This window comes from Tauraco erythrolophus, chromosome Z (genome assembly GCF_009769465.1).
Source record: "Tauraco erythrolophus isolate bTauEry1 chromosome Z, bTauEry1.pri, whole genome shotgun sequence".
Lineage (NCBI taxonomy): Eukaryota > Metazoa > Chordata > Aves > Musophagiformes > Musophagidae > Tauraco > Tauraco erythrolophus.
In genome coordinates this window covers 81,269,032-81,496,398 of record NC_141496.1, presented here as the reverse complement: position 1 = coordinate 81,496,398, position 227,367 = coordinate 81,269,032, and the positions used below count along the sequence as shown (strand labels likewise).

Sequence of the window (227,367 nt, the reverse complement as noted above, 5' to 3'; positions counted from 1 at the left end):
GTGCTTCTTCAGTTGAGGGCCCCAGAGCTGAAGGCAGTACTCCAAGTGGGGTCTCATGAGAGCAGAGTAGAGGGGCAGAACCACTTCCCTCATCATGCTGGTCACACTTCTTTTCACGCTGCCCAGGATATGGTTGGCTTTCTGAAATAATTTATACTGTAAACTAAATAGAACTTTTAAAAATTACTAGCTCGTATCTAAAAGTTGTTTTCTTCTATTCCTTGGAAGAAAAGTGTTAAGCCTAGCTGTAATCAAGTCTGTCACTTTTCCTATTCAGAATCATAGACTTTCAGTTTCTGGAGATTTTTCATTCCAGTAAGCCTTTCACTCATTCTCTCTCCGATAGCAATTTGAAAATCTATAAAATCAACAAATCAAACCATTATGAATACATTTTATGGCATTATCCCAGGGTCTGTGTCCATGCTCTTGACTCATTCTCATTCTGCAATGACGGCTTTCCACTAGTCTTGGCAGACAAAATATATCGACATGGCGGCACTCAGAAACTTGAGATTTGTTTTCAAAGGGTTGGAAGAATTGAGATGGACAGATAATCAGAAGACATATCCAGGTCTGTCAGAGGACTCATTAGTGGTGAAGAAATAGGTCAGAATGAGACACGTGTGAAAAGTCTGAAGTGGTAGAGCATTTTATTGCAATTTTTATTACAGCTACAGAAAGGCCTGGGCTCTAAGTCAGTTTCGCCTGTCAGTGCTAGAACTAGGAGGCCATAGAACTCTGCCTACATTTTATGTAATGAACTTTCTCATGGGACTCGCTTATTCTCATACCTCTCTCCCTTACCATTCCCTGACACGTTTCCTTGTGTGTGACTTTTCAAGTACTGCAGATAAACTAAATACACTTGCAACATCAAATAAGACTTTCCAGGTCCTGATCTAATGTGGATGAGAAACCTCCTATTAACTTGTAGAATTCACTTGCATTTCACACAAATAGTGATGTTAGAGCAAAAAACTTGACCCTACTTTTCCTTATGCCTTCTACTTGAAAACTTTAAACAATCATTCAAAAGCTCTGAATTGAAGTGGAAATGGGCACTGCATAAACCTGAAGCATATACAGTTTTATTATGCTATCTAAAATGTAAAGATTTAGATCAGTGGCCAAGGTCTTGGGAGGCAATGAAACGACAGTTTGTGATATGCTGTCTACAAACTTTTTAACACATGCACAGAGACATTTTGGTTGAAGCAGTACCTACAGCCTATGCACACATCCCACCCCACCTCATTTTCCATCTGGTTTATACAAAGGATAGCACACATCACATATGGATGGAGGGAGGGATGAATCATAGAATCATAGAATCGTCTGGTTGGAAGAGACCTTCAAGATCATTGAGTCCAACCATTCACCCTGCACTGTCAGGGTCCCTAAACCATGTTGCTCAACACCAAATCCATGGGGTTTTTAAACACCTCCAGGGATGAGGACTCCACCACCTCCCTGGGCAGCCTGTTCCAATACTTCACAACCCTCTCTGTAAAGAAATTTTTCCTGATATCTAACCCAAATTTCCCCTGGTGTAACTTGAGGCCATTTCCTCTCATCCTGTCATTCATAATGTGGGAGAAGAGACCGACCCCCATCTCCCTACAACTTCCTTTCAGGTAATTGTAGACAGCGATAAGGTCCCCCCGAGCCTCCTCCAGACTAAACAGTCCCAGCTCCCTCAGCCGCTCCTCATAGGACAAGTTCTCTGAACCCTTCACTAGTTTTGTTGCCCTTCTCTGAACCCGCTCCAGCACCTCAACGTCCTTCTTGAAGTGAGGGGCCCAAAACTGGACACAGTACTCCAGGTGTGGCCTCACCAGTGCTGAGTATAGGGGGACAATCACTTCCCTGCTCCTGCTGGCCACACTGTTTCTGATACATGCCAGGATTCCGTTGGCTTTCTTGACTGCTTGGGCACACTGCTGGCTCACGTTCCATCAGCTGTCGACCAGCACCCCCAGGTCCTTCTCTGCTGTGCAGCTTTCCAGCCACACTTCCCCAAGCCTGTAACGCTGCAGGGGGTTGTTGTGGCCCAAGTGCAGGACCCAGCACTTGGTCTTGTTGAACTTCATACAGTTGGCCTCAGCCCTTCGATCCAGTCTGTCCAGGTCCCTAAACATGCATGAACACGCATGCATGTTCTTCATAACCTGAATATCTCTGTTTACTGGTAAAGTACCATTTTTCTGGTAAAGCAGTCACACAGTCATTGAGCAATTCCAAGAAATCACCTCGCTCATGTTGATAGTAACTAGAAGACAGATTTTCAGTGTCTCTCAGACTAGATGTCAACCAGGCACTCCTTTGTTGGATGCAGCAGAGAGAACCACTCCAACACTGTAGCACCGGGTATATGTGAGAGCAGTGTGTTGCTCACCAGCCTGGGCTGCGGCACCAAGGACACTGTTGCATCTTCCGCAGCCAGGAGGAAATGGCCTGCCTCTTGTAGGCAGGATTGGTACCTTGAGTTGATTAGTAGTTAGTTCATAGATTCATAGATTTCTAGGTTGGAAAAGACCTTAGAGATCATCGAGTCCAACCATCCCTAATCCCCATTAAACCATATCCCCAAGTAGATCATCCACCCTATTCTTAAACACATCCAGGGATGAGGACTCAACCACCTCCCTGGGCAGCCTATTCCAGTGGCTGACAACCCTTTCAGAGAAGAAATACTTCCTAACATCCAACCTGAATCTCCCCTGACTAAGCTTATACCCATTTCCTCTTGTTCTATCACCCACCACTAATGTAAAGAGCCCTTCCCCCACCTCCCCACCATCTTTTCTCAAGTATTTATAGGCTGTAATCAGGTCTCCCCTCAGCCTCCTCTTCTCCAGGCTAAACAGCCCCAACTCCCTCAGCCGCTCCTCATAAGTTTTATTTTCCAGCCCCTTGACCAGTTTAGTCAACTCAGTTGAGTTCATTATCTCAACTCAGTCCAGCTGGCTAATAATGATTGGTTGCCATATAGTGTTAGGGGTCGATGATGCAGAGGTGTTCAAAAGTAAGATATTCTTTAGCAACATTATTGATGTACTCACCTGAAGCTCTGTACAGTGTGTACTCTAACTACCATCATAAAACTACACTGACAGTCTGGTTATTGTGATACCAATAATCATCAAATTAGACATTCTCCTTTTGGAAATATCTTTATTTTTAAATGTTTAGCAAATAGACTTGAACGGACATAGAGACTACCTGATGGTATTAGCCATATGCAAGCAGAATAAAAAAATACACTGGAATTTTAACCTTTTGATGTGTGATTATTCATGGAGTGCAAAGCTTACAGGGTGAGGAAAAGAGAAATCCATGGAAAAATGACGTCTTTTGAATTACTTGTGAACACCTCTGCATCATCAGGAAAGAAACTTAATGTTATGCAACTTCGAATACCACTTTTGTGGCTGCCAGATGTGCCTTAGGTAATTGCTCTTTCAAGATCAAAAAATGCAGTTGAGACCTCTGGAAGCTTGCCCCAGGTTGGTCTGCCTAGCAGAACCCTGTTTGGAGAGCTGATGCACTCCTCACTGGACAAAGCAAATCCAAGGACTCGTCAAGACACGAGATACAGAGGCTGAAAAGCACAACCTTTCTGAGTCAAATGGTCGCAGTTTAGGATCATCGAGAGTATTAACTTAGGGGCAGCTGGTAAAATAATGGTTTGTGTGGCATTCACCAAATGGCTTTTGCCATGTGTCAGAAGAGCAGGGTGTAGGCTGAATTCTACACCTCCAAGACCACAAGGATTCAGGCTCTGACCGCTAACGGTGTGTGGCGATTCTAAGGAGAAAGTGATGCACACAGTGACAACACGAAGGCTTTCTTTACTGGTTCCCAATTAGCTAGAGCCGCCTTCAGCATTCCTACCCCTCCAGACCTCAGTGAGGGTTATATGGTGCTAGTGAGGAGCGAGGAAAGTCTTCCAGAAGAAAGGAAGCTGTTGTCGGTTCCTTGGTTAGCCAGTCAGTCATATCGACTGCACAGAAACACTACACCAGCGCACCTGCCGCACAGGTGGGATGCTCCTGCAGTCTCTGCAGCCTCAAAATGGGACCACATGAGGAAGTAATAGGTTTTAGGAATGGAGGAAACAGAGAATTGCCTAAAGTTAATGAATTTTAAAGAGTCAATCTCTTTGGGAGTGTTTAATCTAGCAATCATTTTCAGAAGACTCAAGCAGACATCAAAAAAGCATGCAAGCGTGACTGCACAGGAGGACAGGTTCTCTGACACGAATGATGCTCTAGATCTATTAAAACGTGTAGATTTTTTATATTCTGTCCTTATAACAATGTATAAAATTGGTATATTCTTTTTAAGTAGCAAGTTTGATCAGAATGCATATTGCTAAGTTTACCAAAACATGCCTGTCTTGATATACTTACGAGAAATAGATGCTTCATTAACTCCTACATCTTTAGCATATTTGTTGGTTTGTAGAGTTAATTTTTCTGCCAGGAAGAAAATCTCTTCCATCTTTCTGACATAATTTTCCATCATCCTGGTAGCTGACCACCTTCAATTTGGTTTGGAAAAGTGATTGACAGATCATTCACTTGCAACCTACTGAAGACATTTTAAAATTACTCAACATTTAATTTGTGCCCACTGAGCACAGGGAAAATTTGTGAAAAAATGTACCAGAGATGAGGGCAAGGCCCAGAATAACCTCTGTAATTGCACATTTAGTGTACTTCTCATAGGCATGCAGTCGTTTCGATACTTGAAGTAGGAACATTCATCCACAACAAAGCAGTCTGTACAGTTCCAGCGGAAATTAGAGAATACCTTTGGTACTGGAATTTGGTAAATATAAATTACTCAGAATCTTATGAGGAGCCTGTTGTGTACAACGATGATCAGGAGCTTTTGTGGATGACTCATTAGCAGGTGTATAGGCTATTTATTTTTTTACAATGTGGTTTCTCGGTAAATAAAATTGACTACTTTTCTGTAAAGCTATCTGCTTACTGTTTTGCTCACTGTGAAATTTTAGCAGATCTGCAAGTATTGATCTCCAGACTCCTTGGATAATCACAATGAATTGCAGTCCTCAAATCCTGGACTCGAGAATAGATGTTTAGATGCCTACCCCAACAAGGAGGGAAGCAAAGGCCCAAGGTCAACAGATGCTCTTCAGAGGGCCATCACTAATCCTGGAACTGCTGTATTCTCCATTACTCCCATAGGCCAAAAATGGTGCTTGTCCTGAGGTTAAGCTACGGTGAGGGTTGGCTTATGAAGTCAGTGTCAAGGCACTCATGACAGAATTTCAGCACCAACTGCTACAAATGATGTATGCAAGTCATTTGTTTGAAAACTAGCCCAGGGAGGATGGAAATTCAATCAAGAAATAGAAAGTATTTTTTGTTTTGTTCTTCTGAATTTGGTATTCAGATGTGCTGTGACCCTATAACTAACACTTAAGCCTGGGAAAAGCGCAAACCCTTTGCCAATGGCAAGTCATGCATGGGAATTACACGACTTCTAGAATCTACTAAGTGCTTGTTTGTTTTTACAGTATTCACCATGATGATGTTTGCTGTGCTAGAACATGGATGATAAAAAAAGATCCTTCTTTTATTTCTTTGGTGGATAAATAATTCCCACTCTAGTAACATTTTTCTTCGAATACAAATGTAATTTTGTAGTAATAGGTTAAATTGCTTAAAAAATGATCAACTAGTTCCAAATCCATTCAGAAAGTTCTAAAAAAAATTAAAAGCTAAAATTATACTTGTAGTATTAATGCCAAAGACATCGAGAAAGCCATCTGAAACTTTTAAAATCCAAAATGGTGAGGTTTAAATGATTAAATATACAAAAAGACTTGGCAAATACATGTGTTCTGACAATTTCTGGTTTTGGCCATTCACAACTCCGGGTCTCTTGACCACACACTACTTTAGCATCCAGGATTTTCTCATCATTGCTGTAGTCTGTGAAAACCTAATATCCTTCAGCCACTAGAACAACCATCCCTGTAGACATATCAAGAAACTCAGGCTTTTGTAGAAAACACCTTTAAAATACATTTCTGTTTAATTTAAAGAAAAAAAGTAGTATCAAACAACACGACTTCTACTTTTCATTAAAATCTATGAAATTACAACGGTTTTACAGTACCTTTCTGGAGATTCTTTAGGTAAGCATTATCTGTAAGACTATGGTTCTCACAGACATCATAAAACGCTTGATATGCTTGCTATACCAATAGAAGTGTATATGTACATATAGATACTTAAAAGTGTTTGTACTGGTCTGTGATGAAAGATGTAAAACTGTGTGGCCTGGCATTGGCCTTGTGTTAAATTATTTGTCATTATTTATATATGCCATTTCCTAATTGTCACAGCTCCTGCATTTGTCGCTAAGTAGCATCTGGTTGTACAGATGCTTTCTGAACTTACGTTTTCTTTAATGACATCCTTGAAGTCTTGGCAAAATGCCTCAGGTTTTACCTCTTTGTATTTTCGAAAGAATTTTCAGTAAGTGGTATGATCATTTTCACGTTACTATTTTCTCAGTGTACATTTGTCCTAAGCATAATTACTGGATTTGTTTTCCACAAAAAGAAAGTCCCCTGCTCCTGCATCAGTAGCTTCAGTGTGTGGATACTTCACAGTCTAGCATCCTGCTTGCTCTCTCTGTAGATCTCAGTAGGCTGTTAATGGCCATCTACCATCAATTACTTTTCTGGCCACTTGAGAAATCCTAAACTTGAAACCACCTTATACAGCATCAGTAAAGGCGTCTTCCTAAAGAACAAGGAGTTACCTACATGTTGAATCCCACCAGACGCTACAGGCTTAATGTTTTAATTACAGGCTCAAAATCAATAGCCAGCGATCATACTCGTAAACCTACTGGTCTCTTGTGGGCTCAAACAAGGCTACTGAAAACCATTGTCTGGAATGTGAATGTAGTATGTTGTCAGTCTTCCCAGTTCCCTTGGAAGTTATTTTTCAATAAAAATGAGGAAGAGGAAAAAAAAAACAGAAAGTGAATAGGGTAGAGAAATCCCGTTCCTCTAAAGGAACAGCAGAACTGCCCTTGCTTTGGATGCAGAAACATCATTTTCTGTTAAAATTCCCACCCTCTGGGACCCTGGGTTCACAGACGGCACAGCATGTCATGGTGACAGCAGTGTACCATATGGGAATTTCCACGTAATCACGAGCATTTTAAATAACGTCACGTCGGCCGGAGTCAGTCTGCACAAGACCGACTGCTGTCAGTGACAGGAGTGGATGCTTTCTTTACACTAATGCTTCAACCTCTGTTATGTAGAGAACTTAAACTGGCAAGTTAATGTCGGGAAATTTCAGGTGATCTGCTCAAACAGAAACCTCCTCTGAGTAGCAGCTTTCTTTTTCACAGATGCCAGCAGTGCCAAATTTTTACACAAAGACCTGCGGGCAGACAAGTGAATCTATTTTCCTTCTGCTGAAATGTATTGGGCACAGCATTATTGAAAGCAAAGCCTAAAGAAGTACAAATAGACCGCAGAAAATGAAGTCTGCAGCAGCTAAACTTGTCTGCCCTTTCATTAATTTCTGGTGGCAGAGACTCGTCTTTTTGCTTGCTGTGGAATAGAAGACTAAATAAAGGTCATACTCGTGGCTCTCTAAGACAGCAAATCAGGACATTAAGTGCTGGAGAGTTCGGGAAAGGAATTCAATTTCTGGTTTTGTAGCCTACTGTAAGACGAAGGTTATTTCCTATTACCATTAAAATGACTGAAGAGTGAAGAATTAAAAAGATCATCTGCTAGGTTACTGAAGTCACAACATTTTCTAATGCTAAGATATACCAAATAATTGAATTATGCGTATTTTGCAGGTTAACAAGTAAAATCAGTTTCAGTTGTGTGATTGGGGATCTAAGGCTAGCTGTTCACACCTCGCAGCATCACACATGCCCCTCTGCTGCCATTTGTAAGCATCACTCATTGTGAGTGCTCTGCAATAATAAGTATTACTCAACTGTGGAAAATCAGAGTAAGGGAGAAAGAACTCTTAACCTCCATTACTTTGTAATTTTTGTGACAAATGTTTGAAGAAGTCTGTTAGAGACATGCTAACAAACTGTCTCATACCCAGTTTTTATTTTCCTACTAACCTTGAACAGGTGAACACTCACTTAAATGATTTCAAAATGGTTTCTCAGCTTACTTAAGCTTTTCTCTGCTTATGAAATTTCTTGTGCTTATTTACACTCCAGCACCATTATCTAGGATGAGTCCCATATTCACCTTCCAGAGCTATATAATGATTTACTTTTCTGGTTTTAAATTGAGAATTACATTTTGCTGTCTTCAGTGGAGTTGCTTTTTTTTCGTATTAGCAGAAATGAAATCAACATGTATGGGTGTGAATGTATATCAAAAGAGAATTGTTTAATCCATAACCACAGAAATCTTCCACTTGTGCCACCATTTCTACACTTTCCTACAAGAGATGCACATGATTTATAGACTGTATTAAATAATAGTGAAAATCAATTAAACTGTTTTTAAAAATATTAATCGTAACATCATTTGAATGCTTCTGACACCTGGTAAAATATCTGAATGATTACCTATATAAGATGAGGAAAACTGATTTCTTCTGTCTTACTACCACAATAGGCTGTTGCAATTCAAGAGGAATCGCTCCATCAGCTATATTATAGTGATGCTATCGATTTATATGTTAAAAGAAACGATTATGACGAAAGGGAAGCATCCAATTTGATTATATCTGGCCTTTTGACTCTCAATTACACTTAGATTGCTTAACTTAGGTGAAGTCAGATAAAACAGTGAAGTTCTAAAGCACTTGAAGAAATACCTTAATAATGGATTTTACATTGCAGTCAATTTCTTACACGAAAATAAATCAGGTCCTATCAGTAACTGTGGAGGTTCTCCTAAGACATGCTGAGAGAAGTAGCAATCAAGATGTTGATACAAAACGTTGTTCTGCCTTTCCGAAACCAGAAGTTAGAATAAACCGAATATTCTACAGCGTGTGATAAAAAAATTGATTAACCTCTAGTATACAATCATCACACTGGTATGCACAGTTAACTGACAGTTTTTAAGAGACTCCAGATACTTCATCTTGAGATAAATGGAATTTTATTTTTAGGGAGAGAGTGATTCCTCTTTATAATAAATGTATAAAAGTGCAATATCTTAAATATTTACTGCATGCAAGTTGTCTTTTTTTTTGTTAGCATCATATAAAGTAATCTTATTTAATAACTTATCTCTGCAAGAATACATTTTAACTTATTGTCGAATTAATGCATCTCTTCAGTTGAGTGCCAGTCGGATCATTGCATTAACCACCTCATACAGAACTGTACGAAAAAAAGCAAATTTTCAGTAACAACTTGGCAAACACAGTTCTCTACTGACAATGCAAAATGACATATTAAAATGGGTATTTTGGCCCAATTTGGCCCGTGTTAGCCTACTGTGTCCTTCAACTGACTGTATTACAGCTATGGTATGATAATATTATTTTCTGAAATGCCTGTCCACAAGGCTAATTGGATCTGCCCCCGATTACAGGAACCTTCTGAAGCTATTCTTATTCACAATTTGTCTTTAATTTAGCCAGTATAATCGATTCTGTAATCATCACCAGAACTGAATCTGATACGTCAAGCAACCTTCTCTTTATGGCAAACAGGATAAAGGAAAGATACAGAAAAATAATCAGAACAAGTTGGCAGGAGGAACGTGAAATAAGATTAAGCAAAAAGTGTGGTTGTCTTCAGCTGTATTATACATCATCAATTGTTCAATTTGAGCAGACCAATTTACATTTAATTCTCAAGGATCAGAAAGTATTCCAGAGTGTACATATATAAAGCAGTACTGTAAAAATATTTTCTTTAGATGGCAGGATGGAATTAATCACTGGGATAGAGAAGGAAGGAGCACCTTGGACAAGGACACAGCAAACCTTGAACGTCACGCGCAGTGACAAGGCATTTAAAATACCTCAAGATAGAAAACATTTTTTAAAAGATCTTACTGGAAATGAACAAGAACTATTTTTTTTTTTCTTCTGAGATGAATGAAAGCTCAATTCTTGTATTTCTCCATCTCTAACAGCAAGCGTAACTTGTTGGCTTTAGTCTGACTACAGTTGGGTTTAGTCCATGCATACCCAAATTTGTTATTCTTAAAGGGGAGCAGAAGAGAGTTTTCCTTGTCCTGTAATCTTTTTTTCCAAGATAAAAATGCAATAAACACCTTTCAAAGTGAAAACAGTAATCCTTCCAGGCCAAAATAGCTAGTAGCCCATGAAGCGCATAAAATGAAGGTTTTAGACACTACACACTGTTCAGGACTAGGTTTTAAAGAGGGGGGACTGTTAAGTCTCTTTTTTCCTAACTTTTGAGCCTTTTGGCTGCACAATTCTACCTCTTCCATTTAGTCAGCTTAGCACGTGTCTGAACCATTCATTAGTCAAATTGGCTGAAGCCCCTGAAAATTAGACTACGAAAACAGCCAAGCACGGACAGCAAAAATGAGTGGGATTTTTCACCCAATTTATTGGCTGGCCAAGAGGCAAGGCTGACATAAGGGAGAGGGAAAATCCCACACAGCCGAGGGCTGGGGATTAAGGAGGTCTTGGAGGTTAGTTCCTTTTGGTGACAGTGAGCTAGGAGAGGGAGTCAGCTGCCTTGGTATCAGACTCTGATACCTGACGCCTTCCAGACGATCTGGTGATTGTGTATTTTGTGGTGGTCTACAAATACTCTGGAACTCCTAGATGTTTGGGACAGTATCCCACAAAGTGGTTGGCAATCGGGTGATATGATCATAGTATGTGATGTAAGGCTTTATCACAACTATGCACAATTTATCCCACAGATACAGTTTCTACACGTATTTCACATATTTAAATATCACCACTTACACTGTATTTTTGTGGACGTTATCGTCACTGAGACATAAAGATAAATTAATCCTTCCCCACTGATCCCTCTCCCTTACATTCTGCGACAGGAAAGAAAAATCAGGAACCATTCACTCAAATCCTTGCTTAGGCAAACTTTCTGGATTCCAGGAATCTTACTTAAAACTGTTGTGATCACATAATAGGGAACGAACTCATTTTTGCAACTGGCCTGAAATTCTGTTTCTTCAGTAATGAAGACCTGAGATCCACTGATTGTTGATCAAATATGAGTCAGACTCTTGAAAAGCAAGAGGCAGGCATTTTCCATTATTCCTGTCATCACAGAGGCAAACAAAAATATCAAAGAAACAGTCTGCTCTTGCAGTGCTACTGCAATCAGTCAAAATGCTCTAGAAATTCACCTTGCCGCCTACAAATTCTGGAAGTTTTCTATTAGTGAAATATAGACTATTATTTTTTTTTCCCCATGCTTCTGAGTTTCCATTGTACATAAGCCAAAAAAAACCCTTTAATAATACTGTCAAATGACTGTCCTCACTGTAACAAACCTTAAACGTTTTGAACATTACAGCTGTAATAAAAATATTCTGGAAATTTTAATATTTAGACAATGAGGACGGAGCACATATAATTAAAAACTAATAATGGAATAATACACCTATCCAACATTTATCATAATAAGCAGCGTTTTGGGAGAACAATAAGCCCAAATAATATTTCAGAAAAGCTAAATTTCAAGGAATGAAGATAGTATACTACGAAGTTATGGCCAAAAATAATGTATTTTTAACCAACAGCATTTTTGAGGGGCAGTAACTGTACAATATTAGTTTTTTTCCAAAAAAGCCTATTTCTGTCCCTCAAACAACACACAATACATGCATTTAAATGACACTTTCAGAACAGCAAATATGATCTTTATTTTTAAATACTGCAAGTTTAAAAATGTATCTGACACCACAGCCCCCTCCCCTCCCCACCCCCCCAAATAATTAAAAAAAAATTGGTCAAATAAGGATTTCCTGCAGCATGGTAAATGAGGAATCCAGCAACAGACTTCAGCTTACACTGTATTTTCAGAGAAAAAAAACCCAAACCAACAGATTTACAGTAAGATTGATCTGATTGACTTTGTTATTTTTCACACTATCTTCCAAGTCTCCCCCTATTCCTTCCTTTCCTGCAGCATGGCTACTTTGAAAAAACTTGAGTGAAACTTAGAGTAAAATCCCTTTAACTAGCTAAACAGTGACCCCCAACGTCTTGTTGACTATGTAGAAGAAATGCTTCTGGTTTGGCTGGTAAAACTCAAAATATTATGGGTAACTAAAAGCCAAAAAAGAGGAAATACCAGTAGCTCCTCTTCTCAAAACTAAACACATGGTTTTGCAAGAGCTCTACTAAACTAACAAACTGGACAGGGACAGATGGCTTTGGTTGTTTAATGCGTAATGAATTTTAGAATCTATGGTTTATGTCAAAAGAGGGACCGTATTTACAAAAGTGTGAACTTCTAAAATACCATCGTTCATTACCTACACCAGGACATCTTATTTCCTAACTTAGGACGGCCTCACCAGAACATACTGACTTTACTGGTCTCTTAGCTAGAGGTAGGTCATCTGTAGGCCTTGTTAATATGCTGTGCATATTAACATTAGTTCACTACTGCAATAGTCTGCAGGATAACCATGCACAGAGCTCCAAGAACAGCAGCACATATAATAAATTAATTGGGTAAATTTTATTTTTTTCATGTGAGTTAACATGTCTTCGTTTTCTCCTAATATTTCATTCTTTTGTGAAGAATGTGTAACAAGGAAAGGGTCATGAGGTTGAGTGATCTGAAAGTCTTCTGCACCTTACAACGAAAGGCTGGGAGTCTAACAGTGTCTTTATATGCAGCCCTTTTCCCCCTCATTTAGAGTTTTTGCAAATCATGCAGTCAATTCTGACTGATATCCAGCATAAAAAGTCTCTTCTCCACTTTCAAACTTAAAAAAGTGATTCACAATCATGTGGCAGTATGATTAAAAATTACAGTCCATACACCTTGACAATCAAAAGAGTCTGAATTATAAAAAGTAAACTGCCCTTATAGCTGCATCATCCTATATATGTAAGGACAGCGCCAGTTAATTGGTGAAAAAGGCAAGTTTAAGGTTTCTGTAAAACACGTATTACAGCTTTCTTGTGCTAGTGAACATCTAGAATACACAGGTTCCCAAGACGTTTTCCTTCCCTCCTCCCCCATTTATGACATTCAAAGAAATCACATAATTTTGGCAAAGTTAAAAGGGTTTCTGTCTCGATGTTTTTGCCTTCGGCTTCATGTTAGAGGCACAAACTTCTGGACTCAAGCGCTATAAGGCATGGTAGAAACCACCAATTAAAACAACAGCAACACCACCACCACCACAATGGAATATACTGCAAGTGGGAACAGCTGTGTCATTTAAAAAGGAAATGTTTTTGTAAACTGTCACACTGCAATGCTGTGTTAGGTGACTCATGTAAAGCTTGCCTTGGCATGCTGAATACTTTTTTTTTTTTCCAGAACATGCTCAAATGATTTAAACATTGCCACAGGTTCAACTTACCTAAAATATACCAGAAGTGGCCCAGCGGCACACACTCTTGAAAACTTTTGCAATCACAATATAACTATAAAGCATCAGTAAACTTTTGTTTCATTTTTATACAAAACTCAGAATCACGTTTCCTTCTCCCCCACCCAATACCCCATAACCAAATGAAACAAATTTTTTAAAAAAGTCAAACAAGCCCAAACCTTTGTTAGACACCACTGTCTCTCCCCCCGCCCCCCTTCTTTTTTTTGGCTACAGTTCCATTTATAGTACTGTATCCAGCATGGGCAATGTATTCCCAGGTTAAAAGAAGGGATATTATAAACAGTGGAACTGTGAAAACAGAAGCTCTGCTGCATTATAGCAAAATCAGGACCGATTTTGTAATGCTGTATGTAAGAGTCACTGCTCTGATCCCCTATTCAGAATGTCAGTGTCACTTTTTATAACCTAGATCTACCTGCTTTAGCTTTATTAAATAAAATGCTTTAACTCCTTAAAATCATTAACAATAGTGACTTTTTTGGTGGTTGTTGTTATATCTAAGGTTGCTACAGTTTCTGAAATGCTGTTTGATTGATCTGATGTTCCGTATTTTTTCATGATATTTTTAGGGCAACAGCATATACCCATTAGTACTTACGTACAATGGTCTGAAATATCTCTAGATTTACTTTTCTAATAAAGCCTATTAGAAAAGTAGAAGTAACCTAAGGTGACTCTGCCAAATATAAATTAAATTGATATTTAAAATTTTATGTTCCAAGTCCAGATATAACGGTGTAAATTCTTCTAATAAGACTGGTTTCTATACCTGTATAAAGCCCTGACAAGATTTCAGCATCATTTTAAATGTGAATGGCCTCTGTCAGGGTATCTCCAATTTACTTCAACTCAGGAATGTGCAAATGATTTTATACAGCACGATGCTAGTACCGCTCTGTACTACTATAGCAAATTTTTTTGTTTTGTAAATAAAAACCAACAACAAATCCCTAGTCAGAAATAAACTGACAAAATTTACATTCTTCTCTCTTAAAAAAGTAAATAAAATAACATTATTTAAAATGTGAATTAGCTATAAGACATACAATACAATTACATAGATACATATCAATACAGCACATTCAATTTGCCAAAAATTAATGATTACAAAGCCAATATGGATGCTGCCATATATATATATAGATGTATGTACAATGATTATAGCATTCATAATTGCACTATACCTACAACCAGTTTTACATTACAAGGTGTTTTGAGAGGGAGCAAAAAATAGCAACTGTTCTTATTGTTGTTTGGAGTTGGGAGGGTTAAGGATGAAAAACGTCTCATTAGTATTTACTGTTAACTTTGGTAATCAATTAATAAGCCATTATTTTTTCCCACCTCCCATCCGCTGCTACGAAGTAGCAATTTCTGTGTTAAGTGCATTCTAGTGCTACTTGGCATTGCAGATAATCAGTCCAATTACATGTCTGAACTCTTGAGTTTTCTGTAGCTTGCTAGCAATCGTGCACCTGGTCAAAAAACACCTTTCAACCTAAGCTGCAGAATAAAGGCTCATCAACGTGTGCTGCATTCTTGTTGTTAAAAAATTGCACATTTAAATTTCAAGAATGATTTTCTCAGTTTCATTTACATTGATAAATCTTTTCTAAAGAACCTTGAGAGAGGCTATTTTGCACGAAAGCCTAGCAAATGTCTGTGAATCAGTTAGTTAATAAGCAACCTTATCAAGAAAGGCTCCTGAATGTGGTCTCTCATCAATAGTTTCTTGTTATACAACTAAAGGTGCCTTGGTATTATTACAGAAAATGATCTCATGCCGTATCTGACATAAGAAGAGATTTACACTGTCTTTAAACTTGTAGGCCACATGCATGTGCATGGTGCACCTCGTCGCATATTCACTCACACTGTTGGTTTTGGCATTAGAAAATGGAACACTTTCTAAAAAAGGGAACATACAAGCTGAAACTGTTTATCATTTGGCAGTTGACTCAATCAGGTCAGTTCCCAACTCATGGTTTGGCATTTCAATCAGTATCTTATGTTTCGAGAGCATTGGTTTTATAAAAAGCCAGATTTGGCAATATCAATTTTATACAATAAAAATAATTTTTTCTACTGTGGAAAAAGAACACTTAAAAAAAGCTCTAACTTAAGAAAACAAACCCCACATAACTGAAAAAAAACCCCGCTGTTTCAGGCTGTAGCCACTGGGGAAAATGTAGTGTCTATGACATTTCTATTTGGCATTTGTGAATAAAAGAAGAGAGAAAAAAATGGCACATGGCAATTAAAAAGATTCTAACATATTCCACGTACATCCCAGGTTGTGTCTTAAATCTTTCATTACTGTCTTCTGTGCACCTTTCCAAACTGTGAAAATACGGTTAAATTTAATAGCCTTAGACAACTGTAATTCTATTTTGTAATCCCCAAAGTGAAGACAGAATGAAGACACCCACGTCAAGAATCTAAAAATCACAGTATCAATACTTTTGATCCTTCAGAGAAGTACATACTGTAAAATTAGAATGACTGATGACCTAAATTCTGATGACAGTTTTTTCCTGACCAAATCACTCAACAGAAAATGTTTCACCCAGGAATGCAACTGGGAAAAAAAAAAGGCCATTGTACCTTGTAAAAGATAAGGAGGGAGGGGAAGGAGGGAGAGAGACAGGGTCAGGGAAAGAGGAGACCAGCTTGATTTTGCTTCAATAGCAAAAAACTGCTGTTCTGTAAATGTACGACTGAGAATTTAAAACACATTGAGTCATAAGGTTTTGCCTAAAAAATGAGGAAATGTGCTGTGAATGTACTTCAGCATCTTTTGGTTTTCCTCCACATAGTTTAAATAAAATCATAATATTAACTACAAACTCTGTGGACATTCACAGAGTCCAGGCCAGCAATAAATTAGTATTATGCAAATTGTTTTCACAGATAATACAGTCCCCCTTGTATATCTTTAATCACACAAAGTTGGTTTTGGAGGGCCTCCTAGGCACAGTTAGACCAGGTTGTACTCCTTCAGGTTTAACTGTAGGATCGTGTCCTTGACAGCAGCAAAGACGAAGCGGATATTCTCTGTATCTGTAGCGCACGTGAAGTGGGAGTAGATAATTTTGTCACTGTCTGGATTCAGGTCTACGAACATCTTCAGGATGAACTCTCGTGCTGCTTGCGCATCCCGTTGTGGTCCTGATGATTAAGAAGAGAAAGTCAGTTTTCTTGAAGTCAATCAAATATTTGAACTTCCTTAACGGAAAACAAGGAAGAGTTAGTCTGGGGTTCTCATGTAAGAGAAGATGGGGAACTTTTTACTAATCCATAGTATCATATAGTGGCTACTTTCTTCCTGGTAGGAACTATGAAAACTAGAGATGGAAGGAAATTTCAGAAGTTCAACTCAGAGCCATCATGTCAAAGCTGCTCTTTTCCTTTGACTGTCCTCTTTCTTTGGTAAGACAATATTTAAAACAGGTGATTTATAACTGCACAAAATGATAAACGAAAAATTAGCTATACTAATTGTGATAGTTTGATGTGTGGGGGGTGTTCTGGTGGCAGGAGAGGGGATTTGCTCCCTGTGCCACCAGATCTGAGTCCCATCCCCCCTCGGGGGGTTGAGCCAAATTGGCGCCTCTTCGAATGGCCCTATTTAAGTTGGGACAAAGGGGCGGGAAAGGGCTTTTTGCTCAGGAGCGAGGAGAGGGGAGGAGGGCGCTGCCCTCGCTCCCGGCTCCCAGCTGGGCGGCCGCTGGGGCCCGGGTCGGCGCCATGTGCTCAAGATGGCACCGGGGGAGCCGCATGGGGGACTCGGTAAGCGCCCCGCTCCCGGGGTGCCCGCCGGGCCGAGCTCCCCTAGAGAGGATTAGTATCTAAGAGAAAACAACCACAGCGACCAGGTCAGTTAAGGATGGAGCAGGAGGAGGTGTGCTGGAGCTGAGGCTTCCCTTGCAATCGGTGTGAAGATGGCAGGCGGCCCCCCTGCAGCCAGGGTGTACTCGGCGGGGCAGAGACCCACTCGTGGCCCGTGGAGAAACCCACGTCGGGGAAGAGATGCCTGAGCCCAGGAGAGGTCGTGGAGCAGGGGATGCGCGACCAGGTACTGTTAATAATGGGGCATGGAAATGCACGACGAGGTCGTGGAGGCATCTGGAATCCGTGGGACAACCCACGCCGACGCGAGTGGCAGCAGCTCCCTAAGAGGCCGAGACTGGTAAAGCCCGAACTGGTGCATCCATGGGGAGGATTGCAATCTTGCGGGCAGGACTCACGTTGGAAAAGTTTGGGGACTTTTTTTCTTCATGAGTAGGGGATCCACCGAAGCAAGGGAAAAATGGTGTAAAGACTCCTCCTCCTTTAAGAAAGGAGCGGCAGTTAACAGCATGGATGAACTGACCTGCACTCCCCATTCCCTGTACCCCTGCACCGCCGGGGGGGAGGTTGAGCCAGGAACGAAAGGAAACAGGGGGTGGGGAGGTGTTGTTTTAAGATCGGGCCTTGTTTTCTCTTTCTCCTCTCAAGTAACCGGTTTCGTTCCCTTGTCTCTCCTGTTAAGTAACTGTTAATAAATTGTTTTGTTTTAAGAAGAAAGCCTGAGTCATGTTTTGCCCGGGACCATGGTTGGTGGGTGCTCCCTCTCGGTTCTTGTCTCGACCCTCAGTCCAAAAAAAAACCACGACACTAATAAAATTTTTTAAATGTTAATAGAATTGGTGAATGTCCAGTCTACACCTACTATATTTAAATTATACTTAAGTTCTTTTAACACTGCAACATCTACTAGTTTTATGAAGATTTTAATAGCTAGCATAATGAAGTTATATCCTGAACTGGTCTGACACTGTCACCAGCAGAACTTCATTTACTTTAGCGGTAATAAAATACACATGCTCTCCAGCTGAAGCTATCTGATTGCAAAAGGCTCATATTCTAATAAATCACTTGTTATCTCAACTAGGTATGATAACGATCCTATCAGATCTAAATTAAGGTTGTAATTCTCAGAAGGATGCAGAGTCCACGTAACCAAAGCACATGCTCATCTTTACAGCAGACAAGGTAATGACTTCCACCCTGGAACAGTAAGGATTCATTTGTTCATGTTCACAGCCAAAAGAGCACTACAGAAACAAGAACATTATCCACAAGCTGTTGGGTTCTGTTCCATTATTCCAGCCGTTTCCAAAGGCCATTATTTCCTTGCTCTCCTGTTTCTGGAATGTGGGTTTCTACGGAACACTGGAAGGTAGGTTTCTATAGGACACACGTTTCCTGTGCTGCCTCCTCCTCCTACTCTCTTCATTGTTCCAGGTCTTGTTACATGGCAATATAAACGCCAGTGCTCAGCTGTTACATGTAGCTCTGTCCTTCAGCAGTTATGAAATCTGTACTTTCAACAATTGAGGAATAAACCTTATTTTTAATACTTCAAGCTTAAAATTGCTAATGTTTCCTAAAATTTAGGTAGGGAACGCACAGAAGAGAAATCACATACTTTCTTGTGTGCTGCAAATCCAGGCAGAGTAAGATTCTGCAATATATGGGCGTATGCACACGAACACGCACATGTGCATACATCCACACATACAGATTACATATTTCCTGAGATTTAGGGATGTGAATAGATCATAAGGTCTCTGAAGCAGGACAGAGGACTGTTCAACACTTCTAAGCTTCTCAAACACAACAGGTCTAGCCTTTGTCTTGGTTACCCAGACACCATAGAAACAGCAGCAACAGTAAGTTTCATGCTACCATGAATAAATTTGCAGTATTTTAGACTTTCAAAGACAATGATTTCTTCAAAACAAACCACTGACTGTTTTAAACAACTCCCTAGCATTTTGTTAAACAGTTTCATACTAGCTAGACTATTCAAAGCCTGTATCCAAATTTGCTTACCTAATCACCCCTCTAGTGACTATAGTGCAATTTAAATTTTCATTTGACTGAAGTTCAACTATGGAAAACTGACATTAGAAAGAATGTTTATAACCTCAGGAAGTTACAAAAAATTGAACGAGTCGATGTTAATTTAGACTTTCACTGTGATCTAAACAATATGAAGGCTTGGAAAATAACTGCTATATAAATCCGTCTGTTTCTTGTCCACTGCTCCCTAAGCAGTTTTCAAAGAGTGTCTCTACATGATACATTCAAGACCTATATAAGAAGTACTACTTCAATATTTTTCTTCTTTTCCTGCCAACTATGGCCCCTTTGTGTTTTTCTCCTCTCTCCCTCTCCCAGCTCTTCATTCCACATTCTGACTGTGAGTCAGTCTTCTAGTCGTAGCCATGCAAGGATGTCTTCATGCGATACACTGACCCCTGAGCCCACCTCAGTCCACCTTCCAATGCTGTTACAATGCACTGCAGCAGAACTGCTTAGCTTAACTTAATCATAACTTTATGATTTATTTAATCCAATTTTCCATTCTGGCTAGCAGGTCTCATCCTTACGATTTCTCCCTTGTGCAGGAGATGCTGTGTTACTTTCTCCCTTGTGCAGTGCAGTCTCACCTCTGTGCCCAGCAAGATCATGGAGCGGATCGTCCTGGCAGCTATGCTAAGGCACATGGAAAATAAGGAGGTGATTGGTGACAGCCAACATGGTTTCACCAAGGGCAAATCAACCCTGACAAATTTGGTGGCCTTCTATGATGAGGTTACAGCATTGATGGATAAGGGAAGAGCAACTGACATCGTCTACCTGGACTTATCCAAAGCGTTTGATGCTGTCCCACATGACATCCTTGTCTCTAAATTGGAGAGATATGGTTTTGATGGATGGACTACTCGGTGGATAAGGAATTGGCTGGATGGTCGCACTCAAAGAGTTGTGGTCAACGGTTCAATGTCCAAGTGGAGGCCAGTGACGAGTGGTGTTCCTCAGGGGTCAGTACTGGAGCCAGTGCTATTTAACATCTTTGTTGGTGACGTGGGCAGCGGGATCGAGTGCACCCTCAGCAAGTTTGCTGACGACACCAAGCTGTGCTGTGCTGGACACGCTGGAGGGAAGGGATGCCATCCAGAGGGACCTTGACAGGCTGGAGAGGTGGGCCTGTGAGAACCTCATGAAGTTCAACAAGACCAAGTGCAAGGTCCGGCACGTGGGTCGGGGCAATCCCAAGCACAAATACAGGCTGGGCGGAGAACGGATTAAGAGCAGCCCTGAGGAAAAGGACTTGGGAGTGCTGATGGATGAGAAGATCAACATGAGCCGGCAATCTGCACTGGCAGCCCAGAAAGCCAACCATATGCCGCGCTGCATCCAAAGAAGTGTGGGCAGCAGGTCAAGGGAGGGGATTCTGCCCCTCTACTCTGCTCTTGTGAGACCCCACCTGGAATACTGTGTTCAGCTCTGGGGTCCCCAGCACAAGAAGGACATGGAGCTGCTGGAGCGGATCCAGAGGAGGGCCATGAAGATGATCCGAGGGCTGGAGCACCTCTGCTATCAAGACAGGCTAAGAGAGTTGGGGCTGTTCAGCCTGCAGAAGAGAAGGCTCCGGGGTGATCTTATTGCAGCCTTCCAGCACTTAAAGGTGGCCTACAGGAAAGCTGGAGAGGGACTTTTTACAAGGGCATGTAGTGACAGGACAAGGGACAATGGCTTTAAACTGAAAGAGGCGAGATTTAGATTAGATATAAGGAAGAAATTCTTCACTCTGAGGGTGGTGAGGCACTGGAACAGGTTGCCCAGAGAAGTTGTGGGTGCCCCATCCCTGGAAGTGTTCAAGGCCATGTTGCATGAGGCGTTGAGCAACCTGTTGTAGTGGAAGGTGTTCCCGCCCATGGCAGGGGGTTGGAACTAGGTGATCTTTGAGGTCCCCTCCAACCCAAACCATTCTATGATTCTATAACAGATGGGAGAAGTGACCCAGCTGAAAAATACCTAATTCTGATGCTTTTCTCAAATCTTCCCACCTCCCACACACCCAGTCTGCTGGGACAGAAGAGAGGACCACGTGGCAACCTCTGCAAGCCACAGACCCTGCCACTAGAAGAAATCAAATCAAACTATAACCCTGTCTGTGGAGTTAAGTCCAGCAAGATCTGCAGAATTTAAGAGACAAAGACTCTTGAAGACTTCCAGGTCTGGACTTCAATAGCCCTACAAGTCCATAATCTTTTTTTCCCTCCTCAATGGCAAAGGTCAGGAAAAACAGTGTTTCTCCAAGCTGAGTGGTTGAGTTTTGTCTGTTTTTTCTGGACAAGCAAGTAACACAGGCTTTATCATCACTTGAGTGGTGATAACAGAGCAGACTGTAGAGTATTCCCACTTTCAGGATGTCATCTAAGGAAACTGTCATACAAAGTAAACTTGAAAGAACGAGCATATTTCTATCCAACTGCCACTTCTCTTCTGCATAGCACTATGAAGCTAAACTTACACTGACTCATAAATAATACAGCCTGATACTGCAGGCTGTTCACTGTTTCCTTCCCCTTAAACAGGAAACAAAATGTAAATTTTTCCTATTATTACCTCTATATTTGAACATGAGAGATTTAATCTTTCATTTTGCTTTCAAATCTGCTATTCACTCCCTGGTGGGACAAAATGGGGTTTCTTTTTTTAAAAATAGGAGCATTCAGTTCTTTAGACCTCTTAATTATATGAGTTTGATTTTTCACTGTTACCAAGGCCTCCACTCAGTTACCTCAAAATACTTAGATTTTCACCTCAGGAGAACTTGCTGAAAGTACAGTTTTAGTAGAAACAGCTGTACAATCCTCAATTTGTTTAAGAACAATCACGTTAAGATTCACCTAATACTGTAAAAATAAAATATAAGAAAAAAAGAGGTATAATAAAAGGATGGAAGGAGTGGCACTGGTTTCTGAGTGCAATAGAGAGCTTATGACACTCCCTCTCAGATATTCAGCCTTACACAAAACGAAACCTCAAAAAAAAGAGTATGGGAGACAATGTGTAGAAGTGAGAAATGCATTTCTGTTTCTTTTTAGCTTTTATACTTCAGTTTAAACCCTGACCCCAACTTATGAAAAAGGACAGAATATGGTTCACTGCTAATACAATACTCATCTAAAAGTCAACAACTTCCAGTGAAAGTTCTGCCATCCTATCCATAATTACAGTATAAAATTAAATCCTAGCAATCTAAAAAATCCCACAAGAGCTCCATCGTATTTTAAAAATTTAGATCATCAAAAACTGCAAAGTATCTTTTTTTTTTTTTTAAAGCACAAATTATATCAAAGGATCTATCTGTCTAGCATTTGGTCAAGGTTATTACAATGTCATTACTGCAGTGTAAACAGAGCATGAGCTCTGATGTCACTATACTTACCATCATACTCTGGAAAATAATCAACTAGATGGGAGTACATAATTTTCTCCTCTAAGAGATCTTTTTTATTTAAGAACAGAATGACTGAAGAGTTCTGGAACCATGGATATGTGATAATTGTCCTAAAGAGCGCTTTGCTTTCTTCCATTCGATTCTGGAATATACAAAGAGAGCAGAATTTTGGTGGTCATGAAAATAATTTTTAAAATTTTTTTGAAGTAAATTCATGCAATTTCACTTTATTTGATAAACAGATCCATTTCATGTTTTGTACCTTCCTACCAGTATGTAAGGTTCAAGTAATTACAATTAATAAGTAAGCAGTTAATTAAATATGCAGGCATTTTCCTTTTCAAATTCAACTGCTCATGTGCAACCATTCTTCAAAACACAGGTCATGAACATGAAAGCTGTAACAGGTACACTTGCAAAGTCTAAGTATGCACAGTTACTACCAGCCAACAAACTGGTGGGTTACAGAAATGCGTATGATTCATGGTGGGGACAAGTATACCACAACACGACATAGTAACCAACTCAAGGTTTAAGAACATTATTTATGTTATAGGCCCTTCCCTAGAAAGAGATCTGCTTTAAAATAGTTGCAAGTAAATTTGGAACCTGAGAACATTTTGTCAACACCAAAGGCTTATGACACAAAGTCTTAAAGATCTGTAAACTATTAAATTTGTTTCTAACATCGAATTAGCCTTTAATTGCTTAACTGCTCCTGAAAACCACTTTGCATTATATCTGAAATGTAAGTGAGGCTACACTTCTATTTGTAACACCATTCTGTCACTATAAAATTATATTATGATTTGATGCAGTTCAAGAACTGTTAGGTTGACATGATCTGGTTAATACGGAGTCAGAACAAACAATTCAAAATGAAGTAACTAACTCACATTATTATTATTACTATTATTATAATTGTCAATAATAATAATAATAATAATAATAATAATAATAATAATAATAATAATAATAATAATAATAATAATAATAATAATAATAATAGCTGTAGCCCCCTGAAAAAAAAACTGTTTCACCACTAAATGGGGCTCCAGAGAACAACCGCAAGGAGGTGAATCCTGCAGATTCTGCTGTTGCTGAGTCATACAACAATATGTCAGATAACTCAGACAGTTTTGCAATAAGTGTATCTTTACTTGGATTAATTTGCATTTTAAAGAGACCAACATAAGCATGAAGAGTAGGAATTTAAAAAACAACCAAACACCAAAAAACCAAATATCCCCAAAACAAGCTCTAAAAAAATTCCATTTTGTAGAAGTTGATGGTTTGGTCTCTTATGTCACTGCAGAATCTTCAAGCAATTTATAAAACTTTACCACATGCTAGAGTGGTGGGCGAAAATAAATAGCCAAATTTCTAGACTGAGAAATTAATGCAGAGGAGTAAATCCTTTGCTTTCTTGCAGTCAGTATTTATGACTGACATTGATTTCAAGGCACCCAGGATTTCATTCAGAAAGGAGAAAAACCAAAATGTCAACAGAGCTGAGCATAAAACCTAAGTCCTTAGACTAACTGTTAATCAGACCATGCTTTCTTCTCAACGTTCTATATAGATGTCTTCTCTAAACAAGGACTTAAAAAAAGCAAGAGGAACTACACAAGATAGTTTTCACTTCTACAGTTGATGAAAAAGAGGGCAATGTAAACCTATAAACTACTATTTAAATGATAAATATTTACTTAAACTCCTTGTTTTCTTCTAAAGTGACGCTCAAAAGGTGAAACAGCATCATGACTCAATTAGCAGTGTTCTTTTGCAGTAAATTTATAAGCTATTGAAAACTTGTCAGTAAGAAAATTGCACAGAAAACACAAAGAAATTACTTATCTAGAGCACATGTTCCTGTTTTTTACAAAAACTCTTCAAGAGGGCTGAAATATTTTATCTATAATGCTGTTTTTTTTTTTCCATAGACATAACACAGAATTGCAAAGACAAAATAAATAAACCAGTTTGGATAAATATATGACTCTTCCTCCACTATAACTCAAGAAAACTGTGTTTTGCAAACATTGTTATTAGAACCAGAGCACGTTTTCGTTTTCTGTTTGAAAGGGATGCCAAATCAGATGAAGCAGAAAAGGCATGCTGAATAAAGCTACATTGATACCATGCCTAAAACAATTTCTGGCTTCTTATCAGCTGAAACATTAACTCTGTAAGTGCTGCATATTATAAAAATACCAGGAGACATACACAATGAAGAACAAAATATTGTATCTTCAATGTAGAAGAGCCTGTTTTGCATTTTAAATTTAATTATGAATTCTGTATAATAGAAATTGCATTCCAGAGAGTCACTTTTTTTCTATTATAAATTTATAAATGTCTCTCAAGTCCTTTCAGACTTGATTTGAGGCATCTGATTTAAAACTTTCCTTGACAAGATATCTACTAAGGATTCCACTCAACAGACAGATTAGAGAAGAAACAGGTTTCCATGATTTCAAAGATAGTTCAATTAATCCAAAACCAGTACAGGATGCCAAAAAAGGATACTACTAAGAAGACAGTGTAGAAGAGCTGCTTCAGAAAAAAAATAATGTTCTATCAAAAGAAATAATTACAGCCTTGAGAAGTTTACAGAAGTGGTCGATATGTGCAGTCTAACACAACTGAAAGAAATGCTCAACTGCTTTAGAAAAAATATATAGTTCAGGATGTCAGTAACTGAAGTCAATGAAACACTACCAGATTATCCCAGCCTCATTCACTTCACTGTATTCTTTAGAACAGTCAAAGCTCAATTTCATACAGAGGCCACTTGCCTCCAAAAGTCATCCAGTTAACTATATTTCCAGGAACAGCCAGGCTAAATCTGATCTATTCCTGATTCTGGGAGAATAGGCTTTAAAGAGGCAACAGCAGTAGACTGTGGCCCTTGCTAATTTCATATTAAAGGATATTTCATTATCCAGTCCTAAACAAAATTAACAGGAAGTCAGAGAATTGTGGGATATTATGAGAAATGCACGTTATATTGCCAGAGCCCACTGAAGTAGAATTATTTCTTATGGTACAAGGATCTTGCCCTGTACAGTCACACTATCTGAGACTACTGGGAAGGTAAGGCAGTACAGTCTTGCATAACAAACGGTGGCTCTGAAGAACAGTAACTATCTCACTACAGGGATTATTTCAGTGGGTACATCACCACAGAACAACTCTCACCACACCTCCATCTGCAGAATGAAGCAAACACCAGGGATTAAGACATCAGGAAGGCTGCAGACGTATTTTCTAAGGAGTTGGCGAAGGACGATAAGCTGTCCAAATCAGTTAAGAAAAAGATCGCTCTCCTTAAGACCCATAATTGACACGTCTATGAATTTCTGTGATCCTTTCCAAGTAAAGGACCACACAATGCTATGTTATGCCCTTACAACAGAAGTGTGCAAAAAAAGACTTGGGGTATTGCTGGTTATCTTCTCTGAATGTGTATCACATTGCAATGCACCACCGATAAGCATGCCATCACTAAAGATCATGTAATAAGATGGTACTGCTAGAACTTTAAAAGGACAGATTAGTCAATTCCAGGGATTCAATGCAGATTTCGTATCCTTTGCATATTTAACAAGTGTCTTGCAAAGCCTCGTAAAGGTAGTAATTAAGAAATTCCTTTTCAGTTCATTGCATGATATACATAACATTATGCATATATTACTAAATGACTGCTAGGGTCAATGTTATTTCACTGGAAGAAAACTTTAATTTTAGATGTAACAACGTAATGAAGAAATCGTCCATAAGCTTGTCTATTTTCTCTGATTGTATCAGCTTGTCTAATAAAATTATTGCCTTTTCCTACAGATCCTGCTTATATAGCATTTGTATTGTCCACAGGGATTCTGTGAATGAAAAATGTCGGTTTTATCTGACAGTATCATAAATTACAGGGCTGTTATTGCAGTCATATGTCACATTAACATCATAGTTTTGACATTTAGAGTTCAAACCAAGGAAATCCAAAATCCATTATTGAACGATAACTCTGGATTTCGTGTTTGGGGTGTTTTTTTTTTTTTACCCCAGTTCTTTTATAAATTTATTATGCGTAGACCTAATAAGAATATCATAGTTGAAAACTCAAGGGGACTCAGAGGAGGGGGAAAATACTAGTAAATAGACAATCTAACTTCACACTCTAGTCAGATTTTTTTACTGTTTTTTTTTGCCTCTTCTTAGTGCCATGAATGGCACTTATAGTATGCACAATATTATCACAGCCTAAGGAAACCAAGTACTTAACATGCCCTAAAGAGAAGACAGATATTCACTGTATATTGACTATAGCTGTATGTTTTCTTGGTGTGTAACTGTAACATAATAAAACTTACATAAAGGGTCCATCTCTTCTGTTCTCTCCCTATAACTCCGACCTTCAGGTGAGTGGTTTTTCCATAACTGAGCCCTTCCTTAGAAAGTAAATAAAAATGCTTGCTAGTTGCCTAAATTATGAGAAATCTCACTGGCTTTTTCCCTTTCCCTGTTCTTAAGAGGAAGGTAGACAGGATCTCATTAAATACAGACTAAACTGTCAGCACTGTTTAAAAACTGTCCCAAAAGCCCGCACTGTAAACTTGAAATAAATATGTATCATTATGAAAAACAATTACCCTTGGGTTCTCCTTTTGAAACTATCCCAAATATTGTATCAAACCATTTGCTTTTCATAGGTTCTGCTTTAACAGAGAAAAGTCAAATTTTAAAAGAAAGGAAAGGCACAACAAAAGAAGCAGAGAGATGACATGTTATTGCCTTCAATATTAATGCAAAATGATGGACTTCCTAGGAAAACATTGCAATCTGTATTTTAAATTTTTTAAGGACTGTTTTTGTTAAACTTGTTACTAATGAACTTAGCATAGTTATCATGAAGAGCAAGCACAGTCAACTTATGTGGGGGTAGCTAATAAATACCCAACACAAAGTCTGAAGATGAAGATTAAGAATTAATTTCTTATGTTATTAACATGTAAAGAAGCGGAATTCAGCAATTCTAACTATAAATATGCATGCACTTCTGCAAAGCTACTCCTTTGCTTATAATTAGGCTTAAGTCAAGATCTTGCTGTTAAATGCTCTGTTAGAAAAAGAGTAGGAAAGTATCATCATATGCTCTTCCATTTCTATGTAGCTCTTCCCAAGAGGCCACCTTCTACATTCTCTGCACTGAGATATTGGGATGCTTGTACTTGGAGAAGAATTTTGCCTGTATTTCACCAGAAACTATTCATTATAAAATTAAAACCAGTAATTTACAGTTTCCAGTACTTTACAGTTAACAGTAATTTACAGACACTTCATATAACAATAATACTGCTTCTATTGAATATGCATTTAGGGTCTGACTAACTGGATGGCTTCTGAGTAAGGGCCAGGTCTACCAGTAGTAAAAACTACAATTAGATGACAGCAGTTACTATTGTAACCTAAGAGAACATAGAGAGCGTAATTATGTACATACACATCAGCAAGGATGCTGCTGCACTGCTGATGCCATTAAGCACCCTGCAACATGAATGAGTAACAATCCCACATTTAATTTGTTTAAATGTAAACACCTGTAAGTGCTCACAGGGACTGTCACACATTTTCCACTGAAACACCACTGAAATGGCAGCAGAGTACTGACTCTGAAATGTTGGCTGGAAGGCATCTCTAGAGTTCATCCAGTTTTGTCTTGCATTCAAGCAGGACTACTAACAACACAGAAGCACATCAGTCGTGGTTTTGTCTTGGCAAGTCTTGAATGCCTTTATCGACGGAGATTTCAATACCTCTCTGGTGTCCCTGTCCCATGGCTAATCTAACACCTAAGGGAAAAATGTTTCCGATGGTACAGCCTGAACTTCCCAAGCCTCAATTTGTTATATTGTCTACCTAGAAAAGTTCAGCTCCACGGCACACTTGGAACTCTTCAAATATTTGTTGGCAAGTATCAGCATCCTCTTCACCAGACTAAACAAGCTGAGGTCCCTCACCCTATCTTCACAGGACATGGGCTCTGGGCCCTTCATGCCTTTCCCAACAGTTTATGTGATTATGAGATTGTGTATATAAACCCTTTGCAATTATTTCAGAGGGAAATAGAAGGGAATTGTAATAAGGACAGTGAACAGACATTAGGGAATTGTAATAAGGATAGTGAACAGACATTTTGATATTTTGTCACTCAGACGTGTATTCTGTAGATGCTTTTCAATTTTTAAAGTAGATTTTACCTGATTGAGCAGATAAAGCAATATGGGTCCCTAACAGATTAGAGTTTACCCTAGCAGATTAAACATTTTAACATGACTTCACTATTTCATTTTAGAATGATTCAAGGATTAATCAAAAAAAATATGAAGCAACTCATTTTTTGATTAATCAACCTCTGCTTAACCTTCTGTGGTCTTTTATCCGCTTATCCAGTGTCTAAGCTTTTATGGATGTCATGGCAGATAAAACTGGTTTTATTCCAGAAGCAATTTTTCCAATAATACTGCTTATTATTCTTTAAAATTTCTCTTAAGCAGGTTTTTTATTGCTAATGATAGCTTGTACCATTGCATGCTCACTATTTTCCCTTATTAAACATATACGCAACATTACTACCATAGTATTTTTAACCAGTTTAATTAAATAATGTTTGACAAGGCAAAATTGTCGACACTGTTCCGAAAAACACTTGCCATTAATAGGATGTACTTCTTATGTGAGAAACAGTTTCACGTGACAGCATTTTTACTGGAAATAGGGATAGGATTACAAGGAGTACAGAAAAAGGCCAGCATTGGGGATCTAACTCTCGGTCAGATGCAATGTGCAGGAAGCCTTGCCAAACCAAGCAAGACAGTGTGGGTCTTTGAAAAAAGGACAGGAACAGTGGGGAGCAGGCAGTATTTAATAGTTTGCTCAAGCACTAGGTCTGGTTTCATGAGCCAGCTCTACCTCAGCAAATTGCTTCCAGAAATATCTTATTTCAGCTTCAATGGAAAAGGCTGCAGAAACAAACTTGTGAATAACTGATGTACGGAAATGTGCAGCTGGAGCTGGCTCAAGGCTTTCTCAGTAGCTGACAGCCACTCTCAGCAGTGATGCCAGCCTTCACAGCAACCTCCCTCTGACAGGAACAACAGCTTGTCGTGGCCTCCCTGGCTTTGCAGGCAGCTGGCGCAAGGAAAATGAGCAGCAGGATCACTGTTTTCACCAACCCCCAAGATCTGCTGGCCTGGGCAATCTCCCTCCTCTGCTTATGCTTGCAGTCAGTCCCAAATTGCACACAGGCATACTGCTATCACCAGCCATTACTCCATTTTTCTTGTTATGATATACAGACGCCAGTACAAAATTCTCCCATCCTCCGCACAACCTGACACAGTCACCAGTTCAATGTAAAAATACCATCATAAAATACAGAATAAAAACCAAAGCTGGGAAACTCCACAAGTAAAAAGAAGTTTGTCAACTATAAACAGATCACATAATCTTGGATAGGATTATTCCAACCTCTTACTAAACACCAAGAAAAAACACTATACTTACTCACCAATTCACTTATTCGCAAGTCTGTCCAGATTTATGACTAGCAACATGCTTTTATGAAACACATATAAAAATAAAATGAAATTTCTTTCTACCATGTACCTCTTACTACATAAAAAGATTTCATGCTGCTAAGTTGTTATATGACAGTTAAACATAAACACAAATATAACTAGACATAAAAAACACGTTTTCTTATATTTTTTATCCAAATACAAACTCTTAATCTTCCTCATTTTTTAATATTTATAAAAGAGTGTACTTCCACTTTTTTTTTAATCCTATACTTTCAGTTTTTATGTTAAAATGATTAATTTCTTGTTTGGATTTACGTATTGAAATTCTCTTTGCTATCTGTTGATCTGGAAAAATATGCAATTACTCCTGCAATTACAGAAATAGTAGAATCGGCGTAATTTACAAGCTCTTGACTCTAAGAAAATACTTGAAGAGTGCTAAAATAGCATTTAAAAGCTGTATCAGCTGGTACCCAAAGAAGAGAAAGCAGCCATCTCCAGCTAACAAACATAGTGCTTTGACAGTAAAGACTAAGTACAATATTAATCAGAAATAATACAAAAGGAGTCGTGTTTTCACCCACAGCTGTCCTTATGATTGTCTCCAGTGGCATCTAGTGGGCATACTGTAACTTACATACTAAATGAAAAATGTAGTAATTTATTTTTGTCTTAAAAACTGTTAGTAATTTAAACAGTGTCAGTTAACAAAACAAGGATTTCCAAAATTTTGAGGGATGGAATTTTGTTGAAATTATGAGAGAGAAGGTGGTGAGCAGGTAAACAAGATGCATTTTTTCAGTCAACACATTTCATTGTGTATAAAGCACGTTTATGCTGGTAACAAATGTTTATTTGAGTGAGAGGGCAATCAGAGAAGATAGCTGTAGAAAAGGAGGTACTGACACAAGTGAGCTTCAGGGAAAAAAGCAGGGGTTAATATTTCAGAAGTTGTTTAGTATCACAGTAATAGACTCTATTAGTTTACCTGACAAAATCTTGTTCATGTGAACGTTTTTTGTGCAAAAGTCTGTATTAATTAGGAACGTCTCCAGTCTCCAAATAAGACTTCCAGCAATTATTTAAGTAGAAGCACTGTCTGGCTGGACAGAAAGACCTACAGTGTATTCCTTGTCAAGAAATTTAATGGAGCTGCCACATGAAAGTTGGGAAATAACAGAGGAAATCAGGAAGAGGGAGGTAAGTGCAGAGTCCTCCACAACACAAAAAAATAAATACAGTATCAAAACTGGAAACGCTTCAGGTTTTGGCCACCAGTATGAAGAACAATCTTGCAGCTATACTGCTGGAACTAGGCATCCAAGAAAAAACTGCAGTGGTTGTACAAATATTTTGATGAATAACTCAAATGCAGTAAGAGACAACTTCAAACACAGAGCTCGGGAATAATTCCTTTATCTTCTTCACTGGTCTGGAATCTCTCTGCAAACTAGCCTGACAAAAAACACTGGTGGTAGAGGACTGGGAAGAAATCTCTGTAGATGAGAAATGTATTTTCCAATCACCTGGGAGAAGAACTCTCATCACTCCAACAACTTAAATTTGCAACACTGCACTCACAAACATACAGCAATTTTATGTACCCAGCAGAGGGACAGATGAACCAAATGACAGCTGAAATCCATCAAATCAACATATTGAACAACGATCAAATCACAAAAATACTGTCCAAAAACAAGTGGTCCAAAAAGCAGTCAAAAAACATGGTCCAAACATTGCTGTCAAGTATTTTTTAAAATAAAAAAATGGCTGTTAAATTCATTTTGATAAAATAACACGAATGCCAGGAACAATCAGTTTTTCATTAATACCTATGTATTTTTGAGAAAAATGGGTGAAAATATTTTAAAATTAAGTTGTCACCGAAAAAGGCCCTTTTCTGGACAGTTTTGACACTGGTTATTGAAAAACATAAATGGCAGTTGTCTTTGCCAGCAATTGCTGCCAATAGCAACATTTACCAGCAGCATTTCTGGCAGCCTCTGCAAGCCGGTTCACAATCATCCAACCTCCCATTTCCATTATGAACCACTGTTATGGTTTGAAGTGGGGGGGGAGGTCCGGGTGGCAGAAGCTGCCCATCAGACCGGACTCCCGTCCCCCTCGGGGCTTGAGCCAATCGGCACCTCTGCAAATTGCCCTATTTACGTCGGACAAAGGAACCGGAAAGGTGTGCCTGTGCCCAGGAGCAAGGAGACGGGAGGGGGGCACGGCCCCCGCTCCCGGCTCCCGGCCGGGCCGGCGGCCTGGGCCGGGCCGGGCCCGCTCCGTCGAGGATGGCGGCGGCGGAGCCGCTTGGGGAACTCGGGGAGAGCCCCGCTGCCGGGGCGCCCACCGGGCCGAGTTCACCCAGACAGGACTGAAATCTAAGAGAAACGGCCACACACATAAGAGGTCAGTGAAGATGGAACGGAACGTGTGCCGCGGCTGAGTCCCCCTTGCCAGCAGGCCCTTTGCAAACAAGTCCTCGGTGGAGCAAGCAGAGACCCACTCGCAACCAGTGGATGACCCACGTCGGGAAGAGATGCCTAAGCCTGAGACTATTGTGAATCATGGGCACAGGTAGAGACGCATTTACGCATTTCACTTTTACGCATTTATGCATTTAAAGTCTGTACGGAGATGCATTTAAGGTCGGTATGACGACCCACACCGGAGCACATTTAAAGTTTGTTGATGACCCACGCCAGAGCGAGTGGCTGCAGCTCCTTAAAAGCCCAGGACTGTTAAAGCCCGCACTTGGGGCAAATCCGATGGGGTAAGGATTTGCCCCCCAGCGGGTAGGATTCACGCTTTCGCCGTGAGTAGGGGATCCACTGGAGCAAGGGACAATGGTGTAAGGACTCCTTTTCCTTTAAGAGAAGCAGCAGTAACAACTTGGAATGAACTGACCTGCACTCCCCCATTCCCTGCCCCCCTGCGCCGCTGGGGGGAGGAGGTAGAGCCGGGAAGAAGAGGCAAAGAAGGGGGGAGTGGTGTTGTTTTTAAGACCTGGCCTTGTTTTCTCGTCATTCTCTTAAGTAACCGTTTTTGTGTGCTTTTCTCTTTCTAGGTAGCTGTTAATAAATAGTTTTGCATTAAGAAAAAAAGCCTCTTTTGCCCGGGACCGTGGTTGGTGGGTGCTCCTCTGTTCCTGTCTCGATCCTCAGCTCTTTTATTACATTTTTCTCTCCTCTCCATTTTACTGGACTGGGAGAGCTGCGTGGGTTTGGTTGCCGAACTCAGCCTAACCCACGACAACCACCCACTTTAACAAAAGAGCAAGAGGCTCTGGCTCTTATGCAAATGCTTCCCAGGACTGACACTTCACATTCGAAGGGTTCTTTATCCAAAAACCAAAAAGAAAATACATCTGCATATGTGTGAACAGGTACGAACAGATACAATACACACAGCAACACAGTTTGGCACAGGTGGTTAATGTGTTACTTTCTCTGGTTTCCAAATAAACAATGAGCTCTGGAAATTTTATTTCCCATGGAAATAACATTGTTAAATAATTATGAAGACCATTTGAGGATTTTAATTCTATCTGGGACTTCATATTATTCCTCTGCCCTATGCTCAATTGTTCTGGATTGCTGAATGTTGATGAAAAAAACAGACAACTGAAGTATTATGTTTATTCACAATGCAGAAAAAGAAAAGTGCTCTGATCTCAACATTGTTTTTGTTCAGCCTTCATGCTAAGCCATGTAGGATTAGCTTGTGAATAAGGAACACAAAGTGCTGGAAGAGAAGTGGAAGCATGCCCAGATGTGAACAGCAAGATAGTTCTGATGAAAAAATGAAATACGTGCTTCAAATAATTGCCTCCATAAAGAGTGAAGCATTCTGAACTCTGTGGCCTCATGCCATTTCTTATTTTTATCTCACATGAAAAGAAAGTGTGACTGGGACACGGTATGAATTTGTCACCCGTTAAAAGATCGCACTGATGAACGCTACAGAAGCTCCATGTAGGCTCTGGATACTCATCTATTTTGCAATGTATTATGTCCAGATTCAAAGCATGAGCATGTATGCCTGCATCTACATACCTGTATACACACACATGAGTTCACAATAAAAATACCTATCCTGAGATTCATGTAATTATTTTAAAGTAATTTTTATACATTTGACTCTAATGTGAATATTTTTTAACAAACCAAAGAATGTTGATCCTTTCTACCTGGCACAACCTAAGACTAATAGAATTTTCCATCAATCAAAAAAACTGACATCCTTGCACAGTGCCTTTATTCAGTACTTGAAGCACAGAAACATTCAGGATGAGAGAGCTGTGGTTGTTCAGCCTGGAGAAGAGAAGGCTCTAGGAAGACCTTCTAGCAGTTTTCCAGTACCTAAAGGGGACCTCCAAGAAAGGTGGAGAGGGACTTTTCACAAGGGCATGTAGTGATAGGACAAGGGGCAACGGCTTTAAACTGAAAGAGGGGAGATTTAGATTAGATCTAAGGAAGAAATTCTTCACTCTGAGGGCAGTGAGGCACTGGAACAGGTTGTGCAGGGAAGCTGTGGATACCTCATCTCTGTAAGTGTTCAAGGCCAGGCTGGATGAGGCTTTTGAGCACCCTGGTCTAGAGGAAGGTGTCCCTGCCCATGGTAGAGGGGCTGAAACTATATGATATTTAAGGTCGCCTTCCAACCCAAACCATTCTACGATCCTATGATCACAGAATACCATCCTAAAAAGTTACAATTTGCAGTTGTAGCTGAGGTGCAAGACCTATTTTTCTAAATATCCTGTTTTGTCTTCATACAAGTGTTATTTCTGATAATATCAGAGGACAGTTCTTTAGTGTAAATTAAGTACTACGAAGGCAATGATATTAATTCAGATATCCACCATCAAATAGAGTTCTTCAGGGTTTTAAAGAAGCTTTGGCAAAACTTTATGGCATCACAACAAAGATGCTCCCCAAAGAAAGAAACAAATCTCCTTTCACTTTTCGAACTGTGAATCACAGAGGAATTTATGTTGGAAAGGACCTGTGGAAGTCATCTGGTCCAACTCCTTGTGCCCTGCAGGACTAACTTTGTCATTAGATCAGGTTGATCATGGCTGTGTCCAGTCAAGCTTTGAACATCGCTCTCCAGGATGGAGATTTTACCCCTCTAGGCAATCCATTCTGCTTCACTCAGTCATACGGAGCCACAACCTTTCAGCCTGCATGACGTATGAACATCAAGCTAAGCACAGTTTTATTCAGAACTACTGAGTCACTAGACAGTTTTAATGATCCCCTTGTGGTAATGTTTTGGACAAAGCATTTTTTAAGAACAACTTTCTTCCCAGATTAATAAGCTCCACACGGCTTCTGAAAGGGACTCCAGCAGTCACAAGTCCCATCTTCCTTCCATCTCTACTGTTCCAGTTGTTTGAGTACCCCCTTGAATTCCTGCAAGGTTTGTGCAGTGGCTTTTGGAAACACTGCTCGAGTCACTTCCTGATCTGGTTCTGTTCACATCTCAAAATAAAAATGTTATGTTTTCCTACTACTATGGCTATGCAAATGTCTGCTACTGGTAAACAAACCTGTTATTCTACATTTCAGGAACCTAGAAGGCTTGATGGCGGATCACAGCTGCACTTTGCTCCTAAGCAACAGCCACTGCTTTCAAAGTTTATAAACTCAGGATAAATCCGTAAGACAATGGGATGCTGAACAAAGAATGAGTGAGCATCAAGCTACAGCAGCACAGTTCTCAACAGTGCAAGCAGCAGTCTTGACACAACTCGGGGTGCTACACCACTGCAAATTACTAAGCAGCAACAGAGCAGGTTTAGGCGAGTTTCTAGAGAACTCCTTCTGTTCAGAATGAGGAGAATGGTAACAGATTCAAGAGGGGAATGGTAACATGCAAAAGCATTGGTTGGAATATTTTAAAAATGACTGATCGAGACTGGCACAAAAAAGATTCAATCCGGTTATCGTATCAGGTCAGATGATGCAGGTCCTTAAAGCAGACAAGCCATTTGGTTCCATGTGGTAAGGAAGTGAACGCCAGCGGACAGATGAACACAAGGCAAAAGCAAAAAGCTGGGAAAATGATCTTTACAGCATCATTTTTGTGGATGTCTGTTGAGCAATATGGCATTTGTCAAGATCATTGAAAAGACAGATCCTAGATAATAGTTCAACATATGTGAAAGGAGTACACACAGGAAGTAACAGCAATATTAGGCATAGATTGAAGGCATGTGTTTAGGATTTCTTAAGGCAAGGAATAATTTTTCCTGTTATTTTAAAAACAGAATTCTGGAGTCATTCCAGCCTCCTTCATTCATTACAAACACTTTCAGCAAGACCTGCAATCTGAGATCAAATCTAAAATACACAAATTATAAGGAGGTGGTACTCTATAAAACTTTACTGCAAATCGGATGACAAGTCTCATGATTAAAGGGAAGGGAAGGAAATACTGGCTTAAGAGAAATTCAGTTACACATTATTATTAGTTAAATTATTAGTCAAAACTAACAATTTTGGCTGCAGCTAATCAAATAATTTATTAAGACATAGTACAATCTTTTTAAAAACAGCTTTAAAACAAACAAAAGCTTAAAAAAAGCTTTAAAACAAAAGCTTTTTTAAAAAAGAGCAGTACTCTACTTAACAAGAATTCCCTCTTTTTCTGATTAAGAACTAACAATGGTTCTTAGTAAACCTCCTGAAACAGTTGCAAATTACCTGTCCAGATAGGATATACAAATGAATTAGATGTTAACAGTAAAATTGGTTCTATTTGCTTTGTTATTCCAAGTCAGTGAAAACCCAGCAAATAAACCACTGATGAAATACAAGCTTTTAAAGTTATAATAATATTATTTTAACAAAGGAAAAAACACTTCAATGAGTCTTTCATACGTGGTTTCATTCATCAATGAAAAAAAAAATGCTTGGCAAGTAAAATAATGAGAAAAACATTGTCTTCCTAAGGCATAGAGATGCATATATAAGATATTTGTATGCATATAGGATACATAATACGTATTTATAATGATGGGCATTAGTGAAATTTCTTACTCAAAAGTCAAAGTGGAAGGAATCTTAAGTGTAAATATTAGAACATTTATCTCCAACCCTGTTAAAACCTCACATTTTACAATTGGTGTTTTTTTTTTTTTCTAAAACCAAAATGCTCTGATTAAAATAGTCGAAATTGGCATTTTTCCCTTAATTTATTTCACACAGTGGATGTTCAGAATACTCATACTGATTTACTTCCCTGCGGGTGTCGGTTGACTACCGGCTTGATATGAGCCAGCAGTGTGCCAAGGTGGCCAAAAAGGCCAATGGGATACTGGCGTGTATCAAGAATAGTGTGACCAGCAGGAATAGGGAAGTGATCCTGCCCCTGTACTCGGCACTGGTGAGGCCACACCTGGAATATTGTGTCCAGTTTTGGGCCCCTCGCTTTAAGAGAGATATTGAGCTCCTGGAGCGAGTCCAAAGAAGGGCGACTAAACTGGTCAAGGGGCTGGAAAATAAAACTTATGGGGAGCGGCTGAGGGAGTTGGGGCTGTTTAGCCTGGAGAAGAGGAGGCTGAGGGGAGACCTGATTACAGCCTACAAATACTTGAGAAGGGATGGTGGGGAGGTGGGGGAAGGGCTCTTTACATTAGTGATGGGTGATAGAACAAGAGGAAATGGGTATAAGCTTAGTCAGGGGAGATTCAGGTTGGATGTTAGAAAGTATTTCTTCTCTGAAAGGGTTGTCAGCCACTGGAATAGGCTGCCCAGGGAGGTGGTTGAGTCCCCATCCCTGGATGTGTTTAAGAATAGGGTGATGAACTACTTAGGGATATGGTTTAATGGGAGATTAGGGACAGTTGGACTGGATGATCTCTAAGGTCTTTTCCAACCTAGAAATCTATGAAACTATGAAACTCTATGAAACTTCTAAAAATTACCTTTTATCAATAAATACTTTATGCTGTCCAATGCCTCTGTTGCTTTGCAGCCTCAGGAAAGACAGTATTTGCTTTTCGATAGTTTAGAAAATTTCAAAATTTCACTTAGTCTATTAATCCATTAATAGATGGATTTTCTGTTTTTCTTCTGGGAACACAGAAAAACAAAGATCTCTACCTATAAAAAGCTCACATTTTCATAACCACCACAGACCTATACAAGCTACATGAGATCATATACACCTCAAGACTTTTAGTATGGTAATGCAGAAGAAAAACGTGTACAAGCACAATAAATACTGTCCTTTATTTTGCCATTTCCAAGTACTTAACAAGTTCTGCAAAGACAATTAAAATCTCTTTTTTATGAAACCAGACTTTACAAGTATACTGTGACGTCTCTAGTCCTTCCATAACTGCAAGTGGTTACTGGTTCTCTTACAAAGCTTGAACTTGTTTTTTTGCATTTATTGCACTGAGACCATGAGATTTTGTACATTTAGAAGAGCTACCTGTGATACATATTTAAATACAGCATATTCTGGAATATGGACTAATATACCTTATCTACAAAAAATCCTTTATTTAAGAAAATAAGTTGATTTTAAAAATGAAAAAGTTCTAAACTGTGTGTTTTGATAAAACTGCAAATTTCTGCAGATCTGCTGGTATAATTCAGAGCAAAAGCCTGACCTAGAGGACAAAATACATCATAAATTAATTTACCAGAGACATGATTCCTTCATTTTTTATCTCACCTCTAATTCTGTCAGACTTTTCTGAAAAAGCGAAAAGGTCAAACATCTGATAATTTAACTTGTAACATGTTCTCCTTCATCATATCATATCATACCAGATAGAGGGATAGTTTACTTAATTTATGGTACTATTAATGTAATTAGTATATTATGTCCTCTGGATCAAATTTTGTCCTCATTTCCACCAATGAATATAGAGAGACTTACTGTTTTATTAAGGACAGAATTTGGAACAGTTAGCTATTTCTCCTTTTACGTGTATTTAAGAAGAGAAAGGCATTTTAAAACTGCACATAATCTGAAATTTTTGAAATATATGTTTAAGTATACTATTATTACCAATTCTTCTTGCTTTGTATTTATGCACTAAAATCAGATGCTTAGTTATGTACAATCTAGACATATGCTTAGGAGAGGAGAGATTACGTTGTTTCTGAGTATTGCCTGTTGGAGGAATCATAGTTAAAATAGAGTAGGGCTGCCATACACGCTTGTCTTCAGGACTGAAGCACCCAACTCTTTAGCTGCAGATCTTTGTCATGGGAGTGCATTTCATGGATATTATCATTTAAGAGTCATCCTGCATGGGACTCTAAATAGCAGGCAGTCTGAACACTCGTCTTGTTGTCTAAGTATGATGTCCTCTTAAAGAGTAGCTACAATATATTCCTCAGAACTTTTAATACTTAACTCCTGCAAGGGCACAAAGACAGAAACCGTTCCCAGCTCAAACCCACATATATCCAGCGAGTAAAAGCCCTTGAGAGACACTAGCAAAGTCTCTCAACTCAGTATAACTTCATTTGATTTATAATCCAAATATATTTCTCTTGACTAAGCTAAACAAGGGAAGAAATGGATTTACAACAAAGAGTCTATAAGGCACTACATTTTGGAACACAAATCAAGTCTTACGGGCTCTAAACCAGTTTCATAATGATGAAGGGTCATACACACATGTACTAAATGGCAAATTATAATTCTTACAGATTTATGCTTACTCATGAAAGCAAGATTAATGAAAAAATGTATTAACTAGAAGGAATGCCACAGACGATTAAAAAGTATAGTTTTCTTTGTAAAAACCTACTACAAGGAAAAAGACTTCCGGCAATAACATGCAGTGGACTAATTAGAAAAAGAAAGTAGGCCATCTTAGAAAAATCATACTGTTTAATCAGGCCATGAAAGCACTGCAAGTTGTCGAGTCAGTCCTTTTAATTTCAGTAAGAGGCACACAGATCAAAGAAGGATTAGATTCTATCATAGTATCACACTGATGACATACATATGAAGAAAGTAAGGCATTTACACACACTCCCTCACTTTGGTGCTAAAATTTTCAAACTGTTTCACAGTTTAAAGGTAAGTGTGAAAAAGTATCTCTTGGCTGATTACCAAAGTCTGCAAGTTAAATTATTGTCTTTCCCAGTGAGCTTGTCACACCTCAGTGAAAAACGAAAATTTGGTTTTTGAGGGTAAATTTCTCAATTCAAGGTGTCAACTAACACATTTAAAACCTCTTCCCATACTTCTGCCACACCCACATTCAGACAAATGACGCTTTGTATTACATGGAATAAACAAACACATTCTTCTCCCGTGCGTTCTACACTGCAATGTTCAGAGATACAGGGGAGGTAAAAGGAAGGGAAGAAAGCAGTGCTTTGGTTTGGTACCAGCAAAATCCAGACAGACAGGATACAGCTTGCTGAAAGCCAAAACTAAGCTGCCCAGATGGGTGCTTAGCTCTAAGACAGTCTGGATCCATCCCAGAGCTGGAGCAAGACAGGCCTAAGGCTGCCTGAAAGCGCCATTAGGGCATGTATGTGTGACTTGAAAACAAGAAGTGGTTTGAGTTAAAGTTAGGAACATATTTTAAACTGAAAGACAAAAACTTTCAGAAGTTTTCCACTGTTGTTAATAAGAAACATAAATAGTTTAGCAGCGAGGTGGAAGAACCATCTGCAAGACAAAGGCGTTTCACAGCTTTTGCCTCCACTACGTGTTTCAAATGTGCAAACTTGAAAAATCAAAACAGCTTCACAAGTAATCTTTTTCGTAACAGCAGAAAAGTAGTTACAGAAAAGCTGTCACAACTTTCGGCATCACTTCAGTCACTGGAGAGCCCAAAACATAAAGGAAATCTTCAGTCAGATGTTCTACTCAGTTCACAACATGCGAACCATTCTAAGCTTACAAGAACACAGAGCAAGATTGTATACTGCAAACGATTCAGCCTAGGAAGATATGCTCTATGTTCTACAGTAGGGATGCTCTAAGCCATCATCTGCACAATGAAGTTATCTGACAAACCAGAGCAAAGGTCTTGTCAAGCCACCTAACTAGAACCGGACACACTTAATAGGGAACCAGAGCCTAGCTCCTGCGAGACAGTTCCTACAAGAACTTTTCCCTGTAAGACCGTATGAAAACCCAGTGATAAGTTTGGAAGTTTATTTTGTATAGTCAGAATACCATCTGAAAATCATCATAACTAAGTTTTCTTTATGTGATTCCCAATATAATTTGTTTTGACTTGTATAATTAAAATGTTTAGTACTTCTGTGTTGACTCTGCGGCTACAAAAGAATAGTGCAAACAGAAAAAGAAAGAACCAGACATTTCTGGCTTGGCTTGAAATAAGCCAAGTCTGACTGAGTTCTCTTTTTATCTACACGTGTCTAGCTTCAAAAATTACAAGAGATGACGTTGGTGCAGAGTACATCACCATTTTTGTAAATTCAGCTTTGAATGATACAGTTGACTATATAACTAAGGAAACAGCATTTTTCTTTTATCTAAAGACTATAAATGTAAAAGCTTTCAGAGCTTCCAGACTTTACTAAAAAACGAAACCTGAAGAAAGTTCGGCATGCAAACATGAATGTCCAGGGACACCTGTTTTACCTTGTTATGTCAACCACTCTCTTAAACAGTGAAATCAACATGTATGCAGCCATGAGGAACATTCAAATGTGTTCTTTTCTTCACCTAATTGTTGTAAGTATGCGTTCAGACTTGCATAGCACAGTGCCAGCGAGTAAAGCAATAACTTAAAATAGTCCTCAAGAAAGACAAAAAGTCTAAACATTGTACAGTCTCTCTACTCTGTAAAATTGAATTCAAAATACTGGATACTAGTGTGCTCTGCCCCCTCAGCTCATCTGCTTTCTTCATTCCGTTATTTTTTAAAATAAAAATACAACATATGTCCTGTGCTTTAAGTCAAAGGAATGAAGTTTACTACTTTAGGGTCTGTTCTAGAAAAGAATCTATAAATATTGTCTTCATTTCCACTGCCTATTTTTGTGGCTCTGCTACGTAACACTAACTGCACAAATAGCTACACTAAGAACACTCGTCTATATTCAGCTGTATTCCCCTTCAACACAAAAATAGACAGGTTTCTTTGAATCCACCACGGAGCAGATAAGCTTTGCCATATTTGAAGACTGATCCCCTCCTCCTCTATTGATCCCCGTAGTGCTTCTCCCTCCACTGGGTGCATTCGTATATGGCTGCTGGTAGAAGCATTTGGAAAACACCTGCGACTGGACAAGTGAAGTAATTTTTTCTTTAAAACCGGTGTTTTTTGCTGATGCTTGCTTACCTCATTGTCCGACTCCACAAGCACTTGATCATATTCACTAAGAGCTACAAGGAACATGATAGAGGTGACGTTTTCAAAGCAATGTATCCATTTTCTTCTTTCTGATCGTTGGCCTCCTACATCCACCATTCTGCAAAATTAACATCCATATCAACTCCATGAATACCTTAACAGATAAACACACAAGTCCACAAGCAATGAAAAAGTTCAAGAATTTAGTTGAAAACACAGTTTGTGGCTTTTTCTTCATGATTTTTTTCACTGATATTAAATGGAATCTGTTGTAAGTAGACAGTTAATCATATTCAATTTGAAGTCTGATGTGTTTTCTCTATTTAAATTATTGCGGGTCTCAAAACCCTCAGATTTCGGAAATACGAAGCTCACTTGAGCCATGATTCGGCAATGATGCCCTGTGAATTCAGCACAAACAGATGTGAAGAGAACAGACTTGGTGGTCTGTCTTTCCCCCCCCCAAATTACCAGTGTAAAAATTCCCGACTTGTTAAAGCTGCCCCATTTTAAGAGGATGAGTAGAATACAATACGTATCTACTGAAATTTGTAATAGCTAAAATCAAAACTCAAATTTGCTCACAGCATATTCTCACTTCATCGCATGTCTCAGTGTAACTAACCACGGGTGTCTAACTTGCAAGGGCAATTGCACAGCTGTTTTTTAAAGAACTACACTTGCACTCAGGTAGGGTGATTTCTCTCTAAAGGAGAGTAATGTCTCTCTAAAAATCAGCTACACAAGTGGTAACTTTGTATTCTATAACTTACACGAATTACAAGGACACGATTGCTATTTTCAGATTATTACTCATAGTGAAACTCTGATATATATCATTGAAAAGACGAATTGCAGGTGTTCTATCAGTAATAACCACCTTCATAAAAAGACAAATCTAATTGTCTTTCATCCTTTTGATATCTTTAACATCAGCTTCTTAATATATGTCGATCATTACATGAAAATATAAAGACCAAGCTCAAATTTTAAAACCACAGAATAATTGGCTTTTATGCACTTTTAAGCAATATCCCATACACGGCATTGCTAATGTAAAAGGAAACAAAAGCAAACGTGTGTTAAAACATTTTTCTACCTGAAAATGACGCTTTGTAAGTCGAATGGATATTCAATGATCCCTGTTGTTGGGACTCGAACTCTGAGGACATCTTGCTGAGTTGGCAGATAGGTGGAATCTGCTATGCGGTCCAAATCGTTAAGATAGCTATAGACAGGGAGAAACAACAGGAATGCAAGACAGTGACACCACCATCCCACCAAGGAAAAGAGAAAGGAAGACTTGGGAATGGAAACGGTCTGTAGGGTAGGAAGAAGTACAACAGAAAAAAGAGCATTATCGGCATAAAAGAGAGGACAAGTAGAAAAATGTGCTCCATCCTTCCTTCCCGTATACTTTCATAGCTTCAAGCAAATTCTACAGAAGGATAGCATAATTATTGTTTTTTTTTTCATACAAGTTTGCTTGGCTTTCACATGTAAATTCGTCAAAGATTCAAAGTTTTCAATTACATAATTCTATGCAATTTAGAGAAAAATAATATTATAATGTGTGAAAAATATAAAATTGCACAGTTTTATTTGAGTATGTAACAGATTTCTTGATATTCATTCTGCAGTGTCTACACAGATACCTGCATAGACGAACATGAATCTCCCAAAGAACAGTGAACTGCTATAGAAAAGATCACTATCAATTATAAAATGATAGGAGGATAAATGGTACTGTTTGGAGATTAAATAAAACAAAACAAAACAAAACAAAAAAAAACCAGAAAAAACCACTCGCTGACAAACTAAAAAACTCTATGGATCTTGTTGCCAGAAAGCAGGACTGATTACTTAGTGGGATTTCTGGCACCTGAAAGTCCCGCATTCACACTGAAACTTCTGATTAAGTTAATAAGCCTGCAGTACTACAACCCAGTTGGTTAGCAAACAACCCAAAATTGCTGTAAAGTTGCTTGTAAAGGTTCATTAACTACAACACAAAACTATTCTGCTATTGCTTAATGGTGGGTTTCAACCACAAAGCACCTGCATACTGGAGGTTTTAATTAATTGTCATAAAAGAGATGCTTCAAAAAAGAAGTGTACTAATGTGTGTGTGATAACCTGTTTGGGTCCAGGAGCTAGACATCTCATGAGATCAGTGCACCAGGCAGCCTGGGCTCTCCCCACAGTAGAAGTCTGAGGGAAAGACTGCTGCAGGAAATTAATTTCTCGGGTGTTCAGTTACTTCCCAGCACAAGAATGACCTAGAGTCAGACACTGAGAAGATAAATTAACCTACAGAAGCCCTTTTTCATTCTAGGGGAGGAGAGCAACGGTCTTGTAATTTATCAAATGATGATGAAGCATCACTAAGCTCTGAATGTATTCTTTTCCTGTAGTTATTAGCGAAGGTGCTCTTTTTAAAGAAACCCACACAAGAAATCATTAGACTTCTTCTAGATGCTCTGAATGATTTCTTAATGAAATAGTGAGAGCAAGTTATCCTGAACAACAACAGAAATGAAGCAGTTTGATTTCTACCTTACAGCAAAAACACAAAAGAACTAATTTGTTAGGTCTGGGAGAGAGCCAAAAACATTATCAAATCTCCTTCACTATGATTTTATTCATGAAGGATTTATCTGATAGTGAACACTGAATGTGAGAAAGTTACACATAGTTAGAAAGATGTATTGAACCATATATCTCAGATAAATCAGAAGCTACTACTCTGAAAACATTTTCTGAGAACACTGATGAGTTTCTGCCAATAAGAAAAAGGCTTGAGAATCTGAGCACTTTATCTGCCCTCAGGCGTTTCACACAAAAAGCAGAATGGATAAGCACAACATCGATTTGTTGGTGGGGAAAAAAAAACCCTAAGTGAAGGAAATCTGTAACCACCACAATAAGAAACTGACAGAGACCTTGAACAAGCTGCTTCTTCCCTCTCACCCCCCAAAAAAATTGTTTTTGTTTTGTGACTGTATTTTGGAAGGGTACAAAGAAGCATTGTGGGTTGCAACATGCTACAACGCCATTCATGAGAGCAGAATTCAAACTGAATAAATTGGTAGGTTGCCCATTTACACAATTGTCTTACTGCATTCCTTTGGCAAGCTTCAGCTGTGGTTTCCAACGTGAGCCTAGTTAGTGCAGCTCTGCACCATCAGCACACTGGACATGTTAGTAAAATATGCTGGAATGCACATCTGGCTGATTTCATAAAGTTAATAACGTAAGGGGGTATTACTAAACAGCTAAATCTCATTTGTGTTGTTGGAAACCATTACATGGGCAGATGAGTATTTTTTTTTTGTCCTAACACAAATCACCGAGGTCATTAAGTTCCAGAAGCATTAATTTATCCTTAAAAAATACTTATCTTTTCCTCATCCTCATTCACTTGTGCTCAAGTTTGCTCATTCATCGCTAAGCAGCAACCTCACTCATTTCACCCGTGGCACCTTACAAAGCCTATACAGTCCACAGAAGAGTGCTCATGCATCCTTATGGAGTCCTATTCCTTTCCCTAGATTTCTTCACTTAACAGATCAAAAGATGTTGGGTTCTATAAGGAGTGTCCTAAATTATACATTCAAACTCAGAATTATGGAAGCAGTGTTAAAACCAGTGAGAGCGCCTCACAGATAAATAAAAATAAATCAATAAAAATCAGAGAGCATACACAAAATCCTTTTAAATATAAAATCTTTGTGATACTGACAAATCATAGAATGATAGAATCATGGAATGGTTAGAGTTGGAAGGGACCTCAAAGATCATCTAGTTCCAACCCCTCTGTCATGGGCAGGGACACCCTCCACTACACCAGGTTGCCCAAAGCCTCATCCAACCTGGCCTTGAACACTTCCAGGGACGGGGCATCTACAATTTCTCTGGGCAACCTGTTCCAGTGCCTAACCAGAACCTACTGTCCAACAGAAGCAATTTAGAATATATCTTGCATTTTTTGTTCTCACATGACATTTAGACTCTACCACTTTTCCTTCTAGCTTAAAATTTAATAAATAAACCCATTTTCGTATCCATTTATTTAAATGAAAATGTCCCCGTTCTTTGTTGCAAAATTTTATTTTAAAATCTTTTATTATTGCTATTTTCATGCTGTGAGCATGACTATACAGCAAATAGTCAATGAAATTCTTTTCAAGTAGAAAAAAAAAAACTTTTAAGTTTTGGTTTGTTGTGTTTTTTGCTTTTTTTTTTTTTTTTGACAGAGATATTTCTGCTGAAGAATTACTTGTGCTGAAATTCAGATTTTAATGAAATTTGTGCATTGTTCCTCTAAAGCAGAGGAGTAGTTATTTTCTGGTATTGACTTAACAGTTTTGTCAGATCGGTTACACTTCCTGGCACCATGTGAGGATATAACTGATTCGTTGGGTTGACTCACTATTTCAAAATGCTGAGGGAATATGTAAATGAATACACGTGATTACTTACAGAAAAATAAAAGACAACTGGAACACCATTAATATTTAAAGACAGACTATCACCACACATGATTTTTATACATTACTATTGTAGCCGTTCTTGTAACACTGAATATTTAGAATTTCATTTATTTTTATTCATTATCATAGTTTGATTCACTGCCACAATAAGGACTTACATTTTCACTTCTTCCTTATACCAAAAGGGTTGGAAATTTAACCCTTTTTTCCCAAACATGAAAGCTCAGATTTAAAGAAATTAATTGATCACCAAGGGAATACAGCACTGCATGCACAGGCTTTAAGCATCCTACAGCTTATTAAACTAACAATTTATTTATTTTTAAATCAATTTAGCAAGCAGGAACTTTAACTAAAACATCAAAATGTGCTAGCTAATGCCAATTCTTTTCTACCTTCAACTGTGCTGGCTCAAGCCCCACTCTAGCTGCACCTCTGCCCGTCCCTAGCTGCCAACTCTTTTGTTTGTGCGACGGCTTGGTAACACATTTCTGTCAAAATGATTTGCAATAGTGAAGAAATACTATTGAAATTGTTCAAACTAAGCTAGTCTATTTGATGGATACAGCCCGGGGTGTGGGAAGTCTATAAGCTCCAGCAAGAAAGCAGGGTGGAGTTACTTCCTCCACTGGCTTATCTGCAACCAGAAGAGGACTTATGAAGCCAGGGCAATGTGAAATGTCTCAAGTTTCTGAGTTCAGATGGGTGAGGAGTGAAAGAAAATGAAGATTTTTACTGACTTTTTTGTACATCTGCTTATTAAAAAAACGATTCACCATCGCTTTAAAGCACTTATCTAATGCATCCCTAAACAAAGTACTGACAAATATATGGCTCACCTGTGCAAACAAATCCTGTGCACATAGCAAAAAATTTAAGCACTAAAGATATATGCACAGGGTATTTTAGAGTCAATGCCTAACTCAAAATATACGCACAAATACTGCAATCAGCATTTGTAATGCAACTAACTCTTCAGCATGTACTAGAAATGGCTACACACACACTCTTGCAAACAAATCACGAGACTTGTCACAAACATGAACTTCTACAAAAAGAGTGTTGCCAACGACTGCCCAAACCAGATGTTTCCTCAGTTGAATAACTTCAAAATTTAAAACCATAATAAAGTAACAGGGATATTGGAAATAGCCTGGCAGCTGTCCTGAGGGCTAGTCCAAGAGCGGGTAACCACTGGCAGTACCATGGGAAATTCAGTTGTATGGGTAGCAGCAGATCTGCAAGCCATTTAGGTCTGAACTACATGGCACTCTGAGTTTATTACCTGCTAAGAAATGCCTTACTTTGATGAGACACACTGTAGCTATATGGCCTCTCACCCCAACAGTACCTACTCATCCAGGTATTATACAAAGGAACAAAAAACAGAAAATTGCATAAAATTACTTCTTAAAAAAAAAAAAAAGCCAAATCATATAGGTCTGAGTAAATTCATAGCACAGACTAAGTTTAAAAAGTTAATTAAACCTGTAATTAGTTTTGTAAAAATGTATTTTAGTGGCTGCTGAGGTAATTTTCCAGGGGGTTGCTATAGTGACAGGCAGAAGGTGCACTACCGAGGCGATGCGCGGTAATGAGCTGCTGGCAGTGGCCCTCCCTTGACGTCAGGAGAAACAAACTGCCACCGTCTGACAGCACGCTTGTGATCTGCATGCTGACCAGAAGCAGAGGAAGCCTTTTGTTTCCCAGTCAGTCTCGAGAGAGAGAGTACTTATTTTTAATGCACTTTACATCACCTATGACAAGGTCCAAGCCTGCAGCCAGCTTCAGGGAAGCTGCCAGGCTATGGAGGTGCTAACGATGCCCTTCAAAGAGAGCTTGATCCAAAGGTGCTGTTTGTCCACTTTACAAAATAATCAGCAGAGGTGGGATCACAGGAGTAGACTGACTGGCTCTGTACTCTCCTGCGTGCCTTTCCCTTACAGAAATCAGGCAAAGAAGTGAGACACCTAACTTTAATAAATAGACCAGAGTTATTTTAACCAACAACCTTCTTCAAGAAGCGTAATGTAACCCCTGTCACCATGAACAGGTAGCTCAACATTCAGCCTTAATTCACTGCCCAGAGCTACATCACCTAACGAAGACAGACCATCAAATTTACTTTCAGTGAACGAGGTCTTGAAGCACCTTCAACATGAAGAAACATGGGGCAGGCACTTCAAAAAAACCAACCTCCTCCAACGATAAGCTACTACTTCCTAGTACCTTTGAGGTCAGATTTTTGTTGCAAATCATTAGCTGACAAAACAGGATTTTCTCAGGAATAATTCCATAAGATGAATTTCTGTAACTCTAAAATAAGTTTAGTGTATAGCCTAATTAATCCAGAGAAGGCATTAAGGCATGGGCAGACAAAGGTAGAAAAGCTACAGCCTTCATCCATCTGGAACACTCATTTTGCTTTCTGAGGTTACAAATGAGACTGCTGTATTCACTGGTACTGCTTAAAAACTCTTCCTGAACTCAGCAGGCAAAGCTGATGTAGCAAGATGCTGAATTAATATTCACCAGCACTGTAATAAACTCCGTGCTCTGGAGGAGTCCGTCCAGCTGCCAGACCTTGTGAGCACAGGAGAAGTCCCTGGGGAGCAGAGTGCCCCTGAAACGCACTGCTGAAGGGATCTACCTGGCACCACATCAGAAACACTCCAAGAAAAGTCTCTAAAACGAAACCAAACGTGTTAAGATAGAGGTAAGTAGTGGCACTGGTAAAAAGATCAGTCTAAAACCAGTGAAGATTACTTGTCACCACCCAGCCAGCAAATAACATGACTGTTTCTTAATCTATATGGGGTGAATGAGAGTACGGGGGAAGAGGGGAGGGACGAACCCCAAGAAACTCTACAAAGTTTGTTGTTTAGCAGAAAGTTTGTTGGGGGATTTCGGTGTAACCACAGCTATAAAAACAAGGCTTACCAGGAACATTTCATATGCAAATGCTTTCACTGCGTTCAACCACTGGTAAGACACATACCACACGGCTGACTTTTTCCAGGTATGACAGTAACCATCAACGCTTACATCTTTTTAACCTGCAAGCTCTCAGGTTTAATGAAAAAAAAGGTATTTTCCTTGAAGTTAGGACAGTTCATAGGTACGACGCTCTACAAAATGCTGTCTCTCATAGACACGCAGTGGCGGTGCAAGTGAAAATAAAACCCTAACCAAAGTCGATGACTAAGGCTAATTAGGCAAACTATTTAACAAGATGTGCTCCACCTTTCCCCTTTGGAGACTGGCTAGTCTAGAATCGGGTGGGCCGACCCTCCATACTGTTGTAGGGGTTTGGTGTAGTTTGAGGGAGTTGGAGTTTGTTTGTTTCGCAAAATTTTGAACTGGCTAATAAGACTACTGCAAACTAGCACTAATTTTGGCAATGTGCTGTAAAACAAGCTTTGAAAGGGAAACGCCTTTTCCGCATATTTGAAAATGCACATAACTTGCTTGTTCTTTAACTCCACCTATGTAAAATGTTAAAGTTGCTGTAGCAGGATTTTTTCCTACCTCGCAGAGCAGCCAGAATAATGGGGACAGTGACTTCTTTGCTAACATGCAGCAGCACAGTAAACTGAATCATTTTTCAGTGCACAAACATGAGCTGTGAACAAAGCTAAGTGTAAACAAGTATTGGCCACATTCTCAGAATTTCTGTACAGGTTTGCATTTCTGAGCCTCTACACCACCAGTGAAAAGTTGAGGCATCTTTATGCATTTCCAGAACTATCTAATCTGAATCTATAGTAAATACAGTAAATCTAAGATCTTTGCAGTGGAGGTAGGAAGAATTCAGCACTGTGTTCTTTTTATCCTTATCCCATCCAAATCCTACCTAGCTGCCTCCCTCAATTTCCCACACGGCTAAAAGCCAACCTTAGCAAAGGCTAAAAAAAGCAACCCATCACACAGAAAATGCTTATGCAAACATTTCTTAATAGGAAATGTCGTTTAAAAATTATACAGATATTAAAAACATGTTCAGGACTGCATGAAAAAAAGGATCTTGAAAGAAATACATACTGTATACCGCTTTATATAACCCCACTTCCCTTTCTGAATTTCCCTAGTTCTGTTGCATCATCTTCAGTTTTTCTGTAGGATGCAGTGCTTTGGTATGGAGCAGATCTTGCGCCTCATCTTTCTTCAGACCTTCATTTTATATTTGGGAACTACATCTAAGGCGTAAGATAAGGTTAGCATGATTCTGTTGCTAGTAATTGATCTTAATCTTCAGACTTTCACTTTTATTTGCTGTTTTTATCTTACTGCAAACCTTACATAAGTAAGGCTGTGTAAACTGTGAATACATAAAAGTAGAATCTACCATTCTGCAACACAAATTGGCCTCAAGTATAGCTTCAGAACCTCCAAGTACATTTTTACAAATGAGCGGAAGAAAGAATCAATGAACAGTATTAAAATGTTATTAAATGATGACGTGCTTATGTATCTTACAAATTACGAGTATATGGTTTTCTCACCCCCAACAAATGACTGTTACACAGACATCACATAGACAGTCATTCATAATTTGCTACACCAGTGTCAGCTACAAAGCTGGTCTCAATTCAGGATAATATTAATCCTTATGAAATGCTCACACAGACCCATGATGCCCTAAAGAATTCCCTACAGCTTTATGAAATAAAAGAATGAATGTTCTGATCGCTAGAGGCAATATCAGCAAATGGAGTAAACTGCTGCAGTAAAAACTTAGATTCACACACTGATCTTTCCCCTTGAGTGCCACTAAGCACATTCTATTTAGCTCACAGTAATTTCATCGAAATGAACCTGTTTCAGAAGTGGAACATGAAAGCAAAACGATATTTTAACAGGTAGGTATGAATAATTTCATATGAAGTTATGAAAAACTTCAAACTCAGATGGAATACTGTCATACAAAAACTACTTGATGACCAAAGCACTACAATTCATGTAATGGTTTCACAAAAGATGCAACATGAACTTCCATGAGCAGACATCATTAGGATTCATCTCTTTCTTCCCTATTAGCCACTAGTGATTCTCTGAAGATGTCCTCAGAGTCACACCCTGGAGCTCTTACTACATGGTAAAATACTGGAACCTGCATTTCTGTACTAACTGTCCAGCTAACTCCTTCCACATGATCACAGGTGTACACATGGCTGTATAACTAAAGGTGAAAGCAAATGCAGCAACAAAAGCCTGAAGGACTCTCACGCATGTGTGAGAATGCCATGGCATGTATGACTAACAAAGCAAGGCATTAAATAATAACAGAAGTGAGATATTAAATACCCACTGGCATAGCTAACACAGTGGGGCAGGAACTTGAGGGAAAACTGTATCTGATTATCTGAAGCGTTAGAAAACACAGCCGTGGAAGGAAAACTAAACAGATATCCTCAGTGCTTGTGTAGCAACTAGGAAGTCCTTGGTTGGAAGTACACAATGACATAAAACTTCCATTTCACGGGGCCAGAGAAAGATCAAGTTTTTCAGCAAGGCTCTGTACACTTTCTGGTTCTAAACACTTTCTACTTTTTCTTCAAGAAGGGAAAGCCCTTAGTGTAATACCGGGGAAAAACGGTGATGAATCTCCACAAATTCTAGTTGCAACCCACATTCTGCAAGTTGTCACATAAATGTGAAATGTTACTGATGACAACTGCCTCTCTTTTCTTCAGGCTTTGATAAGCCACAATATAATCCGACTACTGGCTGGTAATCTGTTTACATTTGGGTTAAGGTCTTGACATTCTCTACAGTAGATATTAAATGATCATATCTCACACAGCTACTACTTAAGGCAATCCACAGTGTGGTGATGGTTTATGTCTGTCTCATAGTGTGAACAGTATCTTAAAGGGAAGTGGTTTCGTGGTAAGTAAGTGGCTAAGTCACCCTGTAATGTATATGGGAAGTGAATAATCTCTATTTACCTGATGTGCTCTTGACTTTACCACAGAGAAGTCTAGAAATTGCTTTTAAAAACAACATTAACACTCAACCTTTGGAGCATCCAATGGCAAGGGCAGAGAATGGAATGTATTTGCTGAGCCTCCAAGAGGTTCAAATCAACTCCCATGACGCAGGAAATTTTCTTTAACACTCCCCTCCTCTCTTCTGGTAAACACACATCTGATGTATTCTTCCAGGGTACTAGCAGTGAGTATAAAAACATCAAAAGTGTAGCTAACAATGTCAAAGCAGGCCAAAATATGACAGAAAGTGAAAGTGCAGAAACATACAAGATATATTAGAAACCCGGAACAGAATGTAGAAACAACAAAAGAAACAGAAAATATGGAAGAAGAGATTTAGGAAGACAACGTGTGATAACATTGACAGGTGAAAAAAAAAGCAGTACAGGGAACAGACTGAAAATACTACTACTATAAAAACATGGGAAAACTACTGAGAAGATGAGAGGCTCATGCAAGGGATGAATGAAGAACACATGTGAAATTGACACATATGCTTACAAAGACATATTGGCACATATGCTTACAAGAGATCTGGGGGATCACAAACTATTTTATATACATCGAGTCAGAAGTAATTACTAAGACTCATCAAATCAATGGGCACAGGATGCTTAGAAAATTTGCCTTACTGCCTTGTGAATCCCAGTAGTAAGTTTTAAGCATTTTGTTTTCTTGCTTTGTGACAAGGATTTAAAGCTAGCAAATTCTCTTTGGGTGTCCTCTTGCTAAACATACACACTGTATTTTTGAAATAATGTTTCTTTGGTTTCTGCTAATTGCTTTTACTGGATTTACATACCTGAAAAAGCTCTACTTGCAAGCATAAATATACAAGAAGCTCTTCTAAAGACTCACATACAGTGATTCACAATTCTAATTCAAAACAGATTTTGCAGAAATCCATAGTATGAACTATAACAGATTAAAGTCAAGAAATCTGCAAAAAGTCATATTAAATTGCTAAACATGTTGAGTTTGAAAAACAACCAAGCAGCTAGTACATTTACCTTTTGCAAGGCAATGTACTAGTAATTTGCTTCCATAGCTTCTTAATGAATTATCCCCTACTATTTTCAGCAGTACTTAAAAGATCTACTACAGTGAGAAATTCATTAGAACTAGGTCAAAACTATGGCATTCAGCACAATCTGATCCGAAGTAGCATCAGATGATTATTTCCTACTTTGGAGAGTAATTCTATTTTATTCTCTAAGGCAAGCACACGAAATACATAATTTCAACTTTAAAAACAGTATCACATCTGTTGCAGAAACAAAGTTAGCACCTACAAATACAAGAAATTCAAAATGTAAGACAAATTCTGCTTTACCTTCCACTTATGCTTTTCACCATTTATGCACCCTGAAGTTTTTCACTTTATGTAATATTCTATTTGCTTTCTTACCACAAAAAAAAACCCCAAAGCAGAGTATAGTATCTTTGGGGAGAGTGAGTATCCAAGCAATACAAGAGAGATGCCACTGTGCTTTGCACCACTCTGCAACAAAATATGCGTGCACAAATGACAAAAGTGGTAGGCTGGGAAGGTAATCAGCTCCACAGGACAGCAAACTGCATAGCACAACAGGAACCCTATCCACAGGGCAAATATAGCAGGAGAAAAACATGGTGTGGTGACAGCATGGGAGCAAACCTGAAGAGACCTACATCATACATCTATAGCTCTTCAGCTGTCTAAACTGCATCAGCAAGATACTAACAAGTTTGTCTTGACTAAATCACACATGGAGTGTTATGCTAGATAAGAATCCTCAGACTACTGCGCAGATAAATATCATCCCAGACCTCTCATGTCTATAGCCCTGTTCAATGAGCTTAATGGGAGCTTCATGGTGCCCTCCTGTTCTTCTGTGCTTTCCTCAGTAAGAGGCTTCCTTCCATTCATGTAAAACTGACAAGAGACTGGAACAATATCATCAGAATAATTTTCACAGCTAATACAAAAATTCATGTGGAGACCGTGGAGGTTTTTGTCACAGCTGTAATAACTAACTATGCTGTAATTTTTAACGTTGGTCAACATCAAAAGGTCATCAACCCCTAACATCATCCATTTCTTCAACAACAGACAAGAAATTTTATCTGAGCTATATGCTACATTACTCAAGAGTAACTGAATTTCATGGAGTCAACCTTCAGGTAGTCCTGAGATTCCAATGTTAAATTTCACAGTGTTATTTTATCAGATTCCTGCCCCAAGAAACTAAAGGCGTAACATTTCAGTCATAGTTTAGTCGCATATGCATTTTTATGAGTGTTGATCTGTAACAAACAGGGTTTAACTTAAAGCCATGTTCTTTAAAGTTTAGGCTTTGTTTCCATAAAAGAATGACAGTTCAATAAAACCTAAGAACCCTTGCTTAGTTACCTCACCAACACGACTGCAAAAGTAACCTGTGAGGGAAAAAGGGAAAACCTAGCAAAACAGGAGTTCTGGGGCATTAGAAATTTTATGAATTGTATGGAGGTCCACCTTGATTGCACTTGCCAGTATTCACTACTACCACATCACATGAAAGTATTTTTGCCCAGCTTGCATTTGTGAGTGTATGTCAGAGGAGAGTAAGGGCCTGACCAGGCGTAACAAAAGAAAACATCAGTGATTAACTATCCCCAGTTAGAATCTTACTTTAAGACTTCAAATGATCACAGACTGCCATTCTGTGAAACAAACACAGATATAATTCTAAACTAGATGTACTCCAATTCTTAAAGCATCCTCTGAATTCAATTTTCTAAGTGCATTTTCAGGTATGTTTGTGCTGCATATGCATGCAAATGTGTACACAGACATATAGTATAAGAAGCTAAAAAGTAAAAATTAACTTTTGTTAGAAACGGAAAATGTCATATAGCTGTTTGTAGTCACCATGTACTTACTATTTAGTTGAATCTGATAATTGATACTCCCGTCGTCTATCATAACACTCCTGAATTCCAGGGTCATTCCATAAGCTTCTTATTGCATCTACATATGGGTTCTCAAAAGTTGACACCTTCTCTACATCAACTTCTCGAACTAACTGTGCATGAGCCTAATCCAAAACAAACAAAACAGTAAAATTTACTTCATTTTCTAAGTTCGCAGATAGCTCATACACAGTGAACATAATTAACAAGAATAATTTTAATTTTGACCGTATCACCAACATGTATATGTAATTTGAAAAATCAAGTACCATGAAGAAGGTTGAGAAGATGGAAAAATGAGACAACTGTTACAGGGAGTTCCAGAAATGTGGAAGAACAGAAAAAACCTTCACTTTTTAATGGAAACAATATAGATCTCAACATGGATCAGCATATTATTTACCTTTCTTGCTAAAAGACACTGTTACCTACCATCCATTTTACCAACTGAACCACTCTTTAGCAAGTAAACCCGGAACACTTGGACAACATAAAGATGGAAAAAAAAGTAAAACCACAAAATATTCAAAGATGGATATTTTACCGAAATCTGTACTCATGTGAATGAATTTAGTGACGGTGTAGGAAGGAAATAGTAACATTGATTTATTGGAGACGACCTTGAAGTAAATGGTGAAAGAATTAGAATAAGAGTACCGAGTAAATTAGGAATGAGTGATGATACAGTGTGTCCAAAGACAAATAGTGCTAAATATGATATTAGACAGAAAGTGAATTTATAAATGTACATATAAGCCCTATTTCAGATTATGCTTACTCCAATCCAGTGTTATTTAGAGGAAATGGATGAAGCATTCACATTAAAATTTGTATTTAATTAAGTTCATTTTAAAGAAAGTTTTGATTTTTAATTTTTTAGGCATAATCTTAGAGTATATAAAACATCATTTTTAAATGATGACTAGTTAAACAACTGGACAGATTTAGACTCTGATGGTGGCTGAAAGAACAGAAGGGTGGGAAGGAATTTGCTTTTCAAATTTAATTAAATTAAAATTTAAATTTAAATATAAAAATTTTATTTAAATTATTTAAATCATTTAAATTAAAATTTAAATTTAATCAATCTCTCAATTGATTTAAAAAGTTCTTAATGTTACCACAAAAGTACAGAAGTTACTACTATAAAAGAGAAGCAAGATGATTAGAAATTGTCTCCAGTTTCAATCTGTACTATAAATTATGCAGATTCTTAAAAAGGAACGTCTAAAATTGGGAGTTGCTAATAGAAAATAATCCCTGACTAATAGAAAATAAATCCATTACCCTCCTAAATACTTAAAATTTTGTTAAAGCCTGTGGAGTCAGAACTACCAAGGAAATACAGCAGAATGATTTCTAACGTGTCCTCGAAGTATTATGTACACATTTCAGTAACAAATACATAAATGTATGTATCTGTGTAGAAATATACCACACATAGACGCGCCTGCAGAGAAGACAACAGATGAAAACATGGCCAAGCAATAGAACTGAGGAATTCAACTCTCATACCTAGTCTGTATTTGAAGTGAGGACACAAACCTCTCTCCATTTTAAATCAGGTGAAGGTACACTGAAATGACTGTTCTTACCATTTTTAAATAAATTTAACCTGTTTACACACATACAATCCCCACCCGCCTTTTTAGACAGTCCAGGAGAATAATGTTACTGCCCATTACTTAACAAAATATTATACCTGTAACTGTTGTTTACTCAAGAAGAAAGAAAAAACTGCTAGTTCAATGTGAAAATGTGTGTCTTAGAGATATGGAGAACATGTATTCTTTGTTATCAGAGCCCAAATCTCCAAAGTTCTAATGAAGGATATTTTCTTTCGGATCATGTCCATGCATCCCCAAAATGTCTGGACAAATCACAAAGGGTCCCTACCTTCTCACAGCAATTAACAAGAAATAGTACTAGACAAAACACAAACCAAAGTTCTTGTGAAAGTGGGTAATTATTGTTATTTTTTTTTAAATTATTTTATATCTTATCAAGCTCAGTTCTGTATTTGATTGTCCTTTGGACTTCCAAAAGAATGATACCCTGCATATTTTCCTGCAGCCTGTGATAAACTGATAAAATAATATATTCAGATATTGATTTTAATTTCTTTTGAACTCGAGCCCTGAAATTATGGCCAACTGATAAAAAAACGCTAACAGAGCTAAAAGACTAAGTTACTATTCAAAAGCTTTCACTTGAAATCAGTCATAACTGAAGTATTTCTCCAACAGTTCCTAAACATTTTCTAACAGGTGCTCAAGTATTCTACACTGGTAGAAGAGCAATTCTTAAAAGGTAATTACTTTATTCAGTTACCCATCTAGATTTACTACTACAAAGTTGTCTAAGATCTTGCATTGTTTTATCGGTTCTGCATGTTCTGCCTTACAATTAATACGACTTTGCACTGTGACAAAACTTAAAAAATAAACTATGTTATATACTGAGAAGTTGCATCCTTGAAAAAACAACTCAACTTTTTAGAATGAAACAGCATTTCCTTAGTGAACACTGCTTCTGCTTTCCTGGCCAGATTCATGACAGCTTTTGCCCTACTGATACACAGCTCTTCACATCAGTGCTGCTTCTCTTAAAAAAGTAATGCCCCTTCACAGAGATTTCAAATATTTATTAATCCTCAGCTATGCTTTCCTGTTCTCAGAGGCACTATACTTTCCTGCAGACAACAATTTCTCTTTCTTTGAGAGTCTCTGTCAGGCAACATCTTCTGCTGGCTTCTAATTTCAGGTGGTGGAGACAGATGAAAATAGAGGATCTCATCTCTTGGCTTAATTTTTCTTTCATCTGCCCTGGCACAAGTCAGAAGTAATTCTAGTGAAACCTTGTGAGATGGAGAAGCATAATTTTAATACAGAAGAAGAATCAATCGTGCATGACGTGTGGTGTCACTACTGCTAGTTACTGGCTTAAGTTCCCTTCTACTAACCTAAATACCAAATTTGGAACATAACTTTTGATGTTAGCACTCAAATATGAAAAAAATCTAAGGACTCATCATTAATACAGTTTATGCAACTAGGATCCCAGAAAAGCTGAAATTTTTGGGAATAGTATTGGATTCTGAAAGCAGGAAATCTGAGCCTGAGAAGATGCTGAAATAGCTATCCTTTCTCTTTTTTCATTCCCCTCAGAAACCTAGTGAGAGTGTTAAAAGCTAATTTTGAGCTTAAATGGCACTATATTTTTATGCTGGACTTTCTGACAACACTCTTTCGAAAACAATTCATTAATAGTAATTTTTTAATCTCTAGGCTTCACATCATATCAGTTTCTACTCACTATCTTCATAATTTTTCCTTCTTGGTGACATGGACAGTGGGATCGAGTGTACCCTCAGCAAGTTTGCTGATGATACCAAGCTGTGTGGTGTTGTAGACACACTGGAGAGAAGGGATGCCATCCAGAGGGACCTTGGCAGGCTGGAGAGGTGGGCCTGTGAGAACCTCATGAAGTTCAACAAGGCCAAGTGCAAGGTCCGGCACGTGGGTTGGGGCAAGCACAAGCACAAGTACAGGCTGGATGGAGAATGGATTGAGAGCAGCCCTGAGGAGGTGATCTTGGGGGTGCCGATGGATGAGAAACTCAACATGAGCCGGCAATGTGCGCTGGCAGCCCAGAAAGCCAACTGTATCCTGGGCCGCATCAAAAGGAGCATGGTCAGCAGGTCGAGGGAGGGGATTCTGCCCCTCTACTCTGCTCTTGTGAGACCCCACCTGGAATACTGCGTTCAGCTCTGGAGTCCCCAACACAAGAAGGACATGGAGCTGCTGGAGCAGGTCCAGAGTAGGGCCACAAAGATGATCCGAGGGCTGAAGCACCTCTGCTATCAAGACAGGCTGAAGGAGTTGGGGCTGTTCAGCCTGGAGAAGAGAAGGCTCCGGGGTGATCTTATAGCAGCCTTCCAGTACTTAAAGGGGGCCTACAGGAAAGCTGGAGAGGGACTTTTTACAAGGGCGTGTAGTTATATGACAAGGGGCAATGGCTTTAAACTTAAAGAAGGTATCTTAATACAAATCTTTAAGATAGATTTAGATCAGATCTAAGGAAAAAATTTTTCACTCTGAGGGTGGTGAGGCACTGGCACAGGTTGCCCAGAGAAGCTGTGGACACCCCATCCCTGCAAGTGTTCAAAGCCAGCTAGGATGGGGCTTTAAGCAACGTGACCTAGTGGAAGATGTCCCTGCCCATGGCAGAAGGGTTGGAACCATCTTTAAGGTCCCTTTCATCACAAACCATTCTATGCTCCTATGCTTCTTAGGGACTAATTGGGCCAGTCAATGGACTGGTTTCTCTCTGTATGTCCATCAACCACTTGGAGCCTTACAACAGTGGCTCCAATCAATGTAGCAAGCATGGAAAAATGATCATACCTTTATATTCCTTTTGATATAGTCTCTGTAATTTTCTCAAATCAGCACTCCAAACTACCAGAATGATTTATATGAGGGAGGGCAGGCAGAAATGCACAGTCTATTTTAAAAGAAATTCCTCTGGGTTCTTAAGTCCACAGGAGAAAGTAGTACGCTTGAGATGCAGCAGGTAAGGTTGCTTCATATCAATGGCCTCTGCAGACTAGCTGATTTTAAGGTGCCCGTCTGAAGAATTCTCTTACATGGGAGGGAACGTCCTCTGTTTTGTAAAAGGATTTCCCAAACCAATCAGAAAAAGTCTGTGGCTGTAGTGCTTGGCTGTCAGTAACTAAAAAATTAAGCACAGCAATATTAGTTAGGTCTGGTTAGTGTAATTTACATTGATTACAAAATTGAGACCAATGGCATGTAATCAGGTCCAGGTAGTCCAGGACGTGAATCGAAGTCATTACAAAGGCATCATCATGACCATGTTTTTGTCTCTCTTGGGGTGTGCACAGAAATTCTTCATAATGCAGCTTAAAAGCAGAAATTATTATTTATGCCATCTCAACAATATTAGTCACAGATTCAGACTGTGGTGACATGTAATCTGCAAGTGTGGTTTATACAAACACCTTCCCTTACAGGGCTGTATAGCAGGATATGCTGCTTTGGAGACAGCTGCAAACCTGCAGATATTTGAAGCAGGTATAAACGTTCAAAGAGAGCAATACTAGTCTATTTCACTGTCATGAAAACTAGAAAATTGGGGGATGTGTTCTGTAACATGTCAGAAAGCTGCAGCTTCTGACTGATAATCAGCCCAATGTAGCAAGGTGGTTTTACGCAGCAGCCCACAAAAAGTAGTTTGGAATAGGACTGTAAAGAGAATGCTGCTTCCCTTGAGCGACTTTTGAGCATAGAATGGACTAGGGTAAACAAGGTGGAGGTTTCATGATGTTCTATACCAAAGAACTGTATTTAAATTAATAAAGTGTGCTATGAATTGGTGAAACAAGGCTTGGTACAATGCTAATGATCCTTCAGTTGCTGACAAAGGTTAATAGGGTATCAAACAACCTAAATCAGGCCTTGTCACCCTTTCCTGTTTCACATTCTGACCTTTGGAAAGAAAAAAATAGCATAAGCTCTTTGGAAAATAATTCCAGAGACATGTGACAGAACCTAAAAAAAACAAGTTTGCATGAAGAAAATTTTTTTTTGTTACTGGTCATTGTCTCTAAAAAAGCTGAGGATAAGGGACCCCGTAATCCACGGCATATGGGCAGTACAGTGAAATAAGGACTCAAACCATAGATTCATAGATTTCATAGATTTCTAGGTTGGAAAAGACCCCAGAGATCATCCAGTCCAACTGTCCCTAATCCCCATTAAACCATATCCCTGAGCAGTTCATCCACCCTATTCTTAAACACATCCAGGGATGGGGACTCAACCACCTCCCTGGGCAGCCTATTCCAGTGGCTGACAACCCTTTCAGAGAAGAAATACTTTCTAACATCCAACCTGAATATCCCCTGACCAAGCTTATACCCATTTCCTCTTGTCCTATCACCCATCACTAATGTAAAGAGCCCTTCCCCCACCTCCCCACCATCCCTTCTCAAGTATTTGTAGGCTGTAATCAGGTTTCCCCTCAGCCTCCTCTTCTCCAGGCTAAACAGCCCCAACTCCCTCAGCCGCTCCTCATAAGTTTTATTTTCCAGCCCCTTGACCAGTTTAGTCGCCCTTCTTTGGACTTGCTCCAGGAGCTCAATATCTCTCTTAAATCGAGGGGCCCAAAACTGGACACAATATTCCAGGTGCGGCCTCACCGGTGCCGAGTACAGGGGCAGGATCACTTCCCTATTCCTGCTGGTCACACTATTCTTGATACATGCCAGTATCCCATTGGCCTTTTTGGCCACCTGGGCACACTGCTGGCTCATATCAAGCCGGTAGTCAACCAACACCCCCAGGTCCTTCTCCGCCAGGCAGCTCTCCAGCCACTCTTCCCCGAGCCTATAGCGATGCTTGGGGTTTTTACACCCCAAGTGAAGGACTCTGCACTTGGCCTTATTAAAGCTCATGCCATTGGCCTCAGCCCAACGATCCAGTCTGTTCAAATCCCTCTGAAGGGCCTCCCTACCCTCGAGCAGATCGACACAGCCTCCCAGCTTGGTGTCGTCCGCAAACTTACTGAGGGTACATTCAATCCCCTCATCCAGGTCATTGATAAAGATGTGAAACAGAACTGGACCCAGCACTGAGCCCTGGGGAACCCCACTGGTGACCGGCCTCCAGCCGGATTTAGCCCCATTTACCACCACTCTTTGGGCCCGGCCATCCAGCCAGTTTTTAACCCAAAGGAGGGTGTGCCTGTCCAGGCCAGCAGTTATCAGTTTCTCCACCAGAACACTATGAGAGACTGTATCAAAGGCTTTACTGAGGTCAAGGAAAACTACATCCACAGCCCTTCCCTCATCAACCAGGAGGGTCACCCCATCATAGAAGGTGATCAGGTTTGATTGGCAAGACCTGCCTTTCATAAACCCATGTTGACTGGGCCTGATCACCCGGTTAACCTGTATGTGCTCATTAATAGCACTCAAGATAACCTGTTCCATGACTTTGCCCGTCACCGAGGTCAGACTGACAGGCCTGTAGTTCCCCGGATCCTCCTTCCGCCCTTTGTTGTAAATGGGGGTAACATCCGCCAGCCTCCAGTCCAGCGGAACTTCCCCAGTGAGCCAAGACTGTGCAAAGATAATGGACAGGGGTTTGGCAATGACATCCGCCAGCTCTCTCAGGACTCTTATCTTGTGACTTAAGCTGGAAATTCAATCCATTTAAAATGTGTCATTAAACACTAGTTCTAATACTTTCATGTTTCTAAACACTAGAATAACGGATGTCTACACATAATAAGACTTTTATTGGTAAATAAAGGCTGCAATCACAGCCCTGAATTTTCTTGCCGTCTTACTTTCTTTTAAGCTGCACCAGACATGGAAGACAAACACTAAGTCACCACTTCAGAGCTGCAACCAGAACATTCAAGCAAGCTTTTATAAAGGATTTTATCAAAATTTCTATATAGATAATAGAAAAGGATTCTGAAACTTGCATTTTAAAGGTCATATTATCGCTATAGTCCTTGAAAAAAACCTGGTTTAATAACACAGCAAGAGAAACGCGAAGAAACAACTTCTTGTCACTCTAGCAGATTCTCTTGCAAGTGTTAGAGATACGTGAGTCATGTCAAATGAGAAGACATGAGAGGTTATGTGTAGAATTTAAATATAGAATCCAGACCTTCATAGATGTACTCTGTTACAGTTATCGTACTATCCTATCCTGAAGTTTCTGATCCTCTTCTTATAAACAAAAATTTTGACAGCAACAAAATAAGTTTTTTCTGATGTCAGGCAGAAGAGTAAAAAGTTATCTTCCTCTCTAATAAATAATTCACCAAGTATGAGTAATTGTTACAAAGTTAGCTGAGTCTGAAACTTAAGTATATAAAAGTACAGTTTCTCTTCATGAAACATGAGATGTCTTCCTATGAGATGGACCATATGCATCGTTTATTTGGGGAAAGGAAAGCTATGGGACAGTGCAATTACAGCAGCACAGAGTAGAGAATAATGTTTAGAAGCAAATAGATCTCAAGAGCCCAAAGCTAAGACTCATTCTACCATGGGAAATCTTAGTATGGGGCAACAAAAGGGTGTGATCATTTTTCTACTTACTGTCCAGCTTTCCTGTTTTCCATATATAAACTTCAGGTGGCCTGGCTATCACTGTTAAGCTGTTGCTTAACAAATAAGAGCAACATAAAAATATAAACATTACTGTTACTTTGGTAGAATATCTAATTCCATGTAAAGGCCTGAACTACCACTTTTACCACTATTCACCCTCTTCCTCTTGAAGCCCCATAACTAATAACACTTTCATCAACTGGAACACTTTCTTCACAAATGATTCTGGCAATGAACCTCTACAGAATAAACCAGGTTTTCAAAACAAAAGAGAAAACAGAAAAACATGGAGCAGAAGAGAAATGAAGCATCCATAAGCCATTCTTGCTCTACTAAAAGAACGAAGAAGCTGATGAAGCAAAATGAACTAGTCTTGCAGTGATCTTAGGTAACTTCAGCTGTTAAAAGTCTTTGGCATTTCTTCCTCTACAAAGATGGATAAGTTTTGGACAATCTTGTTCATAGTAGTTCTAAGAAAACTCTGGTAAAAGAATCGGTAACTCCAGATTTAATATGACAAAAATCTTCCCGAATTCGTATCTCTAAAAAATAAATATTGACCTTTATATTTTTGTTTTATATAACATAGCATTTTAACCTAAAGATCCCAAAACACTTCACAAAGGTCTGAAGTACCACTAAGTGCAGCTACATAAAATTGTCACAACCCACAGGTCAATCGCTTCCAGTGGTGAAAGTGTAATCATACTGGTGTTCAATTAACTGCAGCTACCTGATTATCATTACACTTAAGACTATGATTCGGTCCTGTAAGATAAAGTAATTGTTACCTTCAAATGGTAGCAACTCTTCTGTAAGTTCTAACGAGGTTACTGAAGGAGTACAAAACCTCACGTGCCCACATCGCAAGTCACCGGAGTGTTAAACGGCATACCTTTCCATGTTACCCAGATGCCCATGAGCAAACACAAACTCACACGTCTTACAGGTCCCCAGGTAAAAAAAATACACTTCATCTAAACTATCACCTCAATTTAGCGAAATGCCTCTGTGATTATCTGAAGAAAATCCTCCTCCAAGTAACAGGTTTCACAGATTCAGCATAGCTTTCTACAGCTGAATAATTCTGGCTCAGCTTCATACTGTATGAAATGTCCTTAAAAGGGTGTGAAGGAAAAATAAAAGTTTATTTTGTTACAAGAGCCAAGAAGCTTCCCGTATCAAACAAAATACATTGCCTTTTATCTTGCTTATAGCGTTTTTTTTTTCCTTTTCTTTGTTTTTCGGTTTCAGTTCTTCTCCGCTCCATGGAAGCTTTTAATTATGCTATAATGTGCTGTTTAAGTGTACTATTTAATTCTAAGACAATTCTTTTAGAACAGTATGCCTCCAGAAAGGGAAAGAAGATAATTCTGAGGCAGAATTATATATTCTTATCACTCCCTTTAACCAAAACACAGCAGAATTATACATCTTTCAGCAGATAAGGTGAAGATATGACATTGATTCTGCCTAAACACATCATACATGAAAAACGTAGATTGCCATGTGTTTTTAAAACCTACACTGGTACACGAGAAAAAGTTCTTGTAAATCAGCACTATCATTAAGAAAAAGGTTCACACTTTTCAAGGCTCTGCTTCTTGTGCCGTAGGACTAAACTAATGGCAGTTAGGATTTGTGCAAGACTCCCCTTCCACCAATGAGTTGACACTACACTACTACAAAGTTCTTGCTTTCTTTAATGACTTTGGTACATTTAAATTAAGCTAGGTTTTACTAATTTACTCAAAGTAATATTTTACTGAATTACCACAGTGGTTAACTACGGGAACAATAGCAGTTAGCCAAATAAACTAGGAAAAAAATACTCGATGCCAAATACCCATTTCATGTTACCAGTTACAGAAGGAAGTAAATCAGTCATCTTTTTTTTCCTGTGAAGCAGCATCAGTCTTCAGAATGAAGCATTAGCCAGATGTCTGAAGAAACGCTTCATCAAGAAAAAGGCATAAAATAGCAATGCTGCTTTCTCTCTTCCATAGCCTTTGTATGGAGCAAGAAAGCCCACAGATCATCTCAAAATCTTTGAAGTCAGAAGACTAGCCTGTTGTCTTCCTCTGGACAATTCACGACCCCATAGAAAATGGAAGGATAAAACAGACAAAAGGCACAGAATGTTTTTCAGTTGCCTGATTCACAATAAACATGCAGGGTCAGGGAAGCCACACCAAACTGTGGATACATGAGATGTTACAAGAAAACCCACAGAGCTTCTTTTCTCTGTGTTTTGTTAGCTTATTTATTTACATGTTCCCCTCCCGTGAAGAGCAGATACCACCTAGGAAACGGACTAGAAGGGATAAACACCTCAAAACTCTGATGTTGTCACAGGCTACTGTTGTCCCGTTATTGCTCAGTTACGAGTCAGAAACTGCTATCAAATCTGAAATGTCTCTCAGAAAAACTGTAACAGGATTTCAGAGCTAGCTGACAGTCAGATAATGAAAAATTGGATTAAACAGCAGAAATTTTAAGAAATAAGTCATCCACTTGCTGCCAAGTGCCTGCCAACGGTGGCTCTTTTGTGAAGCCCCCCAAAGACTGAACTCCTTTTAATGAGCTGATGGACAACGAAGACAAAGTATAGAGAAGAACTCTTATTGTTTTGTTATACTGGTATTTATTTTTATTGCTAAAAAACACTCATCGCCTAGCTTTGTTTGAGATCAGGTCACAAGACAAAGTGGGGAAAAGTGAACCTTATCAACACACTTAGAACGGAAAAGACACTGAAATAAATATAATACCACTTCCCTTAAGCAAAGTCTTTAGCTTCTGGGTCACACTATATAACATAAAAAATACAACTGAAAGCTAAATTTTCAATCTCATGCACGAAGCAAGTTCAATTTTTGTATGGTAGTTATTTTTAAAAAGCTAGGACCTACTTGGACAGCATATTTAGTAAGTTCATTTCCAAGAACTATATGTGCAAATGTCTAAAATTATAACATCCAAAAAATTATGGAAAATCTCAACAGAAATTTGAGACAGCTCCCAATTCAAAATGTTTATAATTTAACCGATAGCTAAACGGCTCCCTGCCCATTCTACCATGCAATCTTCTTATATTTCTATGATTAAATTAAAATGCAGATGCAACGGTCAGTGTTCATAAACACAAGGCTTGTAAGTTCCTGCCTAAAAATCATGCCACATTTTACATTAGACATCTCTAATTTAGAATGCTCTCCATTTTGTTAAAACATATTAAGACACATTTACTTCACCTATTTCACCTACAGAAGGAAAATGCCACAGCGACTTTCAATAGTCCCAGTGGTTTCTGGTAGGTTGAACTTAAATGCGTAAACTAAAGATGTGTATTGTGGCACTTCAAGAGTGAGAATGCTGCAGCTGTAAGTCAGTATGTGCAATAGTTATTTACATGTAAGGCAGCCAGAGCCTCACAAAACCTGTTGGAGCAGTACCTTCCTCACCATGGCTCCACCTGCAACGTGAAGATATACACAACTATGCAGGCACAAAGAGGGAAATAAGGGTGTATAATAATAGCTTCCTCATTCTTTCACAGTGAAAGGGAGAAACCTCACTTGGGTGAACTGAAATCCATTAGAACTTCAGATTAATTTACACAGAGCCATTTCATTGCAAATAAGTATGCACACAGAGAGTTCTAGTCCATAATATGACACGTAGTATCGTCAGTATAGTGCCAATATACTATACTGTATACTATTAGTAACTTTTACTATACTCCTGACATAATATATTCCAAAAACCCTGGCATCTCTCTGCCTAAATGGAATGACTTGTGGCACGAACTCTATAATCATCTCAGTAATGCCCTCACTGGGCTGATCAAACCCCTGCAACGCAACACAAACCCTCAACAAAAACAGTGCATACACGTTACGCACAGTGATCATAACGTTACACAATCCTCACTGACTTCTCATCACTAACCTGTCCTTCAATGACATGCAAAAAATCATTTAAGAACAAATTTTTGCACCACATCTGTTAAGAAGCAACACATCACCAAGAAGTAAGATACAGAGTAAGCAAAGGGTAGCTCTGCAGGCAAACTTTTCCATGAAGATGGGAAATTGTACACAATTTCCAAGGAACTGCTCAAAAATCTTCCAGCTCCAGGTTGCCTAGAAGGGAACGCACAATTGTAGTATGCTGGAACACTTGTTCTCTGTCATGAAAGTCTTAATTACCACAGTGTCTCCAATGCTTTCCTTGAGTCTGGTATACCAGGCAATTTACCAAGCATACAGCCCCATTTAAGATATAGTGGTGTTTCAGAGACTTCAGGCTTGATGAAAATTACAGGTATAAATTTGTTTTTCAAAAGCAAAATGAAATTAAAATGTGTTCTAATCTTTGAAATTATTTGACTACATTTAATTACTAACATCACAGTGATTTCTAAGCATCTTTTGTTCCTTGTGGTCCCGGTCTGAGAAGGAACAAAACCAAAATATCTGTCATTGGAAGTGACAAGGGGAACTTCTCACTCCCCATCTCGGCTACACAAGATCTAAGCTCCGTAGGAGATAACTCAGTATCTTCTCAATTGCCCTATGTTCTCCCTGACAAGAGAGGTGAAAGACAGAAACAGAAATTTCAACTTCAGATTTTAGTTATTCATTCTCTCCTTAGTTTTTCACTACATCTAGCTGCGTCATTTTTAGACATAAAATATGTTCTATATAGTATCAGATCTGTGAAACAAAAATGATAGGCTTTTTTTATCTCTTAAAAGTTTTATGTTCCTAACTCTTCAGGCAGACCCTCAAGATTTCTAGGGGACTTTCGGCTACTTTCTTTCTTAGGTAACATTGTTATGAGGTCAGATCACTTTAAGCATTACAACTTTGCTTGTTAGTGACTGCATGGGCTGGTCACTCTTCAGATATTGCCACGGCTAGGAAAGCTGAGCTGGAGGATGACATCAGTGTCCAAAAACTGAACAGCAGGTTGCAAAGACCGAAAAAACCATACTTAATACTTCAAAAAACACCTACTTAACATTTACTCTTGCGTGTGTGGCATGTTAGAGTTGCAATGAATTATGAATTAGGCACTTTCACGTCTCCTGCTAGTAACAAATGTAGCTGAAATTTTTACACACGGGTCCTGAAATTGCGTAGCTAGTGAATACTTTCCTGACGCGTCCTGTAAAAATCTGCCATTTTTGCTGTTGAGGATCCCAGAAATAGAAATCACTTCACTGTGTGGACAACACCGTTATTGCGCAGTTGGGCAAAGTCTACTGCCGACTTTCAGAAACCTCTACAATTGCCATGTGCTTTCCAACTGCTTTGCCAATTCACCTCCCAGTAATTGTTTTGGTTTCGTTGGGAGGCTACATAATCCGCCTTGAAATTGCTCAAGATAATCTGCATAAACATCCTCCTCGATTACGTTCACTTCTGCTGAAATACTTTTTTTTTTTAAAAATGTACCTGCAATGATATTCTAATTGTGAACAATAGCTTCCACTTACTTTAATTACAGAATTCATTTATATATATTTAACTGCATGATTAGGACTGTATTACATTAATTCAGCAAGTTCAGTTTATTTTCCAGGCTTTGCATAATTTTGCTTTGAAGAAAACAGAGCAACAACTAAAACACAGGCCATGTAAGTAAAGAGAGACCTAGAGCACTGGATTGCAAAGTTCTTTTACTGCTAAATTTAAAAATTAAATAATCCCAGAATGTCATGTTTTGACTTGTTTTCCAAATGTTACTTTTACTGTCAAGTTTTCAAAGGTTTTCAGAGGGTGTCAAAATTCAGAGATTCACATTGTGGTTCAGATAAATCCTTAAGATTCCCAAGGATGTAGTGGAAGATATCTACTGAAGTTTTGAAATATTTCAAAATGAACCGTAGCATTTGAGTTCTAACATCGCTAATCTGAACATAAAACTAAATCCAAACTTCTTCTCTTCAACACAGTCATTAGCAACAATTTACATCCTCATAAAGTCCTCACAATTAATAACTGACAAGCCCCAGTTGGTAAAATCTTTTTCTAGTTACAAAACCTATTTTCAAATTTAACTTCAATCTGAAATCACAGAAACTAACAAAAGCATTTCCCATTTGAACCAGAGTAAGTAAGGACTGGCAGCAAGATCTCCCTTTACAAGCTTTTGTAGCTAACATAAATTATCCAAATTACTGCTATCTAAAAAATTACTATCTATCTAAAGACAGTATTATCAACAAATGTTTTCAAAACCACATTCAAGCATGTATATACCATCATGTTTTCAGAAAAATATCCATGTCCTAGGCTTTTCTTTTTTTTTTTTCCTTCCTGAGGACAACTTTTAATCTGAGATCTTCAAACAAATATTGTGCAGTAATTCTACAAATAATTATTGTACACACATATAAGAAAATATACCATTGTTTCTTGAGCTAGCTAAAACAGTTCATACACACACAGCAAAACCACGAACTACTGGACTGCTTTTCAGTGTTACTCCAGTCGAAACTCCAGGAAACTGTCACTAAAACCACTGCATCGAGCCTACAAGCAGTAAATACAGAGGTGCGAGAGGGTGTACTTGCATAGGGTAAACTCATTGAACTCTGTCTCTGCTTTCAGCTTAGCTAAAATGAGCGCAGATTTAGAGCTGGTTTTAACAGCAGTGAGCAGAGAACCACAGAATCCTAGAATGGGTTGGGTTGGAAGACACCTTACAGATCATCTAGTTCCAATCCTCCAGCCATGGGCAGGATCATCTTCCATTAGATCATGTTGCTCAAAGCACCATACAACCTTACCCTCAACACTTCCAGGGATAGGGCATCCACAACTTCTCTGGCCAAATTCTCCCAGTGTCTCATCACGCTCATAGCAAAGACTTTCTTTCTTGTGTACAATCTCAATCTACCCTCTTTGAGTTTAAAACTGTTACCCCTTGTCCTATCACTAAAAGCCCTGCTAAAAAGTCTTTCTTTCTTATAAGAAATGACTATATAAGAAAGAATATAAATTGAAAGGCCACAAAAAAGTCTCCCTTGGAACCTACTCTTCTCCAGGCTGAATAAGCCCAACTCTCTGAGCCTATCTTCATAGGAGAGGTGCTCCAGCCCTTGGATCATCTTCATGGCCCTTTTCTGGGGTCCCTCCAACAGGTCCACGTCCTTCTCATGTTGGGAGTCCCCAGAGCTGCACGCAGTACTCCAGGCGAGGTCTCAGGGGATCTGGTCAAGCTTCTTTTCATTCCAAACTCAGAGTCAGGGACATGTTTTTCCAATTTTTCTACGGTTACTCATCATTCATACGGTTTCATAACATGTACCTGACAAGTCTGTCATCAGGAAATCATATTCAAAGTATTGGACAACATGGTAACAAAATAAAAAAAGCATCTTCCACCTGCTTTGCCCACAGAAAAACAACTTTTTAAAGTGTATCTGGAAACCAGAAAGGGTTAAAAAAAAATAAATTCAACTGCCAGTCTCTTTACAGTGACTTCAGGATAAATCACTGAAATTTTTACAGTCCTTCTCCTACTTTACATTGCACCACAGGTTTTAAGAGCTTTATAGCAAGCTTTATGTCCTAGTGCCTGTTTTTGAAGAACGGTGCTCAACAACAGTACTGCAAATAATGGCAAATTTTTCTGCAATAATATTTTTGTATAGTGGTAGAGCTGAATTTATGGAAAAGAGTGTCACACAAACACGGACATGCTGACATTTTCTTTCTATTTTCAGGCAAAATAACTGGTATACTTCACAGTCCAGCAAGAACCCACGTCTTCAGTCAATAACTACAACTGTAGTAAGTGCATTAAAAAAAATAAATAAAAGGACAATGTCTGAGTACGTGAATTCTCACTTAAGAAGCGTACAGATGCACAGAACTCCAGCTGAGCCTCACCTCTCCACAAAGCCTGAATGAGTCTTGCACCACAGATTCTGTTTTTAAGAATCAGAAGAATAACAGCTTTGCTTGGTTTCATGGATTCAAACAAGAGTAGAGGTTATGGCCAGTTGATTCAGGCAAATCAGAAATTCAGCCACTTGCCTACACAAAGGAACTGCAGAAGTTTCACCGCATTTAAAATCTGGAGAAGAAAGCTATGGTGAACATCAGACAAGCAGAGGGAAACAAACAGCAGGTTCTCTTTAAAGGAATCATGTCATCATACCTTCATTTCACTCCAAAAGAGGAAGTATTACACGAAAAATAATCTTGTACAGAATTCTATCATATCAAATTTCACAATTATAATTCATAATTAAAAAAAAAAAAAGGCACTGCAAAGAAAAGCATTTTGCCTCTTTATTTTTAAGCCACACTGTTTCTTATTTTTAAAGGAGGAGAGAGCCCTCTGCTGACTAACACATAACAGCAAAGGCAGTCATTTGAAACTGGTATTTCTAGAAATATCAGAGGACTGGGAGGGTCCCTTTCAAAATAATGAATGACTCCAGCAGGAATTCTCCTCTGCAAAAATTGCAACTAACTTAAACGGTTGCATTTTGTGTTGTCCAATCAAGAAGGCAGTCTTTCTAAACAATTACCTCATTTCTTGGAAGTAAACTCTGAAAACGAGCTTCAGACTTACCCTAGGCATGCAAAGCTACACGATATCCTATCACTTACTTCTTTCAGGTGCTTTCGTTAATCCCTTTAATGTCTAGAGTAATGAACTGGCAGGACTGAGGTAAGGGGGCAAAGTGTAATCTCAGATGAAAAGTTGTTGTTTAGAATAGGGTCACACAAGAATGAATTTAGCCCCAAGATGTTAAAGATAGCAACCCAACACTACTTTCTCTAGAGAAATGACAGACGTATTACACCACCGTGACGAGTAACTATTTGAAACATGCCTTGAGGGAGAAAGAATTAAAAAAAAAGTTTTATGTCATGTATGACCTAAAAAGTACAATCTTCTCATTCCTAGAAATATACCGTGTTTCTGCTGGCTCAAATGAGATGCCAAGAAGAGCTTATTTAAACAAGGACGGCACAGCACTGCTGACTCCTCTTGCAAGACTTCAGGCAAAACACCAGTCTCCTGAAACATGCTGCCAACTTCTATCATTAGGAAGGAGGAAGAAAAGCCAATAAAACACATCTTTCCTACACGGAAATCACAGAATGAACATTTATACAAGTAAGAGCTTGAAAAGTTTCTTCATTCACTGCCTGGTGCGTGTAACATTGTTTCATAGTCTGACAATCTAATCAACATGTATTTTTAAATGACTAATTTTGTTTACTAACTATTCAATATTTACAGGGAGAGGTCACAGTAGGCTTTTTAACAACCATTTGGGAAGGCTTATTTATCCGCCAAAGCACAAATGAATTATCCTCCCAAGAACTTAGCCAAAATAAGACGTGGTCCTTATAAATGTACCATTAGTCATCAAATGAGGGGAAATAGGTTTTTAGAGGGTTTTGTTTGTTTGCTTGTAGTACGTTTTTAGTAATCTAAATGATTTATAAAAGCCCACGTTTTCAATATGAGTTAAATCTATGTGAAGGAAAGCAAAATTAATTTTGATTAAATTGGATCTGGAAGAAGCTTCTTGGAACTGAGTAAGATGGGTAGAAAAGTGACAACACAGTCTACTCAGAAAAACTGTGTATGCTCATTATTAGTACGGCAAAGCTTGCATACTCGGTCTCCTAATCGTGCTCTGCAGTATACTCTGGAGATTCTCCAGGACACAGCAAGGAGATGAAAAACTATGGACAAAGTCAACAGCCACATACTGACATATCACACCAAGTCTCTTGGAGTTCACAGGTTCTACTTAGCCCCAGATTTCCAAATCTAACCCCTTAATATTTTTTTCTTTCAGAAATGCCCAAGGCAGTTTCCCAGAAAATCTTCAAAACAAATTTATCAAGGAAATTCAGGGAAGCTGCTGGTGTAAAAAAGACAGGCTGTTTGTGTTACATTCTGCTATCCAGAAAAAACGCTTATTAATAGGCCTTATCTACTCTTATCTACTTCACAAGTACTATCAGAGACAGTCAACTACTTAAGCAATCAGCACACAGCCACCACACACAAACCCAAACATTCTGAATTGGAATTACAGTATTATCGCAAGTGCTGGTATTAAGACTGAACTAGATGGTAGACAAAAGCAGCCTGTAATTAGTCTTGAAAACAGAAGATATCATTAATTCATCTAGCGAAACAAGACAGGATTTTGTTGAAAAAGCCAGCAAAGCACTCTTGCCCTGACCAAGTACTAAATGATGTTATTAGCAAGATTTCTGTTTTCAGCAATGGGCTTTAAACTCCCTCGCAATATGACGACGACCGTTTTTGGACAGGGTAGGTAAGTATTTTATTTCAGACTTCTGGCCTAAAATGAACCACAAATTGGATTAAATGTGAATAATATTTAGCTTCACTGGATAATTACAGTACTTTGACTTCATGTAACCGCCCCACCTACAGAACACACCTCAGACCAGGAACACTTCTGCATGTTTGTAGGTAGGCCATGACACTATTGGTCAAATTAAAGAGAGCGCAGCTGGACAGGAGGAATTAGAGGCAGCTGCACACTGTTTTTGCAGCCACCCAACACTTTCTTTGGAAGTACTGATCACTACATCTTCTGCAAAAGCACCGCAGCCCCACGGTCACTCTCATGTGTGACGATGGTTAGTGATCTGACAGCTCATGCCACAGTCAGCACCTGGCAGTCGGTGCGTTTAGGTGTGGGACCACTGCTGTCCTCAAACAACCTCTGCAGTTTAACACACAAAGCAGCAGAAGACTTCTGCAGGACGAGACACTCCTCTTGAATCAGCATGACCACGAATCCTACTTCAGAATGTTACAGCAGCTGAGTAATTCACTGCACTGGTGTCACACTGGTGTATTATTTTTAACTGTATAATAAAATAATAAAAATCACTTAATGGAAAGCTTGGAAATTCACAATACAGTTCCAAGAAAATACTAAACTTTCTTTTATTTGTGGCACAGGACGAAGGAACTGTAGAACCCATGACTTCCAGAAGATTTCAGTGCTGTTTTCCCTGCATCTTCTTCGCTTCAATACTTTGCTTTTATAGCACTAGTTGCTGTAACTGTTAAAGTGCTACATATGGAACTGTTTTAAACTTTAGAATATGTCTTTAACTAAAAAAAACCAAAATATCTTAGGATATCAAATTCTGCTATGAGATTTTTCTATGCAGTAATCAGTCTTTTTCTTCTTTGATCAAAAATTTCAAATAGTCTTCCTCATTTTTTTTTTCCAAAATTCTGCTTTTCACAATACAGATAAATCTTACTTAGGTGGTCTGTGAAGGAGAAAGCTACCAGTACACCCAGAGGCCCCAGTAACTGATCACCAGAAGTAGTTATCTAAAGGCAAATTTGGATCTGCAATCACATTTATCTTTCACAAATCGCTAATCATAGAGCAGCAAATGATTCTGTAAGAGAATCACTCCATTCTGTAAGAGAAAAAAGTAAGATACCAGGTTGAGGTCAGCAAGTCTTTTGCTCTTTGTAGGTCACCCTCTTTTCAATTTAAGCAGCAAAAAGCCAGAAATGTTTGCAGTGTTTCCTCCTGAGAGTCAGCACATGACTCAAGTATAATGGAGGAAAAAACCCACATAAACAACAAAACAGTTTGGATGAGCCTGTGCACACTTCTGTGGCTGCTGCTCTGCAGAAGTCATCTCAGCCTCCCGCACCACAGTGTGACAGGTACTGCATTGTGCTGAGCGGGTCACAACTACTGCTTCAGCTCTGACAAGCAGGCTATGTGCACGCCATTTGGAAAAAAAAAAAAAAGTTGACTAAGTTTGTTAAAATGCAGGCTCTTGAGAAGGAAACAGAGGCTTAATTAGAAATCGTATTCTGATCCCATAAAGGCCAAAGGTTTGACAAGCACTGTCATCAAATTAAGGCAAGCACTCATTTGTGCTTAGCATCTTAATGCTTTCAGAGATGTCACTGGTTGTTCTTCTTACATATAATTCGTTATTTTAATGGGAATCCACAAATTCTGTCTCTGCATCTTGACAAAGCACACTTACCATACCTCCATGCAACTCCACTACTGTAATTGTAAGCAAAGCCTTTGATCAAGGGAGAAGAAAAAAAAAAGGGGTTGATTGTTCTCAACCTCAAAATGTACCCAACCTTCTTCACCTCTACAAATGACAGAATCAATGGCAATGCCTTTGGTCTGGCACTAATACTTCCATGTCAAGAAATAAGAGGGGGTGGGGGAAAAAAGAGAGGAAATAAAAAAACAAGAAAGAATTCTCTACCTTTTAAACTGTTTAGCAGCCTCATCTTCTATCTACTGAAATCTAAAGCAGAATAACTCCTGTAGCCTGTACTGAACAAGCACTGCAGAAGTCACTATCCTACATGAACCAGATAAATTAGGTACACTGCATCAGGGTCTTACAAAGATCTAGAAGTTGTGTTGTTCTCCTTGCCTTGTCCTGGTGTCAGACCATATCGGAAATCTAAACACCATATATATTCGGTGAATGATGATAAGTGCTTGGAACAGCTGTGTTGGCCAATTACAGGTTTTGTATGTTAGAAACACTCTTCAATCCTTCTGTGAAGATTAATGTTAAGACAGTGGCCTCAATTTGCAACAACTCTACTTTTGTTAATAAAAAGTACAGCTCCTGAATGCATTTTCCTGTTGTATGTACCATGCAAAAAAAAAAAAAAAAAAAAGTGATGGCAACAAGAAGGAAGAGATAGGAAAGGAAATGACATCTTTACAGATGACATCCTGTGGGCAGTGCCATCTCCTACTGTTCTAGGATTACGATTATAAGAGGAAGGCTGTATATCCTGAAGCCAAGGAAAGTATTAAAAATACTCCTAGAAAAGTATTTCAGATGCATATTTAAACTGACGCTGCTATATTGGTCTCTCCACTTTTATCCAGAGATTCAGCGGCAGACATAAAATTTTTTTTATTTAGGAAAAATAACTGAGAAACACAGCTCTAATCATGTGGCTACAGATTTTTTTATTACTATTTTTCATCGTAAAGGCACTACCATATTGACTGTTTTCATGTAGAACCCTCTCAGTATCTCAAAAGTCCAGTTTCAGTATCAAATGTTCACACACCAACAGTACCAACACCAACACAGAAACTTGACTGCTGAACCTTAAAGACTGCTAAGGACTCATACCCTCAAAAAAAAGGAGGATAGATGGCATAAGCAGCCCTTTTCATCTGCCTTGCCCAGATTAACGCTGGTCTTTCCTTCCAACATGAGTAAATAAAGATGTTGGAACAAGCAACAAGGAGAACAAGTATGCTGGGAGAAACCAAATTACTCATCTAAGTGTAATAGTGGCAGCTTGCCATGAGCTTGTGAGCCACACAGAAACAGCATCAAACAAAGCAGGAGACAGCTGCCCCTCATAACCTGCCTAACAATGGAGGAGATGCTTAACGGTTTCTAGACCACAGAAGAAGCTAGGCATGCCTATACATTCTACACTTCAGTAATTAAATTGTGAATTGGTTTTGCAGAATACTGGGGATTGAATTTGACTGTGGACTATATCTGGTAATCCCTGAAGTATGTTGTCTGAGTCAGGCTGCAAAGGAAAAGCTGAAACTGAGGAACCTGGTGAGGTTAATAACCACAGGAAAGAAACCAGGAAGCAGGCTGACAGGTGAAGAGATAATTTATGAATGAGAAGAAATACTCTTTTTCCCATTCCTGCTTTCACTGCCACTAGCTTGCCATTACAGTTCCCATCTAAGTACTTAAAACTTCGACAACGATGCTGCACACATTAAATCTTTGCTTTTTATACTAAACAAACAGGTTTACTCAGTTCTAAATAAAAAAAAACAAAGCTGCTTGCCAAAGAGATGATAAATATTTCATTCCACTGATCCTCAAGACATAAGCATCATCGGTTTGGTTACATAGTCACATGCTAATGTCACACACAAAGAAATATGACCAAGTGAGAAACAAGTAACTCAGTATGACCTAAAAGTCATTTCAGAAACATTTTTAATAAAATTACTATAGGAATATATTTTACTGAAGGGTAATTCACATCTACACCAATTCTAATGAGTCACTGTTAGGTACACTATAGGTAACAAAATAGTTCTTACCCTCTGCTCAAGCTACAACATTGTGATCTATTCTCCAAATTTAAACCAGGCTGATCTTTCTGCATTCGTACAAATCTTTAATTTTTCATTCTTGCAAGTCACATGTCGTGGAAATCACTTGCTCTGGACATCACTTATCTGAATGAGGCTTGCTAGGTTTTCTGGTACAATCTGTATCATCAGCAAAGTCAGTACTGAACCAGTGACTTTGGAAGAGAAACCAAGGCTTCGGGCAGTGTTGGACACAGAGGAAGAGAATGGACATAAGGAAAAGTGGAAGAGCAAGACTCAACACTGAGAATATAAATGCCAGATACAGTATATGTGCTTCACTACTTTAAAATGGTGTAGCTGGAAATACTTCAAAACTTCCAATGAAAACATGAAGCTACGTTAGGAAACAACAAACAGAGGAAATGGTGTGGTAGAGGATCTAAGACACTTACGAAGCACATCACATCTCAGTGTGCACACTGGAGTATTTCCAAAGGGACAAAAGGAAGAGAGAGGCAGCTCCAGTAACTTGAAACAGGATCTTAAAGTGAACTGTATTTATTGATTTATCAGAAATATGCACATTTATAGTGTAAAGAAGATGATAAGAAAAAAAATAACGAAGGGGGAGAAAGAGCCAATCAAAAACCTTTGAGATAAAAACTGCTGTCCTTGATACTATGTAAAATGGGTGAAAGAGCATTCTCCACCTTGTAACTAGAATCTACAATTTCTCTATTGTGTTCCATACAGAAAAAAAATCATGTCTTCAGTTAAAATCTAAAATTAGGGGTCATGCATTCAGAACAGATTACCTTCCCTGTACCCCAGTTACTCTGGAGATCAATGTCTAAGCTATCATTAATACTACTCAGCTGGAAAAAAGAAGACTTAGCCATGAAAAATTACCAAGAAAACATATGTAATTGTGTTAATGCAATAGTAGGCTGCTGGAGGAAGACAGTCTTCTGGCTACTTTGGAGCCAGACAGAAATCTTCTGAAATCAGAACTATTAAACTGACAAACCACCAAATTTAAAGCTGTAGAGGAAAAAAAAACAAATACGAACTCATCATTCATGTACCTTTCACTACTGAATCCTTATCAGTACCGTTTGTATTTTTCAGCCACACCATGCTCCTGTTATTTTTTTCCTCAGGATAACCTTCTACTAGCCAATACTTCTTTATTTTTATCTCACATTGAGCACTTAAAACTTATCCAGATACACACGAATAATTGTACATGGATAGCTCTAACTCACACTCTATAATTTTTAACCGTTTTGTTTGCCAAAGGCCTTGTGGATAGGTTGATGAATTTGCCTATCTCTCAGAAAACAAAACAAAACAAATAAAAACTTCACATTACTGCACTGCAAAATTAACACTCTCTCACTTTCTGTTGGAATACAGTTTAAGAGCGAGACATTTAAGCCTTTATTTCCTTTCAAGATGTTAAACTGTTCTGGGTTCTTTCAGAAAGTCTGGAAGCCAGATAGCTTTTATGGTCATGAACATAGGTTTATCACATTAAAAAGAGAAAAAAAAAAAAAAAAAAAAAAAAAGAGACTTATATGGGAATAGCCACTTTCTTTTCTGGGCATAAGAAACAGAGACTTAAACTGAGCTCATTCTTTGGCAGGATGAGAGCTTTTACTGACTCACAAGCTTTGCTGGATTCCAAAGCCGTATGCATTTATCACACAGTTTTTGAGGAACAGGGCTTTAAATAATTACTTTGAGTTTCTCCCTGATACACTATAGAGGCTGCTTTATATCACAGCTGTAGCTCCAGTTAAATGCCGTGCTTGTTGCAGTTACACTCACTTATTAATTTTTACATGAATTTAGGCTATTGCTTACAGCATGTATTTTATTTTTCTATTAATTTTTTTTTACTTCTATGCACTCTTGTGAACACTGAGAAATACAGTACTGGACCACAATTTTTATTAGATTTATTTTAAGAAAAAACTAAGTGGTTCCTATATTATTCTTCCACTTCAAAAATTCTCTTTCAGTATTACAGCACGTTTTAGGCACCAACCACTACCAAAACCAATGGCTTCTCTATATGTAAACACAAACACTCTAGAGAATTAACTGGAATTAACTGAAGTGCAGGCATACTTGTTCAGTAAACAGTCCTTCAGCCTAGTTCCCTTTGGAAACTAGGTCTGCTCTTAAAAGTTACAAAAAAAAAACAATATAAGGCTGGGGGGGGAAGGCTGCATTAGAATGAAGACTTGGCCTGTAATCAAACCTCTCACCCTCGAGCTCATCCGTGCCCTAGTTTGAACCCTGACTATGGGGCATTTGAGATGTGCACAGATGATGTGTTAACGGAGATTGTTAGTTATTTTCTCAATTGCTTGGCCCAGGAACGAGAGATTGGAAAAGGCTTCTGGGTGATTTTTGGCCGCTAGAGGATAAGGTGGACTACTGCAATTTTCAAGGTGCTAGATTTATTTCTCTAGAGAAAAATACTACAATAAACGTTCATGAGTTTGTAGCTAAATTAGGTCATTTAGATTCATCACTCGCGGGACTATATACGCTCCTGAGTCAGATTCTCCACAAGGAGTATCAACCAGACAGGAGGCCACAGACAGGCAGTTTGAAAGCAGAAGGGGCCAACAGCACAAAGCATCCCAAACTCTGTTTCACTGTGGAAAATTATGGGAGGAGCGGGTAATCAGGAACATTTGGTGCACTGCAAGCCCCTGCAGCCACCTCCACTGCAGCAATCCTTGCTCACTCAACGACAATGGAGAAAGAAAGATGCAAAAATGACTGCATGGAACACTAATGAGATAAACACTGAGAAACTTCTGTGTTGTCCTTATCCTTTAGTTGGTTTAGTATCTGCTAGAAATGCTGCCTTCAAGTGGCAACAGAAAAAAACCACAGATTTCTTCTAGAAACGTAATTGAGCTGTCTACATTGTAAAATATTTTACAGTGTTTTAGTACAGACTGAAATGTATTAAAAATGTCCAAATACTCAGCCAAATTCCATAGGTGTTCTGATTTCCAACATCCAAACTACAATAATATCTGAATGAAGAGATTTACAACACATCAGGTTTTGTATGCATAACAAACGCTCTTGCTAAAGCTGATTGAGGTTAAAGACCTGCTGTATAAATCAATCTCAGTTATCGTGCTTGCAATTTTTAAGAGACTCGTTGCTATGCTGATATTGTTCCTACTTTGCTAAACAAAGAACAACAGTTATGTATTTATTCCACTTCTGAAACCCAAACATTTATTTTTGAAAAACTGAAATCTTTGACTAGAGATTTGTTGTGCTTCTTGTATTAGAAGATTACAGCATAAGTTATACTTCAATAGAATGGTTTTGGTTAGAAGCAAAATACATGAATTTAAGACAAACGTCTTCCTTCTTAATGTGTATGAGTCTTAAGAATTCTAAATCTCTCTTCCAGACATTATATATTGAAGGAAATGAAGCAGAGGTGTTCATAGTAGTTACTGGTATCTCTTAAAAAATTCTGCAACTGAAACAGATCCTGCCTCTACATAGGCCACAAACACCTTTTAAGGTACATTATACAATAAAGAGGAAGATTAAGTGATTTGTGGCTTTATGTAACCATTAGGCAGTACTTAGATTTGACCATATATATGTATCTTACTAAAATACAGCTAAAAGCCATCTCCAAAATGTAGACATTGATGGATCAGTTGAGGATTTTCTCCACCCTAGCCTCAGTTTTCTGACATTGCTTCTTTCCTTACCCGATAGCCCTATTTTGTGAGTTCTGAACACATTGTAAGTATTTTTTAAGACAGGGCATACCAGCCCTATAATAAAACTGCAACATGGAAATAAAATTAACTACCTTCCTAGAAGGCAAGCCTTTGGTGGTAACAGTGATTTCTTTCATCACATTAACAATCACACGAGGCACTTAAGTCACCGCTGCTTGGTTTAGCTGGAAGAAATCGTGCTATACTGTGCACATGCATTACAGCACCTGTTCTGTAGGAAACGCTGTTAGTGTGACATGTATTCTGACAATGAAAGTAAAATGCTAAGTAGAAAATGCTTTTTAAAATTGAAAGGTTTCTTTACATTGAGAAGTTGCAATTCTATTTAAATTTCTTTGGGCAATTAAAGTACAGCATTTTAAACAATAGAAATACATTCCTTCTACAACTTCTTATATATGTGTTATAAAATATGACATTTATTTTTAAAGCTAGAAGAGAATAAGCATACTGTAGTATGGATTTTGCTTCTCAGCATACATTTAAAGCAAGAGAAAGTTAAAAATATTGGCAATAGAAAACAGTACTGTTAGATCCATAACTTAAAAGAGCAACATCCACTGGGCTCAGAAATAGCAAATCAACAGAGATCAAATGTTGCAAGCAAATAAGGAGAAAATTATATTGTTAGAAAAAAAAATCTAGGAAATGAACATGCTACGTCCATTTATGTTGAGTGTAACGCACTCAGTACAGCTATGAGGACCAGATGTAAATTTAGCCTCCAGCTTATTGGAACTGTAAATGCTGAACGCTATTTTAAAACAAAGTAAATTAATTCAAATTACACATCAGTTTATTTTGCTAGGCTGAAATACTGCAGTAAGAATTTAAAACCACTAAAAAAAAGTTATGGCTTCATGGATGGCATCATTTTAAAAGAATACTGAACTCTTAAGTTTTTCAAATATTTCAAGGTCTGCCATATCCATTTCTTTTAAACATTATTTGTCTGCAAGTTTGTGAACAAGAGTTATTTATACCACCTCACATCTTTAGTCATAAGCAGTTTAAAATCATTAGCAGAGGACATATACAGTGCTCTGAGATAATTATATCTCAGCTTCAGCTTTCACTACTTCATTCACTATCATTAAAAGTTGAATTTAAATTAAAATAATGAATTAAGTGATCTATTTCTTTTACTACATATTTTAAGTTATTTCACTAAGAGAACAATAAGAAATAGCACGCGTAGGGAGTTTTCTTCATTCTGGCCTGTTTCAATTATGTTTTTTCCTCTCAAAAAAAGGCACATGTCCAAACGCTAACAACTCCCAGAGCTACACACAATTTTCTGTTTTAATGGAAACTAAAAATGAAATAACTTGGAATTATTGCACAGTCACTACTATAATAAAGCGTTACAATATCGCTTGTCTAATGCACTTGGAGAAACATTGAATATAGGCAGAAAGAAAGAAACGGGAAGGCATTTCTCCCTACTTCAGAAGACAAAACTGCAAGTGGATGAAGAAAAATTTACAGAACCAAGTTTTCAAACAGCCACAACTTCTTCATATATAGTAGGCAAGGACACATATTCTCAGAGGGAAGCTAAAGGAAATAAAATCAATTTAGACTTCCTTACATAAGTGCTTGCATAATTCTCAAGTAATTCTCATAATTCTCTTTATTCTATGAGTAGTTTTGTGCTCCTTCATAACTCATCTACTCACTTTGAAAAACTCTTTCATAGGAGATGCAATCAAAATGAGAAATCGAAATAATGCTGTCCTAGGTTATGATGTAAGATGTGCCCAAAAGTATGTATTCTATCACCATCTTCATGAGCTGCTGAAACCAGGTGGGGCAATGTTTCCCTTGCCTCCTCCTCCCAGACTGTCTTCTGTTAATGGGCCATCAATGCCTTGCCCATGACTGTGGATCACTCCCTCCAGGAGCCATCTCTGTTTGATGGGCAATCAAGGATCTGCGGCCAGACTCCCAGAACAACATCGGCCCCATGTGAGATGCTCCAGCGGGGGAGGAGAGGGCGGGCCTGGGGACTGCACCCGGGGGCGCGCGGGAAAGGGGCGGCGGCGGCGGTCGGGCTCTGGCAGTCACCGGGGGAAGACAGACGGGCACTTGGGGCTGCTGCTGGACTACTTGGGACAGAGCAGCCACTCGAGGAAGACCGGGCCATCTGCAGCACCGCCGGCCCTTCGGAGGGGCCCGCGCCCTTCGGCAGGATCGCTGCTTCTGTGGAGCCGCGTCTGCCGTTGCAGGAGGGCCGCAGCCACCGTTTGATCAGACTGCTGCCAGCGCCCTGACCAGCAGGGTGCCAGGTCGTATTCTGACTCTGTCAGCGGGTTTCTGTTTTTTTTTTTTTCTTTTTGTGTACTGTTGCATTTGGGTTGTTGTTGTTGTTGTTTTCCCTTCTCTTTAATCTTCCCAGTAAAGAACTGTTATTTCTACTCCCATATCTTTGCCTGAGAGCCCTTTAATTTCAAAATTTTAGTAATTCGGAGGGAGGGGGTTTACAGTTTCCATTTCGAGGGAGGCTCCTGCCTTCCTTAGCAGACCTCTGTTTTTTTTTTTCAAACCGAGACAAATGCAAAGCAGTTTTGCTATCCTAGACTATGTACAACGTTATGGAGAAGCCCCATTTAAAAGTCCCATGGAAAGAGCTAAATTCTTCCCTACTTCCCTGCAACCTAGTAAGAAAAGTGTTCGCAGTGAACTATTTTCTGGTTCCAAGTTGGATAACCAGCAAGACTATCAGAAGAGAAAAATGATTTTCAGAGAAGTAGTTGTATTTTGTCTTCTGAGTTCGGATGTTCTTGCACGCCTGCCAGGTCTGGACTTTAGACCAGTTAACACTTTAAAGTGAGGACACAACAAGTTTGACAGAAGGTTTATCTTTTAAGGAAGGAGAAAGCAAGGGGTGAGAATTTCGGGCACAAAAAGGTGCCAGTTCAGGCTAGCATTATATATCATGAGGTGCATTTCCATTCCAATTCCTTTTAGATTAATCTGTGATTGACAAAGGCTTTCCCACCATCCTGCCCCCAAACTTCCTTGCAAATAACACAAAATAAATTTGCTAGTCTGGACAAGGGGCAGAAAAAAACCTCAAACCACAAAACTCAACCAAAACAACAAGTAAAGGTGCAAAACACAATTAAATAAAGCACCAGAAGAAGACAGCAATTTCATTATACTTAAGACTGAAGCAAACTTTCCACTAGCTTCACCAAAACATATGAAAACTTGAACAAAATTTCCTTTTTTTTTTTTTCCCAATTGTAATCTGAAAGACGGTTCTTTGGGAGATATTGCAGTTTTCAGAAAAAATGATCTAACTCTATCGACATTTCTTTTCTTGTAAACATTCAGTAAACAGTTGATACAACTTAATGAGTTGTCTTTTGTTCTCCTTTGTCAAAAATATACTCAGCTAGTTTATGCAACCAGAACACAAAACTTCTTGTGAAAAACTACAGAAGAATTGACTAAAATGTCCTAGGATTCCCATGGGTTGTCTTCTTGCTTCTGCTCACTGAGGAAAAAAAAAAATCCATTTCAACTCCTTCAGTCTCTCCTGCTTAAAATAGTTGGAACAATTGCATTGAACCCAAGAACCTTCAGGCATAAAACTCAAATGCATTAGGTAAGATTGGGAAGGGAAGATTTCTTTTCCTGAAATAAAGAGTTTCCACATAAAATTATGATTCCCATAGAGTTCTCGTCGGGGTAGGGGTCCTATGGCTGACATTATATTGCCTCAGCAGCCCCACAGAGGACCTTCTGAATTCCACCCACGCTCAGCAGAAAGGCTCTGATAGACAAACAGTAATCACATAGGAACCAAAAAAAAAGGGAAAGGGAAAACAAAGGAAAATATAACCATGAAGCACTAGAGATGTTCAGGAAGGAAGGCAACCAGGAAGACATTTGGGGCAGGAGGGTAAATGGGGCTATTCTGAGGATTACCAGATGACAGTCTCAAACTGGTCTCACAATCCATGAGGTCTGTCAAGGAAAAGTTTTTAATAAATTAGGGCAGAGGGGCTTAACAGCGTGCAAAGGCATGTAGCTTTTTAAAAATCTTGTTTTTTCCAACATCTGTAAATTATCTAAAGGAAGACATACCTAGGATGTAAGTGATTTTTCCTGGACAACAGAGAACTTGAGAATTGAAATCTCATCTCCTATTTGTTAAAAACATACATTTTAAAAGAAGCATTACAAATACGCTCCAGAAATAGAGTGATAATGGAATACGATACAATGGTACTGCTGCCCCAAGTAAAGGCAGCAAACACAAACCTATCTTTATCCCATCAAGATTCTGAAACTAGACAAATGATCTGAGCAAAATCAAGTTTGTTAACGGTCTGTAACACAGTAACATTATATCAAAGTAACCGAACCCTACAACAAACCTCTCCAAACAGACCATCAACCAGGAAAAAGAAGGGTAACTAAACGTTTCCACCAAGCAGTTATCAAAACAGCCAACAGACTCATTTCCCCAAACTTACGAAGTTGCAGAAGTGTTTTTCATCCACTGCAAATCTTTGAAAACAGAACTAACGAGAACTAACAGTACTCAGGAGTGCGTACAGCACAATTACAAAAACATGTTAAGCACAACGCCGCCGTTTGTAAGTACTGCTACAGGTGCTGCTACAGAGGTAGCTCACTTGCAGGAAAAATGGTATCAATTATAAATGGTGCTAGTGATGTTAACTCTTCAAGTGGAAAGGAAAAGAAGGTCCATCATGTAATATCCTGGCCAATTGTTCTGCTTAATGAGAAAGCAGCAACAAAACCAGCGTGCGGTTTCCCTATTCACAGCTTTTCCTTTAAGTGCTCAAAACTTAACTAAAGCTCAGCAAAAAAGGGAGTGTGTGCATATGTACAAAAGTCGCATAAATGGGACAGGATTCACTGGCACAAATTTCCTGCATTAGATTTCTTGGCCGAATACGCTCTGTTGTTGAAACTGGAAGCACTCGTTGCTTCTTTACCATTGCATTCACATTCCCCAGAAGAGATACATGTTTTTTTTCTTCTTCAAGCAGTTATTTCAAATCCTCTCATAAGATCTGATTCAAATACTTCCCTATTTTCAGATTCATGATGAAAACTGCAGAGTTTTGCACTTGAAAATACATAGCCATAGTAACTGAAATTAAGTTGAATTAACTGAAAAAACAGGATGCAAAACTCCTTTAGTGTATGTCGTGTTGTATCGCAATTTCAGAAATCGGAAAATAAATGTATGCATCTTAGTGCTTACCACAGTTGCTAAATGTCAGTAATAAATATATTGGTCTTTGTGTACACAGTAGCCATATAGGCAAATCTTCAGACTGAACAAATAAACTATGAAGAAATTTTTTTACAAGTTCTGGTTAGTTGTTACTTGTTTATCTTAGTGAAGGCAGATATCAAACCTGCACAGCTAAATGTAATAACACAAAGATAAGCTTATGTAGCACATTAGGCAGGATCTAAGCAACATCTGAACACAACATTAAAAAACTGCAACAGTTTTACAATCATAAACTAAATTTTTTGAAATGCTGTAGGGCTTTTTTCCTGAGATTTAATTTTCTGAAACATCAGTGGGAAAATAAAACCAGGTATAAATTCCTCGTTTGAATGAAATCCCTTATGGAAGGGCAGATGGGCTAGATGGAATCCACAGTTTTGATGAGGAGAAAGGAAAAAAATAAAGAAAAAAAAAGAAAAGAAAAAGAAAACCTAAAGCAATTCCTACTTGACTTTTGGTAATCCAGCAGATGAAATGACACAGAGGAACCTGTTAGAACAATCCAGTTTGAAACCAAGTAATTCTGGAGGCAAGTGCAGAATTATAACAGAATTCTTCCTTACTCTGGAAGGATATCTTCTGGCAGCATGAGAAAAATGAGAGAAACGTCCTGATTCTTAATCTATGTACAGGCTACCTGTTATTGGTTTAAAGTCTCTGGAGACACATGAAGTCTGCTGTCAACAAAAGAGAAATAAACAATCGCAACACCTTGGCAGGTGGAAAGCAGATCATTAAAGGGCTTGCAGAAGAACTAGGAGATCTTGAATGCTGAAACAGCAGAAACAAAAATTTGAAGGAAAGATGAGAACTATATGCCATATCTAATAGTATTTCCTTTATTTTTTATTATTCTTTTGAGAACACTATTAGGAATAAATGGCTATTGAACTCTACAATTGATTAAAATTAAAAAAGTATTTTTAAATTCAAGACTTTAAAATTAGAAGTCTTTAAATCAGCGAAGAGAAAAAACTAAACAGCATTTTATACTGGATCACATACTGCTGTAACATAAATTGCAATTACTGTATTTTTGCAAGCTCTACATTTCCCCTCTATTATTTCTTTCCATTGTTTCATGTATTTTCCATTGCTTCAAGTGTTTCCTTTTGCATTCTCACCCTCTGCCCCTGTAGCCTTCCAAGTTCTTGCAAGGTGCTGCCCAAACTTGTTGAACAGTTTGTGTTAGTCCTCATACTACCTATATACAGTCCAGCTTCCAAAGGTGTGTGCAGCTTAGGAATAGGGAAAATAGAAATACGCACAGTAAATGCATGTATAACTGGTATGAGCCTGCTGTGATATACTATTACAGCATAAAACCTTACTCTTTATCATCAAACTTGAAAGAGAAAATTAGGACGAATAAGAAATTTATCTACGTTCATGTTGAAGGCTGTTGTTCATAATTTCTAACTTCATGTATTCCAACCTTAGAAATGAGGGGCTTCCAGCCACTTCCCTGGGAGGTCACAATCTCCTCAAACACAAGCTAATAAACCAAAAAAATCACACGCTTCTAAATTATCTTTCAAAGACATGAAAAAAAAATCATTATGATCTTCACATATATTCTAACCCCTCTATAGTCCAATTTGACCTAAAATTTTGAGCATACACTCTACCAGAAAAAGCCTACATATGTGAAACTGTGTCTTTGTGTTTCGGTAGGTTTATTAAGATTTTTTTTATATATGGTAAGATCCTGTTAGGCAGGCTGACTGAAAATGTGAAGTTTTATAGATATATTAAATGCTTTCATACAGTTACTAAAATCTGAGGGTAATTCTGAATATATTGGAAATTAATGAAACACAGTTCAATACATCTATGTTACAACAGGACACAACAAATAGATTACTGTGCATACTCCACTACGAGGTGGGAAGGGTACAGGGGACGACAGACCAGACAGATGGACAACACTGGGGACACGACACAGGGATGGGACATGGGACGACTTCTAGTGAGACGACTGTGCAAAGTTACAGTATTGTACAGCAAAAGCCCACAAACTCCTATGAGACTTCTAATTACACTCTTCACCCTCTTTTTTTCTCTTTTTAATTAGCACTTGAAAACATACAATACACACTACGCTTATTTTCATGATGCTCTGAACAGAAAGAGTGAGTTCAGCGCATATGGCTGCTGAATTGTGTAAAAGAACAAATTTTGAATTTTTTTCCTGAATTTTATGCCTTAATTTACAGAAATTAATTATTTTTTCTTTTACTTCCTGAACATTTACTCACAAATACCTTAAGCACTACTACAAATCATGTATGCTCTCATATATGAAGATTTTGCTATGTAATTTTCCTGTGTAACTCAACATACAGTTCTATATTATCTGGAATTTAGTTCTAACTTTATTTTCATTATTGTCTTTCTAATGCAGCATACAGTGCTGAAAACTTTCTGTATTATTTTAACTGATATCATCCAAGACATTAATTTTTTTTGTTACAATGGTGACACATTTAGAAACAACATAAAATTATTCTAGCACAGATAATTTAGGATTGGCATGGTTTTATTCAGTCTGTTCCAAAATCACTTTAACCACAAATATTTAAAGCAAATATTTCCACAAATATTTTTTGTGGGAAAAAAAAAATTCCCACAAAAAATTTGTCTGAAGATATACAACATACATATTTTCAAAATAGGTTTTCGAAATAGCTTGTAATTTTTTATGAAAGAACTGCAAACACTGCAGTATTACATTGTCTTTTAAAAATGCACGATTGTCTATACTAATAAAGCCAAACATTACAAAACTCCCCAAGACCACTATTAATCAGTGTTAGCAAAATAGGTTATATCAAGTAACAGCCTAGCCCTCCAGACTCACTGAGACAGGCCTTACCCTAACAGGTGACCATTATCCATCTCAGTCACGACAACAGCTGTGTTGTTACAGCTTGATGACTGCTTAGTCACCTGTATGGAGAGTCTTCTGACCTCTGTCTAAGGACTCACAATGATTTACTGCACTGTTGTCATCGTCAAGCTAAGAAATGAAGAATTACAGATGGCTGCAGCAAATCCCTTCAGTGCTGTGTCACACCTAATGCTCACATAGCTCACTGCCTTCACATTTCTGTCTCTCACAAGAACATCACAAATACCAGGGGCCCAGATCCTGAACATCCTGCTTCTGATTTCTACAGCGCTCCTCGCTTCTCACTGAAATGAGGAGAGCTTGGCATCCCTTCAAAGGCTTATTGGAATCTAAAACACAGAGCAAGCACAGCTTCCAGAAAGGCAGATGGAGTCAGTGAACTAAAGAAGTAACTGATGAAGCATCCTTCTTGATGAAGCATCTTCTGCCTACTGCATTTACAGAGAGTGGAAAGTGGTCAAGAAGAGAGGCAGTTTCACCAACACTGGCAGTATGTTGGGCAGCGGCAGCTGCACTGACCTGTTCTGTTGTAAAAGCAATTGAATCAGAGGAACAACGAAAAGGCCTCCAGCCCCTGACCCCTGCATGACTGTACATCACAATTTACGTAACAGTGTCCAGGTATTGCAGCAAAAACCTGCTTGGTTTATAACAAAGACCAGCTCCTTCCCTAACTCCCTTGAGCTGCTGGTTTTGGTTCAGTTTTCAAGGCTGTTTCATGAATAACTTGAGCTCTAAGTGAAGCACTAGCACTCTGCTTGCCTCCTCCTTTTGTATTTACAGAGATAACAAGCGTGACTCACGTGTGTATTAAAACAGTGCTGTCTTCCCAGTTAACGGCCAGAAAGCTGAGCGGCTTGTGCTGCTGTTCATACCTTTGTCAAACACCAACAGAAGGAACTAACAAGTTTACCATCAGCCTCACCATTAGTTTTTTCAGCAGCAGTCATACAATTAAAATATCACGCTAATTGTATTCTGCTGCTAATGCTTAATGGAAGTTATGAAACGCAGAACTGTTGTTCTTCTGGACTTGAGCTCTTAAGGAGGAGGAAAACCTAAAACACAGCCCGAGACAGCCATTAAGAGACATATAGACAGGCTTTCAGAAATAAAGGCTCCTCCTTCTTGTCCTACATTGAGCAGGACTGAAGAGGCCATCACATTATAATGAGAGCTTAATATAAAGGGGAGTCCCAGAAATTCCAATCTAGTACCTTTAGGATATATAACAAATAACTAAGACAATACCACTTTTCCTTCTCCAGAAGCTATTCACTGAGTGTTGCCAAGACTTTAAAAATAAAAGTACTGCCCATTGTAGATTTGTGGGTTTGGGTTTTCTTCTCTAATAATTACTATTTTGTTTAATTCTGGCTCAGTAGGTTTAGTCTCCCCGCTACATGGAACAGGTGTGAAGAGTTTCCAAAGAGGAGAGTTAACATGAACTGGTAAGTGAATGACTGCAAGACTGAAGTTACATCAACCACCAGAAAGTGCACGACTTTGCCAGGTAACCTGCAAATCCTTTCCACTTACTTCAGCTACTGGCTGCGCAGATTTATTCTGAGTCCCAGAAGCAACAACAGAAATGACAACAACAAAAAAGATATCAAAGTACTGAAATTACACAATTTACTCATCATTGTAAGATCTGATTCAGTCAAGGTCCACAATAAGTTTTCATTTCACACTTAGGAGACGGAAAAGTAATGAATGAAACAGATAAAAAACCCCCACAATTAACTAGACTGTGACTCATCAAGAACACAGCTACGCATTAAGTAATGCATTACTTATTCCTAGTTTGCTTGCCATCAAGCATCCAAATCTAAAACCAGGAATATTAGTACTGTTCCTGAAGCAATATGTTTCTGGGGAAGAACTCCCATAAAGAGTTGCTGTCTATAGTGACTTATAAAAAAATCCTGTCAGTAAATATCTACTTTTTTTTAATTTTTACCCCTTAATTAAAAAGGAAGCAATATTTCAGCAGTTACATCCTTGGAAGACGACTAAAATTAATCAGTTCAGGCAACATGATTTCAGATGCTCATTTTTTTTCCCCTCACGGGTAGTAGAAAGAAGGGAAAAGAGGGAGTAAGGCCGGACAAGCATAACGATCATGTCACGGATTTATACGATTAAGGAAAAAAAGCATTAAATATACTAAGTTACACAAAAGCCACAGAGTATTCCACTCTTGAAGATAACACTAACTGAATTTCAGTTACTTTTTACTGCCAGTCATTCTCTGGATATTTGTTTCTCCCTTATTTTTCATTTCAGTGAGTAAGATAATCAGTAATGTTCACAGTTCTTGTTCCTCATAGGCCTAGCAAAGAAAAGCCTCAGAAAATGGGCAAACTGTGTCTCACAAAAACCATGTTCATGCAGCTCACCAAATGAGTTACCAAAGCACAGCCTGAAGCCTGATTTTAATTGGTTCCTATATAATATAAATGCAGATTATAGAAATAAAGAAATCCACAAGTTTCTTGAAAAGAGATTTTATTATCAACAGCACTCTGCATACTGTGGATTGGGACTCAGCCTTAACACCAAGCACAGAAAAGATGCATTAGTCCTCTCAAGGAGGGCTTTAATGAATCCTGTACTTTTGGAGAAGAAGACAATCAGCTAGAGACCTGCCTTTTAAGCATTTCAAATATACTAAGCCCAATTATGCAACTTGTGTTCATACTCATGACTTCTTGCATGAATAATCTGGTATTGGTGTGACTGAGTGCTCATCAACATGATTAAGAAGACAACCACTGGAGTCATCGTAATTAATGCTGAGTCATAAACACCCTTGGGGAAGAAATAGAAAAATAATTATGGGCAAAATCTAGTTCAATTTGTACTACAAAGTTTAAAGATTTCTTTGAATACTTGTTAAATGTAGTTTTTTTTAACGTGTTTTCACAGGAGGACTTCCACTGGACTAGAAGGATGCTTGATGTCAAGTGGGAGATGCCTGCGGAGTGAATAAACGGAAAGAACACTTGTATTTTTAGCTAACAGTTTCAACTACATCTTTCATCTTTATTGCTTTGTTGAGGAAAATGTGTAGGAAAGCCTTTTACCATCTCTGTTTAATCTGAAATGCAGGTACTGCAGCTCCTGAATGAGTGGCTAAATACTACTTAACTGCCAAGAATAACTCCTACAGCATACAATCTGTATAAAACCAGAGGCAAAGGAGTTTCCATAAGAGAAAGAGTTCTGGGGTAAACTACCCATCCCTGTTAACTGCACACAAATCACATGGCAGCTGAAACACAGGTTGCTGGTCTGGGGTGGTAGCAGGGTGTTGGTTAAAAAGACCCATAAATGACAAGTAGGTAACCGCAGACTAAAGATGTAAAAAACCGGGTGTTTCTTGAGCCAAGTTTTTTTCCTACTGGAAGCAGCTTAGTCTACTTCCCTTCTGCACGCCACTCTGTCAGTACATCCAACTTAGCTGACCTGAGGACTACAGACAATGTTTGTGCACATGTACTGTCCGTATGGATGTCACATGTCCTATCAACACTTGCTGCGTACCAACACTGGGAAGACAGAGAGGGTGGAGGAAAGCACCGGTTAGCTGAGCCAGGCTCTTTCTGGAGCGAGGCTGGCAGTGCAATTAGAAAGTGGTAACTTTGCAGAAGGCTCACTGTGCTTCTGCTGTCCTCCTACTGGGCACAAACCCACCTCTGTTAACAGCATTCAATCGGAAGGGCTGAAAGAGGAGGCAAATAAGTTTTGCCTTCCTAATTGTTATGTCTGACTTCTGTTGAGTTGTAAATACCTATCCTCCTGTTTTTTACAACTGACACAGTGACAGTGGAAGGTTAAAAAGCAAGTGCGTGCATTAAAGACAGGAGAAGAAGTGGCAATGCAGCGAAAAAACAGGATGATGACGGAAAGTATTAGCATTTATCTATTACAAATTGACTAAGCATAATCCTGCAATTTCCAAAATTAGGACTTATTTGTTACAACTTCTCATAAAAGACAGATTTGCTAACTCTAAAAAAAAAGGAAAAGAAAGAGACACTGAAAGCTGAATTAGCAGCTCAGTTACGTGTCCTCTTGTTGAATTCAGATTTAACAATAAAAACATTGACATCAAAAGCCCTTCCCTGCGTCTAGAAACTGCTAATACAATTAGCAACCTATTAAAAAAAGCTTTAAAATGCCATCAGACATATTTTAGCAAAGAGTGGAGATTTTCTTTTTAAATATTTAAAAGAACTGATGCCAGAAGAGGCAGCAATAATTTCATCAGACTAAAGGAAATTTACTGTAGCTTGTCTTTTGAGTCTTCAGAGAAAAAGTGCATTTGTTGAAGCTAGCATCTCTTTTCCTGCTTTTTATATAGTCAACAATAGAATAAAAGTATTTTTGAAGCGAAGTTCTTTATAAATTGCCTTACTTACAAGTTGAATTGTAGTTAAATAACTGCTGTTTCATTTCCAGAATATGGAATTTCACTTCTTGAAAGTCACTTCACCACCATTAAAAAACAAAACAAAACAAAACAAAAAACACCCACAAAAAAACCCCTGATAATGTGTGAAATTCCCTTTCAGAGACTACAGAGAACATTTCTGGACAGGCAACAGTTTTACTTTCACTCTCAAAACAAAGATGAAAATGCACTAATTTTTTACCAGGAAAAAAAAAAAAAAGGATTTTTCTATCCTGGTTTTGGTGATAAATGAGTCATGTCTACCTCTGCAAATAAAAAAGAAAAGAAGTCTTCAACAAACAAATCAGGTTTGAAAGAAATGACACCTGGTAGCAAAACTTCACTTGCTACTTTAGCTTCAGGTAGACCACTTTCTGATTTAGCTTAGGGAATCAGTTTGTTCCTTGTTTTAACCAGTGGAAGGCACATATAGTTACCTGCAATATTTGACAAGCCAATGAATAAATGTACATTAAAAATCACCCCCAAAAAGGGTCTTGTATTGACTTACTGACGTTTTCTAGAATGTTTTATTGTTGCCTGTGAAGTCTGAGGTCAAACTAAGCAAGCTAGCCAAGCAATATATACTCCACACGTTTAGTAAAGCTGGCAGTGGGGGGTGGGGAGGGACGGGGGCGGGGGTGAGGCAGAAAGAAAATGAAAAGGAAGAGTTAAGCACAAGGTAGAGATATATCGCCTTTATACCCTCCTGACTGTTGAAGCTTTTAGCTTCAGGCACTAGTCCAAGTTAAGCTATAACATCCTCCGGCTGACCTAACTTTCCTCAGCTGCTAGTGGATCTGGCAGACACTGCTCTGCCTACCCTACTTCATCAAAGTCCACGGTGGTCTAATCACACCTCTGCACACTCACAACATGAATACTGCTCAGGACTGAAGGTAAGTGTGCAGATCTGAGGCTGGGCATTGGTTGCATATACCCTAAAAACTCACAGCTGATCATCTGAACCAGCTTCCATGTGTGCCTGCACAGTGGTACAAGGCACTGAGCCACAAACACAACTCCAGTATTCACTTCTGCAATCATACAGGTTTTGAAGCAGCCCCAAACTAGTATGATTAACACTTTGGTACAATGCCGTTGCAAAGGGAGGAAATGGTTTTGTTTCATACAGAGCTCAAAAGGAGGGGGGGGGGGGGGGGGGAAGAGACGATTGCCATACTCAAATTAATTTTTCTATCTTTAAAGTAAATAACATCAATGTTAATTTAAATGCTGTGGGATCCTATCCAAGACCCATATTTAGGTTCTCAGATATGCTGCTCCAATGTACTTCTTGGCGGCTATGCTAGCTATTAAAATTAAGTAAATTAAGCACGTAAAACAAATTAAGGCATTACTGTGGGATATCTAGATCAAATTACCCAGATCTGAGCAGGCATATTCAACACTGCTGGTACAACTGACTTCCGCGTCACCACATGAGCCACTGAAGGCGAGAGGGATTGAAGACAGGATCCCCACAGCCTACCGCAGCTCACCCACAGGGGTGAGACAACCTAGCTCAGGAAGACTGTGTAGCTCGTGGTGATCCATAGTGGCACGCGCTGGGGATGCTGTTACCACTGCTCTCCATTCATGACTCCATGCTGTCAATCAGATGTGGGGTCATCTCAGAACAGCTCGTGATGAGCAAGTGGGGCAAGCGGTGCAGAGGCAGGGGCAATGGATGGAGCCACAGTCCAGCATGCTGGAAAGGAGGGAAGAAACACTCGACCTTTGAACGGACTCCCAACAACAGCTTTGAGTGCTTCTGCAGGACTGTTCTTCATTTTAAGGACTGGTTATTAACATTTCCGACCTACCCACTGGTCTCTAACAGCACAGGTCTCTGCATAGCAAGATTCCGTAAGACAGCTCACACTAACACTCAGAATGGCAAGATTCCCTCAAAACAGAAGGTATTTTACAGGGCGCGAGCCTTTCCCTTATTCTATAATTGGTTGTGCTGAGGAAAAAAATTTCTATGAAGCGCAGACGAAAATGCTTTGCTCAGTTACTGATTTTATTTATAAACTGTAACAGCGCTGGCATCCCTAACATATCATAACAGTGAAGATTTATCCTTGTTACTTTCATTACATTCATCTGCTGATGCAGTGAGGCATAATTAGGAGATGGAGACGAATACAGATGTCTGAATTTTGGGTGCGGTAGAGTTCTGGTTAAGCACATTTTTATTCAGCTTTTCAAAGTATCTACAAACTCTCTGGTTTCTAAGACAAAATTACTTCATAGTAAAAGCATGCATTACATTTTTTTCTCATTGTAAGGAAGAGATAGTTACTGTCCCTTCTTTTCATGTAGCTTACAGAAGGGATGTTCTGTATTTTCTGCACTGCTGCCAACTGCAGACCCAAAATTATGGCATTGTTTTCTGTTACGTTCCTCAGCCACTTGGAAATACTTATTTTTAACAAGCCCTGTAGTAAAATTCCCTGGAACTCTGCAGCTGGTATAACCCTGTCTCTGCAAAGTGGGTGCTGGAAAATGCAACTAAATCAGGAAGTCTGCACTCCACATCCATCTTAACCACATTTTGTCCAGCCGCATGAAGCTATGTCAAATAATGATTCCATCTGATTAATTCCGTGATCCGTACTGCTGGAGAAAACTAGGACTCTTCTGAGAAACTCGCCAAATTTCAAAGAGTCTAGACGTTCAAAAGGAATATGGGGACCAAGTGAAAGACCCAGAAGTGTAATAGTTCTTGTTTATTATCCTCCTTTTACCCTCTTCAGTGGAATACAATTGCACAAGATCTGACAGGGAGAATATCCAAGGTGAAAGGAAAAAAAAAAAAAAAAAAAAGGAACACAAACCTTAACACCAAGAAAGAGACCTAATCGCCTAATCTACAATGGCCAAAAGAAACCCCAAAGCTGTTTAAGGAAAAAGCTTATTTGGTACCCTGTTGAGAAATAATTATGTCATTTTAAAGAATAATGACTTATCTGAACACCAGAAAAGCATTGTTAAACAAAGCCATCTTTGGGGATTAACCCTTATTTTAAAAGCAGGTTCTTGACAACTCAGCCTACGTATCAACTATATCACTCCCTTCACACACGTTTCTACCAAACCCTCTCCAAGGCATATTTATTTAAATTTCCTCTCATTGTTGTAGCTTCATATGAGAAATCTAATCTTCATTCCTTTCTCAAGAGGAAAGAATTCATAAAATCTAATTCTCATGTAGTTTGGACCAGTAATGCAGGACAATGAAAAATTGCATTAAAATGTTCAACAGCCGGAATTTGATTTCATTTTACGTTGGTAAGGTTTCTATAGATGGTGTCTGTTTCAGTACACCCAGACGGCTACAACATCTGCTTGGGACGCATTCATAAAAGGTTGTTTCTACAGCATATCCTAGTCAGTAGATGATAAATCGAAAAAGACCTACTGGATCAGAGAAATGCATCCCAATTTGAATTAAGAAATAGTAATACTCTCTGAATAGTACTGATTCCAACGAAGAAAAATTGAAAATATTGCTGTTGCAGTTTTTTTTTTGTCAGATGGGCAAAACACCACCCACATTGCTGATTCATACGGTACCATCAGACAGCAGTGCACAGGAAGCTCTACAGGAAGACCACAAAAGATGACAAGCATCCAAAACGGGATAGATAGGCAGAAACATACCAGTAAGAGCATACAGACACGACTGGAATAAGGAAACGATGGAGTTAGCGAGCAAGCGAGCTACAGCTTCTCTCAACCATTAAATACTAAATCTTCAAAAATATATTTCTTTAAAATGTACATTTCTTTTCTGAAACAGAGATGAGGAAAAGTTATGTAATTTTTCACAGAAGGGAGTTGCTGTTTAAAACATTTTGCAATGCAGTGAAGGAGTGCTCTGCTATGGCAAGGGCAGTCAGTGCAAGTCATTGCTTATCACGCAAGAAGGACATTAGCTACAAGGCTGCACTGCCATGCGCCTCTCTGATTAGGATGGTTTTGTTTATAAATATTGCCCTGCAGAAGAACTTTTTGTTTGAAATGAGGCCTTTCACAATGAGTCTAAAAATGAGGTCGCACAATTTGTTTTCCTGGTCAGTAGCACTACAGCTACACACAGGTGAAATTAAAAAAATTCTAAGACTCAGCTTGGAAAAATGCCAACAGTGTTTACATTCCTCTTTAAGAGTGGGAAGACTTGGGTTGCAAGCAGTACATAAACTATACACAACACAGAATCATTACACAAACTCTAATAGAACACGCTTCTAAAAACTAACAAGCCTACACAAGTAAGACATATCCCCTTTAAATCACAAAAGAGCCCTTAGAAACTTCTTGACCATACTTTAGAAACCACCTGCACGGTCTATGTTTTCCCGTGCAGAAATACCTCACTTATTTTTAGTGTGCAGGCTTCTTTGCAACCTCTGAGAAGATCTGTCCATTCATGAATTCCTCAATTTCCTCATACATATCCTTAAACACCTTCCCTTACGAGCAAGTTTGAATCAGACAAGTAACTCCAACTTTCTTTAACAAAAATCCATTTTATACTGCATACACCACAGTACATACGAGCACTAGTCAAAACATTCTTCATGACCTTTAGTGATGTCTCAGTCCAACATCAATGGCTCATCTGTCATTTTACTGCATAAAAGTTTTCAAAAGCTGCTTACAAAGTGGCAAGTGGCTGAAAAAAAAACCTAAGTATTGAAGCTAATTTATTCCCAAATTGTTACTGCACATCTAAATTAAAAAAAATCCATAAAACATTTTTGAAAAATGTCACCACATTTCCCTCTGTCTGATGCCCTTCTTTTTATTTGCAGACTACTGGCTGCAAGAGAATTTGTAATATCTGGTAGTTCTCACACTGTTTTGAATGGCTTTATTTCAATCCTTCATGTTTACTCTTTCAACTTTTCAAAGGTCAAGGCAGTATTTAGAAGTTCGAGTGACAGAGCAAGTAAAAGAAGGAAAAGGAGGAAAAGTAACCAAAGGAAACCCATAAACTTCTAAGTTTATGAGATAAAGTAATTAAAGCTTTATTGCAAAATATTTCAGCTTTCAGTAAGTCCTTTCTCAATCCAGAGTTTGAATGAAAGTACCTTTAAAAAAAATGCATAGGGTCAAAGGAATCATATAAAAATGTACATTAAAAATTTCTCAAAATTTCTGAAATGTTTTATCCAATTACATGGGTTTATGAATGAGGGTAAAAACAAAACAAAACAAAAAAAGAACAAAACTAAAAAACCCTACCCTGTCAGAACTTGAAATTGCACAAGAGTCTTCCTATTTGATTATGACGAGTGGCTTTAAGAAGCGAGTTCAGCTTCCAGAGACTGGTACGATGAATTAGTTTGGCCTTAGCTTTATTCTCAAACAGTATTTGTACATATGCTATTATGGCTTAAGACTCAGGAAAGTACTTTTTAACGGAATATCATCTTGATTGGTACACTTAATAAAAATAAACAAACAGTTGAAAACAAAAGCATCAAAAAGATCCCTCTTCTAATCCTAACTGTATATTCTTTTCTGTTGCTGAAAAGAACAGACTGCTAACTGATACTACTACCTTTGCATCTACACTCAGTTCAGAAGCAGTATTTTAGTAAACTGCATAAAAGTGTTATTGTTGCAGAAGAACTTTTAAAATTCTCACATGGGGCACAAATCCTGTTTCTGCACAACTACCAGTTGCCAGTGTAGTCTGAGAGAATACTTAGTGAATCCTGTGGGTGCAAAAACTACTGAATGTCCGCTTCATACTCAGCAGATTTCTGCTCTAAATGGTCCTTAAGGAGGCTTGAGTAATGGGTGCTACCATGTTTCTCCAGTTCCAAGCACCAAGTTAACCAGAACCAGCAGTAAAGAAGAAACTAAAGGGCTACCTCAAATATAATCACAATTGACTAAACAGGCAGTAATACAAAGGCATACATAAAAATCTAATTTCCACTTTGTTCTAAAGCTCTTCACAAATACAACATGACATAGGGCTGTCCTACAAACGGCACTGTTAGAAAAAAAACTTTGCAGTCACACCTTCCACAGTCAAGATGACGCTCTTCTTCTACAACATATAGAGTAAGATCTCTGTAGATTACAAATAGATACAGACTAGATAATGACTTAACATTAAACACCATCCTTGTGTTTTTCTATTTTTTGGACAAACAGAAAACATCAAAATAGCCACAAAGTAGTGTAATTAACCCCAAACACCACGACATGATTTATGAGGCTTACGTAATGACTATGTCAATAGCTCTTTCATTTGGGCACATCCCCGCTGTTCCTCCAACTGGCATATGGCTGTGCTCAAGGCCAGGAGGAAGGCAGGTGTGCCCAAGTCTTCGTTATGATCCAGCAACAGGCAGTTACCTTTTCATCCAACCTGTACAGTTGGCAGCATTTTGTTTACAGTTGAAAAAAATAGCTGGATAAAGACTGGAGACCTGATGCAAAGAACGTCTTCTCACATCAAGAGCACTCATGTATCTGCTTCTACAGTCAAAAATATGTACAGAGAGCTTAAGTTTTTAAACTAATGGTCGCAGTTTACCAAACAAAAACCACCTAAAAATAGAAAGTCTCTCCAAACACAAACTACGCAGGACACAAGCTGCGTTTTAGATATTTTCAAGTAACAGTCCAAACCAGCAAAACATGTACATGCAATCTTTTACTACACTGTATCTACAAACTGGCTTAGAAGGTTAACAACCGGAAAATAAGCCAAATTTTAACTCTGGCTGATAGGTCACATCAAGAAAAATGGAAGGTCATCATCATAGAATCATAGAATGGTTAGGGCTGGAAGGGACCTTCAAAGGTCATCTAGTCCAACTCCCCTGCAAGGAACAGGGATATCTCCAACTAGATCAGGTTGCTCAGGGCCTCGTCCAACCTGGCCTTGAACGTCTCCAGGGATGGAGTATCCACCACCTCTCTGGGTAAGCTGTTCCAGTGTTCTACAACTCTCATGGTAAAAAATTTTTTCCTAATATCCAATCTGAATCTACCTCCCTCTATTTTAAAACCATTACCCCTTGTCCTATCACAACTGGCCCTCCTGAACAGCCTCTCCCCATCTTTCTTGAAGGCCCCCTTGAGGTACTGGAAGACCGCTATAAGGTCACCCCGAAGCCTCCTCTTCTCCAGGCTGAACAGCCCCAACTCTTTCAGCCTGTCCTCATAGGAAAGGTGCTCCAGTCCTCTTATCATCTTCGTGGCCCTCCTCTGGACCCTCTCCAACTGGTCCATGTCCTTCTTATGTTGGGGGCTCCAGAACTGGATGCAGTACTCCAGGTGAGGTCTCACAAGGGCAGAGTAGAGGGGGAGAATCACCTCTCTTGACCTGCTGGCCACGCTCCTCTTGATGCAGCCCAGGATGCGGTTGGCCTTCTGGGCCGCAAGAGCACATTGCCGGCTCATATTGAGCTTCTTGTCCACCAGTACTCCCAAGTCCTTCTCCTCAGGGCTGCTCTCGATCCATTCACCACTCAGTCTGTATTTGTGCCTGGGATTGCCACGACCCAGATGTAGGACCTTGCATTTGGCCTGGTTGAACTTCATGAGGTTGACACGGGCCCACCTCTCCAGCCTGTTGAGGTCCCTCTGGATGGCATCCCTCCCTTCCAGTGTGTCGACGGCACCACACAGCTTGGTGTCATCAGCGAACTTGCTGAGGGTGCACTCCATGCCACTGTCCACGTCACTGACAAAGATGTTGAAGAGGGCCGGGCCCAACACGGACCCCTGAGGGACGCCACTCGTGACCGGTCTCCTCTTGGACATCGAGCCGTTGACCACTACTCTCTGAGTGCGGCCATTGAGCCAATTCCTTATCCACCGAGTGGTCCATCCGTCAAACCCATGCCTCTCTAGTTTAGAGAGAAGAATGTCGTGCGGGACAGTGTCAAAAGCTTTGCACAAGTCCAGGTGGATGATATCCACTGGTCGACCCTTGTCCACCGATGCTGTCACCCCATCATAAAAGGCCACCAAGTTGGTCAGGCACGATCTGCCTTTGGTGAAGCCATGTTGGCTGTCACCCACCACCTCCTTGCTCTCCATGTGCCTTAGCATGGTTCCCAGGAGAATCTGCTCCATGACCTTGCCAGGCACAGAGGTGAGGCTGACCGGCCTGTAGTTGACCGGGTCCTCCTTGTTCCCCTTTTTAAAGAGGGGGGTTATGTTCCCTCTCTTCCAGTCATCGGGGACCTCGCCAGACCGCCACGACTTCTCAAATACAATGGCCAGTGGCTTGGCAACTTCATCCGCCAGTTCCTTCAGGACCCGCAGATGGATCTCATCAGGTCCCATGGACTTGTGCACCTTCAAGTTCCTCAGATGTTCCCGAACCTGCTCTTCAAGTACAGTGGGTGGTGGTTCATCCTCACAGTCCCTGCTAGTTCTTTCCACAGCTTGGGCGGTAAGACAAGAGGCTTTATCAGTGAAAACTGAGGCAAAAAATTCATTGAGTAACTCAGCCTTCTCTATGTCCCGGGTAACCAGAGCACCAGTATCCTTCTGGAGGGGGCCTACATTCTCCTTGGACTTCCTTTTGTCCCCTACATACCTATAGAAGCTTTTCTTATTGCTTTTTATATCCCTTGCCAAATTCAATTCCTTCAGGGCTTTAGCCTTCCTCACCTGATCCCTGGTCACTCGTACAGCTTCTCTGTATTCCTCCCAGGCTGTCTCCGCTTCCACCCTCTATAGGCTAACCTCTTCATTTTCAGTTGGTCCAGGAGCTCCTTGCTCATCCACGCGGGCTTCCTGGTCTTTTTGCCCGACTTGTTCTTCATCGCGATGCACCTCTGCTGAGCTTGGAGGAGGTGCTCCTTGAATGTGGACCAACTTTCCTGGGCCCCTCGTCCCTCCAGGGCCGCCTCCCACGGCACTTTGCCCATCAGGTCCTTGAAGAGGCCGAAGTCCGCCTTCTTGAAGTCTAGGGCACAGAGCTGGCTGTATAGTTTCCTTGCTGCCCCGTGGATCTTGAACTCCACCGTGTCGTGGTCTCTGCAGCCAAGGCTGTCCTTAAGTTTCACATCGCCCACCAGTCCCTCCCTGTTGGTGAGCACCAGGTCAAGCATGGCACCCCTCCTTGTCGGCTCCTCTATCACCTGCAGGAGGAAGTTGTCGTCCACGCATTCCAGGAACCTCCTGGACTGCCTGTGCCCTGCCGTATTGTCTCTCCAACAGATGTCAGGGTGGTTGAAGTCCCCCATGAGGACCAGGGCTTGTGACCGCGAGGCTGCTCCTATCTGGCTATAAAGCACCTCGTCTGCTCTGTCCTCCTGGCCAGGTGGCCTGTAACAGACTCCTACCGTAACATCCCCTATCCGTCCCTGTCCTCTAATCTTGACCCATAAGCTCTCTGTCAGCTCCTCCTCCGACCCCAGGCGAAGCTCCACGCACTCCAGCCGGTTGCTGATGTAGAGAGCGACACCCCCTCCTCGTCTCCCCTTCCTGTCCTTTTTAAAAAGCTTATACCCCTCCATGTTGACACTCCAGTCATAGGAGTCGTCCCACCACGTCTCCGTGATGCCAATAAGGTCGTAGCCTGGCTCATATGCACGCATCTCCAGCTCATCCTGTTTATTTCCCATGCTGCGTGCGTTGGTGTACATACACTTCAGCTGGGCCCCCGACAAAGCCGACTCGCTGGCTGGAGCGACAGGGCTTCTCTTGGACGGCAGTGTAAGTTCGTTTGAACATACCTGCGATCCTTCCTCAGCCTCTGGACCCTCGGTGCTGGCACTGGTGCCATGCTGACAGCAGTATGAATCTGACTTCTTGGCTGGAGCGGCTGGAATTCCCTTCTTCTGTTCTACAGGTACTTCCAGCATATCTTTATTCCTCATATTCCCCCCCGCCCTTCAAATCTAGTTTAAAGCCCTGTCAATGAGCCCTGCTAGCTTTTGAGCTAAGACCCTGGCTCCCCTCTGAGAAAGGCATGTCCCATCCGGTGCCATCAGACCTGGTTCAGCGAAAGCCTCCTCATGATCGAAGAAACCAAATTTCCGTCGGCAGCACCAGTCTCTGAGCCATCTGTTAATCAAATCTGATTTTCTGTTCCTTTCTATGTTCTTTCCTGCCACTAAAGAGATTGAAGAAAACACTACCTGGGCTCCTGACCCTTCGACCAATCGCCCCAATGCCCTAAAGTCCCTTTTGATGGCCTTTGGACTTCTCTCTGTTAGCTTATCAGTACCAACCAATTAGCTCATCATGAAACAACCCTAATTAACAAGAAAAAAACTTAATCATAACAGCTTTTCCCCAGTATCACTTGCCTCAGCCAACTCTTATATAGATGATAGGGACTAAGGAAACGGAGAGACATGTCAGAGTCAGAGAAATGTTAGGAAGGATTAAAAGCAACTCTTGGTAGTTACTACCCCTCCAATCCCAATATTAAGCTCTCTTTTGTCATGCTTGAGACTGTTCACAGAAGTGACTTGCTCATAATAAATGGTTTTCCTGCCTACCCAGTATCTTAGATCCACCACAACTATATACTTTTTTGCCAAAGCTGAAGCACACAACCACAGCCCTCTGTTTGCTTGTTATAAAAGCTATTAGAAAAAAATTAAAACATAATATGACTAATGTCATCCGTAGATTTGCCAGCCTCCTCTTCTGGAAGCAAAACACTGAACTCTTGCCTCATGCCTCACCTCTGTGCCATCACCCAAAGCGAATACCAAGTCTAAGAGTGGAGCTACATGGGCCCATAGTCTGAAAACAGACAGTGACTGGACTCATGAAGTGTGAATATATAATCAGCTCTTCATGTGCAGACGTTGTAACTGCTTTAACCAAAGAGACAAAAAAAGAGTAAAATAGTCTTTCAGAAAAAGTAAAGAATCAAAGGAATGATGTGAATACCTCTCTCAGGTGATAAATCCCACAATACAAAAAAATCCCACAATACAAAAAAAATTATACTTGAGAAAAAAAAAAGGTGGGTTGTGTTTTGTTCTGGTATTTTTTGAACAACTCTTTCACTCAGCATTAGCTTGTTTTCTAAGCCAAAGCCGAATTTTATTTTAAGGCAAGGCTTTCTTGCATCTCAGACATCATAACTTTTACCACATAGGAAGCATAAACTGAACAAGAGACTGGCAAAACCTGCAGAAAACTATGGTCAATTTTAGCTGAAGATTTCTTCATCCATTGCAGTAAACCTTATTTCAAGCAACTTTTGTGTTTTACTAGAAATGAATGACAAAGATATAAGACTTCGAGAATTTTCAGTCATTCTACATAACTTAACCAGAACATAACTGGATCTGAGCTCCCCAGAAAAGCTTACTGTGGGAAGGAAATATTTTCATAAAGTTTCAGAGGACAATATGACAAAAATATTTCTGTCTTAAATTACTTCAGAAATAAATGCTGGATAACCTTACCATGTCTCCTGTATAAATGAATAATGATGAAGCTATTACTGTTAAGTATTTTCCTCTAGGAAATAAATATATATGGTTATTTTTATATATTTCCTGTATAAAATTATATTGTGTAAATACTTATATTTACATAACCATTGTTAATTATGAAAAAAGTCAGCACCATTCCCAGAGTACGAAATTTCATTACCTTAATATAAATGCCAAACTCCTATTACATACAAAAGTTCCCCTGAGCATATTTCACATTTTCATTGTCACATGCTCACATGAATATTTCCTTTCAGACGCACAATATGCTCTGCAAGCGAAACAACTAAGGGAGAAACATATCTGAAGTAAAATTGTCAGCAAGAAAGGAAACAAAAAAACACTAGAAGCCTGTTTTCCTGTATTTATGGCCCTTTATCCAGTGTACGAATGATCACAAAATATACAAGAATCTGCCAGCACTACCAGCCATTTGTTCTCCACACTAGCAGAAACAGTAAAATGGTGGAACTGGAAAGATAAACCACGGACATCAAAACTCACATGAGTGTTTTTGTATATGACTTATCACTTCCCGTTAGCAAAGGGCAGTTAATCCATTAAAATGTCTTATTTAAAAAAATAAAGAGCTTCATTTAAAACGAAATATAAAAGGAGGAAGGAAGAAACCTTATTGCTCTGCAAAAAGAGTAGCTAAAATTTAGTTTTCATACTTACGTTAAACTGCAGGCTAAGACAGTTTCCTCATTTCATATCAGTAAAGTATTTAACCGGGGAAAGGAAGAGTGTTTATTTATCTGTATGTTTATTTTAAAGACAGATATTCTCAGCTTTTCATAGGAACATTCAACCCTACTTGTCTAGCTTATTTCTGATACACAATATTTTCCCCACACTTGGAAAAATATTTAAAACTGAGACCTCTGTTGAGGAAAAGTATGAAACAGCTAAGCAGAATATAACAGATGAAACAATCAACTTACAAATCCACTGGAGTAATATAGACAAATGCAAGACAGCTCTGCTCTAAACAGAAAGCAAGTAAATGAGTCAACTGGTAGAAAGAAGACAGGATGTAAATTACTGCACGTATAGGTTTTTTGGGGACTTTTAAAAATTTTAGTCCAGAAAGAAAACAGCAGAGTAGGCAAAACAGTAAGGCCATAGGTAAACAGACCTCATAGGTAAGACCTGCTGAGGTCACATGTATGTAAGACTGGAGAGGCGCCACAGGGAAAGGCAAGGCATGAGAGGAGTAAATGACTGACAGAAGGAAACTGATAAAAAGATGAGAAAGACAGCTGGGGAGAGGCTGGGGTCTAGTCAGGATTGTCAAAGTCCTCACGAAGCACTCTCTATGAAGCACAAAGGAGGAAATTGTTCATGGCTTCACTGGAGCCCCTAAAGCTCACTGATCAATGCTCTTACAGGAGGAAACACGGCTATCAGAGAGATGGGTTCCTGTATCTGAATACATGCTGTTAAAGGGCCATGATACTTCGAATCTAACTACACTGTCCTCCATGTTAGCTGGCTCTGCAACAACCCATTTCTTGCCAAAATAATGCACCTGGAGCTACCCAGTATTAGAAGCATTTAACTCTTCTGCAAGGATTCTATTTATTGGGTAACTTCTCTCTGTTTTTGAGTCCCTAGAGAATAACTTAAATACTAACCAGAACAACAAAACCCCAAAACATATCCCCCACCCCAACCCATACATTCTGTGTCACCTGACAGTCAATAACCCTCTCCGTGCTTGCACACTCCTGTCCTGGATTCAGTCCTTCACACTCTTTGCATATGAGGTGAGGTGTCTGCAGGGGGCCCTTTCCTCCAACTTGGGTTTGTTCAACATAAAATTTCACCGACGAGATCTAGAACACTTAACTCCCCCAAATGTTTACATGAGATTAAAATTTATGCAATCTGACTCCATACCCACTCCTGTTGTCCTACTTCTGCCTCAATTTTTGTTTGTTTGCTCCAGTGGATTTGTCTGACCTGGAAGAATCAGGCTAACAAGGTAAACACGGGCTTGAAGATAATGCCAGTAAGATTTTGGACTTTGAAAACACTTCCCATATCTGCTTAGTTTTACTGCAAAACATTCCCCAAAAGGAACAGTCATAAATACAGAAACAACTTCAGCAGAAAACACTCTCAGAAACTCAACAGCAGATGTCTAGGTCTACAACAAAACTTGTTTTTTATGTTTTCAGCCTCTTCAAAAACTTGTAGCCTGTTCTGTTACCACTACTCACATTAGTTATCTCGTTACGAATATTTAAGAAGTCTCACAGGAAATTATGGCCATGGGATTCAAGTAAGATTTCCTGTCTGTTAATCACCACGGAGTGACAACTTCCTGATACTGTCTGCTAGAGCACAGAGGCAACTTGTCTTCTGGAAGTTGCATTGAAAGGGAATAGTACGGGGTAACAGTGGTAGCTGGTGTTTACGATAGTCATAGATCTATTTGCTTGGCATAGTAAGGACGAGACAGAAAAGAAGAAAAGCCATACCACTTTCAGCAATTATTAGACGGGAGGCCGGGACGAGAGGGGATAGAAGAGGAGAAACGGACACTACATTATCTGAAGGAAAGGTTTCTAAGCCATTTTGAAGAACACTGGGAATGTTAGAATCTGGAAGATTAAAATGAACAGTCTTCGTTTCAGTATTTGAAAGGAATGACAGAAGCATGGATACACAGTTCAGCTTTCTAAAAAGACAAATTGTAAAAACATAAGCCTGTATTTTAGTTTTTAAAAATGTGCATCTGAGTATCTGTGGTTGCACGAGTTAGTATTGTACACTAACAAAATTTTGCAAATACAGGCAATTTTGAAAATCGCTTATGACTGTTTCTATAAAAAACTAAGGCCTTCCCACATTTCATAAAATACTTCTTACTCTAAAATTGAAGAGTCATATGAAAACTTCACAACTTGCAGTTAAAAAATAAGTAACGGAAGCACAATAATATTTACCCAAAAGGAAACTAAAAACCAGTCCATAAGCCACCATTTCCTATGACAGACAAATTCCTAAGAGAAGAGATCACCCTCACCCATTATCTTAAACGTCAGTAGAGCTCATATTCTGAAGTTTAACACGAAAAATAAATGTCTGTCATGTTATAATGCTCTACCATCAGTTCTGAGATATTACATTCTAAACACTTATAAATTGACTTTCTCTACTCTGATAATAAATCTTTCAGAACAGCCTAGATTATTATAACATAGGACAATACATTTCAGTCTATGTCTCTTTAGTTACACTGGTGACTATGAAGCCAACACAACTCCCCAGGAAATAACTTTCTGAACTTAAAATATGCCTCTTGTTACATTGATTATATTAAAATAATCCAACCTAAATGTTGTTGTCATGTTGTACACCACACAAAGACTGCAAATGCCTACTTAACAAGCTTTTTGGTATAAGAACACTTCAAATTCCAGCAGCATTCAGAGATTCAAAACACTCCCATTTTAATAATTCCCAGTCAAAGGCAAGAAACTTGGTACTGTAAGAGAAAAGTATTTCTACTGTGGCCCCAAAGTCTATTCCAGAATAGGAAGAACTGAACAAAAAAAGGGTCACTTTGCTTTAGGCCCAACCACATCAATACCAGCTTGAGCTGCCGTTTTCTAAACTATCATGCAAAACAACTACTGTGCTAAAAATATTTTGTTACTCAAACTTTGAGATATTCTCTCCAGAGAAAGGACTTCCTGATAGGAGATTCGAATTAATAGGAAGTGCCCTTCCTGTGTTTTCTAGACTGCTAGGCTATTGAGTTTGTTTTCAACTGCCTTTTTAAAAAAAAAAAGGAGCAGATTAACCAATTGATTGGTGTTCACTGCTTTAAAGTGAAGTGACCTTCTATACAGAGCGCAAGCGTAGTAGACCGCGATCTTCTCTACTCTGGCACAATTCTGTAGCAAGTTTGCTTTCCCCTGTATTTCTGAAGGAATTCACAGAGGAATTGCCTTAAGACCCTGTCAGTTGGTGACCTCTATTTCACTCTGCATGTAGCCGCATTAGAAACTATCTTGTGAAGGAGCTGAGTACAAAGACAGACTCCCACTTTCAGGAAAGTTATTTTTATATAGAGAAAGTGACCAGCTCTGACCATGTGTATACAGCTACGCCAAACCTAACCAACTCACTTCAACTATACCAAAACACTACATAAATTCAAACACTCAAACAATAACTACTGAATATATACCCTGTAGTATAATACCAGATTAAAATTTCCTGATTTATATTAGGACCTCCAGATACTATGGCAAAGTGACAATCAATACCAATTTTGAAGAAAAAATTCTTGCACTTTACAATCAACTAACTTTGCGGGACAGTATGCTTTGCACACAGCAAAAACATGGAGCCAAAAGGCTGAAATACACATACAAATGCATTTTTCTTTTTAATGCTCATTACACATTTGATTTTGATTCATGAGGGATGAGAGGAAACGCGATAATTCCAGCACAGTCAGACTAGGAAGCTCAATAGTCTCTTTTACCAATCAGGACAAGTTTTTCAAACGTTTTAATGTGCATAAGAAAACTCACCCACCATTAAAGAAGGTTAACAATGTAGATTTTGACAGCCAGGTTCCTCCTGACTTCCCACTGCATAAACCCAGACTCCTGTAAGACTCTGGTTACTGCAACATTACGTCACCAACAAAATGATCACCATCTGCAATGACTTTGGCAGACGCAAACTGAAAAACAAAGCTTCTTTAACCTGTTAATAAGCTTTCTCTTTCCTACTTCTAAATTAATGCCTTAAAACGCACACAGCAGTTCAATTCTAATAATTAAACTTCATATATGCAGACATAAAAGATTTTCATCTTAAGACAAGTTTATTTCATCCTGTCTTCCCCAGTTAACAGATGCTTACTTCTTTATTGTCAATGTTCCTGCTCTTTGATAGTTTCTGATACTTAAAAAAAAAATAGCATAAAAGAGCTTTTGAGTAATTCATCGCAGAAAGTATTATTTTCACCCCAGATTACTAAACTACTATTCTCACCCAGGATTACTAAATTACCATTAAATACTCTTACACAAGATTGAAAGAAAGATGAGCGCTCCACTTGTGAGAGATCTTAAAAGCCTCTGCCCGACAAAGTTGCTGATAATGGCTCAACAGTAAAAATCAGGACTAGTTCTCAGGAACTGTTATTAAACAGCTCCTGAGACAAGAAGCAGGAGGGAGATATAGTCATGTAATCCTGTGCCTTACCATGTACTCAAGTAAATATTAAGCATCTCACTCTCCTTTGGAATGCTTAAATTATTCTACTTACCTTTCTTTTAAAATGTAAATGTTAAAAAAAAAAAGGAAAGAAGCCGGGCCAGTCAGAGATAAACCTTTCAAACATTTCAGAAGTATTTTGTCCTTTTAAATTTCAGTAACAGCATCAATCTCAAAATAATCTGTTTTAAGGTCTTGTGTTGAAAAATTTATTTCACAGTATGTTCACACACAAACAGGTATCCTCACCCATTCTTCTAGTAATTCGCATTTTTTCCACTTGTAATGGTAACTGCAAACCTTAAGCAGTAAGGTACTGCTACAAATCAGAAGAATGGCTTAACTGTGCTCTGGCCAGAGCATGGCCTGGGAGGAAAGGACAAGGGGTAACTAAAATTAGTCAGACAGCAGCCTGTCATTAAACCTCTACCCTGCAACAAACCCCCAGGCATCTTGTTAAAAGCAGCACCTTCGTGTTGTCAAAGCAACAAAAAGGGCAGACAACTAAAGGCAGGACTGGAAGATGCCCTTTTCTTCTAAACCGTGAGTATAATTTGTGTGATGTAATTTTTTTGAGACCTTCAGTATATTTCCTAAAATAAAAAGAGGAAAAGCTTCAGCTACAGAAGTAAACAAAAATCTCACCTTGTTATGTTCATACTTGTATGGGATTTTGAGGGTATCCATGGCTCTGATCATGGCCTGCATTGCTGTAAATATATTCTGGTACACCAGTTTTGTAAAGGTCCTTTTGTCTTCATCAGAGTAACCTGATCCATGAATGATTCTCATCTGCTTTATAAACGTGCTTTTGCCACTCTCTCCTGTGCCTGCAAGACAAACGAGAAGGATACGCTTTAGCCACTGGACACAAACACAACTTGTTTTGCACAATGCCAACAGCTTGTTTAGTGCAGGGCTGAACCGTGTCAAGTGGTGCTTGCAAGGTGACTGCAAGGATCAGTTCAGTGTCAAACAGCAGCATCAGCAGCAACTGACGTGCCACTGAATTAAAACTTAACATTCTGATTTAACAACTAAACCAATGAGTAAAACAGAACTCCAAAATATACATAAAATATATGACCGCATATTTAAAAATCTTCAATTCTTGGAGATACACTTGTCCAAAACATCTAACTTCAGACAATTACAATAACATTTTATTGCAAAAATTCAGGAAGTAAAAAATTTATCTTTCTTGGTCAACTTTCAGGACATTATGGTAGACAGTGTACAACCAACAGATATGTTTGTGTTTTGGTTTGTTTGTTGTGGGGTTTTGTGTTTGTTTTTTTTTTTTTTAAGAAAAAGCAAGTAGTGTAACAATTAAAGCCCTGCACACTTTAACCTCAGAAACATGATATCTGTGTTAATTAAAATTTGGCTCATATTCATTAATGCGTAGTCATTCCTTCCTTTAAATTTCTTCGTGTCTTTGTACTAAAAGTAGTTTGTTAATAAACATTTCTGACTATTTCTCAGTGTAAAGCTAAGATCTGCTTGCTTGAAATTTCACTCAGGATACATCACACAATGTTTTTCCTTTGGTCCAATTCAGTGAGCTCATCCTCTGTGACTAGAAGAGCTTATCTACATTATACCTATGTTTGCTTAAAAGGAGGAGCTGAAATTTAGAATGAGCAGTTGTACAGCCACATAAACCCTGCGTTCACCCAGCTACTCAGCCCTGCAGGAAACAAAACGCCCGCACCAGGGTGCACTGCTTAGCACTGTGCTCTTCAGCCTTTCAGTCTGGGTTTTATTTTAATCATTTCTGTACAGCTGTCATGGCTTACACCACAACACGCGTGTGCCAGGACAAAGACAGCCTTACGCCCCTGGCATGATGTTCTAGGTGTGCTGTCAGAGAAGTGCGTTTCACAGCAGTGCAGTGCAAGCTTAAAGGAGCAACCCTTAAGCACTTCTGAGATGGCACGCACTGCAAAATTCTAAGCTGGAAGCCTGTAAAAGCTTTTGCCTTTACCATGAGCATCATTTTGAAACCTTCAGTCCCATTTCCCGCACGCATAAAACAGATTTCTAACACCAGTCTTCCTTACACAGACATTCCCAGAAAAGCAGCACGATGTTACATACTGACCAACTTTACTTTCTCTGGGGAGAAAGTGGTTATTATCGTAAAGAAGAAGAACGTGCTCCGAAGCTGAAAAGTGAGACCACGTCTGCTCCCACCCTCAGCCTTCACCGGGATCCTCAGCTGGCACTGTGGTCAGCTGGCACCGCGGTCAGCTGGCACCGCACCACGTGCCCAGGCCCCCTCTGCACGGCACTGCCCAGCCACCAGGCAGAACCTGCCCTGCACGACCCAACAAATTCCCGCAAACCCAGCACAGGTCTCGGCGGAAAGGGTGATGTATGTAGTACAGGGCATCCCAGGTCAACGACATCTGCCTGTCTTCCAGTGCGTCAGAATCAGAGGTGAGATCTTTACATTTCTGCAGTCTAGCAGTGGGGAGAAAATATTACTTTCCTTAAGACTGTATAAAATTACAAATATAGACAATACAGAGCTATTACATAGGAAAAAATACTATAGGTTACCCTTAGGACCACCACAGTTTTTCTCTTTTTCTGAAACCTATGAAACAGAGTCATGTCCTTAAATACAGAGCATGATGAAGTGCCATACCACACATTTTTCATTAATTCTGTAATACTGTCCAGCTTTTCTGCAATACATGTCACATATGTAGTACAAAAATCTGTTCAACATGAACCTATAAAGCACAGAACAGTTATGAGACGCCTTTTTAACACGATTAACTCTTTTATTAAAGATTGTGCTTTAACTAATGCATAAGAAAAACATTTCCACCAAACACCTCTGAATCAGTGGAATACACAGTGGCTTCCAGTTTTGGTTCTCACACTTCCCTATATGGGAACCCAGTTTCCTTCAAAACCCTCAAATGCATATTTAGCACAGAGATAGGGAGAATATGCTTCTTTTATCTACTCTGTTTTAAAACCTGAGGTTTCTAATTCCTTTCATTATTTATTGGGAGCATAGGTAGCAATCAATATCATACATGATAATCACACACAAGAAAACACAGTGGTATGTTTTCATCAGTAATCTTCATCATGTTAGAGAAGACTATTTCAGATTATTTAGACCTTGAAAGTAAGTCTACAAAACCCACAATAAGCAGGAAAACAAAACTAAATTCCAAAGAATCTAAAACTTAGGTCCACATCTTATTCAGCTTTGTGGTTCTGTAACTGGGTATCACTGTACTAAGACCTTGTCAGCCAAAGACCAGTAACAAATTATACTTGGAGATCTGAAGACATATAGATACACACACACTCAAAATGTATTTTTACGTATTTTTGCATATACATATGACAAATACATAGAATGTACATTTTCCTATACATATGTATGGGAAAAATACATATTGTATACACACAAAACGTGTAACTACCCATACATATATGAAAATGGTATCTCTCTCTCTTTTTGAAGGCCATCTCAAAGTTTCCTCAAGTCTGTCCTTCCTCAGGTCAATGCTCAAGACTATTTTCTTGTGCCTGCCCATGGACTAATTTTCCACTTAAGCAGCAGCAACAATGAGAACACTTCTAGTCCTCCTCAACAGCATGGAGTGTCACATGTGCAGGGGCAAAGTGTGACAAGTATTCAGGAAAAAAAAAAATTCTGGAAAAAGGAAATAATGTAAAATTTCCAGCACAGAACGCATGAAAATAAGATGAAAGAATATGAGCGACAAACAATAATAAAATTTGCAGGATTGTCCCACAATTACTAAGAAGTGAAAATGTTCATTTTCAGCACAATATACAGAAACTCACAAAAACGTCACACCGAAATCTTTTAGATTGTTATGATCAAGGGCAGCAAGTAAATATTTTTATATTGTTGCTGACAATAAAAGCATACAAAGAAAATGTCAAGCATGTTTTTTTCTTTTAAACAGAGGCATAAAATCTTTTCATAAAAAAAAAAAAATCCTCTTCATATGAAAACTGCCTAATATTGGTAGAACATCATTTACAGGCATGTCATTAGAGATTTGTTCAGATACTTCTTTCCAAGCTAAAATAACTGGAAATAAAACAAGCAATAATATTTACCATTAGAGAAACAGGAAAAATTTGGCATAATGAATTAACAGGGCTAGCTAAGCAAAGCTGCAATCATTACAGCGTTATTCCTGGTGGGAAATGGGATTTCAAACTATCACTGTCAGCACTCAGTCAAATCTTAGATTTGATTATTTTTATATATTTTTCAGCTTTTAAATCCCATGACTGGCATTTTAAGATCAAGATGCTGACGGATTATCTTGCTTTCCCTGGGACAGAATCAAAGAATCAGTTTTCTGTTCAGCAAAGCTGCGTTTCTAAAGTAAGCTGCATTTTTGAGAAGACTGCAGCACAGGATTCAGTGAGAACAAAGTTGTTAAGACACTTTGTTTTAGCTTGTAGCCAGCCATGATATGCAGGTATCCCTAGTGATCAAGGACTTTTCAACTTGTTTTTGCTAATTACCCAGATGTCCAAGAACCTGGGAGGAGGGTGGCCAGGGCAATTGATATCTGAATTGGCAAATGGGTATTCCAAACCACGTAATGCCATGCTCACTATAAATTACAAAGTTTGTAGGGGACGGTCTCTTTTTCCTCAATGGTCGCCGACCCTGGAGGTTCTCGCCTCTTGTTACGCTCCTGAGGCCTAATCTCTCCCTTCTGGGATTGCAGTTTTGAGATTTTCCTGCTCTGGGATCGCTAGTTGGGAATGGGCTGATCATTGGTCAAGGTGTGGTGAGCAATTGCATCGCACATTACTAATCTGTATTATTATTATTGGTTTTATTTTATTTTATTTCAGTTACTAAATAGTTCTTATCTCAACCCACAGGTCTTCCTTCCTTTTCCCGATTCCCCTTCCCCAGTGGGGAGGGGTCTTTGGGTAGCAGAACAGCTGGCTGGCTGCTGTTTATCCCCCGATGTGGGCTAAAGGTAGACACTAATACAACGTCAACTGTGTTTCCTGCAGCCTCATCCATTACAGAGCAAGTTAAGAAATACATCTTGGTGATAACTGCCTAAAATCTTATCTATCACCATAATAAACAAAACCAGCACTGGCTAACAGGCTGGACAGGACTCTTGAGTGGGCCTGTTTCACCTGCTGAAAAGAAGAAAACTTGAACACAGATTAAAAAAAAAAAAAATCTACATGTCCTGAGAGGATCTGAATGCCTTATGGCTTCTGCTAACTGCTGCTTCTACTACGATCATCCCAGGAATACCTCTGTCTGATATAAGGAGAGAGCAAAGGTGAAATGGAAATGGAGCAGATCAGCAGAATGGACCAAAGTGAGATAAAACTATATACTGAGATCAATTTTCTGCTGGCTGCTGTTGCACATTTAAGTTAACTAAGACTTGGATCAGTCTCTAAAGCCAGATCAGTAGTATCTTCTCGTCTATCAGGCGACAGGTGAAGGCCGCATGACATATCCCAATCTCAACAACAATACTGCTTTCCCTCCTCATCTTTTAAAACAGTGACTTTCAAAAAAACCCCATGATCCTAATATAACTATTGGGTGGCATTTTGGAGAGAAGTCAATGGTGTAACTGAAAAAATCAGAACTTCCTGATTCAAGCACACAGTATGGTTAGTCATTTGACTTTTTAAAAATTTCTTTCCAGATTAAAAACCAACCCAACTGATGAATGAAAAGAATTAACCATCTATCTTCTAAAAGCAGTAAAGAAATGTCCCAAATAGTGATGAATTTCCATTCAAGCATGCTAAGAGCTTAGCATCTTACAACCTGGCAAATCTCTGAAGAACTCCTCAGAATTTTTTTTGTTCAAATGGTAATAGCAACAAATATTACTGCATCATCAAGAATTCTACAATCAGAGATGTGGAAGTCCCCCCAGCAGTATTATCTCCAAAAGCAGAACCAGGAAGGAGGGTAGGTTGCGTAAATGCAGCTGTAATCTTAACGTGTGTGCCCGCACATACACACACACACATATATAATAGATGATTTACTGCAGTATTACTATTAGTCCTGGTACACGTCCTGCAAAAATGAAACTACAAAATGTTGAAATACAATATTTTTTGCCCTCTACAACTCACAGAAAAGCTTAAAACATGGTTAGTTTTAAGTAGGTGACGATGCAGCTACTGGCACAGTGGCTTCAAAATTCATGTGATGCCTTACAAGGAGGCTAATTTAAAAATAATTCAAGGCTGACTAACTTCTCTTTCACATGAGTGTGTAATGCACATCTGTACTTGTTTTCACACTTCTCTGCATTGCAACTTAAATAAATCTGAAGTACAGTATCTGGAGTGATCAATGACAAGGCTGTTTTTAAACTAAAAAACCAAAGATGCCATTCTCTAAGCCAAATCCACACTGACATCTGTTAAGAAAAGAAATGCTGCTAAACTACATCTGACTCTCTGTGTTTATTCCCAAGTTTGACCTATGAAAAGGTAAGAAAAAAAAGAAGCTGTATTTCATTATTTGAAATTTCGTATTGAAATTAAATAGAAAAGGACATTATGCGAGGAAAAAAGACCCAAACAAACTCAAAATGCACTACCCTGTTAGCCACTATCCACATACACTTACTAAGAACCGCAAATCAACAGCATGTACGTTCCCAGAAGACTGGCTTTCAGCTTGGGACTTGGTGACATAAAGAAGCCCAGAGGTACCTGGAAAGTGAATATTCATGGGTCAGAGTGGAGAGAACATTCTGCGCAGACTGGACACAGTCCGACACTTCTATCTGCTGAACATTATTCTACTTGCAGTATTACTATACCTACACTGTTTCATCAAACATTTACCCAGAAAAAGCAGTCTGTTGTGCACTGCCTCACAGATTTAAAGAAAAGTGCAGAAATCGACCTCATCAGGTATCAAGTAATAGAGTAACTCCTATGAGGAGAAAGAGCTAAAACAGTAATAGAGAGATGAGGCATAAGAAGAAAAATATTTGATTTTAACTATAAAGTTGTATTTCACTTGGAAGAGAGTTTTATGTCCTCTCTGCTACTACTAATTCAACTTAAAGGAGGCCTACAGGAAAGCTGGAGAGGGACTTTTTACAAGGGCGTGTAGTGATAGGACAAGGGCCGATGGATTTAAACTGAAAGAGGGGAGATTTAGATTAGACATAAGGAAGAAATTTTTCACTCAGAGAGTGGTGAGGCACTGGCACAGGTTGCCCAGAGAAGTTGTAGATGCCCCATCCTTGGAAGTGTTCAAGATCAAGTTGGATGAGGCTTTGGGCAACCTGTAGTGGAGGGTAGGTTTCCCTGCCCATGGCAGGGGGGTTGGAACTAGATGATCTTTGAGGTCTCTTCCAACCCTAAACATTCCATGATTCTATGGAGAAAACAATAAAAAAAAAAGGCTGCTTTTGCTGCTGTTCGAGCAGTGGAATGCAGCAGGATCACATTTCTGCTGAAACTGAGTATGGCCCTATATGAAAACATAAAAATTGTGCAGAATTCAGGCCTTGGACTGGCCTGGCTTTGTAGATGTTGAAATATCCAAAACATACTACAGAATGCAGGAGATATCCTGAGAACTGAAGAAAAGCAGTTGGTCTGTCCTGCCACTTGGAACAGCAGCTTTCAGGCTTGCGGTTGAAGGCCACTGTTGGGAGGGATGTCAGGCTGGTAGAGTCTGCAGCGAAACTCCCTGAGGTGGAGACAAAGCTCTCCAGCTTACCCTGTAACACCTCCGTGCCAGTTCTGGAGCAGAACTCAAGTATTTCTCCTCCATCAAATAAGAGGGTGAGGCTAGTGAAACAAGCACGCTCCTAAACAAACAGCACTGTTCATCTGACCTGGTAGACCACCTAAGCAGACAGGTTCCTCATCTTCATGCCTTATGAATGGATCCATACCTCTACAGTCTTGAGCACCACCTCTGTCAACAGTGGTCACAACTAGAGAGTCATCCATCAGCTTCCAGATGGTACAGCTATCACCTAGCACGCCTTTCTAACTGAGGACTCCTAGTACTCTATGCAACTTTCTCTCCATTCCTTAAAAAATATTATCTCCATGACATATTGTATCTCTGTATCTAATTCTTGAAAGATACTTAAGTACCAACCTATACCTCCAATCACTTTATACAATTATATATTAATTTTTGGAATTAGTCATTTTCACCTTGGTCATAAAAACTGAGGTATAAAACCAAATAATTTAAATGATTCTACTCGTGCCTTCTCCAGACGCATAAGTAGAGTTACTACACGGAAATATTTTAAGTTCTGATAATGAATATAGTAGGCATATTTATATAGTATCAGTACTATCTTCCTTCTGTGATTATGAAACTCCTTAATTAACATGAACACATTACACCTCACAAGAGTCACTTGATGTTAGGAAGCATTTTTGATGGTGTTTCAGTCAGACTAATGAAAAAACTATAGGACAGGAAAGCATCTTAAGTTTCAAGCAAGGCAAAAAAACAAGACAGAAAGGGACTTAAGGTCTCCTGACCTCTGTTCCTACACCAATAGCACACGGGTAGCTACACATTAAAAACTGAAAGGAATAGGTATGAAAAGCTAAGTTAGGAGAGAATGTGAGTGATGGCCTTTGAGATTTAACAAAGCACAGGTTTACATTAAGAGCCATTAATAAAAAACCTAGGAGAGGTGTACATACTGTTCTATTGCCAAGCGTTTGCTCCACTGGCAGAATCTCTTTAATTTAAAATCACCACGTAATCATCTTAATGATTCTGTTCATGATCCAAATCTGCATATTCCAATTGCTTTTGAAAAAGAAAGCATATAATCATTCTGCCGTTCACTAAATTGCCTCCTCTGTATCATTTTAGTTAATTCATAAACATTTAGTTAGGATGACTATCAATATTCTATGAAAAAAAAAAAAACCAAAATATAATTTCATGAATGACTCATGTAATAACAAAAAAGAGCCTGGCAAGATAACTAAAGATTCCTTCCAAAGAAAGGACGGGTATAATTTTATGAATATAGCTCAGGAAGTGGAGAATTACATTGACTAAAGTAATGTGAAACATCTATATGAATCTAGAGTGAACTGTTTCAAGAACAGTCTTGAATGTCTTAAATGTTTATGATAAACTAAGCAAATGTTATCCTTTACAATATATTACTACAGTTGTTGCATCTTTTCCTTACCTAGACTATAGAAACTGTATCAACCATCTTCATCTAAGAATGATTTTTTTCTCTTGTTGATTATTATATGTATAAATATCATATTGTACTAACAAACTTCTCCATAGCAGAGTATGAGAGCTGAATTCTCTCACTTCCTTAAAAAATGGAAAGAAAACCTCTGATTACGTAGATAGTCTGAATGCTTTCTAAAGCAGAGGAATCCTCTTACAAATTTAATCTGGTTGTGTTTGAGCAGATAATAGGCTTTGCTCGTCACTCTAGTGCAGCCACTAAACTCAAAGAAATAAAACTAATACTCATCCTCATTGTACTAGTGACACAATTAAAACAGTCCAAGTGACTACCACAATAAAGCCTAAGACACTGAATTGCTGACAACAGGGAAGACAGAATTAAAATTTAAAATTCAGCTGATGTTCTCCAGCTTCTTAAACAAATACTAATTCAAGCTTTATAGTGAAACAGAACCTCTCAAACTCCTTTACAAGAAGTCTCGTTAATCAAATAGAGCTTTGTGCCAGATAATCAAAACCACACTGCACTACTATGCAGCCAGGCACAGCCCGTTACTGGAAGTAAGCGTCTTCCTCTCTCCACCTTCCATTCTGAAAAAAACAAAAATCTCCAAAACCAAAAAACAAAACACACCCCCTGCAAGGAAAAAAAAAACCCACTGAATGAAGCAGAAGAATGTCCTTATCTTTTCAAGCTATGATCAGATAATTTTCACAATTCTAGAGCTATCTTCTTATGGTTTGGGTATAATTCAAAGGCAAGAAAGCGAGAGATAAACTGGCTGCCTTCACAGAGAAGTAACTCCTCAAGATTTCACAGAGCCTTGTAAATGGGTTCAACAGAGGACAGGTCCCCACCCTGAGTGACCTCCTCTCCCTCTGAAAGGATCCGTCTGAAAAACTAAGGACTCCCTGAAGAGAAACAACTCTTTATAGTCTGTGCTTAGCTTTCCATTTTATATGATTTCGAGCAACTTCAACAAATTCTGCCTGAAGAGCTCACCCGTGCAGAAAGTGCCATAGATTTTCACCTCAAAAATACTTTCTTTATGCTACTCACAACTCTATCTGAGAGCAAACTGTTTCAAATCAGTCCGTTGCACGCTGTTCCTCCATGGAAAAAGTATGAACAGAACCAGAGGCGAACACCAGCATAACAGAAAGATGGTACAATGCAAATTCTTACCTTCCTTGCGCAGATGAAAGGCCAAATTTGTCTTTAGAAACTTGTAGATAATTAATTTCAAATGCATTTTTATACCCACATCTGAGGACAGACTATAGCATTGGAGGGCAGACTCGATTGTAGACTCCAAGGCACAAACGCATCAGAGTTGATCACTGTTCCCAAAGGTGCTTGGTTTTCACTCAAGTGACAAGCCTGACATAAAAATCTAGGTAGATAAACCAATATTCTCTTCACCCAATCTTTTACTTTCTCCTATTATTTTAGTATATATCTTCCTTGAGAAGAACAGTATCATACACAACTACCTGTAAGCCAACATGTACGCTCTTTGTTAGTAGAAAATGGTAGTGATATGCTTACCACTGCCTGATTTCCTGTGAAAACTAACTCAACTACTATTTGGATAAAGACTGGGATTAGGGTTAAATCTCCTTTTTTTTTTTTTTTTTTTTTTTTTAATGTTTCACCTTCGGTCCTTTACCTGTGCACATAAATTGAATTGAAAATGCTCATAAATGGAATTGAAAAGGTTTTAAAATAAAGTTAGGAAACACAAATGCAACCATGTCTTAAAAAAACGTTTACAAATTGGTTAATACTCACCTAATATCTCAAATAAGATTTTCGGGGGGGGGGAGGAGGGAATCACCATGTGATTGACTTAAGGCTTATTATTACAAAACAGTGTTATCAAAAGCATCAAGATGGTTTGATGGCAAGTAATTTAGATATTATCAATGTATTATAAAAATCTGTAATTATGTGTTTTAATAGTGTTGCATTTCTATTGTTGCATACATTTGTAAAATTAAATAATAGCATGACTCAAAGCTGATGTTTCAGAAGCCTTTGAGTACTTCATATGAGGAAGTTCATTGTTTAAATTCTTTTCAAGTCTCTTTCATTTTCTGTTACTCAGAGGAATTATGAACAGACAGACATAATTCCTTTTCCTAGCAACTCTGAGAGCCACCATTTCAGGGACAGTATAAATCACTTTTCTTTGACTAATCAAAAGCAAGGACAAATACTGTTGGCATTCAAAATCATGCTTTCCCTTTGTTTTTTACCAGGGGAGGCAATAAGATACCTTTACTACTTTAAAAAATACCTACATCTTTAGAAAAAGTTACCTTCATGTCTTAAGACACGATAACAGAGGTTTTGGTTGATTTTTCCCCTTCCCTTCTATGGGCTAACATTCTTGTGCCCGAATGAAATTGCCATCATTATATCTGGAAAAGGAGAATCTGGATCTCTTGACATTTTCCATTATCAAACATAAGAATGTATCTAAAAAACAATAGCTGTATTTACCATGCACACAAAGCCTTATATTTGCATGTTCTGCTTCCATGAGGCATAGTTAGAATATTTGTGATCTATTTTCTAATTTATGCTTTAAAGAAGTACTGTAACACCTGGAGAGTATACCTGATGTGCATTTGTGTCCATCAGAAAAGCCTATAAAAAAGCGGTATGTTATGTAATTTGTTAATTTTTAACAATATGTTAACAACTAAGCACAAAAGCATGAAAACACACTTTCCAAAGGTGGGTTTTTTTTTTAAATACTACTGAGCCTATGTTATGTTTGTGAGCTTTATTTTGAGACCCTGCATAAACTTTTGACCTACCACTCATACAAAAGGGCTCCATCCAGGAGCTGAAAGGATACAGCAGAGCACTTTGTTTCTTAGACTGTGAGAAAACTTCAAATTTACTTGGTTTGCTACACCAAAAGTGGTATAAATCTATCTTTACTGAAAACAAAAGTCACAGCAATAGTAGCACTTCTGTTATGATGCAATATTTACCAGAATGCAAGCAGCATTTCTGGTAATACTAAATATCAGTAGCTTACATTAAAGACTAAGAACAGCAAGCGCTCCTTAGCGTTTTGGTACATTTTTTTCCTCAAAAATGGTTGGCCACTGCTTCTAGAAAAGATATTCACTCAAATTCTGGGCTTTGACCTATATATCATGGAGCGCTCTTTCCAATGGGAAAAACCAACCAACCAACCAACCATAAAACCCCTTTGGTTTTCAACCTTCTCCTATGTCCTTCATTCATTTCAAAGAAACAACATTGTCATACAGATTCAGATGATTAAGAAAGAAAAAATAAAAGCAGATTGTGCTGGTTACTCTAACAAATGAAGAGATAAGCATGTTTTTCCACAAAGCTGCTTGAGGTCTCGCTGTGTTAGTTTATGTACTCCTGATGAAGACACTCAGGCTGTCCCCTCAGCCTCTTGTGCTTGTGCTTTTTTGTTGTTCGTGTTTCAGAGCACTCTACATCCTCTGTTTTGAGAAGATAACATGACAGCTCTTTCTGAACACGTGAGTAGAGAAGAGAAGACTTACTACTGTTATTATTAAACTTATATTAGAAACATAAAGGAACTCTGTGTCAAATGTCTGTACACAGGTACCTGTCAGACACTTCCCCTGGCCCATTTACTCAGCCAGCACTAGACCCAAGGCAGAAGGACGCTTTCAAACCTTAAATATACCCCTAGTACAAAAATGATAATGTAATTTTTGCTGCAGTTCAACTGCAAACAAACAAGCCCAAACAAAGTGAAGTGTCTTGCAGGCAGAGCCTTGCGCTGACTGCAGTGAGGAATCTGCCAGAGTAATGCACGATTTTTAAAATAACGTACCTGACATGTACTACATATTGTGTATTTTCCCTGGTTTCCACAGAAAACCCACCTTGAGAGCACTATCAAGGCAACACCATCTTAATGGTGTAAGCTAAACACGAAGCCTTACAGTAAATATTTCCATCTCCTATTCCACCCTTATCCCTCATGCCAGTGTGATGGGGATGCCTCCACACCCCTCCTCCTTCCCAGGGATACTGAAGAGGTTGTGGCAACCCAAACCCACATCCCCCCGCCTTCGGGGCTGCTAATTCCCGCTCCCCGAACGCGCATCTGCCTCCCTGTCCCGCACCACCCCCCGGCTGCTCCGCCCGGGGCTGGCCGCGGCCGATCGCCGCATCCAACCGCGGGGCGCGGGGCGGTTTAGGCGTTTTGTAAGGAAAAAACATCCCGCCGGAAAACAGAACAGCCCGGGGAGCTCCAGCAGGGATAACCGCTGCTGGGGAGCAAAGCGGAGGCGAGCCGGGGGGTGGGAGAGCAAGGCCAAGGAGGATTGCCGTTTGACTCAGCGGCCGTGGGGCGGCCAGGAAGCGCTCCTCCTTCCCCCTGGGATATGGCTCCTCCTGCCCGGCCTTCGCCCCGCGGCCACGCAGGGCTGCTCCTCCCGACAGCCGCCGACCACGTGGAAGTTTCTCAAAGGGCATTAAGCAACTCTATCCCATAAAGACCCATTCCATAGGACGAGCAGCGTTCCTTCGTCCCTTCTCCCCAAGGACACACGCGCTGATCGGGGGAGCTGACAGCCCACGATCAGGAGCTCTGGCACGGCAGCAATACCACAAAAACACACTGCTCCATTTTTGTTCTCATCCCCTGAATAATCTCAGCGGTTCGAGCGCTGGAATGGTGTTCCCCTTGTTCCCACATTCACAGTGTCGCGCACGGCATTACGTGTTGCTGAGCATACGCACGCGTGGGCATGAGGGTGTGCACACACACACACACAGAGACACACACAGACACACGCGCACATGCACACACATACACAGAGACACAGACACACACAGACACACACACACACAGAGCAAAACCCAGGCTGGCTCCAAGGCCGAGAGCGTCATAAATCACCCCGAGGGAAGCACAGCTCCAGATACTGTGGCACACTTCCTGCAGCTTATGGCAGATCGTCCTTAACTTGAGAGAGCTTTCTAACTTCCTACTTCCCCCGGAGAGAGTCACTAGCTATTTATTTTTTGCCGTCCTCTTACAACTTATGTCTTCTCAGGCGTTGCAAGGAGCCGTACACTAATTAAGCGGCTCGTCCAAAATGAAGCTAGCCCCTCTGCACACCTTTTCCCCTGCAAGTACCGGAGACAAGAGCCGGACAGCTCGTTAGATGGGCAGGAGTGACACAACCGCGACATTATTGTACCTCAGGAAAGACAGCCTATGCCTAATTTCAACAATTTCAAATCTACCAAGATTTGAACAATATTGATAAAAGACAGACTGAACATAAAAGAACAAATTCATGTTTTGATCCTGTTCCTTGCTTATTTTAATGTAAATATAGCTATGTGCATACTTTCATGTGCATGCACACGCACAGAGTGATGAAGGCTCTGTAATACATCACTAGCACTCTCTGAGTTTAAGAAATCAGGTCAAGGGTAGTATGACCAAAGAACAACTTTATAATTAAAAAAATTATAATTAGACTCTCCACAAAAAAAAAAAATCCTGGATTTTATTAAGAAAAAAATAGAAAGTAAATTGAATAGCTAAGTTCTGAGAGGACATCCTTGCTAGCCTTATACACTACACCACATAGATATTTTCATGCTGAGTACATGATTACAGAGATGTAACGTTCTTTTTAGATGCAGCATTTGCTCATGAAAATAACCGAAAAGTTGAAAAATTGTAAGCTTGGGGGAAGCAAAGGATGAAAGCTACTAAGTCTCTCAGAACATGATATAAGAAGATACCAGGGACAAGCAAGCAGATTACTGGTCGAGGCATCCAGCCACATCATTTTGCACTTGCATTGCTTTCCTAGGGTTGAAGAGAGTAACATTTTAGCATTGCTCTTCTCCAGCGGAGGAGCCAGGAGGCACCGCGGCGGAGCATCGCACTGCTGCGCGGATGGCGTGCACCGCTCACGGCCCTGCGGGCGGACCAGCTCGAGCCCAGCTCCGATGCCACTGACCTGCTCCGCTGAGCTACTTCAGCAGCTCAAAGGAGATTGGCTTCCAGCTGCATCTCAGACGAGTCAAAACTGACAGGTTCCAGGACTCCTGCATTCTCTGCAAAAGAAACTACCTTCTTACAGGCTGAAGGTACATATTTATTAAGACCCAATTATGTAACCTTGTATATACCAGATTATGACCTCCTCTGAAAGTTTTCAGAACTTCTCACGTTCACTTTACACACACACACAAAGTATCTACCAAGAATGGCTAGATTAATAAATGTCTTTTATTTATAAAGGTAATAAAAAACATAAGATAATATCAATCAGAACACAATGGAAATTGTGGATAAGCAATGTGCCTTGCTGCCTCTCAGAAAAAGTATCCATTTACTGGATACTTTTACAGTATTAGATGAAATCTTAAGAAATGCATGAACTAGAGGCATTTTGAGTTACACCTACTGTTTTACTTAAACGTCAATTAACGTGTCAGTAACATGTACTACTGAGATGTGGCTATGCACCTTAGAAAAAGCCAACTCCTTACTCTCCTAGAGTCTCTTCATAGCTCTGACCTCTCCCGAAATGACATGTGGCTTCCTGTTTAATGAAAGTTCACATGCTATTCATTGGCATGAAAGTAAGCTATGGGCATCATAAATCTTTGTTTACACCTGCATCTGAGAGAAAGTTCTAAATTCACTTAAGTCCCTGGGTAATTCAATTAAATTTTCTAATGTGTTGGGGTTTTGGTTTAGGGGCATTCAAATAATTCTTCTTTTCACTAGTTAATATTTGCGTCCGGTTTTACTGTGATTGTATTGAATACATTTCTAGCCATTTTTGGTGCCTGAAGCAAGATACTCAAGAACATGCTTGCGCTGAGAATCGTTCCTATTCTGATTTTGTACACCAAAACATATGAAAGTTGAACTGTAACACAATCACAGCTCACATAGGGGTGAGGTAGGAGGACTTCTAGTTTCTGTTAGCCTTTTTTTTTTTTCTTTCTTTCTAGAGGAAACTTTTACTTCCAGGAAGTAAACATTTACTTTACATGTCATTCCTTTGCACAATAGTCAAATGAAAAGTGTTCCAGTCCAAATTTTTAGTTTATGTTTTAGGCTATTAAACTGTTATCCATGCAAGTCAACATTCCTCATAATTTTTTGTATTATAATTTCAGTTCAGCTAAAAAAAAAACCACCAACCAAGCACACATCCAGCTGTCAGCATAAACCACAGAGTTAACCCTCCAAAGCTAAACAAGGATTTACTTCCAACAACCACAATGACATGATGCTGAAAGGTAATTATATTTGGCATCTCCATATTTACTTCTACTTTTACATCACTCTTTTTATATCCTTGCAGTAAAAATACAATAACAAAGAAAAACCAGCTTATTTAGAGTTACACCAGGCCTGCAACTAACTGTAAGGAAGCCCCTATGCATGAACATGCGGAGGAAATGTCTGATCTGAAATTCTGTCAACTTTCAGGTTAAAAATTAAAATATTTTTTTTTATAAACCGTAGTATCCAATGCTCTTTTATATAGGATTGGACCGTCTGAAAACATTACAGGAAAAACTCTGGGAAATGCAGCAGAAGTTACTAAAAATCTTTTCTTCATTTTCAATCTTGCTCTAGGAAAGGAGGAGGGGAGGAGGGGAGGAGGGGAGGAGGGGAGGAGGGGAGGAGGGGAGGAGGGGAGGAGGGGAGGAGGGGAGGAGGGGAGGAGGGGAGGAGGGGAGGAGGGGAGGAGGGGAGGAGGGGAGGAGGGGAGGAGGGGAGGAGGGGAGGAAATTACAGATAATAGCTTACCATGATTAAAAAATAGCCTAGACCTTTTAGATGTATAAAAAAAAAGCCTAACACCACCATTGCCCTAAAGGTCTTCCATCTTGTATAATAAAAGTTCATTTCATGGCGAGTACAAACGTTGAAAACGCTAACATTTATCAACACGAGGAAAAGTGTTGAGATAAACAGTTTCCTTCACTAACTTCACAATTTCTGACCAACAGAGCCCTCCATATGGCTTTCAACACCATTCTGCAGAATTTGCAAAATCACTGCTGAAGACAGAGGTGTCACCGCCAGTGACTGCACATGCCCTTTGGACAGGACTTCTTCTCATGAACCCACCAGCAGCTGCCCAGCCTCTCTCTGCACACCTCTGCATCATGCAAGCCAGGAGAGGAGAGCTGTGGGTGGAAGAAACCACCTCCACCTGTGACACTATGGTGTGAGCTGCCAGTCAGCTCTCCCGGCTTGCCAGGCAAGGCTCCACTTGGCCCTTGGCGAGGGAGTACAAGGATAGAGCTACTCTTCCACTCACAGACCAGACAGGCAAGACAGTTCCCTGCAAAGCTCATGCCGTAGAATTTATTTCTGGAGCATTTTAATCTCTCTCCCAAGCCTTCAAGCATAAACAACATGGAGCCATTTGGCTGCTGTCACACTGGTGAGCAAGAGGTGACTGAAAAAGGATTAGGATGCCGCACTCAGCAGCAGCACTGGCCAACCCTATCCCATGTTTCACAACACTTTTGTTTTCAAGAAGGATGGGAAGCAGAAGATGATGCCACAGCCAGGTAGTTCTGAAGTATCTTCCTTTTTCCTCTCATCAGCTGTCAGTTTTTGGGACACTTTGCTGTCCCCAGCTGTCTAATTTGTCATAGAAGAAATGGAAGAAAAAGCCCAGCTGCTTGAACACTATTGTCCTACAGATGAGAATCCCACTGGAAGCTTTGTGCATTGATAAAAAATTAACCACTCCACCCTCCCAGGTTAAGTACACAGAAGCTGCTGAATCACACGTGCACCTCCAGTATAATCGACACCTCACACTAATTAGCAGTTACCTCCTGAAAAATGTTTGCCATGAAGAAGCTGCAGTAGATTTTCTCTTTTAACATGATGGACAAAAACATGTAAGCATTCTGACATTTCTGGCCAGAGGACAGAGGTTGGTCCTCTAATCCCTGACACATGGGATTAGTCCCCATGAAAAATAACTGGTGTTCTGAGGATGGTCTTTTTGCAGCCCTTCAGGAAAAATGTTATCTAGTAAACAATGGTAGGTTTGTCAAATCTGGTGAAGAAACTTAGTTGACCAAACTATGCAGTTAAAGACTACTTTCTCATCATGGCAGACAAACAATAAACTGCAAAAATGTGTTAAAAGAAGACAAAAGATGAGTGAATCCCAGATGCCCTGTGTTATTCCCCAATATAAAATTTAAAATTAATATTTCTATTCAGATAAATACCAATCCTTTTTCATTGTCATGGGATCAGCTTTAAAATCTGATCATCAAGTTTTCTTGTGCATCTTCACAGTTTCATTTGTTTTATCAAGACGAAAGAAAAAACACATTTTAAAGGTCTCTGCGTAAGTTTTCAGAGACTAGCACTTTTGTCAGGCACCATATAACTTTACTTCAACCTGCCAAGTTCTCAAAAACACAACTTGGAAATTCAGAAAATAACAATGAGCTTCCTATACTTTAGTAAGAAAATTCCAAGTGAAAATCCTGAAAAGATAAATTTCTGAGTCTTGAGTGCGAAATTATTTTCTGCAATATGAGTTTGCATCAGAAAACAAGAGAAAACTCACATTGGCATTTGCATAAAAATATGGATTTTTAAAATACGCAGCTTAGAGTCAAAATACTAATCTTCCACTACCAGAACCACAATAAATTGTAAATCTTGTCGCAGCTAAGCAGATCCAAGCTATGTTCAGGCCATTATCAGGAACAAAAAGAAAAGAAAAAAACCCACAACTTTGTAATTGTTATCTCTTCCTATACTGATTTCACTGATAACAGTAGTGAAGAAAAGACATAGTCACACTTAAAAAAATTTAAGTTACAGAACAGCTTGGAAAAAGAAATTAAAGAAAGTGATAATGACCTCAGGAAAGGTTAATCATAAACCCCTTTTTTCTGTGATCCTTATTAAGGATTTTATTCTGCCATCCTTACTCTTTAAGTAGTCCCAACAGATTACTGCAAACTATGGCCTTATTAATATGCATGAGAGTAAAAACTGAGAGTAGACATACAGTATAATGCAATCTGTATTTTAATCATTTTAGAGGCATTCTTGAAAAGTAAGAAATACAGAATATTGGATGCTTTCAAAAATTTTCTGCCCATCACTTCATAACCTAAGTACCTAAATAGTTTTTAACATGGGAGAGAGGAGTCTAAGCAGAGTCACTATGGTGTAAGCAGTTACCACACACTGGCTGCTCCATGTTTTTTACATGGGTAGCTTTGCGTATGTGCAAATGTCAAGCTGTATCAAACTAATTTATTAGTCTTCTCATTTCAGTAAGTCTTGCAGAACTCAGTAGTGAATGAGATTCATAGGATGGTTTGGGTTGGAAGGGACCTTAAAGATCATCTAGTTCCACCCCTCCCTGCCATGGGCAAAGACACCTTCCCCTAGATCAGGTTGCTCGAAGCCTCATCCAACCTGGCCTTGAACACCTCCAGGGATGGGGCATCCACAACTTCTATATGCAACCTCTTCCAGTGCCTTGCTACGCCCAGAGTGAAGATTTTCTTCCTTAGGTATAATTTAAATCTACCCTTTTTGAGTTTAAAGCCATTGCCCCTTGTCCTATCACTACTCACCCTTATAAAAAGTCCCTCTCTAGCTTTACCTGTAGGCCCCCTTTAAGTACGGGAAGGCTGCTATAAGATCACCCCGGAGCCTTCTCTTTTCCAGGCTGAACAACCCCAACTCAAGATTAATCATGTTAAACCGTTGTCCTAAAAAATTACTTCATCTATGCTACAGCATACTAAGAAATGAAGATAAATTTAAGTAGAGTTCACTATATGATTTTCTGGTAACCACTATATTTTTAAACTAAATTATCAAATTCAAGCAGCAGAGACCTTCATTTTCCGCTAATTCCCTACATTTACTCTAGTGCAGCTCTATTGTTACAAGTTTATTATTAACCTGTTCTAATGCTTTTTAACTTCTATTTGAGAAACGATTCTTTGCAAGGTATTTCATTACATTGCAAAACTAGGTGTACAGGTCATGACCCCATTCCTTTCAACACAGAGGCGAAATACACGTTTACGTGAACAAGAACACATTTGAGCACAGTGCAGTTACACCTGTTGTATGTAATTCACCAGTCCTCAGAACAGTTCCTCACCACTGTGATTACGTTATTGTTGTTAATTTTCATTACAGAACACTGTTCACCTATTTCTAAACAACCAAAAAGAACAGGCATCAATGGCATTTTCCTGCATTACTTTTAAAGGCTACTGATACTCAACCTGTAAGTATCAATCAGAAACAACTTCAAGGCTGTTTATCTTAGGGTTTTTTCCTATCAATCTCAGCTACACGTAAGATTTCACAGAGATTAAAAAAAAATGAAATTCCACACAACATTTTTCTACACGAGCTATCCATTGCAAATCACAGTTAATCAAATGTTACCTACATTGCTGCTTTGCATTATTATGATATTTTAAAAACACAAGTATCAAGCATAGTCTCCGGGCAGACGAGCTACTCCATTTAAGCCACATCCTCACACAGTGCCATTTAGAGTTATTTAAAACTCTGCTTGCTGGAGCTCCATGACCATACATACTCCCTTTTGACCATATACCCTCCAACAGAAGGTGCATTAGCTGTCCTTAGTAAAACACACATGCTGTGCCAAGAATCTGGGGTAAAATCAGTGCAGATGCAGTAATTTGTACCCTGCACTGTATACCAGCTTCCAATTATACAAACACTTTGTCTCTCAAACAACAGATGACTGCAGGCAATCTAGCATTTTATTAACTCCGGAAGGTATGTGAAATTTGAAAAAAGTTCCACATTTTTATGGCTCTAAATACTGCAGTCTAAAGCCTCAGATAAGTGCCTTAGGTTCTTCTCCTCCCTTTCACAGGTATTTCCTGAATTAGCAAGACTGCAATTCAACCATGCCAATTTCTGCAGATGAACAGAAGATAAACTTTATGTTGGAAGGCCATCTACTATCTGGTGGGACAGGGTTGCTGGCCATGATGTTTCCATGCTGCAGAGAAGGACCTATGCAAACAAGCAGTAAAAGCATAACTTTCCAGAGGCTGTCATTTACTCGGTCTGTATGCAGCCCACACGTCTGACACATTTCTAAAGTCACTGGGTTTCCTCCACAGCCACAATGCAATCACACTGCTGGCATGCGTGGAGTAAGCCTGGCGCTCCCAGAAAGCACTGCCTTTACTATGTGCACAGTGACTGCAGTATGCCTGTACGCTACTTTTTCTCTAAGCACATTAAGTGGGCCCTGTAAGAACACTGCCGGGCTGCAACCACTTGCATGGCAATTAACTGGCCCACTGATTATTCCTGGGCTGCCTCTGCGAGAGTCTAGATTAATATGCCCTAACATACTGAAGCACCTACACTTTGAAAAGGACAAAATCATATTCAAGACACACTGAGCTGTCCTAAGCTATGTTCGCTTTGGGCTAGCTATTCCAGGCAGAACTATCATGAATGACCAATGAGAAAATAGGAGGTTTCCTTGTGGCACTGGCCTTCACCCGAGGGCCTTTCACAGACATAATCCTGGATTGAATCATACCACTGCTGAAGTGCGCTCATATTCTGAATAATCATAGCAGACGGGTACCAACACTCACCGCTACTGATGCTCTACAGGCTAAAGCAAGCAGAAGGGACAGCCGCTTCCTATGTTTTCGCTTGTGGAATACTAAACAGTAATGTGTCTCTCATGATGGAAAATGCCATCTAGATCAAATATCCAGGGAAGTAGACACCCTGGGGCTTTGCAGTAGTCAGGGATTGTGCAACTTGGAGCTAGGATGAAGCACCAAGCCTGCAATTCACTAACTAGTCATAAATTATTTTGATATTTGAACCACGAAGGCTCACTGGAAAAGGAACTGACCTGGGATCAGGTAATATGTTCTACTCTGGCACCTTTTTTGACTTAGTAAGTAGGTTTGACAAATTCAATCTTTGTTTCGGTTTCCCGCCTTTATTTATTGCGTAATTTTATGCAATGAATAACCCTGTGTAAACCGTTTTAAAACCCACTAATCCAGTGCTCTGCAGAAGTTCAAATAGTTTAATCATCCCAGCTGGAATCTGATTAGAACCTCAGCATAGATGAACCCAAGTACCTAACACACTGATAAATTGTAATGAGCTAATTTTTTATGCCAAATCAGAGAGATCCTATCTGAGGCACCTACAGCACTGGGTATTTTCATATGCAACAACAGTTCATTACTGGCAGCTACTAAATCACCAACATGACCTTCTAGGTCAAAGAGGCCTTTATGTCAACTACTGGTGTGGGGCAGCTGGTTCGCATGCATCCTACCAGCAATATTGTACAAAGGATTTGACTTGACAATGTACAATCACAAAACAGGCTGCTATTAAACAAAAATGTTGTCTTGGCTTTAGCAAGGAAGGATTGCTAACATAAGGCTTTGTGAATGGATAAGTCTTTTTATGTATTTTACCAGCAATCTTAGAAGCTAACGCATCATATAATGACACTATGATTTGTTTACTTGAACTGATCATCTTTCTAATCAAATTTATGAGACATTTACTAATTTTCTGTGAGGCCATCAGAGACAGTCTGTGATTCTTTGTTTATGAATTTGTACAATTAAGATAATGTTTTATATTTCTATATCCTGTGAATTCAGCTAGCAGACCATTTAGCTCCAAGTCCAAGCCCGTCTCAAGAATTTTTACAGGTTTTGCTTTCCCATCTTCATCTTTCTTATTAAACAACTATTTTTCTTCTTACCAAGAATAATGTAAGATCCATGGTGGTGAACTATAGCTTAGATAAGGTCAGGAGCTTTTCAATTTTAGTATCACATAACATCACAATTAGGGCAGTGTTTGACTCTTGTAACATTACAGTGTAATAGCTTGCTCCCTTACAAGCTCAACTGATGGACTAAGATTCACTTTTTCCTCCTAGTTAGTGCAGGACAATTTCTGAGACACACTTCTCCAACACTTTAAACACAGTCTATCAACCACCTGATCAAAAGCTTCCTATCTATTTATTAAATTAAAATTTTCTTTTCCACTTTTATTGGCAGCCACAAACCTTCTGAGAAAAGTGTAAAGGGTAATTGTACATCAAGTCGAAGGCATTTGACTCACTTTAAGCACAAAAAAAATTCAAGTCAGGGTCATTTTGGAAACATAGAACTGACAAACGGGAAAGTCAGCATGAAACCTCTCATTTTAACAACACAGCCGTGCAGCTACACACACTGTGTAGGTCAAAGTTATTTTAAAGGCTGTATGAATATACTTGCACATGCAAAGAGAAGCAGAAGGAGATCTATCTTTCACTTTTTCCAGACAAAAGGACAGCCTGAGAGGTTGCTTGTATTTTTCCCAGCTCAATTCCTTATTTATAAGATCAGAAATATTTATTATCACTATCTCCTGTTTTTCTGATGCTTCCATTGAAGAACATTGATGTGAATTGACAGTAGCTGTAACCGTTAACTGAAGAAAGTCAAATCAAACAAAAGACTCATAACTTAGATGTTAACAAAGAAATAAAAACCAAAGAGTTTTGACAATACCTAATCAAAGAATAAAGATTTCTCTAATCAATTAATTATGTTGCAATATTAAACTTTCCACAGGGTGGGAAAGCGAAGCAAAGGATAAGTGATCTATCACTAACGCTTCAGACAATTTAAAATAAAAAATTTCTTAAAGATGACAACATAGTCAAAGATTTTTCATGTAATGGACTAATGACTTTACTACTGGCACTGATATACAGAGAGTAAGTAGCTCATGTTCTTCATGAAAATTAGACTTAATTAAAAGATGTTTCTAAATGTAAATCAACCTATTTCAAAGGATTAGTATTTCCATATCTCTCAGCAAAAACAGGGAGGGAAAATTCCTAAGGTGAAATGCCAGTTTCAGCACTTTTGTGCAAAGTAGCAGCCAACCACCAGGGCCAAAATTGTCATCCATGTATACAAAATGCTATTTGGAGATGCCTGCAAACATAAGCGTTTTTCTAGTTTAGCTGTGCTTAGCAGCTCTGAAAATCATAGAATCATTTTGGTTGGAAAAGACGTTTAAGATCATTGAGTCCAACCTTCAACCTAACACTGACAAGTTCACCACTAAACCATATCCCTAAGCACCACATCTACACGTCCTTTAAATAACTCCAGGGGATGGTGACTCCACCACTTCCCCGGGCAGCCTGTTCCAATGCTTGACAACCCTTTTGGTGAAGATTTTTTTTCCTAATATCCAACCTAAACCTCCCCTGGCACAACTGGAGCTATTTCCTCTTGTCCTATCACTTGTTACTTAGGACAAGAGACCAACACCCACATTGCTACAACCTCCTTTCAGGCAGATGTAGCAGACCTCATCACTTATCAGAGTGCTAAGGTCTTCCCTCAGCCTCCTTTTCTGCAGGCTAAACAACTAACCTGTTGACAATGTAAAATTCCCACCTGAAACCACTCACCAGAGTATCCCTCAGGGTACACATACACTAGTTTTTAAGCTATGTTCGGGAGGAGACTTTCAAAATGAACCTTCTCATCTCCCTACTTACTGTGCTCTCCTTCATTAGCATCAAAATGTCTCCAAGTGAGAAGCCGCATTCCTTTAGAATGAAACCAGTAAAAAAGGGAGGTAAGGACCACACCTAATGCATTCTAGCCACAACCAGGCATTTAGTCCCTCGGATCAAACTAGATCTGGCTTAAAGAAAAAAAAAAAAAACGGGAACATGGACATCAGGTTCTCAGCACCTACTGTTTTGCCCTAGAGACCCACTCTCCCGTTCACATTATTTGCTAACTTAAACATAGCTTTTGTCTCCACTCCCCACCTATGATCACAGGGATAATAATAATTAACTACTTCCTCCCTTGCAGAGGTGACAGAGTGATTTATTAGCTAGTGGGTTTGCAGCGCTCTGAAAACGTGCAGTGCTACGTAACCATTCCCTTTGATTACAAGTACTCTTGTGCTGCTATCATCCAAAACCAGAGCAGTGTGAACACAAGAATCAATCCAGAACATCCCAAGAACCAACCCAGACCATCCTTGGTTCCTCTACAGTATAACTTTGCTCCGGTGGATTAAGCCACACTGATCATAGCAGGTTTATTTCATAGAAGTTAATAATAATCTGACATAATCGCTCAAAGTACATGCGTTGATTTTAGTTAGGATGCTGTTGTGCCACGTAGAAGCCTGTCCTTTTATATAGTAAAAACTTTTCTAGGCCTTAAAAGGTTCTTTGATATCTATTAATCGGAATAAAAAAAAAAAACGCATGAAAAATTAACTGAATCCTTAATGTCACTGCTACACACAATAGAAGCAAAAAGTACCTGCCACTGTTTTTGTGCTTTTCCTACTTATTTATTCTTGCTTAATAGAACAAAAGATAATGTAAGGAATTTATGGATATTTACTTTTGAGACTGCCATTTTGTTAATTACTATCTTTAATCTATCTTTTTGGCACTGTATTTAAGCTTCCAGAATTCCTTACCTGTCCGGCTTGACAGTACAGCAAGAGTCTATTGTGAATTTGAATTTGTGGACTCATGAAGCTGAGGCAGAATCTGACAGGGCAACGCACATGCTATTAAAAAAACTCACCCATTAGGTATGTGATGAGAACATACTTCCTACCTGGAAACCAGGGCTCTGAACTATGGGTTTGACTCAGGCTACTGACATCTACTCCACTGCTCTTTGTGGGAATTTCGCTAATCGTCGTCAGCGGAGCTTTCGTGGACAGCTGTGAGTCTTGTTCCCCTCACACCAACAAGAAAGAATGACTCGGAATTTAGGCCCAACTCCACAACTGTGAAGATTTTTATGTCTGTGCTCTGCTGAGTGCTCTATATTTCTACTGAGCAAATCCGTACTTCCTCAGTTTTTGAAATTTAAGTTCCCCAGCTGCTTAGAATTTTGCTTCTGACTTGCTCAAAAGCACTCTGCAGTTGGCAACACCAAGGAGTGGTTGCTATGGTTGGTAAGAGCCAATGGAGTCTGTAAACTAAACATCTCCTTACCTCCCAGAATGGCTCATCTGATGAGTTTATCCACCAGAGCAAGCCTTGCATCAAGTGTGAGGACGTTTTCTGCTTCAAAATGCAATCAGAGGAGGAAATAACCCCTTCTACTTATAACAGCTTACTCTTTAGCAAAGTCATGCAGTACATGTTAAAACTTTAATTGATTTCTCCTGTTTGGCCAACTCAGTTCAAACTCCCAACTTTGACCTCTCAAGAAAGGTAACTCGCTGTCAACCTAAACTGCCTTGTATATTCCATACATGCATTGAAAAGCAGGAAGCATCATCAGACAAAGGGAAGAAAAACAATCATGTTCTCACCCTCGATCAAAAAGTAGTCTCAGCTTCCAATCCTGCCAGTTCTGCCTATTTACACACAGGCTTACTCACTCACCCTGTTATGCCTGGGCTTCTAAATCAGGTCAATGGGCAAGTAAGTTAGACACGGAAATGGTCACTGGCAGAGGAGTCAGTTTTCTCTGAGAATCCTGCAACTTCTCTGCACAGATGCTTCAACCACACGGTGTGGCATGATGAGGATGAACGTATGCAGTCAGGTGTGCAAGCCTGCTGAGAGCTGCACTGTGAGAAGTCAATAACTAAACAAGCCAGATGTACTGCAAATAAATTACTGAATTTCAGTGCCTTTAAACAGAGATTTAGAGGAAACAAGTGACAGGATCTTTCACATACACATTCGAAAATACTAGTCAAAATTACTTGCAAATACCAGTATAACTGCATAGTTTAGACCAAATATAACAGCACATTCAAATACATCTCACAATAAGGTGTTTTGGAACAAATGATCTACTGGCGCCACCAAAAATATCAGTACCTGACTGTACACGATAGAAAAGAATGAAAAGGAACTTCTATAAATAGCCACTTTTTTATGGAATTGTAAGAAGAAGATGTTCCTAAGATATTTAAATGTGAAGCTTCAGTCAGGCATTTAGTGGAGTATTGGATAAGACACGAAAAATCTTACTAGTCCTAGGCAAGCACTTCCAGTTCGATGTAAACTAAAACCTGCCTCTTTGGTATCGTTAGTACCTCAGTCTCTTTTCCATCTCAGCCCACAAACTGGGTGATGCACTAGAGAGGGAAAAGCATCATCTATGAGAGTAACATCTCCTGTCTCTCTCTTTCTGCTACTTCAAAATTTAAGTTTCAGTATGACACCTTTACAAATAGAAAAGCTATTGTGTGAAGGCAAGATAACCATCTATGAAATCCCCAGATGAAGGCAAACTCCTTATCATTTAGAAACAGAATCATACAGCAGGATCTAAACTGTAACAATTATTTTAAGCGGATCACAGAAAAATAGGAAAGTTGGCAAAACGCAGATGCTCCCTGGTAATTTACAGCATCAAAAGCACTACAAAGCAAATGAAAAAACAAAACAAAACAAAACCTAGATCAGCCTGAATCACCATTTTGTTTGAGAAATGATGGTGAGTGTGGATTCATTAATTGATCCAGGAATAAAGCCTGGTGTAATTTCCAGCATTCTTCTGAAATGTAACTCGTAGAACTATAATTACAATGAAATTACTAAGAAAAGAAGGTTCATCATAACTCACTGTTACAGAGATCCTATTAGCTTAAGAAAAAGAGGAAATACTCCTAGGTGACATTTATATCACAACAAAGAATTGCAATAATCCGCATTATCACAAAAACAATCTACCTTGCTTGCTGATAGACTTAAAGGGCTGCCTGAAGTTTAGAACAAGATTACCGTGAAAGCAATAAACTTTGCAATTTGCATTATCAATTGGTCAAGGTCTTCTGCTTCAAAAAGACTTGGGGAGAGAATCATTTTCCCTGTCTTTGAAAAGGGATTCATTAGTAAGGCAATTGAGTCAGAAAGGAGAATTAGCAGGAAAGTAAAACCTTCATTTACAACTGCAAATCTAAATATAAAATTACGTTTCTGGACTTCCTCGTTACAATCTTCTCAATGAAGGAAACCTGAGATATTTCGAGGTACTTCATCATAGAGGAAGATACATGGAAAACTAACAAGCTCACTATACTTGGTGCAGGAAGAGTGCACATCAAAAGCTCTAAGGTTTTTCCACTTCTGCTTCATGACATGGAAGAGGTTTTGTCTGGTTTGCTTTCTGGCGTTTGGCTTTTTGTGTTTGGTTTGTTTTTTTTTCCCCTCACCTTTTAAACATATTTTATTCTGTAGGGAAGGGGTAAGACTGAAAGACAAATCTTTGTAGGAAGGAAAGGCCTTAGTACATGTAAAGCAAGCTACTAAGAAAGTACAGATAAAAAACAGCATTCAAACGGCTTTTGCCTTCCTTTCATTTATTGGTTTTCACAAAGAAAGGAAAGAAAATAGTATAGATCCAAAAAGCTGATTCAGCTAATAGACATTACTAGAATCACCTAAGGAGATCCTGGGAAATCACCTGCCATCATTTGCTTTTTCAGGCCAAGATGCAAAGAAATTCTATAGGTGTAGGACTCAAAAGACTACTTAAAAAAACCCACAAAAACTCACACAAAAAACCCATAGAGGGTTACGAAAAAAGGAAAAAACACAAGTTAATTTCTACAAATGTTTATAAAATAACAGCCAAGAGCCAAGCACGACTACCTGATGGCTCTCACTTGCTGAGGTCCAACCCTCCTCAAGGATTTCACTGCCTTGTTACCACAGGAGCACTGAGAAGCCGTTTTACACTAAAAAAAACCTACTGATGGGTCAGGGCTCTCATTCCACCACAGCCTGACAAACGTCCCATCTCTCCCAAACTGAACTGCATGAGATGTTTCATCGTAAGACCACATCAATACCCTCATTCTTCCCTGTAGCACGGCAAATGCAGACAGAGGCTGTGTATGTCACAACCTCACACTTCACTCTCCCAGACATCACAGTCGTCAGTGGACATCAAGGCAGCAGATGCTTTAGTGTACTGGAGATGGGGCACTGGAGACATGGTGCACTACACCAGTCAGCTACAGGGTACAGGCTTACCTTCAAACACTAGCTAGGATGGGCTTCCTAAAGAAAGCAATAAAGCAGTGGGAGTAGGACTACCTGTTGTTTTGGAAGTGGGTGCCAGTCTGCACCTGAGCCTGTGACCCTCCTCACCATCCCCACGAGTTCCCTAAGAGAAGGCACCAGCTCCTCTAGCAGGCATCCACTTACTCCAGAGTAAAGTCCTGCCAGCTTTGCTCTCTCCCAGGAGCCAAGGCAGGAGCCGGCTGCTCTGCCACTCCAGCACTTGGCCTGAGCATGGCAGTCTGTGCACTTCTTCCTCACCCCCCACCCTTTTCGCCTGACCTCAGAGTAGTAACCTTCACCAGACAGACGGGTTGTTATTTTTATGTATTTTAGAAAACACATATTTGGTGCACAGTACCTTTGTAGAGAGTCATCAGTCTTTTGCATCTCTTTCACAGATGTATACAGTGAGGATTAACCCTCATCTTTGCAAATAATCCCCTGACTTTGCAGCACACTTCTGTTACTGATGAGTATCGAGAGGGGAGAAGAGAGCATTTTTCCTTCCGTTACCTGTTTTCTCTACACATAGTGCCAAAGGAATTTGTTGGCACTGGACAGGGCACCTCTGAGCACTGGGCAAAACTGAGTTTGTGACCACATCTAAGCATCACTTACCAGGATGTTTTGGTCTAGGCTTATATGCACAGCTAGCAACATACACGTACTTCACACACGGTGTGAGGTCATTGCCAGACTTGTGCACTCAAGATGGTGGGTTTCAATCCTGATGTGTCTACTCAGTTTAATAATGATTTGCCAAGCCCCTCAAACCACAATTGCCCTGCTTTGCATAATAATGCTGACACTACTGAGGGTACTGACACTGGATCAGGTCTGGAGGCCCCTTAGCCTACAATCAACTGCTTGAAGCTACAGCCTCCTCAGCCCTGTAGACGTTCAGGGATCAGCTGAAAGACAGTCCTATACTACCCAACACAGCCCATAACCCAGGGTGACAAGCCACCCTGCTGTCTTCCCCACTAAACAGGCAGCAAAGGTGGCTACTCCCCGAGAAGACCTCTGAACCGCAGAACTAAGGTTTTCACTGATTTCCCCTCAGGTACTCGGTCACAGTGGCCCAGGAGTGTCTACAAAACCCTTCTTCGTATACCTATAAGCAGCTGGTAAGTGAGTGGCAACATAGTAAAATGTTAATCCCATGGGATTCCCCCCACATTAATTAAAGGTCTGGGTAAACTGGTGACACTACTGATCCGTATCTGCAAGACAATGCTGCCTACAGCACAACCACTGTATTTCACAGAATCACAGACTGGTTGAGGTTGACCTCTGGAGGTCATCTGGTCCAACCCCTGCTCAAGCAGGGACACCTACAAAAAGCTGCTCAGGACTATGTCTAGATGTTTTTTCAAAACCTCCAAGGAGAAAACCACCACAATCTTCCTGGGCAACTCATGCCAGTGCTCAGTCACCCTCACATTAGACGTGTTTTTTGATGTTCAGAGAGAACCTCCTGTGTTTCAGCTTGCGCCCATTGCCTCTAGTCCTGTCACCAGGCATCACTGGAAAGTGCCTGGCTTTGTCCTTTCTGCACCCTCCCTTCAGGTATTTATATAAATTGATAAGACCTGTTCCTGAGCCTTCTCTTCTCCAGGCTGAACAGTCCTAGCCAGCTCTCTCAGCCTTTCCTCACAGGAGACATGTTCAAGTCCCCTCGTCACCTTAGGCACCTTTTGCTGGACTCCAGAAGCTCCATGCCTCCCTCTTTTGTACCAAAAAGAATAACCTCAAACTCACTGCCCACCAGGCAGAAGGAGAAGAGGTCTAAGTGCTCTGCTAGATAAAGAAACTCTTTTTCCAGAGCACACAGGAGCTCAGGATGCATCTGTGTCAGTGCAGAGTCAAGTCCTGACCATGCTTGAGCTGTGTTAGTGCACGTCTGAAAATTATGCAATTGGTCTGTTGGTCTCCAGTGTTACATAAAACAATGCAGTCTCACAAGAAAGTAGTAGTCCCATGGGCTTCAAACCCTCATCTTGGTAAGATTAAGTCTGCCCATGAAAGCCTGAAACCTATATGATGATGAGTGGAGGAAGGTATCCTGTAAGCACCCCAGAGTCTTCCAGCTGCAGTGAAGCCCTGGAACATCCACTTCCTCCTTGATAACAAGAAGCACTCAGATTCTAAGGATAGACCTGGTCCCTCTGCAGAAGATGCAGAACTCCTTGGAGCAGGTCTCTAAAGCCGGCATTTCTCAATGTGCAACCTGAAGCTGTTTTCATATTTCACAGAAGCGCTAAGCAGCTCCCGCCAGCATTCACCGAGCATTGACCTTTACACGAAAGCACTGGCGTAGATGGTGGATGAGCCATGACCACTGTGCATGCAGCAGACAGAAGCCTGCAGGTACCCTGAGGCGCAGGCACGGGCAGCTGGGATAGCTACTCCATTAGAGTGCACTCTACTTGAACGCAAGCAAGTCCCTGCAAATAGAACAAGGGGCTTGCTCAACTGTATTTAGCAAACACTGGCAGTTGTACATGTCTCTAAAGTACACTCCCGGAGATAAACTGCACTGAATTTTGCGAATTATAGATACCTAAACACCCCACACTTATTATCCTGACACCCAGTTTGAACATTTCTGTTCAATACCAGGTGAACTCCTGGACAGGTAAAGAATACATGACAGAAAGCTTCATTCTGCAGACTGGATTTTCTGTGGAAGATGGAGTTGCACAGTATAAACAGTTTTCATTGTTATAAAAGGAGGAAAAATATTCAGAAAGGAAGGCTGGCCAGACAGGTCAGAGCACTGATGCACTATTGAAAATGAAGGACAGGGTGCAGGAAGGGTTGAAGGGGGGGAAGTCCACTTATTTAGCAGAAAAATCAAAGTAAGATTAAAATTAAATGAATCATCAAATTAAAAGGAGAAATTAAACTGTCGTACAAATGTTCTAGACCTCTAGGTGATAAATGCAAAGAATTGCTAACATACAGATGTAGATTTGAAGAGGGACGTAAAACTGAAGCAAAGATTTGTGCAGGTGAAGGTTCAGTGACTGGCTTTTTCTATACTTCAGAATTGGCTAGCAGCCAGTGATCTTTAATACTTTTGGTTTAAATTATAATAGAGAAAAATTGACACAAAAGCCAGTGCCGTGGCAGATAACTAAGTCACAGCTAACGTGACAGACAACCGAGTGGGGCTCCTTACAGTCTTTAATGAAAAGGGAAGGAAGTATCATCTCCCAGGGCCATGTAACAGATACTAAAGGAAGGTCTCAAGCAAATTACCTTTGTATTTCTGCAAGTTCACAAATTGTGATTTCTAAACCAGAAACGCAACACACAAACACTTCTTAAGAAAAAGAACATGTGGCAGAACTACAGTCAAAAATAACTGCAGAAGCATGTGATTACAACTCGATATCATTCGTTATGTGTAAACATAAGAAGTCCAACACCAGTAGCAGAGGTATGTTACAGGTACATGGTGTTTCATGAGAGCTACTTTAGCAAAAGCTGACACAATTGCAAGTGTAAACAACTGGATATAGATTTAAACCAAGAATTCCTGGGAGTCACTTCAGAACATTTAATGAAATAGCCTAGACAGCCTCAATTCTACAAAACAGGGAAAAATGCAAAGTAAGAAAAGCAGCCTGGATATGAGGGGAAGTAAAAGGAGAGAATTGGAATAGGTAAGGCAAAAATCTGGGAAATTTCACCAATTGTTACAGAAGAGTGAAACAAAGAACTCTAGGGCTCCACGTGAGACCTCACTTTTTTTTTTTTTTTAATTTTTTAATCACAAAACACTTAAAACCACATTGATCCTTCACTAAACTGCTGTGGTAGAACACTTCATATTTAAAATTTTGCAATGACAATGAAAGAGTTTCCACTGAAGCACCCACTGAGGATAAACATTACAAAGGTACACTAAAGTTAGGACATTGTCACTCAGCAGGCCCAGACACCGTTTATTGAAGAGTTTTGGAAGGACTGGCTAGGAAGTCATCCTGCCCTGTTACTCTTGAAATACCATCCAAAAAAACCCTGGGAATGGGGTGAGGGAAACAGAGCGCATACCAAGAGCTACGCAGTTCAACATTTCAAATGTTTTTCTCTATAAAGTCAGCAGTTTTGAGGAACTAGGCATCTGCTAAGCAACTGATCTGGTGTCATACAACAAACCAACATAGCACGCATTAAATAACAGCTGTTTGAACAACAAGTATTAAATTACACAGGCGAAAGTCTTCAACAGACAGCTAGCTGTCTTCCAAATAGGATCCCAGTAATATTAAGACTGAATAAGGGGTAAGAAACTTAAAAATCTTCACCCATGAGACAATAAAAGCATAGACTTATTACTGACTACTCGTAGGTGACACAAAAGCTGTAGACTGGTAAATTAAGAAGAGGTATGACGGTATGACACTGAAAAGTAATAAGAATAACCTGTAAACCAGAAACAAAGACTGCGCATCTGAATACTGTTAGATGTAAGCTTGTCACACAATGCATGAACCAACCCTGAAAAGCAATTATTTAAGAGTATTTGAGTTACGGCAGATAGTCATCTAAACACGAGTAATTTAATGTCATGGCTCAGAAGGCTGTTGCTCTCCCTGAACACACCTCAATAGTGGTATCCTACCCAGCAGAAGAGAAATTTTACTCCTGTACTTTTAATAAAAAGTATATGTGACTGTTCAATTTTCATTGTCGGTACTTCAGAAATGATGTTAAGGATTTAGGAAGGAGTCGAAAGACAGCTACAAGAATGGTTAAAGGACTAAAAAATCCAGCCTACAGTTAAAGAGATAGGATTGAACTATGAACCATCCAGACGGAGTCATGAATATTGGAATATTTTCTTTTCGTCCATGAAGTTATTATGTTCCAAGGACATGTAAATAACATCCAAGACTCAAGAGCTTATGGGTCAGGATTAAAGGGAGGGCAGGGACTGGTGACATTATAGCAGGGGTCTGCTACAGCCCACCTGACCAGGAAGACCCAGTGAATGAGGACTTTCTATAGACAGATAGGAGCAGCCCCATGTTCACGAGCCCTGGTCCTCATGAAGGCCTTCGACCACCCCGACACCTGTTGGAGGGACATCACAGCAGGGTATGAGCAATACAGGAGGTTCCTGGAGTGCATTGATGACAACTTCCTTCTCCCAAGTGACAGAGTGACTAATGAGGAGAGGTGCTATACTGGACCTTGTTCTCACCAACAAGGAGGGGCTGGTGGGGAACATGAAGCTCAAGGGCAACCATGATTGTAGTGATCATGAAATGGTGGAGTTCAAGATCCTTAGGGAGGCAAGGAGGGGACACAGCAAGCTCATCACCCTGGCTTTCAGGAGAGCAGACTCTGGCCTCTTCAGGGATCTGCTTTGTAGAGTACTATGCAATGAAGCCCTGGAGGGAAGAGGGGCCCAAGAAAGCTGGTTCATATTCAAGGATCACCTCTTCCAAGCTCAGGAGCAGTGCATTCCAACAAAGAGGAAGTCGGGCAAAAATGCCAGAAGGCCTGCATAGATGAACAAGGAGCTCTTGGACCAACTCAAGTACAAAAGAGAAGCCTACAAAGGGTGGAAGCAAAGACAGGTGGCCTGGGAGGAATACAGAAATTGTCCAAGCAGCCAGGGATCAGGTTAGGAAAGCTAAAGCCCTGATAAGAGTTAAATCTGGCCAAGGACATCAAGGGCGACAAGAAAAACTTCTATAGGTATGTCAGTGATAAAAAGGCATCTAGGGAAAATGTGGGCCCTCTCCGGAAGGAAACGGGATATCTGGCCACCCAGGATATGGAGAAGGCTGAGGTACTCAACGACTTTTTTGCCTCAGCTTTCACTGGCAAGTGCTCTAGCCACACTGCCCAAGTTGCAGAAGGCAAAGGCAGGGACTAGGGGAACGAAGAATCACCCATTGTAAGAGAAGACCAGGTTTGAGACCATCCAAGGAACCTGAAGGTGCACAAGTCCATGGGACCTGATGAGATGCATCCACGGGTCCTGAGGGATCTGGCAGATGAACTTGCCAAGCCACTATCCATCATATTTGAGAAGTCATGACAGTCCAGTAAAGTTCCCACTAACTGGAAAAGGGGAAACATGGAAACATAGTCCCTACTTTTAAAAAAAGAAAGATCCAGGGAACTACAGGCCAGTCAGTCTCGCCTCTGCCTGGCAAGATCATGGAGCAGATCCTCCTGGAAACTACGCTAAGGCACATGGAAAAAAAGGAGGTGATTGGTGACAGCCAACATGGCTTCACTAAGGGCAGATCATGGCCGATAAAATTTGGTAGCCTTCTATGATGGGTTTACAGCATTGGTGGATAAGAGAAGAGCAACTGACATTACTTGGACTCATCCAAAGCATTTGACACTGTCCCCCATGACATCCTTGTCTGTAAACTGGAGAGATACGGATTTGACAGGTGGACCACTCAGTGGATATGGATTTGGCTGGATGGTCGAACTCCAAGAGTTGTGGTCAATGGCTCAATGTCGAAGTGGAGTCCAGTGATGAGTGGTGTTCCTCAGGGGTCCGTATCGGGACTGGCGCTGCTTAACATCTTTGTCAGCAACATGGACAGTGGGACTGAGTGCACCCTCAGTGGGATTGAGTGCACCCTCAGCAAGTTTGCTGATGACACCAAGCTGTGTGGTGTTGTGGACACGCTGGAGGGAAGGGATGCCATCCAGAAGGACCTTGACAGGCTTGAGAAGTAGGCCCATGCAAACCTAATTAAGTCCAGCAACACAAAGTGCAAGGTCCTGAACATGGGCCAAGGCAATAGGAAGCACACCTACAGGCTGGGTGAATTGATTTAGAACAGCCCTGAGGAAAAGGATTTGGGGGTGCCGGTTGATGAAAAATTGGACATGAGCCGGCAATGTGCGCTTGCAGCCCAGAAAGCCAACCGTGTCTTGGCCTGTATCAAAAGAAGTGTGGCCAGCAGGTCGAGGAAGATGATTCTGCCTCTCTATTCTGCTCTCATTCTATTCTCTCTCCCTACTTGGGAGTACTGTATCTAGCTCTGGGGTCCTCAACACAAGAAAGACATGGACCTGTTGGACCGAGTCCAGAGAAGGGCCACAAAGATGATGAGAGGGCTGGGGCACCTCTCCTATGAAAATAGGTTGAGAGAGTTGGGTTGTTCAGCCTGGAGAAGAGAAGGCTCTGGGAAGACCCTTCTAGCAGCCTTCCAGTACTTAAATGAGGCCTACGACAAAGCTGGAGAGGGACTTTGTACAAGGGTGTGTAGTGATAGGACAAGGGGCAACGGCTTTAAACTGAAAGAGGGTAAATTTAGATTATACCTAAGGAAGAAATTCTTCACTCTGAGGGTGGTGAGGCACTGGAACAGGTTGCCCAGAAAAGGTGTGGATGCCCCATCCCTGCCACTGTTCCAAGGCCAGGTTGGATGGGGCTTTGAGCAACCTGGTGTAGTGGAGGGTGTCCCTGCCCATGGCAGGAGGCTTGGAACCAGATGATCTTTAAGGTCTCTTCCAACCCAAACCATTCTACAATTGTATGAATTTAAACCATGAACAGTGTTGTTATTTTATTTCTTATACTTCATCTAATGTCAGAAAATAAATTCCACAATAAATAAAGAGCTTATCAGACAACTTGCTGGTGTTTTGTGGAACAGCCATGTATTTTGGTTCAAAAAATGCCCCACTCTCAAAAAAGAGACCCAAAAACATACCCACACAAGCAATCCTGTGAGCTATTGAGCACAGTGACATATACAATTAATGTCACTATACCCAAACTACAGTCTAGATTGGTAGGTTGAAATACTGTTTTATAGAAAGCAGATATACTAAATGGACAAATAAACATTTGTCTTGGTTATGGCTTTGTTCTGACCACTTCCCAGAGCTCTGGCTCTCAGTGCACATAAAAAAACCTTGCAAAGAAGTGAGAAGGTATTAGAGAATTCTGTGTCACTGTGACAAAGTAGCCTGGTCTCATGTAAGCAAGACAAATAAAACACACAGGCACAGAAGGTGATGACCTGATTCTCCAGCTAGGGATCATTCCAGAAAATACTGTCACTCCTTGGAGATACAAACAACTAAAATATAAAGCAAAGGCATTGTTCAAATTCACAAAGTACTGTCATGGTGGGTTTTCCCTTTTTTTAAGCTATTCTAACATAAGAATGTGCCCTAACAGCTTAACAAGTCATATATACAGTATCACTGCATAAGTACCAATAAAAAGAATACCTTCTTTTGCCTTTTTAAACAATAAAAGCCACATGTCTTCTCCTGTTTTACTGGTTTTATATTATTTATTGAGAAAACTCCAAAGGAAAAAATGAAATGTAAAAATTTAAATACTATGCTCCTCACTTTACTATACAAAATTGTAGACAAAAAAAATCTGTGTATCAAAAGATTCGGTCAAAGTATTTTCTGACAATAACCAAATGAAAACTGCACTAACAAAACTAGCATAGTTGTAAATTAAAAAAAAAAAAATACAGGCACAAAAATGCCATTACCCAGAATGCTTGCGTCAGAAATTTCTTCAAGGGAAACAACTTTAAGGCGTATATATTAACTTCACTGTTCAATGTCAGAGGTTTGCATTTCTCATTGGGAGTACAGCCACAATTAAGCTATAAGCAAATTCTGTTCACGTTGTTTATCTGGTTTTGGTTCAAAGGCTAAAATCCTTAGACATTATCATAAACCTAGTTCTTAACCCTAACTAGATTTAATAATTAATAGTAGTGTATTACTCTGTTGTACAACCAACACAGAACAAAACCACAGTGAATCAGAATCCATTATTATCATGTCTTGCAGATAATTCCATTCATTCTTCCTTGTTAAGTAAATAAACCCCAAAAGAACAAAAATTACTCTGGACAAAGAATGTTCTAGATTCCTGCGATGGTATTAAAACTCAAGCTTAAATGATCACAAGCCGAGCCATCTTTAAAAGTAAAATATTACTGATGCCAACATCAGAGTAGATCAAACATGTTATTACTCAAATTCAGTAATTCCAGTGAATCTCTTAGTCCTGTTTATAGAAAATATTCAATTTTACATTCTGATGAAAGCAAATTTACTTCTAAATCGTCCATTCTGCCTTCCTATGAAATCAGCTGCTAAACCAGGAGAAACAATCATTGATGTAAAATCCATCTTTTCATGGATCAGAGCAAATGTTTATTATCTCCTTTAGTTTATTTACCATTTCGATGCTGAGATAAACAGAGACCATGAGGAAACTGAATACAGTACAAAAAATCTCACTTCTTCCCAACATTCTCTTCTCACCAAGAAAAATGAAAGTATGTTTAGATGCATTTTCAGAGGAGAAATAAACAAATAAAAAAACCCCAAAGCATTGTTCTATTCAGCAATCAGGTTGGGAAGAGGGATAACAACTTTAACTCCAGGAAATTATTTATTACTAAAGCATGCTAATCATAGGAACACAAAATAGTTTGGGTTGGAATGGATCTTCAAAGATGATCTAGTTCCAGCTCTCCTGCCATGGGCAGAGACATCTTTCACTAGTTCGGGTTGCTCAAAGACCCATCCAACCTGGCCTTGAATACTTCCAGGGATGGGGTATCCACAGCTTTCCTGGGCAACTTGATGCAGTGTCTCACCACCCTCATTATAAAAAATTTCTCCCTTATATCCACCCTGTTTCAGTTTAAAACCGTTGCTCCTTGTCCTGTCACTACAGGCCCTGGTAAACAGCATCTCTCCGTCTTTCTTACGCAACTCTCTTGTTTCTTGAAAGTCTGCAGTGAGGTCTCCCCAGAGCCTTCTCTTCTCCAGGCTGAATGATCACAACTCTCTCAGCCTCTCTTCATAGGAGAGGTGCTCCATCCCATGGATTATCTTCATGGCCCTCCTCTGGACCTGCTCCAACAGGTCCATGTCCTTCTTATACGTTGGGGACCCCAGAGCTGGATACAGTAGTCCAGGTGGGGTCTCACAAGAGCAGGGGCAGAATCACCTCTCTTGGCCTGCTGCCACCCTTCTTTTGATGCCGGCCAGGACACATTTGGCTTTCTGGGCTGCTAGTGCACATTGCCGGCTCATGTCCAGTTCTTCATCCACCAGTACCCTCAAGTCCTTCTCCTCAGGGCTGCTCTCAATCCATTCATTCCACAGTCTGCAACAATGTTGGGAGATTGCCCCAACCCAGAGGCAATGTACCCATGACCTTGCACTTGGTGTTGCTGGACTTCATGAGGTTCACATGTGCCCACTTCTCAGGCCTGTCAGTGTCCCTCTGAAGGGCAACCCTTCCCTCAAATGTATCAACTGCTACACTTATCTTGGTGTCATCCAGAAATTTGCTGAGGGTGCAACTCAATCCCACTGCCTATGTCGTAATTAAGATATTGAACAGTACAATCCCTTGAGCAACATCACTCATTACTCATTTCCACTTGGACATTGAGCCATTGACCATAACTCTTCAGATGAAGCCATCAAGCCAATTCTTTATCCATCTAACAGTCCATCTATCAAACCTGTAACTCTCCAATTTAGCAGTAAGAATGTTGTGCAGGACCATATCAAAGGCCGACCATATCAAAGGCCTTGATACATGACATCCATAGCTCTTCCTTTGCTCACTGATGCAGTTACTCCATGGTCAAAGGCTGCTAGATTAGTCAGGCACCATTTGTCATTAGTGAAGCCATGTTGGCTGTCTCTGATCACCTCCCTGTCTTCCCTAAGTCATATGTTTTGACGTATCTTCCAAGATGATTTGTTGCACAATCTTGAGACTAAGGCTAAGTTATAGCCTGAGTTTTGGCTTGAGTTTTAGCATTGCCAAAGACGTTTCCCCATCTTGGGGGATTAAAAACAAGTTTCACACACCAGAAGTGTTTTTTCTCATGGGAAATTTACCCTGAATCCTTCTGGCATGGTGTCCAACACCTGTAGCTTCCCAGATGAAAAACTCAAAACAAAAATTCACTTACAAGGAGACTTGATGGACTAGGGGAATGATAAGATGATAAAGGGACTATGATTCCTAAATCTCTCCTTCTATAATGGGCTAGGTCAGCAGTGTTCAAAAGTCAGTCAGACAAATGTTGGTGGCCTGCGCTCTGCGATAAGCTACTGATCTCGTAATTGTTATTGATGACCAGGTGCATACATCATAACCACCCCTAATAAAAACTGGCAGGCTCAGGATAGGAGAGATTAAATTGGCATAAAGATTGTTAGTATTTTTGAAAATACTTCAAAGTGTCGGGTTCCATCAACACACCATCATGAAATGAAAAGGCGCAAAAGAATTCAACCAGAGCTATTTAAATATATTTGTAAAATCATGTGGTTTCTTCTTCAGGCTTTTTCCCCCCCGCACAACCATTCAGTGTCTCAGTTTCTAGGCTATTGTTATTTCCTTTTTACAAACAAACAAACAAAGAAATAGAGCAGTATTGTAAGAATCATTATTTCTCTCCTAAAAGATCAACTGAGTTTGAGCAAATTATGGTTGTAACAAAGGAGTATTTTGGGGTGTTTGTGTTGATTTTTTTTTTGTATATACATTTTTCTTTTTTTGCAAACCACCTCTGAAGGGTTTTCACTATCAACATAAATGTCAATTTCAACGCCATCTAGACAACATGCTCCAAGAGGGCAAACATCAAACCCTCCAAGTACCCGGACAGCTATCTGAGAACCTATTGAAGATACAGGAATGATACCTCTAGTTTTCAGCATTTAATTTCTATGGCTTTTACTGCTCTGGTCTATGAGATGAAGGGGCACATATAATGTTTAGCAAATCTAGTATCAGAGTAAAATAAATGTTCCATTCTTGATCCTCAGTTTCCCAAGTCTGGTCAGTTCCTAAAACCACAAGGAATGATGGCATCTTTCCCAACTTCTATGTGTTTGAGTTTTTCTGGCCTTATAAGTTAGCAGTTGCTGCTACAGAAACCTTCTGCTTGGCTGACTCTATTCACCCAGAAACGTGGGCTGGAATAGCTTTCACCATTCTTTTCCAACATTCTCTAATACGAGCAAGATAATCAACATTAAAATTGAAGACTTAAAAGTTAAATACTCTCCTGTGATGGGTTTATAGAATAAGGAGAGAAAGGCAACTTTCCTTAACTTACATAAACGTTCTCACTCAGTATCAGGATTCTTGCCAAAGATTATCTTGTTTCTTTTGAGTTCGCAGCCGGTAGACCAATGAACTAGCCAAGCACCAAGAAGCAGTATGCTAGCAGCCAGTGTGCAAATAGTTCAGGTACATACTAACAAGACTAGGCATTAATGTATATTCTGTGTCATAAGACCAAATACTGTGAAATCTAAAATATTTTCACCTAATGGAGAATTTCAAAACACATCTAAGACATGTCCATTACATAGTACCTCAGTTTATAAAGCTATCAACAAGATCAGGATTTCTTTCGGTTGATTTCATGGATGTATCACAACTAAATCAGTAATTTCTAAACACTTGATTTCTGTTTACTGAAAGAATCTATAACAGGTTGGGTTTCCATCACATCCAATTACACCAAATTCCTACAGAACAGTAAACCTGAGCTCTTACCTTGGATTTAACTTGAAGATGGCTAACCTCATTCAGAAAAAAAACTCTTCTAATCCACATTTGGTGATACTTTCCAAGATTACAGCAGTATTTTCAGTGAACTTCAAAAGAGTTAACAACCTAACTGCACTGACCTCTTCAGAGAAGAGATTTGAGGTTTTCTTAAAAAAAAAAAAAAAAAAAAAAAAAAAAAATAAAAAATATTTAAAATGTTGACTGCCCTTTCCACAATTTCCCTTGGGGAAAAACAAATCCTCCTTAAACAGACTTTTGGTAGCTGGGGCTGCATCCCAAATTATTCTTACAAGGACCACCATGACATTTTCCTAGATCCAAAACAAAAGGTATAGATTGAGGACAGGACCTCAGGTAGACATTTCATTCACCTATTTGCTCTGAGACAAAACCAGACCCAGACCCAGGCACCAGACAAAACTCTCTAGTCCCAGTCCTAACAGACGCTTCTTCCACACGCAGAGCAGGCCAACCTAAGTGACAAACAACAGCTTCGAGATGAAGGTATTGATACGCAGCTCAGCTGTGCGACAGCCTCTGTATTTTCAATTTACTGAATCACTAGGAGTTTCCACTTTCAGAAACCTTCTGATGTTCTGCAGCTTTATTCAAGCTTTGCACATATTGCACACCACCTCCTCTTCAGAGGAAGTCAAACAGAACCACCACTGTGAGGTTCACCTAAACTGTATCATTTGTATCAGTATTGTGCCGGATGATTCTGTCTCAAAGGATCGATAAAGGAGGAATCTTGTTTGGTGGGTTTTATTGTTTTTTTCTGGAACAGCCACAACACCTTCTCAAATGCAGAATGAAATCAACAACAGTACTTTTCTGTTGGCAACTGCATCTGCACAGGGGTTCTGGGATAAAACTCTATAGTACTGTTAAACACTAAGCATAGTGTGCAAATTAAGTAGTTTGATTATTCTGTGCCATTTGTCCTTTGAAAACCCACAAAGGATAAAAAATTGTGGACAATGACCCTTCAGTTTAGTCTCTGTATCAACATTACTTATTGGAGCAACAATGTGCTTTCCGAACATTTAAGATTTAATCTTTAATTTAGCTTGAAAAAAAAAACGTCTGTGCTGTTCCTGGAACTCCCCCAGCAACTTTCAAAACTTCTAGCTTCTAAAACTGCGGTATCTCTTAGACTCATGCCCTCCAGTGTTAATGCATCTAACTTCTTTGCACAGAGTTAACAGCTAAAGCCTGCTCTGTGCTTCCTGCTTTGATGCTAAGAACACCACATACATGGCTTCCTAGAATCTCCTACATTCCAATTCTTCCTTGGTTTTGTACTGCTTTCTTACTCTTCGTTCTTGCCAGTCAGAGGTTTTATAATTAAAGTTAATAAAAGGTAAATGCTGAAAAGCTTCCATAATTTTATTAATAACAGCTGTTCATACATAGTAGCATTCAAGTGCAAGAACAGATTTTTCCTGTGCCTTACACCATTCAGAAGGGCAAGAAAAAATGCTTGGTGTTTAAAGTATTCTATGACTGCAACAAACCTAATTACCATTAACCACACATCTATCTTATAACGTTATCTTACACCTTACTGGGATTCATTTTGCAGAGATTGTCATATTATTTCAAAAGAAATACTTTCCCCTGTGAAAACTGCCATTGCCATTATACACCAACAAAAATAATTTGAAGCAGCTAAAAAAGCAGAATTGTCATTTCTTAACTTTGCAGCATACACTCAAATGTATTTCATTTTCTCAAGAGATTCTTCTGCTCAGCGTATTCTTTTCCCTCCTGCACTAATTCAATATTGTTCGCCAATGTAAGATACAAATTTGGGGTCACTTGGCTCCTTGACATATGAATAAAATTAAATTACTCAGAGTTCTTTGACTATTCAGGCTCTCAGCTAGTTCCTATTAACTCCAGTGGGTGTAGATCACTTCTAAAGAAGTAAAACCAAAACAGCAACAAACCCTTTTTAATGGCTGCAAACAAAATATTCCTTCGTGATGCACTAAAAAAAAAAAGTGTTCTTAAGTATGTTCTAAATATATGTTATCACGCTAGTATGCAGATGATGATTTGTATTTTCCCCCAAAAAGAAAGTTAATTTTACATTAGAGCATATATGCCTATCTAAGAATACATAAAGATGTTTTACATCCAGAATAAACTATTTCCTTAGAAGCAGCTTCTACTAAACGAGAGATATTTACCAATCTAGTTGCAACACATATCAAGATGTAAGTTAACTATTCGTTCATTTTACAGTTATGAATGTGTACTGCAGTAACTACCTAAAATTACCTGAAAGTGTTCAGTGTAAGTAGGACAGACTGACATGAATATAAGTTCAACAAAAAATAAGGAAGCTTGCTTGTTTCTCCAGCTGAAGAAAAACTTATATAAAACCAGTGTACTCCATTGCTGGCTTTATGGACCCACTTCCTCTTCAACTTATCTCCAGAAAGCCTAAGTCTTTGCTAATGCACTGAGTAATTTCCGAAGTTAAATCTTTAATTCAGCTGACACAGGTATAGGAAAATAAATGCATATATATCCTGCATGTTTGCTGGATGTTCACCTCATGTTCAAAACCATCTTTCCACATAAGACTGGTAAGACACGGATGGCACATCCATGCTAATTCAAATGACTTATCTTCCAACTGTTTCCTTAGGAAACACATAGAGAATAAAAGGATGCTTATATTAGGCAACTCTTTTCACTGACACATCTGCTATCTCAAACATAAGAAACACCTACCCCTTAAAAAAACATATTTTGCACATGACACAATACCAATAAACGCGCCACAAATAGTCAATGCTGTAACATACCTCCAGCACTTAATTTGACCAAGGTTTATAGACATGGAGATGTAGCTAGCCATCTAGCATGCTAGACAGACTATTTTCTTAGATACTGCAGGCATTTCTCACCAAGAAAACAGTGTATAATATAAATACGTAGAGCGTACAGGCAGAGGACGCCCAGGATTGAAGGTTTATGGCCACAGTCTGTCACGCAGGCTCAAATGCTTCTTTCTGAGGCCATGCAAAATTTCCATGGATGACAGGCAAAATGATATACATAGAACTAGAACACGCGGCTCTTACTACTTAACAATAAATATGTACGTACATGCTTAAAACACAAGCATGCAGAATACTGTACATTTTGTTTGGCATATACCAATACAAAACATTAAAATACCTCTCTTTTTCCAATCATAAATATAATGTAAGTTTTTACAGCTAACAGCAAACAACGGATAGATAGTAACAACTGTAAGCTCTATAGAACAACCATAGGGTTTTACAAAGCGTTCATCAGTAATGAAATCCAGAAGAATTTGGAAAATACATGAGATTAAAACCAAATTCAGTGGAAGACTGAATTTGTTCCAACATGCCTTAAACATTACAGCCAAGTAGTGCTAGTTGAGCCACTACTATGTCTTTCTAATATGCTTCAGGGATTAATTCTGAATTCTGGCTGTTCAGAATTACAATAGTAAAAAAATGCTTTGTCCTGTTCTAATCTGTTCCAAAAATTAAGCAAGGATGTACAATAAAGTACCTAAAAGTGGTATTTTAATGTTTAATCACAGAGAGGGTTTGTTTTAAAAATAATATTTAAAAATAATCTTAGCATGCAGTAGAAGTTTTCCATAAACGACTTAGCATTTTAAACTCTTTGATCCCATGAAAAGTAGAAAGATGTCATCATTAATACACAAAAAGGATGTTCTGAGCAGAGAGAGAGAAAGAGAAGGCAATTAACTCACTTTGCAAGGAAACACTATCTTCCACAAGTTCGGGAGGCAAAAACTTCCTCTTCTGATCCAAAAATGTTAATCGTTTTCTTTATATTTGCTACCTATATGCACCTACCTACCTTGTATGTACGTATGTCTAATTTTTTAACCAGTGTAAGAAAACAATCTGGCATAGATACACTTATTTGTGCCCTAGAACGCTTTGAGTTAGTAGCACCTTTCACTTTGCACTTGCAGCATGTCTGAAGAACACGCATGGTCAATTAACACGACTCAGCTTAAACAGCATGAGCTGAAGGACATGCCTCAGTCCCATATTCAGAAGCCTTTAAGCCACTTGGGCTTTTAAGTCCCGTAATACTTTACAAAGTGGGACTGGGAAGCTGGCACTTCTTAAAGAAAGAAAAAGAAAGAAAAAAATAAAACAAAACTAAACAAGCCATGTTTGCCTATGTTTACACAAAATAAAGTTAAGCCGACACTAGTAATTTAAGTTTTGAGGGGGGAAGACACATAATGTGACAGTAAGGGTCTATTCTATTTAAAAAAAAAAAATAAATATTACTTTAAGCAATTTCAGATGGTTTTCATGCTACCAACCTCACCATTTTAATGACTACTTTTCTATTCTAAAATTGTTTTGTCTGTCTCATAACCATGTGAATGACCCACAGAAACAACACAAAAACTGAGCAACTGAACAACTGACTATGCTGGGGAAGCAGTGAGAGTGACTAAAAAAAAAAGTGCTGTCAGATACCTAAAATAAACTCACTAATAAAAGAGTTTCCCTCAAAATTTGTGTATAAATTGAAACTCGAATCTCTACCCAACCCCACGACTCCAACAGTGGTTCACCACTACACTGCATTTTACAACACGCGATCATTAAGCGTTAACCCAAACAGCTGCACATGCACACACACTTTCAGTCAAACATACGACAGAGGCTGGCAAAGCAGAAGACCAAAAATGTGTGCACAGTGACAATTTCTTGTTCTGATTACTCAAGTACACAGATACGCTGTTAAGCACGAGCAGCCGAAGGTTCACTCCCTCTTGGTCTCCAGTACATCACGCTTATGCCTTCACGAGCATGTCAGAACTCTTGGTTTGCACTGATGCTAAAGGATGCAAAAACTCCTCATACAGGCACTCGAGAGAGTTCTCCCCAACGCCTTCTATGGGTCAGCTTCTCCCCTGTTCCTCCTCAAGTCACTGCATCCCATTAGGTCCAAAGAGATGCCAAAATTGGACCCCAACCTACCACCACCTGCCCCTACACTTCACCACCCCTTCCCGGTGGGAGGACCTTGCAAAGCAGGACAAGCTCTGCATTACTGATTGCAGAAGCAGATCTCTGAATTCCTTCTGTGGGTGATATATATTGGTTTCATTCACTAAATTCCATACATTTTCAAAAACCTGGAAGAAGCCTCTAGCACTAGTGCAAGAAACACGAAGAAAATACAGAAACAATTTGGACCCGAGTAACAAGTCAAATATGCCAACTGCCTCTCCTGAAGAAAACGTGTATCATTAAGTAATCATCCTTAAACATCCATAAAATTAAGCAGAGGCAAGCTAACTATTCCCTATTTTGTACTCTGTGAATCTTGAAACAGTCACAACATTCACTTCCATCAACCAAAATCAGGCCAAAGTGAGACAGAAGGTTATTACTGGGAGTGCTGCATCTGTCTACACAACTCCTTTCCCGCACCAGTTAAGGATCCCAACACCTTTCTCCATATCCAGAAGACAAGCTGCAGGAAATAGCATATTCATATGGAAGCACTAAAGCATATTCTGATCTTTCCTTTCAACCCTCCTTACCTCATTGAAAAGGCAGTTTTACTCCCCAGGCATAAATCACTACTTTCATACACATGACCCAAGACAAAAATCTTCAGCATAAACATCCCGCATCCACTTGGAACATCCCCGCTCATCCATACACCAGACGGTGGTGCAGACGTATTTCAAGGCCTGCAAGTCCCAGGCAGAAGCCGTGTTACCACGGGAGCTACACAACATAGTACAGCACACTGGATACGGACAGATGTATTTTAATTCAAACGGCTCATTTTAACACGAGCCAAACTTCTATTAGATAAACACTGCCGCCGCATATCTGCGGCTCCAAAATAGCTATTTGTTTTAATTAAAAAGAAATGATACAATGTATTTTATTTCCTGACCAGTGGGTGGATTCCAAAGGTATTAAAGATCCTATCATCCCCTTGCACGCTTCAGGTTACTCCTCAGCTTCGCGTGTGCACCTCGGGATTTACGGTTCCCTTTTCTTTCTAAAAACCAGTCTACAACATAAGCATAAGCCCCTTACTCCAGTTTACCTCATTAAATAAAAACCACGACAAAAAAAAAAAAAAAACAACCACGCAACCAGCGAGCCAACAACCTTCCCGAGGCTCCCAGAACAATGCGGATATTAAACCCGCCACCATCGATCTGCACAGCAACTCCCCCTGCGAGTCCCTTCGTTAATCCGCTTTCTTGCCATCGCTCTCCTACCCACACCCCCACCGACATTTGCCCCCCCTTCCCTCCCCGCCCCGCCCCCCCCCCGCCATCCTTCCCCTCTCCATTTTGGAAGGCCGTTCGCCCTCCACACCAAGCCCACCGGCTGGATCCGCAGCCGTTCGTTCGCCCCGCCGCCGGCAGTGCCCGCGGGCGGGCACACACGCCCCGCCGCGGCCGGGGTACGGCCGGCGGCTCCCCGCGGCGGAGGCGGCGAGCGCCCGGGGGCAGCCCAGCCGGCCCCGCCGCCGCCCCAGCCCCGCCGCCGGCTGCCTCGGCCTCGCCATGTACCGCGCCGGCCGGAGGGAACGCGGGCGGCGGCGGCGCCCGGGCTGCAGCCCCGGCGGCACCGGGGGCGTGCGTGCCGGCAGCGGCCCGAGCCGAGCCGAGGCGGCCAGGCCGAGCCCGGCAGCCCGCACTCACCCAGCAGCAGCAGCTTCAGCTCCCGGCGGGCGTCCCGCTTGTCCCGGCGCAGCTGCCGCTCGATCTCGTCGTTGATCCGCCGGGCTTCCTTGGCTTCCTCGCTCAGGCAGCACGCCATGATGGACTCCAGAGTCATTCTTCCTAACTGGTTCAGACACAACCCCCACCCCCCCTAAAATCGCACGCACACACACCGCCCGCACTTACACACACGCACCCCGCCGCCGCCGTACCGGCCCCGGGGGCACAGGCGCTCTCTGCCCGGGAGCCCCCGCCGGGCGCCGCAGGGCAAGCGCAAGCAGCCGCCTCGATGCCACTCAGGGGCGAGGAGAAAGAGGCAGGGCCGCTGGCGGCGCGGATCCCCGCTCCCTGCCGCTGACACCCGCCGCTGCCAACTCCTCCTCTCCTCTAAATCATGCACCAAACAACATGGAAACATCCACCGCGGCCGCAGCAGCGCTATCCAACCGAGCCGAGCCTCTCGCCACCGCCGCCCCTTGCCCTGCTGCCCCCCTTCCTTCGCCGCCGCCCGCAGCCGACGCGATCCCCGAGTGTCCCTGGCGGACGACACCCCCACTGCCCTGCGACGCGACCACCCCACCCCCTGTGGAAACACTAATACCCGCTAATCCCTCCCCCCCTCCACACACACATTTCCCTGCCGCTCCCCGTGCCCTGGAGCGGGAGCCCAGCTCCTGCGGGGTGGGTGAGCCCGTCGCTGCCCGGCGGGAAGAGCGTCCTGACGGCCGACCCTCCTTCCCGGCGGGGCGGCTGCTCGCCCCTGCGGTGGGGAGAGCCGCTGCTGGAGAGCCGCCGCGGCTCGTCCCGTCCCTGCCCTGCCGGTACGGACGACAGAGGAGGCGGGTGGCAGGGAGCCGCCAGGGAGGAAGAGGAGGCAAGCAGGCAGGCAGGGGCCGGGCTCGCCCGGCTTTTCAATGGCTCGGCTCCGCGGGCGTGGTGAGGCAGAAATATGGCGGACCGTCTCTCCCGCCGCCTCTCCCGCTCTCCCCCCCGCGCCGCCGCACGCCGGGGGCAAGCGGCCGGGGGAGCCGGGCCCCCCCGCGGGATGCCGCCCCCCGCCCCCAGCCGGGCCCGCCGCCCCGAGGCCGCCCCCGCCCGCCCTGCGGCGGTGGCGAAGGGCAGGGGACGGGCGGTGGGGGGAGCGGCCGGGCGGTTTCTCACACCAAATGGCCGCGAGGAACGCCGCCCGCTCCGGTTCGTCCTGCAGGGCAGAGCTTTCCCTGGCGCTCGGCGTTGCGTTCGCTTTCGCTTCCTTTGTTTTTAGTCGAGGACACACATTGTTATTCCGTGCCCGTCCGACGGGAGATGACTTGGGTTGGCAGGGACCGGGGAGGGGGGGGAAATATGACAACCGACAGGAGGGAAGGGAAAGGGAGGAGGGAAGCACCTTCTCCACCTTCGGCCGGAATGGAAGCGCCAAGCGGGACGGGCGCACACCACCGGGCACGAGTAACACGAGTAAGCCTGTGCGCCCGCGGTGCCGACGCCCTGCCCGAGCGGGTCTGTCCCGTGCAGGGGAGAGCCACGGCGTTTGCCACAGCGGGACACTTCCCGCCTCGTCAAAAGCAACCGACCCGCTCTGTGTTGCATATTCCGCTGCCGTGACCTCCCTTCAGCCCACCTTGGAAACCGCCACCCGTCGCCCCAGTCCCGGCTTGGCTCGCCCTCAGTCCTGGTCCCGGTCCCACTGTCCTCCTGTAGCCTCCAGTAGCCCCCAGGGCGATGGCACACAGTTGGATGGGGCCTATTGGCGCAGCTTCTGGGTTTTGGTGGATTCATAAACTCCTTGCAAAATTCCCACACCTGCCCTCCGTTTGCCCACCTCCCTGTTAAACTATTTGTATCTGGGAATGTTGCAAATTCTGCTGGGAAACTCGCAGTAGCCTATGAGGTGGGCAGAGGGGCATATGGAGCGTATCACTCTCCATCTTCTACCTTCGGGGGTGATGTCCTTTCCAGCACCTCTTGACATCTGTTTTGAAATTCATGTGCTCTTTCTTAAAATTTCTTCAAATGTACTGGCAATATGAATTAAGTAGGGTCTGCCATAAGGTGTAAGACTAGGAAGGAATTAAAAAATAAAATAAACAGGAAAATAATAGTCGATCATTTTTTAAAGCATGAAAAACTCTTTCATTACTTTAAAAAAATGCATTATTTCCACATAGATCTATAAAATATTTTTACATCTAATGTATAAAACCAGTTAATAGAACTCGGAATATTTTATATAATTACATTTCTTTATTCCAGTAGACGAATACATGAGTTTTAGTCAAAATCATGTAATCCTAGTTACTAATAAAAAATGATATTTCATTCAAACCATCTTCTCTATTTTAAAACATGCATGTATTTAGGTATATTTATGTATCTATCTATCTTTTGGTCACAGATTAATGCATTAATATTAAATTCAATAAAGAATTCTAAAGGTTGAATTGCAGGGATGCCTTACGTAAAAATGTGAATAAGTAATGAAAGGGAAGAAAAAGATTTCTTTGTGAAATTAATTCTCAACATACAGAGTTATTTTTCTAAAAGCCATGGCCCAAAAGGGTGAAGATGGGTGGATGGTACAGGTCACAGGAGGCACTCGATGGATGTGCAACTGTTCTGTGCCTAGAACACTGGTACAGGGAGTTCAAGTCCGCAGCAACCATCTTCTGGCATCGTGTCTAAAGAAAAGGCATGAATGGGTCGATGAATTTGCGACCTTTGGGTGAACTGCATGAAGATCCCCCACAAATTGAGGGCACAGCGGTTCTATCGAAAACTGCATACCTCAGACAATATTGCAACATTCCCCAGTAAATGAAGTCTGACTCAACTTTCTTAACCAACTCTTTTATATGCTCAGTGTAGAAGGCATGAACACAGTGTGTACCTCAAATGCAGAACTGTCATTTAATTTTGCATTTTTAATGAGAAAAGACACCCCGGGGACCATAAATTTAATCTGTGTGTACTGCTCCCATGGACATCACTGGATTTTAAGTCTCCGCTGAATAAATACCTTCAGATTTTTAATGGATGAGCCGTCTAGTCCTGAGTCTAACGTCGGCAGATAGCCATTACACAGTTTTACCCATTTGCTTTGCAACTTGGTGGAAGTCAGAAGAACCCTCATTATGGACAATTACATGATAATGAACCTACGAGGAAATTTCTTTCCAGCCCTCATCTCCATAACGGTTGGCTTTTGTTTTGAAACATGAAACATCCTTTATAAATATTTTATCTTAATAAGAGCTATCAGTAAATGACAGACACCATAATTGGCCATACAGATAATTATTATCCATAGATACTATCCATACTGTTACCTAATCCTGGACAGAGACTTCCTGATAAGCCTCTCCTGTAGCATTAATAATCTAATATTCCTCTACCTAAGTAGTCTCCAGTGCATGGCTCATAGCAACCCGTTGCCTGTGAGACGTTTTGATGTCGCTTACTGCCACAGGAAATTAAAAGTTAAGAGCAAGACGGACAGGGAACAAAGTATGATAACAACCGCCCTGCATCTTCAATATTGTTCCTCAGAAGCCAGCAAAGATCGGAAAACCACCACTCTGTTTTATCATCTCCGTATCATTCTTCGCACTAATCTATCCCAGATTTTAATTTCTTCCTTCCATATGCCTGAAGATATTTGTTGTCACTCTCCTCTGCCTCTTCTGCTTGAGATACGTTTTCTGAAATGCTTTGACAGATTCCGAACAGTATCTGATCTTGGTACTCACATGACAGTAAAACAGCACGCCATGTATAGCAACATCGCAGGGTTTTCGTAGTCAGACAGCATCCCGTCTTAAGCAACGGAACATCGTGCAAGTGCTTTTTGATTGCCATTGTGCATGAGGAAGATGTTTTCACAGTGCTAAGCGTAAGTACATCTCAGTCTCGTTTGTGAATACCTAACAGTTAATTTAGAGTCCATCAGTATGTCTGAGTAAAGCAAATTGTCCTTCCAGTATGCCATCCATATCAGGTTTTGGTTGTTTTTTAGTGTTGGGTTTTTTTTTTTTTTTAGAACAACAAACACATGGTATCTGCTGGTTCTCTACTGTTAAATGAATAACATCCAGTATTTGCAATTCCCTTCTACTGATATAATCAGTTTGTTCCAGTATGCAGTGTTTTGACAAATCGCCTTTTGAAAGTTTCCCAGTGTTATTTATTTTGAAGTGAAAGCCGTCTGCCAAGATCGCAAGGTACAGACTAATGACTAGGGAAGGGTTAAAGCCCCTATTTGTTCATGTGATTTGTGCGAAGTTTAAAAAATTTATTTCCTTTTACCTAGGTGCATATCAAGGGTCTTACCGACTTATTTCTGAAAAAGGGCAAGAACTGTTCGATATTGTTTTGTTCTTCAAACGTTCTCTTGATCCTACAATTTTTTTCCTGTCGACATCAGTGGAGGGATGTTCTGTAGAGAAGTAGGGTACGTGTAGCATCACCGCACGCACACACCATACACATTATAGCACAATATAGCGCGCTGTCAAAAGCCTCGGCGTTTTTTCACGTTTTCCTTCGCAGCCCTAAGCACCAGACACTCCTTTTTCCTTCACGAGCCGCTTTTATTAATAAAACACTTTTGTTTCAGGTGTCCGCCAAAGCTTAAAACATTCTAGTGCGAACTCTTTTAACTGCAGCCCCTGCCGCGGCCTCGGTCGGTGGCGGTGCGAGACCGCAGCGCGCCGGGAGGCGGGAAGCAAGCTGAAGCCGAGGAGCGGCCGCCGGGAAGGCGCCGCTCGCCAGGCAGGGCCTGGTGCGCGGAGCCGGGCTGCGGGCAGCACGGCTGCGCCCCGCGCCCCGTGACGGCCATGCGGAGCCTTCGGGAGAAGGGCCGCCGGTGTGCGCGTGCACGCCGGTGTCTAAAACTAACGGGAGCGCGCTCTTCTCGAAGAATGCCGGTCCGCCGCTCCACCGGGCCGCTGCGGACGGGCGCTGCCGCCGCCGCCGCCAGGCGCCTCGCCAGGGCCGCCCGGTGCCGCTGCCGCCGCTGGCGGAGCCGGGGGACGGGTCCCGGCCGCTGCCAGGCGCGGCGGCGGCGGCCCCTGCCGGCCGGAAGGCGCGCTGCCGGCGGGGCCGCGCTGCCCGCTTCCTGCCGCTTCCCGCTGCGGGGCGGAAATGGTGGCTCGTCTCTCCGTCCTGCGGGCGCGGCTCGCGGTGGTGTCAGCACTGCCGCGTTTCGGCGCCCCTCTCCGGCGCGGCGAGGGCCGCAGCTCCCTGCCGGGGGAGCGGCACTCCTTGGGCTGCCCGGCCGCCGGCGGGGCGCGTCGGCGTGCCGCCTTCCTGTGACACACAGCCGCTTCCAGAAAGGGCGGTGAGAGAAAGGTCTCCGTAAGATCACACCTCGCGGCTCGCTGTGTCTCTCGTAGTGGGGTGCTGACGAGTGGTAGGTCGAGCTGGGGGCTGGGTGAAGCCTTGTCAGACCTTGTTCTTCCGCCGTCTGGAGAGGGCAGACAGAGGATGGAGGGGACGAGAGGTGTCATGGTGGCTGCAGGGACAAGAGTGGTGCAGAGGCCGCCTGCTAGGTGCTGCGGGTGAGATGGCTCCTGTCGACAGCACAGCAGTCAGTGGGACGGCTGCGGTGGGTGGGATGGCGGCCGTGGGCAGCAGGGCCTGCGGCTGGGATGGCGGCCGTGGGCAGCAGGCCTTGTAGGTGGGATGGCGGCCGTGGGCAGCAGGGCCTGTGGGTGGGATGGTGGCCGTGGGCAGCAGGCCCTGTGGGTGGGATGGCGGCCGTGGGCAGCGGGACTCTGTGAGTGGGATGGCAGCTGTGGGCAGCGGGGCCTGGTGCGCACAGCGCGGGCAAGTGGGACTGTAGAGGCAGAGGGAAACTTCTGCCCTCCATCACCCCGCAGTTCCCGCCTCTGCCCTGCACCATCTCACCTTCCGTCCTGTCTTCTGCCAGCCCTGGCCCTCACCAGCTCGTTTAACTACTTAACTCTGCGTGGAACTGTTCCTGTTTTATAGTTTGGTTTTGGGTTTTTTTCTGAGTTAGTTTGCTGTTAAAGAATTGCACTGGCTTCTCAAAGGTTCAGATGACCCTTCCAGCCTGCTCAAGGGAAATGACCAGTAGGCACAGGTTTGTCCAGACCACCCTTTCCATGGCAATAAGCTGCTGGAACAGCAGCATCAGCCAGCTGTTCCCGTATGGTCTGCCCAGGTCTGGTGAAACAGGATCATGAATTCCAGCCCTGAAAAAAAGCACTTGACATAGCCATTTGACACAAATTACATAATTAGATTGGTAATGAGTTAATACCAGAGTACTACAGCAGCTCAGTGAAAAGAGGTGCTCAGGTGTTCAATGTTAGCACCTGCTGTCTCTGTGATGACTTTTGTCCTGTTGTTTGTCTGCTGGTTTTATCTTGAAATGAATGCCAGTTATGTATCCAGGCTATCATATTTTTATTGTTTGTTAACTACGTGGATGAAAATCTCCTTCCAAAAGTTTCAGAAAGTCCTGTTCTTCCCAGGATCTAGTCTGTGGGATAGTATTCCTCCACCTCTGTGGCTGAAATTACAAATCTGTATTTTGGCAGCATAGGAATACTGGAGTTTCCATCAAGATACCTTTTATGCTTCTTTCTTGTATCCTTCACATTCAAGCAGATTTTTGTTTCAGCTTATTTTTTACAAGGCAGCTTTTATTCTTTCTGGGTTTCTATTTTTGTGTAACTCCAAAGTTAGTTACTCTTAGCTATTTCATCATGCACATTTATTAACGTATAGAGACTTTGCGTAATGTCTAGTTCGTTTGCAATCAGTAGGATGTTTCATGCTTTGCTGGGTTGTAAGTGTTAATGACATTAGATATTTTGATTATTTATTATTTCAGACCTCAAGCAGTGTTTTCCTATTGCAACTTTCGCTCTACACCTACAGTCTATTCTTGGGTATATGCTGTGTAATTCTGATCTCGTTCAAGTTTCATGGTATTGTAACTTCATCATTTTCAATGGAATTACACTGTTTTTTACTATTCCATGCAGTAGTATCAGACCCTGAGCTCCCCTTAAGATGTTTAACATACACACGGAAATGGGGTGAATGCTCCAGTTCGTTGAGCGAATATTTTGTCATACATGCTCAGAAATAGTCTGACTGTTAGAATGATATGGTAGGCCATCATTCTCACCTTATTTCTCTCTGTGTCACAAGACAGGGAGGCAAGAGTTAACACGGTACCCAGATAGAGGTAGTTCTTTTAGTACTTCATTAGAAAGCATTGTTCATAATTCCTTCCATCATCCACAGAGTCTGTCACCTGAGGTTATTTTTTTGCAGTCCAAACTATGTCACTAGAGCCATTATGGATAACTGTCTCATTGGCCGTAATTTTATCATGGAAGACGAGTCCAAAACCAAGCGTGCCGCAATACTTTCTACAACCTTACACCAAAGTATAGTATGTAAAATGTAAAAGTACCATCTTGCATTCTATCGCTTCCTCAGTTAAATTACCCGAGCAATACATGCTCAAAGCACAGGTATGCAGTCAGAGTTAGGTTTTTCAAACGTATTTGTGTATTTCAGTGCAAGCCAAGTGTTCCAGCTGGGATCGAACACTTACAGCGCAGAATGCATTTTATGTAACTAAATATAAAGGGATCACCACTACAGCGATCCCAGAAGTAAAAATATTCCTATATTGTTCTGCTAGAATAGTTCCATAGCAGAGTAAATAATAATTGGATACTGTTGGTGCAGTTCCAGTGCAGTTCCAGTGGACGCCAGACACCGCATGCTGTCATTACAGATTCAGGTGTCATTCAACACCATAAATCAAAGAGAATCTGCCATTAGAAAAAGATTTAAAGGACAGTGCATTTTAGTTCTGTCGCATTTGTATATGTGTTTTCACCTGGTGGTCTTAAAAGGTAGCAAAGATAGAAACAAACAAATATAAATGGTGAAAATTCAGTGTTAAAATTAATTTGTATGTGAATGCAAACTGGCAGTTCACAGCTAGGAAACTGCAAATACCTCTTTCCACAGAATTTCCATATACAGTGTTAAGAGTATGTAAAATCATGAGTCAATGTGATATTTTCCCAGTGAACATGAACAGAAAATAAATACTCCCTTTCATGTAATAGGACTTTCATAGTTGCCTTTTTGATATGCAATTCAAACACAAATTCACTGCAAGAATTTGGAAGTTTTAGTAAAGAATCTGCACTTTGTTATCTGCTTTATATCTTGTATTAGTAGGAGCATCTACTAATTTTGCACGTTACTACCAAGTCTCTTAGTGAAAAACAGACAAATGTCTGAGTGACAAGTGACAGAAGGATAAAAATCATGACCTGGTCAGTTGCATTTTCAGGTGGGTAATTAAATTATTTCTATTGCTATATTTAATAATATAAAATTATAACAGAAGTGCATCGGGAGACCATTTCCAGGCTTTATCGTTTTAAAGTGAGTGCAGAGGAGGATTGTAAGATAACAACTAATCAGTGTCTTCTTTTAAGTGGAAGTACAGTAACAATGGAGGTATCTTTCTATTTTCTTGTGAGAATCCATTAGAAAAGCTTGTAGTACTAAGAAAAAATAGTCCTCTCTAAGTCTTTCGTAAAGCCATCGCAATACTTGAGGAAAGTAGGATTCCTGCAACTGAATTTAAAATAGTGGAGAAAACTGGCTTCAAAGATAGTAAATAATTGGCTTCCATTTGACACTTCTGCAGAAATCGATGCACTCGATTACATACTGAAGTAAAAATGCAGTTTGTATTGTAAGCTTTAGTTTATAACTATAGTTGTAACTTCAGTTATATAACTTTAGTTATAACTATAACCTCAGTTTATAACTATAAGGTGGCCAGATGGTGTGTTGCCTTCGCCAGTGTGGCATAATTTGTGAGCCTGAACTTAGGCAGAAATGGAAAAAATTCTCATGCCTGAGATGCACAGCTGATGGTAGTAGTACAGTGATTGCTGTATATTAGTCAAAATCCCCTGCACTTAACATTGAATTTAGATGGTGCTCTGTTCTCTTAAGGAAGATTAGTGAATCTGCAAAAAAAATATGAGGGAATTACGGAAGTTCATTGGTAGGGAAAAGGATGACATGACTGGTTTCATTTGTCTGAAGAGACAGATAAAAGAGACTTTTCAACATTTGGAAAATGCTGCTTTGGATGTATATAGAGAGGTATATAGAGAGGTATATAGAGTGCTAAAGTGATTTAAATATATAGAATCATAGAATCATAGAATGGTTTGGGTTGGAAGGGACCTCAAAGATCATCATCTAGTTCCAACCCCCCTGCCATGGGCAGGGAAACCCTCCACTACGCCAGGTTGCCCAAAGCCTCATCCAACCTGGTCTTGAACATTTCCAGGGATGGGCATCTACAGTTTCTCTGGGCAACCTGTTCCAGTGCCTCACCACGCTCTGAGTGAAAAATTTCTTCCTTAGATCTAATCTAAATCTGCCCTCTTTCAGTTTAAAGCCATTGCCCCTTGTCCTGTCACTACACACCCTTGTAAAAAGTCCCTCTCCAGCTTTCCTGTAGGCCCCCTTTAAGTACTGGAAGGCTGCTATAAGATCACCCCGGAGCCTTCTCTTCTCCAGACTGAACAGCTCCAACTCTCTCACCCTGTCTTCATAGCAGAGGTGCTTCAGCCCTCGGATCATCTTTGTGGTCCTCCTCTGGACCCGCTCCAGCAGCTCCATGTCCTTCTTGTGTTGGGGACTCCAGAGCTGAACACAGTGTTCCAGGTGGGGTCTCACGAGAGCTGAGTAGAGGGGCAGAATCCCCTCCCTCGACCTGCTGGCCATGCTTCTTTTGATGCAGCCCAGCATACAATTGGCTTTCTGGGCTGCCAAAAAGCAGCCCAGATATGTATTTATAGATATACTTGGTTTTATATATTTGGATAAAACCATTTATTACCCTGGTGTGGGTATAATAATGTTGCAGGCTGTTGGTGTGCTATATTTCTATTAGCCAGCTTTCTAATCCAGTTATATTTTGAATTGTGTTACCTCACATAGAATCTAAATTAAAATTCTCTGAATTTTTGTTTTTATTTTGGTGTTTGTAAATTTAAAGAGATGGCAAGGAGTTTATTTTTTACTCAAGAGTAAAGAATGTTTAATGGATCTACAACTTTGAAGAGACTGGGAAATTTTCAGAAGAATCAGTGGTTAAATTTTAGGTTGGGTACTGAGAACAATTCTAGCTATACTTTTAATTACATTGCATATTCAAACCTTTTGTATTTGCAGGGGAAAACTTTTGCCATTAATATCTGCTTATGCTAGAAAACTAGTCATGGTGCTGAGATTTACTAGGAAAAAAAGCGTCGAGCTCCCCCTACTGTTCCACTGCATACAAATAACTGGAAAACCTGGATTTCATTCTGATGGGTAACATGTCGCTCAGGTAAAAGAAAAATTTTAACAATAAAGAAGTACCATTTTTTAGTTTCTGGTAGTGTGCTACTAACAGTGGAGAGAACTAGAATATTTGATTTGTTTTCCAAATATTTAGTATTGTCAAGTCTTTTTTTGCATTTACATGCATAAGCATGTGTATTTTGACACGTAACAGTTTTCCAAGTTCCCCGTGCAAAGATAGGATTTAATGTTTGTGCATGCATACGGTTAATCTTGTTCCTTTTACGTGTCCGTGAAGAGTCTCCTAGATGCTGAAGAAAACAGGTACATCTTCTGACGATGTTTCTTTTTGCTATGAGGAATTATCCTAAGAATTAGTGACATGTTGATAATTGTAAATTCTGAACCTTAGGATAATCTCTGTTTCGCGATAATAATCTGACAACATGTGTGTGCCTGGGGATGCCTGAACGACACTGGTTACTTTATAAGCCAGTAATGCTGTCCTCTCTGCGTGTGCTTTGGGTAGAAATCAAATCAGCTACACTGAGCCACTGAGTTTGGCTCAGAACAAGGTAGAGTTTGTTCCTCCAAAAGGAATGCTTAGCTATGTCATGCAGCTGAACAGTCAACAAGAAATTAACACGGGTGTATTGTTGGCATTGCAAGGTGGAAAAGCAGAGAAGGAAAAGAGAAATTTAAATACTAAACACCGGTAGGTACTTCCTTTGCCTTTATGTGCACCACTGTTTTTTCATGGATACATGGAAAAGCCGAAAAGGCATACAGATAAGAAACGAAAAAGTGCTGCTAAATTGTGTGCCTGGCAGTGTAGGTGTTGCACTGGACATTGCTAACCAAGAACTGTCTTCTCCTTCCTTCATTCCCCCGTATGTTTTTATCTAGACGCACACTCACATGAAATCAGAGAGACTTGGAAGCCTTGTCAGACAACTGTTGTGATACAGGGATACCATGCATTCCTCTGAAGAAACTCTTAACAATGCTAGTTGCATTTCCCTAGAATTGCTTATCTACATTAATATTTTCAGAATTAACTTGTGCTTTGACATTAACAGGCATTGGCAGAAATACACCTTTTTTTGTGTGAATTCTCATTAGCTGTTAGCCTCAGACAAGGTTCGAGGTAGGACGTTTTCCTGGGACTTTCTAATTTTCTGGCATTACTTTAATTTTAGTTTTATTAGCTGTATTTCTTAAATTTGACAAAGGCTTTTCGGTTCTGTGCCCTCCGCAGCTTTTGTTTTGTCAGTTTATTACCAAAGCAAGGGTTGAATACCCAGTCTCAGTGGTCAAATAAGATTTTACAGGTAGAAGCAGAAGCCTGTTGTGTTTTGGAGAAGTTGGAAACCCAGAAGAACCGCAGAAGTCTAGAAGTCAAACATGATGTTGAAATAAAGAAAAGTTACCCAGTGATTAACTGCTGGACAGTCAAATGCATTTTATTTGTAATGCAGTTGCGCTTTGTAAAGGTGACACTAGAATGTTGTCATGCCAGTGTTCATGTGACAGACCTTTCCAAGGACCCATGGGTATAAATCATAGAATCAAAGCTTTGGGAGGGAACTGAGGCAGATGTCGTATTTGAGCATCTGTTTGCTTAGCAAATACACAAAGTGTTATATGAATGCATCTACATCTTTTCCTACCTATACAGCCTTACTTTCTTTTTGTGCCTGTTTGGTGACCGCTAAACTTGGCAAGTATGTGCTTAGGGCTCCTTTTTAACCTAGAATACAAATAAACAGCTAGAACTGGTGAAAGAGGAGCCCTGAAAGTGGATATACCAAAAAAATGAATTTGGCTCCTTGTGTAGTGTCTTGCACAGTGTACCAAGAAGCGGTATTCTTCATGGGGAAAATATCCCTTAGCAGCCTGGAAATCTAAGTGCATCAGACCAGTGGCCTTTAACATTCCCCTTTTAAGGCTTAGCTCAACAGTGCATTGCACACCATTTGTGTTGTAGTTTTGCAGTCTGCTTGGAAAACAACTGTAAGAATTAATTCAGTCCCCATAAGAAACATCATAATTCATCTCTTTGCATGGAAATGTCAGTGTCGCTACTATCCTGTTCCAGGTAATTATAAATAGCTGCCCTCCCCTTCACTTCCTGGTGTTCTTGAGTCAAATACGTATTCTGTTTTTAATGACCTCAGAGGAGCTGGCACATGGGAAAAGGGCCTAAGCATGATTTTAAATTACCCTAAATGTGTTCTGGCATGCATACCAATACCAATTCAAGATTTTATGCATCATGACTAGGTTTTGAGGTGGGGTTTTTTATTACAAGTAATTAAACAATGGATGGAGAAACATGAAAACAGAAACGTGTCATCTTTCTCACCAAAATAACATGCAAGTTGAATTTAAATTTAGAATCTTTAAAGGGGGGGGGGAAACCCCAATACAGCACTGTATAGCACTCTTCCCTTAAGACAGTGACTTTTTCTGTTAAATTTTCTTGGTTTGACTAATTTTTTGACTGTTTATCTTTTTATTAATTGAGCTCTTTGGTGTGTAAGTTATGAGTAAAGACAGGAAATAATGCAGGCAGTAGCAAAGTTGCTGTCAGCTTTTTTTTTGTCTTTAAGCTGTTGTAAAGATCACAGTATGTATTTGCTTTATTGAACCAAGTACTGACAACTTTATTTGACGCATGTTAAGCCATGTATTACATTGTTTTTTAAAAAGCAGTATAATCTGCAGCGTGCTCAAACTTAGAGTCTAAGCCCAAAACTTACCTTTTTTGAACTACACTTCTCAGGTGTTCTAATGAAAGAAATTATCTGTCTCTGCAGACTTTGCCTCTCTGCAGATGACGTTATATTCCTCTCTGCAGGAATATAACGTGTATAAGTTGTGTCATTCTTCCTTTTTTTGCAGCAACACCAGATTCTGAGAAAACGATCAGTTCTAAGGTACAGTGAAATCACATGGTTAATTGCAGTTTTTTGAATCTGAAATGTCACTGTTGCCATTAGAAATTATTTATGAAATATAAAATAAGGTGAAATAAAAATAAATCTTTTATAATACATTATCAGTGGTGTTTAGTTTTATTTTTCATTTGACAAATAAAAAGTGCCATCCAGTATGTTAAGCAGGCAGCGTACAAAGCTTAGTAGATCAATAGCATTCGGGAAGTAATGTTTGGTGTATATTTCAAAGAGAAAGTCCTGAAGCCACAACTTGTATTCTTTATTTTTCATTTTTTTACCTAATACCATGCACTTAGTCAGAACCAACTGAATCTTTTTGTAAAATGTCAAACTTTGTTTCCCTTGCCTAAATAACTTTAACTAAATAAACAATAATAGTTAGACACTAAATGTAATTAAATCAAAACAAAACTAATAAAGATTTAAAGACATGAATGATTGGCACTCTACGTGTATGTTGGATGACAGTAGAAAAAGCTGTAGAGACAAATCATAAATTCATCTCTTTAAGTATTTATTTGTTTTGTTTTGATTCAATTACATTTAGTGTCTAACCATTAAATTGTCAAAAGATTACTTATCTATCTGTCCTGATACATGAATGAGCATAGACATTGGGTTTTGGATCGAATTTGCTTGAATAAAGATTCATTGAACACGAACAGCGCCGCTTAATATTTTAATATAAAATATTGAAAATTGTTAATTGCCATGATCTAAAGTCACAGTTTTGTGTTTTTTGCTGAAAGACCAGTTATTTCGTCAACATCTTTTAGGAATATGTCATAATCTTAAGCTCAAATTCAGCTAAAAGTTCCATGTGACTAGAAATACTTGTCTCCGCAGAAAATTCTTTCAGAAGCTGAGCTGTAGACAGACATTTTTGTCACAGGTCAACATAAAATGAAATTAAAATCCTTGTTGAGACAATTCAAATACTACCAGGGGTTCTGGAGATGAAGAAATAATTAAACTGTCCATTTGGAAATTTAACATAATTATGGTGCAGTATTACAGGAAGTTGCAAAGATAAAAACCAGAAGATTAAAAATTAGTTAGGGACTTCCCTTTATGTGAGTTCACTTATGTGACATGCTATAAAGGTGGAGATAGTTACCCATTAGTCAGTTCTTTGTGTCTAACCCAACAATGAAGAAGTAATTATATCATAGAATCAAAGAGGGAGTCAGAGGTAGAAAACATTTTATGCAGTTAGAGATTTTTTAAAAGGTTGCAAGATTTTCAATTTGTTAGAGGCAACAGATGCTAGTGTGCCAATTGTGAGTGGTTTTTGTAGCACTTGGTTCAGTCATTTTTCAGCTTAAATGAGAGTCAATTTCCATCAGACCATAAAATCAGTTCTCTGAAAATAAGCTAAATATTCATCTGAAATTCGTGGATCATACAAATCAGTAAATATTGGTGCATTCATACAAGTGACAAATTTAATTTACTTTTCCAGATTGCTTTCCAAAAAGTGTGATTCATTATTTTTTCAGACAAGCGATTGGGAAACCCCCACATACTGCAATTTCTAATAAATTGCCTATTCACAAGGTCCTTTACATTATTGTCACGGTAAGTAACAGAGACTACTCTAAGAATTAGAAGTCTGATCCATATGCTTATTCACATTACAAATACATTTCACCAAATCTAACTTTTTAATCTCATAGTGGCCACATTTGTTTGTAGCATAATTTCTGAGTTCAAGGTCATCATCAGCACTCATGATCAAAGCATTTTTGTCTGTTTATTAGCATGTTTTTTGTTAAATAAGACTTAATTTTTCCAGGAAAAATAATATTAGCCTATCTTTGCACATAGCCTGAGCTTCATTTGAGGTTCTGTGCGTTCAGCTGCAAAACACTGATGTGCTGGTTATCATCTCAAGCATTGTTATTATACCCAGTTTCTGCTAGACTCTTCACAGGTGACTTTAAGGTGGTAGTGGGTTTTGTACACAAAACAAAATAGGTAAAATTCTCCAGTATATCATATGTATGCTTATGCTTGCGCTGAAGTTTCTCTGTGGAGTTCAAAATTCTTCAAATGAAATCACCTTCCTTCCTTTTTTACCATTCAGACTCCCAAGAAATGGTTCAGCAAATGCCGCCTAACACCTAAAACCCTCTGTTCTGCACTGGGGTAGGGGGTGAGGTGAGAGTGAGCTGGTGCAGGGATCTTTCTGGATCTCAGTAAGAGGTCCAACAACAAAGGACTTAATAACTGCTTCAAAAAGACAAGAGGAGTAGAGATAGTAACATCTTACGTCCCATTGGATGCTGGGCATCCCCTGTTCATGCAGCATCCGAGAGAGCCCCGGTGGATTTTCTCATGGCATGCTGTGCAGAGCAGATCCTTTCTGTGGGGCAAGACTCTCCCTTTCGGTCACGTGAGGTAGCGTATAATTTCATTACAGGAAAACAACTCTGTCCCTAAGGGATGTTTTCAAGAGAACGCGTGCGCCATTAGATAAGGACGAGGGCCGCGCAGGAGGTGTGATCACGGCGCTGAGCGGGAGCTGCCCGCATGTCCCCGAGCACTGCGCGCCGGCTGGGTCTGTCCCGCTGGCCATGCGGTGGCTGCCCAGGCTAGCTCCAGTGCACAGTGGTCTCCCAGTCAGGATCAACACATTCCACCCATGATCCGCATATAGTTTACCTTTCCCAGACATGGATTACAATTTACAGATTATATTGATAACGTGCAAGTCCCAGTAGAGCAGACACGGCCTGTTCAAGATCACTGGCTCCTCAAGTACAATGTCTTCTGCAAGGCTCCCAATACAGCATCTTCTTGCACTCTTTTCAAAGCGATCATGTTGCTCGTTTGGTCACTTGTGCTATTTAATGAAAAAATAAACCAGCTAAACCAAAAGGGTTCATTTTTGCTTCCACTTTGTGGTCTCATTAGAGAAAAAACTCCAAGATTCATGGAGACATTTGTTTTTAACCTCAGATCATTCACAATTTTTCTGTCCCTTATATCACATAAAGTACAATTCATTTGCTATTTGAATTCCATTTCCCTGCTGCTAAAGCACCCTGTTATTATTTTTCTTTTGCCTTGACATTTGGTATCCCTCTCTCTCTTCATGAATGGAAAAAACAGCTCCATAGTCTCCACAAAAGCTTTTTCATAAAGTCCTTCCTTGAGGCTTACGTCTAGATACACTACTTAAACAGCTGAGAACAGCCAGTTCTAGCAGTGAGCTGAGAGAGTACTGTTTGTTACTAGAATTCTGTGTTACAAACTGTAGACCCTGGTTACTACAGTTTGCTTAATATCTGTTACATTCCTTTTTTTTTCTTCATTGCTCCATTTGGCTGCTTTGTTCATGTTACATCATTTCATGCATCAGTACAAGATCTGCTGTGTAACGTGTGGGGATAGGCAGCAATCAACAGTTTAGGAGTGCATTTCTTTTCTGTGACCCTATTCAGTGTGGAGAACATGGGGATTCCAGTCCTAATGGACAGTAGTTGTAGGAGAAATATCTATGAGAAGCCCTGTGTGCTAATTTGGGTATTTCAACAATATCAGGTCTCTCAACGGGTACATTTCCTTCTCTCTGCCATTGCAAAGCTCTCCCTGCATTCATGTGTACCGCCCCAACAGGAGTAGAAACTGAACTCAGAGAAAACTTCAGCCACCCTGCAAATAAGAACAGAGTAACTCTTCTAGCAGTTATAAATGCATCACTATTAGTAAAACGTCGCTATTAGTTAGCAGCTCCCATATTTCCAAGAAAGTGTGACTTGTTTGATTTAGGACATTGTTTCTTTGGTCAGCATTTATGATCTGTTTTGTTTCTGGGGGTCCATTCCTGGATTTCTGTTTAGCACCTACCACCCTCACAACCTCTAACGAGCTTTGAAGGAGTACATTCAGTAGACACATTCTGTGTCTGCTCTCGACAAGGGCCAGTTTTTAAAAACACTTCTAGAGGCTTAATTTGAGTTTGTTATTCAAGAATTACAGTAAAGATCATAGAGATGAATTTACTTTCACACACAGACTTCTGTGGCCTCATGCCACCAAACAAATTTTTGTGAACTTTGAGTAGTCATTGCGATACTTAGATGTAAAATTCAGCAAAGTCACAAAGGCATTTAATTGTGCTGAATTGCCTTCTGGTTGAAGCCTCAGAGACTTGTGGAGAAACCTTTTAGCTGCTGCAGCATCCTGTGAAGGTTCTTTCCCTATGCAGGCTAACTAATAAACACCTGTAGCTCGTTACACTGGGAAAGTTGCCTTGAAACAGGTGCTGTAGCATTCAGCCAATCACTCTGGGAGATGGATGGTCAAGTGACCAATAGCCTTGACCCATCTAGCAAACCATGTGACTCCTGACTAATTATGGCAGGGCATTTACACCTAAGGGTGAGGCATTTCCTCCTGAGCCTTGGAGGAGTGTGGGCCTTCCTTAGAGTAGAGCCTGAAGCCTTCGCATTAGAACATTGGTCTGCTTGGAGCCGCCTGAAGCCTTCCAGCTGCGACAACTGGTGACCCCAACGTGATCCAGCCGCAACTAAGATCTGAAGGTACGTGCTTCCGTACACGGGGCTCCAAGGGACGAACTCCAAATTAGAATGATGGGACAAAGCTCCACAAAAGAAAGCATGATGTTTTCCATTCTCAAACCTGCAATGACAATCGCAGGTGCTAAAATAAGTGATGAAGCTCTCTGTGAGCTGTTAAATTGGGCGGCAGAGCATGAATGCCTGACTGACCTCAACACCCCCTTTAGCTCAGAAGTGTGGAAGCAGCTAGGGGATAAGCTAATCTATGAAACAGTATTTGGACGAAAGAACCTGACTGGTCTGCTACGTATTTGGGGAACTGTATATGATGTAATGCAGACATGGATGGTAGAAAGAAAGGAAAAAGTATTGCCAGATTCTGATGAATCCGCAAGTGAAGTTTCTGAAGGGGACGATGAGTTATCTGAAAGGGGACTGACCACGGGTAGTGCACCAGTTGTGCCCCCGCTGTCCTCAGATATGGAGAAAGTTGTGGGGACTGCACAGAAGCTTTACCTCTCCCTGCGAGATTATGTCCAACCCAAGTGTCCTCCTTGTGATTTTTTGATGCGGGAATACTCTGGACAAGACAAAGCATCGGAGCATCCCCCACCCTTCGCCCCAACAGCATCCCCTTCTTCTGCATCTCAACTGGCTACTTCAGCCATTACAGCAGAACATGTTCTTCCTACTGCTCCGCCATTGGCCCCTCAACCAGACCAGGCACCACAAGGACAGTTCCCGGGCATGGCACCCTGGTTTACCGCAACTTCATGTCCTGCGGCATCACCCATAGCGCCTGGCTATCTGCCACGGGCACAAATGGAGCAACCCCGAACAACGCATTTCATAATACAGCAGGTTATGGCAGGTTTGCAAGGAATGTCGCAACAACTAACGGCATTGATGGAAATGTTGCGGCAGGTTACTGCTGCCGAATCCGTACTGGGACAACCTGGGCTGGCCGTGTCAACCGGCCCAGCAGCGACCCCGGAAGTGGCGCCAAGCATGCCACTGACAACAGCAGTGGCACCTTCACAGACAGTGGTGCCGACACAAGTTTCCGCAACCCAGACTGCATCTCCGTGGACTGTTCCACAACCGGCCACAGCCTCCGCCTTTACACAACCCATTGGCCCAGCGTCTGCATCCTGTCAGAAGCCATTGGACACACCCCTGCCTGATAATGTTTCATCACTGCAGGAAGCTGTGGCGATGGTCAGACGACAACAAACATGGCCGGCCCACAACCGTCCCTGGATGCTTCCCGAATGCAAGGTGACTGTGCGTCCAAAAAATTCAAACGGTTCTGGGAAGAAGTCAAGAGGCGGGCTCTAGAAGCTGGCGACTGGGATCTAATAGAAAAAGTTGGGTTGTGTGAAAAGGGGTCTGAGCAGATTGTTCAGGGAAGTAATGAACGAACAGAGGATCTTATCCAAGCCTTTCCAGTACAAAAGGCGCTTCCTAACTCAGGTCAAATTGACAAACACGAAACCATTGCCTGGAAGGTAGTCCAAGACCTGCAAACCAAGGTAGCACAATACGGGTTAGACTCTCCTCAGGTCATGCAGATCATCAGGATATTAAATACTGACCTACTCTCCCCATTCAACATGAAACGTCTAGGTCAGGTATTATTTCAACCAGTACAATATACGGTCTTCGAGGCCAATTGGAGAAGAATGGCTGAGAGAGCTGCAGCCGGAAATATGCAATTACCCCCAACTGACCCCAGATATGGAGCTCCAGCAGATGCTCTACTGGGAGCCAATGCTTTTGCTGACCCCGATTTTCAAGCTACATGGCACCCCCAAGTTCTTAAGCAAGCCCAAAAGATCGGCGTGGGAGCTCTATTAAAGGGCATAGATATGGCTGCTCCAAAGACACAGTATGTGAAGATTTATCAGGGGCAGAAAGAACACTTTTTATCTTTTGTAGAGAAAGTTGCTGCAGCCCTTGAAAAACAGGTCGAAGATGAAAACCTGAGACAACTACTATGTAAGCAGCTGGCAAAAGACAATGCCAATGAAGAATGTAGAAAAATCATAAATTCCATGCCAGGGGAGCCTACACTAACAGAAATGATCGAAGCATGCTCTAAGCTAGAATCTGAAAGCTGCAAGTCTGCTCTGGCCACAATTCTACGGCCTATTCAACCCAAAAACGCTGACCCGGAACTGAAAAGACAACCTAAGAGGGACAATAGACAAAGACAGACGAGACAAAGAAGAAACAAGGATAACAGGAGACCTGCTCGCTGCATAAGATGCGATAAGCCAGGCCATTCTGCGAGATATTGTGAATCGTTATACCATGCCAATGGCCGACCCCTGACACGTTCGGGAAACTTCCCCAGGAGCGCAATGGGGATGTGCGCTCAGGCAGAAATGTTTCCCCAGAGCATGATACCAACCCAGGCTTACTCAGCCAGCTTTCAGCCAGCACAAAGGGATCAGCCGGGGTGGATGTATGCACTGCAACAACAGTTGTCTTAGAATCCTGTCAGGTCTATAAGGTTCCCTTGGATGCGTTTGGGCCTCTAGGACATGGGCTAAGTGCATTATTGGTGGGAAGATCTAGTACCACCATTCAAGGGATCTTTGTTCACCCAGGAGTTATTGACGCTGACTTCACAGGACAAATTTGTGCGATGATTTCCACGCCCAGCCCCCCTGTCACAATACCGGAAAAGACTCGGATTGCTCAACTTGTACCCTTCAAATTAAGTGTCCCTAAGGCAAAACAACAGAGTCGTGAAGGTGGTAGCTTTGGTTCCACAGGACTTCCGCAAGTTTACTGGACTGCGGATATCTCCAGCCAAAAGCCACAGATGACTTGCACCTTAATATTGCCAGATGCCCAGCCGTCCAGGATTCAGCTCCGAGGTTTGATTGACACAGGGGCTGATGTGACAATCGTCTCCTTCTCTGCATGGCCTCCTACATGGCCTTTAGCCCCCGCGGGGTCAGCCATTGCAGGACTGGGAGGAACCACACAGAGTTATCGAAGCGAACAACCTGTGGTGGTAAAGAACGCAGAGGGTCAAACAGCTACAATTCGGCCCTATGTCACTACAGCTCCACTCAACCTCTGGGGGCGAGATGTCTTGGCAGCCTGGGGAGTACGTATCGGGACAAATTTTTGATGGGGGCCACTGTACTGAAGGGCGCACAATATCCTACGTTGCCTTTGCGATGGTTAGCAAACAAACCCATCTGGCAACCCCAGTGGCCCCTACCAAAAGAAAAATTAGTCGCCCTTCATCAACTAGTTAAGGAACAATTACAACAGGGACACCTTGAACCTTCTACCAGTCCCTGGAATACGCCTGTCTTCATAATTAAGAAGAAATCAGGAAAATGGAGATTGCTACAAGATCTCCGAAAAATCAATGCAGTAATGGAAAGCATGGGGGCATTGCAGCCTGGTATGCCCTCACCCACCATGATTCCAGCAGGGTGGGAAATCTTGATCATTGATTTGAAGGACTGTTTTTTCACGATCCCCTTACATCCTAATGACAAACCAAAATTTGCCTTTACTGTACCTGCGGTTAACAACGCTGAACCTGCAAAGAGATATCAATGGAAGGTCCTACCTCAGGGCATGAAGAACAGCCCGACTATCTGTCAATGGTACGTTGCTCAAGCTTTGTCCGGAATCCGTAAGCAGTTCCCTGAAGCATACTGCTACCATTACATGGATGATATCCTGGTAGTAGCATCCACCCAGGACGAGCTGCTGAAGATACAGCCTCGGCTACTCGCTGCTCTGCATTCTTATGGATTGCAAGTGGCTCCGGAGAAAGTTCAACAGCATCCTCCTTGGAGATATTTAGGAGTCAAAATTTTGGACCAAACTATACAACACCAAGAGGTGCAATTCTCGAGTTCTATTAAGACCTTGAATGACGCTCAGAAACTGTTGGGCGTCATCAATTGGTTACGTCCCTATCTAGGGCTAACCACGGCACAACTTGCGCCGCTCTTTAATATTTTAAAGGGGGACCCTGAGTTGAATTCACCTCGAAAATTGACTCCTGAAGTGCGACGGGCACTAGAGGAGGTTCAACAGGCCATTTCTGCTCGTCAGGTTTACCGAATAGATCCCTCCATTGATATCACTGTTTTTATTACCACTCCAGATTCTCATCCAACAGGTATCATTGGCCAATGGAACAAACAGTGGTCTGACCCCTTGCATATTCTGGAATGGGTCTTTTTGCCGCACCAGCCAAAAAAGACAGCATCTACGTTATTTGAATTAATTGCTTGTCTGATAATCAAATGCCGTCAGCGCTGTCTACAATTGATGGCAGCAGATCCTGCAATAATTGTTCTGCCAGTACAGCAGGAATACTTTGAGTGGAGCCTTACTAACAGTGCTCCTCTCCAAAGTGCGCTGGAAAATTTCTCAGGACAAATTGCATACCATCTGCCTAGCCATAAATTGCTGCAATTGGCAAGATCAACAAGCTTTACCTTGCAGCCAAAAAATAGCCGAGTGCCAGTACAAGGACCCACCGTCTTCACTGATGGGTCTGGGAAAACTGGGAAAGCTATTGTTACCTGGAAGGAGGAATCTGAGTGGCAGGTGCTGGAAGGCCATGAGTCAGGCTCAGCCCAGTTGGTTGAACTGAGGGCTGTTGCCATGGCCTTTCAACGGTTCTCGCAGGTACCTTTGAATTTGGTCACCGATTCTGCTTATGTGGCTGATATAACGCAACGCTTAGATTGTTCACTTCTGAAAGAAGTGAATAATGCGGCTCTGTTTTCTCTGTTAAAAACCTTATGGTGTGCAATTCAAGATCGAGTTCACCCATATTACATCCTGCATATCCATAGTCATACTAATTTGCCAGGCTTTATAACGGAAGGCAACGCCAGGGCTGACATGCTAGCTAACCCCGCATGGGTAGCACCTCAGCCCGATAAAATCGCACAAGCCAAGGCATCGCATAGTTTCTTCCATCAAAGTGCGCACACCCTGCAGAAACAGTTCCACTTAACGCCCACTGAGGCTCGGGACATTGTCAGCGCTTGCGCTGACTGCCACGGACTTGCGGCACCTCTGCCATCGGGGGTAAACCCCAGAGGCCTAAAGGCCCTGCAGCTTTGGCAGACGGATGTAACGCATGTTCCTGAATTTGGCAGGTTTAAGTATGTGCATGTGTCTATTGACACTTTCTCCTCAGCTATGTGGGCGTCTGCTCATACTGGGGAGAAAAGTCGCGATGCCATTGCCCATTGGAAACTCGCTTTTGCGGTCTTGGGTGTGCCTTTCTCTGTGAAAACCGATAATGGCCCGGCCTACGTCTCACAGAAGACGCGGCAGTTTTTACAACTATGGGGTGTAAATCATACTTTGGGTATTCCGCATTCTCCTACTGGCCAAGCCATTGTTGAACGCGCTCATGGCACCTTGAAGCGTGTTTTAGAAAAACAAAAAGGGGGAATGCATGGAGAAACCCCACAGAGTCGCCTAGAAAAAGCGTTATACGCAATTAACCATCTTACAGTGCCATCAAATTCAAATAATCCCATTATTTTGAATCACTTTCTTTCGTTGCAGTCTTTGGGCGAGACGCACCTGCCCCGAGCGAAAGTCTGGATACGGGACCTACTCACTAAGACGTGGGAAGGTCCATATGAGCTTATTGCTTGGGGTCGTGGGTATGGTGCGTTTCCACAGATACTGGGATACGATGGCTACCCGCAAGATGCGTCCGCCCTGACCTGCAACATCAGAAACAGAACAGGCAACGTCCGAACGATGGCCAGAACGGAGATCATCCATCAAATGACCCTTCTAATGGAAATAATGACATTGGCCATCAACCTGTTCCTTTCATGAGTAGAGACTAAATTTTAAGTCTCCGTCAGAGTCTGAATGTTAGAATTAATAACTAAATGTATGACTGGTTTGCTAGATGTATCTCCCATGGTATTGCTGAAAAATCTCCCTGCTTGATTTAAACTAATCTTAAAACAAAAAGGGGGAATTGTGGAGAAACCTTTTAGCTGCTGCAGCATCCTGTGAAGGTTCTTTCCCTATGCAGGCTGACTAAGAAACACCTGTAGCTCGTTACACTGGGAAAGTTACCTTGAAACAGGTGCTGTAGCATTCAGCCAATCACTCTGGGAGATGGATGGTCAAGTGACCAATAGCCTTGACCCATCTAGCAAACCATGTGACTCCTGACTATTTAAGGCAGGGCGTTTACTCCTAAGGGTGAGGCATTTCCTCCTGAGCCTTGGAGGAGTGTGGGCCTTCCTTAGAGTAGAGCCTGAAGCCTTCGCATTAGAACATTGGTCTGCTTGGAGCCGCCTGAAGCCTTCCAGCTGCGACAGAGACTCACAGAGGTTTTGTTTCATGAGACAACATTCAAAATCAAGGTTTACCTTTGCAATAAAAACTTTGCAAACTGAAGACTGGGAAACAGGTTGCTCAACCATTAGTGTCTTTCCTGTGATTTGTATTAGCATGAACAGTTTAGTATTTTGGAGTTCAAGAAATGTTCAGAAAAAAAAATAGAGCCTTTAATTGATAAACTACATTAATGCAGGCCATAAGCTGAACGTGTTTTTTCTGCCACTAAGAGCAAAGTCTTATCAATATGTCATTTAGAAATCCTGACAATCTACTCCTTAAGTAGCAATAATCAATAGCAGTGCAAACTTATATCTAAATGTGTGTGAGGAGTTCAGTATAAAAAGGAAATGTTTTATTGCATGTGATATAGCAACAAAATGCTATTCTTAAACTCACTTACTCAATTTTTTTTGTGTGTCTCCATGAAAATAAGAAGTACCAGCTACAATGTGAAAATTGCAAAGCACTTAGCTGTAGACTCCACTTCGCTTAAATAGATCTACATACATGCATAAAAGTGAAACGGTTTTTAAGTGTTTTGCTAAATAAGTACAGGCTGCGAAGCTAAAAGCTGAAGCAAGAGGACTTGTCTTATCTTCCTAACAGTTCATCTCATGCCTAGTTATTGGAGAACTGCAAAACCTGACTGCAGGTCTTAAAGCTAGCTGTAGCATGAGAGTCTACATATAGAAAGTGCAAACTGGATAGTTTAAAAAGCAGACTGTAAAGCTTAATCTGAAAATACCTTTCTTTCCTTAGGATAATTCTGAATATAAAGAAACAGAGAGATGTAGATTTGGGTTATTTCCTCAGTCATGACTCACTGGGTCACAGTGTAGGCTCCTACTGCTGCTGGAGATTCAGTGTAACCCCTTTCATAAATACATGAAGCTCCAGTTCATAAGAAATCATTTTTGCCTCCACTGCTGGATGCGGATTCCAGTATCCAGCTGCTTGAATGGCTAGGGGCTTCCTCTGAGGTTCCAGCTTAAAAGTGTTTGTTCACGGTGCTTGCTCGCCACATAGAGGATACAGGGATTCATCAGGACTCTCTGCTCCCCGTCCAGAACCTTCTTTTGGATCCATTTCTAAGGTACGTTCTCATAACTTTTAATTTGTATTTGTTTTCTTCTAACGTATTTTCTCAATTGAAAGATAGTTATTTGGATCAATAGAATTAGCTGTCGAATATTGTACAAATATTGGCTAAGTCTCCAATTCTGCAGCTTTCCACTGTTCAGGAAAACGTGTGAACATACTGATTTCAAGAGCACTTGCATTCTTTTTTTGGTGGTACAGGAAGGTGTTCTTTTTGATAGTAAATCACAGTAGCAGCATAGAAACAAATAATAACCTTGATCAGTTTGATTCAAAAAAAAGAATTCTCTCTCATTACTAGACCTCAGGGAAAAAAAAAAAGCTGAACAGTTACTGTCACCTGTCTGATAAATAAGCATCATCCTGCAAGTTAAAGCTCTTGATTTGTCGCCAAATTAAATGCTAGTCTCTCAATTAACTCGTTTAGTCAAGCTTAAGTTAGAAAGAAAATCTAGCAGTAAAGAAAGGCTGAAATATGATGGAACACTATTATTGAGCAAATATGGCTCCAAATAGGCATGCCTTTTCTCGGGTTTCGTCAGCAATTTTTGAAACAGATTAGAGCAGTTGATCTGGAGTCGATGAGCATCACAAGCAGTCTCCACAAGGAAGTCCTGCTCTGCCAGTGGAAGAGGCCATGTTAGCTACATACTTGGCACAAGAGACATCTCACTGGAACCACTTTTCAGGTGCTTTGGCTCATTCCTGCATTACTGCTCTCCCACTCTTCTCACGATTGTTGTGTGCTGTCTCTACATGCAGTTTCCCAGCTTTGCATTCACTTTTTTTTTTTTTCTCTTAATGAAACCATCACTTGAAAAACATGTAGCTTCTATTTAGTAGCTAGTGCAGGGTATTCTCCTTGTCTTGTACTCTTCTGGGTATGCACTCACTGAGTCTTTAGCAGTATGATCTCTTAGAACTAACTGTGATGGCAACTGTACGTACCTTGTTGTCAAGAACATTTTATAGAAAAAATCAGGCTGTTACTGCTATTTATATATTGTGCATTCATTGTATTTCCAAGTTTGCTTTGCTCTTCTGACCCAAATAGACAGTGGGCAGCAGCTGCTTTCTTAATTAGCCTGTTCCTTTCAGAGAGCATTACATTATCGTTACCAATTGCTGTATATGGTCTCTGGAAATACTGTTCCTTCAGGAATCCGTTTGCCTCTGTTATGCAGATAACAAGTTAGCTTTATGAATATATGGTTGGTAAAAAAAAAAGAAAAATAATTTTGAATTTGTGCTTAGTTGAATTTGTGCTTAGTTTTCAGAATAAAACCTTTCAAGATCGAGCAGCCCATGTGCCTTACGTTATCCTGATTATCCTACACAGAAATTTTCCCTTCTATGTGCCACTTCATTCCCAGAGGCAGGAGGGAGCAATGGTGTGGTGTGTGGGGTGCAGTGCCCAGGCACGGGCAGCGGGGGCCAGGGGCAGGTGGCCCTGTGCCCAACACAGCCACTTCCACCTGGCTCCAACAGACCCATGGTGGGGCACAGCTGAGCCCCTCAGCCGAGGTGGTGGCACCTTGGGGAAAGCCTGTGTATGAAAGGGTAAAAAACACTGCACAGCAGCTGTGAGAGAAGTGAGAAAAAGCAGGAGAAACAACTCTGCAGACACAAAGGTCAGTGAAGAAGAAGGGGAGGAGGTGCTCCTGCTGCCAGCCTATGGAGGAGACCATGGTGAGGCAGGCTGTGACTCTGCAGCCCATGGAGGTTCATGGTGGAGCAGAGATCCACCTGCAGCTCGTGGAGGACCCTGCACTGGAGCAGGTGGACATGCTCTGAGGGAAGCTGCAGCCTGTGGAGATTCCACAGAGTAGCAGGCTCCTGCCAGAGACTAGGGCTTGTGGGAGACCCACTCTGGAGCAGTCTGTTCCTGAAGGATGGTACCACACGGAAGGACCCACCCTGGAGCAGATCGTGAAGGGCTGTATCCCATAGGAGGGACGCCATGTCAGAGCAGGGGAACAGCATAAGGAGGAAAGAGCAGCAGAGAGGAGCTGTTACAGACAGACCACGACCCCCTTTCCTCATTCCTCTGCACCGCTTGAGAAGTTGGGAGTGAAGCTGAGCCTACTAGGAAGAAGTGCGGGTGGGTAGGAAAGTAGTTTTTGTCTTTGATTCTCACCATCGGACTCTATTTTTAATTGGCAGCAAATTAATCTTCCCCGAGATGAGTCTGTTTGGCTCATGACAGTAACTGGTAAGTGATCACCCTGTCTTTATCTCAGCCTATGAGCTTTTCCTTCTTATTTTATCTCCCTTTGTCCTGTTGAGGAGAGAAAGAGCAGCTAGGTGGGTGTCTGGCAGCCAGACAAGGTGCAGCCACCACATGCGGCGCAGTGCATTAGGCCACACGCCACAGTAAAACTTACGTCTTAATTAGACTTTTCAGGTGATAACGCAAAATGAGCAGGCACTATATACAACAACTAAAGAATTAAAATAACAGCTAAAAACTCCTGCATCACTGTGTCGTTATACCTTCAAACTGCATCAGAAACAATGTCAGCATGGTTTGTTCCTTGTGAGTAGGGAGCCTGAAATTACAGACTACCAGTTAGTGCTCAGTCATGCAAACAAGGCGATCTGTTGATAAAGTAACATAAAAGCCACTAAAGGTGCATATTCATATAGTGATTTTATTTTCAGCAGTTAACACATGTGGGAGAACACGCAGAAACACCATTCCTGCTAGATTCCTTTCTTTGCCAGAGCAATGATTTATTTATGACTTCTCTAGAGAAAATTGAAACAGGGCATCGGAGCTGCAAGCAGGAGAAAAGGGCATGCTGCAAGCAGGAAACAGTGGAAAAATTTGTGAGAAAAGAACAATCTTCTTCCAAACTGAGACATTATTGGCAGTGAAATCCGGGGAAAAAAATTATTTACTTGTTGATCAAAAACATTTATATAGGCAAGATACCATCAAACAAATACCATCGCAGGCCTAGGACAGCATATTCTATACTCCTACTCCTATACTTCTAGACTCATATTTTTATACTCCCACTCCTTCATTCCACCCCCCTCCTACTTCGACACACACTGATTGTGATGCTGGATTTTGTCCTTTAACATTTTTTCAAACAATAAGCCTAAGATTGGCTGGCTGCCAGGCTACATTTTTTTCTGAGTCAGGCAAATGTTACTGTGTCTTTATATGTCACTGTTGTGAAAATGTGTTTGTCCTTGGCTACAATTCTGAAAAATATTACTTTTTTGGGAAAATGCGATGTTTCTTTTAGTGGTTTCTAAATGCCATCAACTATATATGCACTGCAGTTAATTGCTAAAGTCCCTGTCTTCCAATTTCCTATCATTTTGAGAAAGTTCAAGCAGAATTGCAGACTCTTTAGTGAGTCATGTGAATTTTCTTACTGTAAGAGATGAAGCCTCCTTATCTATTTTATGTTCACTTTTTCAATTTGGATTGTATTGAATGCGTATGAAGTACTAATAATGCCAGCTTTTGCTTCTAAAAAACTTCACTCCTCCAAGGCTCGTGAAAAATAATAGCATTAAAATTCTTTCTTCGTTTTCTACTTCATCCTAACGGCTTCATCCAGCAAGTGAATCCAAACCTGTTTTGTTTCAGGCTCTTTTAAATAGTTACACATATTAGATGGATGCCCTAAGTAGTACTGTCTGACCTCTGAAGCAGCATCCGGTATAATGTCAAAGATTCACAGTAAATAAAAAGATGACAGATTTCCCCTGGAAGAGAAATAATAACAGGAAAACTGATTTTTATATGAAGAAAAATGATTCTATATTATATTATGAAAGTTTTTTTTTTCTGTCATTTTGCCTCTTTTCCTTCTGCAAAACCAGTACCACTGAACTCACGCAAGTGGCTCTCCATGAAGTGTAGGCCAAGGATGCTGCCTACCACAGAAGAGGTTATCTCCCATTCTGTCCTCTGCTCTAAATATCGTACTCATGAGCTTTTATTCTTTTTGACTGAGGAAGCATAGGAAAATTCAGGACTGAAAACATGACTCCACTCAGAATGAGAGATACACTGGCCATGCAATTAAATGCTTTTATAACGTCAAACTCAAATCTACGACTCAGGAGGGAGTTCTGGGAGTCATCTGACACCTCTTTGAGATCACTGGCCCACTGCGCATTAGCTGCTGGAAATACAACAGGACGTTGGCAATCAACAAAAGGGTGCTCGAAGCATGTCAGAGGCATCTCCTTGCAGTTGAAGCCCTGGTGACCTTGTGGGTCATGGGTACCATGTCCAATTGTTTTCTGCATCTCAAGAAGGAGGTAGTGGAGTTAGAGAAAGCTTAGAGGACAACCGAAAGAGTCATGCAGTGGAACAGCTTCTTTGCAAGAACAACTTTGAGGACCGGGAGTTCAGTTTGGAGAAGATAAGCCTGAGTGAGGGTATGATTGCGGTTGACAAAATCAAGACAGTGGTTGCCCAAGTGCGCACAGAACTGTTAAGTACCAAATCTGACACTTGCAGAACTAAGGGACGTTTTATGAAACAACCTGGAGATTTTGTGCAAAAAACAAAAGTGCTCACATGGCAGCTGTTGAACTTGTGGAACTTGCTGCCCAGAAGCTTGTAGAGGCAGACAACATGACCAACTCCAAAAAATGGATTACACAAAGTACCAGGTGACAGGTCAATGATGGACAGCAAAAGGACAACGCGTGAACACTCTCCCCAACACGCCTAGTAAAACGGCTGTGGATGCTGGGAGAGTACAAGGGGAGTGGATGCAGAAAAGGACCAGGCCTACACAGTATTTCCATTGACCACTGTAGGAGAATGAGTATTGGGCTAGAGGGACGCCTGATCTGAACAAGAAGGACGTTTGTTGTTTTCTCAGTTTGAGGGATGAACATTTGTTGATTCTTACTAATTTCTGAACAGAAATTTTGTTTAATTTATAAGCAATAAAATATTTGATCTCTGACAGTTCTGAAGACTCAGATGATGATTTTAGAAGTTTGTGTATGCTGTCTGAATTAGAGTTAGGTTTCGCTTTATATGTACTTCATTATTCTTTAAATTCTATTCTTAAAATGTTATCCTTCCACTGTTTATCCAACCTTACCTAGTTCTGAAAATGGAGCCTAATTTGTTGAAAAATAGAATCTAGCTCTAAATTATATAACCTTGCTATGATTTGTTGGGAAAAAAACATTTGTTGCTGTCTCTTTTACATGGTCTCAAGTCTATTGAAATTTAGTGGTATTGTAGGGGATTTTTTTGTGGCGCATTGCAAAGAAGTCCTCATTGTAAAGCCTGTAATCTTTTCATGTGCAACAATTTTTGTATTGTTCTTTAAGTGCTTTAAAATAGAGAATCAAACTTCACATCACACGGTAAAAATGTAGTGCCATGAACTTCTTCTATTATAATTAACTAAAATTAATCTTACTTTAAACGTGCTGTCTTTTTAGTAAAGGCAAACAAGGAATTAAAATACCAAAGTTTTCAAACTAGTTTATACAAATGCCACAGATCATTACACAAAAAACAAGTAACATTTTCTATTTAAGTATGTCACTTTCTTTCCTCAAAATACTCTCTTGCACAGTACAATCACCCTCGAGGTCTACTTTTCTCACAGACAGGTGCTAAAAAATAATTCTTCCTGTGATATCCTTCTCTCATGAAGTGAAATTAATTTTGCATTCTGAAGATCTGAGCATTCTCTGAGTAATGTATTTGGAAGTAATACTTCCTTGTCATTACAGTATAGTCTGTAATTATTAAGTTTGGGTTAAAATTATGCAAGTTCCTTCTTTTATTGCTTGTATGTCTTACACATCATAGAAGTTAAACTACTTTTATATTGAGAAATAAAACTGGCTTTGTAAGACATAAAAGGTTCTTTGATATACTTAGGTTGTTCTTTCTGGCATTACAAAATTGTCAAACTTTCCTTCCTTTTCTTTTTATATTTTTGTAACTTTTAGGAAGTTAACAATTTCTTATTTGCATGTTAGAAAACTCAGTGCCTGATTCAGCACCTTGGCTAGATGTTTATGAAGTTGAGTGAATTTCTGTGGTTTTGGTGCTTAGGGCTTGCATATTTTGGGAGCCATTCATATGTACAATGAACAAGCAAAGCATTTTCCTCAGATGACGGGTGCAAAAAGTGTTTTAGGAAGATCCTGAAAATAATCTTAAAAATAAAACATATGCTACTTATGATCTTAATGTATAATTTAAAAGCCCAGTAAAACCAGCACAAATATTTATCTAAATTTCAAAGAATAACTTACCTTGAGAATTCACTTTCTTACGAAATTCGCTAAGCTTCACCTGAAAGAACAGTTTAAAAGAGATTTCTAACTCAGGACAATTTTAATGCTTTTGAGAAAGAGTGGTATTTGATTTAAACAAGAAAAACTTGTTCCTTGCCTTTCACTGAATTTTATCAAAAGTTTTCAAAAAACGGCCTCCAATTCAGCCGAATTATTTACATGAAGCTATCTGCAAAGAAGATGTAAAAACAACCACAAAAAAAGGAAATAGCAGATTGCCCACTAAACCAATATAACTTTAAGTGTAATGGGATTCTGTGATGGAATACTGTAGCCAAAATAGATCGTAACCCAGATTTCACAGTGGTTTGTCTCCCCACAAGATCCTGATCTAAAGCTTTAAATATACATTTCTCTGAAGTTTAAAATTTATATGCAGATCTAGATGGAGATCTAGAAAACTGCACAAAAACTCACTAAGATTAGATTTTAGTTCATCCTTGGGAAATTATAAATTATCTAGTGAAATATGTAGATAGTATTACCCCAATACAAAGTAAAAACAACTCTTTCTAATAGTTCTTATGTAATTTCAGCCATTTTAATTAAATACACATTAAAACTTTATTTCAGGTCAAAACCAAGAATATGTTTATCCAGTTCCAATGTTGATCTTTTAGTTCTCTGATTTTGAAAGCAACTTGTATCTAGAAATATAAAATGGTCTATCGATTACTCTGATAAAAAATCTCTCAAATACAAAGACATAAGAAGAACTACTCAAGTATGCAAAAAATTCTGAGTCTGAGCAAGCTTCATTTAATGTCACATGGGGACTTGCCATTAACAGAAAATAAGAAGTCATTATATATCGAGTAAAATGTCAGAAGTGATTAAACTTGTGACGATGGAAAGCTGAACAGAAGAAATACATTTATTATTGTAATTATGCACTAAATATTTGATGAATGCATTCAACTTCATGGACTTAATCCAATGATATTTATCTCTCTTACCCTGTATAGCTCAGTACAGGTCTGGTAATGAAAGCTGTGTAAGAGCCATATCGTGCTTCATCCCGTGCTGCTCGCTGCCTCTGCCTGATCTTCTTCAGGCCAAGGCGTGGTGGCATTCAGAGGGAATTTCTGCCTGTTCAGCAGCAGTGCCAGGTACGGTAGCCACCTGGGAGTCTTGGTCCCGTCTATGCCTCTTGGGAGATGTTTTATCTGAAAAATTCTGTGTTCTTCGGGCATTTGGATCCCCTTGCAGTACGAGCTTACGCATTTAATATTACAAATCTGGAATGAGGATAGACAACGTTCCTCCTTTCAACCACTTAATTCTATGTGTTTGAGTCTGTTGCAATCCACAAGTCTCATCAGCAGACAGAAGGTGTATCTGATATCTACCTTAGTGAAAACCCATGTTTTCCATCCTTCTTCAGCATTGATATCCGAAATTACTATATATTTCAAAATTAGCATACAGTAATTACTACCGTTACTATAACTTACTCTGGCAGCTCGGGCTGTGCAGGTCTGTGCAGTGAATCAAACCAGCGTGACTAGCACCTAGGAAGTGGTTCCCAAGCTGGCGGAGAAATTAAGGTCAAGAACAGTTAGCTGAAAGTGCGCTGTTTTGTTATACGTTCATTATATCACAAATTACTACTTAATTATCTGTCCCGACAGAAAAAAAGATGCTATTTCACATTTATTATTTTACATATTTAATTTATATTCTTATACATACCATCGTATATAATTATACATGCTATATATCATCCTATATACAATATATTTAGCATATATGATATCTTATTTAATATAAGATACATATCAACACACAGTAAATGATGTTGCTATTTTTGTTCATACTTTCTCTGTATAACCTCCACGCTCATTGTTTAGTCATTTCCTAGCTTTGGGGCATTTAATTTTCTGGGTGTTTTTTTCATTATGGTTTCAAGTTGTTAAAGTTATAACAATACACGACTTTCAGAATTGATCTTAGATAGTTTTAAGTACGACTTTGAAGGATATAATGATTTATTTTCTAAGACTTTGGTACCTATATGGTTGATTTTGTTAAACAACAATTTTGAAAACTGAAAAAAAAAATTTAAAACTGAGACGATGAATCAGGACAGATAAAAAAGAGAAAAGGTTTTCTGTACAAATGTGACAGTGAAACAGAAATAAACAACAAAATTGTAACGAAGGCTAAAAACCTAGCTTTTAAGAACAAAAAGCAAGCCAGTGGTGAACAAAAGGGGAAAAAATCCTATTTCCACTAAACAACTTCTGCTTTGCATTCAGGCTTCACCACATGGACTGGGAGCTCCCAGTCTACTAAAATGAGTGCTAATCCATGGAATGGATGGCATGCCTGCCTATTGCAGAGAGAAAAAACTGAATCTATTTGGCCTATATCCAACTCAAGAGTATTTACCCTTGCACTCTCAGCACTTTTTTTTCTCCTTAGTCTGCAAGTATTTTACTCTTCCATCTTGGCCAATTTTCTCTTTCTCCTTTCCTTTCAGGCTGTCAAAAGCAAATCTCCTTACCACTGCTTCAGTTACCAGCACCCACTTCATGTTTCAAGAGTTTTTGGGCAATTGTTTATTACCAGAACTTCTCTCTTTATGCCAAGTTTCATACCTCTCTGGATCTCTCAGTGTGCCTTACTGTGAAAATGCACAAACAATGACTTTTTTTTTTTTTTATAACTTGATGTGCTGCCCCCAGTTAGACACAGATTTTGTGGTTTGTTTTACAGGTTTTCTGTGTGTTAAAATGCCATGTCCTATTACAGTATAATGCAAATAATAAAAACACCGTGCACTTGTTATTTTGCAATTATGAGCTTCCAAGAAAAATATGATAAAGCTGTCTAATGATGACACAAAGAAACGATTATTTCCTCCTCACTTTACACAAAAGATTTACGGAGTCTACCAAGACATCTTTGCTTGAGGAACATTGCCACCTAGCAACGAAGTATCCTCTCAGGCTTCTGGACTAAAGCTGTAAAGAACTGCCCTAGCAACAGCTCTTAAAACTTTTTCAAACAGTTTTGGAAATTTTGTTTTTGTCCTTTTGCCACTTAGCATTCAATGCCAGCTGGCATTCTGCAGAACAGAGAAAAATTCCTAGCTATTTAGTCTTAGAAGCAGACTTTTAAAGGCTAGATACAGAAGTTTGGGGTTTTTTTTTAAAAAAAGACAAAACGTTAAGTTGTTCCTTTAACACACACTATGCAGTAAGGGATAATGTGGAAGAACACCAGCCGAGTAGGATACCTGCCAGACGTCCTCATAAAGCCAAGAGAAAATATCTGCTGCCCACCCACAGGGTAGAGAGCGCGGCCCTTTTATTCTCCCTGATGCCTCTAAGAAAGCGAACATTGGCTATGGTGTGAGAGTCACAAGTACTTGTAGTGTCAAATCAGATTAAAAATCACAATTAATACACATTAAACAAACAAGCAATAAAAATCCAAAGAGCATATGGCCTGGGAAGAAAAGAGTAAGAACAAGAATTAGTTCAACAAAGTCAGCAAAACGATGACTGGTGAAGAAGACATCGTTTGCCAAAGTGACAGAATTAGGTCTGGTTTGGGACTGTTCTCTAGAACAGAGACATCTGGTATGTCACCAAATCGTTTCATATTTTTTAAGATCTAAAACAGTAATGGGAATTGTCTCTGACTAGAAAAGCAAGTAATGATTATAGTGACAATTACAAAATACAGGACATTTTACATAAAAATGAGAGCTCTAGCCAAAGAGAAAACATAAAACGCTACAGTAAAAATTCCAAGCCTCATTTTTTAATGCTTTAATGACACAAAATTAAGTAAACAGCTTTCATAATGTCGTCGGAATATTGTTGGAAGTGCTATGCAGGCAATCACTAAACATGAATAAAAGAAATAGAGCAAAATGGCTTACTCCAAGACCCAAGTACCCCGAAATACATGTTTTTACAAGCATCTCATATGTATTACGTGCTTAAAAATATTTAAATACTACTTTAGCTGTATGAATAGTTACTAAGAAAGAAAAAAAATTCTTATTATTGGTAAGTTGGGCTTCTATATATAGCAATGAATAAATGCAAGAAATGAAGAAAAGCTATTAAAAAAATGCATTGCGTTAGTATCTTGTCAATCACTAGCACAGTAAATCAGCCTCTTTTCTAGTGTCCTGAATAAGTACTGTTAAGTCTCAACTGTGGCAGACTTTGATGCTCTGATATATTTATTTTCTGTCTTCTCTTCTTTCTACATTACTAGTGTAACTATCTGGAAGTCTGTGACCACAAAAAACTGTGGAATAATTCCGAATGACAGGAAGATAATACGGCCTTATTATCCTTTGCAAAATAAGAGAGACTGTAGTACATACTGGGTTCACGTAATACTGTGCTTCAAGTTCAAGTGGTCATAGCTTGCCCATATGCTTTTCTTCGTGGAAATCCAGAACAATTCTTGAATGACATTATCTTATTAAATTTTTTAGCAACTGATCAATGATCCAAACTTTATGTTATTTTCAAAGGCCATGGTGGCCATAAAAGAGGATTACTTCAGTTTGTAGGCTGCGAAAACCCCACAAATGAAGACTCGGATGCAGAATGAGACATCAACCGCACAGTCATCATTAAACATATTACAGATGTCCTCTGCATAAAGCCTGAGTTTAGAGCCTACACAATTCATACACACACAAGACTTTTGACACTGCCCCAGTACCCAGCCCTTTTGGCAGATCTATGTCATGTCTACCAAAATCTGACTGAAAAAAAAAGATGTGTAAAAAAAAAATAATTAAACTTTAGACGAGTAAATAGAATGCAAAGCAAAACCAATAAATCAAATGCTGAGGAAAGGGACGCTCAGTATTTTTTAAAGAAAACAAAGTTTGGTTGGGAGCACCTTGCAGCAGGTTCTCTACAATACTACGAATTTCAGCTTTGGAGATGTCTATTTACCGACAAGACAAATTCCCTTTAAATTATAACTTAATTATGATCTATGCAGCCTGCAGTTTCAGAGATCCAGTGTCATTGTTTTCAAGGCTATATCCAATAAAGAACACGGGTAATAGTTTTGACATGCCACAGAATAACGAGAGCTGTATTAACAGTCTAATCACTCGATCTTGCCTTTACTTCAGGCTTATTCTTGGTGCACAACACATGACTCATCAATTGCATACAGGTAAGCTTCTTGCTTCATGTACACAGCAGTGACAGTGCTGCTGTGATTCAAAATTCATCTTGAAATCCCAGTCTTTGCAGTCAACAGCATCATTGACACTGAAACTGGCAACAAAATCCAAGACTGGAAAGTCTCCAATATATAATGTCTGCAAACACCAGGTCTGTCCCTCCTGGAATCTTCAGAGATGCTTTCTATTTTTCATAGCTTAAAATGCATAGAATTCTAAATTACTGTTTCAAAACATCATATCAAGCACGGTAGATTAATTTTCTGAAGAAAATAGGGAATGCCTAAAAATTCCACCCCTAAGTGATTTTAGAAGATTTGGTTATCATCTTACACCTTTGATTTGTAGATCAAAGATGGTTTGTAGGTGTCACCCTACACAAGAGCAAAATCCTGACTAAGTGAAAAGACCGTCCAGAGAAATGAGTAAAGGAATTTTTTTTAAAAAGTACAAAAGTGATTATGGACATATTAGAACCCAAGAGAAAATTTCAAATGCACGTGGACTATCAGTGAAGAAGCCCCTGTTTGTTAACACCCTGCCTGTTGAGAAGTGATTTAACTAAGTAGCACAAAAAGCAAATATTTAAAAGTAAAGACTTTGAGAATGCTTAGATTTTATTTTGCTTGAGTTTAGTCTGTGGCAACCAGAGGCATGTCAAGCACCAGAAATACTTTGCCACACTCAAGAAGAACTGCTGTTGCCGTTTGGCTGCTAATGGCCCTGTGCCCCTTGTCTTTTATGTTGAATTCACAAAATGTCAGCATGAAACAACTTCTATGGATGGTGACCTCTTACTTACTGAGGTAATTCTCGTTCTGGCACAGCTGATTATAGCACTTGGGCTACTTCAGTTGCTTCGGATGTTAGTGTGTGATATTCCCTGTGTGAAGTGTTCTCAGTGTTCTAGGGGCCTTAAATTGTTTAATTTCCTTGGAGTTTGCTCAGCTTTAGTTTAAACCCTGCTGCCTACAAGCAGACTAAACGCGCAACTTTTTAAAATAACCAAATCGCTCTTAGCCATTAATTTCCAGTAATCATTTATCATTTTTTTTTAAGTAATTGGTGTCCCTATCCATGAATGAACTGCGAATTCTAGGACCAGCGCATGGACTACACTGAGTCACTTTGCCTGAAGCGGTGTAGCACTGTCCAGGGAATGTCAGAGAGAACTCTCTGATGCGAACTCACGTCTGCGTAAACTAACCTGGAAAACTAACAAGAAACGTGACAGTGGAAGAGGGACCCGTTTGCCCGCCCTCGGGCTGCCGGGACCAGCCGGCGGTAACGCACCCCGTCCCGGTACCCGCACAGCGCCTTACGGGCACGCTGCACCGACGGCAACGCTGCGCGGTGTGCACGGCAGCACACCGAAGGTCGGCATGTCCGCTTTCGTCTAGCGCTGCACCTAATGTTTTTTTGTTTTGTTTTGTTTTTGTTTTTGTTTTTTTTTTTTTATGTTTTTTAGGAAAGGGAAACTGTAGTTTCCGTTTAGCTGTAAAATTCCTGTTTAAAACCCCTGTTGGTTTTAGATCCCTCCCGTGCAGCTCTAGACTAGAGATACACCACCCTCGTGCGGCAATGAGGGAGACAAGAACGGATCGGACCTTCCCCGCCCTCGGCGGGGGCGTTTCTGCGGCAGGAACGACGGCAACACCCGCCCGCCCCTTGCCGGTTCCCCGGGCGCCGCTCAGCCACCCGCCCGCGGAGCGCAGGGCTACGGCTGGGGGACTGAGAGCGCAGCTACCGAAAGAGCGCGGGCAGCCCGCCCTGCCGCGCGGCTGCGCTCGGGCACCAGCTCCCGCCTCCCGGCAGGAGAGGAAAGGGAAGGAGAGGAGGAAGGGAAGGGACCGGGGAGGAGGTGAGCAGAGCGGCGCGCCCGCCCTCCCTGGCAGGCGGAGGGCGCTAGGACCCCGCGGGCACGCAGACTGGCGCACCGCTCTCCTCAAACAACCGCGAGCGCGCTGCAGCCGCGGCGGCTGCCGGGACCGACCTCCCGCCCTGGCGAACCAATCAGCGTGCGCCGCCCTGGAGCGGGGCGGGCCGCTGGCGGGGATGCCCCGCCCCTCCCGCGCAGGGGTGGCGGTCACCACGGCGACGCAGGGCGGAGCCGGGCGGCCCGGCCGTTGGCCGCGGCCATTTTGAACGGGCGAAGGCGGGGTCCGGAGGGGCGGCAGCCAATCGGGGCGGCAGCTGGCGCGCCGCGTGGCGGCGGGCGGGGAGCCAAGGGGAACCGCTGCGCGCCTGCGGCCGACCCGGCGCCGTGGGGCGGCGGCAGCTCGTCTCCCGTGTCCCAGCTCGCAGCGGCCGGCGGGCTCGGGAGGAGGTGCGAGGTTACCGCCGATGCCCCCGGCGCGCTTCGGCGGCGGCTCGCGGGCTTTTACGGCTTCGGGCCGGGGGAAGAGGCGGGTGACTCCTGCGCGGTTGTGCCCGCGCGGCGATGGAGGAGCGGGCAGGGGGCTGGCTGAGGCGCCTTCCCAGTGGGGCCGTGCGGGGGGCGCGTACGGGGCGGGAGGGAGCGACTGTCGCCGCGTCCCGTCCCTCCCCTCCCCTCGGCCGGACGGTTCGCTCGTAGCCCCGCGGCCGACGGCGAGCGGCGCAGTCCGCGGTTCGTGCTGGGTTAATGGTGCGCTGAAGTCGTTCCCCGGGTTGGTGGCGATATTGCGTGGGCGAAACGTAAACCCCCTGGTTTACCCGAACTGCAGCCAGGCGTGTTTATTCGTGTATCTGCGGTGGATGTTGTGTTACGTGCTTAAAGGCAGTGGTCCAGCAGGCCGAATAAAACGTGCTTAGCCCCAGCAGACCGTCAGGCCACGCTTAATAAAGCGTGTAAACCGAGAGTGAGCCTGTAGTGAAGCTTTGTGTGTGCATCTTGCCGTTCTGGATGTAGGGCACGGTCGTTGTTTCTGTGGTCAGTGGTCTTGTCTGCAATTTTTTTTTTGTCTCCCTATAAACTTGCCCAGCTGTTTTTTGAATCACTGTAAACATAGCTTCCCAAAAACTCTTAGCATGGAGCTGGATTTCTCGGTTTTACTGTGAGATTTGTTTCTTTTTTTACTTTAGTTTCTCACTGGCTAGTATCATCTGATGCCTTCTTGCTTCTGTGTTGAAAGAGATAGTAAATAATTGCCTCCCGTGTACTGTCTCAGTGCCAGTCCAGATATTCTAGGGCTCTGTCAGAAACACTGGCTTCCATGCCCAAGAGTTCTGCTTTGCATAGTTGTTTCTCAGTTGGAAGTTATTGTGGGTCTGATTAGTTTGGCCCTTTTCTTTTCTAGCTGCGGGTTAAAACTTCAGTGCTAGGTCCAGGAGCTCCTTTCTTTATTTCAGTTAGAGGCGCGATGTTCAGATTTTGCAGTGAAAGCCATCGTGAAAGAGTATTGCTCAAGCTCTGGAGATAAAAGGCTAATTAATACATTGCGCATTGATACATCACCTGAAATCAGTGATGCTTTACAATTGATGGTCATTTTCATCTGAAAGCTGAAGTGTTGGATTAGAATTTAGTCATTTCTGTTCCTGTGGCCACAGTGTGGTCGTTGTCTAATGGTAGTAAATTAGAACTAATATAAAAGAAATAAAAGGGCATGGAGGAACTATTACTAGAGTTTCTGTTCCTATTACAGTTTCAGTGATCCAAATACCAATAATGTAATTATTTTTTTCTGAGTTATATTCTTACAAATGGCTGTCCCCGCATGCTTGTACGTGTCCAGTAATTCTTGTCCTATGTTGACACACAGAGTGTTTCAGAAGATTGGCTGAAGCTTTCTAGTTTTTAGCAATATGGAAAAATGTTTGCAATGTGAACAATGCTTGATATCCTGTGTGGGATAGTTAATGCTGTCTTGAGCAATAAATAAATAAATAAATGGGTCCTCCAAATAGACTGACAAGTGTTCATATTGAGACTGGGGAATTACTTACTCCTAATATCCGTGCCATAGCAGTATTTAGAGATTTTTCTTGGGAGTTAGTACTGTTTTGCTACATGGGTACTAGTGTATAACAAAAGCTTATGCCTGAAAAGTGCTTTCCTAAATTTACTGGGATAAGCATATAAGGTATACAATAGCAAAAATATTTAGGAAATCACACCTAATTATGAGAATTTAGAGTTTTGATTGAAGTAGCAGAGAAGCTCATAACTAGTTCTCTATGGAATAGTCATTTGTAACCTTTGATGTTGGATCAGGGAGTATCTAAGGCTTTCAGAAGCCTGCAGATCTTGACACTATGAAATTAAATGTTAAGAGGAAAACAAGAACTTTACACTAGGCCTTTTGTGTTTTGGGTATACCTATTTGAGTGGGAGAAGAAAAATGCAAGTTTGTTGTTTTTTTTTCCCACCCTCTTACTCATTCAGCTGTACTTGCACAGGTAATGAGCATCACAAGACATCAATGGTTTTTAGCTGCCATATCAAAGACATGTAAATGCTATACAATATGCATTAACGTATTCATTCACGTTTTGGGTATGCATGTTGAATTGAGACTGTTGGGAAATCAATTACACATTGGAAAAAGTTTGTATCTTTTTTTTTTTCCTCCTTTATTTTAGAGAGGCGTTTATCACATAAGAGAAATGATTGAGTCAGTCAAAATAAGGCGACAGTGCATGCTGGATTTCTACTCACATTATGAACATCTTTGTGCTCTTCAAGGCTCTGTGCCACTGAAAGCTGTGAAGGCTAACCCAAGTCAGGGTGCGCTTGATCTAGTTGTAGATCGCATCAAAGCTGCTGATTGGGCTCCACTTCTGAATGCTGTCAGGCATAATAAGACTCTGACTTCTATTGGAATAAGAAGTTTTCATCAACAGAGTCTTGGAGAATCAGGTTGGTACTGATGGCTGTAAAACGTAAATATGTTGATGTATGCATGATAGAATTTCACAGACAATTTGTTGCATAAAACTTTTGTGTGATTGAATACGTGGGGGGAGAAATTGTAATACCTAAGGAATTATTTCTGTTTAGGAAAAGCTGCAAAAAAGCAAGGTGTGATTATGATTGCTTTTAAGTCAATAGGGATTGGATTTTACTGATGTGTGATTTTTGTTCTTTACTAGGAGTTGAAAGATATAAGACTTACTTTAGAAGGAGAATTCCAGCAATTCAATCAAAAGACTTGACTGGGCAACTATGCAAGGCTGTCAAAGGCTGTCTCAGTATATCAGATGTACTGAAAAATTTAGAACTACAGGGTTTGCTTCTGAGGGAGAGAGATCTAATACTTTTAACAAAGGTGAGAATATGTTAGTACACAAATAAATGGAAAGTATGCTTAGAACTTAGAGAAGTAGCAACTAGATTTTATAAATATTTGTCACAGGCAAGGATGTTCCTCTTCTAAGATATCTTTGTATTATCCGTATGAATCATATGAATGATTATGCTGAGACATTCAGTATAACCTAATCTTGCCGAGTCTGTCAAAATCCCATAACCTTCCCTTGCCCTGATGCATCAAGGCATATTAGAAAGTTCTTAGCAACATCTCTGCCATGTGTTCAGAGTGCGTAACTTCTGCTTATGACTCAAAGTATCATGCATGTACATGACAGAAGGAAAATCGTGGGACACCGAGGAGAGACAAACAGGTTATTGGAACACTTTCCAGTTTGCTCACGAGTGGCTTCCGGGAAGGGAGGTTGCCGCTTTTTGCGCAGAGGCTACAGCTCCTCAGGTGCTTGAGAAATGAACCAGCTTAGACTGAGCTTTAAGGTTCACCTGTTTTGATCTTCCACCGAAGCCCCTAGGGTTTCTTGTAGGGAGCACAGAGAGTTCTGTGCAGTTTGAGTGACCTGGTCTTTTCTCTGTTTGTATTTTTTCCTTTTCAAGCCAGTTAACTAACATTGTTTTTATTCTGAAGGGCTTGGCCACAGCTTCGTCTCTGGAGAGTTTGTCTTTAGCCCACTGTCCAATTGGAGATGGAGGATTAGAAAGTAAGTTCAGAATCAAAACCGTGTAAATATACTTCTCTCTTTTTTTAGTCTTTAAATAGATAAGTAAGTTTTTCAGTGTTTCCATTCCTGTTTTAAATTTGTCTATAGCGATTAAAAGAACAGTAATCACTTTGTTCTACATGACTTAACATTAAAAGACCTGAATTTCTTCACCCGATGCTAGTAAATAGCCATGCTACTTTATAGTAATGTTAAACTTTTATTTAAAACAATAGTCATAATATTTGTTTGAGGTTAACTCTTGGTTTGTTCATGTTTACGTAAGTAAACTGAAATAAAATATGTTCTAGCTTGTTCAGAGTCTTTGCCAAACGCTTGCACTAGAAACACATAATCTTGGAACGCTTTAAATGTATATAAAAATATATTTAGCATTGCAACACTAGTTCTTTGTCAAGGCTTTCACCTATTAAAGCTGATTCAGCTTCTTAACATGGCAGTGAAAAAGCGTGTTCTGATCTAGCTGTGGTGTGCGTAGTTAACATGCATGCTTTTGTTTTCTTCAGCAATCTGTCAAAGCGTAAAGAATTCAGCTACTATCAGATATGTAAACTTCACAGGATGTAGCCTGACATGGCGAGGGGCAGAACATATGGCAAATGTGTTAAAGGTAATTTAATCACCTTGTTTAGAACCAAATGTTCGCAAGAACTTAGATACTTTTGATTTTTACTTTTATTTTCAAGCTCTGAATCCATCAAAGCACTTTGTGAGCAGCGTATTTGAATCCCAAAGTTAGGCATGTGAATAGTCCTTCTGAAATTTGTGACTTAGTGTGCCAAAAGTAGCTTAGTTTACTGGTGTGGGATTTCAATATGACATTTCTTAGTAAACATGAGTTAAATAACAGTTCAGTCTGATGTATTTTCTTTAAATGAGGATTAGGGCTGTAAATGTCTGACGTTTATTTTGGGGAGCACTTCTTCCATTGCCACAGATTCTGAAAAATTACTTAAGTATTCTTAAGCATTGGGTAAGAATAATTGAGTTGACAGTTTAGAAGCTACTAATTAACTCATTAGTAAGCTTGTGACTAGTACAATATTCTAATTAATGTTAGCATTGGTTTGCATGAAAGCTCAAAATTTCCTAGGGTGTATTTCCTGTTCAGGATGATTTAAAAGGGTCAGTCTGCCAAAAGAAGGTAATAAGATGTTTTGTAGCCATATTTAATAATTTGTATTGCAAATCAGATGATCAGAACAAACATGACTTAACTGTAATGTTTAAAAATGACTTGTATTTCTTGAACTCAGAAATGGCGTAACTGTGTTTCTTCTATCAGCACTCAAGCCATTAAACATCAAACAAAGATAACTTGTGACCTTGTCATCAGTAATGGCTGTGCCTTCGCACTTGGTAACAGCTTCTTTGTTTGCAAAGCACCAGGCGATGAAAAGGCATGGTGAAGCCTGGGCTGGAAGCCTGCGCTACAGGATACCTGACCTTGACTACATGACCGGCTTGAGGCGAATTACTTTCAATTGCAACATGCTTGTTGGAGATAGAGGAGCAAGTGCCTTTGCAGACTGTCTAGGAGAAGACCTTTGGCTAAAAGGTACTGGGAAATGTTGACTCTTAAGATATAGTAGTGGCAGGCAGAAAACTTAAAATAGTCAGTTACAGCAAGTGTCACCAGAAGAGTAGCTCACTATTTAGCTAGAAAAAAGTAATCTCTTCTTTTGAAAAGAAATTTCTCTTCTTTTTTTGAGTTGTCAAAGTGATTATGTCTTCTAGGATTGTCCTCTAGTATTTTAGAAAAGTATTGTTTGTTCTATGGTATATATGTACAAAATTATTAACAGTGGTGGTGTAAGTCATAGTATTCTGTACATGGAATTAAATACTTGCCTGCTGAAATTGTTTTATAGTTTGAGCCAAGTGTACAAATAACATGCATAGTGGTGGAAGAGGATCAGATTAAAGAATACTTAAGCAAACTGGACATAGAGAAGTCCGTAGGCCATGGTGGGATGCATCCAGAAGTGCTGAGGGAGATGACTGATGTCATTTTGAGGCCACTCTCAACAATCTTTGAAGGCTCATGGTGATTGGGAGGAGTGCCTGAGAACTGGAGAATAGCAAACGTCACTCCTATCTTCAAGAAGGCTGAGAAGGACTTGGGGAACTACAAGCAAGTCAGCCTTACTGGGTTCCTTGGCAAGGTGGGGATGTGCTGCCATCCAGAGGGACCTTAACAGGCTGGAGAAGTGGGCTGATGGAACCTCAAGAAGTTTAACAAAAGGAAGTTCCAAGCCCTGCACCTGGGCAGGAATAATCCTGTGCACCAGAATGTGCTGGGGGCTGTGTGGCTGGGAAGCAGCTTTGCAGAAAGGGTCCTGGCGGACAACAAGCTGACCATCAGCCAGCAAAGTGCCACTGTGGCAAAGAAGGCTAATGGTATTGTTAAAGGAGAGGCCACTGCCTGAGCATTCTCGTGCCATTCAAGGAGTTGCACTCACACCACCCAAGACTTTAACTGCCAGGACCAGAGTCCCTTCGCAGTGGGCAACTTCAGTGAGCTGATGGGTGCCTCTTTCAGCTTCGCACGCGCGCGCACACCCCCACACCCTCCACTGTTGCTGTGAGGGTGACTGAACACTGACACAGGTTGCCCAAAGTGGTTGTAGAGTCTTCAGCCTTGAAGGTGTTTAAGAGCTGTCTGGACAGGGTATGGGGCAACTGGCTTTAAGTGAGCCTGCTTGAGCAGGGGTGTTCGGCAAGATGACCTCCAGAGGTCACTTCCAACCTCAACCATTCTGTGATTCTGTGCATGCACAACATGAAATAAATGATCAAGTCCATGAATAAATGATGAAAGCCATGATAGTACTGTTCCATGGTGACCACGTAACTCACTGATGTGTGCAAGCAATAAGCTTGTAGAAGCATTGACAGACTGTTCAGATGCAAGTTGTGTGTTTGTACATGTGATGTTACCTTGGGCGGTTGAATTGTCTACTCGGAATTGCCAAAAACGGTGACTTAACTGTGATTTTTGTATTCCTTCCTTTGCAGTTGCTTAGCAGTTATTTCTTAATGTTGATCTATAATACTGATTTAAATTTCTAGTTTTCCTCTCTGAAAGTAATATTCTTGTTTTTACATATGGCTGTCTTGTCCTTTTTTCTCACACATCATGTTCTGTGAAATGGAGGTTTTCAGCAGGTGTGGATTAATTTTATTAGATATTGACTACAGGTTATGCCACTGAATATATATTTTTTTTTTTTCCTTAAACATTTTAGCACTTGATTTGCAGCAGTGTGGAATATCCAATGAAGGAGCCAGGTCATTATTAGATGCTCTTCAAACTAATACAACACTAGTGGTACTTGACATAAGAAAAAATCCATTAATTGGTATGTATCTATCTACCTCTGTCCTCTTTGTGGTGTTTTGTGGGTTTTTTTTTTCCCCCAGTAACTCTGGAGGGAAAAATAAACCACTTTTAAGGAAAAAAAACTTGTATTTTGCTAAACATTTTTAAAACCGGAGAATGGAGCTGGGCAGGAATCAATGATCTGTTTGTTTGCATAAATACTTATACAGGAAATTCTTAATAAGATATCTTAATTCATTCTAGATCACGTTGTGATGAAAAACATTATTGAAAGAGTTCTTATGAATGGAAGTAGTGCTAATTCAGAGGTATGTGTTAGGCATTTTGGGGTGAGTTTGGGGTTTTCTTTGTAGCTGCCATTGCATTTTTTTTTTAAAGGACAGTTTTGTTCAGAATGACTCTAAAACAGCTGTTCTAGTAATAAACAGAAGTCTGACTCTTAAGCAGTTTAAACAAAAAACACTACAAAGGGAAAAATTAAAAACACTATCAGCAACATGATACTGTATTGGGCATTTTGTATGTTTCCTTATGTAATTTAAGGTGTAACATGTAATAAAACCAGGATATCTATTCAGTGAAAAGAAAAATGCATGTGTGTGTATACTTGGGCATTACTGTAGAATGTTAAGTAAATATTGCTGCTGGACTGCTGGAAGGCTTTCTCCTGCGTATGTCTTTCTAGTTAACATGCTAATAAGAACTTTTAATTAAAAAAGTAAAAGAAATCACACTTTAAAATTTAAAACTTAATTTATTTTAAAACTTGTTTTGTCATTAATTTACATAGTTAAGATTATTTTTTAAGTTACTTGAGACTATCCTTTCCAATACCATCCATCTAAAAACCTGGAGTTTAGTACCCCTTGCCGTCTTTATCTGTTAGTTCATAGAGAGTTTGCAGTAATGTGCATAAACTGCATACCTAGACCATTTATGATTAAATGTACTGTTTAAATACTGAGTTATAAACCAGACATTGGATTCAGTTCCCAAAGGAGACAGCAAACAAACGAGTGTACTCTTTTTCTTAGCAGAGCTGCAACAATCTCAGTTCTTGTTCTGGAACTTAGTGCTCTTTTGGTTTTGAAAAGGCTTAGAACTGAGAGCTGTGGGTATGTAGGGAATATCTAATAAGCTGAGAACTTTGTTTGTAGAATTCCTTGAGGATTAATACAGTTCCCCACTTCAATCTCTTAAAGACTTTTTTGGAGAAGTTGAAGTTGGCTGTGAAGGAGTACTCTTTTCCTCTTGGCATATGGAATCAACACTTGCAAAATGTTGCAGGGATGACATGAAAATAGCATCTGTCTGGAGATGCTCAAGATGATTGGAAAGTTGAAGCATGAAAAGAAACAACTCTGTGGGGAATCTCCCATATACTAAGAGATCACTCAACTCAAGACATTTGTTTTATATTCATCCAAGCAGTGCTGTATCTTAAGTCTTATTGGCGATGCTAGTAGTAATTCTTTGTACCTCATTAACAATATGAATGAAAAAGGACTGAGGGCTAGCTTGCTAAGTAACTTTGCTTCTTCCACAAATAAAACCAGACTGGATCTATTATTTCATAAGCTCTGTAAGTAGGCTGTTGTAAATAACATTTGCTGTTTATCATGGGAACAGTGCAGACACTCAAAAAGGGATAATTCACCGGTTTAGCAACATGAATGCAAACATTTGATGTTGAAGTTGCGATTCTTTTGAAACTGAAACGTTTACTGCCCTAATCCAGGATTTACAGTTGGTTTTGAGCTCAGTTACAGAAGCCTGGATGTTATGAAGAGAAAAACAGTAGAGTTTCTTTGAGGTAGTATCTTGATGTGATCTATATTGAAAGTCAGCCACATGGGGTTTTGTTTTGTTGTGTCGTGTGTGGGTGTTGGTGGTGTGCTGTTTTGTGTTTTTTTTTGTTGTTTTTTTTTAAGGAGTCAAAACTGTGGGAGTACATCAGTAAATCGTCAAAGGTATTAATGAAGACATGCAGTTGGTCATTTATCTCTGTTGCAGAAAAACTGCAAGGACTGTTTCTTCATACTGTCAATAGTCACAATTCAGCCATAGGATTTAAAAAAAAACAATGTACAAGTGAAAACAATTTATAAGAGTGTCTTTGTGAGCGTCGTAATGGCGTATTCTAAATTCTGGATGTTACTAACACTCTGATTCTTTCTGTTTTTAACAAGTTTTAGCATAATATAAGACTTTCAGTTATTTTTCAGATTTTCCATGTTTTTTTTTATGCAGGATCCATTATAGACTAAGTTTACAAATTTAAAAAGCGATGTTTGTTTCTTGTAGCTTAAGCTTGTGAAACAGAATACAGTCAGTTATCATCTACATTGCTTCCTTTTGTTATCTATGTACTGTCTCCAAACCTGTGAGGTTTTAAAAGAATGCGCTGGTCCGTTTTTTGTAGTGGAGAAAACGTGTATCTATCTTTGAAATTATTTAGTTAAGTAGGGACTTTTTTTTTCTTTTACTTGTTGTAGTTGCTGAAGATCTGGATTTCATATTGATAGAAAATGAAGAATCAATTGGACTAAGTTTAGCCTATGTGTAGAGACTTCCTGAACACAAGGCATAAGATGTAGTTTTCTGTGAAACTCATCTGTCACTTAACTCTGTGGCAAGAGGCCTAACTCATACCATATCTCACCCACAGAGAACTAGAGTTGCAAGGATGATCTTCTTGAGTACTGCTTCCAGTTTATCTACCTCTGGTTTCAGCTTTTTATCCTGCCAGAGTCTTAACTGTCATAATTCTCATGAGTAAAACTTAGTAAAGTGTCTTAATTTGTTTGTATCTAAAAAGAGACAGAGCTGCATTGTGTACCACCTTATCATGGCACCTGTGGTGTCGACTTCATGGTTTTGCTTAGGCAGAAAACATATGAAGGTGCTGCTGTGTTGCTTTACAGAGGGAAGTTTGGTGGGCTGTTTTTGGATGGCCTTGTAGTAATAAGCCATCTTAACTACAAAAGATCATTTATTGGCTGCCAAAGATAGCCTATAACGTACTGTCACCACTTGCTTACTGGATACCAGTCACAGCAGCCCTTCCATCTTGTTGTGCATAAAAACTGGTTGTTTCTCTTTGCTTTTCAGTGCCATGTAGGTGCTTGCCTTTTTGGTTGGGTTTTCAAGTCTGCAGGAAGAGCTGCCTAGCACTAATTGATACTTTTAAATATGATGGGCAGCTGAAAGAGAGGAAAATTGTATTACTATCTAGCAGCACTGAGTAGCTAGTATCGTGGATTGTAATCGTAGATATAATTGATGTAATAGATGGTGAAAGTTTGTGTAGATTCTGAGAGAGACCAAGTAAGATCCACTGAAGGTGTCTGTAAAACAAGTTGCCTTCATAGTCTCAGCTCATGGACTTAATCTTCAATGTTGTCATCTAAGTATGTTGTACAACAGTAGCAGGCACCAAGACAAGAGGCAGGCTGCTTGGCTAGATGAACTTCAGGTTTAACCTAGTATAGCCACTCTTTTATGTGTTTAGTAAAACAAAATTGAGATACTCTTGCTCTTACATGTTTACAATTTAATTTTAATCTTTCTGTCTTATTTTTTAGTTTAAAATGAACAATTCACTTGTCTACAGCTGGATCTAGCTCCTGAGACCTAGCAAAACTTACACAAGGATTACTTGAGTCCAAAGTTGGGTTTTTTTTTTTAAAAAAAAAAGGTTTTCTTGTCAATGATAAGCTTGGACTAAGCTTGGTTAGTTAGAGCACAGTAATGGCATTTTAATTTTCCTGTGTATTAGGCAGGAACAACTTTGGCATACTGTTGCCAATACTCTGATGTGGGGTTTAGGGCTATCTGAGATAAGCTTTGTGGTAGTATCAACTGCGTTTCCTTCAACAGCCGCTCCAGTGCTAGACTTTGTACTGACTATAGCTTGATGCACACTGAAAAATAAATGACACTGTGACTTAAGAATATCTGCCTGGAATAACAAAACTCTTGTTGGGAAAAGCGAAACATTTAAGAATAGAGCTGTTATAAGAAAATGAAGTTTTGAAGAACAGCAGTTGCCCTTGATTATCGCTATTGTCCTAACTTTAGTTTGGAGGCTTTTACTGTGTAAGGACGAATTTTCATTACAGGGTGTGAAAATCAACTCGGTATTTTTTAAAATACTAACTTTATTGTTAAGAGAAAGTCACATTAGGGAAGATTTTATTATTCTGGAGAACTTTGGCCTGAGGCAGTCATTCCTAACAAGCCAGCTTTCTGAGAATGAAAAGCAAAAGCGAGGGTTTCCTTTTAATAGGGTTGGTGCCATGTTTTTAATTATAAAAGGAGAAGTGTTTTGCACAGGAGAAAGGAAAATATTGGATGGGATATTACAGTGGTGTTCTAGGAACACTTCCTGATAACGTAGCGCTCAAACTCGCATTGAGTCTGTATTTGAATTTAGGCTTTGTGGAATTTTTACAGTTTGTTTTCTGTAAGTAGCAGTGTTCTCCATATAGCTGACAACCCCCCCTCTAATCTTAAATGAGTATCTCTTTAAATACCAGTTACTAAACCAGTTTGTCTTTCTTTAAAAAAAAAAAAATCTAGTATAAGTGGCTGACGTCTCCATCTTCCAAGGATGCTTTGAAAACTAGACCAAAGAAAAGAACTATTGTCCTAGGAAGTGGTCGAAAAGGAAAAGCTACTATTCGTCTTGGTAATACTGTCTTTATTTTCTCTACTATAGTAAATTTTGTCTACAAAGTAATCTTTTGATGTTTAAGAGCTTTAATTATAAAAGATATGATGTGTCTAAATGTCAGTGTTTTGCAGAATACTTGTCTTTACTGAATTAAGAATAAATGTTTTTTTTTTTTTAATGTGTCTCCTATCATCAGTGGTTTCTGCAGGAAACTTGCTCTTGTTTTTAGTGCTGCTAGATATGTGGCTGCAAAAATGGCAAGATATACTGAATTAAATATCTGGAAGCATTGCACATACTTATTCTGAGTGCATCCTGTCCACCAGCTCTCACTTCTGGGAAGCTTGGTAGAACGTTGCCTAGTTCTTCTGACATTGCAACCTTTCTGTAGCAGGCTGTTCTCCACCAGAACAAACAGGCATGCATTTTTTTACTGATGTACAAAGTATTTTAATACTTTTTTTTTAACTTCATGTAAACCTATTATAAATAGTATGTTTAAAATAACATAGGTGTCTTGAATATTAATGATCAAGTACTGGCAGATGTGATGCACTAAATATTTTTCAATAAGTTACTAAAAATTTCACAGTAATACATTTGGCTGTCTTTCATTTTTGCTCTAGTTATCTGGAAGCAGAGAGGTAAGCATAAATCTAATTGAAGTCTTTGTGCAAATAAACTGTGGTGGTCAGGGTGATGGAAGGAGAACGTGCCTGGCAAATGTAGTTGTGGTGTTTTTTGGTTTGTGTTGTTTTTGGGTTTTTTTGTTGTTGTTTTTTGTGGGTTCTTTTTTGTTTGTTTGTTTGTTTTAAAGAGAGGGAGGGAATCGGGAGCTGAAAACTACTCTTTATCCTGTCTACTTGTTGAGAACGAACTAATGCTTGGAATCCCATCACCACATTTGCGCATTTCTGTACCATTACAAAATTAGTTGTTTTATTGATCTCAGAGAAACAATAAGCTGAGTTCTCACTAGTTTGACTGTATGAAATACTAAGTGAACGGTTTTCTGGGCTTGTTATTTTCTGACTTACATAGAACCTGGGTTAGAGTGATCATCCACGCTAGGTATTTATTCTGAATCTACTTTCAGTGGTAGTGTATGGTTTAAAGAACAACAAATGACTGGACTAGTGAACATGACTTTTCATTGTTGTTGCTCTTAAGTGAAGATATTGCTGGTGTTCTGTAGAAGCGACCAACATCAGTACCAGCTTTAGCTTCAAGCATTATGTCAGTTATAACACGGATGTTCTTCACACTAAAGCCACCAGAGGGCAATTTGGAGCACATAGATAGCCTTATTGTCTATGTGGAGTGTCTAAGCTCCCACTTGAGACAACAGAGTTAGGTATTTGAAATCGGTCATGTGAATAAACCTCTTCAGCTACAAAACTTCCTTTTTTTCAGTAACAGTGTGCCTTACTTACATCAGCCTAACATAGCAGTTAAGTATACCAGCTTATAATTGCAAGCAGATAACCTGTCCACCCCTCTTTTTGAGAAGCAAAATAAAAGTTTTTGAACACTTCAGCAAAATTAAACTGAAAGGTGGATTTCCTACGGTCCCTTTTATTACACAGGAAATTTTACTTATGAACAGTAAACTGTGAATTTATGTGTCAATAACTAGGTATAATGAGTTCTCTTTTCTCCTGTTCTTGCTGTTCAATACAGGATTAACATCTAAAAAGTCTCTAAGTCCTGGGAAAAAAAATACCTCCGTAAAAGATAGTTACTCACCAAAACCACTTCCACCAGGCACAAAAGGCTTCCTGCCTTGGCGGACTGCAGAACGTGCAAAGAGATGCAGGTGAGGTTTTTGCATGAGAAGAGAAAATATTAAAGCGTAAAACCTGCATGAAGAATGTAGTAGAGGGCAGTGTTAGTTTTTTAAAATACATATTTGAAAGTTACAGACAGAATTTTATATTGCATCTGTATTTTTTTTGTTTATATAAATTTTGAGGATGTTACATAAATTCTGTTCCAGTAAGTTTTCAAAACACACAAAAAGATACAGTTGATGGCCGTAAAAATATCCAGGTGTAGCAAAAAAAAAAGACCCACCTTGCACCTTACTTGTTTGTTCTCTTGTTACTATTGATTTATCAGATTTACCATAGCTGAAGACGCGATTTAGCTTCCTAAGCTTGTAGTATAGTTGATTTGGCATCCAGTTTGAGGTGCTTTGGTATTTTTTCCAGCTCTTTTTTCCACTCCATCTACCCCAGTGCAAACAGAATTACTGTGATCACCTAAGCCCTGTGAAGTTAAATAAAATATAAAAAATTGTTACACATGGAAGCGGTAATATTAATATCATGCTTCCTTTTGAAACAGTTTTTGGTTTGGTTTTTTTATGTATTCCCTAGACCTTGGCCTCTTAAAATGGAGGCTATATAGATATTTAAACAAAAATTACTTAATGCTCTATTGTAACTATTTTTATTACACTTGTTTTTCAAAATGCTGAACACCAAATTCTCCTGCTGATTGTTGTTGATCGTAATTAACTAAGCAGGATGCCTATTGAAGATATTAACGTTAGCATCCAGTGGTGTTGCTCTAATTCATCATTAAGTAGGAGTACTAATAGAACAAAATGAGGATGAGTGTTAAAAGGATACAGTGCAGTGTCTGATGCTATTTTTATTCTTATTGCTTCACCTGTCCTAGAGTCTGATGTTTGGAAATGGAAGTAGTAACGATGACATTATAAACTTAATTTTCTCAAAAGTGTTTCTTTCTAACTTTAGAGGAGGACCAGTGGATAGTACTGAAGAATTACCAGTGAAGATTCAGGTACTCTCTCTCATGTGATAGTTTATTTAGTAGATGAATGCACGAAAAAAAGATGGAATTGTCTAAAAGTTAAGACTAGAACAAACTTTTAAAGTTTCTCTCCTGTAGAAGCGCAAAATAGTAGTTTACATCACTATTTGGTTGAAACTTCTTTGATGCTTATTTTATTCCCATTTCTGTGTCACTGTTTTTGGGTTTCTTAGCCTTATGGGCAGCTGCGTTTGAGTATGGGCACAATCCCTCTAGAGACAGTAAGGACAATTAACAGCATTTTTCTCTGAAATGTTCCGCTTCCCCCTTCCTCTCTTTCCTCCTTTTGCTTCTGGTCTACATACTTGTGTTTGCACCCATGTGTGAACTTCTGTGGTAAACATACCAGCAGGGGGAAAAATATCCCCTCTTTCTTCCTTCTTCTTTGCATCTCATTTCCATCTCCCCCAGCCACCAGAGGAGAGCTGGAGAAGTGTGTAAGTGTGCACTAATGAACTGAATTGGCTCACAGAAGGGTCTGATGGTCACTGAAGTCAGCACACTGATCCTCTGCTCTGGTGTCAGCTTCCCAAGGGCCGCAGTGCTTCAGGAAAACCTGCTCCGGCACAGGCTGTCCATGGAGCACAGCTCCTTCAAACCATCCCTCCGCTCTGGCATCGGGTCTTCCCTGGGCAGGAGCGTGGGTGTCAGCTCCACCATGGATCATCTCCTCCTCCTCTGAGCCTGGTGTTCCCTCTGCTCTTTCTTGCTTTTTTTTGTTCCCTCCTCTTCTGCCTGTCTGGCATTTTTTTCCCTTTCTGACACAGGCTTTCCCCGAGGTGCCACCACCTCGGCTGGGGTCTCAGCTGTGCCCGGCGGTGGGTCCGTTGGAGCTGGCTGGAAGTGCCTGTGTCAGGCACAGGGCCGCCCCCGGCCCCTGCTGCCAACACCTTGCCACATAAACCAAATATATGCACACATGCAATTTTTTTAAAAGTACTGTTCTGCGCATATTTATTCCAAAATTGCATAGCCGGACAACGTATATGTATTGTAAGGGACTCTGGGAAATAATTGCATTTAAATTAAGCTTTTAATACTGTTTAATCTTTGATTTTTATTGCACAGTGTAATGCTGTGCGTGGGTGTGTTTTTCTTTTCTGATGTAATTAGACAGATGTTCCTGTGAAAGTAACAGTAGAAAGTGCTTCTACATCTGAAACTGAAGACACAGAAGATTTAGATGATGTTATCCATCATCCGGATTTGGCAAAATCATTAGATAAGATTAATGTAACAAAGTATCAACAACTACAGGTGAGAAGCATTTTCTGTGCCTTAAAGTCCATTAAGGCAAATTATATCAATTAAACCATGTTTTGTTCAGAAAATTATGCTTAAGCTAATAACCAGTCATGGAGCAGGATTTCTGAATAACTTTTAATTATACTGCATTATTTCACACAGGCTTCCGTTTCAAAAGATGTGTGTCAACTATGCATGGGATTTCCAGTCTCTGAATAGTTCTAATGAAGATGTGTATAGTATAAGCATATTGTGAAATGAGGGCCATAATAAGGAAGAACTTCACTTAACACACACAGCTGCAATATGTGTAATTTCTCTATTCCAGTGCTGAATCATGGTTCACAAACGTTTTGATCAGTGTTATTGCCTGTAGTATTTCCTTTATAACTGTAATTTAATGTTTTTTCTAAGAGCTAGAATATTGTAATGATTGTTGTGTAAAAGTAATTTTTAAAATAACTGAAAGTGTGCTAAAGCTTCATTTTATGATTGAGCTTGGTAGCTTTTTTCATTTGCTTTTTATTATTCCCTCTGCTTCTTTGGTAGTTCTAAAAATGTAGCGGTAGTGAAATTGAGCGTTGCTGGAAGTGTCTTGTCAGAGAACATTCTTACAAAAGGTGGGGAAAACAAAGGGTGTGTTTTGGTGGCTCAGTAATGCTGCTGAGGTAATCTAGCATTATTATAAAGCAACACCCTCAGGCAGAATAACTGGATTGTTTCTGAAGTGTTGGGATTTAAATTCTGTCTGGAGAATCTGCACTGCTTCCAAATGGATACAGCTAAAACCAAGACCTATCATCAGTCTGGTTTTGGTGGTGGCTGTCATAGAGCACCACACTGGGTGAATAAGCTCTTCATATGTATAAATATTAAGGCCATAAATCTGTCCTTATGTAAACAAAGTACAGTCGAAACTCCACTTGTTGCAGATCTGTATGCAATGGGAGAGTTAGAGTGGCTTAGAGTCACTGTAGAAGGCAAAAGGACTGCAAATACTGATAAATAACTATCTGCCTTTTTTTTCAGTTCATGTATACTTTTTCTTTAGGCCTTCCCTTTTTCTCTCTAGAACTTTTATTCAGAAAGATTTTCAAGATTTTCACATGTTGCTGGGACTTGAAGTTGTATAGCAGCTTTCTTCTTTGTAGGTGATTTCATATTACTGTTTGTGTAGTAAGTCGATGTGCTATGCAGTGGCTTCAACTCTCATCAAGAGCATTGTGTCTGGAATCATGGAATTCCATGTCATATACATATTGCACCAAAAACTTCTATGCAGCAAGTACGCTGCTTTCGTGATGCTTTTCTTGGTGTTTGGAGAGGGAGGAATATTACCTCCAGGACACACTGCAGAGACAGGCAGTATCTTGTGCTTTGGGGAAGGGCTGTCATATAAACCTAAGGAACTGAGGCACCCCTCCTGTGAGGAAAGTCTGGGTGAGCTAGGACTGTTCAGCCTGGAGAAGAGAAGGCTCTGAGGGGATCGTATTAATGTATATAAATACCTGAAGGGAGGGTGCAAAGAGGACGGAGCCAGGATCTTTTCTCTGGTGCCCAGTGACAGGAATAGAGGCAGTGGGCAAAGCCGAAACACAAAAGGTTCCCTCTGGATGTCAGGAAACACGTCTGCTGTGAGGGTGACTGAGCACTGGCACAGGTTGCCCGGCGAGGTTGTCCAGTCATCATGCTTAGAGATTATTACAAAAACATCTAGACACAGTCCTGGGCAGCTTGTAGGTGTCTCTGCTTGAGCAGGGGTTGGACCAGATGACCTCCAGAGGTCCCTTCCAACCTCAACCATTCTGTGATGATGTGCTATTTTTCCAGGTTGGTTTTCAGCCATCTTAATGACTCAGTTGGCTTAGGTGTTTGGGTGTGTTCCAGAACTGGAACACAGTAAATGGCAGAAGCCTATGGCTGATGATGTGAGAGGTGAAGCAGAGGACCTTTTTTATCTGTGTTAATTAATCAACTCTTCCTGCAGAGCTGCTTGAGTAGGGAGCTAACTTGAGGAACCGATCTGGCTAAAAAGTAATCCAGTGTATTTGGCTGCAGCACACAGTAAACTAGGACACCCAGCAGTGCTAGAACAATGATGGGATTGGAGAGTGGGAGTAACAGTAAGAGGTGGGAACTCCTTAGGCTGCCACTGTGCCAAGAAAGCTCTCCAGACATCCCTTGATGTGACTAAATGACCATACTTTCGCTCTAGTGTGCATATCCTCGAGAACTTCTCTGCATCCTTTTGCTCAAAAAGGGACTTTAAGCGTACTACTTAGTGAAACAGTATTAGTGCTGTTTTCATTTTTTTTTAAAAATCCCTTGATTAACAAAAAGCTTATTTCTGCTTAAATGAAAAATAAAAACTGATAGACATTCTTTCCTTCTGCTAGGGGCAATCTGAAATGTCAGAATTGCCTCTGGTGAAAAATGTAGTTGAGGAAACCCTCAGATTTTGAAATTTTAATGAAGGATATAAATGCTGAACTTCACCCTTAGTATAGTTAGCGGCGTAACTCTTTCTACACATTAATACTATGTGAGTTATGTAGAAGTAGAGATTGCACTATAACTTTTTTAAAATAAGGACAACAATGTAATCAAGTAGAAAATCATGGCTGGTTAGTTACTGATTTTTTTTTTTTATATTTTTAGGTTTTAAACTTCAGTTTTATACCTCTGTCTGGTATCGATTAGTCATATTGCATACAGTAATTTTGAGGGCTACAGTTACATTTGCTATTCCTCCTAAAGGCCGTCAGTGCAGTGTTTCTGGACTATGCTACTAGAAGGCTCAGTCTTGTAGCTTGGATGTACATTTAGCTCTCTGATGTATTTTAACAATTTTTTTCTGCACAAAGACTAGAGGATTTTGTAAGGTAGTGAAATTCTCAAGAGCGAATAAAAGAATAAACATACGTATACTTGTAATTTAATGGTGACAAATGTATTTGCACATGTGCAAGGCATCTTCTTTTAAATGTAGGCTTCTCATACTGTTTGTGAGGAGATGTAGCTGCAGTGTTTGTCAATTTTTTTGTGAAGTCAGCCCACAAACATCAAATATTGTGTACATCTATCTAAAGTGTGATAAATCAAGTTTAAACAAGACCTCCAAATTTCTATTTAAAAAATCGTGATGATTTAACAATTTTCTAAGCCTCTGCCCTTGGAAAATACAAACCAGCAGTTTGAAGAAAAAGGTCAGTGCTGTCAACTTCAGAATTAGCTAAAATCTGTCCATAACAAAAATACCATAGAACTAAGGTTTCTAAAGTAGAGTTGCTTGCCAAAAATACTACACCTTAGAAACTTAAAAATACATATATACATATGCACACACTATAAATGGAACTGTAAGAATTCTTCAGGTCTGTGGTACCTGTGACAGATCTTAAAGCTAGGTTACAGGACTCCAGCTTATGTGTCAAGTTGTAAATGTAGAACATTATGGTCGCTACTTTCTGTGCTGTGCTTCTGTATCTAGAAGAGGGTTTCTAGCTCCTAGTGTTTCCACTTGCTCTAAAGTAGATTGCAGTAGGATTGTGGTATTTGCTGAGGGTTCTCCTTAGAGATTTGCCCCCACCCCATGCCTTGAGGCAATTTTGTTACATCATGGCACTTAGATACTGTTAAATCTGTTCCCAAATACTGTCTTTGAAATGTGTTTTTCCTATACCTCTGACCTCTAAGAATCTTTCTTGTGTGTTCAGATGGTAAAGATGTGACTAGCTTTCTAGTTCATGTTAGCTTGGTTGATGCTAGCCTAGGTATCTTAGGAGCAGGCTTCGCTGGACAGTAGTGACAGACACATAATCTTCACTCTGAGTGGTTGCCTCTGGAAGGGCTATATCTAGAATATTTTAGAACCTGCATCTTTGAATCAGATGCAAATGCCCCTCACATCCTTCAAGGCCTGTGAGGACCTCTGCGTTTGTAGGAGGATTATTTATACTATGCATTCTGTTGCACGCCAGTCTTCTCAGTTGATGGCTTGTATGAAGTGCAGTAGTATGCTTTTGAATAGGCTTTTGATAGTCAACAAAAGATTTCAGGACTATTTGAATCTTTGCTCCTCTGTATAACTGATAAGGTGTGCACAAAAAGCAGTGTCGCATGTTACATATATGTGCCTGTATACAAGGTGTATAGAGACATGAAGAAGCTTTGTATACTGTTAATTCATATAGATTACCCTCTGAAAAATGGAGCAGCGTGAGAATTTTGACAGTTTTCACTTCTGGAACCAGAAGACTGTGTTAAGGCGTGCAAGAACAAAAATTCCTATCTGTTCTTCCACTTCAGATGCTGTAACTAAAGACGATAATGCTCTGCTATGATACGAGAAAACATGGTGATTGCTTATCAAATCTTGACTACTGTTTGCTGAGACTGACACATTCACTATTTAAAACTAAAAGTTAAAACACAAGGGCAGGCATCTCATGAATAAGATTGGAATGTATTTGTTTGATATTTGGGTTTGTTTTTGTTGTTAATTCAACACTAAGCTACTTAACTTACTCAAACAGCTTGGAATTGTGAAAAACGTAACTTTTTCTGCTGAAGAACTAAGTGAAACCAATTGGGTAGAGTACAGTTCTTACAATTCAGAATTTTGTATTGCTGCTGTTGTAATAAGGAATAAAATCCTGGATGAAGAATACAATCCAAATATCCAGATATGGCTAGCAAGGATTTTTTTTTAGAACTCAATTTGAGCCTTTGCTGAGCTAGATGTATTTAGTTAAAAATGAGGTTTGAAAAGGCATAGAATCATAGTATCATAGAATGGCATAGGCTGGAAGGGACCTTAGAGATCATCTAATCCAACCTCCCTGTCATGGGCAGGGACACCTCTCAACTAGATCAGGCTGCTCAAGGCTCTGTCCAACCTGGCTTTGAACACCTCCAGGGAGGGGGCATCCACAACTTCTCTGGGCAATTTATTCCAGAGTCTTACCACCCTTGTACTGAAGAATTTCTTCCTAAGATCTAATCTAAATCTGTTCTCCTTCAACTTAAACCCATTTCCCCTTGTGCTATCAGTGGACACTCTTGTAAAAAGTCCCTGCCCAGCCTTCCTGTAGGTTCCCTTCAGGTATTGGAAGGCAGCTATTATGTCCCCCCGAAGTCTTCTCTTTTCAAGGCTGAACAATCCCAGCTCCCGCAGCCTGTCCTTGTAGCAGAGGTGCTCCAGCCCCTGGATCATCTTTGTGGCCCTCCTCTGAACACGCTCCAACAAATCTGTGTCTCTTTTATGGTAGGGACACCAGAACCGGATGCAGTATTCGAGGTGGGGTCTCACAAGAGCGGAGTAAAGGGGAAGAATCACCTCTCTTGACCTGCTGACCACACTTCACTTGATACATCCCAGGATGTGGTTGGCCTTCTGGGCCGCATGAGCACACTGCCGACTCATGTTGAGCTTCTCATCTATAAACACCCCCAAATCCTTCTCTTCAGGGCTACTCCTAACCCACTCTGTGCCCAGTTTGTATTTGTGCCTAGGATTGGCCCGACCCAGGTGAAGGACCTTGCATTTTGACTTGTTGAAGCTCATGCAGTTTGCACTGGCCCAATTCTCAAGCCTATCAAGGTCTCTCTGCATGGCATCTCTTCCCTCAAGTCAGTCCACGGCACCACACAACTTGGTGTCATCGGCAAACTTACTGAGGGTGCACTCAATGCCATCATCCATGTCGTTGACAAAGATGTTGAACAGCACTGGACCCCGAACAGACCCCTGAGGGACACCGCTTGACACTGGTGTCCATGTAGACATTGAGCCATTGACCACAACTCTTTCAGTGCGACCATCCAGCCAGTTCTTTATCCACCGAGTGGTCCATCTGTCAAATCCGTGTCTCTCCATTTTAGAGACAAGGATGTCCTGTGGGACAGTGTCAAACGCCCTGCACAAGTCCAGGAAAATTACATCTGTTGCTTTACCCACGTCAGCCAGCCCTGTAGCTTTGTCGTAGAAGGCCATTAAATCAGTCAGGCATGACTTGCCCCTAGTGAAGCCATGTTGGCTGTCACCAACCACTTGGTTATTTTTTATGTGCCTTAGTACAGCCACCAGGAGAATCTGTTTTATGATTTTACCTGGCACAGAGGTAAGGCTGACTGCTCTGTAGTTTCCTGGGTTGTCCTTGGTCCCTTTTTTAAAGATGGGGTTATGTTCGCCGTTTTCCAATCTGCAGGAACCTCACCAGACTGCCAGGACCCTTCAAATAAGATGGCTAGTGGCCTAGCAACTTCAGCTGCCAGTTCCATCAGGACCCGTGGATGTATCTCATCAGGTCCCATGAACTTGTGCACCTTCAGGTTCTCCAGGTGTTCCTGGACCTGATCTACTCCTACCCTGGGTGGTTCTTCACTCTCCCAGATCCAGCCAACATCCTCTGTGATTTGGGTGGTGTGGTTCGAGTGGTTGCCAGTGAAGACTGAGGCAAAAAAGTTGTTGAATATTTCAGCCTTCTCCATGTCCTCAGTAACCAGGTAGAAGAAGAGGAAGTAGAGAAGAACATACGTTCCTGATAATAATATCATAGACCCAAGAGACTTGTGCTGTAATCTCGTGTTACCTATTGCTATATTACAATTCTGTTAAGTGAATCACGCTCATTTCAACTTTTCTGTGTTAATTTTTTGTATCCTTAGTTACGTACTGGTAGACCTCTGTCATGTCTTTTTGTAGAAGATATGTTACTGCTTGGAATGCTGTATGGTAGTTGTTAATTGGACAATTTTGAGCTTTTGTGTAATATTGCATGTTGATCTGGCATTCTGTGATAAATTTCCTGATAGTTTCTCTGTGTTATGGTAGTTGGAGCTGGAAGAATGTATGGAAAAATTAAAGGAAGAACAAAGAGCAAGAGTAAGGGCTGAGGAAAGGATAATGAAGGTAATGATACTTCACTGTTAACCATCTTTACTTTTAAAGGAGGCACCAATTAAACTATCCACTTGCTTAATTAGGAGTAATTATCGATGACCTTTAATGTGGTAGCTTCCAGAGTTTCAGTTCAAAGCCACATGGATCATTTGCTAGCCTAAGGACAATGATGAAATCTGCATTTAGTAATGTGTGTTTGTTCTCCTGATACTGTTCCAGAGCCTTGAACTCCAGGTCAAGCTGCTCTTCCAATGTGTTTCATTCATTTGGTGTATTACTTATTATCTGGGGCATCCTGATGTTTGTTTTTTCTTGAGAAAGTGATTAAATCTGTTTGCCATTTGCAGCAGATGGGTAGTTCTTTGAGGTCTTCCACCTTCTTTATCGTGACTTGCACTGAAAAGCTGTTTGTTGCAAATGTTGTTTAGTTTGGCTTGTTCCGTCCCTTTGATTTTCAAGTTTTGTTTCTGCAGGCAATAAAATTGTTGGATAGTTTTCTGTAAAGCACCTTGGCCATAGCCATCAGTTGTTGCAAAGCACAGTTTTACATTATGACAGAACCGAACTAACGACTTGTCACAGTTAAATTGAGGTGTATTTCCCCTCCGTCCATCGTTGCTGACCTAAAGAGATCCTTTTGCATCAGTAAGCAGAATTTCTCGTAACAGAGTTGAGTGGAAGACAGTGTAAAGCAATAGATTTGGTTCTTAAAGGTGATCTGGAGTGGAATGAAAGTGGTGGTACCCTTTGGAACTTGAGCCACAAGTGGTACCCCACAGTACAGGCAGCAGATATCCACAAAGGACTCTTCCACTGTACAAAGTTCATAGTAGTCCTCTGGTGTGGCCATCCCCATCCTCCTGTAATGTGAGCACCTGCAGCAATTTCACTGTGGTAGCATAGAATTGCAGCTGTGGATAAACAAACCTGCACAGAGCTTAATATAACGGTGACCCGAACATTTCTGGTACAGGAAGCTCTGTATCAGTTACTTTGGCTGTTTCTCTTTGTCATACTGCTCTATAGGCTTGCAAAGGTGGGGCTGGGTATTTTGTTGTGGGGTTTTTTTAACTGATAATGATAGAAATTACTTTACCTTTTTCCTTTTTTTTTTTTTCCCCCCTCCGCTTATAGCTGGAAATTGAAAATGCACAATTAAGGAATCTGAATATCTCCCTGTCAGAGGTTCTTCATGCGCAGTCAGTAACCAACATGATTTTAGAAGATGAAGGTGTTCTAGGCAGCATTGAGAACTCTTTCCAAAAGTTTCACGCTTTTTTAGACCTCCTGAAAGATGCTGGGTAGGTTGTCACTTAATACTTAAGTGTTACTGTTTCTGCTGAGATCTCTTTCCAAAATTATCCTCCCAATGAAGTATGCTGCCCTCTCCCCCGCCGATTTCTAGGACTGTACTCACAAAGAGGAAGTAAGAAAAATTAGCTAGTTACCTACTGTTTAGTCTTTTCTCAGTGGGAAAAAATGATCCAGGCACTGTCCAGCTGAATTCCTGTATGTGTCCTTAGGAAAGGCTTTCAACAACCCCATTCCAAAAGAGAAAAAAGCTTCTATTGAAGCATGTTTCCAAGTCTTTATTGAATCACTTGTGGCTCTTGGCATTCCCGTGGTACGAAAGACTCAAAATGCAGTTCAACCAGCTTCAGAAAGTGTCCTGTTGCCTTGGGCCCTGTTTTACTAACTGAAGTGCAGAAATTTAGATGGATGAATGTGGCCTCTGTAATTAAATTCTGGGTTATTTATTATTACTTGAAATATTTTAGAGTATTGATTGAAGTTTGTCTTAAGGCTCTACCACTGTACCTGCAGTTTCTCAGAGGATGGTTCATCCTTCCCATTTGTCAAAGCATTTCAGCTTAAGTTCTCAAACCTGTAAACTTTATGTAGCCAGCTGTGACAGTCTTGTCCAGGAGAATGAAGGAATGATATGAAGATATATTATAGTCTACTCTGCATGTTCAGAGAAGACCGTCAAAGATTTTATTTGCCCTCTCTGCCTCCTGCTTCCATCCACCTCCAAACTGTAGTAATGTAACTTGATGTAAAATTCACCCTGAGGCTGCTCTAATTTTGTGCCAATCAATTGGTAGAGTTGCAGTTACCTTAAGAACAAATTTCAAACTTTGGAGGAAGGGAAAACTGCTTTTTCACTACATAAATTTTTCAGATGGGCCCCATGTCTATTCGTGATAATGGGGAGCTGCTCTGGAAGTTACAGAATCGCAATCACAAGGACTGCTCTCCTCAGTAAGCTTCTACATACAATATGCTGTGCTGTCAATTGATGGCTGCAACTTCTCACTTCTTACGGAGGCTTACAACACCCAAGTGGTTGGTTTGGCCAACTTGTGAACTGGCAGGTGAAACAACATGACTGTATTTGTGAAACACGTACTTGGATTTGGCTGTTTAGAGATTTTGCTAGTTTGGGAGATGTGCATTGATCTTCTGCTTGAATGACAGAGTTTTAATCTTTGTTCTGCCTGGCAGGGAATCCGCTTGCCAGCATCCTGCTCTGAGATCAGTGTTAACTGGGCGATCTTTGTCCTTAGCCTCATAATACTGAGTGAAGACTGACAGTTTTGAACCTGCAGGCTAATTTGTGCAAAGATAGGAAAATACCTTTAGCTACTTGCTTTCATCTTTATTAACCTATTTTGGGCTTCTCAGAAAATAATGGAAAAGCTGTCTTCAGAGCTTCAAACAGACTCTCTTTCCTCTTCTGATTTTCAATGTTTAGGTCTTTCACAGGGTAAGAATTTTTTGTGTCATTTTCTATTAAAATTTGTTTTACAGACTAGGACAACTTGCTGTATTAGCTGGCATAGACCAGTCAGATTTTGGTCTTTTGGGGCATCCACAAATGAATTCTACTCTCAGTAAGCCTGCAAACATTCTAAAGGAGAAGTCTTTTGAGGAAGAAAGGCAAGAACATACCCAGAATAGCAAAGTAAGTCTACAGAGGGAATGCTAGTGGCAATGTACTTGATGCTTTTTAAGGGACTTTTCAGCTATTATCCCCCTCTGACTGAAAGTAATGATTACCAAATGATCCATGAAGTTGTTACTGCAATCTTTTGCTGTAGCTGTATTTATACAGATCATAGTAATTCAATGATTAATGTAAGCTTTTTAAGTGATTACCATTTGGAACAGAAACCATAGTATCTTGTTGTACTGTACTAAAGAAAGCGTTGGTGGTAGTTATGTTGTTTCTTATTCTGAAATATGAAATTCAGTAGTGGTATGCATCCATTAAAAATGGAAAACACCATAATAGCGGTTTTTAAAAACTTAGTCCAATAGAGGGTAGTACAACACACCTATTGAAAAGCACGAATTTTAAGTAATTGCAATGTGTATGTCCAGTCCTGTTAGATTTCTGCATAGGCCATGCGATGAATTTCAAGCAACTATAAATTTGCAATATAAACAACATAAGGTTTTAGCTTTTACTCTGAAGTCAATAAGTAGAAAACCTGGATTTTTCAAGGGAGACACTAAAGTTCCCTTACAAAAAAAAAAAAAAAAAAAGACCAGGCTTAAGTTTTTAAGGCAATTAAAAATTAAGATACTGGCAGCCTACAGCCCTGTACAAGTTGGATTAAACTGTCATGCTAAGAATCATTCTGTATTCCAGTATGTTTCTTATTCTTGTTGTCTTTCCCATTAAGTGTTCCAAATTTGCCAGGAACACCATGAGCTCCTAAAGCATAATAGTAAAAAATGTTGGGTTTTTTTAACGGTGTGGAAAGCAATTTCCAGTTTTGCAGTTTGAATCAGCTAAAATTATTTGGAGTAATATAGCAATTTTCAGTTATTGGTTCTTGACATTTGTTATAGTTTTTTTTGCCACAGTGTTTTCAGCTGATGGACTCTTCTGCACTGTGACATTAACTTGTTCGTACGGTTTGTCTGAATCCTTGTTTTTCTAATTCAGCTACGTTTAGAAGCCTGAGATTAAAGTGCTTTTTAAGTATACATGGCAAAGGATGGTTACAAAAAGCTTCAACTAACAACACTACTCTCATATTTATCTCTCAGTATTGGTTAGTTTGGATTCTTGCAGCAGCTAGGTCTTGCAGGACAGACTGTTGGGATCACACTACTGTCAGCTAGGATGAATTGCGGGTGTTTCAGAATGATAGATATGATTAGGCTGTGGCTGCTTCAGTATAACTGACATGTTTCTGTAGTGTGAAGTTCAAGCTAGATGTGAAACTGTAACGTGCCTACTCTGTGTCATTACCACCCTCGCAATCTTCTGAAACTTGCTTGCTTTGAATGGTAGTAAAGGTTGTGTGATTGTTACTATCTCTGAATCTTCTCTATATTATGTAAAGACTTTATTTTGCTATGCAGATTTTAGTATATGGCAGTTGCAATACTCTATAAATAACTCTTTGTTTCTCTAGTTGCAGTAGTATCTTCATTAGAATTTCTTATTTCAGAACAGAGCTGGGGATGTCCAAGTTTCTCTTCCTGGCGTGTTTCAATCCCAGATGGTTGTGAATAATGCCTCCTCTGCCCTTAGAGAAATACAAGAACTGCAGACTGCTGGGCAGCACTACCAGCCAGGCTCATGGAAGGAAAATGAAGCTCAAACAATTAACCAAAATAAAGAGGATAAGCCTCGAACTAGTACTCCAACGTTCTCTGAGAGGAGAGTCAAAATGAACAAGCAAAAGGACATCACTCAGTAAGGCAGTTGGTTACCAGTCTAAGCTCATTTTCTGATTCCAGTGTACATATTAAAAGTAGTGGGAGCAGAATATCCAATGGTGCTTCTGGTGAAAAAAGCAAGAATTTTTCCTCGAAGAAATACATCCCTAGAGCAAATGAAACAGCAATTCCAATTGATGGAGCAAGAGCAGAACAAAGTAGACTGCAGACAGTAAACTGCTCTGGAACTGATACTGTAGGAGCTGGCTCTGAAATACAAGGTAGTATCCAAAGCGTTACCAGCCTTTGAAATGGTTCTAAAATGTTTGGACTGTCCTTTACACTTGCAAGATTAAAAATAAATCTTGGATGCCTCAATATAGTTTGAATTTTTTTGTGAAGTAAAGTAGAGTTTGTAACCTTTTAAAGCATTGCATTCTGTTTAGTATTCCTGTTTTATGTTTGCGTCACTTGTCATGAGATTTTTATTTTTGGAAATGTGCAAAGCGTTCATTTTGTACTACATACAGAGGATTCCTGGCGTATG

General features: G+C 40.1%; 2 protein-coding genes across 2 annotated transcripts; one reads left to right on the top strand and one right to left on the bottom strand.

Annotated features, from left to right (window-relative positions):
- Positions 1 to 16,445: 16,445 nt before the first annotated feature.
- On the bottom strand, positions 16,446 to 160,494 carry LOC104382137 (guanine nucleotide-binding protein G(q) subunit alpha). The gene is made up of 7 exons (XM_086629734.1): positions 160,345 to 160,494; positions 112,285 to 112,469; positions 56,176 to 56,330; positions 43,888 to 44,016; positions 42,777 to 42,906; positions 22,875 to 23,028; positions 16,446 to 16,753 (listed from the first exon to the last, which is right to left on the bottom strand). Exons 1-7 carry the CDS (start codon positions 160,478 to 160,480, stop codon positions 16,563 to 16,565), a joined length of 1,080 nt encoding a protein of 359 aa, XP_086485860.1. The 5' UTR covers positions 160,481 to 160,494; the 3' UTR covers positions 16,446 to 16,562.
- Positions 160,495 to 201,755: 41,261 nt separating this feature from the next.
- Positions 201,756 to 227,130, top strand: CEP78 (centrosomal protein 78). The gene is given in 17 exon segments (XM_086629392.1): positions 201,756 to 202,008; positions 202,242 to 202,417; positions 203,045 to 203,117; positions 203,645 to 203,748; positions 204,522 to 204,696; positions 206,387 to 206,500; positions 206,725 to 206,789; positions 211,063 to 211,171; positions 211,783 to 211,800; positions 212,837 to 212,972; positions 213,919 to 213,964; positions 215,108 to 215,251; positions 222,075 to 222,152; positions 223,278 to 223,444; positions 224,955 to 225,108; positions 226,610 to 226,823; positions 226,826 to 227,130. Coding segments are annotated over 17 exon segments (2,331 nt in total).
- The last annotated feature ends 237 nt before the right edge of the window (positions 227,131 to 227,367 follow it).

Coding starts and splice junctions, on each gene's coding strand:
- LOC104382137 (XM_086629734.1), bottom strand. CDS start 160,480: ATGACTCTGGAGTCCATCATGGCGTGCTGCCTGAGCGAGGAAGCCAAG. Junction 112,470..160,344: donor GCTGAAGCTGCTGCTGCTGG/GTGAGTGCGGGC, acceptor TTTGTCTTGCAG/GCACAGGAGAGAGTGGCAAA. Junction 16,754..22,874: donor TTATTTTCCAGAGTATGATG/GTAAGTATAGTG, acceptor CTTAATCATCAG/GACCACAACGGGATGCGCAA.